The sequence below is a fragment of the Camarhynchus parvulus genome, chromosome 1A (genome assembly GCF_901933205.1).
Source record: "Camarhynchus parvulus chromosome 1A, STF_HiC, whole genome shotgun sequence".
NCBI lineage: Eukaryota > Metazoa > Chordata > Aves > Passeriformes > Thraupidae > Camarhynchus > Camarhynchus parvulus.
In genome coordinates, this window is record NC_044586.1 from 15,387,300 (window position 1) to 15,674,262 (window position 286,963).

A 286,963-nucleotide genomic window follows, 5' to 3' on the forward strand; every position below is an offset into this window, starting at 1 on the left:
CTGCTCTGGACTGAACACCCAGAAGGGCAGCGGCAGCTAGCACCTGTGGCCCACTAGGCTGGGCCTGGCCCGTGACATTTTGTCATGCTTTGACACTGGCACAATACCAGTGCCCCCATGAAAATACCTCCTCCCTGGTGTCTGTTGGGAGATGTGACCAGCAATAAGCAAAGCAAGCTTCTACTTAGAAATAGAGGAAAGAAAGCTTTCTTAACTACACTACTACTAGAAATCCAAAGAAACACACACAGGGAAAATGAAAACTTGACAGAAACATTTCCTCCTCCCCCCACCACATTTCCAACACATCTATCTGCCAAATTTCAACTCTCAGTCCATCATCAGCCTGTAAATACTCCATTCTCAATCCGTCAAGAAGAGAGGAGTCCTTCTTGTGCCATGGTGACCCCTTCCTTTCTTGTCCAGTGCTCTCACCACTGAACATGGACCAGAGGTGCTTCTAGGGTTGTCCTTTGGCAGGCCCTGCTGGAAGCAGTCACTGTAGACACAGCTGTGAAGAATCAGTTGGCAGGCCAGAATTCTGCTCAGGGGCCTCAGGATTTTTGGCATTTATCCGCCACCGGCAGGCCAGATTTCCCATCAGGGTCTTTAGGGTCCCAATGTGTGCCCTGGGAATGGTCGTGAGGCATATGAGGGGAACCTCAGACCGTCTTTCACACGGATCAGAAATCTATTGACTGAAATGGCCAAAAAGAATGCATAACATGTAGTATTGAGGGGGGAAAAAAAACCCAAACTCAAACCATTGGAGCAATATCATTCTAGAGAATGCCATGTATCTATGAAAAATACTAAAATTTCTATTTTCAAATGCATCTACAAATCACCATTTTGCATCTTGTTTTTTTTCTTTTGTTTTTTTTTGTTTTAAAGCTCTGGCACTTATCTGTCTCCTTTTTGAGCTAGTTCAGCTCATTAATCTGGTAAGAAAGCAGCTAAAAATAAACAGAAAAACCTACGGGGAACAGGATGCCACTTCAGCCATGTTGTAGGGAAGCATTAGGTCCGCCTTCTGTGTTGTAGAAATATGTCTGTCATACATGAAAACCAATGTGTAGCACTATCTTCTTTTGAACTTTCTCATTGCTACTGTGTTCCTGAATGATCAAGATGGTTTCAAAGCAAACAACAGCCAGCCCTCTAAGCTACTCCCCAAACTCTTGCAATGGAATAACTTGATCAGGTGAAGAGCTCGCTATGCAAAGCTGAAGATGATGTCAAGAGTGCTTTGTTGTGGATTACCATTGTTTGGGATCACTTATCCCTTACCCTCCCATGGAAGTCTAGGAAAAAATTAAGTAGCCACAAGGCTTTTACAGCTGTTCTTGTCTTTTGGGATAGTAAGGACTTAGGGTAGTAAACAAAACTGTGGTGAGTTTTACTATTGACTTGATCGCTGTTTCACTTGGAATGAAGTGCTTTGCATTTCAGCTTCCCCATCAGTAGAATGAGAAGAATTTCTTTCCTGCCCAAAAGATGTTGAATTATGCCTGTGATGTCACGGACTTAAAAACGAAAACCATTGTGATTGAAAGGAAGTACTGGCATGCCACAAGGTAACTGTAGTGAGCTGTGTTTCCTCCTCAGCTTCGCTGAGATAGTAGAATTTTAATGAGCAGCTCCAAAACTTTGTCCTAGCATAGTCTGGTGCCATATGTCAGTAGAGCAGTGTCCTAGGGTGACTTGATGATGCTTGTATCCCCAGTCATCTGTTCTGCTAATGCTATTGTCTGCCTTCAAGACTGGTTCTGAGAGCAAAGGTGGGGAGAAGAAGAAGCACGGAGTTTGTTATCAGAGGCTGCACTCACTCTTCTAAAAGCAACAGCGCTCCACATTCTGTGCTGCACTGTGTTGTCTGGGCACTGACGGAGCAGAATAGAGCCTTCCTTTGCTTTTCAGTTGGTTTAGCTGGCTGAGGCAGAGTTTTGCCTGGACTGTGTTTGTTTCTTTCCCTTATCTTGGAACTGTTCAAAGCTGCTGTGCACTGGGACCTGGGGAGAACTGAGAGCTTGTACTTTGTGGCCTATGGGGGCCTAGTCTGGGCAGCAGCCTTTCCCAGTGCCGGAGGGATTGATAAGAGTGCGAGCATCCACAGGATAGACTTTCAGAATTTGTCATCTCTTCAGAGAGGCGATTGAGTTTTGTCATCTGGTACTGCTCAGTTTTTGTGCTGGGGAGTGCTTTGCCTGTTAAAGAAACAGGTTTTTTCCACTTCTCTCAGAGGAAATTTTTCCCAAACTAGTTGACAGGATGGGCCATGTGGGTGGGCTTTCTGGCAGGGGCCTGAGACATAAACTTGAAGGAATTTAGGAATTTTAGAGGAGCTGAGGTTTTAGTTAGAGATAAGCCATATTCGAGTTGATCAAAATTAATAGGTAGGCCTTGATGAACTTAAGAGTTAGGAGTTAACTAAGAATTGATTGCTTGCCAACGTCATATTTGGTTAGCTGGATTTATCATGAAGAATATAGAAACTGATCAATAGCTTGTAGGAACAGAAGACAATTGTAAGCCTCCTCTGTTCTGAAACCAATTAAAGATGGGGAATGGGAGTTCTATGAATGGGTTCATTTGTCATATTTACATTGAAAATGTAGAAAATTTAGAACGAGGAAGACTTCATTTATTCCTCATTTTCGGACCCCTCCTCATGAAAGGGACCACCGACTGATTTTGAGGAACAAACTACGCATGCTTAATAGCTTTTGAACTAATTACCATACCAAGTGGGGAATGGGATGTACTAAAATAACAAAGATGTATTTGTATTTTGGGTATTCAATACTTGTAGAGCTAAAAGGACTCTGGAATCACCTGTAAATCACAGTGTGTATTTGGGAGCTATCCTGCACGCTGCCCGGCCTTGCAATAAACATACACTTGCTAACTTTCAACTGCTAGAGAGTCTTTGTCCGTCACAGTTGGATATCAGTACTAGAGCAATATTTTTAATAAATCACCCCTTCTTCAGGTTTGCTGCCAAATTTGCCCTAAAGCAGGACAAGCAGGATGTGTGACTTAGAGAATGATGGAGTCACTTGGGTTGGAAAAGACCTTGAAGAACATTGAGTCTAAATGTAATTAGCGAATCCAACCATGAAGAAATGTTTTGCTGTCTGAAGAGAACATGGTTTATCTGGTAAGCTTTGCAAGTACTTGTGTCATCACAAGCACGCATGTCCAATGCATTAGATGGGTATAGAAGAAGAAACCTGTGCAAATCAACAGAATGATTCTCAGGGTAGGATAATGGCATGTTTCATCCTTCTTCCCGACTTCTTCCAATGAATTATTTTGATAAAGTAATGATTGGAATTGTTACTCTTTTGACGGTTCTTGTTGTATTCCTGACATTTTTGGCATAGGAATGCCGAATGAGTTAATTCACCTAGTTTTTCAGACCAAGATGTAGTGTTGCTTGAGGCAGAACTATTGAAATCCTCCAACCTCCTTCTTAGTACCTAATTTCTATTACAAAATCAGTGCACAATCTTGTCCCTTAAGGTCCAGCTAGCTCAGTTGATACCAACAGGGTGACATTAGTAGGGCTCACGTGATGCTTCACACAGAAGCCCTAAGGGTGCACCTCTAGCAGACAGTAATTCCATGCAATTGGACCATCCCAGTGCTGACTTTGGATCACCAGAAGTGTAGAACTAGAGAGATTTGATCGAGAGCTCTCTGGAGGAAGTGGCCTGAAGAAGATAGCAGAAATCCCATCTGTGTGTTTGTACAAATAATTTGAAAGCCATTTACAGAAAAAGATCTTCAAATCGAGCTAGCTTTTTCTGCAGATTATTTGTCAACTATATGCATTACATGGACAGTCTTCTATGAGGTTGAGTTATATGAGTTTTCTATAAGTTTGCAAGCTGTGCACACAATGCCAGCATTGTGCGGCTCCATTCTTGGCCTTTCGGAAGCTGCCACCCTCTCTGGCTCCCGTAGGCGAAGAAGCGGCTTCTTCGCGTAAAGAGCATTGTGCCGCTCCGCGTGCTCCGGAGCGCGGCTTCTGCCGAAAGACGCCCGGGACCGGCGCTTAGCTTCGGGGAGCTCCGTATCTTCGTCTTTAGCGTCTCTTGTCACCTACACCTTAGAAAAAGCTTTCCCACTATGTCTTGCAAGGAGAAACTGTGCCAGGACAGAAAACATCTCCCATCGTCTTCTAGAGGTTGCACAGAGGTCTGCAGAGTGTTTTGCAAGAAGCAAAAGAAAGTTGTCCAAGACGCCTTGTATTCAAATATTAATGTGAATGGAAAAGGCAGGAGAGTGGGAAGGTACTGTTTTCTGTAATTTTAAAAGCTGTCGCAAGCAGAAACTCTACCAGAACATGCAAACTTTCCCTGATTGTGCCCCCCTATTTTTCATTTGCTGCACATTCAAGAAGCACCCCTGTTTCTTAGTTAAGCTGCAAGTTGTTTTCAAATCACTGGGCTCCCTGTCCCCTCCTCCCCATTTCGAACAGACACAAGCACATTACTTTCCAGGAAAAAAATTCCAGGTAATAGATCTGGGAAAAATACGCTTTTACTTTTAGAACAAAAACCTATCTACGAGAAAAAAGATTGTCCATTCTTTGAGACCCAATATCACACATCTTTGTGCAGGAGGAAGAGGGCTATCTGCGTGTGTGAATGGCAAGTGTACTCGCCCACAAACCAGAGCCAACATTTAGTAACCAACATGTAGCAAGTGTGGATGTATATAATTTCCTGCTCTTTTTTGGATCTTTTTTCTCAAAGGTTAATTTGCTTTTCAAGACTTTTTAGTCATTTGAAAAATTCTTCTGTGTTGATGTGAGAATAGAAATCTGCATCAAGGTTACTGTGTAAAAGCAGGGTAATCCTTTGGACTTGATGATGACTTTTGGAAGATGATATTTTCATCTGCATCAATCAATTTCCTTGTTTTTGAACTATTTTTGTTCCTGAAAGTAGTAACTTTCAAGATGTGTTTTTAGAAGGTGTAAAAATTGAGATCCTCATTTGTGTCACAGAAATACAAAGAATATCCCTTCAAACCATCCATTCCATCATTTCAATTTTGTATTTTTGAATTTTCAATAGCTAATTCTCACTTTAAAAGTGCTTTTAAATGCACTGTTTTGACACAATTTTCTTATTTCTTCATTTCTAAGCTTCAAAATGATATTTAAAGAAGAGTAATTTCCTGTAACTACTCGACACTTTACAAATTAACATCAAAGTGGAGGGAGGGAGGGAAGGAAGTGGCAGAAGGATGTGACGGAAGGAAGGACGTAGTGGAAGGAAGGAAGTGAAGGAAGGAAGTGGGGGAAGGAGGGAAAAGAAAGAGAGAAGGAAAGAAAGAGAGAAAGAAAGAGAGAAAGAAAGAGAGAGAGAAAGAAAGAAAGAGAGAGAGAGAAAGAAAGAAAGAAAGAAAGAAAGAAAGAAAGAAAGAAAGAAAGAAAGAAAGAAAGAAAGAAAGAAAGAAAGAAAGAAAGAAAGAAAGAAAGAAAGAAAGAAAGAAAGAAAGAAAGAAAGAAAGAAAGAAAGAAAGAAAGAAAGAAAATTCCCAAATGTCAGAAACGTTAAAAATGATAAAATATTTGCATGTATGATAAAGAGTGAAGACTAGATACTAGCTACAGTATTGCTCAATGGAACATATATGTGAGATCCAAACAGTTCAACTCCTTGGATAGCAGTTTCTCAGAATGGATAGTCTGTTCTTTCTATCTTCAACTACTTACTGCTACTGCACAGAATGAATATTACCATAGAAGAGTAGAATGGTTGGGTTTGGAAGGGACCTTAAATTCACCTAATTTCCCTCCCTCCGTCATTGGCAGGGACACCTTCCACTAGACCGCCTTCAGCTCAAAGACCTATTCAAGCTGGCCTTGAACCCTTGCAGGAATGGGTCACCCACAACATGTTCCAGTCTCTCACAACCCTCCTGGAAAGGAATTTCTTCCCAAAATCCAAAGGAAACATATACTCTTGAGGTTTTAAAGCTGTCCACAGTTTTCCTATCACCCTGTAGCTCATCTGCCTCCTTCTGCTAGGCTGTCTTCAGCTACTGGAGAGCTGCTCTAACAATTTGCCCAGAGTCTGCTCTTCTCCAGGCTGAGAAAACGCCGGCAGGACTCTGGCTTGATGACAGACTCCATGTGCTGCACTGGGGGCTCAGAGCATTCTTCTTCTTGGAATTGTTGGAGGATGCTCAGCCACGGTTGATTGTTCTTCATTGTGGTACAGGTAAGAAAGAGTTGATTGTTTTAAAAAAGACACACTTGAAATGAAAAGAGCAAAATTTTGAAGCAAAATTCAATGGAGAAAGATTCCTAAAGCTGTGGCCTGTTCCCCCAGCCCATCTATTGATTGTAAATGACATTCCTTGCAGATGTTATGATGCATGAACCAAAGCCAAGTGATGGATACTACTTAAGACAGATGTTCTACCTGTTTCCTGGAATATGTTCTAAAACAATCCCCCGAACATTAAGAACAAGAGATGACATCATGAAGGAATGAAGTGCTTTGGTTGAGAGTAAAATGCATTTGAAGGAAATGGGTTTGGGGGCTAGCAAAGCAAGATCTCAGAAATGGAGTGCCAGCTTAGTTCTCTGCTTCAGAGACAAGTGAAGCAACCGAGGAGTGTCCTCCTGTGAAAACAGTTGACAGATCTTTCTGCACAACAGCTAACAACCAGCATCACAAATGTGTGCCAATAAAATAGTAGCCACTACAAGTTTGTCAGCCAGGAGTGGGAAGGCCACTCAGACTCTTGCTGCTGTGCCTGTTAGAATAGACAGAAAAGAATGAGGAAAACAATTTTTTCCATCTAGTTTGTTTCAGTATTGGTCCAAAGACTGTTTTCCTGCCCTCAGGAGACAGCAAAAAGTGTCAACAACTGAAATGCTTCAGAAATGGAAATGATCGGAATCCCAACTATTTCTTTTCACATCAAATTGAAAGCCTAACTCATAACTGTAAAACAGAACCATTGAAAGATGAATGTACCTTACATACTCCAGTATGCCCAGAGATAACTCTTGTGTGCTAAGTCTGTCTAAAAGTCTCGAGTTCCTGGTAAAAAACTTGTACACAGCTGAGGTAGCTCCATGAGATTCTTTTTTCAGATTCATTCTACTCTTCAGTCGCACCACCTCTACCAATTGATTTCCATAAGTCCTTCAAAAACAGTAATTTCACTTTTTTGGTACTATGAAAAAAATGACAGTGACAAGAGTGATTTGCACTCCCTATTTTCTGAAAAGCCTGAACATCAAGCCTTAAGAACTTGATCATGACTTTTACTTCATAGCAAAGTAAATTTGAAGGGAATGGCAGAGAGCATGGGAGCCTCAAGTGAAAGAATTTAGGCTTCTAAGTCTTGGATTGTCTTCTTACTTAGCTAAGACAAGAAGTGGAAAGAGAATAGATTACAGTTAGCAGCTGTTGAACATTTGCACGTACTCTTCCACTAAAGAAGAGGTCAAGGATGGTTTTCTGGCCCTCCCTCCACAAGCTGCAGCTTCCTTCAAGGCACGTTCACCTGCTGTGGTGTGGAGCCCTCCACGAGCTGCAGTGGAGGTATGCATTCCTCCAGGGACTGCTGGGAGACAACATGCTTCACCATGATGTCCTGCAGGGACTGTGAGGGATTCTCTGCTCTGTCAGCTGGAGCACCTCCTCGTCCTCCTTCTTGTCTCACTTTAGTATCACCCAGCTGCTTCTCATACTCTTTTTTTCCCTCACTTGTCACTGCCTAGTCGTATGTTTTGTGCTTTTGACAATAGATTTTCACAGGGACTGATGGGCTCAGTTGAAGCAATGTGTCTTGCTAGAAAATTGGATGCTCTACAAAACCATGATTTTATAGAAAAGAATAGTGGAAGTACAAATCTACTGCTAAAGAACCAGAAACTTGGCAATGCTTCCTTGTAATACGTCCCCTCATTTTGCCTTCTTTCTCCTTCAGATCTGGAAAGACTACTGGGCAGGAGACAGTGTTGTTTCAAGGAAAAGACTTTTATAGGATTCTAGCGTGCATGTTCCAATGTCTTGAGAAATTTGAGAAAAGGCACTTGGTCTTTTGTGAGAAATATCATTAGCCAGTAGTGACAAAGTCTGAGCAACAAGAGCAGATCAAAATCTGATGAGACCAAGCAATATACCTTGAGTGGCCAGGACAGAACCATCGAGTCATCGAATCAGTTGAGTTGGAAGGGGCCCATCAGGATCATCCAGTCCAACTCTTGGCGCTGCATGGGACCATCCTCGAGAATCACACCATATGCCTGAGAGCAATGTCCAAAACTCAGACAGGCGTGATGCTGTGCCCGCTCCCTGGAGAGACCCTTCTAGTGCCCAGCCATCCTCTGGTTAAAAACTTTTTCCTGATACCCGACCTAAACTTCCCCTGACTCAGCTGCATGCCATTTCTTGGAGTCCTGTCCTTGTAGACCTCATTTGAGGACTTTCTAATACCAGGGTGAGGCTGTCCTAGAGCAGAGCAGAGACAATCCCCTCCCTTGCCCAGCCGGCGATGCTGTGCCTGATGCACCACAGGACAGGCTTGGCCCTCCTGGCTATCCTTATGGAGAAAGGTGTATTTATGTGCCCTGTGTTCATCTCCAAAATGTGTATCTTCAAAATGATGGAAACTGATTTCATTGAAATGCCAGGGCTGCCAAATCATTTCCCCAGCCAGAGCTCAGAGCCAGCCTTGTGGGAAGGGGTTTAATCCCCATTTTCCCAATTCCTCGAAGCAGCAGGACTGGAACATTTGCACCCAAACATGTACAAGGTGCTGAGTGCTGGCAGGAGGCAAATCCAGGGATTGGACAGTAAAGTTGGACAGACAGGAGCACTGCCCCTGTGAGACCAGACCCGGAGTTGTGCTTTAGAATTCCCAGGAGATGCTGCCTCACTCAAACCCCATTTAAAGCTCAGCATCCCTCCTGGGTGGCTCAGATGCTTGGAGCAGGGTGCTGACAAGGCCAAGATTCTGAATTCAACGTGGGCAAATCACATATCACCGTTTGACTTGATGATCCTCGTGTCTCTTTCCAACTCAGACTCTCCTGTGCTCCATAAATAAAGAGCAAACAGTTTCCACTGGCTTTTTAAACCCACGGGTTTTTCCATGGGGGAGTGCGAGCCACAGAGAAAGTGGGGGAGAGGAGGGAGAGCACTAAGTCTCACCCGGCAGGTGTCGGATGAGCGGCTGGAGCAGGACCGAGCCCCGGCGGGGCCCCGTCCCACACCGGGCGCAGTCCGGACCCGGCCCCAGCGCCCGGCCCGTCCCGCCCGCGGCGATCCCGGTCCTCAGCCCAGCCCAAATCCCGCACCGCGCCCGCCGAGGAGAAGCGGCTCCGCCCGGGTCCCCCAGCAGACACCGGCAGGACCCGGACCCAGATCTCGGGGCCCGGATCCCGGCCCCATCTCAGCGCCTCAAGCCCCGCGCAGCGCTCCGAGCGCCGGTCCCGCCGCAGCCCGGGACGAGCATCCCCCGCACCGTGCGGAGCGGGCGCGGATCCGCCGGGATTCACGGGCGGGGCGGGGCCGGCACAGGTGCGTGGGGCCCCAGAGCGCCTGCGCGGGGCGGGGCCGAGCGGATTTAAACCGCGGGGAGGAGTCCGCAGCGCTATTTCCCCCTCGGCGCTCGCCGCCGGCAGCTGCAGCTGGGCCGGGCTCTGTATCTCTTTTTCCTCTATATTACTTCTACGTTTCTTTTCTTCTGTACTTTTCTCTATACCTCTCCTTTCTCCCCTCCCACCCCCGACCGGGTCCTCCCGACCCCCCATCCACGAACACACCCCAACCCTGCCCTGCCCCTCCGTCATCTCCCTCCTCCTTCCACCATTCATTCCTTGCCCCCAACCCCAGCTGCTCCCTGCCCCTGCTCCCCTTCCCACCCCAGTCTCCCCCAGCCTACCTTCAATCCTCTCCCTCCTTCCTCCACTCTTCCCCTCACCCCTGCTCCTCCTGCCCCCTTTCCATGACACCTTCCCCACAACCTGCCTTCAATGCTCCCCCTCCTTCCTCCAGCCTGCCTTCCCTCCAGCTCTCTCCCCTGGTGCCCTGCACACCCCGACCTCCCCCACCTACCCTCTGTGCTTGTCACCCTCCCCTCGACCACCTCCTCTGCTCCCCTATTTTCGTTCTCCATTCCTCGCTGTCCTCCTTTGCCCGCAGCCGCGGGGCTCGGGTGCCGGAGAATAAAGCCCGAAGGGCCGGAGCCCGGCGCCCCCCGCCCTCGGCGGGGCCCCCATACCGGTCTAATGCACCGCCCGACATGCCAGGGTTGCGGCTTTCCCAACATCACACTGGGGGTCAGGGAGGGCCCCCTACTCCGGAGGCGGTCCTGGGGAGAGGGAGTGTGGATAGGTTAGGGGGGACCCCTTCCTCTGGAGGGGAGCCTCCCTGACCCGGTCCTAATGAGGGGCCCCCCCATCCCGCTTCCCACCCCAATGATCCCCCCGCTCCTGAGGAGGGGTCCCCCCTAACCTACGCACACCCCCTCTGGAGGAGAGGGCCCTCCCTGGCCCCCGGTGTGCTGTGTGGGAGCCGGAGTGCCGGCGCTGTGTGTGCACAGCGAGGGCAGGGGGCGCCGGGCTCCGGTCCTCTGGGCTTTTTTCTCCAGCACCCCGAGCCCCACGGCTGTGGGAAAGAGGGAGAGGGAAGGACGGGGAGAGGGGAGAGATGGGGGTGAGAGGGGTCGGGGTGAGGAGGGAAGCGGGAGGGGAAGGGAAAGGCCAGGTGGGGGGAAGAGGGAGGGTGAACAGAGCAAGGGGAGAGGGCAATAGAAGGGGATAGTGGGGTAGAGACAGGAGAGGAAGGAGTTAGGAGGTCGGGTTTGGGAGAAGAGGAAAGGGGGAGAAAGGAGGAGAGAGAAAATGAATACGGGGAGAAGAAAGGAGGGGTAGAGGGGAGGACAGGAGGGGATGCCGAAGCCCCCGCGCCTCACTTGCGGAGCCCGCACAGGGACCTCCCGCCCGCACCGCCCTCTGGGTGAACCAACGGCGGCCGAGGCCATTTCCGGGAATTTCCGCGCAGCCGCCCTGGGGCCCCGCGCACCTGAGCTGGGCCTGGCCCCGCCCTTCGCGGAGCCCCGGCCCCGCCCTGGCCCCGCCTCACGTAGCCCCGGCCCCGCCTCACGGAGCCCCGCCCTGCCCGGGACCGGGCCCATCGCTCGCGGCCCCGCCCCTCACACCGGGGCCGAACCGGGACTGGCCCTGGCTCTGGGACCGGGGCGTCGGGTCCGGGTCCTGCCCGTGTCCGCTGGGGGTCCCGGGGCCGGAGGACCGGGGCGGGATTGGCCCTGGGACGGGCACCGGGCTCGCCGCGGGCGGGAGAAGCCGCGCCGGGACGGGCGCTGGGGCCGAGCCCGGCGCTGCCGCTCCTGCTCCGGCTGCGGCCCCGCCGCGGCTCCGGGACACCCCAGACCCCGCCGGGCCCCGCAGAGCCGGGGGAATTTTTTTTAATTTTTATCCAGCCTAGGCAGATAATTCTCATGTAGAAAGCTCAAAAATAAAGGGTATGGGGTCGGGGATGGGGTGTCGGGGCATGGGCAATGTTCTGCTTTAAATTAAAAACCCATTGGGAAAAATAAATCTGTGGAAAAGCTCATTTCCAATCTTGGACAGGTTTCTGTGTGATCGGCTGTGATTCCAGCTGCTCCCATGGGGTTTTTGGCCTGTGGGACTCGAATGAAGGGCCAGGTACTGAGCACAACAGAAAAGAGAAAACTCTCTGGATCGGGCAGTGTCCCAAAGAGCTGGCAGTGCCCAGCATTCCTGGCTGGAATTTGGAGGTGACAGCCCCCCTTCCATAGTGTTCCTCTGGACTTGGCACTGCTCACCATCCCTGCCCTGGGCTTGGGGGTTCCAGCACAGCCCCCCCAGCACATCCCACTGCTTCCTCAAGTTCCCTTTAACCAGGATCATTTTTGGGGTGGGGGCACCCAAACCCAGCAGAATTGGCTTTAACCAGGGGATGTCCCTTCTCCCCTCCTCACTGAATTCCCACTGCCAAATCCCAGCCTGAGGCTCAGCTCCCCATCCCCTCAATCACTCTGAGGAACCAGACTTGGATTTCCCAATCCAGCAGGGCAGCAGTGCTCTTTCTCCTCACTGTGTATCTTGATTGCAGTAACTGCTTAAGAAATAATTCAGAGACTGAAGAGACAATGAGGAAGAGCTGCCAGCTCCAACCAAGGGCTGCGCAACCCCCTTCTCAATGATTTGCTTTAATTAACCAATGCAAATGAACCAGTCCAAACCACATCGATATGGTTTTATTCTTTTTAATCAAATTATAAATACTGCAGAATATAAAAGAACACTTTTAACCCCAAAACTCTTCTAGGAGATACATGGGGCAGGGCTGCACTGCACCCCCAAACCAAGGAGAACTGGGAGAAAAGACAAATCCAGACTGAGATTCCTGGGAGATTGGTGCAGCTTCTGCCAGCCAGAGCAATCCTTGGTCTGAGCACACACCTGTGGGATGTCACCAATATCCTCCTGGGCCTTTTCATTAAAAGCAGATTTCCACAGAGAATTAATGAAATACAGAAAATTAAATGGAAACAGAAAGGAGCAACTCCCCCAGCCCATCAGGCTGCAGCATCCAAAAGAAAATGAACAGAAAGATTATGGATTGGGACCATCCCAAGTCCCAAATCCCTTGTGTGGAATACCACTCTGCTTTGCTCCATAAATCACCACTTCTTTTGGTGGACAAACCCTTCAGCTTTACTTCCAATTCAGCGAGATTCTCTGCACCGTGTCCAGGGTGGGATCCAGGGAGACAGGCAGGGAACTCCCATGGGAACGCTGCCCAGGAAGCTCCCGGGGCTGCCCTGTGCCTGCAGCCCAGAGGGAGATCCCTTCCCACAGCTCTGGCTGCGCTCCCACACTGACAGCCACAGCTCCCTCCGCCCCTGCCCCGGGAGTTGTCCCTGTGGTGCCTGCAGGAAGGGAGCCTCCCAGGGACACAGGGACACGGACTGGGCATTCAGGGGGAGAAAAATGGAGTTCTCAGTCTCCAGCCTGATCCAGCAGCTGGGCCTGGCGGTCGCTGGTAAAGCCCCGGCAGAGGCCACTTTGTCCAGGATGTCGCTGCCAGAGGCCATTCCTGCAAAATCGGGGGGATAAAGGGATGAACCCTGGAGCTCCTGGAGTTAGCCAGGAGCTTTGCCAAAAGACTGGAAGAAAGATTCACATCCCTGGCAGAGAAAAAAAACAGAGGGAAAAAATGTAACCTGATGAGAAGGGAATGATTGAAACCATTTGAAATGGATAAGAGGAGATGGCCTGATGTGATCCCAGGGGAGGTTTAGGCTGGATATTGGGAAGTCTCACAGTGGAAAGGCTGTCCAGCCCTGGCACAGCTGCTCAAGGCAGTGGTGGAGGCTCCATCCCTTGAGAGATTTAAAGCCATGTGGATGTGGCACCTGGGGACATGGGACAGTGGTGGCCTCAGCAGCATGGATGAATGGTTGGCCACCGTGGTCTCAGAGGGCTCCTCCATCCTGAAGGATTCCACGATTCCAAGGACACCCTGGACATGGCCAGCACAGACACACCTGTGCCTGCTGCAAGCATCATTTCCCTTCCTCTCCACTCGGCTGCCAAACATTCCCTGATGACAGGGAACATGGGAGCAGTCCTTGCTGTGGGAGAAGCCAGCAGGATTAGATCCAATTCCCTTCAGAAAGAGCTGACAGGATCCAGCCAGTCCTGTCCCCAGCTGCTTGGGAAGATCCCAGTCCCTTCCAGCAGCAAAAAAAGGAATCACCTCGTGATGAGGGACAATGATATGAGAGCTGTGGGGAGAGAATGGCAGAGATGGGAGAGGAGCAGCACCAGAGCTTTGCAAAGGGAACACCTGCCAGATCAACCCCCAGGACCTGTGGAAAACATTTTCCAGCTGAGCTGTGAGTCCATCTACTCCTGTCTTCCACTCACTGACCTATCAGTCACGGCCAGGGGCTGCTCTGGATGGAAGGTCCCTTCTGTGTCCGTAGATGTGGCTTTTCCCCGCCCAGGGTCCTCTCACGGTGCCCAGCTCCAGCCCTTTGTTCCGTGCCCCTCATGGCCCAGGACTTGTCATGGTCCTCTGCCAAAACTGCCTCCCCAGCTCTCCCCCTGGCAGATCCCTGGGGCTGTGCCGGCCCTTTCTGAGCCCCTGCCCTGGGCTGATACCGTTTGCTTTGCACCAGGGGCCACCCCAGCGATTGCTCCTGCGGGAGGTGCCTTGGGGTTGGTTTTTTGGAAGGATGATTGGGATTTAGCACCTACTGCAAATGCTTGAGGGACTGCACATGTCTGTACAAAAATGTTGGTTTGTGCCCAGGGCTGCCTAAACACCCATCTTCTTCCTTCCTGCTCCACTACCATTTGGTTAAACTGGAACCTCTGGGAGATGGAAGGCTCCCATGGAGAGCTGGAGGTTTGCAGGGAAAGCAGAGTTCATCTAATCCCACTTGACCTCTGGTTCTTCAGCTCCTCCACGTAGATCCATCAAAAGCCCAGGAGTTGGGGACCCGGAGCAGCAGGAGCTGGGGCTGGCAGGATTCTGCTGGCTGCTCCTCTGGTTCAGCCCTGTCTGCAGCTGAGAGCAGGCAGGGCATGGACACGGGGCTGGCAGGTGGGTGCTGTGCCCCTGCAGGATTTAATCAGCAACTCCAGTCACCTCCTGCTCCTTGGAGTGTCCTGAGGTGCCCTCACAACCCAGAACAAGCACCCAAGCTGGGAGCTACCATCCCATGGATCCCTGCCTTTGGAGAAGCCCATTTCCCACCTCTGAGAGCAAATGTACTTTTCTGGCCCTCGTTTGCAGACCCTGAATGACAAAGCTCCAGCTCTGGCGAGCACAAGGAGTCTGGAGCCACGTTAGCACAGGAGATGGCAAAGGAAACAGTGGGAACAAGGACACTGCACAGTCCACAGGCAGGAGCAGAGGGAGAGGAGAGGCACGAAGCAAGGAGCTTCTTCCTTGAGCAGGCATTTAATGCATCCTCATGTCATTTTTTCAAATGACACCCACTGTGCACAAAGATAAGTTGGCCAAAAGCAAATCTCCATCACTGGGTCAGTGCCAATGTCCTCTGACCTGACGCAGCTCTGCAGATTCCAGCTCTGCTCCTCCCCATCCCACCAGGGTTATTTCCAGCCATCCCTGAGCAGGGGTCACCTTGGTAAGGACAGCCCACAGCCACGCCCAGCAGTCCTGTGCTTGCAGAGGGATGCATCCAGCTCTGTTCCATGCCTGGATTGCCCATTCCTGTGCATCCTCCTGGGAAATGCAGGAAGGCCTGGTATTCGGGCTCCCAGCCATACCCAGCCTGGGCTCACTTTCACCTCGGTCCCTTGGGTTTCTGTCCTCACAGCAAATCCTGAACTGCACCCCGGATGACATCCCAGTGCTCCTCACCTGGCTCCAGAAGGCAGCAGAGGCATTCCCACAGCTCAGCCAAAGGAGGAAAGGGAGGCAGAGCCAGAAGAAAGGGCCAGCAGGGGCCGTGCAGCAGCCAGAACAAATGGGGAGCACAGGGGGGCACAGATGAAGGCAGAGGAGACAGCTCAGCCCCTGGCCCAGCAGGGCTGGATCGATGCCATGGCACAGCCATGGATCCAGGCCCAGCTGCGCTGGATCGATACCATGGCACAGCCACGGAACAGCCACGGATCCAGGCCCAGCAGGGCTGGATGGATGCCATGGCACAGCCACGGATCCAGGCTCAGCAGCCTGGAAGGTGCCACTGCTCCAGGGGCACCTCTGGCAGAGCACAGAGCCTCCGGCACACAGAGGCTGTTTGCCTTTCCCTGAGCCCCTCATTTTCAGTAGTTCTGATCTCAACACCCATTTCTGCTGTGCCTTCTGCACGGCAGGGAGGTGGAACTCTCCCAAAGGGATGCTCTCACCAAGGTGTCCTTCTCTGCCCCTCCTCCTGGCAGAGGGAATGCTGACCCTCCAAGCAAAACCCCAAGTGAGGCTGAGTTCATCGACTGCTTCCAGAAAACCAAACGGGCTTTGAACCTCTTGGTGAGACATGGAGGAGTTTCCATCCCATGCAGAGACAGGGCTTTTACCAGTGTATCCCAGCAGTGAGTGTTCAGAGGGAAATTAGAACAGAAAACACTGCCAAGGCACAAAAGTGTGAATTCCAGGTTCTTCAGAACCCAGGACCAGCACTGTGTCATGTTACTACACAAACTGCCTGGGATTTCAGGGGCTGGGGGCTGCACCTTACCTGGTCCATCAGCACGTGCAGTCACAGAGGCCTGGAATGGCTCTGAGTCACCTGAGCTGAGGCTCCAGCTTGGCTGAGTGGATGAACATAGTCAGAGTTACACTGTTCACTGTTAGCCAGAATCCAGAGCCTTGGCCAAGTCCCACCATGGCTGAGGGCCCAGGGACCTGAGCTAAAGCCCACAAGGGAAAGGGCCAGAGTGTGGTGCAGCCTGGGCAACATAACCCAGCTCCCAAAATAATGTACCAAGCCTCTGTGACATCTCTGGGGTACCAGAGCCCTCTGAGGGACACAAATCAAATCAACAACTGCCCCAGTGTGTAACTCTCATTGTTCAAACTCTACGCAGTCATTTTGATTTTTGCCTTCCCTTTCCATTATTGAGAAAGCGTGCAAAGGAAAAAAAGCCCAGTTTTCAAGTGAGCCAGCTTTTCTAAAGAACTGGATAGGTGAAGTCACACTAGTTATACTATATCAATTTAATGCAAAAATAAAGCTTTCTGCAGCTCTTTTATAAACCAGTATCAATCCTGCTGCACTGATGATTCTTCTTTTAGTTTAAACAGGCAAAAAAACCCCTATCCCCCACAGCTATGCAAGTTCTCTATGCAACACACCAGAACTGTCTCCTCTGTCCCACCAAACCCAGCCACATACACAGAATACAGTGACAGCAGCTTTTTAAAAACAATTCTATCTCAACACACTGTTTCAGGACTGAAAGGTAACCCTCCTCCAAACCCAGCTACATTTGTGACTCAGCAAAAATGTACAGTTCTCTGTGTTTTTATTTCTGTTCCCCTTTCAGACTCTCTGCCTCTGCCATGGAATGCTTCAAACACTTGTGGCACTGATGCCTCAGCCTCTTCAGGCTCTTTTTTAATGGTTGTTTTAGTAACAACCTCTGATTCTCAGCTCTCACAGCTTCCCCCATCTTACAACTTAAATAGTAAATAGTGAAAGATTAAGGTTTTCAATATTATTTTTATTCTGTTAAATGATTGAATTTATATGAAAATTAGAGGCAGATGAGTTTTGCACTGACAAGACTATTCAGACAGCTATAACCAAAGTGACTTTACCAGTTTAAATATGGATCAGGTCATGCTTCATTGGTTAAAGCAAGTAATTATAACTGTATAACCCAAAAGCCTGCCCAGTAAAAGGAAAAATAGAATAAATCAAGCCCATAAATACCATCACCTGCTAAGCTACTGAAAAAAAATTCCAAGTGACATAATCTTGCCTCCTCCAGATTTGCTCTCTGCTGTGAATGGTCAGGGCCTGCTGCTGTTGCTATGAAAAGGTCCCACCTACATCAGGCCTGTTTTTTGTCGCCATTGCTCGATTTTTCCCAAGTGTTCTTGAACACCTGCCCCTAGCTTTTGTCACACCTTGTAGCGGTCCCTATGGACATGAGCAAAGCTCCATGGAGAATCTGAATGAGAGAATGAGACAGCATTTTTACTTCCTGACTTCTTGACCCCCCCTCCCTAGAGCATATCCCTGTAACCCTATAGGTGAGGACTTTAACCCTTACCATTGGTTCAAACTCAATCCTTCTAAATCCTATAAAAGGGGCATATTTTAGCCCCCTCCTCAGAACGCGTGCCGACCGGGACCCCTTCGCATACCTCTTCAATAAAGACATCTTCACGGAATGCTCCGGCCTGTTCTCCTCTCTCTTCGTCTGCTGATGCCTCTAGCCCTGGGCTGACAACTGCCTTAGCAAGCAAGCTGAAATCCTGAGCTGCAATCATTATAAGAGCTGATAACTATCCACACTTGCTGGCAGGCAGCCCTGCGGCCACGGCCTGAGCTGAGCCTGGCTTCGGGCTCCTTGTTCCCCTGGGGATAAGGCTCCCAATATTAATAAAGGCCATACCAGAGGCATATTAATAACACCTTGCCCTGACACAGCCACTCAGTGAGAAAGGCTTTGAAGTTGGCTCCAGCCCTGCCTTTTGTTCACAGCTCCAAGGCCCTGTGGAGCCTGGCACCAATCAGGGAGCAGGTAACTAGTAAGTCTCTCTCAGAGCACATTTCTGGCACAGCTCACTCCTTCAAATCAGTCATTTTAAGGTCTGGTATTGTCCTTCACACTCATTGCAACTCTTCTGACCAGGACCAGCACCAGCACATTTCCCTTATTACAGACTCAACCTCCTAGGACAGAAAAAAAATGTGCCACACTGCAAACAAAGGCTCTGAGTGAAATCCACCAGGACCTCCCCAGAGCTCTGGCTGATAAAGCTCTCAGCAGCTCCAGCCAAGACTTAATGTCTGGCGAACAAAATGTTCTGGAAAAACGTTGTGCCTTCTATAAACACTTTTTTCTGGCAGATCCATCCTTTTGTTTTAAAATCTGGAGAGGCTGACTCAGCCTGGCTTCTGCAGGAGCTAAGGGAACACGATGGGTCCAGGGGAAGATGGAGGGAATGAAGTGTGGGGAGGAGAGAGAGAGGGGCAGAGCTGAGCCCCATGCGGCCCCCGGTGCTGCACGGAGCCGCTGCTCCTGCCCAGCTGCTCACACAAAGTTTATGTACACATTGCCCACATCCTTCAGCCTGTTTTTTGGTGCCCAGGCAATTTTCCAGCATGTCTTCTGTGGGCAGGGAGCTGTCAGTGCTGGTGACAAATTGCCGCAGCGCACTCCTGCCCGACAGGCGGCATTTTTGCTTCTCCTTGGCAACGCTGTCCAGCAGGATTCCTCGGATGTCCTTGGGCTTCCCTGGCACACCGAACACGACAAACAAGCCCAGGCAGTCCCGTCCCACCAGGCGGCAGAACTGGGCCAGCTTCTCAAACCTGCTCGTGTTCTGGAAGCACTCGTCGGCCAGCGCGGCCTCCCGGCAGCAATCCTCGGCAGCGCCCTCACCGTGGAAGAGCTCGGCCAGCTACAGAGCCTGCAGGGCGATCTGCAGCTTGATCTGTTTGTCAGACCCACACAGAGTCCAGATCCAGTCCACTCCGAACAGGAAGGATTGCTGCTTGGTCATTTTGCTGGTCACGATCTGCTCCTCCATGCCCTTTCCCACTCAGAAGCCGATGAAGCTGACCAGGAAGATCTTGCTCAGCGTGTTCGTGGCTGGCTGGAATTTGCTTTGAGGATCCACAAAACCCAGGTAGTCCTTCAGCCTTTGAGATGCATGGAGCACACCCTGGCTGAAGACTTCACAGATGACCAGCGTTTCAGCCTCGTTCTCCTGGTTGTCCTCCTGGGAGACCTTCTGGCCCATTTTCTCTGCTGGAAGAGGTCGTTTCCACATGCAGACTGCCTCAGGGACAAACCTTTATTTTCCAGCAAAGGCTGTGCAGGTGCTGGGCTCAGCCAGACCTATTCAGCTGCACATGGACGCCTGCAGCCTTCCCGGCGAAGGTGATGGCAGAACTGAGCTCTGTGTGCCCGCAGGGCAGCTGGGTTTTCTCCTGGGTGTGTTTCTCCACAGCTGACTGAGCAGGGACCAGCCCAGCAGGCCCTGTAGCTTTCACACTTACTGAATTCATCTGTGCTTGTTTTCCTTATTGTTAATTCCGGCACCATCTCTTCGGCTGATGTTATCTCATTCCAGTCTGATCTTATCCCCTTGGATCTCCTTTCTAGGACTATTGCACAGAAACCAATTTTTTTGGCACAGGGTGTTGCCTGGAGATGAAACCACCTTTTTCTTTTAATCTCCCAGAGAAGGGAGATTAACACTTAGGACCAGAGAGTCTCTTTCACAGCAAGAAGGGACACAGCACCCTGGGAGGGCTCCCTCTGGAGAGCACACACTGAGCAATGATCATGTCACTTCTCAGCACACCAAACAACCCAAGATGGTTCAAATCTGGATCCCAGAAATAACTAAAAAGTCTTGATATAGTTGATTTCTTAGCTGTTAGTTGAGCCCTGCTGCAGGCTAATTAATGAGTCAACAAAAAATGTGTGATTTTGCCCCTTTTCCCTCCTTTGTTTTTTGAACACAACAGAACAAGCTTCCATGGAAAATTAAAAGGAAAAAAAAAAGAGGATGTGAAAAAGGGAACCAGCTTCCAGAAACACTTGGCATTTTCCACAGACTTTATTGGATTTCACATGGCAATACACAGCAGTTACGTTGCCCTCTCCAAGAGGCACCAGTTAAACACCCCACAGTATGGACAGTGTGCGCACACACACAGCTAGAACCTCCTGACTCCATCGCCTCTCTCGTGTCACCGCCCTGTAAGAGAAGCAGGGCTCAGATGGCAGCTCAAGGGGATGGCCTGGCTGCCAGGAAAGGGTTGTCTGGAGCAGAATGCTGCTCGCTGATAACACTCCAGAGACACTGGAGAGTGTTTGTGGCTATTTCAGCACACAGTATTGTATTACTAGCTCCCTTTCCCCCCTGTGAATACCCAGTCCTGTCCAGTAGCCAGTGACTAGTGAGAGCCATCCAGAGGAACACTTTTGTTTGGAAGCCTGCACCACATTTCCCAATGCTTCCACAGGGTTTTATGTCCAACTTCCATGAAAATAACAACAATATTGCAGAGTATTCACAGAAAGGGAAGCCTGAATCCACATCCCAAGCATCTGCACCCTAAACCTGCCCACGTTAAATTTTGCATCTTGGTATATCTATAATCACCCACACTGCACATCCTTCAAAGGTCCAGGTTATCAGCTCACATCATTCTAATGCTGGAATATGCCTCTGATCTGAGGGGAGCTCCCTGAAAATCCTAGGGAGAAGCCTTCTTCCTTTCCTAGCTTTTTTAACAGAAGCACCCCCAAAGTCAGCACAAACCCCAAATCCCCTGCACAACACCAGGAATGATCTCACTTCCAGCAAGGAGAGTGACAAAATGAGTGACAAACGCTTGGCAAAGCAACACCACCACAAGGAACAATTCCAGCTGGACTTTTGTTTGCCTTTTACAGAGCAAAGCAGCTTCATGCCATTGTGCTAAAATACATGCAACGTTCAACACCATACAAATGACCACTGGAATAAAAAGTTACTTTGTTTGTTTGCTTGCTTTTGGCTAGGACACCTCGCAACACTGGAAGTCTGACACAAGATTCCCACTGGCTAGTTAGGAATTTTAAAACCTGATGATCCTCAAGAGCAGAGGAGCTGTGCTTTAAGAAGGTAAAATGTTGAGCAATACATTTGATATCTGAATTTTAGAGGAAAAGTCCCACCTTAGGCTTAATAATATGAAATAATAGATTTCCTATATATTTCTCTATATAACTTTATTTTTTTGCAACTACACCATCTTCACGTTAGTCACAGCACAGAAATATCCCTTCCATATGCAGGGAGTACTCTCAACTTTAAAGGAATTTTTTCAGTCATGGAAGTGTTAATAACCTTGCTGAATGCACTAACTACTGCTGCTGGGGACAATAAAGAAGACATTTTAAAATGTGCCGTTTCTGGATGAGTCACTGCTAGAAGAAACATGCTTTAGAATAGTTTCATCTCAAATGGAAGATCATTAAACTGTGCACTCAGTAAAAAGCCACAAAAGCAAACAGTTCCAAAGGTCAGCCTGCCTTTCCCAGTAACCAGCTGGTCTGCAAACTGGTATAATTTTTTACAACCTTCTCCCCTTCCCTCACACACCTTCAACTTTCCATCACTCTATCTCACAAAATTTAAATTTTTGCTTTTATATGTACTTCATATACTTATTTTTCTTTTCTTTTCTTTTTTTTTTATAAAACAGTATAAAAATAGGAGCAACAGTCAAGAGCTACTGGGGAGCTTACACAGGGCACGGATGACTAAAATCCTAGATTGGGTAGGGCTGAACTGGTGTTTGTGCCAAAGAAAAGCACTTAGAGAAGAGCAGTAACTTCTATTTTTCAGCTGGGAGCTCAGAGTGAGCTGATGCATGCTACCTACAGACACAACACTTTCACCTAACACCTTCTGTTCTTTTCAAACAGTAGAGAGGATTCTCTGAGGCCAGGAATAAGCAAAAGGAGCACTAGCATACCACGTCAATTTCAACGCAACACTCTGAAACATATCACCAGTTTGTACATTAAATAGAGTTAAAACCATTACCATTCACCAGTGTCTGGGTGGTTTTTATGGCAACTTAAGTAGGCATCTTGTTTTTTCTCCTTTTCTCTTTAAAATTCTCCACCCCTCAGTGTTACTTCTAACAAACAGAAGCAAGAGCAATGTAAAGTACACGATTTGTCACGTGGAACAGGGATGTCCTTGCACGCAGGAGAACGAGCCTTTGTCAGTGCCTGGTGGGGACTGTCACACGTTGGAGTCCTCATCTGTTATACTGGTGCTAGGAGAGCGAGTGGCAAAGTCTTTGAACATTTCATCTTCCTTCAGCATGTGCTGCAAAGGAAAGGAGGGAAGAGTCAAGCTTTCTCACAACTGGAGTCAGTCACCTGTCCTGTGCTGGGGCAGCAAACACTGTCTGCCAGCCACGGCTTTGTTCGGCTGAGGAAGGTTTGCACCCACCCTGCTGCAAAACCAGCTCACTGCTGCCTGCTGGCTCCAGTGGCTCGGGGCTTCCACCCAGAAAATGCAGCCTGACTCCCAGCTGGAAACCCACTGACCATGGGCAATGGGGGCTGTGTTCCCTGCCCTCCCCAGTGTGTGGGGAGCCAGCACAGGCCACCAAAGCTCCCCACCAGGATGGGCAGGTACCTTCCTGAACCACTTGGGTTTTTGTGCCCTCTGCCCCTGCAGGAGACCCAGGGGACCTCACTGACACATGAGTGACTGCCAAGGGGCTCACACCCATGCCACAGAAACAGAGACCTTACTGTGCAGACCCCATTCAAAGACTCACTGTCAGGTTGTTGATGCCTTCAGAAAATGCTCCTATTTGCCTCACCGTCCCTTCTGAATCTTCCATCTATAAAAAGCAGAATGAACAATGAATTAATAACAACTTATTTGTCTCATAGAGTGGAATCACAGAATGCATTGGGTTGGAAGAGACCTTAAAAATCATCTCAGTCCAATCCCCTGCCGTGGAAGGGACAGCTTCCACTATCCCAGGCTGCTCCAAGCTCTGTCCAACTTGGCCTTGGACACTGCCAGGGATGGGGCAGCCACAGCTTCTCTGGGCAACCTGTGCCAGGGCCTCACCACCCTCACAGGGAAGAACATTTTTCTAATATCCTAAACCCTCCTGAGATCTTAACCCACTCTCTGTCAGTGTGAAGCCATTCCCCCTTGTCTTGCTAGGACAGAGTGACATTGAAGTGCAGCACACAATTTACTGATTACACCTGAGATGTTCAGACCAAGGGAGAAGCATGGCCTGCCAGGAGAGGAGAGTTACTCCAGAGCAGACCCTAAAGGTGCTGCATTCACAGCTCGGCCTCCTTGGGAGCAGAGCCTTTTGTCACTAATGCTGTGCGACAGCAAGAAGTCAGGGCCTTCGTGGGCCAAAGCAAAAGCAGGACTTCCCTGGGAAATGGAAGGTTTTCCCATCAAACCTGACAGCTCAAAGACTCAGAATTGTTAGAACTGGCTTACCTGCTCCAGCCTGTCCAAATCATCATCATCATACACTCGCATATCCAGGCCAGGCTTAAAGCCCTTCTTCGATGCGCTCCCAGATGCCCGCCCCAGCTCCATAGGACACACATACTCCTCCACATCATCCTGTTTCTTCTTCCTCAGGTTCCCAAAATTGCTGAAGGTATGTTTCTTTGGCTTAAAAGTGAAGAGAAATTTGCCAAGGAGTTAGAGAATCAGCAAAGAACAGGCCTACTCATGCCTTCTTGTGTTTCCATGACAAAGGGTCAAACTCCCAGCGCTCTCTTGCACAGATCTGCATTTCATGACAGTGGCATCTGAAAGGACAATGGGTCCTCTCATTCTACCACTGTTAAGACACCACCATTTAACAGATCCCAAATGAGGTGAAAATTCCACATCAAACCATGAGTCTGTAAACAGTAAGGGACAGTCTCCCTCCCAAACATCTCCCAGTACAGACAGAAGGACAACACGAGTGCTACCTCTTGTCTCTGCACGTCAGAGAGGCTGAGAAGTGGCCTGTTCATGGCAGACGCAAGTGTCAGCTCCAGATCTGCCAGGTCCTGCTCTCATGCTTCTTTCCTTAGGAACCAACCCCTTTTCTCAGACCTTACTGATGCACCTTTCTAGCATGGATAAAACCAGAGATCCAAATGCTTCCCTGGAACCTCCCACCCCTCCCAGAACAAGAGGCCTACCTTGACTTTGGCAGTTGCTGTCAGGAGGACGTAGTCTGGGGACTCCATGGCCTCACGCTTCTGCTGCTGGGCCTCCTGCCCCACCAGGAGGTTGAAATGAGTGGCCAAGTGGCGCCTCAGCAGCGTCTTGTTGGGGGGGATGTTCAGCAGCTGGGCCATGGTTTCTACATTGAAACGGGGCTCCAAAACCTGGGAATCCAATCACAGAGAACCCAGCTGAAGCCAGTACTGTCTGATGAGATCTCAAGGACATCCAGGCCTATCTTGGTCACTCCCTCAGGCTGCTTTGGGATTTTTGTTTGTATTTTAGAGGAAATATATAACAAAAAAGGAGGGAAGAGAGTTAGCTAATTAAAGGATTCCTAAAATATTACCTCCAGGCTTTCCTTCTGGAGTTATAAATACAAACAAATTGGCAGGTAAGAAGAAATGAACAGATAAATCCACCCTTAACTGAAGTACTGTGTGAAGCTGCCACAAAATGTTTACCCAGTATCATCTTCCAATTCTGGAAAAGGTAGCCAGAGGAATCATGGAAAATAGAACAAAACGTCTGGACCAGGGCTATAACCCCTAATCACCACAACAAACCTCTGCAGATATAAGTCTCTTGTCTGGAGTATGTGATGCTATTAAAAACAATCCTGGTTTGACAGTGTAATCCCAAATTTTGTAAAGATAACAGAAGAAAACCATATTCAGGTTAGGAAGGCAGAAAATGGCTGTTCAAAGTGCATGGCAGCACTGTAGGAGAGGAGGTGGAGAATGCCATACCAAAACAGAATTGTGAGGGGAATACAGAGTATTAAACCACACTGCTTCCCCTCAAGACATCCATATCCTTTAAACCATAAGGTAAGAAACTTCTTATTAAGCAGAATAAGCAGAAAAGGTGTGTGCAGCAAAGACAATGTCAGAACATTGACCTAGTGGTTGCCAGACATCTATTTTTTCCTAAAATGGAAGAAGCCACCCCAGAAGCTCACCATCAGCCCCCCGTGCACTCCGCTGCCCCGCAGGTTGGGCGCGTACTCTGCCAGATCCACGGAGCGCAGCCACTCCATCACGCGGTGGTTGGTCCACTGGGTGACCTCAGAAGGTGTCACATTATTCTGCCAACAACAGGAGGGACAGACAGGTCAGGAGACATCCCAAATCAGCTGAATCTCAGCTCCAATCTTTACTGAAACATACTTCTCCTGCCCTTAAGGAATACAATCCTACTTTGCACTTGAGAGAAGAATCTCTTTCTGGGTTGCTACCTTGCAGCAAGAGCAGCGTGGGGATGGGTCTGGGCAGGGCTGTGTCAGGTCATTTGATTATTGCGCTGTGCTCTAGGGTTATTTGCCATTTCTACCAGTAGAGCTAAAAATTCAACTGGTTCCATGAGCTGCTGTGCTGTTGTTCTTGCAGATACACATTGTGGATCTAAATCCAAAGAGTCTGGGTTGTTCTGTCATCCATTGCCCTGTCCAACATTTGCTGTTTCCAAAACACAATGATGGCAGTCTCCTGTGTGGTAATGGGGCCAAGCTCCTTTTACACAGAAAATTTTGACACAGCCATCAGTTTTCCAGACAGTTGCACAAGACTTGTTGCAAGAGTGCACTGAATTCAAGATGATTTGTTTTCCAGACAGCACACGAGAGACTGGGCCAAAACAGCCAGCTGTTAGCTTGGAGGAGAAGTGGGAGACTTGGAAAGGGGGACATGAGTTTGGGGTCATGGCAGGTAGAGGAAACTAAGTGATGTCAGAGCTTGAGAACAACATGAGAAACAGGAAACTAAAAATGAAGCAGAATGAGGTGACAGGAGGAGAGAGCAGAGCAGGAATAATCAAACACCAGGGATAAAGCCCTAGAGGATTCCTCTTCACGGCTTCCTGGTAAAGCAGTACCTCATCAGATGGCCTCCTGCGCAGGCAGTTGGGCTCAAAGTTGTTTATTCTCAAAACTTGAATGGCTCTTTTGATGCTGAGGTGGTGAAGGACACTGATGACCTTCAAGGAGAGCAGATCATCCTGTCAAAGAGTAAGAGAGAGTTAATAAACACAGACATGCTTATTCATGGGAGCAGCATCCTCCTGGAGAGGACTGCTTTAGCCCCTGGCTTAAAATGGCACATCTGACACATCTGGGGGAATATTTTAATATGTCAGACAGGTGGTTCATTACAAACCATTGTCCCAATATAAAAACTTTCTGTGTTGCACTGTACTAGCTCTTGGGGGATGTTTTTCACACAGAGCTTAGTACAGAAACATGGGGTAACAAGGAGGGAAAAAGAGTGAGATGACACATCCTCAGCGACAGGATAAGAGCCAGGACAACACCAACACACTACACTAGACTCACCTGGCATTTAATCCTGCCAGAAGTTACCTCAATTGTCCAGCTAGAAGTTTAACTGAAAAAATAAATTATCCTGAAAATTGGGACATTCTCTATGGTTAGAATAAAAAAGAGGGAAGAAGAAAGTGTCTCAAAGTCCAAGTGCAATTTGGCAGGAAATTTATGCATCCTTGTTCCAGGGTTAGCCTGGCTTAATCTTTCAGTTTTACTTATATGTTATGAGCACTGGAATCTATTTTGTCAGATATTTAAGACAAGATTCTTTGCTTACCCAAACATCCCACTGCATTCAGCTAAGTTTGTGATGAATCTGACAGTAGGTTACTATGTCATGGTTTGCTATTTCATTTATTATAAAATAATAAATGTTTCTTATTATTTATTTTGAGTTGGAGTAACTTCAAAATATCATAACAAGTATTCGTTTAATACTTTGCATATTTTATTGGTTATTTACAGCGAATCTGTTGTCATAATTTGATGGTTAAACTTGCTTTAAAATATCCCCAGTGATCTACAGTTAAAGGGCAGTGAAAATGGTAATAAAGTCTCCCAACACAACATCAAATTTAATGGAGGCTGCTGGCATCACACCTCCCAGGGTTAAGAAGGAGAAGAAATGATCCTATAATAAATAAAATTGCAAACCATGACATAAAACCTATGCAAAACACGTGTCAGTATGGCATGAAAAGGTAACTCATGGTTCATGAGAGAGCAGGGCTGTGATTGATTTCTTCTTTGTTGTGCAGAAAGAATTAATATTAGGGATGTTCAATTTGCATTTGTGTCCCCAGAGAAGGAAAGTCTTATCTCATCTTACCTGAGCCCTTACACAAAGGAAACCTGACTGGCAGTGAAGTGGGGAGGTGATGCCTGTGCTAAGCACTTTGAAATGCAAAAGCTGTTAAGTGTAGCCTGCTTTCAAACAAGCTGGCTCTCAGAACTGCAATTTTCTTCAAAGGAAATTGCTTGGGTTTTCTTCACCTAAGCATCCACATAAGTAAGCAAGCTGATAGAATGCTTGCTCACTGAAGAAAAGGATTCCACCTGCTTCTATTAATTAAAAACAATATGAACAGCAAAAGCATGAATGGCAAGCACAGCACTTGCACACCTTTGTGTACAAAAGCCCTGCCTCAGCACACTGGTGTCACACACAGCTGTTAAGCTCAGTATTGCCCATTTCTCACGCATGAGCCCAAATTCTTGCTTACTGTGTTTGCTCTTCTACCTGAATCTAGTAGCTCTAGAGATGGAAAGAACTTGGGAAATGCTTGCAGGTGAGCAGTAGTATCTGATTTCTGTAGGTTACAGCTATTGGCATGAACACAGGACACTCACTAGAGTTTAAAGGGGTCCTTTGAACACTGAGAAGCCAAGAACATGGAAAGGATGTCAGGAAAGGCAGAAACCATTTACTCACCACAGTCATGTAATGGAGCATGCGGCCATCCACCTTCCCCTCATCAAACTGGGTCTTATACTGGGGCAGGCCAATGTCATCCAGCCACCCTAGGGCAGGACAGACACTCCTGTCAGAGTGGCAGCCATGTTACCCAGCAGCACTCACTGCTCCCATCCTCAGCACCCCAAATCAGCCACGGTTAAGGAGCCCCATCCAAAGCCACTGCTTCAGCATGCAGTAGAATCTTACTGGTAACCCAGTGGTAATCCAGTTTTCCATGGTTGTTCTCCTCTTCAGACCCCAGTGCCTGCAGAGCAAGCTGGAGCTTCTTACGATGCAAAGGGTGCTTTATCCCAAGCTCCTGTGAAAGGAAGCAAAGCAGTAAATCTAGAGACAATACTGTTTTATTCCTCCCTCTGCTGAGTGACACATTTTCACAGCATTGCTGGTCACCTGGCAGGTGCATTTTCCTTTTGCTGAATTTCAGTGGTTTTAGCAGACATTCAGCACTAGGGAAAGGCCCACTTACAGTGTAGCAGATTAATTTCAAGGAGTGGTGGATTCTAAACTGCATTAAAATGTTGGCCACAATACTCTCATACCAGGTTAAAAAAATCCCACAATATAATAAAAATGTCAGCTTTCAAAAAATACTTGCTGGGATTAATTCATCCTCTCCCACTTAGGCAGGTAAAGTTAAAATAATTATTTAGTTAAGAGCATAGGAATGTTCCAGGAATTACTGAAATTCATTAATGCTTTCAAATGTGTAACATTATTCCCCAGTTTAGTTGCAAGTGCAGCCATTCCAGGATCTCTTTAATCTAATTTAACTTTCAGGAGTGCCTGCTGGTTAATGCTACCTCTGACAACACTATTACAAGCCATTATGTTCATAATACACTTCTCTTATTCCAGTTCTAGTGTAACTACCCAATTGAGAAAACAGGCTTACTATTTGGTGAAGAGAGTGATTTTTTAAAAGCTGAAAATTCAAATTGTATCAAATACTATGGATTAAAAATGTAAATTGAATCAATTTCTCCTGTGCTTCTCATTTTTAAAAATAGACAAGCAATTCTGCAACAACTAAAGACAGAGACTGAACAACCTGTGTGTAACAAATCTTCATTCCTCTTTGTATAAAATGGACAGAAAACACAATCAGAACAAAACACCTTTTAACACCCTTCTCACATAGGCATAAAATAACTGTAGCACATATGGGTGTTAATGAAGCAAGGCTACAAACCCATATGATAATAAGGCAGTCTCACAGGCATATTTTTAGAGGGTGCTACAGTCAATTGATGTGTCCCTGCTTAATGAAGTTAAATCACGTATGTGTAATTATTAGGTTCATTACAGAGCATTAAATTTCTACAGAACTTCAGCTAAAAAAGAAATGGATTTGGCATCACTGCAGGTGACAGTATTTTGAAAACTCATCTAGTTTACATTTTTTTACCAGGTACACTTTACAGACCTGATTTACATGCACAGAAATGGTTTTTTTTTTTTTTGGTACCTTTATTTGAAAGGAGTGTTTCTGGTATTCCTCACCTTTTCCAGATCCTGCTGAGAAGCCTGCAGAAGTGTTTGCCCAGACAATATCCAGTGCCTGCCATTACTGATGTAGGAGCCAAGCCCTTGGTCTTGGAGCCAGTTGCAAACCTGCTCCTTGGTCCACTTCGCGAACGGCATGTCCAGCTCACTGTGGAAAAGTTACCCAAAAACACTGATAAATCCTGTGCTTCCAATCTCCCATTCTCATAAATAATGAGAAAGCCAAAAGCTATGCCTAATTGACATTTTGTGGGAGCTGGAACAAGCTCTGAGGGGGAACTATCAGCATGATGAAGTGCTGGGTGCTGCTGATCTGTTGCCACTGCCACAATAAACACAGCCTCCTATAATGCTACTGAAAAGAGCCACCTCTGCTGCCTAGCATGGCTATAGCTCTGGAGTGAGACTGGGATGTTTCACTTTCTCCTTTCATCCCTGGAAGTGCAGCAGGAAAGGCACAGAAGGAGTATCTGTCACTGTTCATGAGGGCTGATGCGCTGCCTCACGGCCCCATCCTGCGAAGGGAGAGCTCAGCAGCGGGACCCCAGCACCCAGCCCACCTCAGCCCTGCAGGGACCCTCTCTCAGAGGAGGAGGCAGCCTGGATCTGCCTGGTTTTGGCCAGTCAGGAGAGGGGATGTTTCATTTTGGCACTGGCCCCCTGCTCTGGCCCCGTGCTCGCCAGGATCCAGGCACCGATGTTGGCTGCACTGGTGTCACCTGTGGGACTGGCCCAGGTCCCGAGACCAGCCCAGCCGGGGCCCCGCGGTTGCTCTCGTCCCTCCTCTCTTGAACTCTGTCTCGGACATGTCATCTGGGTTGAAGGTGGTGGACTGACTCCTTTTAAGCCTAAAGAAAGAAAGCAAGCACATTCACATCTGGCTAGGGAAAAGGCATGTCAGTGCTGCCACTGCAACCAACACAGGCAAGATCTCCCCAGAGCTGGCAGCCCCTCTTCTACCTGCCCCCAGGCCACTGTTATCCCTCCCAAACACCACACGGGCTCCTGCTCTTGGGCTATTAAACCATGGAGCCATGTGCTGGCAGGGGAGAAAGGAAGGTGTGTTCCCAGCAAGCCCCTGCCCAACCCCCAGCTCTGGAGAATGGTTATCTCTCATCTTTTACTTACCTTCCAAATAACTTCTTGATTCCCCTGGCCTTTTTCCTGGAATCTGGAGAAGGTGGTGTCATCTGCAAACTATCTGCTTCTTTTGGGCGAGGGGGCAAGCCAGCCAGATCCAAGTGGTCTGCAGATCCCTTCTCTGTTTCAGCTGTTAGAAAACAAAAGTTTTGTCAAGACCCTCTTGTGCAGGACTGTACAGACATGCTCATGACCTTGGGAATGACTCCTGCTAAATTAGTGACAGCCACCATGTCAAGAAAATGGGGCAAAGAGGGATGGGAAGATCCATGAGAAACATCACATGTTCCTCCCTCATGGGCCTGGCTGGGAATCCTCCAAGGCAAAGTTCTGCTTCAGTTAAGTGCCTTTTGCACCCAAGGTGGGAAAATCCGCCTCGTGAATCAAACAGGGAATTAAATCCCAAATTTATTCTTCCTCAGGGAGTGCTCTTACAGTGCTTTCAGAGACAGAGCCAAGGCACGTGGGTGCCCAGGAACAATTCAGTGCAGTGGCAGGGAACTAAACCAGGAGTCCCTAAAGCACAGAAAGCCAAGTAATTTCCCTGCAGATATCCTTCCCAATAACCTGTAGTATTTCATTCCCTGGCCAAGAAATTCCAGCAACAAAACTCCTGCCCCAGAAGGAGGGCCCTCTCCCCCTCACTTCTTCAAACTGTGGAATATTTTGTTCCTCCTCAGGGAAAACCATGGAGTTTAGGCTCTGTCTGAACCGTATCTTCTGGGTGAACAAAACAACTCTGATCAGAGACCCTCAACATTACCACCCACTCTAAAAGCATTAAATCCTTTATCTGTAGCTGTTTTCCATGACAACAAACCTGAGGGCGCTTGTTCCCAAAGGGGAAGTTGCCACAAAAGCTAAACTATTAAAGGAAAAGACAATTTAAACACCATTTAAAAAGAAAAATAAGAATTGCAGTATCTGCTAGACTACATAAGCAGAGATGTGCTAGCAAGTGCCAGATAGCTGAATAAAACTACCATGTGGAGTTGATGCCAGTTGCTTGCTGGGGTAGAGTGAGAGCACAAGTTTGTTCAGCTGAAGCAGCCGTGGCAAGGCAGTCAGGCCTGGAATGACTTGCAGCATATTTTAATATAGCTCTGTAATTAAATTCCCATCACTTGTGTTGAAATGGACTTTCAAACTTCCAGGAGAAAAGTAAACAATGCATCAAGGCAGAGCATATATTGCTGGGACATGTGGTCTCAAGCCATAGATTTAATGCTGAGATGACCACAAAAGGGCCATGACCAGTAACAAACTGTAGGCTTTGCCAGTGTATCCTTCTGCTGGCCAAACTTAAGATGGTTCAGCCAGAACACCTATGACCATGTCCCATTTTCCACTTTGTCAAACATTGTTGTGTGACAAGGTCACACAAAAGATCATTTCCACCAGGCACTTTGGTTTGGCCACTATCCCACACAGGGATCCTGCCACTGACAGAGACAGCACTAACATCCAACCAGGCTGTGGCATTCCCGGGTTTTGCTTTACTTGTAGAAGGTAAAGTGAAAAAATCCAAACCCATGGAAATGGCATTCTAGAGAAAGAACACCAGGACAAGGTTGGGTGCATTAGTAGCAGAGATTTGCGGGAATTGCGCTGTTTGCTCCTCATACCTGGCTCCTTTTCATGCACTGACACAACCCTGTAGAACAGGTAATGTTTAGGGGGCCATGTGAGAAAAAGAGAGGGTCCAGAGCACTTGGTCTCATGGCCACTCCATGTGGCTGTACCACCACCCCACTGACACAGCTCTCCTTCCTAAGGAAGGTCTCACCTGCCCTTGCCAGAACCACACAGGGATTGCTCACATCACAAGACTGGTTCCTATTTACTGTGTGAACGGCTCCTTCCCCATCTAACCCAAATATTTCTCATTTGTTTTACGGTACCATAAACACAACTACATCTAGAAGATGAATTACACATGCTTTCCCTCAGGAATGAATGCCTTAAATGAATGCCTGGGAAATACAGCTCATTCCATACTTCACCAGCCTTTAAACTCTTCCAGTGGATCCAGGACAGGTGGCAGCACAAAGGTAACTACTAAGCATCACCAGTTCTCACCTGGTACCTTGGTCTGTGGTAACTTTGTGCTCAAAGTTACAGCAAAAGTCTCTGCAAATTGACCCGCAATCTCTCATTAGTAGCAGCTACTGAGGAACAGCACAGCTGACTTTTAGCAGAGGGCACATGTTACGTGAAAACTCCTTTTAGCGATGGGCAGAAGCTCCGATGCAGAGCTCTGGTGCCTGGTTTGGGAAGTGTGTGGCCACAGGCAGCTGTTAGCAGCAGTCAGGGCACAGGGCTGGCATGGCAGACATGCAGGATTACTGTACCTAAGGTAGGTGCACTGGCACTTCGACTGCGATCTTCAGATTTCCACACAAGGCACAAACCCACACGCAGCACAACGGGAGAGAACACGCAGAGGCACAAGGTCAAACACAATTCAAAACTCACGGTGACACAGTAGGGACAAAAGGAGGGAGGGACGGGAGACATAAGCGCCACACAAATGCTGAATTCACATGGGATTAGGAGCACCAAGTCACTCGGGAACTCCTTTTCACAACAAAGGAGTGGAGTAGAGCTCTGTGGTGGGGACGGAAAAACGGCACCACAGTCACTTCGGTGCAAGGAGGTCATCTGCTTCAGGATCCACTACTCCTGTGAAGTAGCAAATTCGTGGACAGCAGCTTTACAGATGGGGGCACTGAAATCTGGATAACATAAATAACTTACTCAAAGTCACAGCACCCTCATTTACATGGCCCATCTTCCACTCCTCTATGACAGCCACAAGTACTGCGCTTTGTTAGACAAATCAATTTCAGGACAACACAGGGGATTACACAAAAGCAAAGATGAAATAAACCAAAGCAAAGAGTCTGACTCTCCAAATAGACTGTATATCTATTCCAAGTAAGCTAGCAACTTCCCAGGCTGTACGTCACAGGCAAATATGGGCAGCACATCATCAGTGTATAGGTATGTTACTTGTTTTGAACAAAAACCTAAACTTCTCTTGGAGTAAGTAACAAAGCAGAAGCTATCCCCCTCCAGGCTTCTGAAATAGAGAGCTAAATTCCTGAATCTCGTGCAAGAGAAAAACAAAAACCTCAGATGTCTGGCAGTGGATCTGATGCAGAGATTCACTGGATGCTTGAACTGGATCACTGGAAAGACTGCTAGAGGAGAGCAGTAAATGTAAGTAGATTTCCAACTACTGGCAACAGTGACTTCTGCATTAAGCAGAACATTTTGTTTATTTCTTCATCATATGCAAATGTCACTAAATGACAATACCAAAATAACCCCCACCAACACTACAGCGAAAAAATCAACGTGAGCTTGAATTACTTGCCAATCCTGTTCCTGTTGTCACCACCTCTTTTGCAAGGCTGCTTAAGTACAAAAAAACAAAGACTGAGTGCTGCTGTACTATTTCTGTATCTCTGAAAATCTTGTGAAAGATAAACTAAGGATGGACCCAGGGGAAAAAAGCCCACAAATCCCATGTGTGAACTACTGCCAGACAGCATTTCATACAGCAGCAAGCTCCTACAAGGTCCCAGGGGAGATACCACAGCAGAGTCTGAACCACATCAAATACTTCTTGACATCAGTGATTTTCTTTTCTTGCTGTTTGATATTTTCAAACATTCTATTATCACAAGTGCCACCAAGTCACAGTGAGACTAAAGCTGGCTTTCCTGCTTCTTAAGGCAGTTACAGCTGTTGTTAAGATGCTTCAAAATGCAGAGAATCGGAATGCAGAGGCAGGGTACCTACCCAGATTGGGAGCACTTGCAGTCCTCTTGTTATTTTTTATCTTGAAGAAGCCCCGGCCAAAGGAAGATCTGGCTTTGCGAGTGCCAAAACTGTCCTCGTCACCTGTGCCACCATGAGGAGGAGACTTGGGAGGGAGGGTTGCAAAATTACTGCCTTCCACAGGAGGTTTAACCTGCTTGAATTAGGGAAATAAAGAGTCAATATAAGGGAATTGCAGAAGGCCTTTTGAGAGCCTGCAAAGTGACTGCTGGCAGGTAATCTGGGAAGTCCTTCTCATCTGCCACTATGAGAATACAGAATGTACAAACCATAATGAAAAACATAAACAAGATCTTCTTTTGAATATGTTGTCCTGGTTTGGGCTGGGATGGAGTTAACTTTTTCTTACTTCAATGCTGTGTACGGGTTCAGTGCTGTGTTTTGGATTTAGTAGGGAATAATGTGATTAACAGTGGGGTGTTTGGGTTGTTGCTGAGCCCTGAGTCACGCACTTTCCATTTTCCCATGCTCTCTCAGAAAGGAAGTGCACAAGAAGCTTGGATGCAGCATGTCCAGGATAGCTGACCTGAACTACCAAAGGAATATTCCACACCACAGAATTCCATGTCCAGTATATAAACTGGGGGGGTTACTGGGAAGGGGAACCAATCAGATTTTGGAGATGGGCTGGATATTGGCCAGTGGGGGATGAACAACAGTATTGTGGTGCATCACTTGTCTTCTTTGGATTTTCTCTCTCTCTTCCTGTCCCTTTTATTAATAGTTTTATTATTGTTATTATTATACGATTATGATGATTTTACCTTGTTTCAATTATTAAATTGTTTGTATCTCAACCCCTAAGTTCTATCTTTTTTTGTTGATTCTTCTCCCCATCCCTCTGGGGCAGGGAGGGGGACCAGCTGTGCGGTCCTTTGCTGTCAGCTGGGATTAAACCCTGACATATGTTCAGGATCCAGGATTACTATCACTACCTGCTAAGAGTAAATTGTGCTCTTTAAGATGTTCCTCAATTTCTGTACGGCTGACTTAAAAGTGTGGAAAATGTAAAAATAGAGTCCTGCAAGGCTTTGAACTTCTCCAGCTTTCCAGGGTCTCTGTCTCCCCCACTGGCAGCTGTAGGGGCAGTAAGTGGGAAGCAGAGAGACAGCAGCCTGCAGTACTTTGGTTCTCTGCCAAGTGTCAGAGAGCTCTTTCTGTCTGCCCCTGCTCTGCAATTTCTTAATTAATGGATTAATTGACCGTGTCCACTGCCAAAGCAAAGAGGAAATTTCAGATCAAGCAAGGAGTATAAAAGCCAAGAGAGATATCAGACACTCCAGTTAGTCAATTTAAACCAGTATTTTAACCTTGCCAGCTGTTTCATTGTCTCTTTGAAAGAAGGAAGCAAAATCATCCACAGCCCAGATACAACCCTTAGGCTTTTGCTGAATCAATACAGCATTCATCCTATGAGTGGTGTCTGAAGTCTGTCACCTCTGCTCAGGTGTTCCTAGAGGTAAGAACTGCAAGATGTGGCCTTAAGGTACCACAGGGTGACTGTTCTGCAATGACAGGCTTTTCAGAAACACACACTACTCACAGAAAACAACTGAGAAACCCAAAGGTTTTTAAAGAGACACTAATCAAAGGTAATTACAGAGTCAGTAAAATGCTTAATGGTTAGCTTTGCTAATTATCTAGTGGGGGAAAAACATTAGCTTAGCTGGTAACCTTATGCTCAATCAGACTGGAAGACAATCCATGTGTGAGGAGGCAAGGAGGTGCTGAGCACTGAGCAGTGCCACGGATGGTGACAGCCACCAGAGACCCCTCCCTGTCCTGTCTGCAGGACTTCCATTCCCCCTTTGGAACTGTGTGTGGCAATTCCACACCTCCCAGCCTGCCAGCACCTCCTCCAAGGACACACATCAGCACACACACACATTACCTCTGCTGGCTTCTGTGCACAGTCTCTGTCCTGTTTGGGAAAGATTAAGGCATTTAAAAAGTCATGGTTTATAGCCAGTAGTCAATTAATTATGATTACCCCCAGTTAAGTTCTGACAGAAATACCCTTCCCTGCCTGTTCCTTTTCCCCAAAATAAATCACTTCAGAGCTGTATTTCACACAGATTAAGCCTTGCTTGCTATGAGGTCAGTGAGCTGACATGGAAATAGAGTTGCTTTGGTTCACTTTGTGAAGGATTAGTTGTGCACATGATTAGTGACACACAGAATATTAAGGCACTCACGGGCAGAGCTGCCTGAGGGGACCCAGAGCAGGAACAAGACAGGGCAGAAGCCAAGTAGATAAAACACCCACAGCCTCTACTCCTTTCTGTCCAAATAGACAAAAAACCAAAGAGCCCCAACCCATGAACTCCAGCTCTTATCAGTTCTGGTGACATTTTCAGTCCTGTCAGCCTCCCCCCTACACTGCAAGGCACAGGAGGTATCAGGGAATTCAGGAGCTTCCTGGAGTTCAGGCTGTCACAAAAGAGTACCTGAATTGCACTGATTTGATGGCATTGCTAGAGATTAGCTGCTTTTGGTCACTTCCACAGAAACCTAAAATGAAGCTATCCCCAGACATTCAACAGCTCAGTATTTTGTTTCTGCATACCTAAAACATACAGTCCTAAAACCCAGACTGTATTTTACAGTGCATTAATTACATGGCCCCCCAGAATTATTCACCTTAAACACAGATAGAAGTGGTGGTGGGAGTTATTTTTTTCTTGTCTTAAATCAGACAGGCATAACCAGTAAAAAAATCCCACCTCATTCTCTGGCAAAAACACAGCAGGAGAGTCTCAGGTAAAAGCCTCATACAAAGAGGGGGAAAAAAGCACCTGTGTTTTCAAGGACAGCTTTTCGTCTTTAATAGAATGTGGAAGATGACACATGTGTGTGACCACTGCCAACACATGCCACAAGGAGCCCTGCTCTGACTCAAAATTTCTCAGAAGGCAACACAACACCCACAGGGTCACAACAGAGATGTCACACCTATGTGCAAGGAGATGAGAGGAAGTAAGAGACCAAACCTACCACATCAGATGCCTCTTTCCTCAAACTGCTCAGACTGCTGGACTTCTGCAGTGTGGAAATTCTGAGACAATAACATAAAAATCAAGCTCAGTTATTAGAATTAAACTTGCTAAGATAAAGACACTCAAAGGAATCAGCTTTAAAGACAGCATTATAATACATGATGAGATATACTAAACCAAATGGTATTTTGAATTAGGATGCAGTAATCAGTGCAGTAAATTCAGTAATCAGAGCCCATGCAATTTAATGAGATACTGTAAGAACTTCCACACTGGAATAACTGCTGCTTTAGGGAATATGGATATGTGGCAGAAACAAAAATTATTTTCTCACTGTAGTCAGCTGATCACCTTCTCCCCACTACCAAAAGAAAAAAGCAAATCATGTGTGCATGCACTGTGGAAAACTATAAATTTCAAAGTATATTGACAGCCTGCCACCAAATTAGAGATGCTTCACAGTATAACAGAAGTACCATGTGCCCAGATAAAGCATTGGAAATAATGATCATGAAAGCATGGGACATAAGCAGAAATCTACCACCACCAAATATCATCTTGGATAAAATTAACTGACCTATTTATATATGTATGTAAAATAAGGAGGGGGTGCTTTGTGGGGTTCAAATTGACCATCACATTTAAATATGTCCCCTGAACAGATCTGATTATGGCACTTACACTGGACTATCACACAGATGAGTTTCAGGGGAGGAACCTGTTGATCTTCCTTCACTGTAAAGCAAAAAAGATATGAAAAAAGGCTGAGACAGAAATCCTATGATCTCAGCCTGCTCTGTTTTCACTTCAGTTCTCAAGGTACTAACACACGGCAAATTTTCCCCACTATGGTCACAGGTCTTGTAAAAGATAAAGGACAAAGGTGACCTCAAGAGCCTCAGGAAAGACAACTCTCACTGCAAGATGATGACAATACTGAGCTATTCAGCTTCAATAAATGCAGAGGTTCCAGCAGGGTCTGCAGCAGCACAAGGAGTGGAGGTCACCATCTCCTGCTCACCACCCACAGCAGGGGGCACTTTGCTGCAGTTTAGTGCTTGCTTTGGATTTTGCCAAGAGGAGAGAGACACAGGTGAAATCCCTGCTAGTGATGGCTCAAGCTGCATGAGGAACATGCACAGCACAAACTGAGCAAAGCTGGGCTTCTGGATAGGATCCTTTCCTCAACTGGGACTGGAAAAATCACACATCAAATGGAACTTGCACTGATGCTTCACACTGAGACTGATGATTGTTTCAAGTCAACAACATCTCCTTGCCTCTGCATTCTTAGTGTTTGATACTTCTTAAGATAAAGCCAGGGATTTGGACCCAGAAGAAAAAGCCCCAAGCACAGTCCTTGTTGGGTTGTGAGTGCTTTTCTGTACCCCCTGCAGTGCCAGTGCAGCTCTGCAGGGACTGGGTTTCCTCCCAGGACAAGGAGGGTGCCAGGTTAGAAACGCTGATGAAAGGTGTCAGCCACCCCTCACCCAGCAGCTGCCACTGGTTCCAAGCACGGGGACCCCTGGGTTCCACAGCTCAGCCACACCCCAAGGCTGCAGCCACACATCCCTTGGGCTTCCTCCCCTCCTCAGGTTAGAGCTGGAAGCCCTTTTGCTCTGGCAGTGCCTTACAACATCTTTAGCAGTTGTAGAAAATATCTGAGCACAAATCACCAGGGTTGGCAGAGCCAGCCAGACTCCCATGATGCAAACATAGACAAAAATAATGATTCTGTGGCCTTCATACATTAGATCAGCTTCCCTCTCCTTCTGTTCATTCCTTGTGAAGCAGCTGGTATAGACCATGAGTGCTGCTACAACAGCAACCAAACCGGCCCTTCCTTACTCAGGATTTAATCAATGCACTTCAGGAACATTAGCTTGGTTTGCTGCAGCTAGCCAAGGGACTCCTAGCCTTGTTTACCTGGCTAATGACTTGATAGTTCAGTGACTGACAGATTATTGCTCTCCTTAAATGTCACAGAATATTGGATTTACAATTGAAAAATACATGGAACCCATAATACCTCATTTCACTTGCAGGATCTGGTCTAGGGTGTATTTTCAGTCTCTCTGCAACAGTTTCTGAGCTCTTGGATGCTGATGAAAAGGAAGGGATTGAAATCTGTAAAATGCTGGTGTGGATCTGTAAGGAATTCTGAAAATCAGGAAGAATATGTGTTACAATCTTCTGAGCTGAAATTAAGCAATCATAAATGAAAAAAAGAGTAACAGATAAATCATGAAGAAAAGGATCTGAAATAAGGTTTCAAAAGTGATTTTTTCCCCCCTTATTCTAATAAAATGATTTACTCCTTGAAAGATGGCACTGCAGATAAAACATGAATCATTGCACAGCTAAGCTACAGCATAAACAAAAATCTCACAAGTCTCCCAAGGCTGCCTGCTAAATCTGTCTCTACCACAGACACCATGAAGGGTAGTCCACTTTTCAGATTTAATCCTGTCCTCAGATACTCAGAGAATACAAAAAAGCTGCTAAAGATTTAATTTAATTTCATTTTCTTCATAGTGTGTTCTTGCTGCTTAAGTAAGTCAAGACCCTGCTCTGACTCAGAGTTTAGAGAAGAGAGCTATAGTTTTTGTACTGGAAAATCTGATTGTAAAAATCAGAGATTGAACCACAACCTACATATAATTTAACTGAATGGATGCAATTATGATTGCATCCTCTTAAATATGACAGGATATATTTAGTTAAGTCCCAACATATTTACTTCAGGTTTGTGCCAAAGTATATGTAGCTCCTAAAAGAGCTATGTTTGATAAGAAAAATAGTTTCTATGACTAATAGAAAAAGTCATTTAGATCTGTTCTCATGATAAATACAGCTATTTCTGTCTTCTGATCCCATTTGAGGATTAAGAAAAATAAGTTTAATTGAAATTTCTCAGCAGCTTTCACAAGAAAACTACTTTGCCCAAAAGGATATGAGACATTACAAAAAACTGTGAAACCCAGAAAAAAATCTTTTCAGAAATTTGAGTTTTGTCATCTGCAATATGAATCCAGCACAAGCAGTGTTCTCAAGGAATTATGGCATTAAAGCAAAAAACACCAAAACCAACCTACCTCTTCATGAATGTTCACACTGAACTCATCATGGATTGGAGATGCTGTTACTGGGGTTGGGGATGGGCTTTTCTCTGGGTCAGTCAGACTTGGTGTGTCCAATAAACCCACGGATACAGACCCTGAATTCAAGTCTTCACTTTCAGTTTCCTTGCCTGAAGAGAGAGAACATGGAAACTTGTTGATTTTACCACCCTTGCTCCCACAGAAGCTGCAGCCAGCATGCTCAGTTATGGGCCAAAACTGGAAAGGTTTCATTGCTGGCGTTTTTTAGGTTTTTGAAAGGGAGCCACAGCCAAGTGTCACTTCCCAATTCAACCATCACAACACAGCAGGGTTGGAACAGAGGGAGGTCAAAAAGCCCAGCAAACACCCTCAGGGCATTTAGTGGCATCAGATTCAACAAGCTGAATAAACTGGAGTACTTCATTCCTGACTGTTCTGGAATTTTGTTCCAAATACTTTGTTTCCCTTATTTACTAAGGAAAAGTAAGAAGGTCCAGTCTCCCTGAAACTTAAGATGTCTCTCTGGTACCTTCAAGATACCCTGAGCAAAAATGCAGCCACTGCTCAGAGTCTATCACCAGCCTGGAAGTGACCACATCAGGTCAGCAGCCTGCCACAAACTGAGTATGTCTCATTTAGGCAGTGCTGAAGCCCACACTAGTGTTGGCATCCTCTGGTCCTTCCACCCTGGATGCTCCTGAACTGCCTCAGTGCTACCAAAAGGCTTGGACTGGTTGTGAAAGCCAACCAATACTTTCTAAAAGATGAGCAGAAATCCAGTGTTTGTTGCCAAAGACAAGCACAACCAAAGTCTGTTCACAGCAAAAACCTCTGTTGCCCATTTGCCACTGCCTGAAATCTCTGTCCATGCTCCATGAAGTGACCATGGAGCAGAGTTCCCAGAGAATCAAGGTCTGTTCTAACACCCTCCTGTGCCTGAAGGCACAGCACTGCAAGAAAGGGCAATACTTATTTAAAAATTGCTCTCCCTCCAACACTCAGCATGGTGTGAACCCAACACAACAAAAACACATATTTTGCTTCCTCACCCTTGTTGGGCTGTTGACAATTTTCACCCTCTGAAGGGGTCTGGAAACCCCCACCAGTCTTAGAATATATGGAACAGGCCATTACAGTTGTGATACAGATATAGCTTCTGCTTCAGCCACACAGTTAAGCTCACCACCTCAACACACCTGGAGCTTAAATGACAGCGGAGTTGCAATTTTTTTTGTTGTTTTCTGGTTGTACAATACCTTTTTTACCTTGAGCCAGTATCACCATGTCTTGGACTTTCTTGTACCTATTCAGAGATTGCCGAAGCTCTTCTATCTTCCGATCCTAAAATAAAAGGAAGTTGTGACTGTGCTTCCTCCCCAGAAACAAGAATTACAAATACTAGATCCTTTAGTTTAACTGACTGTGAGACTAAAAGAAATCGGAAGTGTGGATGGGACAGGACTCAGAATGCTGAGAGGCTTTGAAATATCAAAAGTAGTATTTAGCAAAAACTATCATCTGGTTAATCACCAGAACTGTCCCAGCCTTGAAAGTGGATTTCAGCTCCCTTATTAAGTCAAAGGTAGAGCATAATAAATTTGCCATGTACAAAGGATTTAGAGCTTTGGTGATCAAAAGAAAACATCCTACAAAACGCACATGCATATGAAAGCATAAAAACGATGTATGAAAATAATTCATACTTCACAGAAAAGCCCTTTTGGAAATGCAGCCTGTGATCTGGCACTTGTATGGAGATTTTTACAGTTGCAGAACACAGTGCAAATTAACCACACTGAACTCAACAGTGTAAGGACTCTGAACAGATCCTGTGCACAGGCACAGAGCTCATAAATGCTCATGGCCCCTGAAAGGCACTGCAGTGCTTCTGATTGCAGAAAATCATTGACTTATACAAATCTGATTTTTCTGACTGCAGAAAATCATTGATTCTTACAAATTTGGGTTTTAGTTGAGTTGTGAAAAGCTCACACATGAAGGCTTTCTTAGAGAATTAAATCAACCTGATGAATGATTACTGAAAAAATAATGACTTTGCTACCTTCTCTTCATTTGCTGCCATTAGAGATTCTACCGCCTTCTTCATTTTCTGTACCTCTATATCTAAAAACACAACACAGTTCTCCAAGTCAATTTAAATAAGACAGTGTAAGGAAGTCAGAAAAACAAAAAATCTAGAAGCAACTCAGTAATATCTGAAAGTAGACTGACATAGTTACAGACAAAACATAAGCCACTTAAATTCTTTTTTAGATGTAAACACAAAGAAGGAAGCTATTTTTCTTCAAAACCTCTGCTCTGACATTTTTATCAAGGAAACGAAATCCAGGAAATTTCCTTCCTCCCCCCACCCCTCTCCAAGCCTTACAAGAATGGAAAACTCAAGAGTAAAACTACTGCTTGACTTTCACTATCTCCATCTTTAAAATAACCAAATACCTGCAAAACAAGAAGTTCAAAATAAACAGTGTACTACATTTGGAATGCAATAAAACACATCCTCAGTACAATAGTCAATGACCACCCCAACCAGCATCTCTCAAATCCACTCAACAAAGGTAGGGGATGAATGGATGTGATGAAGGAAGCATCATGCAGTGATGCTCAGCCCTAATCCAGCATATGGATGGAGCAATGAGGAGGGCACAGTGGAATGACACAAGTGTTTGCTGTGATGAGAAGTCATGCTGGAATATTACATGGCAGTTCAGGCCTGGGAAAGGTTCCTAACACAGACAACAGTGCTTCATCTATAATCCTTATTTACCAAGAAGTATAAATACATGGGAACATGTATGTTCTGGAGGTGTTCTGGGCTAGGAATTCAGAAAGAATGGAAATAATCTCCATTTTTTCCTACAGATTTACCTTGCATGAATGAGGTATAAGTGAAATTTCACTACAAATGTAGGCAGGTAGCCAAACTCACAGGCTAAAAAGCCCTGTTTCAACTTCCTAAAAATTCATGGAAAGCAAGCAGAGCAGGAAAAACATTCTCCTCCTTAACAAAATACAAGAAGAGAAGAGGCAGCCTGGCTGGCTTTCTAGATGAATGACATTTAGACACACAGGTGCTAAACCAGCACCTGATCCATTCCAGTGATTTTCCCTCAGTTATGCTGGCTGAAAATCTGCTCTGCTGGATTGCAACTACATTTCACTGAGAGGCAATTGCTTTGTGAGCCCTCCTGAGATCCAATCTTCCTTTATCTGTAAGATTTTCTTCAGAAAACTTTGTGTTTCAAGTGTGATGCACTCACCCTTGTTCTCCAGTTTTACTAAGGGTTATAGATGATGCAACCTAACAATGTTTGTTAAAGCAGTTTTGCAAACACATGCAGAAAGCTATTCTGGAAAGCACTTCTGGAATGCAAATGCTCATGGAAAAACACCAGGAACCTTACTTTTATCTTTGAGCTTCTTTTTACAATTTTCATCTGTGCGGGGAAAACCCATTGGATTGGAAATTAGCATGAAGGTTATGACATGAAATAACTTTTAAGACAGTATTGATACTTTATGAGTCAACTCTCCCTCACTTCATTCAGCTAATGAGGCAGATAACTTGTTATCTGGAAACAGCATTTCTTAATATCAGTCCAAGGCAGATAAAACATGTTTCATCACAGCAAAAGATCTTCTGCTGAGCTACACTGAAAACCATAAAGCTGAGGACCAGAGGGTAATGAGAGTTCAAGTAGTTCCCCAGGGAAAAAAAGCCCTATATAAGTAGTCATGAATGCAATGAAGTCAGACCCTGTTCACATTTAAATTTTCTTTTAAAAAAAATGGAATCACAGTTCATTGTGATCACTTCTAGTGATCTTAGGCAGTGGTTTTGAAAACACCATTTCATGAAATAAAATGTGACAATCTACACACAGCATATTCCTCCTGAGGTCAGGGGAAGAGACTAATCTCTTGTGCATTTCTTTTTCTAAAAAACATACTTTAAAAGCACAATTTTAAAATCAGCAACAACTATCAGTAAGATATATTTAGAATTGAAATTGCATCAGGTCAAAAAAGTCTCTGGAAAATTTCTGTGATGTGTTAATTAAAAATTTCTGGTTTTAAATAAGTCCTCAATCTAAGATTCCCACAAATAAATACTAATAGATTCTTCTTTACAAGCCAATAAAAGAATTACCCAGCCTGTAAAATTTTTGTGCTTATTCAAGCCTAATTAAGGTTTAGACTTAATAAGCACGCAAATCCACAATCAATCCTTGATTTCACCTACTTACTAGCTAGGTCCACATCATACTTTAGTCTGCAGTATAGCTTTTCCCTTTCCTTACCAGGAAGTTTCCTTTTCAACACAATGTTTTTGGAGCATTTATAGAAATTAGTTTAAAAATTTCTCAGCCAGTAGAAACTGTATATTCTCATGCAAGCCATGTAAGGAGCTAATTAGGGATTTTTTTGGTCTTGTTTAAATTTGACCAAGACCTTGCTATGACAGAAAGTTTAGCACTTGCATCATCAACACCCTCTAAATATGTTTCAAGAGGTAAGCATCAAGACAAAGTTCAGGAAAATTCAGGCTTTTATCACTTATTTCCTGTACAAAGAAACATGACCTCAGATGAAGTGACTGAGGAGGACACAGTGACAGAGTCTCCCTTTTTCTTACCTCTGTCCAGTATTTCAATCCCTTCTCCTTTCAGCTTGGAAACCAATTTTTCGTGCAACCTTTTCACCTCAGCTTCCTTCTGCTCCAGTTTGTCTTTCAGAGCTGACAGCTCATCCTGTAAGGACACAGAGCCACTCAGTGACAGCTTCCACAGGCAGCTGAGATGTTTCCACAATCCCCTCCTAGGAAGCACAGCGGACAGGTCCTCAGCTGGTGGAAATGACTGAGGGCCCCTGACATTTAGCACTGCCTGAAGGTGCACCAAAGTCACTCTGAATATCCCAACAGACTTCTGAGCCCACAACAGAGCAAAATTAGGGGCTCTGTGCTCTGAAATTGTTGGTCTCGTGTATAATTGGAAAGAAATTTCACATCAAAATTTAAAGATGAAAGAGCAAAAGAGGGGAAAAACCAAACACTTTTCTTATTTGTTTAACCTTGCAGAGATAGAAAAATGCAGGTGAAAAGGTTGAATGCTAACATTTCCACTTATTTTTTTGGTATTTATAGGGCATGTTGCATGTTCAAAGCTGAACAATTCTGAAATCGTGCTTATACCAGGCTGAGGACAGTTTCAGAAATAATCACTGATTTTATGGAAGAAAAATCAATCACAACACCAGCAAGCACATGGACACGTACTGGAAAGCAGTTCAGACAAAAACGTGGTACCTCTGCCACAGTTTGGGTTTGCTGATCAAGCATGAGGAAAGAAAGCTTGGAGCTGAGATTCTTGGGAATAAGACAGATGGTGTTTGGGGGAGTTGGGGTGTATTAGAAAAATGCTGTCAAGTTTTAACTTAGATCTAACCATCTGCACTAGCAAGTGACTGGCACAGATCCATGCATTTAACTTTTTAAAATTTGAGTCAAATCCTACCCAGTTTAGTAACATGTTTCTTTGATGTCCGAGGATATCTTGTGCAACAGCATCATCAAGACAGGACCCTCACTGCAACTGTACCCAACACTGAAAATTTAATTTGTTCAGTTTGTAAACAAAGCAAAACAAGGCAAGACTCATTATTTTGGCACTTACAGCTTCTAAATGACATTTCAAATCCTTAATGGAATAAACCAAACTAGAATACTGTAGCTTGGGTATTTTCCTGAGCTACCCTCAGGTGATCTGGTGCAAATAAATAGTGATGTTTGCAACCCAAACTACGGCCCAGCTACAGAATTTCCTGAAATTGGTTCCTGTTTGCTCTAAAGCATCATCTAAAAATAGATCAAGCTTAAAATTGTCAAGAAATCAAAGCTTTTTCCACAACAGTGGCTGGGGAATAACTACAATTCTCCAGTGCTCCAAGTTGGCACTGATTATGATGGGATTTCTGCCAGTGTAGGATCCATGCTGCTCCAAAACAAGATCATTTCTTGGTCACTTGAGAAGCTGCTGTTATATCCACAGGCAACTAGACCTGCATGTGGTTGTCAGTGTGCATTTCTTTTCCTGAATTAGAAGTATGATATGCAAACTTACATGTGGGAGAGGGGACAGTATAAAAGAATCACTATTTCCCAGATAGTTTTCATGAATACATTTTCTCTAAAAGGGTGATAAAAAGTTCTGTTTGAATAATGGATGTAAGCTACAGAAGAGGCAATCTTCCCTTGGAAGGGGAGTGATTTTAGCCCAAGTCTAATGCCATTATGTGTAACCTATGCAAGGTTCAGAGCAGGAAAATCCTCTCCCCTGCAATTTAAAGCTGTTTACAAGGAATACCTACATAAAGAGCTTTCCACATCTAAGGAGGAAGGGCACACTGCATATCAACATACAGCAATTAATGAAGAGCATGACAGCACAATGCAGGACAGACCAGTAAAGGGTGGAACATGAAGGATTCAAAACAGGCCCAGCATTACCCAGAAACTACCACACCTTTAGCATCTGGCTTTTTTGCTCCATCCGCTGCTTTTCATACTGCATCTGACCCACTTTGATTTTCATGCTAGAAAGTTTGGCCATTAAAGACTGGTAACAGAGACAGAGGAGTGAGAGGAAACTAAAGGTAGAAAAGAGACAAGGCTAAATGGCAAAGAGAAGTTAGACGCTTAGAGAAACAGGCTGCTCTTGCTCAGGTGAATGCTCTTGCTACAGAAGTGGTTTGGTTTTAGTACATTTAGGAGAAAAATAAATGCTGTTTTTAACCTGTGGTATACACCTTACATAGTGCAACTGGTATTTCTTGACACACATGCAAAACAAAGGTCTAAATAGGTAATAAATTTATTGTTAACAGCATGGTATGTTACCCTTCATAAAAAACAATGCTCAAACTGAAAACCACAGCATGACTTTTAGGAATAGCCACTGCTGTTAAGTGAGAACCATGAAACACCAGGACCTGAGAGTGCTCAGGACTTTGCAGGGTGCAGGCAAAGATCAGGGAAAAGATTGAATTCCTAAAGCCTGATTTACACCACTCTCTGCCTCTTCCCCTCAGCCTCACTTACTTTGGTTGTTTTCAGTTTTTTCTCATACTGGAGTCTTTCATTGTCCATTTCTCCCACCCTCAACCGCAATTCGTTTATTTCCTGGATCAAATCCTGAGTGGAGGGAAAAAGACAACCAGAAACAACAAAGAACTTCAGTAAACAAAACAGAAGAATAGCTATGACTGTAACAACAAGAAAAGCAGGCATAAAAGGAACTCAGTACACAAAAGCACACCACCCAAACCCAGCACTAAATCAAGCAACTCAGAGCTCCCTAACTATCCAGGGAACAAGTTTCTCAGTTTCTGTGTTACTGCACCAAATGTAAGAGGGCAGAGGACAAAGGGAGATATAAACTGAAGTTGTGTTCCCTGTGCTGAGGGCCAGGAAAGGCCTCCTCCTTCTCTGTTCAGCTGCCTGGAGCCCAGTACTAAGGATGGGCAATGGAAAACAGCGGCAGACATCCTTCAGCATGCAGCAGCCACCTCCTCCCCTCTGCAGTCCCGCCCGCCCCAGGCTCACCACCATCACCTGCTTTTTCAAAATATGAAGTGATTACACTGCAAAAATTCCTGTTTCCACCACTTAAGAGAGCTCTCTCACTGAGGGCTGAACAGAGGAGCCATCACAGGTTTCTACAAACAAAGGCACCTGTGTTTAAGCATCAATGGCACCACTACATCTGGGCTTTCCAAATTCAGCCTGGCTTGGAAGAAACTCGGAGCTGTCACAAACTCACCTCTGAGCTCTTTAGGAGACCAGCTCAACCTCCTGACCATCCTGATGGATCCTGCCAGGTTTGGGGGTCAGACCTGAGTGCCCCCAGCCCCCTTGGTCACACAAACCCTGAGTGTGACTGTTCCACCAAGCTTCCTCATCCTCTAAGTCAGAGAATGGTTTGGGTTGGGAGGGGCCTTAAGGCCCATCCAGTTCCAGCTCCTGCCATGGGCAGGGACACCTTCCACTATCCCAGGTTGCTCAGAGCTCTGTCTAACGTGGCCTTGGACACTGCCAGGGATGGGGCAGCCACAGCTTCTCTGAAGAACTTGTGCCAGGATCTCAGCACCGTCACATAAGGAATTTTTCTGGTCCTTATGTTTGCTTTCCTTCCTACATCTGAGGCAAACCCTATCCATGAGAAGCAATGCTGTACATTGAGCTAACAGCTCTAAGCACAATTTCTCAGAGCTAATACTACAATTAACAGAGATTTATATTTATAAATTAACAAGCCACCAGCTGACATTTAGAGGGTATTCATGGGTCCCTGATAACACCTGCCTTTCAGCCCCACACCACACTTCCTAAGCTTACAAGCCTCTGGTTATTATTTTGTGTTTAATGAACCTGATGCTAAGAAAGCAGCATCTGTAGATCTTCAGAAAGATCCAATTTCAGTTCTCAGAACTACAAGGAAAGTGAAAATAGTGAACATTTTAATGCTTTTAGTAATTACCATTTTTAATCTATGACTTTCTAATTCAGGTACACCTGAAATTTCTCAACAATTGATTTGTTTGGGGCTCTTCTCTCCTGCAGCATGATCCAATGTCTAAATATGCTGTGTGGAACTCACTGCTGAGGCTGTTCTCCACATATTTGTCACTTGAACTACAAGACTTTAAAATATACTCAGTGTGACACAGAAAACAGAACAATCTTGCAACCAGATTGGAGGTGATGGTGGATAAATCACAAAGAACTCCCTGTGAGTGAGCCAGTTTTAGCCTCTGGCTGCTGCTTCAAAGGCCCAGTCTGGCTATGGACTCCTTCCCAAATAAACTCCCTTGCAGGGTATTTTCTTACATAAACTCAGCCCAACTCAGACCACCCGTGTTCCTCAAGGAAAATAACGCTGGTGTCTGCTGAGAAAGTGGAAACACTGGAATAATTCAAAGAACAGAACAATTATGAATCTCTATTAAGTACACAATTAGCTTTGAAAAAGCTGTGTGTTTGTGAACATCTAGACAGCAAATCCTAGAGCACAAAGATCTAGTGAGGCATCTGTTTAGACAAAGAATGGGGAATATGAGTAACCAACCAAGCTGGAATGGGAAGTTGCAATGACAGACATAAGTAACAAATGCATAATATGAAGGATTTAATCAGAATGGTAATTTTGTAGGAGACAGTAGCTGCACAAGTTGTCAGACATCAAATTTTTTCTTTCCCCTAAATAAAACCAGAAGCAATATTCACAGTTTTGCTTTCCTAGTCTGGGTATGAATCTTCTTCCATTTCAATCACTCCACATAAATGCCATAATGTGTTTTAGGGTCAAATATTTTAAATATTCATTTAAATATTCAGCTCTTCTAAAATAATTGATAAACAGCAATATAATTAGATCAACACTGAATAAAATACTGCATACCTCTGAATAAGTACTGCCTCCAAAATATCTCTTAAGACATTTTGTAAGGGCTGAGACCCTCTAACTAATTAGACATTCAGATTTTCACTGAACCAAATGGAAATTAAGACATAACATCCTTTCCATCATTTAAGCCTAAGTGTTTTTACAGCTATAGTGTTGAAATAAAGAAGAAACAATATAATAATATATATCACACTAAATTACATCATTCTGGATTTCAAATGGAGGGAGAAACATTTTAGTAATAGTTCTTTTTTTCTGGCATAAATATGCTTCATATAAATCCATATAGTCCCTAATTACAGTAACTACTATATACATAAAATTTAGGTTATTTTTATCAAAGGCATTTAGTGTATTTCAAAATATTTCAAAGAGGAAGATCTTCATAGAAGATATGCACAGAGATTACAGATTTCTCTTGCACAGAGATTACAGATTTGCAGTTTGTGGTGTACTCCCCACACTGGAACCATTTTTTTGGGAACCTGTAGCTCCATGTCCAACTTCTTGGTATGCTGAGCTGTGCTATGAAGTTATAGAGAGACTGCAGTTCAGGGGGGAAACAAAGAAAGAGAGAATCCATGAGAACTCTACAATATTCAGTAAAAATAAGGGTAGAAATAGAGGAAGCAAATCACTCAAAGCCCAGTCATGTTTGTTAGCAGTTCTGGAAAGCAGAAATCACAGGGTGTTTGCAATTGAAGATACAACAGAACCCAGGTCAGAAAGCACCTGCTCCCTGTGGTCATCTGGACCAAACCTTGCCTCCCCACAGCCATTTACTGCTGGTGCCAGCTTGTTTATCCCTCATTTGGGCTGCTTAGAGCAAGTGTCAGCCCACAGAGAGTTATTTGCTGTGTGCTGTAATTCATGAAAGAGCTGAGCTCTGCGTGGGCAGAGTCCCAGGAGAGCTGTGAGAGCAGCCAGCTCTTATACACACCTCCCACGGGTGCAGGAGACCTTCAGTGATTCCCTCCACCCTTCCCCCCTGCCAATTTCTCATGCACAGAACTTGTCTGCTCTACAAAATCAGCTGCTTTGAAGGCAGTGCTGTGATCCTGTCACATAACACCTGTTACCAACTAGAGGCAAAGGTAACAGGAAGCAACAGGAGCTTGGCAGTGCCCAAGGAGATGTGCTGCACTGCAGGAATGAACACTGCTGTCACTACCTAAAGAATCACTTCCACACCTGAAAGTGATACAAGTCATTAGTTTTCAACCTGTAACTTTCCTTGGGTCTGCAGATTACTTCAGATAGACACAAAGAACAATCCAAAAGCAAGACTGACTTTTGTTTTTGTGCTTGCAATACAATGAGGAATGGCACTTTACTGGAAACTGAGCAGTTGGGAAACCACTGGCAGAAGTGCAAAAGGGAATTTTGTGTCCTGTCATGACAATATGGCTTCTTTCCTTCTAGAAACAAATGACACTTGGAACATCCACAATCATAACAAACACCTGACATTTCAGCTCATTTATAAATCCAGAATTGGAAATTTTGTTCTGCTTCATAGGCAGGCTCTGAGGTACTTCTGATGTGGGCTCTATCATCCTGGCAGGACAGCTTAGCTCATACTTGCTGGGTTTGCCCACCTGCTTTGAGCCTCTCTTGCTTGCAATATGAGCAAGGTTCAGCTACACAGACCTGCAGCACAGAATGAAATGCCTCAGGAGAGCACTGCCAGGGATGGCAGCTCCACCTGGCTCTGTTTCCCCAGCCTCTGGTCCTGGGCTCCCATAAGGCTTGGGTCTGAAGCCAGGCTTCCCAAGAGCCCCACAGCGAGTCAGCTCACTCTCTGTGAGCGGGTAAGCAACCCCAAAAATTCTGCTCCTGTGCAGTGTCTCTGCACATGGGTGCTTTTCGTACTTGCCTCAAACATGCCTTACTCAGAAGGTGGCAGTTTTATGTGGGTCAGGAGAGTGCAGTATGTTCATGATTTTATTAAAATCTAACCTAAATCCACCCCTCCTGAGACCTGACAGTTAGAATCAAAAACTGCCTTTGGAAATCTTTCTTTGCAAGACCAGAATTTAACAAAGAGGACACTTTTTGTCTTTAAAAGGAACATGTTCTAACCTTAAAGACGAGTTCCCCTTCTTGTCTGACAAAAAAAAAATCCCAGAAAATGTTCAGGTAAGGTGAAGACACACATAGCTTTCACAGTTTATCCTGTCGGGGTTTACTCACCTCTGTGTCTCTGAATCTGTCCTCATAGTCCAATCTATCCTTCTCTACAGATGTAAGTTTTAATTTCAGAGTGGAAATCTCTGCCATAAGATCCAGCTTCTGAGTTTCAAGGGTTGTTCTGCTTAAAAGCTCCTGATTCAAGATAAAGAGAACGAAATTATTTACCCAAGGGGAAGAAACCAGTAATTTATTTTGACAGCTAAATGTCTCCTTCATGGGGAATAGCATTACCCTCATCCTTGCACTATGTGAAGCCCTGAGACACAGCTATTATCCATCTGACAGATTCCAGGCACCTAGGATGCATCTGGGATCACAGGGGCACTATCATGGGCTGGCTGCCAGGACAAGAAAAAAGCCTGTCTGTCATCACAGTCACTCTGGGCAGCAAGGAGTTGTGAGGAGAATCCACCCATCCTGCCAGAGGCTTTAATCTAAGGCTCTTGGAACTTCAGTGGGGAAGGACTCAAAGGAGGGCAGAACTGGATTCCTGCAGCATAAAGCAGCACTGACATTACTAAGTGCAAAGACTTTAAAGCCAGTATGGCAGAAAATGATCCCTTAGTTGAGAGACATCAAGGGCTGCAACACCTTGAAGGGCATTGCTCTCACCAAAGCTTGTTAAGACAGAAGGAAGACAAGACAGCAAGACAGACATGGAGCTGTGAAATACCTGCTGCAGCATCTCCTCTGTGGCATTCAGCTTCTCCCTGTGCTCCTCCAGGCAGAACTCCAGATCCCGGATCTTCTCTCCTTGGGCCTCCACCTGATCTGTAAGCACACTTACCTGGAGAGCAGGAAAAAAGGGAGATGCGTGTTCAACACCTTGCACCTGGGCCATATGCGTCAGCTGAAGAACTGCAGGTGAGCAACACTGCTGGTTGGGCCAAAGATTAACAGGGACCATGCAGGGAGGAAGAGGAGCAGAGCTCTGCAATGGACACACCACTTGGCAAAGAAAACAGGAGAGGAGGGAAGGCTCTCCTCTCACACTTCCTAGAATTTCAGCCAAAGTTCTGGCAGACACATTGCAATTCTGCAACTCCCCTCCTCACTGGAGGTTTTCACAAGGGGTGGCTGCTGCATTTTATTGCCAATAATTATGCCTTTGCTGTGACAATACATTAACTCAACCCATTAGCTCCTAGCTTAACTACCACATAAACCTCACTGCTTATAATTTATTCTCCTTCCCAAGTGAATGCACACAGTGTACCATAACAAGCACTTTCCCTTTTTCAGAACAATAAAAGCAGAGAAGGTTAAAACACACAGCCAGAGGCTGGATAAGACCAAGACAACATTTTTAAGACAGCAGACAGATTCTCATTTTGCCTTTTCTGACTGAATTTTTTCATTTTCAACAGGCTCTTCCTGCAGTACAGCTGGGAAGGAGGGTGAGCTCAGTGCTGTCACAGCCCCTAGGCTGGGTCCACATCAGGGCATGCCTGTGCAGTCCAAGGGGTGCCAGGTACTCCAGGCTCCAACAGCCAGAGGAAGCCAGCAGTCAGAGCAGCCAGGGCTGACCCTGTCCAGCTCAGCAGCAGGTGAGCAGGAGCACCAAGGAGCTGCTTGTCTCCTCCTGCTGGCTGGCCAGTCCTGCAGCTTTTGTTACCTTTCCTAAGGACAGGACAACTGTCTCCTGATGCAGACACCGTGTGAATGGCCCTGGGAAATGGTGATCTTAAGGATACCCATGGATGTAAGTAGGTGGCTGCTCTGCAGACTTGCTCTGCTAACCAAATTCAAAGAGAACAGGCACACAGACAGAAAGACCTTTAGATTTTTCCTGCAATCCAAATTCACACCTTTCTCTAATCTGGGTTAATTCCTACATACCAGCAAGTCTTCTGAACACTGTCTAAGACATCACAGCTCCAAATAAATTCTCAGAGGTTTTATCACATACTTTCAGACAGTCTCGTGAATGCAAGAGCAGAAAAAAATTATTTTGGTGACAACTCACTTGCAGAACAAGAGATTCCTTATCATTTTCCAGACGAGCCAGCCTTTCTTGATAAACATCTCCATTCCCAGATATGTGTCCATTAGTCTGGAAAAGACAACAAATATTGTATAGTCAGCTATCGTGCCACAGTATCATCCAATGTTATCAAAACACTTAATGAGAGCATTTTGAGTCTGCACAGTTTAAGAACATGTTTGAAATATTCTCCAGCCCCCTAAGAGTTACAGATCAAATAAAATGTCAACAAAGGACACATGACCACCATTCAGGAGAGAATTCTTCAGGGGCTTAAAGATGAGAAAGGAAGAACCTTCTGGTGACCCAGTTCTGCAAAATTCACTTACTGTGCATTCAGCATTTTGCTAACAAAACTTGGACTCATTGCTACACAACGCTAAGCCATACTTGCAAAGAGACAAATACCCTGAGACATTCAGCAAGTGAAAAAAGCCAAACATACAATCTACAAAATGTGTATTATGCTTCTTGCAAGTCATACACACAGTCAGAGACATCCTTTTACATCAGGCACATTCTACTGGGTATGGGTGAACGTCTGCACTCTAAACACATCTCTTTGTAAAGCTGCCTGAGGCTAGAGAGAAACAAGAATACATGTTAATGCTATCATAGAGTTCAGAGGAATCAGCAACTTTCTTCATAATAACTTCAATGCTCTTGAGCAGTGGGAAGGATTTTGTTCTATCCATATTCAAAGCTGTCTCAAAGCACTTCATGATCCAGGCCACAATCAGGTCTCGGCTTAGAAAAGGAAGCCTTGTTCCCATCATGGAATAAACCGCTTAGAGGAGTCTGAGAAGCTGCTCTGAATTCCAGGGTGCTCAGCAGAGACACCCAACAACGTTGAGAGGCCCCGATTTCCTCCTGAATGTGTGATGAAAAGAAATTGTGTTGACTGATCCTTGTGCTCCTGTGAGCCTGCAGCACAACCCTGCCTTGAGAGACTCAGGAGCTCCAAGCCTCCAGCTCCTGCTTTGAATCTCCCCTGATTACAGAAGATACCTCAGGAAACCTCCTGGCTAAAACTCCTTTTCTAAATTACATGTCTGGCCTTGGGTAGTGGTAGAAAGTGCCTTGTTTGAGCCTGAAACAATAGAACCCTCTCCAGCATCACTTAAAGATCTGACATAAAGCAAACAGGAGAAGGTAAAAGTGTCTGACCTCACCTCAGTGCTCTCAAGAAATGAGGCTGCGTCCTGGCAAGTCTTAGATCACTGAGCAGTACCCAAAGTGTCTCACAAGCATGAAATTTCACTTGGTGACCATAAAATCTCCCCTGAAATTTTCTCCAGCAGACTAAGAAAGGATGCTCTCTAGTAATTTGTACCAGTACCTCATCACAATGATCTAACTTATGACCCTGCGTCTGAATTATTTAGCAGCACAATACTAAGCCACCTGACTACCCAGACACTAAATCCCAGGGCAAAATTCCTCTAAACTTCTGAGTTTGCCACATCTTCCCCCTGACCCCTACCAGAATTTAGCTCATGCCATTCAAGTTCAGTGAGATCTTCCATTTTGTAACACTTCAATTTAGGTGAAAGAATTCAAAATGAAATAAACCTTTTAGTTGTTCAACCAGTAGATTATGCTTTGGATTTTGTGACCTGAGTTGTTTGTGAAAACAGAACTGAGGGTTTTGTCTACTTTTGCTGCTCTGCAGCTCCCTTGTCCTTTAAGAGCTCCAGTGCATCTCAAGTACTTACTTAGCCTGTATAAGAACAGCATCTGTATTTTGTAATTCACAACACATTTATCAGTCCAGTGCATGTGTCTGATGTGGGAGAGTGGTACCCCTCCCTCAATAGGGCAGCAGAGCTGCAAAGACACTTTTCCATGCTGCTGGGGCTAACATGGAATTCCTTGCCAAAGCAGACTTGATTCCCTGCCTCCCAACCACCACATCAACACCTGAACCGCTGACCCTCCTGATAGCTCCAGTCAGCATAACTAGGCACAAATGAACTAAAACCAAAGACTGCAGGAAGAAAATGTGGAGAGGGAGGTCTTGGTTTCACAGCACGATTAAAATGTCTGTGAAAACCAACGAGGTGTGAAAGCAGAACGTTAGTCATTGTGCACAGCATCTTGCCAAGACACCTTTGTTGTTAAACTGCGCTCACATTTCTCAGGAAAAATCCACTTGGCTCAGCTCACCAGCCTTGGCTTTAAAGCAGGAGTGTTGGGAGAGGGAGAGTTGAGGCTGCAGCTGCACCCTGCCATTAGGGAGAGGCGATGGGAACCCCAAACAGGACAAGTGAAAAGGCTGTTCTCCCACAAAACAAAAATTAGTGCTAATAGAATCACAGACTCCTTAAGGCTGGAAAATACCTCTAGAATCATCATCCCAACCATCAACCCAGCACCACCACAACATTCACCACTAAACCATGTTCTCAAATGGCATATCCACACATTTTTAAAATCTGTCCAGGGAGGGTGACTCTACCATGTCCCTACAGAGCCTGTTCCAATTTTTAATAACTCCTTCAGGAAAGAAACTTTTCATAATATCTGACCTAATCCCACCCCGGCACAACTTGAGGCCATTTCCTCTCATCCCATAAAACACTTAGGGCAGTTCATCTATTCTTTGGGAGAAACCTTGCAGAGATGTCTTGGTTTTGCACACTGTGTGTACTGGGTGCAAAGATCACTTTTCCGGGTATTGCCAGTAATATTTTCTAAAATCTGCATAAAACCAGACCTCCTGTAGCACACCAAACCCAGAAAATTCTGTGTACAACATAAGAATTGTTTGCTTTTTGCCTGAAGTGTTGTAACTTCTATATAATACCTGTGACTGACTCTTAAGTTGAGGTTTGAAAAGGCAAGAAAGCCCCTGGCTTTGGTTTCAGTGGAGAAAATAATAATAGTTGGAGAATGGATGACAGAGAAAGACCATGGCAGCTATTTCCAAGAGCAGCAGCCTGAGCACTGCTTACAGTGGTGCACAGACCCAGGCCCTGCACGCACTGGACACACAACACCTTCACAGATCTTTGCTCTGGACTGTCTTCACAGGTAAAAAGCAGATTCCTGTAATTATATTCTTCCCAGAGAGATGGGGAAGGAAGAGGGGAGATGAAATATATGAGAAGAACAGAGCAATAATGGTAGTGAGCAGGACTGAAGAGAAATGGAGCGGGAATACACTCAAACACTGGATTTAGGAAAGCAGTGCATCAGGAGATGGGGTGGAGGGAGCACCAGTGGGAAGGAATGGGCTGCAGGAAGGTCTGAAAAATGCCAGGAGACCTGGTGTGTGCAAAACCTGGGTGAGCAACACTCAGTGTGTCTCTCAGGAGCATTTCTGCACCAGGGAATCTGCATCCTCCCCTGAGACTGAGCCCAGCATTCACCCTGCAGAGCAACAGCTCCTCTTTGGGGGAGGTGGGGGGGGAAAGAAAAAAAATAAAACAGTAAGAGAAGCAAAAAAGAAAAGAAAATATTTGATTGAACAGCAACTGCAAGCATATTTAGGGCACTTGGTACTTCTGGATCAAATTGGTATCATTTAAGTCTATAAAGGATTAACATACTTTACTAGCTGTGTAAGAAAGGCTTTTCATTTCCCAAAGAAGGCTCTTTACATCAGTAACATAAAATCTATCTTCAGTTAAGATATTGCTTGTGTTTTCAATGTTAGTGATCAATTGCAAAACACTATATGGGAAGAGAATGCAGATTTACCAATACTGATTTTAATCTTAAAAACAAAAGAACAGTTGTCACAATGCCACTGAGGCTTCAGAGAAGTTTGAGGTCAAGCATTTACTTAAAATGCCTTGTAAGATCAGACCCAGTGCACTTATAAACTCTACAAGATCAATCCACTGCTGATCTGTTAAACATGTGTGTAAAGCTTTGTCTGTAATCATCTAAGTGTAAAAAATCCATGCTGCTCTGGAGGGAATTATTCCTGTAGCAAGTAGAAGCATCACCAAACATTCACAGCTTGCCTGGCTTCAGTCTTTAATCCCCTCTCCCTGGAACTGAGTTAGAATTCCAAACCACAGGAACATTTCTAGTGGTTGCTGGTTTAAACCTAATAATAAAAAAATAAATTAAAAAATCCATTTCCTCTCAGTTGCTGAATTCTCCTTTCAAAAATAAACCTCATTTTTAGCTTACCACAGCCGATACCCTCATTTTCCTTCATTTTCTCTTCTGCTTTGGAGATGAAATAAGCAGCACAAATCACACTGCTCTTGCTGTATGTGCAGTTTGGTTTGTATAGAAGGAGATGCAACTCCACAGCATCACTTCCATGCACAGCAGATTGCACTGACTGTTTTGACCACCACAGTCAAGTCAACAGTTGGGCAAGTGAGCCTTTCCCAACACCTCTTTCCTGACCATCTGGAGTTAAATTAGAGCTCATCAACATGCTTACGTGGTTCAGATCATTACAATACACATTACCTATGCTCAGTTAAACAAAGCTGCTGCTATTCTGCTTGTTCCCTCAGCTCTGGAGCCCCTTGCAAGAGGGTTCCTCCAGCCTCAGCTACCTCAGCATCAATTGGTGCGCCTTGGGCAGAGCTTCCTGGTTTCCCAAGCCAAGTACCCACTACCTGTGATACAGACCCGTGACAGATTTACTCTCTTGTCAGCACCAATCCGATCCCAAATTCATACTGGTTATACTGTCTGAGCTGGTGTGTAACCAGTTTATGTGGGAGCCCACCTCTCCCCTCCCAAACCAGCCTCTCCTGCATTTCCCGCCTTCCTGCTCAGAATATTTGCAGCCTTTTCCACACACTCCAGCAGCAGAGCTACTGCAAAGCTTTTCCTAAAGTTTGCAGGTTACTTCCTCCCCAGAGAATAAGAAAGGGAAAAATAAAAACAACCACACACCCACTCAAACCCTCCCACATGATATTTTAAAAAATAAAAGTGAATTCTGAAAGAAAAGCAGCTGAACACAGACCTTCACTCTGAGGCATTTACCTGAAACATTTTGTAAGCATAAATAACACGCTGCTGAGGAGGGAAGCTGCAACCTCTCCACAATATTCCGTCTCCTCAAGAGCAGCCCAGCTGGTGCCTGGTGCAGGAGAAGGATGAGAGGCTCATTCCCAGCGCTGCCCAGCTATGGCTTGTCACTGGGAGAAACGCAGGAGCCAGCACAGGCAGAGATCTCCTTACCTTATTTAGCCAGACGCAGTGCCCGTGAATGTCCCAGCTATACTCCATGCTGGTCATGACTGCTTTCATGCATTCACGGACGCCAGAAGCCGAGGGCTTGGGGCTCCTCGGAGTCGAGGTTAAGTGACAGCAAGCGTCCCCTTGCCCAGCCGAGGATGGAGGCGAGCGGAGTGGGAGACGTGGGAAGCAGCAGCGCTCCTCAGGCGGAGCGGAGCGAGCAGCTCTGGGGAATTAACACATCAAAGCCCGGCACGAAACTCCTCCAGCCCGGCACACACGGGAGGGGGATGCAGGCAGGGAGGTGCAGAGCAGCATAAACCCGACCGGCAGCAAGGACAGCCCCACGCAGGTGGCACCCGGCCACCTCCACCCTGGCTCTTGTCACCAGCGCAGCTCCCTCCTCCGGACCCTCCCGGAAAGCATCCGACCCAACAGCACAGGAGAAAAGAGCAATTCCCACCCCTTCACCTGAGCACAAAGTAAATAGGAGGGGCTTTCCTAGTAATTGTAAAAGCTGCAAGAACACATGCAATTAATTCACGTGTAGACGCCAAGAAAAATGGAAGAAGTTGACTCAGCCGTGCCAGGTCTCACAAGTGGCTCGTCCCAAGTTTATGTCATCCTTCAGAGCGATGTAAGAAGCAACAATAACAACCAAGCTCTGTCCTCGGGTTCAGGTTTCAACTGACCCACTACCAGCAGCAGCATGACAAATTCTTAGTATCTTTGACCACAGAGCCCAGCTCTGAGTGTCTTGTGATTATCTCAAAAACCAGTTTTATTATTATAATGAAACGTCTGCAACTGCCATTGATAGAGAAAAATCTCAAAACCATGAATGCTGAATAACTCAGGAGATATCAGGAGAGCAAAGGACAAGCAGAAGCTGTGCTTTTTAAGCCAAACTGATTAATTTTGGATGGGAAATGGTGATTTTTGATGGGTTGTTTTAACTGCCAAAGAACTCATCCCCAATACATGAAGATGCAACAGCAAGGTATACCATTAATGAGCCCATATTATCTTCCAGTGGTAAAAACACACCAATCTGGATGATCACCTTTAGCAATAAGCAGGGTCCTGTGTTTCCAGAACCTTGGGAGGTGAATCTCTCAGGGACAAAATGCATTGCCAGCAGGGGAGTGCATGATGACAGGCTGACATGGTATCACAAGACTCCTTTCATACTGCAACTCGAGGAGAGATCCCGAAGTGTTTGGTGGTAACACCCTGGTGCCATACATTAGCATAGGACCCTTTGATACACAAACTCAACATAAGCAGAAGCTGAGTCAAATGACTGCACTGCACACCCACACCAGGATAATCAAACAACAAACTTGGGTTTGAAGACAGGATTTATTTTTTTCCCCATGAATAAGAGATGATTTCTGGCTAACCAAACCACTTCTTCCACTTGGGAATCACTTTTGTCCAAATAGGTCAGCATATCTCTGTAAGATTACAAAGCTACATCTACCCAGTGAGGAAAATTCCTCTCTGAAAGCTAAAATTCCCTCATATTAACCCTCATTACTCCCAGCTACTCTCTGGAAGAACCAACTTAAAGGAAAAATGTCAAAATCTGAAGCTGGTCTGAGAGGCAGCAGCAACACATTGGATTGCATGAGCCACGACGGATACCTCAGCTCAACCATCATCCTCAGATGAGCTGAAAATGTTCTGTGGCTGGACTTGATGATGATCTTAAAGGTCTTTTCCAACCTTAATGATTCTATATGATTCAATAAACCTTTGGAGGCCACAAAGTTTTGCTTGACCCTAAAGTCAATTTCAGAAATTCACCTATGGAGTGAAAATCATCATTAAAATATGCTGTATAATATATATATTTAAATTCACAAAGTCACTTCCAAAGCTGCACTTGCTGTGGGTTTTAAAGAAAAAATACTATGTTATCCTGGCTCTTTCACTTCAGGGGCACATCCTTTAAAGAGGAGAAGGCACACACTGGGACCCATATACACAAGTTCAGATCAGAAGCATGGGGAAAATGGCTCTGAGGTGTGGGAAGGCACTGTCCACCCACTCCTACCCTTCACTCTTCTTTTTAACAAGACACAGTTGGTTTCCTCTTTCTGGGAAAGTAGTTGCTTAAGATGTATTTTTAAAAAAATGCAAAAAATTCCCCAACCACTTTCTAGAAAAGTAATAACAGAAGGAAAACTGTCTCTTGTTTGTTTCAACTGAAGAAAAACTGGAGCAATGCTCATGGTTGGGAGCAAGGTTTGTGAGAATTACTATTCAAGAGATGGATCTCAGCTTCCAGCTGGTCACAAGGTTGCCTTGGTCTTGGAAAATGTGGAGTTTTGTTTAAAATGGTTTTGCTACTGGTGCTGATGTTAGAGATTACTCACACGTTGCCTGTACTGAAGCCAGAAGCTCCATTTTCACATGCCTTATTAAGGCGCACGTTGAAATACACCAAATATTTCTGCTGACCAAGAGTATTCTGAAAAAACTCCAGAACTTTGGAATTGTTATGATCTGGCCATGGAATTCAGGCCTGCTTCCTAGTGAAAGCAAGGAGTCCAAACATGTTTGAGCTCAGAAAGGTCTCAGTCCCTTTCCAGACTTGGAACAAATGGCCCTGTTTGTACTTTCACCCATCACATTCACCATTTGTACATGGAGACGTGAGCAGGGTTTCAGCAGCAGAGATCAGTTTGAGCTGCAATGACACGTTACAGTGAAACTGACTTCTTTGTGCAGCAGAGAGCTGCATGTATAACTTTTCCCAGCTCCCCTTGGGGACCACATGATGGATTCTGTTGGAAGAGCTGTGTCAGATGTCTGGGCACTGTACGTGTGCTCTGGTGTCCCGTGGCCATCTGGCACGCATCCGTTAAAAAACAAAAAGCAGCATGAGGTGTTTCAACCCACAGGCCCTTTTTTGAGTCTTTGCACACACACACACTGAGAGGAGCAGAAAGGAAGAGGATCAAGGACACATGGCAACCCATTCTGGCATGGCAGGACTGAATGCTCTGCCCTATTTTACAGAAACTTTGGGTAACTGCTGTCATGCCCTTTCGCCAATGTGAGCATCAGTGGTTTGGCTGCAGGAGCCAGGGGAGGATTTTTCTCCTGTGACACACTGTCTGGCAGCAGCAAGCACTATTTTTGTTTTCCTCTGAGACACAAGAGGCTTGCTTACCGCCCCACACGTTCCACCATCCACCACGGAACACCAGTTCCAGCATCCTAGGGGATGCAACTTCATGCATGGAGAATTAAACTAGTTTCAAACAAAGAAGGTGTCTGCCCTTCCTCTCTAAGGAGGGGCACAGCTGCAAAAAACCTTCCTGCAAATCATCCAGGCACTTCATGTGACACCTCCCTGCTCAGACAGGGACTGGTGACACCTGCAAATCCTGTGGCTGTAGCACAGGATTGTAAGTGCAATGTTAAGCTTTTCCTACAAGGGGCTTTAAGGATGACAGAGAATACAGGGTAATAATTTGAGGCAGAATAAGGAGTAATTGAGGCATAGATGGAATAGCAATTTTCTGCAATCTTTGGTACTCAGAACTCCTGCACATCTTTTCCAGTGGTTGGGAGGCACTAAACTGAATGGTACAACAGAGCCCTTCCTCTCCCACTGAGCCCATGGGTGCAATAAAAACCCACTGCTGTCTCACTGCCATCAGATGATCCCCATCGTGCGGGTCTGAAGGGCCTCATTCCAGACCCCACCAGCCAGGCACCCCTAAATCACACATCTGCCATCACAAGGGGCAATGACTGGTCTCCACCTCATTAATCTGAGCAGGCACTGCAGCCTCAGCCATGCTGCTGGGCCCCTTTACTCCAGAATAACCTGCAGGGGATCAGCACCACTAAACATGGCCTACAGATGACTGTGAACACCATGGGAGGGTGCAGTTTCCAAGACTGTTTATTTGGCACATTTTTTGTTTATCAAGGCCACAGTTGCATGAAACCTGTGATGCCCACTGAGAGCAGGGAGCAGTTACAGCAATGTTCAGGGCTGTACGTCACACAGACAGGGAATGCTGATGTTAGCAGGAACTCTGCCTGTTTTAAAGATCTGACTTCAATGTCACTCCTGTCTCCTCCTCCTGATCTCAGCGTTGGCTGCCACACTTTGACAGTGGGGGCGAGATCCAAATCCCACTGGAGGCAGTGGGAGAGCTCCCATGTGCTTCATTAAGTTTCAAGCATTTCCAAATGAGTAGTTCAAAGTAAAGATTAAAAAAAAAAGAAAAAAAAGGCTCTTCCTTCAGATCTTTCTGCAAGGGCTACAGAAGCAAGCCAAGGTGCCCATCTGTCCCTGCATTGCTGTGCTCAGCCCTCATGACAGCAGATGTCACAAAGGGCTGCCCAGTGCCAGCCGCAGCAAACATAGCCCTGCATCCGGCAGTCCTCTGGGCTGTGACTGAGCACTGAGATCAATCCATTTGTTGAGATAAAAATGCTTTCTGCAAGATCAGCCATGACTCCAGGGAGATTGAGTCCTTCCCAGGGGGTGCAGTGCCCATCCTGGCAAGGGAGCAGGCGATGGTGGCCGTCTGTCCCCACAGCAGCGACACACGGGGCACAAGGAACACGGAGCCACCACAGTCCTGCAGCAGCCCCAGCCTTCGCCAGGGCTGGCACCCCAACTTCAGCAGCACGGTGTCACCTTGGCCAACACCCAGCGTGTGACACAGCAGGACCTGGCCAGAGCTGCAGGATGGATTTGACAGGATATGTGGCAGTGCCCACCCAACCACTGTCACTGTGACAGTTGTGGTGAGCCTGGCTGAAAAACCAAATTGTGGCCTCTGGGAGCAACTCTTGACTTCCACTGCTGGAGCTTCCCCAAAACCTGCACACACCTGGACCTCCACAACACAAACCCTGCCACACACCACGAGCACAAGGATTGTTCCCTGGTCCTGCTTGGAAGTCACCAGTCACAGGGCATCAGGAGGCAAACCCAGCAGCTTCTTCAAAAATGATGCTGTTTTAACTCACCTTTGGCTAAGTACAATATTTTATTTCCCAGGGCAGTCTTTGGGTAACCTACAATGGGATAATTGTTGATTTTTTTTGGAAAACCAAGTCTTGGGGAAAGAACTGCCTTCTCAGTTATATTTCTGTGTATTTTTAAAGTAAGGTGACAAAAACTGGCTGATTCACAAACACAGAAAATAGAAGTTTGGTTTGGTATCCAGACAGAAGGGATGCAGAGCTTACACCATTCCCTTATGTTATAAATCAGGTGAGGAAGCTCAGTAATAACACTGATCCCCATGAAAAAAAAAAACACTGCCAAAAATGCTTTTTACTGAAAAGTATTCAAAACAGCTTCTTTTCCCCCACCTAAGCATCTGATTCTTAAAAAAAAATTCTTTCCCCAGTCCTCTGAGATGAAACTGCAGTTACCAAGTATTGTTTGCTCCCTAGATTGAGGTACAGTGGTACATCAAAGACAGCAAAGGCCAACCCACTGCACAAGGCATTTGACCAACAGCTTTTCAAAGACTCCACAGGAGTACCTCCAAAACAAAATCTCTTCCCTGATACTCACTCTAAGCTTTATAAATAGCTGTGTGAAACAGAGCCAGTCAACCCAACACCCAAAATGAGCCTGGCAGAGGTAGAACAAGGTGAGACTGTACCATTTGACTTTGGAGCCATTCGATGAGAGCCTCTGCCGTGGAGTCCGGGACCTGGCAGCGCAGCCCCTCCCTCTCGTCCGCCTCCATCATCTCCAGCAAGCCCCGTAAGTCCTCCACGAGGTGCAGCGCCCGTAGGCCCCCCATGAATGGGGAGGTGGGGGACTGGCAGTCAAAGATGCCATTGGAGTATTCCAGAGCCTTGGAACCTGGCAGGGAGCAAAAACGCATGGGGTCAACCACGGGACGAGGGTTGGATGCACCCCGAGGCTGGGAAAGGGTGGAGGTTGCTCCTGGCAGGTTTATCCCAACCAAACTCATCACTGGTGCTTGGGGAGGGAAGCTCCAGCAGGAACAAGGTGGGCTGGTCCTCAGGGAATAGGAATGCCACGACCTGCCCATGGGGCTGAGGCATGGGCTGCTCCCCAGGATGAATTCCCAAGGCAGAAGGTGCTGCCAGGGATGGAACATCTTCTGCCAATGCCCTGAGTCACCCAGCAGGCACTGAATGACCCAAGTCACATTCCACTGATGGTGTCCAGAGGAAACCATGCCCTGCATTTTCCATGCAGGAATACGTTAATACGTTATGCTGCTCCAAGGCACTGGAAATTTTTTAAAATAATAAAAAAGATGAAGATAAATTAAAAGACCAAATCACTTCTGCACGGGAACAAATTTTAAAACCAGCAATTTGACACAGTAGCACTGACATTTGCATGTTAATAAAGAGAAAAATCTCTCATTTGCATAAACTCACAGGATGCATATTTGACCTACATTAGAAATTGCTATATATTAAGTTAGAAAGGAAACTATGAATTTAGGATTAAGGTTGATGTAAGTCAACCTAGCTAATTCTGACTGTAATTCCAGTACACTGATTTGTGACCTTAATTCTGTAATACCTCGGCACAATGAGACGTGTTCATGACAGACCTTCATTTGTGCTGTCAACTTCCAGAAACTACAAGGATATGCCATATATGCACTTCCATGAACTTTCATTCACCCCATCTGGCAAGCCACAAAAATCCAAGTATTCTGCTAAATTCCCACTGAAAACAATAAAGAGAAAAATAACCTCAACAGCACGTGAGCTGATATCCCCTTGTTATAATATTCCTTTATAGATCTATTCACAGACAGGAGTAAATGAAGTCTGTGGTGACTTAAATCTTCCAACATCACATTTTGTTTTTATATTAAACCTCATCCTGCCATAACCAACTTGGGCTCTTGGAAACACAAATACATGATTGGATCCAAATACCAGTGTCTACTTATGGAAATTACTGAAGTCACAGCTTACATGTATTTTTAGAGATCATCATGATCAAACTGAATCCCCTTTACATTTGTTCCTGCTATGTGTCCTTAACATCTTTAGGCAGAGAAGAGTCATTGTTCAAACAAAGCACACACTGTATGATTATTTTTTCCCTAAGGAAAATTGCTTAAGTGGAACTACTAAAAATTTTATGACTGTGTTGCTACACTTGCAAGGGTATTTTTGACTGTTGACTTCTTGATCTTTCCCTCCTATGTGTTGGGTATTTATATTATTTTCTAACTCACCAGACTCAGTTTAAAAGCAGAGGTTGTATTCTTTGTAATGCCTCTCCCTGGGCAACTTACAATTTACAGGTACTTATAAAAATTTCTAATGTTCAAGGCAGTTCCAAAGTTTGGACCCAAAGCATTCCAATTTTGAAAAGAAAAAAAAGAAAAAGAAAATTCAAATAATATTTTAACTCTTCTGAGTTGAGGGAAGTTCAGAGTAGCCACTATTGCCCTTGACTCTCCTGGTGCTCCATGCAGGAGCTGAACTGCATCACTCAGCCATTTCCACCAGCCCTTTGAGAGAGGGTAGGAGAAAACCCAATCCATGGAGCCTGTGGGAACCTGTGCAATCTCTCCACTCTGGTTATTTGTTAACTCTAAGCTAGAATGGAAGGCACCAAAAGCAACTCCCAGCATACTCCCTTCTCTGTCTGGAACTCTGTCCTCCAGTGGGAGAAAGGAGGACCCAAAAAAGCAAAACAAACACCTCCCCAGGTGTTTACCTGCTATAATGCCATCCATCTGCTCCAGGGCTGCAGCGAGCATGTCACTTGCATCACTCATCATCTTCTCTCTTCTCAGGAACAATCACCAGCTACACCATAAGGAGCAGTAAAACGTCGATGCTGTGAGCTGGTCCAGAGCCTCAAGTCTGTAATTTAATCTGCAAAACATAATTTAATTTCACGGCATGTTCTCTGAATTCAGGCATCACTGTTGTCAGATCAGAAAGAAGATTGAGATCATTTGCTGGCCACAATAAAACCTGGAGGTATTCACCATGTGGCATGGACTGAGATAGAGGGATCAAAGCACCAACCTGATGACCCAGTTTCTAGTGGCCCACGGCCTGCACTGCCCACAGGTCCATGCCACACACAGGGCATCCCACAGAACAGCTCAGACATCCCACATGGCACTTCCAGTAAGCTCACAGAGAAGACACAGGCCTTCTATCACTAAAAGGGAGCTGCAGCTCAGCAACAAACCATGTTGTGTCTGCTGCGATTTTCTCCTCAAGAAATAGAAAAAAAGAAGTCTGACCACTTGTGTGAGTTTTCTGGATGTCTGACAATCCAGAAGTTCCTGGCATGGAACTGTCTGCCTACAGGCAGGATCTCTCAGGTGCCCACAGCTCACTGGATGTAGTGTGCATGCATGGACTATCCCTGCTCTGAGTTTAGCAGATTCACATCGTAACAATGCAACCTGATCTCACTCTCAAACTTCTACAAGCCAGAAGTGGTCCCCAAAGGAGTATTTCCAGCAGGCTGGAAAAGCAAGCCTGCCCAACATGCTGCCTGTAGGTGAGCTAGTAAACCAGAAATCCTGATGGGCTACAAGTTAATTTAAGCAGGTGCTTAGGAACTTGGCTGAAGTGCAGCTACAGGCCTCAGGGGCATTCCCAATCCCTCCAGCCCACCACAACAGAAACACAAACCACCAACACAGCCTAGATTGCCTTGGCTTTAATCTGATACACATGAGACAGCTTCTGCTATAAATACAGCCAGAGAACAAAGCTAAACAAACACCAGGAAGGAAAACTCGCTTTAACCTTCGCATGCCCTGCCATTTGGGTTTTGTATTAGGCCACGCCACTGCTGACATTTGCCCCAACATGAGCAATTAAGAAAGTCGTTCATGGTATCTCTGGCATAAGTTCTGGAGAAGAGTCTACTAAAAAACAAATCTAAACAAAAATCCTCATTATAAACTGATTTTTCCCTCCTACAAGTCACCTTATTGGTCTGACCCGGCTGGGAGGTAGCTCGTATTGGAGGCTGCCAGCCGGCTTTGCTGAAACGTTATCCTTAAAATGCCAACAAACATTTCATCTTCCACAACAACATTTTTGTTACATGAAGTAGGTCCAAACCCTAAGGTAACCTTTGAACAACAGCACAAAGACTGCTGCGCTTTTGGCAAATGCCTGGTTTTATTACATGGTTGTCAGAGTCAGAAAAACCAAGAGAACTTTAAACAGTCAAATACCTGTAAGTGAAGATGTCGCAAATCTTAAAAACTGCAGTAGCATTGTAACTGAAGACTTTCAGCCTCCAAGGAGGAAGCCACCAGTTTTAAACACAATGTAAACATTCAGCTTCAATCAGTGTAAGACCTGCCAGAATATGCAGATCCCACAAGACAACTGGTTCGGTGCCTCCACATCTGATAAAAATGAGCAGAAAATGCAGCTTTTGCACACACATTCGCTTGGACAACACTGAAGACAGTCTCTTGTTTATCTGCTTAAGATTTCCTGGCTCTGATACCAGGTCCTGCTCAAATATGGGAGTCTGTGAAGGCAGAGTGTGAACAATCTGCTGTGGATTTCCCTCCAAGGGCAAAGAACACAGAGAAAGCCCGGGGCTTCTACAGCCCCAGGCAAAACACTGATTCCTCACAGCTCAAAGTGGGTAAAGACCAACAGCACAAAGCAACCACAAACCCACAGAAGTGAATCAGTGTTTGGCAATCAGAAGTGCATATGAGCTTTTCAAAGTGCATAAACACCTCATGGGGTGAGTGAAGAACACAGAGCCAGCCTCTTCTCAGAGGTGCCCTGTGACGTGGCAAAAGGCAATGGGCACATGTCAAAACACAGGGAAGTTCACCTTAGAATTAAAAAGGGGGAGGAAAAACAAGCCTAAATAAAATGAAACCATTTTTTAAAGCCTTTTTACTATGAGGATAGAAAGTAATAGAAAGGGCTGCCCTCTTGGGGTCTCCAACTTTGGAGCTACTCACAGCCCAACTGGACCCTACAAGGCACAGCCTGTCCTGGGCATTCCTGCTCTGGGCAGGGGCTGGGCTGGAGATCTCCAGTGGTGCCTTCCCACCTCAGCATCAGTGAGCTCAGTGCAGCTCATGATCAAGCATTAAGCACAGTCCTGGAGGCTGGTAGGAAAAGCCTATGTAGGCTAAAAACACACAAAGGAACAGAGTCTAACCATATTTGTTCACAGCACACCTCTTGATTCTCACCTTCTGGCTAGGAAATGCATGAACTGGGGACAAGTTCTGCTAATTTGTACAACTACAATTGCTAATTTGTACTTGCACAATATAGCCATGGCTCGTAGGCACAGAGAAACCACTAACCTTGCACTTCATCCAGGTACAACCACCCTTGACATTTGCCAAAAGCACTCCTTTGCTTTCCCAAATAAGGGGTTTGTCCATGGTTATCAGAAATCCCTAAGGCAGGCCTCCTAATGGGAGCAGACAGTGGTACCAACAGCATCCAAGAGACTTCCAGGTTACCTGCCTTTGCCTCCAAGGAAAGACACATTGGTTTGCACAGAGCTTCCTCCACAGCTACTCCCAAAGGGGCTGCACTGCTGAGAGCAGCAGGGAGAAATTTTAAGATAAAACTTACTGAAGCAAAACCCTGCAAACACACAGACCCCCAAAAACTCTTCCACCACTCACAGAGCATCTGTTAGCAGTCCGACCAAGCCCACAGCTGAGAAACTTGGAGAGGTGAAATCAAAAAGAACAAAAAGCCTCCAAGCTGAACAGCTGGGGATGATGCAACAAAATCCCATTTCCCTGGTTATTTGGTCCTAAAAGTGGCCATTGAAAACTAGCCTGGAACAGCACATCCTGCTCTGGCCATCTTCCCAGCACACTGCAGCACATCCAGCAGTCAGGAAGAAAATTACTGTGATAAAAAAATAATATTGGAAGTATCCTTCCCTAGCAAAGGCATAGAATTATTTCTGGTCTTTGCACAGCCACCACCAGCATGCAGGGAGGGGGTGGGCAGAGGGCAAAGAGGACCTCATACACCAGGGGAGCAAAGGACCAAACTGCATGGAACCAGAAACGACAACAAACCCCAGGAGGAAGGGGTGGAAAGGGGAGATGCAGAGGGAGCCAAAGATACACAAATCAGCAATCAACAGCCCTCTGTGGGCTACAGGAAAGGGGACAACAATAAAACACCCCCTGAAGGGCACCCTCTGACTTTACAAACTTTGAGAAAAGCCTCAGCTGGCCACTGAGGCAGCAGAGCTTTTCCAATATGTACGTTCCACTCTTTCCTCTTTATGGCTTTGGTCTAACACAAATAAAACCTAACAGAAAACTCAAGGCTTTGGGATTTTTTTCTTGGCAGGTATTAAGGAAAACTACACAGGTAACATGAACAAAAATCCATCCTGGAGGAGTGCAGTGGAGCTCCTTAAGAAAATAATGCATAGCTAATGATGACAAGCAGTTTAACTTCCCTTCATCCACAAAAGCAGGAAGGGGAAAAAGCATCATTTTAACACAGATTGATCTATGGCACGGCAGATAAATGAGATATCAGGGTGCACACAGGAGACAGAGAGGCAGATGCATGAAATCCACCCCTGGTATAACGTCACTGACAACACACCTGAGAGGAAAAGTACTGACAGAGCCCTGCCTGACACACAATTTAAAATAAGTTTTCTCTCACTTTCCAAGAAAATGACAACACTTACCTTCCTGTGTGCACAACCAGTGCCAGGTGGGGGTTGGGGGGCTGCTTGTACAGAGGCAGATCCCCCTTTTAGAGCTCCCAGCTGAATACCCTGCTCATGCCGACATGAACAAGCATCGCTTCGTCAAGCCTGTACTTACAAGCCACCATTAAAAAAACGAAAAAAACCCAAATGCAGCTCTCTCCACTACCATTTATGATTAATCTTATTACTAGCTGGCATTTCTACCCCCTCCCTGGCTGTAACAGAGAAGACATAATGTGGTCTTACTTGTTTAATGTCCCTTCCTCTGGTTCAAACGCACCAGCCGGTTGCTAGGGCTGTGCTGTTCACTTTTCAGTAGGTGGAGATTTTTTTATTTTTATTTTTGAATGACATACAAACCCTCTGGCTACAGCGCTGGTGAAGATGTATTCCAAACGGCTTACAGAGAAAACAAAACGCTGCCCTGCAAATAAACACAAGGAAAGCTGGAAAAAAAAACCCAACAAGAGGCTCTGTGAATGGAACTGCAGTCTGCTGGATGCAAACTGGAAAGCTGCCTGGATATGGATTTCTAAATCTGATATTTAATTAAGATGGCAGACTTCAAAAAGAAGGGAAAAAAAAGTGCTTAAGCATTTTACATATGCAGGAAATGGTAGTTTTCCCACCCAGAGGCTGCCTCTTTCCTAGATCAAACGGCACACACAGAGGCATTGAGGGCCAACATCCTGGAGCCCATTTTTTTGTTATTTTGGGGGTGGTCTCATCCTGGATCTCCACCTGCAAAACACACCACACCTTAAAGCCCAGAGGTTTGCAGAGTTAAAGGGAATCAGCTGCCTGCTGGCAGGTCAGAAGGCCCAGAGGACACACCGTGCCCTGGATGTCACCGCTCTGAGGAAGGGAGGGCTGGCCTTTTGTCCCACTTGCCTTCCTCTTTGTGCACATGGGCTGCAAATGCTCAGCGTTGGGAAATAAAGCATCAGCTACAGATTATTTTTATGACATGATGCAGTAAAATAGATGACTTAAGTTCCCCAGCTCTCCCATTCACACATAACACTCCCTAAGCCAGGAAATTCTGATACACAGAAATTAAAAACCTTGATTAGGGGTTGTTTCTGAGGGCTATTGAGAGTAAAAGAGGACCCCCAGGAGCTGGCTGTCACCCCAGAGCAGCCTACCACGAAAATAAAATAAAAAGCTAAGAATCTGCAGTCATCTTTTCTGGGGAGAGTGGAAGGAAAGAACCTGTTCCACAGCAAAAGTAAGACTCTAAATGCTGTCAAAATCCATGTCCTTCTGAGTGCTACATGGACCAGATGACTGCATGAGAGGTCTAAAGCAACTTCTGAATTCATCTCTCTTGCCTCACGACACTAAAACAACACATCCTTAGCAATTAACTTTTACAAAATAAAGATCTATTTCATGAAGACAAATGCCATTTTAGACGCATCTATTTCTGCTTTTTCTGGCAGGCCAGAAGAGAAACACAAACACATGGAGACTTATTTACAAAATACATTTCAATCACAATTGCAAACAGTTTCAAATTAATTCAATCCAAATCCCTGGCACAGTTTCTCATGGGATGTTTTGAAAATGCTCAACTACAGTGCCACCAGTCAGTTACAGTTTACTAATGAATATATTTGGGTAATTTACACTATGAATCATTAACATTTCTTCTAATGTAAATGACAACTCCATTTCATTCCTTCCAGGCCTGGAAGAAGAAACTAAAAAAGAAAATGGAGGCTAGCTGAATACACTGCTCTGGTGTTTTGGAAGAAAAGAACAAATTAAATTTTAAAAGTCAAGTTAGGAAATGCTGGAAATACCTCAATGGGCATAATATAGAAGAATATCTTTGTTTGAGGCAGGGATGGGAATCTAGTAAGGTCCCAGATATGCTTTTAGCCAAGTAATTCAGACATTGTCCCCCTTACCCAAGGTCATCATGTGGAGCTAGGTGTATCCATAACATTATTATGGATAAAAACAAACCCAAATGTTGGCAAAGGCTTACTTTAAACTGATTATGTCTATTTATTTTTATAACTAAAATTATTTTTGAATTTGCTGAGCTGTAGTCAATGACATCAAAGCAATACTGCTCTCCTATTACGCAGGACTACAAACAAAGCAACAAATGTCCCTTTGTTCCCTAAGTCTAGATCCTTTCTTTGTTCCCTGAATTTCATTATTTCTTTATTATACAACAAAGGCTATTTATTTCCTTTAACTGATAAAAATGAATGGAAGCACATTGATGACAAAAGCCCATCCCATAAAGCAGACAAGAAACGTGTCGAGATAAAAGGTTTCAAGCTGTAGAAATTACTTTAAATTACTTTAAGAGCACAAAACACAGAAGTCCTTCCAAAATATAAATGTTTATACCTGGGAAAAACTTACCTCAAATCACACAACTTTTACTACAAACCAGCTGAGTTGCATTCTGCACTTTGCCTTAACATTCGTTAAACACACTGGTCGTAAATCAAAAGCTCAGCCTCGACAAGATAAGCATCCTTGAGATCCTTTGACAGAGATGCATACACAGCAAACAGCTTATGTAAACACCCAAAGTCTCTGAGTCAAGGTTTATGGCTTAGATTTATATCCACTTACAAAACAAACCCTTTATTTGGGTCTCCAGCACTGAAATCACTCCCGTTGCTTATCTCTGCTATCCTACTCCAGCAGCTCTTTTGTTGCTGTTGTTGCAATTGAAAGGAAATTTAGAAACCCGGGTTTTACACTGGCAGGTGATGTTGTTTTGTGGGATATGAGCGCTGTGGCAGGGAGGCAGCTCCTTACCTGCACAGCAGCTGGGTGATGCTAATACCTGTCTGCACACTCCCTTCAGACTCACTTTCACTCTTCTCACACAAGCAACCCAAGGTCAACCGATGCCTTGTTAAAAAACAAACCAAAACAAAACAAAAACCACCCCCCACAGACCACTTCAAGCTGTTCCTGTTTTACTGGTTAACTGTTTAATAGTCTTCAACTTCTCACCTCAGAAAGCCTGAGAACCAGTACATTATTTTCTCACTTGTTTTGCTTGGGTCCACTGATTAGAAAAACAAATGAGATTTTCATCCCTGACTCCAAGACTGCTAATTCAAGCAAGGAAATGCCTCACATTCCCCAGCAATATGTTACTGACACACTGTGGCCACACAGGCTACTAAACAAAAGGGGCACTGTTGGGTGACAGGCCAAAAGGTAGTTCTCAAAAATACCTTAAAACCCACCTCGTCCTGAGCACTGATCCACATTTAGATCCCATTTCATTGCTTGTGCCACTTTCTTTCAATGAGCTGCATCCAAAGGTGAAATTCACAAGCCTCCAGATCTGAAAGGATTTGGCTCTAGATTTTGGACCTTCATGTCCAAGAGTTTTCTGATGCACACTTTCAGAGTTGACACCCCAGAAAGCAGAGGTAGAGGGCACTACCCATAAAAAGTCCATAAATAAATAAAATACATTTAGCCTGAACAGTGTTTTAATAAGTGTTTGCAGAAAACAACAAAAAATCCAATGCCTTTTAATTTTGCAGTATCAACTATTACAAATGGAAAATCTGTGTATGTATTGCATCTTTCCCCTTCTATCTGCCTCTGATTTTGCTGTGTTAAAATTTACCTTTCAGGAGTGATATGCAAAACAAGAGTGTGATATCTGAAGCACACATTTGTGTGCGAGGATATTTTTGTTTTTCAAAGATTCATGTCTCTGAGAACTTGAGGCTGCCAGTCCCACCACTGCACCACTGCCACAACATGATTTACCATCTCAACTCTCCTGGCATTTTAAGAATGATGCAGGGTAAAATTCAACTTGGTTAAGGAATCTCTTTTTTTGCCATGTAATAGAATGGGACTGAATTTTAATGAGTAAAAAATAGGGGAAAAGTGAAAAACAATAAATTGTAATCTAACTTTCCCTCGGATTTTCTCTTTTTCTCCTCAAAAACTTGTGGACCTCTTCATCTTCTCCTAAACTGGAGCCCTTTGCCAGTAACTCACACTGGAGCTTTGCCAGCAGCCTTTGTTTAGGTAGCACAATTGGAATCTGAGAGAGTCCACATCCAGACAAGCTGCTTTAGGCAGCACACAGACTTTAATCACAATTAAAAATGGACATTCTACCTTTGACATTCCTAAAATACTCAAAGTGGGTTCAAAACACAGACTTCAAATTTCACATTCGTTCTCAGCTTCGAAAAGGGACAAGTGGTTCATGGGCAAAACACTCAGAAAAGTGTGTTTGTTCTCCCCAAACAGTGACCTCTGATGTTTGACAACTGCAGAGTGTGCTATCCCACCACCAGCCAGAGCTGCCACAGACCCTGCAGAGCAAGGCACTCCTGGCTGCACAAGGATGGGATACCTCTTGCCCAGGCAGTGTGGCTCTGTGGGGATGCACTCCCTCATCCCCTCAGGACCATCCTCTCCTTCCTCTGGGACACAGCCTCTGCTGACTGCCCAGCCCCAGAGTCACTTGTTGATGTTAGGGTGAAGAAGAGGCACACACAGACAAGGCATTTTCCCAGCACTGCCCTTCCCACACTTTCTCTCAACTACTTCTCTTCCCCACATCCCTTCTCCAATCCCTAGGGAAAGCACAGCTCCAGGGATTTCAGTAACGCTGGAGTAAGCAAAGTTTTTTATTCCTTTTTATTTTCAGCCAGGGAGCAGAGCACTGTTGATTTTGTCTTGCTTTTTCAACACCGAAGACCCAGTGCCAAGAGATGAAGGACAAAGCTGTGTGCTCTCAGCTCCAAGAGAGGGCCTTTCTCTTCTGAATGCTGCACTGGGGAGTAGCAAGCAAACAAATCCCCAAACCCCCACTACCACTACAGTGCAGCTTTAAGGAACCATATGCTGCCCACACCATTGCTTGGCTGGGGAGCCCTGTGTCCTGCCTACCCTTGTGCCAGCTTTGCCCCTCATCACAGAAGCAATTTAGCAGCCAGGACACAGGAAACAGCTCTTCTGCTGCTCATTCCTTTCTCCTGAAAGCCTACAGATGGCTCTTAGGGGTACAGATGCTGTCCTCTCCATCCTCCTCTTGCACAGCTGATACCTCCTCACCATCTCTTGCCCAAAGATGGTTTCAGTCTTGGTGCCCTGCAGCTTCCAGTATCACCCAAGGCAAAAAAACTCAGTGAAGCAGGGGCTGAGTTGTGCTTGGGGCTCAGTTCACAAGACAAAGACATCAGTGCTAGGGGAATGGAGACAATGCTGGGGTGGGCTGGAGGGCTACATGGGTGAGGATAATATGCTCATGGTTGATACTGAAGGGTAGGAGGGCTTCACCAGCAAGGCAGAGGGAGGCAGCAGATCAGCAGCAAGCCAGAGCTGTGGCCTCTGCAGGAACAGAGCTTTTAACACTACAGGGCCCAGCCCTACACTCTCCTCTTTCTCCTGCAGCAGGAAGAGGAGAGAAACTGGGGGAAAAAAAAGGCCAGAAGAGAAGAAAGGGAATTCTTTCTACTGCTTCCCATGTAAGAGAGAAAGGTCTGGGGATGGAAGGGAGCAGCCACTCTCCATCCCATGGCCAGGCCTCTAGGCATATGTAGGAGGGGGAATATCCCACCTCTCACCCCATCAGCAAGATGAGCACAAAGTGCTGGCTTTGCATCTGAGGAAGATGCAGTCCATGGAATGAAGACAAATCCTAGCACTCAGAAAAATAAGACATGCTTGCATCAAGAGATGTGTGATACCAGCTGGGACAGAACTGCAGCTGCTGCAAACCTACATGGACTTCTCTAGGATAACAAGGTACTGAGACTGGAGTTATTTACTACAGGCATTCTAAGTGTGAAACATTTTTTTTTTAAATTATACAGAGCAATGAAAAATGCATGTTTCTTTAGATATAGCAATAAACTGGTTAGTTTATTACTGACCTTAACAATAGTGGGCTGCCTTTAGCACACAGGGCTGTAACATATTAAAATGGAGAAGATAACTTGTAAGAGCAGTTTACAAGAAAATTTACAGCTCAATTGCAGCAGTTCAGTGTGAATACACCTATAAATCACCTGGTTTGGGTATCCAGAGCAGTCTAATCGAAGCAAGGGGCTACAAAACTTTCTTTGTAGGCACAGGATCAGCAGTGGATGGGTTAGCACACAGCACAGGTGGGGCCATGATCCAAGTCAACAAGTCTGAAGCAAACTTAGGTGTGGCTAAATCCCACGACAACAATAATGTAGAAATACCATCACATGCAAGAGCTGAACTGCCCCTCTTCATTATTAAATATCTGCCACATGTTTAAGCCAGTCAGGTTTACAGACTCTTCTGGAAAGCCAGTTTGAGGGGTAAATTCTCAAACTCTCTCAAAACTCGAGGTCTTCCAGAGGAGTCATTCCAGCAGGATGTTAGTTTTCATAAAGAAAGAACAGCATTATTGAGGCACATGGTTGCTGAAGGAAGTTTTGTGATCTATGAATATCCTGAAAGTTTGAGCACAGAATGGCCCTTATTTGACATGAAATATAGTAAGGCATAGAAGGGAAGGAAGGCATGGGGAAGCAAGATCACCTGACTGTTTTTAAGTCTGTATTAGAGAAAAAAAAATCCTGACCGTTTAACTGTTTCCATTCCCTTGACATACCGATCTAATTAAAATAAACCTTCAAAAACAGTATTAAAAATAGTAATATTTTAAGATGTTTTTATTAAAACACTGAATAAATTCAAAGATTTTTATTACATAGAAAGACCAAAAGCAATCTCACTGTTGTTTCAAAGTTGTATTGTGAGAAAGCGGCTCCTGTGTAACTTCATATTTTTCTAACTTTAAACAGTTTCACTGTAAGAAATGATAGCAAGGACGGAACAATACATTTAGGATTAAAAGTTCCCAAGCCCATTATTTATACAGATCTAATTAGCTCCTCCTGCACACATACACAGACACCCCCCCTTGAGCACTGGGAACTGCTAATATAATTCCTGCAATTAAAAACTTCAATGCCAGAATCCTTGTCTGCCAAAAGGAAAAACAACAACCACTCTCCTCCAGCACAGCTGGGCATGTTTGTACAGGAGTGGATGCCCAACCCTAAAACAAAGCTCAGCCCAAAGATGTGAACTCTCCCAAAGTTCAAGGTATTTATTAGAAACCTGTAATCCAGCACCACAGACCACCTTGGACTCCAGTAGAGCAACCAATGCAAATCAAAAGGTTGGGGAGTTGACACACTGTGGTTTTGTTCAGCCATACCAGAGACCTCTGTTGATCATGGGATAACAGTGCTGAACAAGACTCACTCAGTAACAGTTTTGCTTTGGTTTCCCCCTCAGAGACCATGTTAACTTCTGCTGTATCAGGGACACTGGCAGTGCAGACAGATGGGTGAAGGACAACTCGCCTGCCACCATGTGAAAGCAAAACTAGCACAGAATAGTTCAAGGCCAACATTCATCAAGGCTTGGATGTATTAATGACCCTCAGTATTTCCATACAAATCTTCCTCTGAATACATAATCTCAAGATAAAGCTTCAAACACCTTGAGGGATCAGATACACTTATAATGTTACATTTCTTTGAAGTACTTTTCCCTTTGTATTTTGACCACACTTCAAAGTTTTCCTACTTACATACAAATTAAATTAAGACATCTGATGCTAAAAGAAGCAGACACTGGAAGTGTTTCACACTTTCCCAACCTTTGGGGGAGCTGGGGCAAGACTCAGTCTCATAGAAAGAAAGGTATATATTAACAATAGGCGGATTTCCACTACACCAGCTGGCCAAGGAGGAGTTCTTCATGTATCAAAGGTCTAACAGAACCAGGGTACACTCCAGCCCCCACCTGTGGCTGAAGATCCTGGTCCCAAAGAACAACACAAGTTTAACCTGCAGGCCTCAAACTGACTTGCTGCCATCAAGTGGGAATTTGTGATTAAAAGAAGTGCCCAGTGTAGGAAGGCAACAGGAGGGAGGAGGCTGAAATAAAACCAAGGTACACCAGCACTGGCAATGCCCTTACGTGGTTTAATTGGGGTGAGCTGATCAGCTTCAATGGTTTTCTTAAGAGGCAAAGGGAAAAACTCAACCTAACTCCCAAACACTGTGAAAGTTGCCACGGAAACTGATAGGGAGTGGCAGGCAAGATGCACCATGTTTTGTGCTTCCATCGAAGACCTTTTTGGAACCAGTGGAATAAAAGAATGATCCCAGAACTGTCCTCAACTACCATGCCAAAAAACCCCACAGGAAACAAACCAACCAGCGGAATGCAAAACCCCACCCCAAAGAACAGAAGAACACAAATCATTGCATTTTCTCATCATGAATAGCAGCTTCCTCAGCAACCACATAAACATCTCGGGCCAAATCCTTTGCGGTGTATGAGGAGGCACTGGAATCACCTGGAGATAATCCTGCATGTTCTCAAGCACTAAATGAGTTTTAAAATGTTAGTTCTTGCTTCATATATAACAGATCCATACAAAGAACTATTTAAAACTATCGTCTCCTGAGCGTCCTGTTTTGGGGCTATTTTTCCATATGTTTACTGAGCCATCACTGGAGGGACGGTTTCAGGGAGGTTATATTTAGCTCTGAAGGACTAAAGACATTTTTTCCCTGGCTAAAGTTAGGAAGGGATCCTCCCTTAGAGGATCTAACTCTGCTGAACACAAAAAAGCACTGAGACAAGTATAGTTTGGGCTTGCAGAAGACACTGGTGATGCCAAGGCCTCAGCCATGATTATCCTGCTGCTTGAAATGGGAAAAGTAAATCCAAAACTGGCATGAATGTTTGCTTTACATATACAACAGAACTACAGTTTCATCCCTGTTTAGGAAAAGAAACATCACTTATTTCAGGGTGGAATTGTCACACATCTTCACACAGGGCTTATGCCAGTACAGCTCCTCTCAGGGACAGCTCAACATTGATTCACCACTCCATGGAAACAGCCTGCAGCAGGGGCATTTTGGCAGCTCTGCATGGCTGCCACTTCAGTCACTGGACAGAAATGGGGACAGCTCCACATCACAAGCACATTGAACTGCTCATAGAAAAATCCATTGCTGCACCCACCCCTCCAGCAGTGCTACAAACTCCCTTCAGTTACCACCCTACTTACAGTACAAAACTGCCACTTACCTACATGGATTCATCCACTTCAAGATTTTGCTGGTAAGATACAGCAAAACTACAGACCATGATGGTTTACCTCAGAGAGGTTCAGGTCTTGTTGATAAACTCTGTTATTTTTACAAATTAATTCCTATCATAGAATCAGAGAATGGTTTGGGTTGGAAGGGATGTTAAAGATCATCTTGTTCCACCCCCCTGCCATGGGCAGGGACACCTTCCACTATCCCAGGTTGCTCAGAACCCCATCCAATGTGGCCTTGGACACTGCCAGGACTGGGGCAGCCACAGCTGCTCTGGGCACCCTGCGCCAGGGCATCACCACCCTTTCAGGGAAGACTTTTTTCACAATATCCAATCTAAACCTGCTCTCTGTCAGTGTGAAGCCATTCCCTCTTGTTCTGTCACTCCAGGCCCTTGTCAAGAGTCTCTCTCCATCTTTCCTGTGGGTTCCCTTCAGGCACTGCAAGGCCACAGTGAGGTCACCCCAAAGCCTTCTCTTCTCCAGGCTGAACAATCCCAATTCCCTCAGCCTTTCCTCCCAGCAGAGCTGCTCCATCCCTCTGATCCCCTTGGTGTCCCTGCTCTGGCCTGGCTCCAGCAGCTCCCTGTCCTTCCTGTGCTGGGCCCAGGGCTGGATGCAGCCCTGCAGGGGGGCTCAGCAGAGAGGGGCAGAGGGGCAGAATCCCCCCTGCCCTGCTGCCCTGGGTGCAGCCCAGGATGCATCCCTTAACACCAGTGTGCTCCCTCCTGGTGCACTACAGCTTTGCACGTACTGAAATACCTTGGAAATCCTGCACTACTGAAATGTTATTTAGTGTGTTTCAGACAATGATCTCTTCTCTCTGGTAACCAGGGACAGGACTTGAGGGAGCAGTACAGACCTGTGTCAGGAAGTTTATACTGGGGCTTTTACAAGTACACACAGAAAAAGAAGGGAAAAAATGTCAGAACAGGTATCTCTGCATGGTAACAAGCAGAGATCTCTGGCAGAGGAAGTATCTAAGTCAGGCTTAGATTTGGGATTTTGGGATTTGCTTTTTGCCCTTCATTAAAACTTTTGGCAGTTCTAAGTTTCTGTTTCCTGCAAAAGTCTCAAAGATCATAAATGCATTTAGGCCTCTCCTAGTATTTTAATGGAATATCAGTTCCTGCTCCTCTACTTGACTTGCAGGCGAAATCTGCCATTTTAAGGAGATAATCATAAGCAGCTTTCTGAGAAATGTCAAGAATTCTAAATTGCCATTTCTGTGCTCTGGTTTGGGGTGGATATTTTTTTCCTCTCCCCTAATATTCTATTTAAATTGTCCTTAAAAAGAAAATGGAGTGTTGCCCAAGATATAGCAGCATGATGTGCAGTATTTTACAGATTGCAAGATCTTAATCCATATTTTCAGCTAATTAAAAACCTTCCAAAAAGTAGGGGTTTAATTCCCTGTTGCAGTATGGTGTCTAAAAAAATCAAGACTTAGGAAAGCAACATGAACAAGACAATTACTTCCAAGGCATCCTGTTTTTCTAAACTAAGTCTCAGTGTCAATGAAACAAGAGCTGATGTCCACTCACACCCATAACCATTGATGAGGAGCAGAAGGAAGAGATTTAGCACAAGTGTGCACTTGGCAAAGAAGAAAAGAGGTGTGAGTAAGGGACCTGGGATGTCTTCAAACATTGAGTACACAGGTAATGAAGCCAACCTGATGTGACCATGCACCTGAGGGCTTGAGGAGGAGACATTTACCACTGGCCTGACAGTGAGTGACCAGTGACTTGTGACCAGAGGGCAGCACTCTGGCTTCCTGGGCTGCTCAGGGAGCTTGCAGGGGCAAGGAGGAAAACAAACAGATCATGGGACAGAGGACTTCTTCAGGCCTGAAACCAGTACTGAGAAGCCAGACCATGGCCAGACAGCTGCAATCCTCCTTCCCGCCAGAGGAAACAATTCCACATGGCTGCTGGCGAGTTCCCATGCCACAGGCACTCCTCAGGCTGTACTCGGCAGTGGTTCTGGCAGCTGAGACCACCTGCTCCGTACTCACACAACACCTTAACCTGTGGTAACCCTGCCCAAGAGGCTCTCCTGATACTGCAGCACTATGGGCCAAGGCAGGAAACTTCCATCTTAGTCAACAATTTTTAACTTATACACAGCAGTGTGCCAATAATATGCTGTAAAACAGCCATTGTTTTCCCAATTCCAGCTGCCAAACTCAAGAGAGCTAACCTGACTGAAGACAGACATGAAGGTGAAGTAAACTGAGCATTAAATTAAAAGAAACAGCTTAGCTAAACCAGTCACCCTGAAGGGCTTAGGTTAAAAGTTGCTCACCTGAGCTGGGACTCCTGTTACTCTGGTCTTCATGGCTATTTTAAGGGGTGAGCCTACCCAGGTAGAGCACACATTGAACTTAGTGCAAAATTCTTATCAGTGGGAACTTCTCACTTGTGGGAACTTTGCACCAGTGAGGAAAAAAGACAGCACTCCATGTAGCAACAGCATCCAGGAATCTGAAGCATGGCTCCACATTGCTGCTAAAGCCAAGCTCAGTGGAAGTGGATATTCAGCTTGTGCCTGAGCAATTTTTATCTCATAAACAATCAATGTTATACCCCTCTGCAGATTTCAAAACACTCATTTTAAATCCTTTACAACTGGCCTCGGTACGGGGCAGAAAAGGGTCAACTGATTTCTCATGGATGCTAGAATTGTAGTAGTGTTCTTTTGAAGTCAGAAAATACCAAGTTACAACAGAAAAAGAGGAACACACCCAGCATGCATGTCAGAACGCACAGGGCACCACAAGGACGTCAGTGGTATCTCTGCATCAGCAGCTTGCTCCCTAGAAACTTCTTGTCCAAGAACTGTGACCCAGCCTGGTGCTCCTTTGCTTGCAAGATCTGACAAGATCCCAAGATGCCGGTGTGGCTGCGGGCCAGCAACCTGGTGCTCCAAAGAGCCACATGCAAATGTCTACTGAGGGTAACATGACCGCACACGTTCCCTCTCCTGCTGTAATGCCAGCAAGGCTCCAAACTCCTCCTGGGTAACACAGGAGATAACGCAGCTGGATCCCAGTGCTCCCTGGTGTGGATCATGGCATTTGCTAAGGCTGTCACAACACTCTGTGAATTATACACGCACACACCCTTAACAGCACAAACCTCAGAGCTGTCTCCATGTTCTATGGCAACAGAGATTAACACATGTTGACAAGTGATCAGATAGGGGAAGCATTAGAGGAGACAGACGCAGCCCATTACTGCTGTTTGTTGTGTACCTACACGGTTTCTCGCTGTCAGAACTAACTGCACTCGTAGTTTCTCCTGATGTAGCAATGTTGTTGGGCTTCCCTTTCCCATCCTCTCAACAGGCAGCTATTTCAGTTGCTCAAAGCAGTGCTGCCTCTACCTTTAGCAACAGGGGGATAATCACTGGCTGACAATGCCCTGCTAACAGGAAAACACACCTTAAAATCGCATCCAGGCACGAGGAAACCTCTTGGCATCAGGCACCTGATCCAGGTGAGTGCTTGCAGGAACCATCCGGAGGACACAATACCACGTTCATGTTGGACTGTGCACATCACTGCTCCCAGTTCCCTGCCCAGACCACTGCAGCACAGCTGGCAGAGATCCTGTGAATGGCAGCACAGCTGCAAAGAAGGCCCCTAAGGGAAATTATGAGATGGGCTACAGAGGAGTGGGAACATACAAGTGTAGCTACTCTAGATACTCAGAGGATGTAAAGGTGTTAAATTTATACACCACACACTCCCACACTCCTTGACCAAAAAAATATGAGAAGAGAAGGTTTCATACAGATCTCATAGCAGCCCTTCCAGTATCTGAAGGGGGCCTACAAGGAAGCTGGAGAGGGAGTTCATTAGGAACTGGAGTGAAAGATAAGGGGGAATGGCTTAACTGAAAGAGGAGGTTTACATTAGATATTAATAAAAAATTCTTCCCTGTGAGGGTGGTGAGGCCCTAGCACAAGTTGCCCAGAGAAGCTGTGACTGCCCCTGGATCCCTGGAAGTGCCCACAACCAGGTTGGAGGGGGCTCTGAGCAGCCCAGGATAGTGGAAGATGTCCCTGTCCATGGCAGGGGGTTGGAACTGGATGGGCTTTCCCCATTAGTGACCAAAATCTTAAAGGGAAGCAATAAAACACTAGCACATTGTTGCACTGTGAAGGACAGGGTGGGAAAGGGCAACAGCCAGGACAAGGGCAAGGGAGGAACCGTGGAAATCTCTGCTGAGGTCTTGGAGCAAAATACAACCAAATCCACAAAGAGGCTCCTGCAAGCACTTGCAAGCTGCCAGTTTGCTCTGTTGCCAGACTATTCTGGGGCTGAAACACTGACAGACAACAAAGCTCTTCCTCAGACAGGGATGCAGCAGTCCCACCTATCAGAGCTTCATCTCCTGTTGGGAGCTGGGAACAGATACAAGGACACCGAGCTGCCGTAAGCTCAGTTTTGGTATTCCTGGCAATACTGCAGCACCGATGGGATGCACCACACTATTTTCTGTCCTCACAGGAAGAGACAGCTGTTCACTGCCCAGATGGCAGAACCGGGATGGCTGCTTTACTACCGCCATCCCCCAGTGTCCCTCAGGCACAGTGACACCGAGGGCATGTCAAGCCTCGGCCACTCGGCATCCGGCCAAGCAGGCAAACCAGCCAAAACACCCCTGGCACTAAGCCCTGGGAGTGGAGCCAGGAATGGTTGCCCAGTCCGCAGCAGAGTTGAACTTTCCAAATATTTTGAACAGCTCCTTATCAGCAAAGCAGCTTTGCACCAGCTCAGCATTTCACAGTGTTTATAATCTGGTCCCCTTAAATTGGATTGACAGCCGAGCAGAACCACAGCCTGAAATAGCGACAGTCTTTCTGTCGGCACAGGAGCTTCTCAGCAAGACCCACCCAGCCTGAGATCAGCAAGTTGCACAAGCCCACATTTGATGTCAAGCATGTTTCTAATGCCACTGAAGTCAATGCTGCTGGGAACATGCTTAACACTGGATTCCTGTTTGACCAAGTGACCAAAAGAGGACCTCAAAATACAGATCCTGGCAGCTTTGTGCAATCTGTGGGTGCTATCAGTAATAAACAGCAGCCCTCTCCTCACCTCGATGGACTTCAGACCATCTGCCAGACATGGCCTCTGCCACAAACACAACATGAGCAAATCTACACAAAGATCCTGATCATTGTTGTGACAATCTGCCTTCCTTCTCCACTTAGAGGCACCACCAGAGCACAGCTCTGGGGGTGTGTGTGTGACCTGGGCCACGGGAAACAGTGAAGTTCCAAAACTCACACCAAGTCTGTAACAAAGACATGTTCACTTCCTATATGGATCTTGCTCCACATCACTCTGGTTCAGTGTGACACCACCATCACATAGAAAGGTAACTTCTTTACCAAGATATTTCAAGGCAAAATTTACTTAGGGTTACAGAGCCACTGTTACTGCATACAGAACACAAACCAAAAATCACTCAGTGAACCAGGGCAAACAAGTGCTGCTCTGTTGCACTGAGGGAGTTCACAGGGTGGGAGAGCAGGCTGTGTCTGGAAAAGGCAATGAGTCACAGAAAGCCTCCACTGAACTAAGTTCACCCATCTGCTCAGCACTCAGACAGCACCTGAGCTAAAAGTTAACAGCCTATGCCCCTCATGGAGTAGAGAAAACAAGCACTGGCCACTGAGTCATCACCCCATGGGGACATCCTGCAGTATTAACACCCTTAGTGTATCAGGGACTGACTTTATTAGCCACTGATGCTTTTATGACTATTGGTTCCACTGCTGTTACTTAAGAACAGTTGCTAAGGGCATGAGAAAAAGCACCTCCTTCAGGTGTCGGATTGGAAGGTGCTCCAGACATTAGAGATCTTGGATGATGCCCACCTGCCACGGCAAGGATGATTCCACTCCCAAATTCTCATCTTGTCCCAGCCAGTGCTGCTCACTGTAGGTCTCAGAGGAACAACTTTATCTCCTTCAAACATGGTGTTAGAGGGCATCAGCCTAAATCCCTACTGCTTAATGCCTCCAGTTGGTGGGCACTGACCTCCTCAGGGTGTGCAAAGAAGAGTGTTTCCCAACTACCCCATTACACACCTCAGAAGAGGTGTACCACAGAAGGATCAGGACTTTGGAATATGGCAATTGTTGGGCCATCCTAGGGAAACAGACAGAATTCTCTGGCCTTACCATTACAGTAAACACTAGATGATTCAACTGAACTTGCTCTCCCCTTATGAGGCAAGGCTATTTCCTACTTTCTTCCAGTAACTCAGATTTGTCTATGTCCTATTTTTGGTTTCTAAATTAAGAATATTGCTCATTACCAGATTATATGGCATTTATTCTGAGGAGCAAGAGATACCGATGCAGCTAAAAATTCAATATAAACACCCTGTGGATGTAAGCCATGACATTTATATACCAGATTAATAAGCACTAAGAGGAATTTCTGATGTAGGGCACATGACCCTCCCTTCATTTCAAAAGCAATTATTTTAATACCATGATTTCAAAGTGTGATGTGTCCTTGGAAACACTAGAAGACAGACAGTTTTAAAAAAAAAGCTTCCAAATCCTGGAAGGACAACTTCAGGTGCATCTCCAGTTTTGAGATAAAAACATCTGGAGCGAGTACGTGGGCTGGCCAGCACATAAGCAGGCTGAGACAAACACCAATTTCATGCAGAGTGGGTCTGAGCCTCCCTTAGAGAGAGGGGAAAGACTGGACACAGAGTTCCTGCTCCAGCCCATCTCCAGCTGCATCCACTACCTTTCCCACTGCTGTCACTGACAGGTTTCTGGAGCCTCTCACTGCTTGGAGAGGCCCTTGCCTTTCACACCTTGTCACCTACTCCTTGACATTTTCCAGATACCTCAGTCTGGAAGCCACTTCCTTGCTCATTTTAGAGGGCCAGCTTACAGCTGGAATCCCCCCAGAGAACACAGCCAGGCTCCCTAGTTATCACTTGTCAGACGTGGGCCGCACCATCTCAGCCTTTTCAAACACAGGAGAAATGGAGGTCACCAATTGGCAGTGAGGAGAGCTGAAAAATGACAACAGCTGGTTTTCTACTGAAGACCTTAGTGCTTTCTGACAGTGCTTTGATGCCCCAGGGGGAAAAAAAACCAAAAAAAGCCCCATCCAACCCTCCCTGGGCAATCATCTTCCAGCCAGTTGGTCCCTTCCTCTTAATTTCAAATACCTAAGGAACACCCAGAGATCCTAAAAGCTCTCAACAAAATTCTTTGGGTATCAGCATGATCCAGGCAATTTGCCCTGGGCACATTCTTGGAGGCACTCACCACTTTTGGATGCAATACCTCAAAAAAATTACAGAACACAAAATTAAAACAAACACAACAGAACAACCCCAGATGCACGTGCAGGTCCCCACATGCTGAGCTGCTGACATTTTTCCTAAGCAGCTGAAATCAAAATCTAGTGAGAGAAGCTACCAGATGACAAAGGAGAGACACCAAGACCCCACCACAAGTACTCATACCCTGCAAGCAAGGTATGACAGCCTTCACCATTGCTCTGCACTCACTGCTGCAAATTCCAGGTCCCAACTCAGCCCTGAGAGCTTCCCAAGCCCAAAAAGGGAAAAACATCCAGATTCATGAAAAGCTACATTCAGATCCTTAAAGAGCCAGCACACAATTAATCAGCAATTTGGGTCTCATGAGAAGCAGAGGATGAAACCAGAGCCCTGGGAGCACAGAGTGGCTCAGGACAGCTCTGCCCAGCACTGGGAAGGAAGGAGCATGCACAAATGAGGTATCAACTATATAAGAAAGTCAAAGAAAAATGAAAATAAAAATACTGGCTGTGATACCTTGGTGCTGCGTCCATCACTGAAGGTCTCATCTAAGGCATCAGGATATCTGTCCCACCCATCAGAAACAGAAAACTAAATATAATCTTGGAACTAAATCTTGAGCCCCTAAAAATGTCTCTGCAAAGTTCTGCACCCCCAAAAAGAGCATATGGCTGGAGACAGCTGCTTTCTCCACCGCCTTCACTAGCATGGCATGCCCAGAATAAAGCTGTGTTAAGCCAAGCAAGGCTTTTTGCCTGAAAGTTTATCAAACAAGGCATGTGGAGCCAGTCAGAAGGTGGCCAGGGAACCTCTGAGAGCCTGCAGAGAAGCAGCCACGAGATTTTCCTAAGAAGATAAAGGAATTCTTCATGTGATTTCCATGCTCCTCCGCACCTAGCAGATTATCCATTCTCCCCAAGAGGATCAAACTGCCCTAACACTCCAATGCTCCAAAGTAACTTTTTACAAAGACAGAATTCCTGAAAAAAAGTTTTAACTAACTTCTACCACGTAGGCAACAAAATTGTTACCATGACTTCCTCTGTAACAGAGTGCCTAATTCCACAGTTTACTGCCTACAGCACTCACCTTTTCTACATGCCATGCAATGCATTTGGGAATTAAGCAGCTCTAAATCAAGGCCTATAGCTTAGCGCAGTTGTATGATTTTTTTTCTGCAAATGACATCATTCCAGACACCACTCTGAGCCAACAACTTCCACTACAGTCCCTGGGAGGGAAAAAAAAGATCTTAGCATGGCATGTGGCAGATGAAACAAGAAAGATCAGCTTCTATGTATTGACACAGTTCCCATTTTAAGGCTCACTTTTCCCATCTTAGTCTCAGATGGAAAACAAGATGGGGAAAAATATTCCCAAATAATACAGAAAAGGTCTCCCCTGCCTCAGGTTTGAGAGGAAAGAGGAGGGAAGGAGCAGAGAGATCCGCAGACAGCAGTGAGTCACACCCCACAAACCTAATCCCATTAACATGCTGCTTCACCTTTATAAAACTTCAGACACTTCCTCACACACCTCCAACCACATCAGTCAGTGAGAAAACTTATTTAGGGATACAAAAAGAAACCATCAAAAAATGACACCTGAAAATGCACTTAGAGAAAGTAGTGAAGAAGGCTAGGAAAGATCATTGCATTTCCCTTTGTGTCAACCTGAATCAAACTTCCTTTTGCTCTAGTAGAAGTCAGGAAGGTGGGAACTCAAATTGACCTTGTTTCTCTTTCCATGGCTTAAGCTCATTTGACTTCTTGTTCACTTTGCCCATCTGTAGAACACAGGAAATGATAATGAGAAGCTACTACACAGTGTTATAGGAATTATTCAATCCATAGCCACAGAGTTCTTTGAAGATGCAAAGTGCCAAGCATTATTACTAGATGAAGAAATGATGTATTTTCTCCCCCAAGCTATACAGATGAAGAAAAAAGCCATGCAAACAGCCAACTGTATTCCTAATGAGATGCAATACTCAAAAAGTGGGGCATCTTAAAACAGATTGGACAATCTTTTTCCAGCTCACAAAGATTATTCCCAATACATAAACCTCAGAGGATTATAAATGCAAGCAAAGAAACTTAGCTTTTGACAAGATTTCTGCAGAACAAAATAAGCTTGTCTAAATAAACAGGGAAAATGTACATTTTCGGTCTTAAAGAGAGCAAAAAGAGTTTTTCAAAGAATAAGGGAAGAACTGAAATCAGGTTTGCAAGCTTTGTGAGGGATGAATTTATGTTTTCTGAATATAAAGCAATTTCCAGGACTGGGAAAGTCAATAAAATAAGAAGAACCGGATGGGAGGGAGGCAGGAAAACGCTGTGTGCAGCAGAGGGGTCACATGCTGGACAAACAGGGCAGGCTGCTCAGTGTTTACAGACAGATACATCCCCCCTCTCTGCAGAGATTCATGTGTATTACAGAGCCACCATCAGAACTGTGGGTGAGCAGAACTTTAAGTTACATTAAGGTTACCCAAACCACATCACACAGAGTGTGAGGAGCAAAGGCACAATAAAATACTTATTTTCTGCAAGCAGCAGTGTTTCCTCTCCAAAGAAGGGGAGGAAAAAGACACCAGAAAAATCCCATCACAGCCTGCCTGGGAACCCTCCCCTGTCCCAGCCATGGGCAGCACTGCACCTCCCATAAACAGGCAGAACAGCCACAGGCTCTGGGGAAATGCTTGAAATTATTACTATTTTGAGTACAATTTAGTTTAGCACAACTATTAAAAGCCCAAGAAAAGCTGTGTGTGGGCTGGGCCCCACAGGACAAGCCATCAAGTGCCAATAAATGGAACACAGACAAACAGCCTTGCGCTTCTTTCCCTCCTGTATTCAATGTGACATTGAGGGGGGAAAACCCAACAAATACTGATTATTGCCTCTTGCACACAGGCACTGTAAGAGGGTGGACTAGACATCATTTCAGTGCTGCATGTGGTGCTCTGTCTCAGCTTCAGATATGCCAAAAATCTGCTGTCACTGAGCACAGACCTAACTCAGAGCTGGTGAAGGGGAGTGAAGACACACCTGCAAACCTGCAGGGTTTTGCTAGGAAAGAGCAGGAGCTGCAGGGACTACGACTGACTCTGGCTACACGGACTTAGCCAGGTTTCCATGTCTTCATGGCACCACACTAAAGCAGCTGTTTCTGCTAAGGCTTATTTTAAAAGCCTTATTTAGCTTTTCTGGATTATTTATACATGAGGCCTTACTGTGGGGCAAGGCTGAACTGCCAGCAGTATGTTTAACATGGAGCTAGCCAAGGAGGGAAGATGGAAATTCATACTTTTATGGATAAATAGAGGCTGTGGGCAGAGGCACTGAAACTCCACTCTCAACACTTTGGTGTATTCTGTGTGGTGACACTGGAGGTGAGACATCTGTGCTGAACTTGTGGTAACCCAGCAAAGAAGCCCATGTTCTTCTCCATCTGGGAGAAGCAGCCAGCAGCCCCAAACACAGTCCCCTGCCCCTGTCACTGCTGAGTCAGGCACAGGAATTTCCTGCCACCTCGTTAGGAGAGGCTCTTATTTATCTGCCTAATGGTGAAAGCAAGCAGCAGCTGGAGAAATCAGGCTTTTCAGACTGATTGCTGAGAGCAACAGGTCTGGCTCCTCCAAATGCCAGAAACCTGCCAGTCCTGGAGCCACAGGAATGGAGAAGGGAGGACTGAGCACCTGCTACTTCAGTCCTGGATGGACATGGACACACACACTCCCTCCCAGGGAGCAGCAGCACCAGTGACAGGGAAAACCAGGCAGATTCATGTCCCAGGCAGGGGAAATCAGCACAGCATAAGGGGAGCAAGGAGGGAGAGACTTCCAGCAAAGGCAAGACATTTGCATGGCGATGCCAGCAGATTGAAAGTCTCCAAACACACATCAAGCAGAAGGTGGCTGCTAGCCAGCATCAGACTTTTAACCATGTTTTTACAGCCATGATGGATGCAAATCCAGCTGGAGTGTAATCCCACCAAGCCTGGTAAGTGGTGATAAAACTGAACAAATGTGACCAGGATGGGAGACAATAGGTGACAACCACTTCCAGTGCCAGCAGACCTGTGATTAAAAACCCAGGGAATAAAAGCTTTTGGCAGTGGAGTTTAGGGCTTCTCACAAACAAGGAGCAACAACACGCACTCCTTTCCAAGTCTGGTGCAAGACCTTGGGCAGCTGTGAATCCCAGAGAGAGCTCATGCACAGTGATTTAGTGTGGGAAGGGTTGGAGAGCCACGAAGAAGCACTCCAAGGGCTATGGAGAGGGTAAGGGAGTAAAATAAGGGAAATGGTATTTTAAATGAGACACCAGTCCTCCCATCCTCTAGGACTGGGAGCCCAGCTGTAGAGTTATGGGATGAGCACATCCCAGCCAAGGGGTGCACAGATCAAGTGCTCGCTCAGCAATCTGACCCAGCTCTCCAGCTGGAATTTAGGAAGCTAAATCATACCATAATATCCAAAACAAAGTAGATGAGGGAAAACCATTCCCAAAACAAGACTGCCAGGTCTGACATGCACTAGGCTACTTGGATCAAATCAGTCTAGACCAAATGCAAAATGCTGCTCCTTGAAGCCAACAGAACTGGGACATTTCCAAAGGATCTCACAACACATACTCTGTTTTGCTGAATGCATTTTCTCATAAACTTGCCCCAGTAATCTGAAAGCCCTTGGCAGTTTCTCTGCAGATTGCCATAGACCTGCTGAGTCAGACTCACTACACATGCACAGCTGCATCACTCAGTCACAGCATGTCCAGGGGGATCTTGTGCTGGAGCTGAACCCTCCAAACTGGGGTGCACTGGCACTGCTTGAACCCTCCACGTGCCACAGAACAGCTCATTTCAGTTTTGCTTCTCGGATAACCCAAACATACTTCATTACCCTGCCACAATCCGCACAATAACCCTAAATCTACTGTCATTAAACACCGTTTCCACATTTCTCTGACACTAAACAACAGCTTAGACTGTGTTAAGTAAGGACCATCCTTTAAAAGATGCAAAAACAATGGGTATCTGCAGAAGCAGACTGACATTCTTCTACAACTCTTAATGGAAATCATATACAGCATAATTTTAATGATATTTGAAATGAAAGCCCAAAGGAGCTGTTGTGTAAGATATCAAAAAGCAAAAAGAAGCAGCAGATAGTCGATAATAGACAGCAATGCAGTGGGTTTAGATTACTCACTCAGAGGAACAGACTTAGTGTTGATCTCCACTGTCACTCTTGAGCAAGTACTACTGATCCATATAAACATCCAACCCTGAGAAAAAGAGAAATGGAGATTTTGATTAATCACTCAAAGCCTGAGATGACTTAACAGTGATATCTTGTAAAAGTTTATTATCAAGTAACACAGGATACAGGAAGCACTGTGGATGATGTACATAACAGCATTTAAAAAAAGCTAATACCAAGAGATTAAAGGATGACAACTGATGTACAAAAAGGAAATGAGCTTGTTAATTCCAAATAATTCCCAGTAGCATTATTTCTCAGTATCTCTACATTACACAGTTGGCCTGTGCCTGCCCTTGACCTCCACAGCTGATCACACACATATAGCACAAAACAAAGGTGAATAATACCTGGCAAGGCTTCCTTCTCACTACTGTGACCAAAACAAACCCCAAACGAGCACCCAATGTTGCTGAACATTTGAAAATCAGGGTGTGAAGTAAAACCAGTGGAAGTCAGAGCAGCCCATAGCACTGAACCAACCCCACAACTCACTCCCAACAACTATTTCTGAGTCTCTTTACTGTGACTATTTCGGTAAATCAAAGATGTTCTCTGTCCTGTGGTTTGACAGGAAGTTTTAGTCTCGGATACTCCCATCTACAGACTGTGCACAGAAGAGGAGCTATTTGGTATGGGAAATCTGACAGAACTGTTACAGGAGAAGGCTCTGGGTAGCTTTGAATCTGAAATGCAAAAGGGAAGTTTGGGGAATAAAACTTCAGGCTAATAACTAAAAACTTCCAAACCTATGCAGTTACATGAGCTCCCATCAGAGGAGGCATAAGAGTAAGTGACTCAAATACAAATGTTCAGTGAAATATGGTTGGTAGAAGGATAGAAACAATCAGGAACACCCCAGTGTACCCCCACTTGAGACACTTCACTGGCACACTGAGACACTGCTCTCCAAACAAAAATCATGACAAGAGCAACAGCAGGAGTTTAAGACAAGGAAGTAACATGATCGGAAAGCAAAGAATCAGCTCAAAAATGTAGGAATAAAGTAAAGGCACACTGACTAACTAGTTGTTGACTTGTGGCAAGAAACTGCAAATATCCAGAGGTTATAAACTGGAACAGAGAGAATTCAGCCCTTGTATGACTGGGAGGAAAATCCCCAAACATTTTCAGGGCTATACAGGGCTATAATAGATGATCTCAAGTAGCACACAAATGATTGGGCGCTTGTTACTTCTCAGAACAGTTTTTAAAGTACATTGAACAAAACCACCAGGGGGAAAAAATGACAAAGAACTGAGCAGGACATAGGAGCCTGTGCAAGCAGACTCCGTCACAGGACTGGGGCTCCAGGCTATTGCAACAGACTAATTATGTACTGAGTCCTGTGCAACACAGGGAGAAAACATCTGCCAGATGGAAAAAGACACAAAATGTGGTAGGCGGGGCAAAAAAAAATATTTGAGGTTTCTATAAAGGGCACTGCAGAATGTCATGTATGAAACTGCAAGCCAGGGAAAAGAAGTTAGTTAACGGTGTTATTTTAAGCCTTCCTAAAGTAATATGAAGGGCCGAAATGGAAAGCCTATAATTAGATGGAGCTTCTCCCCTTCATTACAAATATCTGACTGGAGCTGAGGCTCCCAGATTGACAGGACCTTTGGGTTTGCTGTTGCCTGGGCTGCCAGGACACGCAGGCAGCAGGTTGGGCAGGGGGAAGGAGATGTGGAGCACAGCTGCCGTGGGATTCTGCAGCTGCACCTTTGCTGCGTGGGACTGGCCACCTCTGCCTGTCACAGCTGGCCTGGCCCTCCTGCTGCAGCCACCAGTGCTGCCCCAACTCCCTCAGAGTCCTGTGCAGCACAGGGAAGTCCCAGCAGCTGTTCAGAACCAAGATCCCTCCCAGGTCCGTCTCCCACCACACTGCAGGAGACTCACACTCCCCACGAGGGCTGTTCTCCAGCCTGACTTGCTACTCCCAGCACGGGTGGCAGCACCACAGCTATTCCCAAGCGTCTCCACCACCACTATTTTGGTAAATCAAAGATGTTCTTTGTTACCGTGGTTTGACAGCAAGTTTAGTCATTTCCTTCTCGACGCAGTCAGAGCTACACACTCAGCCCACACCTCGGGCAAGCTGTACGGCCACTGGCTGCCTGATGAGGAAGGGAACTTGTCCCTGCATTCCTCAAAAGGGAACAAACTGCCTCAGACCCTGGCAACACAAGGATTCAGTTTGTTCCCAAGGCTGCTAGGGAAGTGGGCTTCATTTCCCACTCCCCCATGTCCTTCCTTCCTCAAACTCAATTTAATTTTGACTAATGAACTTCCGGTGCTAGTTCTGGCTGGGATAGAGTTAATTTTCTTCACGGTGGGTAGCATGGGCTAAATTTTGGATTTGTGCTGCAAACAGTGGGGATAACACAGAGATGGCTTAGTTCTTGCTGAACAGGGCTTGAACAGAGCCCAGGCCTTTTCTGCCTCTCAGCCCACCCCAGTGAGGGGCTGGGGGTGCACAGGGAGTTGAGAGGGGACAAAGCTGGGACTGCTGACCCCAACTGACCAAAGGGACACTCCAGACCTTATGGCATCATGCTCAGTATATAAAGCTGGGGGAGGGTACTCAGAGTGATGGCATTTGCCTTTTCAAGTCACTGCTACCTGTGATGGGGCCCTGCTCTTCTGGGGATGGCTGAACTCCTGCCTGCCCATGGAAAGTGGGGAATGAATTCCTTGCTTTGCTTGTGTGCACAGCTTTTGCACTCTTTATCCCCACTCATAAGCTTTGTCACTTCTCTACCCTTCCAATTCTCCCCCTGATCTCACCAGGAAAGGAGTGAATAAGTGACTTTTTGGGGTTTAGTTGCTGGTTTGGGTTAAACCCCAACGCTACCCTAGCAGACACCTTCTAACCCTAAGCTAAAGAAATCCCTCTTGCATACCCTCACCTCTGAAGACTGTTTACAGAAGTATTTCCTATAGGACTGGCTGTGATGTTCATCCCAGCACTTCTCCAGCCTGAACAGAGCACAGGACATGGAGATCCAGGGGGCTTCACCCCGTGCCCTGCATTGGGATGTCTGGAAGGCTGACAGCCCCCAGGGAAAGTCTGGAGTTCAGGACAATGAGTGAAACCTGGGACTTGTTGGGACTTCTGGGAAAGGGTGGGGCTTTTCTGGTTTAACTGGAAGGGTCAATTATCATCCAAGAACAGGAGCTGAGGGAATAGCTGCTCCCATGTCACACACAGCCTGACCTGAGGGCACACTGGTGGCTGGGGGCTCTCCAGCCTTGACAGCAAGAGCAAAGCCCGCCACCGAGTTCAATCCAAGTTCACTTCCAGTATGAAGAAAACAACTTCCCAGAAAACCATTCTCATAACCAAAAGCCAGTTGTTAGGAATGATCATTTAACAAGAGCAGGACTAGGCAAATCAGGTGAGAGTTAATTGGGTTTTTGCTTTCATAGGGAGAACATCACAAAGTATAAACACCCTGGGGGAACCTCACCAGTATCCTCAGGAAAGAAAGGTGCACAATATGGTTTTCTTTTTCTTTTCCAGACTCTAATTTCTTAACCAGGAAGAAAATGCAAATCCTAATCCCACAATCTTGCATGTTCAGCAGTAATATTTTGCCTCGCCAATCAAATGTTTTCTGCAATAGCCACCCATTTCTTTTTCGAATCCAAGATGCACAACTGCATGCAATTAATTACACACTGTGTGAATTTAAACAGAACACAGCCCTGTGCTCAAAGACCTGAAAAAATCACATGTTGCACTGTGTTTAAGAGCACAGCTTGACAAGAAAGGTGAAGCACTATATCTTTGCTTTTTTACTCCTAGAAGCTTTGTTTCAAGAACATTTCCAGAAGAATGCAAGAGCACTGCAAGCAAATAGTCTGATTCATGTCTGTTCTTTACAAGATAAAAATAAAGATCTGTTTTGCCTAATCATTTCTGATCAAGAAAAGCAAGGCTTTGAGACACAAGATCTGAAAGACCTCCTGCTCTTTACTAAAAGCTAAAAATTACTCTAACATGGGACCTGGGTAGTGACAGCACAATTCAAATTACTGCTCCTTCCCACACACTTGCCTCATGTCTGTCTGTTTGTGTTTCAATTAAAAAGCTACTGTGACATTCTTCCCACGTTTTAAAAAGAAATTTCCACAGGCAACAGGATTCAAAATTACTAAGAAAAAATTATTAACATATACAATTCGAAGGAAGTCACTGATGCAAGCTGATTTGTGTCCAGCTATCTTGCCTTGGAAAGGTGGGAGGAGGATTTAAAGCCAAAGAAGCAAAGCAAGCAAGAAACACTAACAATCTGAATGATCTGGAGAGTTAATGGTTTTCCATGGAAAAAGCCATTGACGCATGTCTTACACTAATGGCACGATTTTTTGTAAAAGGCCTTCGGGCAAAGGCTGGTTTGAATCTGAATGGAAGCAATCAGGGCTGCTGCTTGAATGATTTCCTCGCATCTGTATACACCATCCATCCATGCCAAATATCACCCACCAACACAGCCTCCTTCACCTTTAAGTCACCCTGTCCCAGGATGCATTTTTCAGTCCCTGCAGACCATGTAGCAGATACCTTATTTATGCTGGGACAGGCTAGCTGCACTCAGATAAATTAGACAAGAACAGAAAACACAGATGTTTGAGCCCTTATCTTTATTTTTGGTTTCTGGAAGGCCACAGACATTTTGACACAGACAAGAATGACACAGCACCCACAGCAACGAGGCAGTCTGGTTTTGGGTCTTACTGCACCCACAGCTGAAACCCAAAACTTGTGCATTTACAAGCGCCAGCCTTGAGCTTAAAAAACAAGTTTTGATCCAAACCCAGGGGGTCTGGCACAAGTGAACAAAACCAACCACGTCATTAACTGCAGTGACCCAACCAGCTGATAGCTCACACAACATTTCCTACCACAAAACAGCACATTTGAACAATGTACATGCACAGAAGTCACTGAATCCACAGAGCAGCACTGGAGGATAGACAACATAGCCAATCACCACAGCAAAGAAACACTTTCTGAAAGCATAATAAAATAGTCTGAATAATCTCATGAGTCAGAGATGAATAACACAAGATAGACCATTCAATGAAGTACTTGTAAGACCAGCAGCAAGAACAAACTCCAGAAGGTTTAAATAAAAGCTTTCAAATCACTGACTTATCAGATATTAAGTGAAACTAGATGTGATTTACACAAAGAAAAAATATGACTAATCTATGACTAATTTTATATTAATCACTGTGTCCATCTCTGAACTGGAGTGCCACTGCATGCAGTTTCTGTCAGCTGTGAAAATGCAGATGTTAGTTGATGGAAGAAGTAGAACTGTCTGAAAAACATGGAAGACTACTTCATTCATTTAACTGAAGATCTCATGCCCCAAAATCCATGTTATTGAAGCAGGGTGATGGTAAGTCTGTGGAATCAGATATGAGACGATGACAGATCTGAGAGCACCAAGTGCTGGTTTTTTGCTTCTTTTTTGCTGACACTGAGGTGACTAAAGCCATGGATCCTGTTCGTCAGACAGCAGCCCAAAGCAGCAGAGGCTGCAAGAGCTCTGTTAGAGGAGATTGCTTTTTTCTTTGGAGCAAGTGAAAGCACTGCTATCAGTAAATGAACACAGAAAGATTATCAAAGTGTTTTCCCTCTCAGGCACCAATTTGGTTTTATTCTACTACATATGCAAAAGCCAGGAAAAGCCTCCATGTCCCTGATCCTTTCAACCCTGGCACACTCCATCAAATGCAAAAGGCACTGCTCTATCAATGGTGTTCATCTCCTAAACCTCACTGGTGTTACCATACTCTGCTTTCTGTTTTCCTTCCCAACTCCGCTCAAAATAAGCCAAGATATTCCTTGACAAAAAGGCATCAGGCTCTCACATAAGGTTCCCCATAACACTTTCCAGGAACATGCCTGCCCTTCAATTACCCTTAATTGTTCTGGGCATCCTTCACATTCGCAGCAATACTTTGACATTACTCAAAGGAACTTAAACAGCTCCAATCACCACAAGCTTACAGAACCCTGTTACTGAAGCACACACAGCCCAACTCTGTGTTTCCAGAGCTGGGAAGTGAGGAGGAAGCACTGCAAGAAGGAAAACCCAGAAATACTTACTAAGAAAAAGAACAAAATAACATCCTTTTGCTGCTGTCAAGAGGAGGCAGCTAAATGATTAGAGTTTAAAACCCCAGAAATTAGGATCAACTTAACTAGATGTTTTGCCAGCTTCACAAATAAGTTTTAAACTTGTATTTTGCTTTCTCTCCATGCAGACACTTGGGGTTTCAGCCGTTTTTAAGTTGGTTACATGCTAATACACATGCACACAACAGGATTCAGCTGTTGTACTTTCATATGCACTGCAAATGATCCTGAAAATAACATTTCTACTAGTCACATTGTTCCACACAGTTTTAAAGCACATGATTGCAGAATAAAACCCTCAGCACATATTTCTGGCCTGGAATCTTAAGGAAATTAAGCTTATGTGGTAGTGTTGTTTGTCAGTCCTCAGCCTATTAAATTTTCAACTTCCTTGTCAGTTTTGACCACATTTGGCAGAAGGCAAAGAGATCCAAACAGCTGTCACATTCCTACACCTTTGGGGGAAATTATTGTGCAAGTAGAGAAGACACATCCAAATCAGCCTCTCACAGGATCAGATTCTGCTGCAGGAACTCAGCAATTCCCTCCTTTGGCTGGCCCAGCAGCTGCTCCATCAGCAACCTCAGGGCAAGTCCCAGGGCCACCAGTGGCAAATATAGTTAGTCCCACTTACTAATTTTATTCAGGAATCTGCTTTATTAACCTATTACAGCACTTTAGTTAAGGAACAAACGAGGATGTTGCCACCAATATTAAAAACTGTTTCACTAACAATTAGAGAGCATTATTCTCAGAGGAAACACTTCATTAGCTTTCAGTCTACCCTTTTTTAAAGTGGTCAGTGTCTTGTAACAACAGAAAAAGCAGCTTTTTGCTCAGAGAAAATAGCAAGGAGGCAGTTCATGAGACAGAAAAGATGCAGGCAGAGTACAAGACACAGGGGCTAAAGAAGATGCAAAATCATTTTCCACTTCTAGACCACCACTGCAAGTGCATACCAATTACACACCAAGCTAAAAAGTCATCAGCAGCAGCTTCCCTCCAAGATTTCCAGGGTCATAATATGCAAAACTACATCCACCACTTGTCAGAGGGCACTTTAGCCAGCCTCCAGACAGGAAGACAGCCACAACAGCTCCACTGCTCCTGCAAACACCCCAGGTCAAGAGCAATACACATCCTGACAGCAGCATGGAGAAATTGCTGGTCCTGCCAGGAGCACAGGTGTGTCCTGTGATGAGAGGATCTCTCTCCAGTTGGGATAGTCTGGCTCCACTTATTAATAGTAGGTGCTGGCATCCACAGCCCAGGGCTCCAAGCCAAGCACTGCAGTGTGTCAGGAGCAAGGTGGTGAGATTTATGGAAAAGAGCTTCCAAACACTGGGCCTGGGAACAAGACAGAGCCTGAGCACAAAAGTAAAGTTACCCCACAAAAACAATAAGCCTTAAATTGCAATGAATTTCAACCAACTAAATTCATTGTACCACATCCTGAAACAGAGTCAGATGGGGATATCAAGGCCAGGCTAGATGGGGCTCTGAGCAACCTCGGATAGTGAGAGGTGTCCCTGCCCATAGCAGGGGGTTGGAACTGGATGATCTTTGAGACCTCTTCAAACCCAAACCAGCCTATGATTGTATATCTGACCCCAGAAAACAGCATCTTCACCTATGAGCTTCCCACTCAGCTTAGTCCAATAAACTCTCCTACTCCATCCATCCAGTTTTCACTCTTGTGGAAGAACAAGCTCTAGCCACCATAGCAGCCAAGCAGAAACCAGCTTAGTGAGAGCCACTTTCATATTTCACATAGAATGTGGATAAATAAGTACTTCATACTTAACTGGTTGGTTTGTTTTGTGGAACAGCAGTTGTTTGTTTCTTTAAGGAAAGAGGTGAACTTTGTTTAGACTCCAACATGAAAGGTCAGATGTGAAAGAACTACTTAGAAGATGCTGAAGGTAAACAAGTACACCATTAAGTATTTGTTGTGTTATATCTTCATTTAGAAACACCTAATAACCATCTTTCCCACAGGGAAGAGCTAATATTAGAAGCAGGATAGATCCCACACAATGATGCTTCTATTAAACATCCTACAAACAGATGTTCCTAGAATCCAACAGTTCACCCAAACAGATTTTTAACTGCTGTGTAAAATTTGGGAGACAGCAAAAAAGGCTTCAGTATCACTTAAACTGATTATTTTCCAGCAAAGAAACTGGGGAAGGGACCATTGTCAGGAGAGGCAGTGGAGCATAGGGAGATCATTCCCTGTGCAGAAAGGCTGGGTGAAACCCAAGCCTCCAACTGGAATGCTGCAGGGTCTGTCCCTCTGAGCCATACCCAGGAGCACGTGCTGCTGTCCCATGGAGGGGATGGTGGAAGCAATGGAGACAGGAGAAGGTCTTTCCAAGAGGTCTTTTCAGGGCAAGTCACCACCATATCTTTCACCTCCTGCAATCCAAACCCGCCCTCATTACTGTACACAGGCATGTAGTCTCATTAGAGACCCCTCCACACACAACATGAGAAGCTGATTCAATGACTGGGCTTCTGTCTCAGTTCCTTTTATCCTGAAATTTCCTCTAAGAATCCCATAAACTTATGAGGGGAGAAAACAGCCTTCCATATCTGACTAAATAGTAAAACCCAGTTCCTGCTTTATTCACAGGGCAAGTCATTGCTTGCAAAAACACTGCAACAACTTTGATTTCTATTAAACCCCTTAGCTGCTGAGCTGCAACACTTCCCACACATTCCTTGTTTACCATCCTTAGGTACCTAGCATCTCTCTAACCCAGCAAAGACAAGGTCTAGGAGACACTGAACTGGCACCTTCTTCTAAATGTGGGGCTCTGCAGCTCAAGATGAGTGTTAAGAGAGGACTACATCAACGCAGTGCTCTACTGAGCACTAAGATGAACCAGGTCTAGATGAACCAGAAGAACACAAGAAATGAAGTGCAGGGAAGAGAAGGACAATTGGGAAGAGCTGGATGAGCTGTGTGTGCAGCAGTGCACAACTTGCCACATGGAGATGCCTGCTTCCTCTCTTCTGCAGAGACGGCATCTCAAGCACAGGGCTCCCAGCGTGCAACACCACATTGTTTTTTAATTCAGGATTTCCCCCCCTGCTCTTCATGCAAGCTGGGAACCTGCAGGCTGAGATCACCTCCTGCAAGATGGAATTACAGAAAGAGCTTCCCACAGGTCCTCATTAAACCCCAGTAATCCTCAGAGACATGGCAGCAATGCAGCTGGTGATAATGCATTTCCCCTTTCTGCTTTCATCACTGATTATTACTCATTAGGGCACTTATCTGCTTTATATAGAATTCTTTCATGTAGCCTAATTTGCTAAGAAGTAATCACTCTCCTCCTCCTCTGGTAATACAAAAGAGGGCTGTAAAGTGATTTCATTTGCTGTTTATTCCATGGCTCTCCTTCCCAGAAGTTTCTTTCAGATGTTCAGTCTGAAGCCAGATACATTTGATCATTAGAAAATGTCTGAGACAAGCCCTACATTTTACCCAGTTTTGTGTGGAAAAGATGAGTAATTTAGGAAGCTTTACATCTCTGAGTTTACTTCAAGTTGCTTGCCAAAAGAAATCCATTAAAGAAATCCTTCCAAAAAAAACCCCAACCAAACAGCACTGTAGCACTGAAGAATTGAACTCTCCAGGCAGAGCAGGGTAAATGGAGTTTACCTGATGCTCAGAATGAGCACAGGACAGGACAGCAGGACAGACACCAGCACCACATGCCACAGGGGAGCCAAAGCACTTGTGTGTCTGCCCAGAGCTGTGGCTCCACAATTACTGCCTGGTGATCACACTACAGCATGCTCTGGCTTCTGGCTTTGTGTTCAGGGCTCTGCTGCCAACCCATTAAAGGGCTCCAGCACATCTCTTCACCTTGTTCCAGGCTTCCCTCAGGGAAAGCAACAAAAGACATCCTAAACCCAGAGCTGCTATTCTGTTTCAGACTCCAGTCCTGTGCACGCAATCCAGACTTTAAAGACCCATCTCACTATAGTTTTTCCAACTGTTCTTGGACAATAAATATGCCGGATGCTGAAAAGGCCACTGCTGAAATAGTTCTGAAATAGTGCACTATCTTGCACTGACTACCACTCCCTACAAGTTAGTTGAAAACAGGGAATACAGATTTGTATCCAGCCTTCCCTGTAATCCAAGAGTGTTCACGACAGATGATTTTGCTTCTCAATGAGTCCAAGTCCTCACTGAGCCCTCAAAATTTCCGTAAATGCTCACCAAGGAAGAGAAAATGAATGACTGGATTGCAGCACCTCATGACACACAAACCTCAAAGCTTTAGCTGTTTAAAACCACCCACGCCAAGCAAAGCAATAGCTGTAGTTACAAACTCCAAACAGCAAATATAGTACAATTTAAGACAAAAGGGAGAAAATGTTTTTTTAAGAGTAGGACAATTCAGGAAGCTGGTATTTGCAAAAGCCTCCTTCTACATGCCTCTATGCTTCTGTTTCCAAACAGTCTTTCCATACTGCAATGAATTTTGTGTAATTACTAGCTAGGTACTGAGAAACTTAATTGTACTGTATTAATAATAGAGATTTTGACTTCCTATCCAAAGGCTCTACTACTTTTAATTAAACATGTACATTGTAACCTTGTTAAGCTTATGCAAATCCAACACTGTGAAGTTGGCTGTAATAAATGCAGAGGTAATACAGGAGCCTCCATAGGATGCTGATAGAGAATTCAAAATAAGCTTTGTTAGCACAGACAAAAGCAAACAAATGCACCAGAGCATGGGAGATGGTTTTGAAGACTGAACTTTGCCCAATCCATCCTCAGTGTGTTCTCAAACGGTCTATAAGCCACCACAAGTCTCCTCAAATCCTTGTTCAAGCCAAACAACAAAGTTTTCCATCAGATTTGCAGCAGACTGAGGACTGCAGCTGATTTCCCACATGGCAGCCATGCAAACCACAGGAGCTAAGTGGGGTATGACCCGACAGCACTGTAAAGTCAAGGAGGGAAGAGAGCATTGAACAAAGGCAGGGGAGTCTGCTAACCCAGGCCACTCTCTGTCTGAGCATAAAGGAACCAGATTTGATTCAAAGGGCACTTTTTACAAAGTCATAGGACTGACTTAACGGAGCACCACCTAAATATCAATTTCCTCGAGCCAAGGCTGGATTAGTCCCAGAAAGCCAAGTTCTGATGTTTACACTTGCACATCACGAAAGCAGAGGCAGAAGGTGACAGAGCAGGACTAAACCAATTTTTAATGTTTTCCAAGTCCTTTCATGTCAGTCACAGATCCCTTACAGTCAGTGTTGCGGAGATGCAGTCTAGTCCCAAACGCCACACTGATTCAGCAGCTGGAGCCCTCTGCTCCCCTGAACAGCTGCAATTATCCCCAAGATGATGTCAAGGGGCAGGGTGGGGTGGGAAAAGGAAGGAAGGTGGCTATATGGCCACCTGAGAGCCCTCCCCGAGGATGCTGCCCTTAGCCTGGGCTGCAAGGAGAGGTTTTCCCCATGGCCCTCTGCCCTCCTGCTCCAGCCTGCCTGGCCAGGGGGGAAGGAGGGCTGTGCTGCAGGCAAGCACATCTGGTAGGCTGCTCCACTGGGGTGAGATTGCTCTAGGATAGATGGGACAGGAGGGAGCTCTGCTGCAAACCCTCACCAGTCATCCTCTCTGCCTTTGCTCAATCTAAATTTGATAAAACTGATAATTGGGGTGAGGGCAGATATCAAAGCAAACTTTAAGCCTCACATGGCACTATAGTTGCACTGGCTAAGAACCAATTTTGGCAAAGCACAGGGCTTTCTGGAAAGTGGAGCCAGGAAAATGACAAGTAAAGGGCCATGTGACTGTTGCCACCAATCCTTCTCAGTAGCCATTTCATTACATCATAATTTTCCTAACTAATAAAGGTCAAACTGTATTTTTTGTTGTTTTAGATCTATAGTTTCTCTTAAAGTAAATGTATTCTTAAGCCAAGAAGCAGCAAAAAGGAGATTTATTTGCCTTACACATACCACAGCAAACTTAGTTCAGAATTTAAAAAAACAAGGAAATCATTATTTCCCCAGTCTCCTTAAAAAGGGAGAGAACAGTGAACAAGAAGCCAAGATTATTAGCAGGCAGAAGAAGAAAAAAAAACAACAAACCAAATCAAAGAACAGGAGCAATGAGAGCCTTTGTTCCCAGGAAATCCTTTTAAAGAATTGAGGAGACTCCAAGCGATGCAGCTGTACTTCCTGTGACCTGCAGTGTTCAGTTTGGGAACACTGGGAGGGTCACAGCCTGGGGACAGCTCGGTACAGCCACGCTGCACACACAGAGAGCTCAGCACAGGAACCCCTCACACCAGCTGGGACATCCTGGGCTGCAGGGGCAGGGAACCATGCAGCTTCAGAGCTGTCCTGCAAAGGGGACCTGCCCAAGTCACACGTGGTAGCAGGATTCCCTCAGGACTCACAGCTGGGGCTGCTCAGCCCTTAGAAAAGGCAGCTCCAGGGAGACCTTAAAGCACCTTCTGGGGCTACAAGAGAGTGACTTTGACAAGGACGTGTACTGACAGGGCAAGGGGGAGTGGCTTTAAACTGAAAGAATATGGGGTTTCAGTAGAAATTAGGAGGAAATTCTTCCCTGTGAGGGTGCTGAGGCCCTGGCACAGGTTGCCCAGAGAAGCTGTGGCTGCCCCTGGATCCCTGGCAGTGTCCAAGTCCAGGCTGGATGGGGCTCTGAGCAACCTGGGATAGTGGAAGGTGTCCACTTGGCAGGAGGGCTGGAACTGGGTGTTAAGATCCCTTCTAACCTAGGCCATTCTATGATTCCTCTAGATCAGAGTTGGCAGCAGCAAGAGACAGCAAAACTCTTGAACAACACCCAGTAAATAAAACACCAACCTCGCTCCCAGGGTTGGGTATTTGTACGAGAAATATCACTACATTATAAACTCAGTTCATGATGAACCACACTGCATTAGCATTCTTGCAAGGAAAAGCATTTCGAGATGATACAAGCAGCTATCCACACAACACATTCCATAAAGCCACACAGCCCCAGGAACATCACTTGATGTATTATGGACAGGCAGAGCCACTTCTGAGGCGAGATGGACTTTGAATGGCAGTGCAGCAGGAGGGGAGAGTACAGGCAAAGGGAACGGCAGAACAGGAATGACAAACTGCTGCAGGACTTAGATAAACAGATTGATTACCAGAGAGTTTGTCTACATCGAGGAACTAACTCCAGCACTGTCCTCAACCTGCCCTCCCATCTACATCTTGAATTCAAGCACAGTGCTTAACTTCAATTGGCAGGAGACACAGGCAAATGTTTGATTAAGCACATTTAAACAATGCCTAAGCTCCACTGCAGGCGACCAACACTCAGGGACCCCAAAACTCTCCAAGTATTCCCCCAATATTTTCAACACAATTCCATCATACCCTGTGGACAAACTCAGAAAGCAACACAATATTTGTATACATATTTAAATATGTTTGTTTTAAAAGTTTAGCGCTGTATATAATTACAACAGAGCTTTAAGACCCCTTGGCATCCTTAAAAGCACACCTACTGCTATTCGGAACAGCATTCTTCCTTCTAAGGATGCCCAAGATCATTCATGTTTGACTCACTTGAGAGGGACCAGCTCCACTGGAACACACAGCTGAGAACACCTCAGCCGCTCACCATGGGAAGAGTGGCCAGATAATCATTCAGCATTTTGGGCACACAAGCCCTTCACTGCCAGCAGGAGTCAAGTTCAATAAATGGGTGAGATCATTAGAGCTTAACTCAGTTCTGAAGGATATCAGCATGAGAAAAATGGGAGGAGAGGCTGCCGGTCCCTGAGGAACAGCAGGGGGAGGCAACAGTTATGCCTGCCTATAGCAAGGAGGCATTTCAGCCCAACTGAGACGCCTTGAGCTGGAACCCAGCCAGAAAGCCCAAATAATAGCCCTTCTGCTCACAAAACCACCCCTGCATTCTGATTGTTCACAAGCTGTCTGGAACACAGTTTTAAACTCATTTAAAATACAATGAGGGGGAAAATTCCTGCTTCTCATCACTCAGAGAAGATATTAAAGCAATGTTTTCTTCATTCCTGCTTTGCCTGGGTTTCATTACTCATTTTCCACCTTTTTTCAAAACTGACAAATTTTAAAGTACACAAAAATTATGTGTAATTTTTTGCTTTGTCCCTGCACAGGATGTCATTAGAAGTATGCTGTATTTAAGCACTGCATATGCACAGATATGAAGATTTTGCTTTTACCTTGATTAAGCATTTGCTTTGTTTCTTTAAATCACACAGCTTGTGTCTTTTACAGGAAATTAAATTAACACAAAGTATCTTTTAATAATCATAAGAGCTTTCCAGCAATTCAATTTGCAAAATGACAGACCAGCATTCTGCATCACAGTAAGCAGTTTATCAAGCTGTTTTGACAGTAGATCTTGTTCAAAGCCTTGTCCAGAAATGTAACACTACCTCGTACTATTGCAGGCGTGCAGTGACAGAAAACAGTTATGAAGACACAGCCAAGCACAGGCTCTCTCTTCACAACATTAAAATCTGGAAGTCTGTCTCTCTACCAGCTATGACCCAGCTAAGCTGCAGCCAGGACCAGCTCTGTGAAGACAAGTTAATACCGACCTGCTTTATTCTGTTTTCCTGAAAACGAAGCCAGCTCTGCAGTGCCGGAGGCCCCAGCCTTGCGTAGGAGGGAGCCTGGCAGTTCCACTCCCAAAACCTGCACGAGGTCTTGGTAGGGACTCCTCAGCACAGGTCAGCTCACAGGATGCACGCACGAGAGGACAAGATGCAGGGAAAGACAGCATCAAGATATGGAAAGGACTTGAAACCACAAAGTAGCTCAGGGGGAAAGGCTGCTACGAGTGTGTGAGGAAATGCCCCTACCAAACCCATAAAACATGGCCAGGGCCAGCAGCCCAAACCACAGGAAAGGTCTTGTTGTGACACACTGACCTCTTCACATGCCACTTGACTGGCAGTGCCTCCCCAAAAAGTGTTGCTTCTGCTCAAACATGACTTCTGTCTGTCCTTATACAGCACAGAGGCTTCAAGAAACCAGAAAAAAGCCCTGATAGCTGGAAAGCAGTGAAAATACGGAAGGCAACTTATCCCAGCCTCAAAGGCAATGAGTGGTGGAGTTAAGAGCTCAGTCTGGCCCCATCCACACAGCAGCAGCTCCAGCATGAGCACAAGTGGCTTTTCAGCAAATGCTGAAACATGGAGCATACTCCAAACAAATATTCCTCAGGGCAGAAGAAAAACAAAGATGCATCAAGTGAGACTTACGGACAACTACTTTCATTCCTGGGTTCATGGGCTTTAGCCTATTTTTAGTAAGCTGCCTTTGCAGAAACAACATCTCTCCCCCCACTGTACATACACAGCTGGACATGAATCCCCACAGCCTGGCCAGCAGCATCTGCATTCAGCTTCACAGATGTGAGTTGCAAGAAGAAGTCTAGAGGGGAAGCCTCCTCTTTGGAATTCCAAACACAAGTAGTTAGTATGGTCTGAGTGCCAAGCAGGTGCCAAGTGCCAGGAGGCATTGCAAACCCTCCAGAGAAGCACAGTTCAAGGCCAGAACAAACTCATCAGCAAAATTACATTGGTCTATCTCTTGCCTCCAGTGCTCCCAGCACACCTTCCTGAGCAGGCACATCTCTGTACACTTTTGTTCTTTGAGAGGCCTAAAATCCTCACTGGGAGAGATCTGCCCACTCCAAAGACACAAGCCAGCAAAGCCCCACGACTCCGGGAGCTGTCTCTGGCTCTGTCCAGGGAAAACCATTCCAGCCTATGATGGCTCCTTAATGCCACTACTGCTGGGATGTCCAAAACACCCTCACCCCAGAGCTTGGAAAAGAGGGCTAGGGCCAGAGACAGTCCCAGCAACACGTTTTCACACTGTCCTGGGGAATGCCAAGCTTCCCATTAAGTCTTTGGCCATTAATCAACCTCCAGCATTTCCTGAGCCCCACCAGAGGCTCTGCAACAAGAACAGGGCTGTTACCCGCTCACTGGAAAGCTGCCTTGAACAGACTGCTCTCCCCTGGCTTCCACATCCCTGCCACAGGCTCCATGGCTGTGGAGCACCAGGAGGAAGCTGGCATACAGACTGGCATACAAAATCCCATCACGGAGGCAAAGCAGCTCCAGCTTGGCCCACACTAGCAGGACACACGGCCTGACTTCTCCCTCCTCCACAGGGAGGAGTTTGCAGGTCCACAGATTCAGCTTGAGCAACCCCACAGATTTTTAGTTACTTTAGTTCATCTCCAGCACTCCTCTGCCTCCCTGTAACCATAGTCCCCTCCCAAAAATCTCATTTCCCACAAACGCCTACACAGTGAGCTTGGCGAACTGGCTTGTCTCAAAATCTCATCAGGCCTCAAACAGGGACAGCCAACTTTCAGAGGAGGATTCATGCTTCATTTTTCATAGTCTCAAAGCTATGCCACATGTTGAGTCTGTGCTGTAACCTCCTGTTTATCAGGGAATGACTAACAGTTTAATTTGGATTAATTTCATGTATGGCTTCTATCAGACCCGGCAGAACCTCTGGCTGCCCTCACACTTCTGTATAAACACCAACAAAATCCAGGCATGAGAGCCTGATACCAGAGGAAAACATCTGCCTCAAAACTCTGCAGCACAGGCAAGACAGGAGGGACTGAAGGAAGGACGCCACAAATTATAGCACTCTGAATTTCCCTGTGTGCCTGTGGGAGGGCAGGGACATGCACTGAGAAGATGGACCCTATGGCAGGTGGCACTGCCAGCTTCAAAAGCCAGCAGGGTCCCCTGCTCTGCAGCAGCTCAGGTGGGGCTCTCACCACTCAACAAACCCAGTCCAGTCCTCCAACATTCCCTGTGGGCCCTGTTTCCCACCCCTCACTTCCATGCCCAAGGACTTGAGCAGCAGAAACCTCACCATCCCTTTGGTATCAGGGTGTCCTCCTCGCTTCCCCAGCCATACCCCTAACAGCTTGCCCAGACAAAAGGGACAACAGGACAGGCATCTCTATTTAGACCATCACTGGGTCTCCATCCTCAACCACCTCTCTCTTCCAAAAACACGTGGCAAGTCAAACAATGCAAAGTGGAACTCTGACTAGAAGCAGAAATGGCACTTTCATTGGCTCTAGGAGGTTTTTAATGGAAAGCACTCCTATTTCTCACTCTGCTTACAGTGAGTAACACCTCACCCACAAATGGCTCCACATCCTAGGGCAAAGAGATCACAAAGTAAGGCTCAGAGGGAAGGTAGCAGCACCCCATTCCTTCCTTTTAACACAGACAAACAGAGACAGACCCCCTGTCTTGCTCCTAAATGCACACTCTGCAGGAGCTACATGAACATAGCTGGATCTGAGGAATGGAAAAGTTGTACCCTCACCATGTGCAACAGCAAAGCCAGGCCTAACTACCACAGCCATAGGAAAATTATATAGAACATTTTTAGTAGGAAGAGAAATTAACTGCAATAGCACAGCCAAATTCCAATTTAGCATCAGCAGTCCATCTGTATACACTGTCCCAAACAACTGGGTGGCTGATCCCAAACTACCACATGTGCTGTAGCTTCCCTACCCTTTTTAGTTATAGAATGAGCTGAGTAGGGAGGGACTCACAAGGATCATCAAAGTCCAATTCCTGGCCTGCACAGGACAGCCCCAAGGACGCCCCTCTGCACCTGAGGTTGTTGTCCAAACGCTCCTGGAGCTCAGGCAGCCTTGGGGCCGTGACCATTCCCTGGGGAGCCTGTTCAGTGCCCCAGCACCGTCTGGGGGAAGAACCTTTCCCTGATATCCACCCTAACTCTCCCCTGACACAGCTCCAGCCGTTCCTGGGTCCTGTCCCTGGTCACAGAGAGCAGAGAGCAGGGCCTGCCCCTCCTCTTCCTCTCCTGAGGAAGCTGCAGAACTGCTGTGAGCTCTGACCTCAGTCTGCTCTTCTCCAGCTGAACAGACCAAGTGCCCTCAGCTGCTTCTCATGGGGCTTCTCCTCCAGTCTCCAAAACCCTCCTTTGGACATTGTCTGAGAGCTTCTTATATTGTGGCTCTCAAACCTGCAGAGTCCTTCCCCTCCAAAAGAGGCATGGAGATACACCAGCATATCAAGGCAAGTCCCTACAGAAACATCCCCTTGTTCCAACTCCTCCTGCATTTCCAGGTGCCCCACAGTCAGCTCAGCCCAGCCTAAATAGGGCAGGCCCAACTCTGCTGCCTGTTTTCCTGCTGCCATGGCCCAGAGTGAGGCACGCACACACGCCAAGCACAACACCTCTGTTCTGACAACTGCATTTCCACACAGCACCAGGTCCCACCAGGAGCAAAATTACCACCTAGGACAGCACAGGTAAGAGTGTCAAACAGCTTCTCTGCACAGAAACACAACAGGGAGAGACATCTGTTGCAAGAAAGCCAAACACACAGCAACTGCAGTTTTTATTCATCATATCTCTGTGGTATTTTCACTGGTGAATGAATAAATCATCATTTACAGCAAAAGCAAGACTTCCAGTTGGAGGTTATTTACTTTCACCTCCATCACAGCAGCCCTGGCAAGCCAGATGATGTGCAAGCCAAGCAGCAAGTGCTCACATGCTGGGAACTGTTCAAACAGGAATAATTCAATCTTTTTGTAGTCTCACCCTGGCTAATTTGCCACAAGCTGTCTCTTTTCAGATGCTACATGAAACACGAGGAAAAAACCAATCTGGATTAAGCTGGTCCATTTACAATCAGTTCATCTACAGAGAGTTCAGGTCAGTTCATTTTCTATGTAAATCAAATTAATTTTTTCAGCTTCACAGGGTTTAAGGAACAAAAATTTATTGCAGTAACCAAACATTGCTCACTGGACAAGCTCGCAGCGATTACTTAACTAATGCAAACGATTTTCAGTCTGCGTGCAAGGAATGCATGGGATAATTCCAGGGCACTCTCTTCCACCAGCATTTTACAAGTACTTTTTAGGTAGCTATGGAGACGTTACAGCATTTTTCATTTTGCTGTCATAACTAGACAGCTATTGATTTCTTTGCAAAATTCCTTGGATGAGTGGGGAAGGGAGGAGGAGTTCCAAGTACCGTGAGGTCTGAGAGCAACAAGCTGAAGAAAATATCAGAACTGATTTCAGATGGAGACATCAGCCCAGAGGCTTCTTGCAAAAAATAGCCTTGAACCTGGTCCTGCTTTGGTACTTCTGCAAAAAAGGAGGTAAACATACACACATGTCACAGGGATTGTCTTCCAACAAGCTCCAAAAAGAAAAACATTTCCAGCTACCATTGCCATCACCCTGCAGAAAAGGAGGCCCTCCCCAAGGCCAGGCTGTGGTTTTGCTCCAACACAAATCTCTCTGGAGGCATGGAGGGTCTCCATCCTCATAGTCATGCTGGGCTACAAGATGTTTCCCTCTCCCTCTGAGCAGGTTACGTGGAAGTCTCATCCCTGACATGCCTTGCAGGTAATCAGTGCCTCCTCTCCACCCCCAGCAGGCATTACAGCTTTGTGATGGACAGGATGGACAGCTCTGCATTTCACTCTACTTCCAACAACAGCCCAAGAGCTTGCTGTGAGCTCAGCACTGCTGCTCCTCAGCAGCTGATTGTGCCCCAAATGATGCCAAGAGAAATGCCTTTCACCTAATTGACCCTTTAAGAGAAATCATTCCTGCATATGCAGATTTTAGGCTGCACACCATGACAAGAGGAGACATAGAGCAGTCTGAAACATGAGATACCGACCTGGAAAACCCTGTGTCACACAGATAAGGGCATGCAAATAATCATGGATTTAGGTCTCGCTCAGAAACTCCCTCAGTAATGAGAACAACAGACCAGGCTCTGAACAGATACTTCCCTTTGGATAAAACAGAAAGGAAAGCCTGCTCAACCAAAACATTTTTCTTAAATTCACCTTAGACCCAGCCACAACAATGGAGCCAAAACCTGTAGAATTATCTCTACCACAAGCTGCGGGAAGTTTACCAGCACCACCCTGAAAATAAATCTCAATCTTCTCATTTCCACACTGTGCTTACAGCCTCATGACTGCTCACCAAAAGGACACTCAAGCTGTACTGCAAATGGACAGAGACCAAGATGCTGCTGCTGCAGAACAAACCCATGGCTGCTCTGTCCACCTAATGGCCATCCAGACATGCAGCCACATCTTCAATGCTGCTTTTTTAACTCTTGTGAAGGCCTGAAAGGGGGGAAGAATTAACCATCCTCTAAGCTCCCCAAGAAGCTGGCTGAGGACAGGCAATGCCACAGGGAAGCCCCAGGATGCACCCCATCTCGCAGCCAGCTGCTCCCAGATGTTTCAACCACCCCAACACTGCCAGCAGCATCCCAGCATTAGAGCAGTATGACAAATCTGGTCACACCAGCCACCAGCAGCAAGCCATGAGATTGCAGTGTCCCCATGCCATGGGGCACAGTCCCAGCCTCAGCCACTGCTGCTGGATGGCTGCATGTCCCCACCAGGGCACTGCGAGGGAGGGAGGGAGGGAGGGAGTCACATTTGCACCCCAAACCCAGCCACAGGCTTCCCACTCACCCAGGGCAGGGCACACACCTCCCTAGGATCCTTCACCAACACAGGCTCCAGTCCTCCAAGGAAAGGGGCAGGGAGTGGTGCAACTCCCCCACAGCATCCAAATTCCTGCTGCACATCCTAAAGATAGTCCAGAAAATCCCGTTCTGTCCAGCACCATCAGAGATTGCAGTGGCCCTGCCCAGCATAGGATGTCCAACACCAGCTCCACCATGAGTGTGGAAGCCTCTGAGAAGATGCTTTTGGTTATGACCTGTTAGTTACATGTTTCACATCCAAGAGAAGATGGACACCCAGGTAAGCCACTATATGCTCCTTCTGGAGAAGAAAACAAACAATAAACCAAACAAAAATTGTGTGATACAAAAAAAAAATCCAGCCTTTCTTTATAAAAATACAAAAAACAAATTTTTAGAACCAATTTAAGCTCAGGCAAGAAATATATATATGCATTTCTGAACTTTCCCCTGTGATGTTTCCTTTACAAACATAACAAATTAAAAGTGCTGTCACAAATTAAACCAGCTTTGGTTAAGTGGAGAGGAAAAAAATGCTGATGGCTCTAAGATCCAACTGACAAGCCTTTTCAAGTCTGCTCTGATGCAAAACCAACTCCCCGGGGATTTAAATTAAGAGTAAAGAAATATTTTCCTTGGCTTAATCCTTGTTTGGAAGCAGGACAGAGGATACTACAACAAAGCCAGCACCTGAATCCACCAGGAGCCACCCAGCTGCCACAAGCCTTTCCTGGAGACCAGCTGCTCAACACACGCACCTCTTCTTCAGCAACACCCTTGCTCCACTGTACCAACAGCTGTGGGCAGCAGTGGGGAACACTCAGTGTGCCCTGGCTACTCCAACACCTCCTCCCTCCCTCTCTGTAGGCCACTAATGCCATGACACTGCCTATGATGCACATCCAGGTCCAGGAGAACAGACATTTGAACTTGGATCTTGAGGGAAGTCACTAAGGATGGCTACTTCAGGCTCCAGCTGCAATGTGGGGGTTCCCCCTCGCAGGACAGAGGTCCCCAGGGATCACACAATGGATTTGTCAGCTGTGGGATGGAGCACCTTGCTTTTCCTGGGGAGGATAAAATTTCTGTCTGGTTCTTCCAAAGGAAGCTCTGTGCACCATCCCTCCCCCATCCCTGAACAAAGTCTACCAGAGATGCTTCCAGTGCACGAGGGAGAGCAAAAAGGTTGAGCATCAAGGCCATCAAACCACCACCTCCCACATGTTTTCCAGCTTGGAATGCAGGTTCCAGCACCAGGAATGTTCCTTGTTCCCACACAGCCACAGCCTCACCCACACCCCAATCCTTGCCTGCCCCAGCATCCTGCACACAGCAGCTCTCAGAGACAGCACATTCCCCTTGAGGCTGGGCACGGACAAAGATGAATCCATCCTACTTTTAGCACAGGTCTAAAACCTAAACCAGGAGAGCAGAGGAGACGGATGCTTCAAAGATACAATAAAATGTTCCAAAATCATGCAAAACACAACCACACAGCTGACATCTATGAGAACCTGCTCAGCCTCACACTGAGAAGATCCCAAGGCATTTGCTCCCTTTCCCTGTCTCCACAGCACTTCTTCCATAGGAGCAGCCCACCTGATCCAAGCCTGAGAACAAACTCTGACAGTCTCTATATGGCCAGAGGGATTTTTACCACCCCATGGCAGCTGTGTGAGGACATGGCAAAGCTGCAGAGAACCCAAGATCACAAGGGCTACAACCACGTGAGATCATAACTATTTTCGGAAACACACCTACAGCTCGGGGTGCTTTAACAAAAAAGGTACTCTTCTCACCTGCTCTTCAAGACAGACATTAATTAGCAGCACTACACTCTGCAGAACCTTAATGTGATCCTACAGACATCTTCACATGCCAACCTCACGACACCCAAAAACATGGAGACCAGCCTCCAAACAGGATGCAGGTCCTTCTCCCCATCCCTTACACTCTGCATGACCTGGGCTAGTCTAAATAGCTAATTTCCTTCAACAGCACAGACACCTTTCCCATGTTTCACAAAGGCTGTATTTCTGTCAAAACTTCTTACCTGGCTGTAGCTAGTGAGTACACACACGCTAGAGAGAAAATTTGAAGTCAAGACTTCAGCAAAACAGCCTTTCTGGATTACTCTCAACTTTTTGGACAGACTCAGCCCACGAAACACAAAGCTGGGAGAGAACCAGACCCCCATGGCCATGCCTGTTGACAGAGCAGATGGACAGCTGTGTGCACAGCTGCCACAGCACCAAAGAAAGGAACTGCCCTCCCTCGTCCCCAGAACAGATCCTGGTGCTGACTGGGTAAATGCATGTGTGTTCTTGTTTCTGTCCTCCACAACACAGCACAACAAGGGAAAGATTTGAGAATGAGGAGGTTGGGGGATTGATTGTTTGGCAGTTTGTTTGCTTTTACAGTTTAACCATAAACGGTGTGTGTTGTATCTCCTTCACAACCACGGCAGTGCCCATGAACTATCTGAGGTTAATTCTACACTGACATATAAAATATTCCCTGTTTTTCCCTATGCTTTTGCTTCAGAACTGATCAGTCTGAAGCGAGGCAGGGAAGACCAGACCATTATACTTTCCTCTTATTTTGATGTGTCTGTAACAAGGCAAGAAAGCAAAGTTCTTCTCTCAAATCCATCACATTTGGAGCCATGACAACTGTTGGATTTCAAAGATGCTGATTCACACTAGTGGTTATCAGATTTTTCCCATCTGTGACACAATTTGACAGCTGGCTGGCAGCACAGAGTTCTCCACTTGGGAGTTCAGATGCTGCAGCAGCCGGCTCCAGTCTCAGCCTTCAGTTCTCCACTAATATTTAGGGGAAAAGCCCATAAAGAGAGATGCCAGTGCAAACTAACTTTTGCATCAGCACACCTGACCTCAGAGACTTTTGTGCACAGGTACCATTTGGCAAGGGGATTTTATTCCTGCAAGAGTTACAACACTGTGCCTGCTGGAACAGGGATTACCATCAAAATGTAAGCCAAGGGCTGCTTAAAGTCACTGGGTTTGTTATTTTATCTCCTCTCAAACACCACAAGCCAGAGACTGCTGAAGTGGCCTCTGGTGCTGTTCCTTGACACAACTTGCACTGCTTAATGAGGCAGAGGCACAGAAGGGAACAGGAGCATCCTCACCTTACCACAAACAATTCCCTCCAGCCAGCAGCTCAGGGGAGGAGCTCTCTCCAGAAGTATCAGCTCTGTCAGCACAAAGGGACCAAGCACACCACAGCAGGAGCTCACAGGACTCACAGCCAGGAGATACATTGCTTTGGCAAGGCTGGATTACACAGCCCGAAATTTCCAAGTTCTCCTCCTGCCTCCCTCATTGCACTGCTCCAGGCTGGGGCAGAGTGGCTGCAAAGTGCCCAGCAGAAAGGACCTGGAGGTGCTGGTCAACAGCAGCTGAACATCATCCAACACCTGCTCAGGTGGGCAAAAAGGCCAATGGCAACAAGGCATGCCAGCAGGAGCAGGGCAGTGACTGTCCCCCTGCTGTGGGCACTGGGGAGGCCTCACCCCAAGGGCTGTGTCCAGTTCTGGGCCTGGCACTGCAAGATGGACACTGAGGGGCCGGAGCGTGTCCAGAGGGGGGAACGGAGCTGGGCAAGGGGCTGGAGCACAAGCCTGATGAAGGGAAGCCAAGGGAGCTGGGAAAGGGGCTCAGCCTGGAGAAATGGAAGCTTGGGGGAATCTTCTGGCTCTCTACAACTCCCTGACAGGAGGGGGCAGCCAGGGGAAGTCAGGCTCTGCTCCCAGGGAACAAGGGACAGGATAAGAGGAACGGCCTCAAGCTGTGCAGGGAAGGGTCAGGTCAGACATCAGCAGGAATTTCTTCATGGAAAGGGTGGTCAGGCATGGAAGGGGCTGCCCAGGGAGGTCTGGAGTCCCCACCCATGGAGGTATCCAAGCACGGGCTGAATGTGGCACTCAGTACTCTGGGCTGGGTGAGAAGGTGGGGATTGGTCAAAGGTTGGGCTCATTGACCTTGGAGGTTTTTTCCAACCTAACAAATGCTGTGATTAATGATAAAGATGACCCAGGCAGGGGCAGCAAACAGAAAGGTTTTGGCTACAATGGGCTGCAAAACTTGTATCTCAATATAGTTCCACCGAGGAAAGAAATCAGCTTTTTACACAACTAGTTTATCTTAGCCTTTTAACAGAAACAGAAGGCCAGCCAATGGAAAAAGGAGAAAGCTTTAACCCAGCACACTTTCCTCATGTACTGCAGGAGTCACAGAGGAACAAAGTGCTCTGGAAGCTAAAGGACACCAGGAAATTGTATGTGCCCATAGCAAGAGCAATACACAGCCTGAGCAAGCCACTGTGAATCCAGTGTGATGACTGAACTATTAATTGAAAATTCTATCCTTTAAGCACAAATAAAGTACTATTTTGGCAGCAAGCACTACTAGAAAAGTAACAAACAGCCACTGTCTTCAGTATGAGCTGAGTCAATACACAGGTCAATTTGTGAGAGAGAGAAGGGGGAATAAAAAGGACAGAATATAAAAATGCATAATTCCCTACATCTCAAGGTATGTTCCCAGCTAAGCACCCTCCCTAGGGAGAGAAAGATCCAAAGCAAAGATCCCACCAGAGACCCACTGAGATGTCAAAACTTATTGTGATCTCTGCTGAAGTAATTTCAAAATGGAAACACACAACAAGTGCAGGTAACAAACACATGGCAAGAGAAACACTGACCTCTAAGAGGACCAATTTTTCATTCTGGATTAGATGCTGACTTTTCCAAACACAGAGAAAGAGATGTAATCTCTGGGGAATAGCACACAGCTTTTTCTGTGAGATGCAAAGGTTAATGCTTGCAAGCCAGACATCTCCAAAGGGCTACCTGTGATTTCTGAAGCTGTCATTAAATAATCACCCTGTCTTCACTCAGCCAGGTGGGAATTTATAGTAAATGTTAAATAAACACGTGTGCATAAACACCAGCAGTAAGCACGAGGCAAGGAAACAGTAGTTCACCTCTCCTGGACTGGATTCAAAAGCAAAGTCACTAATGGGATGACTAATGGGATCTCACAATTACTGATGGGGGAAGGGGTTCACTATTCAGCCTAGTACAGGAAGGTATTAAGCAGTTTTACTTATGAAGATATTAAGTGTTTTTATGCATCCTTAATGCACAGCTGCATGCACACGTTCCACTCAAGAGGAATGAACACAACAAAACTTGCCTGAACCTTCCAATAAACCTGTTCTTTGCTTCTGTAACTTCAGAGATGTGGTTTGGCCAGGCAAAAATGGGTCAGATCATAATTGCACACTTGAAAGCAGCCACATAACTTCAGTTTTGCTCTGAAGTCTTGACAATCACCAAGGCAAGTACAAGAAGAAGCTGTCTCAGATATACCAACCTAACTTGCACATCACCCTTTAGCAGCTGAGGCAAAAGTTACCAGCACCTCCTTGAGGAAGGGCATGCAAATTCAGCAGTGGGACAGGGGCTTTACTGACCACCCCTAACACCACAGGACGTTTTATCACCCACCTAAATCCTGCCTAACAGTTGGTTCCTACTTTCTCTGTTGAAAACTACTGCAAAACAGCAGACTCCTCAGATAGAGGCATTTTGGGGGTTTTGCACTCCTTTTGAACCACCTCAGGAGTCAGGGAGGTGTTTTTGGAACATCTGTCCCAGATTTGGGATTTGGTCCCCCTCTCCATGTTCCCTCCACCTTCCCAGAAAAAAACCAAAACACACAAAGCACAACAAAGAAAATCAGTCAGTTGCTCCAAGGAGTTCACAGCAACTCCCTTGAGCTCAGCAAGCCAAAGGCCCGGTTTGATGCAATCGCAGCAAGAAGAAAGTGACTAAACCTTCGCTGGCTTCAAAGCTCTTCAGGGGAAGGATTTCCACTTCCCTGAAAGTGTTCCTTTAGGTGGGGAAAGAAACATCAGAGAAGCCCCACTTGGATGGATTGAGGAGACTAAATCTCCTAAAGGACACTGCACCGAGCACCTCCTCACACACAGCTCTGCCTGTCCTCAGGCCACCCTGAGCTGGCCAGGGAGCAGTGACCAGACTTTGTCCTGCTCATCCAGGGACCAACGGGACCAGCCAGGCCGGCAGCACCACCTGGGAACCTCAGTCTCCTGGGAATGGCTGTCATTTCAGGAATGTTAACAATTACCCTCCTGTGGCCACGGGTCACAGGCAAAGCCTCCCCGGGCACCTGCACAGACATTTCCAGCGGCTCCCCTCTCCTTCCTGCAGTGTGTGTCACACTGCCCCGGCAGCACAACCCAGAAAGGAAACAGGACTCCCATCTAAGGAGGAAAAAAGATGAAATTCACCACAGTTCCTGCCCCCTGGGACAGCCCTGGCTTCAAGGTGCTCCACCCCGAGTGTCAGGGACAAGCAGAGCCCGGATCTGCTGCAGACACAAGTGCACAGGACAAAGCAACTTCAACATCCCTCAGCACAACTCTTACACCCAGATGCAACAAATGGATGGAATCCCAGGGCTCGGGGCAGGAGATGGGCTGCCAAAGAGGGAACCTGCTCCTCAGGGCCCCCCTCATAGCCAGGCAAACAGGTGGGGCTCCCGCTGCCTGCAGGGAGGAGAGAAACACCAACTTCCCCCTCCTGCCATGGGAACATCAATCCTCATGTGTGAGCACCACAGCACAGCACTGACAGTCGCTGTCACTGCCAGCAGCTGATCTCTGATACAGCTTTTCAAGAAGCTGCGCTAAATCCAAAACTCCACTGGGATGGGTACTGAGCTAAAGTAGGGAGTGCTCTGGCTCTTCATTTCTGAGTGAGCTGAAGAAATTAAGAGGCCAAAATCTTTGCTGCACTTGAAACAGAGAGTTGAAGCAGATTTCTGTTTTCCTACTTTCCAGAACACCTCCCAAACCAACCTGCCATGCTGCCTCACTGAGAGCACCAGTTCTACTGAAACCTCTGCTTACATCCTTTGCAAATGTAAATCCTCAAGATACAGCTGCTCCCTTTAACAGTGGCAATAAATGCGAGCTGACACTGTGGGACATCTTCCTCCCCAAAGCTCCACGGTGTTAGCATGGAGAATATTCCCAGTCCGTGACCCATTTCTGCTGTTTACTTTTTGGAATGCAGCGGCTCCTGTATTGCTCAATGTGCTGCCGGTGCAATCGCACAGAGCCGACACACGGTGCTGCTGGCAGCGGCTGTGCCCGGGCCACAGTGAGGAGAGGAGAGCCTGCAGAGCCTCCGAAGGCTCGGCACAGCCAAGCCCAGCCTGGGACTCTTCCTTGTGCTCCCCACTCACACAGGGAGCACACACGTGTTACAGCACAGCCAAGCAAAGCTTCCCTTCCCCCCAGGAACAGCCACGGAGGTGCAAAGCGGCTTTTTACAGCTCCAGCTGCACCCAGCCACGGTGCGAGCGAGCACAGCGATTTCAGCTGGGAGAAGTCACGGCTCGAACAGAAACAGACCTCGAAAAAATAATTACAGGATGTAAGAACCCCAGGCCTTAAATCAAACCACATTTGTTAGCTCTAGATAAAACTCATAACTGCACTTTCACAGCGCCAGTGCCTGAAGCGTCCTACTAGAGCCTGAAAAGATCAAACCGGAGAACGCCAACCTCTCCCCAAAACTTCCCGAAAAGTTCCGTCCGGTCCAGCACAGAAACAAGGCACAGAAGGTCGGGAGCGCTGAAAGCACTGGGAGGCGGCAGGGGGACAGGGACATGCAGGGGGGACCACGGACACGCAGGGGGAGCAGGGGGCTGGGACACGGCACGGGGACAGAGGCTGGCGGGATGTGGCGGGACACGGGGACAGGGACACGGCACGGGGACAGGGACACGGCACGGGGACAGAGGCTGGCGGGATGTGGCGGGACACGGGGACAGGGACACGAAGCGGGGACAGGGACACGGCACGGGGACAGAGGCTGGCGGGATGTGGCGGGACACGGGGACAGGGACACGGCACGGGGACAGGGACACGGCACGGGGACAGGGACACGGCACGGGGACAGAGGCTGGCGGGATGTGGCGGGACACGGGGACAGGGACACGGCACGGGGACAGGGACACGGCACGGGGACAGAGGCTGGCGGGATGTGGCGGGACACGGGGACAGGGACACGAAGCGGGAACAGAGGCTGGCGGGATGTGGCGGGACACGGCGACAAGGACAGGGACATGGCACGGGGACAGAGGCTGGCGGGATGTGGCGGGACACGGCGACAGGGACACGGCACGGGGACAGAGGCTGGCGGGATGTGGCGGGACACGGGGACAGGGACACGAAGCGGGGACAGAGGCTGGCGGGATGTGGCGGCGCTGCCCCCCCGCTGCCCCCCGCCCCGGGCACACGCGGCGCTCCCGTCCCCGGGCCCGGGGCGGCTCCGGCCCCGCTGCCGGGGCCCCGGAGCCTTGGCGGCGGCAGAGGAGGAGCCGCCGGAGCAGGGCACGGCGGGGCTCATACCGCCGGGACACCAAGTTGCCGCAGTCGGCTCCGAGCGGTCTCGGAGCGGGTCCCGCGAACTTCCCTTACCTGCGGCCCAACGGCGCACAGCCCTCCGGGGCGGCCGCGCCTCCGCCGGCTCCGGGCAGCCCCCGCCGCCGTCCCGCCCGCGCCGCTCCGCTCGGTGCCCGCCCCGCTCCGCCCCGCTCCGCCCGCGGCCCCGGGACCGGCCCCGAGCCGCCGCTCTGCCCCGCCCGGCCGAGGCACCGCCCGCCGCCGCTGCCGGGGCCGGCCATGAGGGAGCCGGGGTGGGTGGTGCGAGCGGCCGAGTTCCCAGTGCCCCTCACGGGCAATCCCAGCATCGCTGAGGCTGGAAAGGGTCTCAGGGATCACGGAGCGCAGCTCGTGACCGAACAGCGCGGCGCGAACCTCACCCTCGTACCAAGCGACACGTCCAGGCTTAGAACACCCCCAGGAACCGCGGCTCCGCCACCTCCCTGGGAGCAGCCCAGGGTGCTCTGCCCGGGACCTGGCCTTCCCTGCCCACCTCGGGATCCCGACGAATGTTCCCGAATGTCTGCTGTGCTGAAGCCGTCCGAGATCCCCCGAATCGCTCCTCAGCAAGGGAAGGGGGTCTGGCCGCGGCCCACGAGCAGCGACCCAGGTGCTGCAGCAGGCAGGACGCAGCACCGAGTGACACCCTGGTTAAATCTGCAGTGCACCCATGCCAGCGCTTTGCCTCAGAGCTGAGCAGAAACATGGTGCTGGTTTTAATGCACCGATCCTTGCTACATTTGCACGAGCGTTACTCTCTCATTTATACAGCGTAAGGGACTCAGTGCGCTCCATCAGCAGCCTCGCACCCACGCCAGAAACCAGCCTCGGCTTTACCAGCTCCATGGCAGAAAGGCCTGAGATGCTGCTCTTTCAGCCATACAAGTAACAGACCAAGGGCTTCAGCCAACTATCAGTTTTGTTTGGAGCTGATTCAAAGCTCTTCCTCCCATCCTTTCTCCAAGAGCTGGGTTAGAGAAAACTTCTCATGTTTTGTTCAAGGAAAAGACAATTTGATTGTACTCTGTTTCTGACCATAACATGCAAAGTGGAAGTTTACATTCAAAATGGGAGAAGTATTGGTGACCTGTTGAAAGCAAACATTTTGAATTCCTAGCGAAAGTGGGAAGGTATCATTTGCTTTTTAAGCCTAGTTTGCAAAGAGGACAAGTCGATCCAAACCACTTTTTTATTCTGGTAAGTTACCAGCCTGTCAGGTTGTCCACACAGCTCCAGTGTGTTTCAGGTTAAACAGCAGGACTAAGTTTCAGACTAAGAGAAAAGAAAGGCAATTTTAAAATACCTGGGTTTCTTTGGTATCTTCTATTTCTAGTACCTCTGTTTCAAAACTTTGATGCCTACCTATGGTTTTAATGCTCTGCAGTTGGTCTTTTTGCCCATTTTCCTCAAATTTTCATAAATTCTCCAGCAAATGTCAGCTGATGGGTGAGTGCTGATCACACTCCAGGTCACACCAGGCTGAATCACAGGGATCCCACTCCAGCCCTCCATGCTTCCTGAAATGGCTGGGCTTGGACTTGCCCAAGAACAAACACTCAGCACAAATATCCACTATTCTTCAGCTTTTGTTTTTTGAACTGAATTTTCTGTTGGTTGTGGTTTTTGTCCTTTGAATTTTTAATTCAGAAAGTGAAGATCTTTATTAAAAAACCTAATGCAGAAGGGCTTCATTTGTCAGGATGGCATGAGAGAGATCTCTCTGAAAACAAATCTCAGCAGACAGAACATTTCAAACAACTGTTTGGATTCTTTCATCAAAGAAAATACCTTTGCAAGTTAAGACAAATCTCTGATAAGGCATTCTGGTGTGCTGATCTCTCATCTCCCAGAATAGCGCAGCCCTTTTTGCTCCAGGCTGGTTTGCAAGGAATGGTTGATTTTCTCCACCTTTGTGAAAATGCAGCAACCTCTGAGAAGGCAAACAACTTGCTGGTCCCTCCTGTGAAGGCTTGGGGAGGTTACAAGTAGTAAGAGCATTTTCCAGCATTGTTCATTCCATGAGGAGGTGAAGGAAAAGAGCTTTTCCCTCACTTTGCGCTGGGAGCACGCACTGTCTCCGTGGTTACAAATCAATAAATGGCATTAAGCCCAGTATTTCAAGAGCTGTCAGAGGCATTTTGAAGGAGCAGTGTGCACTTTGTGACAGGATTTTCTTTGAGCAGTACATCCCATCTCCCACACACTCACGGCGTGGTACAGCCAAGAGCAGTGTCCTAGTGCAGTTAATTTTCAGGATCAGTGGGGTGAGCAGATGAGCTCCAACATCCCTGTCACAAAGCAGGTGATTTTAAGAAAAAATTCTTCCCCATTCAGGGCCAGGTGAGGCCCTGGAACAGGGTTCCCAGAGAAGCTGTGGCTGCCCTGTCCCTGGTATTGTCTGAGGCCAGGCTGGAAGGGGCTCTGAGCAACCTGGGGATAGTGGAAGGTGTTCCTGCCCATGGCAGGGGGTGGGAACTGCATGATCCTTGAGGTCCCTTCCAACCCAACCCATGCTATAATTCTGTGATTCTATCAGTGCTAACTCATGAGGAAGGCACTGAAACACAGTAACAAGCCATGTACATCACAGCCAGTTCTTAAGAACTTCTTGTAAATAAATTCAGCACTTTGTTGGGCCTCAAAGGTTTTCTTTAGATCAAACTTGTTCCCCAAAATACAATAGCTGAAAGAGCTGAGGGATCTGCTTCCCAAAGAACAAGGGTTTCCCACCCAGGCTGTGGATGGCTTTCACTTCAGGACAGCTCAGAAAGTGAACTCAGTGAGTCCCTCTTTTTATTCCCAGCTGAGTATTAACCCTGCAGCTGAGCCACGGTGTTTTCAGGTCAGGGCTCCACCACTGACTCTCCTGGCACAGTTGTGTCAGTCAGGGCTGTGATAAGATCCTCTGAAGGCAGAGCTCTGCCAGAAAAGCACCCTGTGCAGATGGAGGTATAAGCAGAGAAAATGGTGCTTTTGTCCTGGGAGTGTCTTTCACATGAGGGAGCTGGAATTCACTCTCTCAGCAGCAGCAGCAGCAGCACAGTTTTACTGTTAGAAGTCATTACCTTGGAAATATTTGCTCTTCTGACCAGCTATTGTAGCTGGGCTGTCAAAGCCGTCCTGGTTTTCACCTACCTGAAGTATCCTGATGGTTAAATACCCAACAGAGCAAACTGTTTTGGCCTTGAGCTTCGGTGTGACACCATGTTCAGTCCTGGGACAAAGCACTGCCCAAACAATTTCTAGCTGTCAAATCCATAACTGAACCTTTCTCCTCATGTTTAAATTCCCCTCCAATCCCTTCCTAAAAAGGACAGGAGAGATTCGGTGCCCAAAGGATTCATAATCCAGAGCAGCTGAAGTACAAAATGCTCCCAAACCATACCCCTGAAACAGTCAAACTTCTGACCTTGGCTGTCCCATCCCTGGCTCTTCCCACAGTGTTTGAAAACACGAGGAGATGCCCTGCACACTGAACCTGCTGCTGAACTGATGGAAGAGGTGCTGTCCTGTCTTGGCTCTGCTGCAGTTTCTGGTCTAAAGTTTCTCTGCCCTGAAGTTTCTGGTTCCAGCCCCCCAAAAAGCAGAAGGTTGTTTAAGAAGTGACCAATCTGCCCCAGAGCTTGGGACTGTTTTGGATGCCCAGCTTCAGATGATCAGTTTTGTGTATTTGATCTGGAACCTTGTGTAATTAACCCCTGAAAATCAAGAAAAAGCAAACTCCAGTTCCTTTTCCAGTGGACAAGGAAGCTTTCCATAAAATTTCACATACCCATGAGGGTGAAAATGCAATCAGCTGCAGAAACCTCTCCAGCAGGAACCTCAGAGATGTGTCAGTGTGGATCTGGAAATCACAAAGAGCAGTGTTACAAATCAGAAGATGCTGCATATTTTATGTAATATGTGAGCAAGAGAAAACCTCCTGACAGGAACAGGAATCACACCAGTCAGCTGGAGGAATCCATACCATGGCAATAGCACAACTGCTTGAAAAGATTGGATGCTCCAGACCATTGTCTTCCCATTACTCCGAATCATTGCTGTCATCAAAGGCAGGACAGGAAAGGTTACACTTTGAGAAAGTTTTACATTCTTAAATTTCTGCAGGCCTACCAAACATTTTTTTTCCTCTCCCTGGAGGTCTCCCACTCACTAGTTTAGGTATAAGTGCACTTTAACTGGGCTGAAATCCTCATTGGTTCACATACCTCTACTTGTTACAGCATTCTCTCAATTTCAGTATCAGCAGATAATTGTTGCTTACACTCAGGAGAGGATTTCTGGTCAGTGCTCGATGGAGCTGAAGAGAAGCCCTTTGGGTACTCAAAGTGTTTAACTTCAAACACAGGACAAAATGTTCAGCAGAGGAGTCAGGAATTGGCATAGAGGTGCCAGCAATAACTTTTCCTGGTAGCCCCCACACTGGAATGTCCCAGATAAGCACCTCTCCACTGAATTGCACACACGTGGCTGGCACAGGAAGGCACATAACTGAGTCTGTGAAGCACAGCAAAGTGTTATCAGAGCAAAGCAGGCGTGCTGGGTGCAGCAGGACATAACAGAAATTCCCTTTGTAGCATCTGCCTAATCTGGAGGAGACCTTCCTTCTAGCTACAGCCAAACTCATCCCTTGCACAACGCACACTGTTAATCACGGCTGACCTCACTGCCACCCTTCATCCATGCCTGGCTGCTGATGACATCCTACACCTAAGCTTTGCTCTCCAGCCACCAGGATAACTCTCACTTTTCACTTCCCACTAATTCTGAGCACATATTGCTTTCATTCCTTTCAAAATGTCTTTCCACATCCCCATTGCCTGGGGAATCGTGTGAATATTTTCCTGAAGTTTCTCAGATACCCAAGCACATCTCCTGGTTTGTTCTTGGCGCTGGTAATGAAGAACCACCTGAAGTGCTGCTCAAGGCAGTCATTCCACAGTCCTGACAGAGCCAGGCTGACAGGCACTCCCCAAATCGCTCCAGCACTGGGACAGCATGAAGCATCTTTCTGAGGAGAATCTCAAACAGTGTGAGTACCACGGCGGGGCTGTGATGCTGCAGAGCAGCCAAAGGGTTTGTCCCCCCAAGCATTCCCTGTAGGACCAGCCGTGCTGAGTGCGGATGTCGCTGCCCGGCACAACCGCAGCCACCCTGTGCAGCTCGCACAATGAGGCAGTGTCAGAGCCAGCTCGGCCAGCCGGGCCCTGGGCTCAGGCTTTCAGTGGCCTTGGGGAGGGGAAAACAACGAGCTTCAGACATTCCTGAAATATTCGGGCTGAGAGGCCGCCGAGGAAGGCGACAGCATCCTGCCCAGACGGGAGCAGGAACTGCATTTGCTTCCCATCTCCAAGAGATGCGTTCACATTGTTTGTTCCTGGACTGACCTCTCTGGAAATGCCTTTTGCTGGTGACTCACCGAGGTGGGAAGCCAAACCAGGCTCCCCGGCTGAGTCAATCAGGTGGCAGGACCCAAGCAAGTTAATCACTTGAGATTACTGGATCTTCTGCTCTGGAGAGACAAGAAGTGATAAGGAAGGTCTTAGGGGCTGACTGGAGTAGTCACCGAGCTGTCTCACTGTATCAGTCAGGAGGGTGCTTGGCATGCTCCAAGCAAAGTGACAGACAGCCAGAAAACAGAGATTATTTTGTCCTGAAAGAAGAGACAAATATGGAAAATACAGCTCTAAGGGAGCACAAAGAAATGGTGATCATCGATTTAGGTACTATTGGTTTTGATCTCCCTGTCTCTCTCTCCTTCTCAACAGATGTGGAGAATAAAGCTTTCATTCATTCATGGAAGATACCTATTTTTTAGGTTAGAAAAGACATCAAAATCATCTTTATTCTCCACTTCACTTGTGAGCCCTGTCTTTTTGTGTTAAGGCTAAGTAGAAGAAGAAACAAAGGGATTTTGTTTAAGTGGGGAGTAAGTAATGTCTGATTGAGTATGGCTGATAGGAATAGTTTATAACTAGAACTTTACTAAGCCTATAAAATGAAAATATTTACATTATATACCTAAAACAAACTATTTGAGGACCATCCATGAGACAAACAATGGGGTAATAACTAAAATCACCCTTCAGCATTCCTGCCAGAAGGTGTGCAGGATGGACTGAATTTCAGTTGTCTGCCCATGAATTGGAGGAATAGTTGCCTCTTCCTATTGCAAAAATGCCTGAATATTTCACTGAAGTCTTTACACAATTGAAATCTGGATGCCACCAAATCACAGAATGGTTTGGGTTGGAAGGGACCTCAAGGATCATCCAGTTCCCACTCCCTGCCATGGGCAGGGACACCTTCCACTATCCCACGTTGTTCAGAGCCCCATCCAGCCTGATCTGAAACACTTCCAGGGATGGAGCATCCACAGCTTCTCCAGGAAACCTGTGCCAGGGCCTCACCACCCTCACAGGGAAGAATTTCTTCTGCTTTTTCAGATTGCACTTAATCAACCATGTCCCTGTTAAAGCTGGTCAAACATTCTAACTTCCACCCTGTCATCCTGTTCTTCTAAGCCTTCTGATATTTACATTTTTTGTAATGGAGTTCTCAAGCACTTTTATGTAAATAATAATTGGTTTTGCATTCTTTTCTGGAGGAGGAGAAATCTGATGAACTGTTGATTTGATCAGTGTCATTGGAGAAGTGGTAATTTCATCCTCCAATCCAGAGCCACTTTTCAAATTCTATATATATCGAAGTCTAGAAATAAACTTCCCTTCTTTTTACCTTGGAGGTTCCAGCATGCGTGTCATTTTATTTCATGTCCTATTGTGACACCACCTCTGACAAAGAGTTGATTTTAACATCTTGAGAGAAACAGAGCAATGCATTTGGAATGAAGAGATGGATATTTAGGATTTTCATGAAAGCAAATATTCCAAGAACAGCAGCTAAGCAAAATAATATGAAAATCACAATGTAAATATCAGGCTATTTCATGGGAATGCACATGTGTTCATCCATGGATTAGCCTGATAAAGGTGGTGGAGACCAAGTGAGGAGGTGAAGGCTAGGACAAAGAGCACAGGAGTTCTGCCAGGCTCCAGGATCCCTCTGTCTCATTCAGCTGTACCTTCTGCATCCATTTAATGTGTCCTGCTGCCACTGCAGCTCCTGCACAGGGACAAGAACATCCTGGATGCTACACACATTGTGAGTGATAAAAGGTCAAACAGGCGCAGCAGGAAAAGGAAGGCACAGAAAGCAGGTGAGCACAACGTAAGGGCAGATAAGTAAACATGCATGCCAGATGAGATTAATGCAAATGTGCATCCCAGATGAGATTGATGCCATCCCGAGCCTGACCCTGCTGAGGATGGGAGCCACACCTCCTCTGGCAGCTGGGCTTCACGGCAATACCCGCGGCCGTCAGGTCTGCTTGGCTAAATGCCTCCTGCTGAACTTTACAAGTCCTATCAGCTCATTAATGCCCAATTTGCTAATGCACAGGCATGAGGGATCCTGCATGAGCGGTCCTGTCGTGTTTTGTCTTCGTGCCAAAAGCTCCTGAGAACTCCTTTAAAGAGACACTGGTAAGAGTGCACCAAGCAGGTTTCACCAAGGCCTTTGAGAGCAGAAGGCCTGCTGCAGTTTCAGAGAACAGCTGTGTCCATCTTTTAAAAAAGCAGCTTTGGTTCTTAAAATACTAGTTTTCTCTTACAAATGTTCTTTAAAGAAGTTTCAAATGTAAGTGATCAAAGTCAGTGCTGGGGGTATTTTTTCTAATCCTGGGTTCTGGAAAGAACTATTTCAGCATTTTCAAATAATTTAGTCTCCATTTCCCCTTACTCAGATTAATTCTTGTGTACTTTCATACAGCACTGCTATATTTGTACACAAACTCCTGAAAATTAAAAAAAAAATGCAGGAATTTACAATATGAGGCCTTTAATTTATACACAAATCACATGCAGGGGACATTAAAAGATGTTTCAGTCCATCTCAGGCATTTGGGGAAAGATATTTTCCCTTTTAAGATAAAACAAGTCAGAAGTAATCATTATCTTCTGGCAAGTGTTTTTCAAACACAAAAGTCTCCTTTAATGTTTGGGAATCAGAGATTTAGACTGGATGATTTTTAAAAATCTTGCCGTCTTTTAAAGCATATATCTATATTTTTACATACACAGAAGTAAACACAAGCTGGATTCACTAATAATTCAATAGCATACTTAACATATAAGCCTATTTAAAATAAAGTGTGATTTTTTTACATTGAGTATTAAAAGATAAGTTTAATATATATATTTTAAAATTAAATTAAAGGTGAAAATAATGAACATTTGCTACTAAAGTTTTAAAGAACATAAAATCAGCCCAGCTGACGGAATTACCATCTGAACATCTGGAAGAAGAATTGGCTGAAGTGAACCAGCTTTTGATAAAAGGGATTTTTCTACATGTGCAGAAAGGATATTGGAGCTGCACAAGCTGAATAATCTGAAACAGAAATAGCAATAAGTTCAAAGCTGAGAAACTAACTGGAGACTACCCACGAAAAGCTTGTGTTCCTGGCTGAATGGTGAATAAAAGCAGGGAATGGAAGTGCCACCTCTGAGGATTAGGTTTTGAGGAGTACTGACCAGCAGCAAGCACTTTGATTCACCACCTGGAAATGATCTGTCTAAACCAGCTATGTTTTATGAAAAAGATACGGTGATGAGCTTTGCATGGGTTCTTCTGTGGACAGCACGCCTGTAATGGTCTGCCAGGTTAGTCAGGTTAATTAATAAATAAGCATTGATACAGGGGCATGTCCCTGCAGGGGACAAACTGAACTCCCCCTCTCTTGCCAGCACAGCAGATCATGGGAATGTTCCAGTCACACAGGACAAACTATGTTGTGTTTCTTATGATAAAGTCTGATGGAAAAAGGACTTAAAAATGACAGGTCTTTCCTGTCCCCCATTGTCACTCAGCCCACAGAATCCCCATGGGCTGCAGCAATCACTGTGGACCTCCACAGTGAGCTACCAAAGCTGCATTAAGTGTGTGGGGGCATTTTTAAATTCAACATGTCATATTTGGCATGTAGGAGGACATTAAGGCAAGCTGCCCTCCTGCTTCCCATGAAAATGATGCAGCTGATTGCTCCTGCATTAACAAGCTGGGAGACACACATCAAAGGAGAGCTGGGAGACTGGCATGGGCCCCAAGTGACTTCAACCAACAAAGGGTTCAGGCAGTTTCAAAACATTTGTCTCATCCAACCCAAAGGTAGCCATGGCATTCCCAAAAAGGGGGTGTCAGAAGTGAGATCTTGCTCTGCTCAGAGCTCACATCCCCTTCTCTGCCCCAGGTCTCAAGACTGATCAACATGGAATTTGCTTTCCTTGGGAAGGCAGCTGGCACAAGTGCTGTGCAGGCCTGCCAGCAGCTTTTGGAGTGTCACAGGGGGAAGCAATCTCTGTAAATAACGATCTGAACTTCCAGCATCAATACAGTGCTATTGTGAGATGGCTGCAACTCCATGGGCTATTGCTGTGGGGAGGATGAGAATGAGAGGAAGGAGCTTGGAAGGAAGCCAGCAGGGGGGACAAGCATAACACACTTCCAGACTGGGAGGGATTGTGCTCACGTGCACCTCAGATGGAGACACACCCTTTCCAGGGACTCCAGGACTGTGGGAAAAGTTGGTTTACATGTCCTCATGTCCCTCACAAGGCCTGGGCCAGGGGCAGCAGCTCCTCCAGCAGGGCAAGATACGGAGGGGGTTGAGCACACAAAGATAATGTATCTTTGAACAAAACCCAGAAACAAATCACAGCAAGAAGAGATGCCAAGAGACAAAATGGCAACCTCCAGTCATATTATGCTTGTCTTTCCCCTCCACCCCTTGTTGCAACCTGTTGTAGGTATTTGTCTTAGATTTGAAACCTACACAAGCAGCTTCTGAAGGCAAGATCCTACAGCTGCAGGACAGCAGAGTGCCTCTGTCTTGGTGAGGTAAATACTGTGCTGGTGCAGGAGGAACAAGAACATCTCTGTGACAGCTGAAATTTCCATCTGCACTCTGTTTGGTCAGGGCTGGTATCATTTATTTGTTGGTGCCCTGCAGCAGATCTGTCTCTCTGCTTGAATGCTCCCACTTCACAAAAAAAAAGCCCCTCCAGCTTTCCAGACCAGCTCTGTAGCTGGCAGGAGGGGGAAATGTCAAGCTAGCACAGAATGGTATTTAAAGAGAAGCATTACCCAGCAGAGCAGGCAGATCTGCAGGGGATGTTTCTGAACTGGAGCTAGGACAAACTCTGGAATAACATTTCCCTCTGTGGGCACCAGTGCCCTCACTGGGGATTCACCTGTCTCTGTGGCCATCCCTGCCTGTCAGTTAAACAAGAGGCTCCCCGCGGTGACAATGCCAGCCCAGATGCTGAGGAAGACAATGCCACTGCTGTGATTGCTCTGGCTCTGTGACCTGGGGAGCAGGTGCAGCACCAGGGAGGATCTCCCTCTGAGACACTTGGGTTCTTGCATATTCCTAGCTTCTGCTACACACACCATGGTGAATCTTCTGTTCCCACTTTCTGGTAATCAGGACCACCATCTGGTCTAATCTGAGCTCTGCCTGGTGGATATGTTCTGGAGGACTCTTCCAAGGGCAGCACTGCTCAGCTCAGTGACTGGCTGTAAACAAGGCACTGGAAGTCCTGACTGCAGGAATCTCCTTTAGTAAAGGTTAGGATTTTTAAAAGAATCCCTTAATCTGAGATATATCTCACAGTAGCTGTCTGGACAGTAATAGCTGATGAGGAAGAATGGAGAAGAGACAGCTGAGATGGGATATTTCCAATATGTCCAAATATTTCAAGGGTGTGTGTCAAGAAGAAGGGAACAGGCTCTTTTCAGTGGTGCCCAGTGGTAAGACAAAGGGCAATGGGCACAAACCAGAACACAGAAAGTTCCATTTGAACATGAGGAAAAATTTTTTACTCTGCAGGTGACAGAGCACTGGAAAAGGCTGCCCAGAGAGTGGAGGAATCTCTTTCTCTAGAGACATTCAAAACTCATCTGGATGTGATCCTGTGCAACCTGCTCCAAGTGAACCTGCTCAAGCAGGGGGCTTGGACTGGGTGATCTCCAGAGGTCCCTTCCAGCTCCATCTGTTCTGTGATCAAGGCCAGGAGCAAAACAGAGGTTAGCTCCATCCCCCTGAGAGAAATGTGTGGAATCAGGTATTTCTATATACGACCTTCTCCAAGAGATTTCAAGCCTGTCTCAGCCTGAGAGAAGCTTGAATTGATTGTTACATCAATTTACACTTTGCACACTACAGGGAACGTGCTAAAATCACTGAAGGGAACAATTGCAAGTACAAGCCCAGCAACGACCCAGGTACACCTGCAAGAAGGGTGCTTTGACCACACAATTCTTTGTAGTGGGACACCAAAGCCTCTGTGTTCTGTACTAACACGGAGGGACAGCAAATCTACAGCTGCCATTGGCACTCTGCTGCATTGCAGAATTACATCTTCTGTGCATCATTACTTGGGGATGAATATTCAGCTATAGAGAAGACAGCTGGGTGAGCTATTGTGAGACAGGAAATCCTATAGATAGCACAAAGCTCATCTCCACATGCCATTTTCTCCAAAAACCTTCAAAAGTCAAGTCACAGTAAGAACTCAGACTCTGTCAATCTGATGAGTTTTAAATATAAACAGCGATTGATGTACCAGCAGTGCAGGGCCAATGTGTGCACAACTTCTTATTTTCTTCAGACAATCACAGATCCGTTCCATATGCTGGTTTTCTAGTCAGCAGCTGTGTCCCAGCTAGTGATTAAATTTTAATTAATCAAGCTGAAAAAGGGTGTCACTGCTTACAAGTTCAGCTTCTCAGACTCAAGTTTGGTTCACTGTGCTTATTTCGCTTTTTGGGAAGAGCCATCAACAAAATAATCACTGTGAGGCTGCAGCAGCATTCCTTGTCAGGCAAGGAGAGCCAGCAGCAGGAAACAACTGACTTCTCCAGGCCTTGAAGTCCAGCCACTCCACTGTTCTGTGATGCTCCTCATTATTGTTTTATCCTAATGGTACACCAATTCATTAACAAAGTGGCAAGAACTTTCCATCCCATACCTGAGCCACAGCACAAGCTGTGATGCTGATTTCCTTATGGCATTAACTGTCTGCCCTCCCTGTACATTGCTCAGAAAGGCAGCCTCAGCTTGACAGTAATTACATCTGGCAATTATTAACTCTCCATCTGTGTAGCCTTCCCAGGTAGGAGAAGCCTTCCCTCAGCTTTGAGCACTTTATGATTGTTCTTACTGTAACAGTGAATCGATTCTTCTCAAGGGAAGGCCTTTGAAGTGTGGAGTGCTTTAGGCTGTGTTTTCCCAGGTGGGAAACAGAGACAATGTAGGAAGTCCAAAGGTCACCCAGGATGCAAAGCTGAAGGGCTAAACACAGAGATCCCAACACCAGGCTCGTTGTTTAAAATGCACAATGGCTGAACTCACTATCCCTGTATATGTGATGTAAGGCAGAATAAAAATAGCAGTGGAAAGAGCTCCCTCCTATTTTCCTTTTCTTTCATGGGTTTACAACATCTGCACCAACACCCATCCTTGAATGCAAATTGTGCCCATGGAGCCTGCTCCAGCTCCTTATGAGGCTGAGGAACAGCTCTCAGCAGCCATTGTGAGACATATGATGCTGTAGACACTGATGTTAAAGCACTGAAGTTCATCCATCTGCCAAGAAGCAAAGCTACTGCAGTCAGAACAGTTCACTCCCCATACCCAAAATCATGGGACTTTAAGAGAAACAGAGTTTTGCATGGTTGGTGGTTTCAGCCTTATCATGCCAATGGAAAATAGAAAATAGGTTCTTGATGTTAGCTTCAGGGTCCTGGTTTTCAAACAAAAATCTGAGTTTTCCTACCTTGTTTTGTCTCAGCTCAGCATTTTTCTTTCCTGCCTGCTCTCAGAAGCACCAGTGGAAGGGATTACCCTTTACCTGGAGAGTCTCAGAACCAAGAAATACAAATTACTCCTCTGCACAGCACCCATTGACTACCAATCTGCTACATAAGTGAGGATCCAAACCAGCATTATTATTTATTATTATTTCATATATTATCTGTTATATATGAAGATAAATAATATATATAGACTACATAGATATTTAATACATTATCTATTTCATATATTATTTCAGCATTAGTAACAGATTAAGAAGCAAAGACCTTCCTTTCCCAAACTCTAGGTGAATGTCACATCACTGGGATTCAATGAGCTCCAAATAGCAGTGACACCCATGCTATCTTAGCAGGGTTTCAGATTTGATGGCCTAATTCCTGTTCTCAGCACTACACCCATTTAAGTGCTGTAATTCTGCCACTGCACTGTCAAATCACCCCAAACGAAAAGCCAGATAATGAGATTTTGCAGATTAAGTCCAGGTTTCTCATTATAAAGACTAAGTAGAAACCCATTGGAATCCTCCTTGTTCCAGAAGGCAGATGAGGTGAGACACTGAGTTGCCCCTGCTACACCACTCAGTGAGGCTGGGGGCAGGACAACACTCAACACAAAAGTGTCAGTCTTGTTGAGTTTGTGTCTGTTTCAATTTGGACTCATCGTTCCACCAGGACTTGCTGCATGTGGAATAACACAGGTAATGTGCAAGTGGTTGGAGAGCAGATATATTTGTCAAGTGTGAGAGGGTCAGACCCTCACTTCTCATGGAATTGTGGTCAGAGGCAGCACCTCACTCCATTAAACACTGAAAACACAAGCCAAAGGAGAGTACTAAATTGATCCTTTCCCACAGAAAGACTTGAGGAATGTGTGGAGCAATCCCAGCTGGGTGACTCAAATCCCAACCCACCGTTAGTCAGAATTTTCCTGACAATTCACATGTACATAGAGATGTCACCAATTTGGAAAATCCACCAACTTCAGCAGCCAGTGATCAGTTTTCATTCTGTGAAGAGCCTCATTTATTCATACACACAGTGACACTTTCAACAGGCAAGACTAGAAGACATTTTTTTTCAGTTTGTGGGCTTTGGGAAAGTAAATTCATCACTTAAAATGCCCAGCAAGGATAAGAATGGCTATAAAAATGAGAACCAACAGGCAAAGTTAAAAATCTGGAAGTGGTATCCCAAGTTGACAGAAGGGAAGGCACATCTGCTCAGTAAAGTTTGCAGCTATTTTTGTGTGGCTTTGCTTAAGCTAAACGATGGCTGAATCCACATGTTTATCCTGGCTTTGCTCTGCAGCCAAGTTTCCTATTTCCATGGGAGAAGCTCTGCTCAGCTCACCAGTCATATTTGTCCTGGAATTTCAGCAAAAGGCCCTTGAACTCCCAAGTGCTGTCTCTGATGCAGAAAGAACTCAGCAATTCATTAGTGTTTACACATTCTTAAGAAAATGTTACAAATACTTTCCTAATGTCAATGATCCTGTGTGTTTCTTGGAGAAATATTTCAACTAAAATTGTTGTGTTAAAAATCAAAGTAGGTAGTAGGTTTGAAGTTGAGGTGCAGATCACTGCTACTTAAGTTTTAAAAGATCACTTATATTTAAGTTTTCTATAATTTAAAAAATATCTCAATATAGTTAAGACGCTGTAAACATTTGCTAAAAAGTGATTTTTTTTGCCTGTGGCTCCACCTGTTTTTCTTATTTTGTCTCTTTTTTAACTTTCAGTTCAGAATTACTGTGCTGCCACGAGTCTCCACTTAACCACCAACTAATGCAGCAATTTGACTGTGGAGTTTAATTATACCATGTACACTCCAAGTACAAATATTTATTTAAACGTGGGGATAACTCTAACAGAGCTAGTCCAGAATAAAAGCTACTTACGTTGAAATATCTGCCAGATTAAGCTTCTAGGCAATGTTTACACCATCCAAGAGTGCTGTGTGGAGAATCCCAAGCTGGATCTGGAGGTAGGTGGTGGGAGAGAAGCAAGTTAAGTTGGTCTGGTGGGCTTTGCTCCTGTAACTGGATTATTCCTGGGATTCACTGGTGTGCTCATGGTCCTGTACTGTGCCAGACACAAAGAGCCTGGTTTGAACCAGCCCTGGGCTTTCTCAAGACAGTGCTGCAAGGCATTATCACATCATTAATGGAATCAGGAAAGCAGGGATCTTTTCTGCAAGAAAATGCTCCATCATTTAAAAAATAAACAACATCATTCCATTCACAGTAGATAATTTTTAAATGCTTGTTTATAAAAAATATTGGTTATACCATTTCCAGCTCTATGAAATAAACCATGTGAAATGTGAACCAATTTCATTGCTTTGACACAAACTTCTTGTCCAAATGCTGGTTTTGAGTTTGACTTGTTCTCTGAGCCATTACCTGTGGCACTGACCTTGAGTGCAGTATGTGAGCATTGCTGCATTTTTTTTTTTTGCTTCTTCATTATTAACAGCTGTACATGACTTTAACTTCTCAGTTCCTAAGAAGCTTAACATTTAGAAAGTTTGGATTAAGAGATGCATCACTGTGCCTACAAGTGACAAAGCAAGTTCTGTTACGATGATCTCATCTGCAGCCTGTGTGAATTAAATATATATTATAAATATATATTGATTTATATGTCTAAATGCCCAAAAATCTGTGCCATGATAACTGCAGAGGAAGAACAAGGGAAAAATACAGCCTGTCTGCAGAGAGGATTTACACCCAGCCCATTTTTCTACCTTGAACTTCAGTGTAAGTGCCATATCTAGAGACACCTGATGGATGCTTTAGGGACAGGTTAGAAGTTCTATCCTATGAAAAGCATTCTGCCATGAGACTGAAATGTCTGAACTCTGAACTTTTAAAGACTCACTCCCTGTGAGAATCACAGAATGGCTTGAGTTGGACAGGACCTTAAAGCCCATCCACCTCCAATCCCCTGCCATGGGCAGGGACACCTTCCACTACCCCAGGCTGCTCTGAGCCCCATCCAGCCTGGCCTTGGACACTGCCAGGGTTGGGACAGTCACAGCAGTTCTGTAATAGACTAAGTAAGAAAATAATCCCTTTGGAAATATCTTCCCCTCCAGCTACTGTCAGGAATCCTTTTCACCATTTAAAAAGTTACCAACCCTTATCACCAAATCTGGAACACCAGAGAAGTGCCCATGATGAAAAAGGTTACCAGAATGAGTAAATACTTGGTTTAAATGCAGCAAAAAGAGAGAGAGAGACAGAGAGAGAGAGAAGAGCAAACAATCCATCTCCTTTTGCTTTATCCCAAAGGAGCTGAGGGAGCAGCATTCCACACACTCATACAAGTATCTTGCTTGCAGCATGGAATAGAATTGTATCTTAGATTACTTATGTAAGTAGTTGTCCTGACTTTCTGCTACCCACCCCCCTCCCCCACTTTGATTTTGGTGAAAACTTATGTTTCTTGCAGCTGCATCTGGAGTTGCATTCCATTTGATCTTTCTGTTTATCTGCAAGCTCCCATATCATGGGAGTGTTTCCCATGGCCATTTACCAAAGCAACTGTAAGAATCCTGTAATAATGACCTTTGATCTCTGACATACACAACACGTGTCTTTATACTGGAAACTTCACATTCCTTGCAGAACTTGGATAGAAAATACAGAAAAATTGCCACAGGAGATTAATAGATTGTTTTGGTTTTTTTTACAGACAATCTAGGAGCAGGCAGTAAATTACTGTAGTAAACCACAAGCAAGGCAGCCCTGAAAACTGTTGTGATTTAAAAAGTTCTAAAGCTGGGGGTTCATAAAGGAGCACTGTCATAAAGACCTAAGTGGTCATGAGTAACTGAGAGACAGAAGATAAGGAACAACTGGCTCCTCCAGCTCCACAAGCAGCAATCCACAAATCAAACAGAAATCTGCAAATTGAACTAGAGGAGCCCAAAAGAGGAGAATTGTTGCAGCTCTTCTGCAACAATTTTCTTAGGAGTCAGTCTGTATCCATTGCTGCCCCCAGCAGAAGGGGCATCCTGAACACCAGAGGGGCTGGAACACAAATTCCATGGAGAATGAAGCGCAGGCAGCCCAGAGCTGCTCAGAGCAAATCTTTAGAAGCTGATTGTAGCTTGCTGAAACAGCACTGAGCTCACCTGGCTTTTTGTTTGATAAGGGATTTATCATCTCTTCAATCATACTGAAAGCAGTATCTAATACTGGAACTGCATTTGCAGATAAAAAAAAAAAAAGTATTCTTAAAATTCTTGAAGACCTGGCAAATCAAATTTATATAAAGCTCAAGGGAAGAAGAGGGGCAGACACTGATCTTTCCCCTCTGGTCACCAGTGGCAAGATCCAAGGGAATGGAGCTGTGCATATATCTGTAGGGGTGTCTTGGTTTAGAGCAAAATTTTGGGAGAGAGAGGGAGAGAGAGTCCCCAGAGGGGCTCTAGTAGGAGGATAAATTCAATCGGCCCCTCCCCCCCACAACCAGTCCGGGAGAAAATACCTCCTTGAAGAAAAGTGGAAAAAAGCTGTTTATTAAACAATAGAACCTAACAATATTAAAACAATAAAACCCCTTGCCGCTCTAAAAGAGATGACCAATTGAGAAAACCCCCCGGGTTGCAGCCCAGCTCACTCAGTCTCTTATCAGTCCTTCTGGTGCTGGAATTCTCGTAGGCCAGGCCCGGCCCGGCCCGGTGGCCACAGGTGTGAGCTGCCGGTGCTCCCCTGGGTGTTCAGTCCAGAGCAGGTTCCAAGAGGTCCAAAGAAAAGGAAAAGAAAAACCACAGTCCAGGGACTCTTCTTTGCCTCAGCCAGCTAAAACTAACCAAAAGCAAAAAGAGAGCTCTCTGTCCTGCCGTCTGTCTGTCCGCAGACAACACAGTCCTGGAGCAGGAATGCGGGGAGTACGTGCAATGTCTGAGCGAAGAAAAAAATTCGCGATTCTTCTCTCCCCCCTCTCACTCTCTGCAACAAGTCTTAAAGGTGCAAAACTTATTATTATTCAGCATAAACCAATGAGACGATTTGGGGATAAAAGCATCATATAGTCAACCCAGGACAAGGGGACAGGATGAATATTTTTGGGGAAAAATGAGGAACTCTGTAGTGGACAGGCAGGGAAAATTTTGGAGGCAAAACTTGACTCCAAGAGTAGAGAATTAACACTTCCAGGGAAAGATGAGGTGATGAGTAGTGGACACGTAGGGAAAGTTGTGGGGGCAGATCTTGAGAAAAGCTCCATTAAATAAATACTTTGAAGTAAAAATGAGGGAATCAGTGGTGGAAAAGTGGGGGAATCTTTTCTTTCTAGATTGTGGATAATCAGGGAAAACATTTGGGATAAAGAAATGAAATGCACGAGGGAAGGTTCATGTTCCCAAGGGAATGCTTTAGGGATGTGCAGTTTCTGAACTGCACAAGTCAGGCTCCCACAGAAACCTTCCAAAGCTGGAAGGGACAGGGAAGAAAATTTCAAGAGTGGTGTGGGAAGTGCTTTCTCCCAGGTCTGGACACTGCTGAGCTTGGAATGACTTAAAAATATTCTTTGTCCCTCTCTTGTTCCCAGCCCAGGACTAAGTTGGTGTTCCCTGCGTGGCTGCAGCTCCCTGGATGTGGAGGGAGGAGGTCTCTGCTGGAGAGTGGGAGAAAGGTCCCTGCTGGTTGCTGGGTCCTCAGTGGGCAGAGAACTCTGATCTTGGCAAGATGGGTTTGTGGGTATTGAACCAATCCTACCTCCTTTTAAATGAGTTGTATCAATTAGTCAGCAGCAGGGACCACTTTTAGCCAGCTTTAGTAGAGTCTTCCCAGATTTTCAAGCCTCATGAGGCAGGAGATTGACCTGGCTTGGGAACTAAACACTCCTGAGTAATTTTCTGGTAACAGTTCCATGTTTGACAGCTGATCCTTGTGCTGAAAGAATCCCTCTTTCTTCCATTCAGACAATTCCAAGGCTCACTGCTCCCATCTGGGAACAGTCCCCAGTCGGGATCTTCTCATGGAGTATCCCAAGGGGTACAAATTTGGCAGTTAATTCTACTCACCCCTGCCTAGTTCTAATTCCAAAGGATTTGGTGTCTGCCTTACCCAACTAGAGTCTGGTCCCAGCTCTGTTCTTCCGGCTTCTGCTGCTTTCCATTTCCCAGGAATTCCACCAACAGAGTCACAGCGTTTCCCACCTCCTCCAGGATTCCCTCTGTTGGGTTTGGGAAGAATATAAAAACCTGGGCCACCAGGGCTTTACTATCAGGAGTTACATCCCTGAATTCATTCATTTCCTAATACTATCTCTTCCCAACAAAGCACTGGGCATCCCATCCAAGCAATATAGAAAGGGATGTGCTAACCACTGGTCACCCCTCTGGAATGTCAGAGCTTGGAAAGAAGGGCAGTTGGGGCTTTTCCTGGTGGTACCCGTGAGGTGTATTCTACCAGAGCCCCTTCCCCTGTCTTCCCCTGAATCCACCAAAAATCCACCTGTTCATTCCCCAGCTGCTTCCTCCCTTTTTCTTTATCCAACAGAATTTTAACAGGTGAATATTCCCCTCTGGAATAGCACCTTTTATTCCAAACCTAATAGCAAACAAATAATTTCCTTTGACCTTCATTATTAGGATTTCACCAGGAGCTGGTGGATGCAAAATGATCCTCTCCTGGCCCCTGCTGGATTCCTGGAGCAGGGATTCTTTCCCTCCTTTCCCTGTCCCCTTTCAGGCTTTGTTCCACAGCTTTTGTTTCCAATTCTTGGATCCTTTCCTCTCTCCAGGAGCTCCCAGCAGTTCCACACCCTCTTTTCTCCCATCCTGATCATTTCTCCAGGAATGGATCTGTGCATTTCAATTCCCTTTTCCTTCGTCCAACAATTCCCACCAGTCCAGACCTAAAGCTGACACAAGGAGTGCTCAGTGGGAGTGCCTACAAATCCAAATCAAGACCTTGCCATCCCTAAACCAGCAACTCCAAACACACAATCCTAGAAAATTTGTATTAATTCAAACCTAACATTTAGGACACACCAAATACTTCAAAATGCCCAAGAAACATCCTCTTGCCTTCAGCTCCCAGGGGTTTTTGCTTTGAACTCCCATGGATTTGGGGACCAAGGGATTTCCTTGCAAAAACCTGTGCAGTGAACACTGGAATGCCCAATCCTGTGAATCCAAGGAGTATTAAAAGCTTAGTCCAACCTGGGCCACCATAAATTTTTGCCAAATATCCCCCAAACCCTTGGGATAACAGAATCCTCTGTACTGCATTTTTAGTGTGGAAAGCCAGGAATTACTTTATTATCCTACCTCCTTTTTAATGAGTTGTATCAATTAGACATCAGCAGAGACCACTTTTAGCCAGCTTCAGTTAAGTTTCACAGATTTCTTGTTGTTTTGATCATGAAATCGCCAAAACCTTAAGTTTGGTAAATTAAACTTGAAATTTTTAAATGAACAAATCCTGAGGGAACTGGGGACTGGCTATCTTGGATCTTATGTCCCTTCAAGGACATGTTAGATTTACCCACTGATTTTGGTGCCAAGGGAAACTTCCAAGTTAAGAATAATCAAAATATGAATCAGTTCTCATGAAACTCAGCTTTTCAAAGCTTTATTCAGGATAAAAAAGGATGAGAATGACTTTGGCAAATACAATAAAGAAAAATCTATGCATATCCCACAGTGATACAGACCAGCAGCAGACCACTTCTCTCATATTTCTGCTTTTTGCCTTCCAAGAAAGGGACTAAAACTTGAAAAATTGAGTAGTATTTCAGCTTTGGAGCATAGTATTAAAGAACAAGTTTCAGAAACACACATCAAAAATTCAAGACTTGAGACAAATGTCAAATTAATAAAATTAATAACAGTATTATCTAGCTGAGGTTCCTTATATTAACTGTAGTATCTTTGCTTTTTAATTTTTACTGAAAAATTAACCTTTTAAATACACAGTACCCACCTGTTGTAGTGGCACAAAAGAAAACACAGTGAGCTATAACCTCGAATCCCTACCCAGTCTTTAAAAAATTGCTATTGTACATTGACACCTGTAGCTACCTCAGCACCCACAGTACTTCATACATGACTAAATACCCTTCCAGTCACTCTGATGTCATCACCAGAACAAGGTTTTTAGTTCCCTAGACTCCTTGCAGGACATCTCTAACCTCAGCAGCATCTCTGCTGGTCAGAAGCAGAAGGCTGGGCACACAAGATGCCTGCAGTGTCCTAAAAACTAGGTAAAAGGCTGCTGTAAAAAAAGGATAATAAAAAATAAGAATTGTAGCTGTAGTAAACAGCTTCTAGGAAACAGTTTTAGACTCAGCGAGACACTTGAATTTGCTGTCAGTTTGGTGATTTAAGGCTGTTCCCATGCATCCTTCCCAAGCAAACCCTGGGGAGCTTTGCCTGATTGAGACATGGAGGTGATCGCGTGCTACTGCAACCAGAGCAGGGCTGCCTGCCAAAACCCCCTGGCAATGAAACCTGGGCTCCCTTCAGCCCAAATCCACCTCTGGGAAACAATTAACAAGAAAATCTCATCCAGTTTTCACCCAGCATTTTCTTTCACTGCACAGGGCACACAGAATAACTGCTTTAGTACTCCTATGCCATCACCCAGTACTTAGGAGTGAATACAAAATTTAGAATTTTTTTTCAGTATCCCACACATTATCAAGCAAAAAATTCAAGGTACTTGTGAAACAGTACCCAAAGCCACCTTCTGTAGTTTCTTTCATTGCCCAGGGATGAGAACTGTGACCAGATGGAAAAGTGTTTGCACTTAAGAGAGGCTATTCCAAAATACAAAGGAAACCAATTTTTTATCACTGCCTACCTCTCTGTTTTGATTATGAGGCAGCTGCAACACCTTCAGCCATAAATGTTCATTGGCATCCTTCAACTCAACAAGCATCTTTAAACTGATGTTGCAAAGGTTATGGATACAAGGCAAACACTCCTGGCCCTAGAGCTCTGTAAGGATTACCATTTGGCATAAGCAAGGTGAATAATCCAACACTTGTCATTGTTTTCATAGCTCATACTGAATAAAATCCTGGGTATGCACAGTGTTAGGAAGTAGGATATTACTGCCACTTTATTACAGCACTAAGAAAAGGCGTAAGTGAGTGTGTGCTGCCCTGAGCAGCTGCACTGTCCTCCCTGGACATGGAGCACACAACACAGAGCACGAGGCACCACCACCTCTCCACACACAGTTTAGCACAGTTATGTGTCTTACTTGCCAGAGAGTCTGAAAATATGAAGCATTTTTAATGTAAATGTGTTTTCCCAGCACTGTGCATCAGCCACCTCTGTAACTTTGTCCTGTTCCCCCATGTTTTTCTTTTTCCTTCCCTTCTACACAAGATCCCTGAATAACAGTCATGTTTAGAAGGAGAACCTCATGTCCTTGGCATAGCCCAGTTTGTCCAGGTTGGGAATGCAGGCATACTGGATCATTGGAGGAGGTCCACACATGAGGATCAGAACATCGTTCTGAGGTGGGGGCAGGTGGTCTCTGATCATCTCTTGGTTCACAAACCCTTGGCTGTAATCCCAATCTGTTAAAAGAAAATGAAAGTAGGAGGAGCAGAATGAGGTAAAAAGGAGGAAAAGAGAGATACAAGTCACTTTAGAAAGGAGAAATCCTGCTGATGAAGTTGTTCCCAGTTGGAACACTTACAATGACAGTCAGTTTTACTGGGATTCAGGTTAACCATCACATCCCCAGCCCTGGATACAGAACAAACTTGTACTGCTGCTGACCCAAACTTTTGGGCATCATAAGACTGTACAGTTTTTTTTTATCCCAGTTTTGGTCAGCCTTCACATATGACAGTGAAAGTCTGCAGAACAGTCTTGAGGAGGTCCAAGGAGGAACTTTTATCCCAACTGCTAAGATCAGTTCATGATTTCCCCAAAGAAGGAATGGCAATCAGAAATTCCAGGAGAACACTGATTGCAGAGGATGACACAACAGAAACAGAGCCTTCCCTCAACATACCAGAGGTGTATTCTGGGTCACAAGGAAGAGGAGGCCTACATGGCTTTTCCTTCTCTGCCCCAAACTCCCAGGGAATGCGAGTGTGAATCTATCCTGGCATGGGTGGGCATGACCAGGAATGGTAAGGAAGGAAAGCCACAAGGAATGACACTGTTTAGCCTTCTCTTCCTCAAGCTTGTTCAGCAAGCTCAGGTAGGGATCTGTGCCCATGAGCTCCACAGTGCCTCAGGTACTGCAGCTGCCTCAGGCACTGCAGCTGCCTCAGGGCAGGCTCCAAACACAAGGATAACACATTGTATTTGTGTCTGTGGGGAAGGAGAAAAGAAGGTCGACAGGAGACAATGGTAAATCTGCAGGTGTAGCCATGGGAGAAACACTGCACTGCCACTGGCCTGAGGTGAGCTTCGGAAACACTTGGAGCCTGTGGAGAATGAGGCTGCTCAGACCTTCACTAAGCAATGAATGCACTAAGAAATGAATCATGAAGCTCAGAAATACACCCATGGCACTCCATGTCTCCTGTGAAGCACACTGATGCTCCTGAGTTTCACAAGCAGTGGCACTCCAGGTCTTACTTTCAGGCGCCGTGTCCAGCGTGTACCAGCACTTGAAGCGAGCCGGATTCTGCACCTGGATCTCATCGAGCTCGGAACGTAACAGGATATCCTTCTCAGTCTGCAGGACAGGGAAAACAGTGATCACACCCTGCATGTGAGTGCAGCCCTCACATGGCCACAGAGCAGCAGCTACTGCACAGCCCTGAGGGATGGAAGAGATGATTCAACTCCATTTCAAAGGCTGAAGAGGCCAAACCCAAGTTATTCCCATGCCTAGCCCATGGCAGAGCTAATAGAACGCTTCTAACTTTCCAAATTCTGACCATGCAATGCCTTCTCTCTAAAAATAAAACAAAGCAGAACCATCACTTAATCAGGGAATCAGAAGGATGAAGCCCCTTTTAGCACTATCACATCATAAAACTAATCATGACTGCACAGAAATATCTCCCTACCCCTTCATACTCTACCATCCAGACAGGAAATGCCAGGTTTTTTCACCTTTGTCAATTCAAGTATCATCAGCACTGCCATATGGAGACTGCTTGGCTTTTAAAAAGCATGTGGAATGAACAATCAAAAGGGTATCAAGTTCTGGTTGGAACAATAAACATTACTCAGGGTATCAAGTTTGGCTCCTCCCTGATGCAGCATCACTGAAGGCCAAAGGAAAGCCTTATTTCCCTCAGAGCAGCTGCAGTCTGGGCAGGAAGGAAAAGGGCAGGGACTGAAAGTGCTGCCATCCCCTGCAGCCATAGTAATTTGGCACAGAGGTCACCACTAAGTCCATAACTGTGGGGATAAGGAGGAATGTGCAGCAGCTATTCCAGAGAATGTGCTATTCCTGGGTGTGCAGCTGTGGGTGCTCCAGAAAAACTCCTACTGGCTCTGGCCAACTCAAAGTGTGCCAGCCAGAAGCACAGCAGGAGTCCATGTACATTGTTTTAAACACTTTAAAATATTTTTTAAAACTGCTTCCTATTTGTGGAGTTACTGGGTCCAAGGACTCTTTAAAGCCAGGGACTGATGTTTCCATAGGTAACAAGGAGGGAACTGTTTCCCAGGTTCTCCCTCCCAGCTGCAGTGGGCTTCCCATGCTACTAAGGCAGCTCCAGGCCTGTGTTAGCCATTCTGAATCATTCCCAGCAAATCCTGGCCCTCCTGCTCTGATACCACTGCACTTTATGCCAAATCCAAGGGCTCCAGCCAGCAGCAGAGAGCACTGGCAGGGCTCCTCAGAACAGGGAATCTCAGCACTTGGATCGTAGCTCCTGGGCAGGAAAACCTCAGGCTATAACTCAGCTATCACAGAACTGCCTGGGCTGGAAGAGACCTTAAAGCCCATCCAGTTCCACTCCCCCAGGTTGCTCAGAGCCCCATCCAGCCTGGCCTTGGACACTGCCAGGGATCCAGGGGCAGCCACAGCTTCTCTGGGCAACCTGTGCCAGGGCCTCACAGGGAACAATTTCTTCCTCATATCCAATCTAAACCTCCTCTCTGTCAATGTGAAGCCATTCCCCCTTGTCCTGTCACTCCAGGCCCTCGTCAAGAGTCCCTCTCCATCTTTCTTGTAGGCACAAAAATGGCACAAATGAATAAGCACACACTGAATATGAGAAGAAAAATAGAGGAGAGCCTAAACAAGCTAAAAACCACAAGCATGAAGTGAAGCTCACCACAAATAATGACTCAATCCAAACACAAATATTAATTAGAGGGAGAAATTAAAAAGCAGAAAGAGTCACAGTAGAAGAACATCAGGCCAAAAAGGGGTACTGCCCAGCAGCACACACCAACACCTGGCTTTCCCAAGAAATCTCTCTTGCAAGGATTCCATGGATGAGAGCTTTGCTCTGGCCAGCATGCAGGATGCCACACCTCAAGAAGCAGGAGAAGCAGTGAAAAACTGACAGAAGGGCTGGAAATAAAAGCAGACAGCCAAGAAGAATCATAACTCTATAACTGAGGGAGCTGCTGAGACCACAGTTACTTTAGCCTCACCCAAGATGTCCTCAGACAGAAAGATTCCACAGACAAACACTGCTGCAAAGCTGGGGAGTTGAAATTGCTGGAGGAGACAAATATCCACCCCTTTCATGTTTCCACTAAGAGAGACAGCTCTGAAAGTCTGCCCAAAACATTAACAACTTGCACAAAGGAATGCAGGGCTTTAACACTCATAAACTGGATTAGAAACAGAGCAATGAGTCACAGGAAGGCAAACATTAGCAATCCTTGCTGTAGTAATGCTAAAGCCTCAATTTATCACTGTACTTTCATATGGGAGGTTTCCAACACTTCAGTTTACTTCTCCCCTTAGGGTTTGTATCTCTGTGATTTCATTTGCTGAGTGGAGTCCTGCTAGGTAAGCAAAATACTACAAACTGAAAAAAAGTACAGAACTACCTGATTAGCAAACAGCAGCTGGCAAATGGTGGGGTCATCTTTGTCCTTTATGATTGCTCGAATGATCTGCAGCATAGGTGTTATCCCTGGGGGACAGAGGCAGGTCAGTGATGTGAGGATGGGGAGTAAAAGAAGGGACAAGTGGGAAAATGGAAGCAAATGCATCCAGCAGCTGTCAGAAACCACAGATGAATCCTTACAGCTACCTACCAGTCCCCCCTGCAATCATCCCCACGTACTTCACTGTCTTGGTAACTGGTTCAGCTTTCTTTTCTGGCCGAATAGCAAACTTGCCTGAAGAGAGAAAGAGATGGAAAACACTGAGGCAAGCAGGAAACACCTCCTGTTATCCCTTTCCAGCACATCCTGCTAAATTGACTTCATTTCAGCCTTGCCACTCTTCCCTCCCACAGAACAGAAAAGGTGAAGATGTCCTGAATTAGGGCAACCCTGGAAGGTGATTTTAGGACATGAGGTGGTACCATCAAACACTGACAAGGGTTATGACTTATCCCTGATCACAGCCTACATACACACCACCTGTATTTCAATTTGCTCATATTCCATAGCCCCAGTGACATTCACAAGCCCAGATTCTGGAAACAGCTCTACACTAAGGAATTGATCTGCTCACAGAGTTGATTTCCCCTGAGCGGATTATTTTAAAGAAAAACATAAAATATATACCATGGGGCTTTTTTGTTATTTTTCTCTTTTTGAGCCAAACACAACAGAGAGTCTGAAACTCCCCAGAGTGCTGGGCTGTATTCACAGCTCTCTTCATCCAGAATAACATGAATGCTACATACAAGCTCTGGAAAACCACGTGTCAGAGTTGTGCTTCACACAAAACTACCAGAAGGTTTTTGTGACACATCTGTGACTGCATTATACTAACAGAAGATATTTTACATTGACATAAAAGCAATGCCTACTCAAAGTTCATTTTTACTTGGGAAATTAGCAGTGGACAGTGCAAATACCCAGTGTTTTTGTCAGTGTATAAACTGTGCCTATATAACATGGAAAAAACCCATCCCTTACTTGAGAACAGCATCAATAAAAAGCACTTCTATAGTAATAAGACATTTTTCCTGTACTGTTTACTCTGGGTAAATTCTATAGTCCAAAGCAGCCTTGCCTTTTCCTTTGTACACAAGGAGGCCACTTGGTCCTCTGAAGTCAATGGTGTCCCCTATCTTCAGGCTGTCCAAGTATTGTGACATCTTCCCCCCATCAGGAAACTTGGGATGGACACCTCTGAAGTAGACCTGTTAAAAACAATGACAAAGCAATTCAGTCTCACAGCTCAGAGAAGAGTATTTGCCCTTCAAAGTTTTAGGTACAAATACTCCTCGTGCAAAGAACACAATTACTCCATAAAGAAATGCAATGTCTGACTGACAAAAGATCAAAATGCCACTCCTGCCCCAATTTTTGGACAGAGACCAGTGATTTTTCCACTGTAATTCTGCAACACAGAGAATGTTGATAATCAACACTATTTACACCCAAGTTTAAAAGGGGCTAGAAAAATAAAGAAAAAGCCCAAAACACTGATTCCATACAGCAAAATTCTAAGAGGAAATCCAGTGCAGATATTAATATTTTAAATTCCTAACAGCCTTAAATGATAGGTAGTCTAGCTAACCAGAGGCAAAACAAAAGTACATTATCACAAGAGTTAAAATCACATTCTTACCAATTAAATCAATCATTCCCACTGCCTGGATCAGTAAATGATAACGATCATCTAACTGAAATATTTTATGAAAAATCTTTTCGTTAGGATCTTTTCTCCTGAGAAGCTGAGAGGCCTCAGAAACAAAATGCAAATAATAATTATCTGCTGCTGTGGAATGCAACAGGTGCATATTTGATTGGTCTCATGTGGTTGTTTTTAATTAATGGCAAATCAAAGTCCAGCTGTCTTGGACTCTGGTCAGTCACAAGATTTTATTATCATTCCATTCCTTTCTAATCCTTGCAAGCCTTCTGATGAAATCCTTTCTTCTACTCTTTCACTATAGTTTTAATATATCATTATCTTTTAATATAATATATATAATAAAATAAAAAATCAGCCTTCTGAAACATGGAGTCAAGATTCTCATCTCTTCCCTCATCCTGGGACTCCGGTGAACACCACCACAATCATCACTCTCAGTGCTCATAATGACCAAATTCCATTAGCTTCAGAAGCAGCTGCCCATTCAGGCAAGGTTAATTCCTTATTCCAGAAGGATTAAAATGCATATGAACATCTGCAGGTCCACACAGAGGGTGGAAATGATACAGCACCTCATGAGACACCCTCACTAAAGAAGTGCCTGCAGAATGCCATGTGGGCTGTAGGTACTGGCACATTCCTGAAGAGAAGCCAGCACACCAAACTTCACATAAAGGCACTGTAAAGGTGGCTCAGAAGTGGCCCAGCCTGGGAACAGAGTATGATATTCTCACCTTGACAACAAGATCCACAAAGCCCTTGTCATCATCACTGGAAACTGGAGTGTAAGGTCTGACAACCAGAGCTCCATCAATCCGTGCAGACAGGTAGATGTGCTGCCCTATTGCAGGAAAAAAAACCCAAAAACTAATTTTCTTTCAAAAGATTTTTCTTTCAGTGGATTGGCTCAAATGCAGCCTCAAAGCTCTAACTACCTTATTTTGCAGCATCACTTCTTCCTTTCTTATTTTCCTGACACTGCCACACCTTGCCAGAGTTGTTAGCCATGCACAGATCTACCTGCAAGGACAGACAACTCCACTGCTAATTCTGTGCGTCAATCATAACTTCATGCATTTACATTTACCAAAGCCTGAACTGTACCCCAGATCTTTCAAAAGATGGGATTTGTCTCTCCTGCACAGGCAAATAAAAGGGACACAGGAGGGGAGAACTGTCAAATGCTGTTCACACATCTTTATTAATGTATTAGCTGGAAACAGACACAGTCTATTTAAAACTCAGTTTGTAACTGCTCTTGCTTTGAGCACAGATCCCCCCACATCCTCCAGGAGCTCTCCAGCTGCTTTGCTGAGGCTGCCTAGACACAAAGCACTTTGCTAACCCTGCTATTCCTCCAGCTTAACATGCAAATGCAGCAACCACGTTTCCATGTGTCACACATCCTCTGAGCTCTCTACAACAGTTTCTCTTCTCAATGTCTACATATTTTTTTCTGAAAAAAGCAAGAAAATAACTAACTTCTATGAAAGGTTTTCCTATAAATTTCCACTATTCTGAAGACTATCCAGGAGGGGAAGGAGAGGTTTTGAATTTTGGGGTTTTTTTTCACCATTAGGTCAACAGAACAAAGCATCTCCAATGATGGCACAGCTCCTCTGCCCGTTATGGGAACACAACAGAGGGGATTTTACCAGGAACTGGTTTGCATAATGACCATATTACATTAGCTCCAGAAGCAGCTGACCCTTCAGGAATGCTTAATTCCTTACTTCAGAAGGATTACAAAGTGCTAGGTGAGGGAATATGTGTTACCTGGTGACTTGGGGAATGAGCAACCGTAACTCACCTGAAGCTGTACATGGACATCATATTCCTGTAACCCTCCCAGCAGAGCCTACAGAAATCCTGCTAGGGCACACCTGGAGGGAGCTGCAGCAGGGAGCTCCTGTTCCTTCTCTAGGGCAGAAGAGGCTGCAGGCACAGACCACAGAGCCCTGGTGACCCCTGCAGACTGTCAGCCTGGACAGTGGGGTTGCTGCTGGGGCACACCTCACAAGAACTGCTACAAAGCAGAAAAGGTGCCCCTCCCAGAGAGAAAATGTGCCTTGTGCCCTCATCTGTTTGAGCTTTGCCCCACCCTGATAGGACATAAGTTGGCAGCCTCTGCATGGGGCCACATACAACCCCCCTCCCTCAGAATGAAGCTTTCAGTGGTTTTGGTGATAAAAGGCAAAAGCTGGTGCTGGACTAAACAGCATCTGCCACCCAACTGCAGCTCTGCTGCTCCCAGCTGCTTTTCCATCTTCTGCAGCTTTCAGATCTCTCTGCTTCCCAAGTCTCACCCTGCAAACCACCCCTCAATGTCCATTTTGGGCAAGCCAGGGAAAGGAGCTTTGCTTTCATGGCTACTAAAAAGATCAAGAGATTTTTAACATCCCAAAGAAGATGGAAGTTAACACCTGGAAAAGGTGCTGACAACAACCACAAAGAACAGGAGTCATGGATCACTGCAGCAGCTTGTTAAAGCAGAAGTCCTATTAAACACAAGTCACAATTAAATGCTCTTTATACAAGCAGGAGGAAGCAATGGCACTAAGCTGTTATGGAAGACACCACACCACGTGGCAGGGCCTTTGGAAACAACTACCCCTGGGTGATTCAAACCTTCCACGAAATTCAGAAGTGAGTAGATCATCTGGTAAACCACATGTGTTGGAGGAGAAGTGGATGAGAGCAGTGCCTCAGGGCATGGAAGGGGACTGCAGGGATTCAGCCCCACCGGAATAACACATGCTGGAAAGCTGAGACTGGAAAAGTACAAGTGAAGACCTGTGTTTGTTCCTCCACTCCGCACAGAAACAAGCTGGATGTTCACTCACATACACTGCACTTCAGAGCCTGCAGATTACTCACAGCACGAGGATATTCATGCAGAGCTCTCAATAACAGCTCCAGCCACATGAGGAGTATTCCAAATAAAAAAACATAGGGGAAAAAAACCCCACAAAATCTCTTATAGTGTAATTAATGCCATCAACACTTGGATTAATCATAGGGAACATACCTAGAGGGAGACCCAGAACGTGCTCCATGGAAGGGAGGGCAAATCGAAACCTCCTTGTGTCATGACTAACTTCCTGAAAAAGGAAAATCACAACAGTCAGCTCTGCTGTTGGGATTAAATGTTTGTGATTTCACTTCTAAAACAAGACAAGTCTGACATCCTGCAGGATTAAGAATTAATGACACTTAATACCTGTGTGCAGATTAAGACTCAATGATAACTTTCCAAATATTATGGATATTTACACTGCCTTCCATGAGAAGGTCACAAGATATAAATTAATTAGTTCTTCAGTTCTCATTTCAAGTTTAAATATGCAAGAGTTCAAGGCCACAGTATTCTGATTCTTATCTCTCAAATTCAGATGAATTAACCATACATGGAAGTAGCAACCTGGTTCCTTTTGCCATGGTAAGGTCCTTGAAGTATTTTCCCTGTAAAAACCGAATTAATCCGTAAATGAAATTGAAAAGAGCACTGTGTTTAGATATGAACAAAAGTATGACAATATATCCAATCCTGCTGGGATAATTATTCTAATCTTTACTAGGAAAATCACACCTTTAATAAAATTTTGGCAATAAGTATCTGAACACTATTTCTTATATTATGTAAATTTTATGTTTCAAAAATCAGGTCATATTCACAGGAATGGAAAACACAGCAAAAAATGAAAAAGACAGAAAGAAACATCATACAGTTTAATGCCTCATCCAGTGACTTTCTGTTTTTAAGGGTTTTGTAACCCTTATTTTGTTTGCCTAACTGTTTTTAAAGTAACCAATAGAGACAAATTTCTTCCTCACAGTTTGTCTCATCTTCCCTTGCTATGGTCAAACTGATGAAATTTTCCTCACAGTACCTCATTTTAAGGCAAATCCTGAAGGAAGAAGGGAATGGACTGGCAGTCTCCAAAGGGCTTCTCTGTACTTATGTCTATTCAGGAGCAGTAACTGCCACTGAAAATTCCTTTAGAAAGACAACTAATGTGGATTTAACACTGCTGCTGTTTCTGTACAGAAATTTCAGCACTGTATGGAAATCACTGGCTTTTGCCAATAATGCTGCATTTTTATTATTCTGTCTTTAACAGTATGCAGAAAGGACAAAGCTCTGAATTCCCACTTGATCACCTCAGCAATTAAAGTCGAGAGAGTTTAGCTGAAGGTGCATAACACAAGTATTTTGGTGCATCGTGAGGCAATTGTGAGAAACTAGGAGGCTCAGGGGATCCCCAACACCGAGATCAGCACGCCTGTGCCTCTCTCTGTCACACAACCAGGACACCAAGCCTGTCACCCTGCAAGGTGTCATCAAGGCTGGATTACAGACCGCCTTGGATCAGGATCCACTTCCAGCACAAGGTCACTCCCCTTTGGCACTGCCCTGAGCACCTGGAAGCCCTTGGCCACACACTTCTGTCTCAAGCTGCAGTGCCAAGGAGCCTTTCACCCTTGTCAAATGCAATGTTGAAGAACAGTTTTTGCAGGCTGGTGTCTTGCAGAAGCCACTGAAAGGCAACAAATTAATTATGCACACCATTGTAAAACCAACCAGCCAAACTGAAGTTGTTGGCTTTTTTAAGGCATGAAGTAAATTAGCATACTTAACTATATTATAGATTTTTCCTATGCTATGCACCAGGAAGCAGCCTCGAGACTCCTATTTCTCTGTTTGAGAGACAGGTGTGGCAGACTCAATTTGGACACATCACACAATCATAGAAGGATTTGGGTGGAAGGGACACTAAAGATCACCCAGTTTATCCCCCTGCCATAGGCAGGGACATCTCCCACTATCCCAGCTTGCTCAGAGCCCCATCCAACATGGTCTTGGACACTATCAGGGATCCAGGGGCAGCCACAGATGCTCTGGGCAACCTGTGCCAGGGCCTCAGCACCCCCACAGGGGAGAATTTCTGCCCAATATCCAATCGAAACCCACTCTCTGTCAGTGTGAACCCATCCCTCCTTGTCCTGTCACTCCAGGCCCTTGTCAAGTCTCTCTCTCCATCTTTCCTGTGGGCTCCCTTCAGGCACTGCAAGGGCACAGTGAGGTCACCCCAAAGCCTTCTCTTCTCCAGGCTGAACAATCCCAATTCCCCCAGCCTTTCCTGACCTCATGAGAAGTAGGGAGCCTATAACAACAGTGTGGTTGCAGCACACCTGGGAAATAAATTCAGCAATGCAGCCCAGCCCAAGCCACAGGGAAGCTCTCAGTTCACACAAACCCAGGATTCAAAATGACAGTATTTTTTTTTGTTTCCTTTGACAGAACCAGTCAAAGCCAAGCTACCAGTGCACCTCTAAACCTCAAACAAAGCTCTGTTCCAGTCCAAAGTCTTCTGATAAATTTCTGAATAGCTCATAGCCTTAAAAAGTCAACACTAAAAATATCCTCAGGTGTGACTTTACACCTGAAAAGCCAAGATATCTCCCTCATGCTTTTGATAGTGGGTTTATCCAATAGAAACCTAGACTTTTCAACTTTGGTGGCTTTGGCTCACTTCCCACAAGCTTAGTTACCATTTCTGATGGCAAGATCCACCCCTGAAAGCATTATGACATTCCCCTGGTATCCCACTTGAGCAAGCATTTAATTTTGTACCGCGAGGCTTTACTTCGACAGAGAGTAGAGAAGCTGAGACAGCTTGGGTGCTGTCAGGACTGCATGACTTAAACACCTTTCTTCCTGGAAAACATTACAGTATATCAATCTAGTAACAGGAACCAGCATAGTTCTGGCAACTGCTGTTGAATGCCACTGACCATGAAAAACCTGCCTGCTCTGCCTGACAGCAGGACTTGTGTCCCTTAGCCCAGTCGGTAGTGCACATTTTGGGAATTTCTGCTGACACACATTCACTGTGAGTTTGATCATTTCCAAGCAGCATTCCCCACTCTAAGCTGTTTGGAAACAAGCTGCTTGCAGAACTGCAAGTTACACCACACAAAGAGCTTTTATTAAGAAGTCCTTTCCTCAAGACAAAAGTATCCACCCTGTTGGGACATCACCCAAGGCTTCAGAAGCTGTAAAGCATTTCACAGCACCCATGGAGGGGTCATGCTCAGCACTGCACATGCACCTACCTCCTTATCAATCAGCCTCAGTGCATACTTCACTTCTGGGTCCTTGAGGGTAATTGCAGGCTGGGGATTCCTGAAGAGCCTCATGAAGGTGGTGTAGATCAGCCATATTGGGTATGTCACAACCTGACGCAACTGCAGCAGCACAGAAACAGTGTCAGACATGTGTGCAGAATGAGTTATTTGGGTGACAGGGAATAGGGCACTATGCCATGACACTCTAACCACCAAAAAGTTTATTTGAGCAGGAAGAGGAAGCATTATTAAAAAAAAATAAATCCCAAACCCACAGATTTGCTTTATGAAGACCCAGCATCACTCCCGTGTTGAGGCACTTGCACACCAGCACAAGGCTGGCAGCTGGATACAAAGTGAGGCTGTCACAGCTCCATATCCCCAGGTGCCCTGACAGGGAGGCTGAATCCCCATCTCCAGCAGGCACATCGACACATGTATCACACATGTCCAAATACACACAGAATATCCTGAGTTGAGAGGGGCCCATCAGGATCATCCAGTCCAACCTCACACAGGAGGCCCCAACAATCCCTGAGAACATTGTCCAAATGTTCCTTGTGCTCTGTCAGGCTTGGGGCTGTGACGATTCCCTGGGGAGCTCCAGTGCCCAACCACCCTTTGGGTGAGGAACCTTTTCCTAATGTCCAGCCTAAGCCTGTGGCAGACCACACTGATCAACAGAGCCAGACACCCACAAACAGCCCCAACAGGCTCATCCTGTTCCCGTCCCCAGCGATCGGGATAAAGGTCCACGAGTGGGAATTCCGTACACACACAACTGTACCATGTGGATCCCCCAGCAGCTGGCTTTGCCCTGGCAGAGTGCACCCACTCTCCAGGCTCCCCAGCTGCTGCCATCTGGACACAGGGGCCACTGTTGCACAGACCCCTTCACAGGCCACCCCACGTGCTGCAGACACCCCATAATTTGGGGTCTCACACTCGGGCACAGACCCTGTTCTCTCTCTGGCAGCTGAGCAGGGCTTTGCCAGCCAAGCCACGCTGCTGCTGGGTGCTGGCACCATGCACACACTGTCCAGCTCAGAGTTTGGGGGCATTTCCACAACCACAGAGCCGTGCATGCACAGCAGCACCCCGTCCCTGGGAAAGCAGCTAAGCTGCAGGACACAGCCAAGGGACAGCCCTTCTTGTGCCTTTACCATCATTTCCCCCACCTCTGAAGCCCTATAAGATAGGAACAGATTATGCTCTGACACCACACCACCCTCTTCACATTGGGGCAGGAGAATAAACTGCACAACTACTTATAAAAATCCTCTCTGTGATTTAGTATTAAATACTTCAGCAGAGGAGAGGGGAAAAGCATGATGATAGCAAAAATAGAAAAAATGAGCTCAAAGTTCTGCCTGCTTAGCTTTCACTTTCATTTTATTTTAAAGGGACCTGAACAATATTTTAGAATGGCATTTGTGCAACTGTGGCAGTCTTTCAGGAGGCTATAAAAACTTCCTACATTATTAATAATAAAACTGTGGGAGAGCATAAATTCTCTCTTCCTAAAGTGCTGCTGTGCAGGTTTAAAATGTATCATCACTGTGTACAACCTGAGAGCACACACTGCACTTTTCACTTTTATTTGGGAATACTGACATAGCTCTATAAAGGTTGTTTCTGAAGAAGCTGAAGTTTACAGGAAAATTATTCCTTAACTCTCATAGATCCATCAGATTACTGCAACTCTGGGAAGAAATTTTGGCATTGAGTCAGAAAAAAGGGCAGAGGGAGGGAAGCTGTTCAAGGTGACAGAGCAGCAAGTTAACTCCTTAATGAGAAATTAACAGGTGAGTGAGGTCTGGAGGCAATAGCAAGCTGACTTTGCAGCAGGTGTTTCAAATGAGACATTAATAAGTTACAACAACTTTATTTCCAAATGTGGCTATCTCAAATGAACAAAAAAAAATAGAGCTGCTGTTGTCAGGCAATGAGAAATAATTTTAACACAGCGCTAACTTCATGGAAAGCAATTTGTTATTCGTGGTCAATTAGTGCAAAGGTCTCATGGGATTTGGCCTGGAAAGACAGAGCACACCCCTAATTCAGAAAGCTGTTTTAGTCCCTTACTCAGATCTATCACCAGGTAGGCAGAAAAAAGGGGAAGAACTGAAGGCTGAATGCTTACAAAAAGCCATGCTTGCTAAGAAAAACATTCTCTGGGTTAAAAGCGGCCTATATACTCTCACCACAGGGCAGACCAAGATGTAAATGAAGATAACTGCAAAGCATCAGGTCTCCAGCAGCAGAGAGCAACAGGCTGACCACACGGCCTGGGAATCACTAAATGGGGATCTCGTGACTCATCATTTCCAGCTGCACAAATCTTTGCAAACAGACAAGGCAGAATTAGTAACAGAGCAGGAATTTTTATTAATGGAAAAAGGGCTCTGTGTGATAACAAAGAGAAAAGCCATGGAGACTGCAGTGCTGGGTGTGGTGAGCACAGCACAGTCCAGCACACAGGCTCACAGCCCGACACCCCAACACTGCCCTGCCCTAAGAACACACAAACCAAACCCTGCTTGGGCATGAGACACACTGTACGCTCGGCTTCACACACTCTGGTTCTGAAGTAATGGCAGCTAACAGATTCCTCTCATCTGTTTCAAAAACCAACGAGAGGATAACGGGATTCCTTCACTTGTGCAGCTTTAGCCTCATCTCCCCTGTTCAATGCACCTTAACGAGCAGCTGCACCCAAACGAGCACACGCTGAATCCAGCTCCACCCAGCCCTCTCACAAACCCGAAGAACAGTGTGTTTGCGCACCGGAGCAAAGATCCGTAAGAGGCAGCTGAGCAAAGGCAAGCGATGCGTGCAGAGCTGACAGCGCTGCAGACCTGCTGCCCAGCAAGCACGGCCACAGACAGAATCGGGGATGGTTTGTGTTGGAAGCGACCTTAAAGATCATCTCGTTCCCACAGCGTGGGCAGGGACGCCTTCCACCATCCCGAGCTGCTCAGAGCCCCATCCAGCCTGGCCTTGGATGGGGCAGCCACAACTCCGGGTAATCGGTGCCAGGGCCTCACCACGCTCACAGGGAAGAATTTCTTCCTCACAGCCACTGGAAACCTACAGTCCGAAATTATCCCGACAGGGAAAACACCACAAGCGTTCAGAGCCCTCCACAATAACAACAGCAACAATAACAACAACAGATAACCGCGGGGCTGGGAGGGCAAAACGCCCCGGCCAGGCAGCCGGCACAGGCACCTACAGCGCCCAGGGCGCGGCAGCCGCGGGACGGCCCCGGAGCCTCCGCAGCGCCGCGGGGGCGCCGCGGGGGCGCCGCAGGGGCACCGCGGGGCCCCGGACAGCGGGGACACCCCGGGACACCGCCCCGCCCGGAGCGCTGCGGGCGAGGCCGGGGCTGCGCAGGAAGGGACCCCGCTCCCGGCCGCCCCCCTGCACTCACCACGCTGAGCTGTGCCCCCATCGCTGCCCCGACACAGCGCGGGCACCGCCCCGCTCCGCGATGAACCGCGCCGGGGCCGCCCCGCTCCGTGACAACATACACAGTGCCGGCCACGCCCCCTTGCGTGACGTCACGAAGAGCGATGAACTGCGCCTGTCCCGCGCCCGCCCCGTGACACGTCACACGCCGCGGTGGGCTAAGCTCCGCCCTGTCACGTGACGTCACGCCCCGCCGCGCCGCGCCATGGCCTTGGGGCTGTCCTGGAGTTGTGTGAGGGCAGCGTGACCCCAGCGCCCTCTGCGCTTTGTTAACTGCATGAATAATCACAGACTGCCGAGGGTTTGAGGGATTGTCCAGTTCATCCAGTTCCAACCCTTCCTGCCACAGGCAGGGACACCTTCCACTATCCCAGCTTGCTCGGAGCCCCATCCAGCCTGGCCTTGGGCACTGCCAGGGATCCAGGGGCAGCCACAGCTTCTCTGGGCACCCTGTGCCAGGACCTCACCACCCTCACAGGGAACGATTTCTGCCCAATATCCAATCTAAACCTCCTCTGTCACTGTGAAGCCATTGCCCCTTGTCCTGTCACTCCAGGCCCCTGTCAAGAGTCTCTCTCCATCTTTCCTGTGGGATCCCTTTAGGTGCAGGAAGGCCACAATGAGGTCCCCCCAAAACTTCTCCAAGCTGAATAATCCCAGTCCTCTCAGCTTTAAGGGTTATTTAATGACAATGTTTATCCAAAAAGCACCGGAACTGAGCTGTGCAGTAAGATAAGGTTTCAGCCAGGCTCACTAAAATTTTGGTTTACATCAACATGTGAAAATTAGTGACTAATAACCACATGTGCCTTTGTGTCTGTGATAAACATGAAACACTTCAAATCTCTTTAATTAATGTGTCTTCACATATTACGTCCTCACAACATGCCTTCAATGATTCCTAGACAGTTTCTCCTTACAAAATCAAGAAAGGGGTGTGCTTGGCAGTAGTAAAAACATAATAATTTTTAAAAAAAAGTCCTCCCTTATCCCCTAGGCTCACACAGAGGTGCCCCTGTGTGCCCAAGCAGATACTTTCTTTCATCCTTGTGGTTTGCTGAGTGTGCAGCTGGCTCATTTGGCTGTGAGAACATAAGTCTGTCCTGATTAACTTATTAAACTTGGGAATTAGCTCTGGGAAGTGAAAGAATATTAACAGACCAACCTAATGCTAAGAAGGTTGTGCCTCAGTGCAGGTATGCACATTTAGCTGCAAGGATGGAGTTATTTATTCCTGTTTTTTCTATGACAAGAGTATGCCTGGCTCTGTAATGCTCATCATTTTCTCTTTCAGGATGACAGCTCCTTCACCAGAAACTCCCCAGGGATTGTAACACCACTGACTACAGAGAAGGACTCCAGGACTCAGAGGTTGAGGCTTAGGAAAAGGGAGATAACTGAGACAGTCACAGGGATCCTGGAGTTTGTTGGGAAAAAAATCTGGCAGGAGAGGCTCCAACTTGAATATTACTATTTAAGGAAGGGTGGAGACCTCAGTGTACCTATGCTTGGCTTTCACTGTGCTCTGACCTGGCTGGCTTCCAAGTGACCAGCCCAGGCTGTCTCCACTGCTTTTCAGTGTGGGTCAGCTTGTGGGGACTTGGCAGCAATAGCCAAAGCTCCCTCGGGAATGTCCAGCATCCTCAGTGTCTCATAAACTTTCCTCTTTCCATGCAGAATGTGACCCACAGCCCTGCTCTGCCTTTTCCTGGCAAGGGGCTGAGGGTGCTGTAGCTCTGTAGGGTGCTTGTTCCAGCTGGCAGCTTTTACTGAGTCTCCCTGAGCCAGCCTGTCCAGCCCCAACGTGCCCTTTGTGCTGGTGTGAGCCCTGCCCGCTTTGCTCTGGAAGCCTGTAAAGCTCAGTGTTCTCACTCACACCTCTCTAGATTAACAAAAGAGGTTTAAATAACTCTTTCTCCCCTCAGGGAAGTGTAAGAACCAGACTAGAGGTGACAAACCAACACTTATTCCTTGGCCACCGTGACTGGAAGAGTAAAATATTTAGGCCAGAAATGCACAGAGATGCCTACATGCTTTAGAAACATGTTTTATTCCCAGGATCTCCTTGATCCTGTACATTGGCAAAGGTCAGCATCTGGTGCTTGAGGTGGTGGTTATGGCAGGCAGAACATCTAGAAGTTCTTTGCCTCACTCCTTTGGAAATGCTGGCTCCGTGTGAGCGAGACAGCCCCGAACACTCCCCCCATTCCCTTGGGACAGAAAAAGAGGAACAGAGCACAGTGGCAGCCTGGCCTCAACTATTGCTCAAAACCCACATCTGCTGCTCTGTGCAATGGGTTTGACAAAGCACTAGCTGGGCTGTGCTGCAGAGGAAGCCAATATCTATAATAACACCCATGTGGATACCAAGGCTGCTCTCTGCACACTCTCTTTTTCTGCATTAGACCCAGGAATGACCCTGATTCTGTGCTGATCTAATTTGCTTTTGATCAGTGTTTAGTTTCTGTTGGCAAACACACTCTTTCACTCTCCTCATGATCTCTGCATTTTTCTTATATCAGTGTCCAAATCAAAAGACAGAATTTTTAAAACACATACAAGTACACAGTTGGTTGTGAAATTGCTGGTGATGCTACTGAGCTGTAATTTTATTAAAGATTAACTTAAAACCATTGAGTCCAGTGATGATGCTGCTTGTAAGTGAAAATTCCCTGGGCTCCCATCTGGGCTCTTTCTCCTAATGTGAGTAAAGAAGTTGCATTTTTTTATAGACAGAATATGCCCACTGGCTTTTGTATTTTAAATGAAAGCACAGAAGAAGAGTTCCTGCATTCAGTTGTTAAACTGGTGCAGTTGACAAAACCAGGGCGCTGGATTTTTGTCATTTACCTTGTTTACCCCGAACTGCAATAAATACTAACCAAGGATGGTAAAGAAAATTTCTGTTGAAATTAAGGGTATTCAGTTTTGACATACTTTAATTTCCCCTACCATTGTCAAAATGAAGTTTCACTTTTAAGTGTTTTAAGTGGGCTGCATGTCTTGTTCCCTATGCAATCTTGTGTGTCTTCATCACCAGGGGCTTTATTTGGCCCTAAATTGATTCTTTGAAGGGATTCATGGACCAGAGGTGCAGAACCACTAGTATGACTGGTAGCTGGCATCAAGCCATTCTGGCGTCTCTATATACATATATCTAGTTTAGACCTAAAGCTATGCTTTTCAGAAATTAACTATGTTGAAGTAGAAGATGTCACAAGTACCAACCAAACAACAATAAGCTTTAAACCATCTAAAGGCTGATTTAGGCACATAATAAATGCAAGCTTCCCAGGACGGACACCAGCACCTGCCACCACTTGCTTCCAGTGGCACATGCAAAGTTCTGTTTCTAAAACATTTCCTGCTTATATCACCTCCTAATATTAACAAGATCACACATAGCAGTTTCAGCTGTAAACAGAGATGCATTTGTTGGGGTTTTGTCCTTCACCACCTTTGATTTTTTTTGATCTCAGATTAATTATCATCTTCCCTTCTACTGTCAAATAATAACTGGATACAGAATAACAGGACTAGAATGTCCTGTCCATTTCAAGGCTTTCAGACTTGCATGCTTCTTTCTGGGCTAAAACTTTCTCCAGAGACATAAAATCCATTTGGCAAACAATCCATGATGCAAGAGAAGGTGAGGCAGGAGCCTGCTGCAGGTGCCTCTGACTTCCTGGTGTGAGTGTTCCTGCCTTGAGAGCGGTGGGAGTTGTGGTGCCATCCTCAGACTCTTGTGGGAACTGGCGCCTCCTGCCTCTCCTCTGCCTTCCTGCCAGGCTGAGTGACAGTCCTCAGAGGGCAAGAGGAGTGGGAGGGGAGCAGAGCTTGTGCCTTGGACTGCGGGAGGATTGCTGAGCTTCTGGCTACCTTCTCCCTGCTCAGAGTATTTCCCAAGAGAAAAGCTTCTTCCCAGCATGGCAAGTGGGTAAGAGACAATCATATTAATTCTCCTCTAACAGGCAGGGTAGGGGGGATGGGATATATTTTTCTGTACAAGGGCGAATATTACATGACATGCAGCTCAGCAAGAACCCTCTTCCTCTTTCTGTTCTGTTTTACTGACTCACTGCAGTGTAAAAGATTGGTGAGGCTACTGAACCACTAGCTTCCAATAAAGGTGATGCTAAAATCAGATTATGCTTAAATATAGCTGGTAACTCAGAATCAGTTCTTCAGATATCAGTTGCCTGCCCAGGACCTTGGCAGATTGTTCCACTCTCATGTTTGCCCCTTGACATTGCCTTTTCCTTTCCACATACAAAACCTGCCTTATGTATTTTTTGGTATTTTAAATACCAGCTTTACATGAAAAAAAAAATCACTGGACTCAAACAGAAGACATAGACACCGGCATCAGATGAAAATCTAGAGAATTGTTTCTATCTTCTGTTAGTCATAAAAACTGTTGCATGTATTTCACAACATTTGAACTAAGTTTTTTAAATTATTGGAAACTTCTTGTAAATGGCTGCTCATCAGGTATTCCAAATCCTTTTCTTCTCTATATAAAGGTTAAAGGCTGTATAAAATTGCATATTGTTGAAAGGATCTCTGAAAGTAAATTTACTTTGGAGAAGGTGCTCAATCAGACCTTATTTGCAGGGCTTCATGTGACCCATTTGCAAAACCTGTTCTTCTTGGTCTAACACTGTTGACTTTCTCACATTATTTGCCACTGACCTTTAATTCTTTTCATGTCTTGAATAATTTCTGATTTATAGCACTAACGTCTTCTTCTTGGAGCATAGTTTTAGGTAGAATGAAGAATAAGATGGAGATATTAGATTCTTTGGCTCTAAACACACTGTTGGTGCATCAATTGCTATTGCAAAGAGCCTCCCCCAAGTTTTCTCAGCTCTTAAAAGTGCAGACTGAGTGTTGTTACTGGGGTGGTGCTTTGCTCACGTGAGCACATCCAAGCAAGGCTCCAACTGGACAAAATCCAACTGGCCAGACTTCTTACACTGAAATAATTAACTCTATGTGCAAGCATAAATCTAACAACTCAGAGCTTTCACACAGGGAAAGGATTGAGAATTAATGATAAAAATCTCTGGTTTGAGTCACCCATGCCATTGTGTTGAAAACCAGGGAGAAAATATGCAATACTGTTTTCCAGGACAACCTTACCTATATGCTGGTGTGTCACAGATTTGCATGAGGGTGTTTGGCATCTTCTCATTTAAGCTGTCTCACCTTGCATGTGTAAGCTAAGTTTATGGCCCTTTTTAAAGAGATACCATCCAGAAAGAGTTTTACAAGGTGACTGTATAAGTTGCTAGACAAGTTTTTTGCTTTGGCAAGCGTATATTTTTTTAGTCTTCAGTTACAGCATAAACAGGTGCTCTCTCTGTTTGGAAACTAAAGGGACAGCAAAAAGGAGATGAAAAGTCCATGATGATATTGTGGTAGCACCTAGCAGAGATAAAGGACAGTAAAGGCTTTTACTTTGTAAAATTTAGTGATTTCAATTTTGGGACAATTTCCTAAATGGATAAATACATTTAGGAGAAGTATATTTATTGAACAAAAATGAGAATTGAAATCTGTAGGTACATCCTTATTGTAACCCTCTCCTGAGTAGACACCTTGAGCTCACGTGATATTTCGTAATATTTCTAAAGGAGGAAGGTCAAACTGTGCTTTATAAACACAGGACAAATCTCCTAAGAGCAGACTGAGAGCAAGTGGGTATTAAAGAGATGATAGATCTCTCCTAGATAGGTGACTGTTACCAAAATATACACACACTAAAAGATATGTATATAAAATACTATATCTGAGGAAAAAAATATTATAATAAAACCCGAGTGACACCCTCCCTAATATTCCACATACCCTGGATGTTCAGCAGGCAGCAGACTCCTCTTCACCAGCAGTAGTTCCTTCCAAAGTAAAAACTCTATTAAACATAATATGATGGTTCTCAAACAGGATAAACTGATACAGAGGAGCAGACAGTAGGAGGGTCCAGAATACAGCTCAAAAGTGATCCAATAAAATTAGGGCAGTCCAAGGTAAAGGCTTGAAGTTTGAAAAACATCTCCAGCACTCTTCTGTGAGCTCACCAGTCCTGTCCTTGGGCGTTCAGCTGAGCTGCTGAAGTGAGCAGTTTTCTGTTTGGTGTTGGTTTATAGGCTCTTTCAAGAAGGGCTTGCTCTTCATAAGACTCCAGAAAGAATATGGAAGCATGGCGGGAAATAAATAAAACTGCTGCTGTTGGTGGCTGCTGAGGCAGCCCCCTGGGACATTGAGTAAGAGCCTCGTTTGGGCTGCCCAGCCAGTGTTGACAGTGCCCCACTTACTGCACAAGCAGAACCTGGGTTTTGGGCAAAGGCTGAATGAAGCTCCTCTGTGACAGCCTCCTTCTTCTCCACTGTGAGATCCATGCAAGTACCTGTTCCCAGCACAACTCTTCCTTCACATTCCTGTTTAACCCTGGCAACGAACATGTCCTTCGGCTACCAAACAGTAGATTTTAAAATCTTTTTCCTTTCTTCAGATATTGACACGTGTTCAAGCCCAGTTAAAAATTCAAGTGATCCTTTAGATTTCCCATCCACAGCTATCCCAAAGTACCAGAGAACCCAAGGGAAAATGGACTGTGCCTCCAGCGTCGCTCAGGAACACAGCGGCTCAGATCCACAGCTGCAAGCGGGCTGAGGTGTGGCAGCTGCTGTAGTTACGGTTATCTGCCCTGCCCTTGTGCCTTTGCCACAAGCTTTGTTTGCTCTTCCTGCTAGAGAGCATGGAATTTGCCACTGGCCGGAGAATGCAGCAAGTTATCTCTATCCTGGGCAGAACAGAAGGAGAAGACATAACACTAATCAGAGGTTCAGAGCTGGGCTTGAACGTGCCTTGGTTCAGTCTGGGAAAACCAGTTGTTAAAATCATGACAGGTTGCTCCAACAGCTTTTTGCAAGAAATACCAATTGTTGACAGATTTCTGTACTTTTCTTCTTTTCTGGAAAACATTTCTTTTGGAGAAGAATTCAAAATTATCAAGTGGTTCTTCTCTGGGCTTTGATGCATGTGTTGGTTTGTAACTGACTGATTCCACTGTCAGTTAATTAAAGATTAAGCCACCTCTCTTTTTCTCCACTCTGTTGTCCTGATCCCCTCTTAGTGTGAACATAATGTACTTCAAACTGGAGCTACCTCTGGGCACTTCATCACAGTAACAACCTGTCATGGTTTGACATTGGCCAAATATCAGGCACCCACAAGAATCATTCCCTCACCCTCTCCTACCGCAGCTAGGCAGAGGAGAGAAAAAAAACCAAACAAAGGGTTCATGAGTTGAGATAAGGACCGTGAGAAAACACTCCAAGGCCAAAACAGGCTCAGCTTAGAAGTACAAAGTGAATCTATTACTAACAGAGTCAGAGGAAGATAATGAGAAGCAAAATAAGCCATTAAAACACATTTTCCTCCCAAGCCTCCCCCTCCTTCCCACCAACAGTGCAGGGAGACAGGCCGTGTAGGTTTTTGGTTAGCTCATGACCCAAGATCTTCTTCTTTTGCTCAGGAAGAGAAGTCCTTCCCCTGTGAGACTGTGGGGTTCCTTCCCGCAGGAGACAGTTCTCGGTGAACTTCTCCAGTGTGGGTCCAAATCTCACAAGCAGCAGTCCTCCCAAAACTGCTGCACCATGAGTCCCTCCCACGGCAGGCAGTCCTCCCAAAACTGCTGCAATGTGGGTCTCTCTCTCCACGGGGTGCAGTCCTCCAAGGACAGCTGTTCCAGCTTAGGATCAAAGGCCCCCTCTCTCTGGCGGGTCTTCCACTGGACCATGGCCTCCTCCAGGCATCCACCTGCTCCAGCATGGGCACCTCCCCCAGGGGCTGTGGGTGGATCTCTGAATTCCCCATGGATCCCCATGGGCTGCAGGGGCACAGCTGCTTCACCATGGTCTCATCACAGCCTGCAGAGGAACCTCGGCTCTGAGCCTGGAGCACCTCCTCCCCTGCTTCTGCACTGACCTTGGAGTCACCATCTTGTTTCCCTCACATATTCTCACTTCCTCCTCTTCTCTGGCTAGGAATAGAGCTGTGCGCAATTTGTGCTGTTTTTCTTCTTGAATCTGTTATGACAGAGGCCTTACCATCACCTCTAACCGGCCCAGCCTTGGCTAGCAGCATATCCATCTTCAGAGCCACCAGGGACTGACTCTGCTGGACACAGTGGAAGCTCCCAGCAGCTTCTCACAGCAGCCACCTCTGTGCCCTCCCCAGCTACCAAAAACCAGGCCATACAAAACCAACACACAACCCTACCTAAATTTTCTTGATAGATGAATAGACAGACTTCTGAAAACTGTACACTGTTATGCAGGACAAGACTCCATTAAAAATTAGGGAAGGAGAAGCTGGGGTAGGTATGTGCATCAGAGATCAGTGCATGAGGGATTTTTATTGTATGCAGACATGGCATTTAGAGCCTTACTTACCCTTTGTCACCACTACCTTTGTGCTGGGATAATCCCATGGCAAAGGAAAACATTCTATGTGGAATCTTGCTTGAAGGAAGAAAGGAAGAGTTTATAAGATTGCTGTGAGAAAAGCATCAAAGAGAGAATTTTTTGCTTCCTGTTCTGTTGGCAGTTCTGTTCTGTTTGCTTCCTGTTCTGTTTGCTGCATGCTGGGAACAATCTCTTGCTTGCCTCTGGTTTGTGCACAGAATCCTTGAGAATGAAACACCACCATCTTCCTTTTTGTTTCATTGCATGGAAAATCACAGGAACTTATCAACAAGAACTTTGTTGTCTGGCAGTCTAAGGGAAGACTCAGGTTTCCTTACAGGTTACCTGCATTCTTTAAAAAGAATGTGGACCATAAGTATTGTGGTTTTTACATTGGCACTGACAGGAAGGTGTGGGGAGAAAGAGAAACTTGATGCCAGGCTGATATCCAGAACATGGAGAGGCATTAGAAGACTCTACAAGTGACTTGCAGAAATCACAGCACGTGCCTCTTTTTGTGCCTTATATGCATTCCTCTGTATTTCTTTGCAGGAAGGCCTTAAATCGTGAACTTTCTAAGCTTTTCAATGAGATGTGGGATGCAGATGTTCACCGCCTTAGGCCTGGGAGAGACTACACAATTGACGTGCAGGTAACCAATTGCCAAGTCAGGATTAAGGGCAGCATGGTGCTGCAGGAAAAGATGCCTGAAAAAGTGCCTTTTGCTTAAAAAGTTACCTGTGCTTTGTCATGTCCAGTGGGGAAAGCATCCCTTAGGAGAGGGAACAATACAGAGAACACAGATGGTTCACACTTACCTGGACCTTGGTTACAGGTGGAGCCTTTCAGGTGTCTGTCTTGGGTCCTGTCATATTTCATCTCTCTGTCTGTGAGCTAGAGGAGGAACAACTAGCGTGCAACCCTTCCAGTCTTGCAGATGACAGCAAACTGTGGTGATGAAGTTGGTATGCTCAGATGCGGGGCTTCTCTTCCACTGGACGTAGGCAGGCTGGAGGAATATGCTAGGGAAGGAATATCATGAAATTCAACAAAGGAACAGGATGCTCAGAGAAGCTGTGAAATCTCTCATCTTTGGAGGCTTTCAAGATCCAAAAAGATGACACCCTGAGAAATAGTCTGAATTCAGTGTTAACCACACTTTGAGCAGCACTAGAGATGTTCTGCTCCACCTTGTGTGTTTCAGCATGTGAATGACAGCTTGTGTGTGGGGTGTGGGTGACTTTCAGCAAGGAAGAAAGGGAGATAGGTCCCAAGTAATTCTTAGGGGAATAAGGGAAGAATTTGAGAAATTCCTGGGTTTCTCTGGGAGAGCAGGGAGTAGCAGAGAGGGGTGGGTGAATATTTCAGGACTGTTGCTTCCAGTTCCAGGGAAATGTGGGAGAGGAGTGAGAGATTTCATAAGCAGCCATTTCACTCCTTGCTAGCTCAGTGCAGTGCACACATGACCATGTGTTTTGGCCACAAATTGCAATAGGCCAGAATATTCACAATCCAGTTTTGTACTCACACAAGCACTCACTTTATTCTGATGTTACTCAAACACTTCATTCCGATGTTACTCAAACACTTTATTCCAATGTTGCTTCATATTATAACAGATAATTTCCTGTTGCTGATAAACTTGAAATAGTGGTACCTACCTCACGCCAAATTGTGTGTGGGGAAAACTTCTGCCATATGGTTTCTCCATTTGTCAGAACAAGGCTCTAATACCTCTTGCCTGTGTTAACAAGCTGCTACTCATCTACTATCTTCTTTCCTTCAGAAAGCCCTTTATGAAATAGAAATTTGAAAATTATCAGGAAAGCCTCCTTAAAATTGCAGAGACAGAAGGCACCCAAATCTCCTTATTATTTATTTGTGGTGGGAGGGACTACATTACTTCCTCTACATTACTTGTGTTTACCATTTGTGATTTATATGGTATAATAGCACAGCTGGTTACTGAGTAGAACTGAACTATCACATGGGCCATTACAATAATCTCTAAGGAAACAAAAATTTCAGGCTCTTACAGATGTCAGAGATTGTCTTTTTTCTTTATGCTGGCAGTTCTGTAATATTGTCTCTCATTTCACAGGAAGACAATTCCTAGCAAAGAATGCTGATGGCATTATGGGGTTTGGTTTGATTATCACAAAGGCAGGCACTGTTTCCTTTAAGGACATCTTGCTCCTTGTTTTCCTCCATTTCTGCTAGGGAAAAGCAGGTCCAGCACAGCAAGGGAACAGGGCTGTCCCGGACAACGCAGCCAGACATCTGTTTCACAATGTAAACGAAGAACGCCTGAGGAGCATAAGAACTTTTGCAAGTGAGACCTGTTCTTTTGTTAATGGTGGATGTGATATAAAAAAAATCTGTGCTGTGTTTGACATGTTTGCCTAAAATATAACATTGTATATAATTTGGACGGTGGTGAGGATCATCAGCCTGCAGGTCATTTGAAGGGAGTTTTTGTAACAGTTGCTTGGAGATTACCTGTACCTGAGCCTCAGCAGGAGCATCCTTTTGTGCCCCAGGCAAAATATGAATTCTCTGGCTCTTCCACTACAAAGTTAAAAGGGATGAGACACCTACCAGCTCCAGAAGTGGCACAAGGAAATCTCACAGGGTTCAACAAGACCAAGTGCTGGTGCTGCACCTGGGTCAGAACAGCCCCTGGGATCAATCCAGGCAGGGGATGAGCAGAGGGAGCAGCCCTGGCAGAAGGACTTGGGGGGGCTGTGGGTGAGAGCTGGCCCTGCCCCAACCCAGAGCCCCCCTGTGCTGGGCTGCACCCAGAGCCCCAGGGCAGCAGGGCAGGGGGGATTCTGCCCCTCTGCCCCTCTGCTGAGCCCCCTGCAGGGCTGCATCCAGCCCTGGGCCCAGCACAGGAAGGACAGGGAGCTGCTGGAGCCAGGCCAGAGCAGGGACACCAAGGGGATCAGAGGGATGGAGCAGCTCTGCTGGGAGGAAAGGCTGAGGGAATTGGGATTGTTCAGCCTGGAGAAGAGAAGGCTTTGGGGTGACCTCACTGTGCCCTTGCAGTGCCTGAAGGGAGCCCACAGGAAAGATGGAGAGAGACTCTTGACAAGGGCCTGGAGTGACAGGACAAGGGGCAATGGCTTCACACTGACAGAGAGGAGGTTTAGATTAGAATTTAGAAAGAAATTCTTTCCTATGAGGGCAGTTGGGACATAATGGTGAACAGTTTGTCCAGAGCAGCTGTGGCTGCCCCAGCCCTGGCAGTGTCCAAGTCCATGCTGGATGGGGCTCTGAGAAGCTTGGGATAATGGAAGGTGTCCCTGCCCATGGCAGGGAGTTTGAACTGGATGATCTTTAAGGTCTCTTCGAACCCAAACCATTCTATTATTCTATGCATTGAAAAAGACACCAAATTAGTCTTTGCTTCCTTACTCACAACTTCCAAGCCCTTTCAGATAGTACCAGACCCACAGCTAGGTCTTGCATTACTGTTGGGGGCTACACTTCAGCCACGTCTATGAATGTATGTTTCCTTCCCTAATTTTTATCAAGCTCAAGACATCTGATATTGGTTTATGCTCTATTATTCCTCTCCTGAAATAATGCCCACAAAACCTTGTGCCAGCATAGCTCAAGGTGCTAAGCTTGTGTCTATAATTGTGGTGGGCAGACGTGATTTGTTTTTGTAGATCATTATTATTTCAGCCCTTGGCTCCATAAGGAAGCTCAGTAGCTGTTTATCTTTAAAAAGATCTATAAAAAGTACAGCAGTGATCTGGCCTTGAGTCACCTTGAGGCTTACACTTAACAGTATACCTGAGAGTAGAATCTGACATACAAAGGAATGGCTTTCTGTAAGGGCTGTCAAAACATATTATATGGTGACTTTTTATGATGGCACTCTAATGTCTGGGTCAGGCCTATGAGCATACTGAAAGTTTCTCTTTTTCTGCAGCCTTTATTTCCTTATTGGACAACTATGAGACATCAACTGGTGTAGCAGAAGTAGTGACTCCAGAAGAAATAGCTGAAAACAACTGTTTCCTTGATGCTATCTTAGCAACAGAAGTCATGAGAGTGAGTAACACAGATCTTTTTTGTCACTGAAAACATGGATTAAAAAGTAAACTGTATATGTATCTTGCTTTTCTACCCTTCAGCTAGCTCATGACTATCTGCTGAAAAAAAACCTAGCAAGGCCAAACCTTGCAGATTTCAAACGTCAGCTTTATGACATCTGGTTCCAGCTCTATGCCAGGAAAGAAGGAGACAGGTATGTTGGATGGGTGTGGGCACTGATAATCTCTGTGCTATTCTGATTTAGGTAAATGTAAGCCTGAGTGCCATCTGCTACACATAGAACTGGAAGACAGCTTCAGAATAGCTTCAGAATGACAGAGAGTGGGTTTAGATTGGATATGAGAAAGAAACTCTTCCCTGTGAGGATGGTGAGGCCGTGGCACAGGTTGCCCAGAGAAGCTGTGGCTGCCCCATCCCTGGACATGTCCAAGGCCAGGCTAGATGGGGCTCTGAGCAAGCTGGGATAGTGGAAGGTGCCTCTGCCCATGGCAGGGGGTTGGAATGAGATGGGCTTTAACATCCCTTCCAAATCAAACCATTCTATGGCTCTATGAAACAAATAAAATACCTATATATTCTTTTTTTCTTCTTCATTACAGACCTGATTCTTGTGGTTTTGAACATGTTTTTGTTGGAGAAACAAGGCATGGTAGAGAGATCCTAGGTTTGCACAACTGGGTGCAATTTTACCTTCAGGAAAAGCGCAACCAGATTGATTACAAGGGATACGTAGCTCGGAAGAACAAAACCAGGGTAAGAACAAGCCTTTGGGGGCCTTTGCAAGTAAAACAAATGGATCCAGAGATAAAAGTTGTAATGAAACAAGTGTAATAATGCAGTCATAGGCTCAGTGTTTTTAACAGCAATAAGTATATACAGTACATAACTGTGTATAAGAAGAATGAGCAATGACATGTCTTCCAGCTTCTTTTTTTGCAAAAACTATTTTAAAAAGTAGTGCTGGTGTTTACAGAATTGCAACACTGCTGAGGCTTAGTTGGGATAAATGATCATGTATGCTCCAGAGGTCAGGGAAAAGATTGTGCCCAGCTATAGCACCCAGGCACACCAAGGATGACTAAATCTTACAAAGCTCTCAAAAATCTAGAATCAGAAATTCTATCTGTCCAGTCACAGCTGTGTTGGAGATTATTCTGTTGTTTCATTTATGCTTTCAGCCTGATAAAGATGACCAAGTTTTGAGCATCCAGTTCAGCTGGAAGGGCTCAGTCAAGCCAGTTGGAAGCACCTTTATTGGTGTCAGCCCGGAGTTTGAATTTGCCCTTTACACAGTCATTTTCCTGCTGTCTGAAGAAAGAGTCACACGTGAAACAGTGAAGATAGATGAGTACGAGCTACAGATGGTTGTCTGGCGCCATGGGCACCACATTGGAACAGCATATCCAGTCCTGCTCAGCACCACTAGTGAAGATTAGTGGAGTGAGCAGGAAACTTCTTTTTTTAAATTGAGGGAAAGGAGGAGTGTGGAGAGAGGAGGAATGGATGGGGCATGGGCAGGACCAGATAGCAAAGTTAATACGTTGTTTTATACAACTCATTTCAAGTAAAAATTGATGACTCCATCTCTTTTGGTCTGCAATGGAATGTTTAATCAGTAGTGTGCTGTGACACTGTCTGAGAAACCATGAAACATACTCCTGCTTACATTAAATTTACATCTGAATTACATCAGTCTTCCCTTCTACATGATAGCACTGTACTTTTCAGCAAATAATGGCATTTAGGAAAAGGTTCTATTAAAATTGATATACATATTTCTCTTAGTTTTTAGTCACTGCATATCTAAAAAAGCAATAACCACACATTGCTTACACTTTACCTTCCAGACAGAAGCTTTGATTTGGCACAGGCAGAACTCCAGGATGTTTTAATCTCCTCTTCTCATTCCATAAGAGGTTAATTTCAAATACTTTATTACAATACAATGACCTGGACACACAGGGAACACATTTAGGTGAGGAGATGGTCATCAGATCCATAGCAGGCCTTAAAATATTTTGTTTCTTTAACACAGTTTTCGTATACTCCCTATGTATTCCTGAAACACCTGGATGACAACTTCATGCTACAGGTCCTAAAAGGGCTGACTCAGAAAGATGCCCTCCCTCCTTGATTTGTTGCTTGTCAACAGAGAGGATCTTGTGATCCTTTTAAGTGGAGATTGGTGGCTGTCTTGGCCACAGTGGCCATGAAGCCATCGAGTTTAAAATATCTGGTGACAGGAGGAAAAGTACCAACAAAACTTCAAACCTGGACATGGGAAGAAGGGACTTCAGGCTGCTCAGGTAACCAGTAAGTAAAGTCCCCTGGTGTAGTGGTTTTGGTTCATCAATTTGAGATTTTTTAAATCTTGAATTTGAGATTTTGAGAAAAAAAATTGAGTTGTTTTTTTTTTTCTCAAAATTTGAGATTTTGAGATTTGAGAAGTGATTTGAGAACCAACACACCTGGGAAAATGCTTCTGAAGGTCCTGGGGTCCATCAGTGCTGTGGTCACTTTTTAAGCACCAGCTCCTGAGGGCACAGGAACAGGCAATTCCTAAAAATTGGAAGTCAAGCAGATGAGGCAGAAGGCCACTTGGCTGAACAGGAATCTTCTTTTGGAGATAAGGTAAAGAAGGAAGGGGTATGCCCAGTGGAAGGAAGGTCAGGTGATGTGGAAGGAGTATGGAGATGCTGCTTACCACTGTAGGGGGAGAACTTGTGTGGCCAAAGCTCCACTGCAGTTGAAGCCACCAGAAATGTGGGGGCAATAAAAAGAGGGTTTAAAATACATTAATGGCAAAAGGCAGTACTGAAAGGACATCAGCCCATCACAGGATGAGGATGGTCACCTCACAAACAGGGCCATGGACAAGGTAGAGATGTTTAAAGCTTTCTTTGCCTCTGTCTTCAACACTGAAGATGGACTAAAGAGGTCCCAGCACCCTGAGCTGGAGGACTGTGACTATGAGAATGGTAAACTCTGAGTTAACCCTGAAGGTGTGAGGGATCTGCTGCTCCAGCTGGATCCCTATAGGTCTATGGGGTATGACAGGATTAATGTGAGAATACATAAAGAGCTGGCTGATATCAACACAAGGCATCTCTTGACAATTTTTGAACAGTCTTGAGAATCTGGAGAGGTCCTAGTTTTAAAAGAGGGCGTGAAGGATGGCCCTGGAAGCTACAGGCCTGTCAGTCTCACTCCAGTGCCTGGTAAAATTATGGAGATGATGATCATTATTCTGGGAGGTATTGGAAAACACCTGAAGGACACCACAGTCATTGGTCACAAGCCAGCACATCATGAAAGGAAAGTCCTGCTTTTCAAAACTAAATTCCTTTTATGCTAAGGTAACCCACCCAGTTGATCCAAAAACATCAGTAGATGTAATCCTTTGGGATTTCAGTAAAGCTTTGGATATAATCTATCTCAGTGTGCAGCCCACAGCTGGATAAACACATGGCGTGATGGCTGAGCAACTTGCTCATGGGTCAAGCACAAAGAATGACAGTACCTGGGTGACAGCTGACTGGCAGCCTATCACTTGTGGGGCTCCACAGGGTGCCGTCTTAGGCCCCATTCTCTTAAGTATCCTCATAAAAAGCAGGAATGCAGGACAGAAAGGGATACTAAGTAAGTTTGCAGATGATACAAAACTGGGAGGAGCTGCTGACTCCCTCAAGGGCGAAGAGGCTCTGCAGAGAGCCCTGGTCACCAATTGTATGAAGTTAACAAAGGCAAGGGCTGGTTTCTGCACCTGGGCTGGGACAATCCTGGATGTACAGACAGACTGGGAATCAGAGGCTGGAGAGCAATGTTGTCTGGGGGTTTGTAAAGCTCATCTCTTGGGGCTTTTGGGTCCCATCTGACTAGCTTTGGACCCTGGCCCCTTGCAGCCTTACAAGGACAAAAGTGAAAGACTTGAGGCACTCTTCTCCTCGGGACCAAAAATCCCACACCTTTATTGTGGAATTACTCCAGTGGGTCCAAGAAAGGCCAAGAGGACCCAGGGAAAAAGAGACCGATTGTTCGATAACGGGGATTTTAAACCCAGGGGAAGGGGGTGGAGAAGAGGGAACACAGCCAATGGGATACAAGTGATGGGAGGGACGAGGGGCGGGAGTAATGTGGGGAGAGACCTCCACCAGGGTTTGGTGGGGGGGGAAGACCATGTGATGTAAGAGGGGAATCCTATGAGGATGCGAACATGTTATTCAGTGCAAAATACCAACCCAGTGCAAAACGACAACTAAATAAACTATTTAGTGCAATACAACAGGGGTTGATGGCCAGTTGGACATGAGCCAGCAGTGCCCTGGCAGCCAGGAGGGACAGCCCTGTCCTGGGACATCGGGCCCAGCATTGCCAGCCAGGCCAGGGAGGGCATTGTCCCACTCTGCTCTGAGCTGGGGCAGCCACACCTTGAATATTGTGTGTGGTTTTGGGTGCCACAACATAAGAAAGATCTAAAGGTGTTTGAGAGTGTCCAAAGTAGGGTTTTAGAGATGGTGAAGGGCCTGAAGAGAAAGCCACACAAGGAGCAGCTGAGGGCACTTGGTCTATTCAGCTGGAGAAGAGCAGACTGAGGTCAGAGCTCACAGCAGTTCTGCAGTTTCCTCATGAGGGGAAGAGGAGGGGCAGGCACTGGTCTCTGTTCTCTGTGACCAGGGACAGGACACAGGGAACCGCTGGAGCTGTGTCAGGGGAGGGTTAGGGTGGGTATCAGGGAAAGGTTCTTCCCCCAGAGGGTGCTGGGGCACTGAACAGGCTCCCCAGGGAATGGTCACGGCCCCAGGGATGATGCTGTCATGCGCAGGGCCCAATTGTTGGAGTGGCCAGAGGTTGGACCCAAGATGGCTATGGGTCCCTTCCAACACAGAATATTCTGTGAAAAATTCAAATGAACAGAGAGTAAGGGGTTCCTATAGCTGTTGAAACATCACAAGGGGCTGCTCAGGCTGGGATTCACAGGAGGAGCCATTGAAGAACACCAAGAGAGGACCAGCTGAGAGATGCTGATGAAGGAGTTCAACCTTCCCTGCAAAAACAGGTCTTGTATAGGACAGCAAGAGAGGCTGCAGTCAGGTTCTGCTGTAAATTTGAAACACAAAGGATCTGAGGCAGATATCAGGAATGTCAGGTACAGAACCACAGAGCTGTGACACAGCTGCTCTGGGGTGTAGAAACCAAGTCTGGGGAAGGTCAAAGGCACTCGGTTTCCTTCAGGCTGGGGAATGTCCCTGTAGCCAAGGGCCCCAGGTCACACTGCACGCCTTGACAACTCTTCAGAGTCCTGCTTCATCTTTGCGTAGGTGGCAGGGCAGAACTGGGAATAGAGCTGAGCCAGCAGAGCCTGGGAGGGGATCTCTAACTTGGTCCCGTGGCTCAGTTTGTTCCATATGTGCACTGCATAGGTGCTCTTAAGGAGTTTCTGAAGCTCCAAGGCACTGGCTGCCTCAAACAACTTCTTCCAGTCCTGCCAGGGAATAGGATAAACAACTTCTCGGGCAAGAGCACTCACACCTTTGCAGCTCATGCTCGTGATAGTCTCGAGGGAGCACCACTTCTTGAAGACACGAGTTAGGAGCTCTGGGCCCTGGTGCCCCCAGACCCAGCCATTGTAGTCCTCCACAAAGTCCTGCATGCAAAGCTCCATGAATTTGTGCTTAGCCTTAAAGGACAGAAAGGCTCCATTCAGTTCATCATCGTCCTGAATGCCGAGGGCATTGGTGAGGTTCTGTAAGTTCTTAAGCACAATGAAGTCTGTATCCAGGTAGATGCCACCAAATTTCCACATGAGGACAATTCTGCAGGCATCAGAGAGGACAGCTAAAAAATGAGGCTCCTGTTGCCGCTGAGGCTGCAGGAACCACTGTGCCAGAGGTGTTCCAGAAAAGAGCTCTGTCAAGTCCAGGGGCCGGATTTCCACGTTGGGGAAGCAGCTGAGCAAGGAGAAAGCCCAGTGCTTGGGCAAGGAGGCGTTTCCTTTGGCCAAGCCTTTCATGAGCACCACAACTCTTGACATGGGGTGTGTCCTGGCCGCTGACTCCACAGAGCACGAGAAGAGGTAACTTGGGGCAGTTTGCTCTGAGGTCTCCACAAAAAACACATTTCCTGTGGAAGGGGAGGGCCCACCAGCAATGTCGAGGGGAGAAGGCACATAGTGAGCACAGCTGATCTCAGCAGACAAGCTGTGGGTGGGGCCGCTGCTCTTTGGGTCCCAGTAGAGCTTGTGGTAGGCAAGGGATACGAACACAAAGATGAGGATAAACAGGGCACAGGGCTTGTGGCTCAGCACCACCCTGGTCAGCTTTAGGAGGCAGCTGGGCATCCTGAGCATTCTCTCTCCAGCCGGAGCCTGCTCTCCCGAGACAGCTGTCATGATCTGAAGGGAAGGAAAAGAGAAAAACAACCTGACAGACAAGGCAGCAGAGTATGAGCCTTCCTTCACAGGTGTGCCCCACCTTCATAGGAGTGCACAACAAACTATGGGAACACCATTAGAGAACTCATCTGTCACCCTCTAGAACTTCAGGTCACTGTCAACACGAGACATGGGATACGTACGCAAAGCCCTGGCAGGAGGAAATAGCAATGTTCCTTGTCACCATTCCTGGAGCCCTGTCAACAGACACTGTGTGGAACTGCTGTCCACTGACAGCTGGTTATCATGAGGGGAGTTGTATTCCCTGATACACAAGGTGTCCTTCCCCCAAACCAAACACAAGCCTCAGCCTTCCAGTTGTTGAGCTGGCACTTGCTGCCTTTCCAAACCCACCACCCGCCCCTGCAGAGAGCCTGGCCCATTGTCCATGGCAGCGTAGCCTGGCAGGATGGATGGAGAGTGGGAAAGGAATGGATGCAGGGCAGCTCAGGAGGCAGATGCAGACAATAAGGTCAAGAACTGCCTTTGTAAAGGAAGTTCCAAGGCTGCTTCTCAACCCTGCACAGGGTCACACTGGCTCTGCCCTGCTCAGTTCTTCCAGTGGATCCTGCTGGTGGACAGGCATTCCCTCCGCTCTCCTGCCCTTACTTCCTTACTTTGTCTGGCAAAAGGGAGGGTTGGAGTGGAAAAGATTTTTAACAAGGCAGCAACAAACAGATAAGTCAGTCTAGCTCCATCCTCAGCGTTAACATCATCATTGCTGCCCTTGCCTCTCCTGAAATCGAGGGGCAGCAGAAGCAGCACCTCCTGTGCCCACCACTGGGCCCCAAAGGTCACCAGGCAAGAGCACATGAAGAAGCAGTGAGGAAGGCTGTGGCTCTTAGGACCATTGGAAATGGTCTCAAGTGGTGCCAAGGGAGGTTAGAGTGGACATTACTCAGAATTTTACTCCCTGGAAGAGTTACCAGGCATTGGCACAGGCTGCCCAAGAAAGCAGTGGAGCCACTGTGCCTGGAGGTATTTAACAGACACGTAGATGTGGCACTTAGGAACTGGGTTTAGTGGTGGACTTGGCAGAGCAGGTTTTGGGGTTGGACGCGGGCACTCAAAGATCTCTTCCATCCTAAAGGATTCCATCATTTCTCCCGCCTCCCTGAGCTCCATCTCCAAAGCCCTACCCTCCAGGACAGAAAGGCTCAGGAAACGGGAAAAGCTTTAATCCAGCAGCTGCAACCAAAGTGGCAGGGAACACGACAGAGCACTCAGGTGGCATGGACCCATTTGGCATTGCTCCTTGATCACTGTGCCTGGCTCACATACGGAGCTTCTCCTGTGGCCAGAAAGGACTTGTCAGCCACACTGGGAGGCATCCAAATGCCAGAGCATGGAGCCACCACTCTGCACCAGGCACAGGGGGACAGAGGAGAGGCAGCCATTACACAAATGATCAGCTCTGGATCCCCAGAGCTGCCCACCCTGCCTTATACAGACCAAAGCCAGCCCACCCTGCCTTATACAGACCCCTTTACATTCTCCACCCTCCACACACCAGAGCTGGGTTAACCCTGTAAATAATTTTTGCTTTGCAAGCATAGGAAGAGAGAGCGGTACAGGCCTGTTGAGAAGTTCCTGTGCAGTAGAGGGGCAGGAAAGCACCCCGTTCATCTAACCACAAGCAAGGTTCGAGCTTGTCGGCGCATTTTGAGCAAAGGACTGAACTTTACTCCCGTCACATCTCTCATCACATCTCATAAAGTTAGAAATACATTTCTACTTTTGGAGCAGACAGGGCAACGATTTCAACGCTGCAATAGCCAGTGCAATTCTTTTACAAAACAAATACAGGAAGCCTGGCTCTGTCTCTTCCTCTGAAAACACATGTGCCATTGCAAAGAAATTGCAAACTCTACTCACCTGTCCCTGCTTTCAAGACAGCACAGAATTCACTGCTTAGCTGGAGAAGAGTTTTAAGAGGTTGGTGTCTATGAGGGCACCTACAATTCTGTGTTCTCGCACTTCCTCCTTCTGAAACGAAATGGCAAGAGAAAAAGTCTGAATACATGGAAAAACACAATAGATGAAGGATGTGACGTCACTCCAGTGACTAGCTCAAAAAAAGGATGTACGTAGCGTGGCAAAGAAGCCATGTAGTTACAAAGTACTCATAAGAAAAAAGGAGGAAATTCAGACCTCATTGTCACTACACTTTAAACTTTAGTGTGTGGCAAGAAAACTTCTGGTTTTTTTTTTTTCTCCTCCTTTGCTAAAATTTGCCAGCAATCATGCAGTTGCCGGGGCTGCCACAATAACTGAGCTGAGCCTTCCACAGAGCTGCCTGCTCCCACCCCAAGCCCTAGGTACAGGATACCCCCTTACAAACACACTCTTTTAACCAAATACTTTACTCATTCATTAGGGGGTGCTCCCTCATATGCCAGGGACCTCAGGGAAGGACTCTGCCAAATTCAGGTGTCCCTCCTTCTGTGACAGTTCCCCCTTGATCCTGTGATCCAGGGAGGCTCACCTTCCCTTGCATGAGACTTGCTGGCACATTCATAAAATCCCTCCCTTATCAGTACAGCCACTAAATTGAGGGTCTCTGCAGTTCCTCCTCAGCTGCCTGAAACAAATTTTGCTCTGTAGTGTCCCAGACCTCTCTCCTCTCCCCAAATCCTTCCATGCACGGCAGCACCATGGATGGACTCACGACAACTCTCGTCCCAGCACAGGGACTCCACAACCACTCTGGGCTACCTGATCCAGTGTTTCACCACCCTTCCTTTCATTCTAACTTGCCACACTTGAAGGTGTGCCCAGTGTGTCTCCTGCCATCTCTGCATTGAACAGAGGAGAGTCTCACTTGTGTCCTGCACCCACTCACCCACCTTCAGCCAGGTGTTTCACACCCTGAACACAGAGCCCAGCCTGCTCTAGTCCAAGACAAGTCAGCAGAGCTCTCCCAGCCTCTCCTCACGCGCCGTGTGCTGCAGTCCCCTTCTCACCTTGGTGGCCCTTTGCCGGATTTTCTCCAGTACGGACGGGCCTCCCTCATCCTGGGATTCCAGAACCAGCCCTCCAGGTGTGTCCCACCAGTGCTGAGTGGTGGGCAAGGATTTGCATTAGGGGTAGATGGATGACCCCACATCATTGACTGCCGGCAACCTCAGTGCCATCTTCAACTTACCAGGGGTCAGCTGGAATCCGACCCAGCAGACAGGAGACAATCCAGGAGGTTCCTGGAGCACGTGGAGGAGAACTTGCTGACACAGGTGGCAGGCCAGCCCACCAGGGGAGGTGTCCCAGGGCATCTGCTGTTTGAGGAGCAAACAGAGGAGCGCTGGGGGGAGGTGAGGTTGCCTGAGGCCATCTTGGGTACAGTGACCATGACACGATTTGATTTCGGTTCTTGGTGAAGGGAGGCAAGAAGGAGGAAGGGGGTCAGCAAAACTACTACCTGGATTTGTGGAGGACAGGCTTTGGTCTGTTCGGACCATGGGTTGAGAGAATCCCTTGGGAGGCAGTCCTGAGGGGCCAGGGAGCCCAGGAAGGTGGAAGTTCCTCAGGAAGAAGGTCATAGAGGTGGAGAAGGAGCTCATTGCAATGTGCTGGGAGCTGGTTCAGGGAAGGTTAGCTTGGATGAACAGCAAGCTTCCACTGGGACTCAGGGAAGAACAGAGAGTTAGCAGCTCTGGAAGAAGGGTCAGGCAACTCAGGAAGACTACAAGGATGTCAGGAAGTTAATCAGAGAGAAGAACCAGAAAGGTAAAAGTCCAGCTAGAAGTCAATCTGGCCACCAGCATAAGAGTTAAGAAAGAAATGCTTTTCCAAATGCATTAATAACAAAAAGAGGCCAAGGAGATTCTCCATCCTTTATTGCACGCTGGGGTGGGAAGATCACATAACCTCCCGGGATGAGGAAAAGGCGGAGGTACTCAATGCATTCTTGACCTCAGCCTTTAACCAAAAGCCCAGTTAGCCTCTGCATATCCAGCCCCCTGAGCCAGAAGACAGAAACAGGGAGCAGAACAACGTCCCCACTGCAGGAGGAAGTTGTCAGTGAGCTGCTGTGCTGCCCAGACATGCACAAGTCTAGGCAGATGCCATCCTTCTGCTGGGAGCTGGTGAAGTGGCCCACAAAGCGCCACTCTCCATCGTTTATCAGCAGTCTCGGTGAACTGGAGAGCTCCTGGGTGACTGGAGGTTGTCCAGTGTGACACCGCTCTAGGAGAAGGCTTAGAAGGACACCTGGGGGAACCAGAGGCCAGTCAGCCTGACCTCGGTGCCTGGGAAGGGTATGGACCGGATTACCTGGAGTGCAATGACAGCCTGTGTGCTGCACCACTGGGGCATCAGGCCCAGCCAGCACAAGTTCAGGCAGGTTCTGCTTGACTGACCCAACCTCCTTCTATGAACAGCCAATGGATGGGGAAAGGCTGTGGATGTTGTGTACCTGGGCCTTCTAAAGCCTTTGACCACTGCTCCCACAGCGCTCTCCTGGAGAGCATTGTCCTTGCAGCCCATGCATTTAACAGGTTCCCTGTGGCTGGGAATAAAGTGCCTGGATGGCTGGGCCCAGAGAGTGGTGGTGGAATTAATCCATCTGGCAGTTGGTCACTGGTGCTGTGCCCCAGGGCCCACTGTCAGAGCCAGTCCCCTTCATATCCTTGAGGCCAAACAAGATCTGAAGTGCCAGGTCCTGCCCCTGGGTCACAACAGGCTGGGCAGAGTGGCTGGGAAGAGCCCAGCAGGAAAGGGCCTGGGCCTGCTGGCCCACAGTGCATGCCCAGGTGGGCGAGAAGGCCAATGGCTGCTGGGCTGGGCCAGCAATGGTGTGGCCAGCAGGAGCAGGGCAGTGACTGTCCCCCCTGCTGTGGGCACTGGGGAGGCCCGACCCCAAGGGCTGTGTCCAGTTCTGGGCCTGGCACTGCAAGATGGACACTGAGGGGCCGGAGCGTGTCCAGAGGGGGGAACGGAGCTGGACAAGGGGCTGGAGCACAAGCCTGATGAGGAGCGGCTGAGGGAGCTGGGGGTGTTTAACCTGGAGGAAAAGGAGGCTCAGGGGAGCTCTAGTGCTCTCCACACCTCCCTGACAGGAGGGTGCAGCCAGCTGGGGGCCAGGCTCTGCTCCCAGGGAACAAGGGACAGGATGAGGGGAAATGAATAGAATGGTCTGGAATGGAAGGGACACTAAAGATTGTCTTGTGTCACCCCTCCTGCCACAGACAGGGACACCTCCCACTATCCCAGGTCGCTCAGAACCCCATTCAGCCTGGTCTTGGACACTTCCAGGGATCCAGGGGCAGCCACAGCTGCTCTGGGCACCCTGTGCCAGGGCCTCAGCCCCACCACATGGAAGAATTTTTCCCTCATACCCAACCTAAACCCGCTCTCTGTCACTGTGAAGCCATTCCCCCTTGTCCTGTCACTGCAGGCCCTTGCAAAGAGTGTCTCTGCATCTTTCCTTTAAGCTCCCTTCAGGCAGTGGAGGGCCATGATTAGGTCACCCCAAAGCCTTCTCTTCTCCAGGCAGAACACTCCCGCTTTCCTCAGCCTTTCCTCCCAGCAGAGCTGCTCCATCCCTCTGATCCCCTTGGCATCCCTGCTCGGCACTGGCTCCCTGTCCTTCCTGTGCTGGGATCCCAGAGCTGGATGCAGCACTCTGTGCACCACAGTAGGTTCAGCTTGGCTATGAGGAAAAATTTCAGAGTGCTTAAGCACTGTGTGCCACAGACTCCCCAGGGAAGTGGTGGAGTCAGCATCCCTGGAAGTGCTCCAAAAAATGAGTACACATGGCACTTTGGGGTACAGGCTTGTGGGTATGGTGATAGTGAATTGAAGGTTGGACTCCCTGATCTTGGAGGTCTTTTCCAATCTTCATGTGCTTCTGACTTTTTGTTTTTGTCCCTGGGGACACTGCTTGGAGCCCTGCACTTGTTCCTTCTGTTGATGGGGACATGTCATCCTCTGGACTTGCACATTGGGCTCAATATTCCAATGAAAGGGATGTAATCCTCTTCACAGCACTGCAGAAACAGGAAATGCTGAGCCCCTTCAGAGTGTGACAATGGCTGCTTAGATATTGGTATCCACAAGAACTACTTCAGCAGAGCAAGGATATTCATAATTTCCACTCCTCAAAGAACTGCTTTTGCCTATTTCTTTTCCTGAGGAGTCCCAGACAAGGCATCGCACTTTTGTAGATTTAGAAACTATAGGAAGTACCATTTGAACTTCCCTCACTTCAGAAATTTAGAACAACTTCACAGTGAGCCACACAGGGATCTAAACTTTTTTCTGCTTCTTGAAGCAAGTTTCATATACGCTTCATGTGTTTCCCCACATGTTAAGGATCTTTGCCAGCCAGGGAATTCTGATTTGAGCCCCAGCAATCTGTGATCTTTGTCACTGATTGGCAGTGATTCACAAACTCAGAAATGCTAAAGAGAGGAAGCCAAGGATCCCTACAACTGTTGAAACATCACAAGGGGCTGCTCAGGCTGGGATTCACAGGAGGAGCCATTGAAGAACACCAAGAGAGGACCAGCTGAGAGATGCTGATGAAGGAGTTCAACCTTCCCTGCAAAAACAGGTCTTGTATAGGACAGCAAGAGAGGCTGCAGTCAGGTTCTGCTGTAAATTTGAAACACAAAGGATCTGAGGCAGATATCAGGAATGTCAGGTACAGAACCACAGAGCTGTGACACAGCTGCTCTGGGGTGTAGAAACCAAGTCTGGGGAAGGTCAAAGGCACTCGTTTTCCTTTAGGCTGGGGAATGTCCCTGCAGCCAAGGGCCCCAGGTCACACTGCACGCCTTGACAACTCTTCAGAGTCCTGCTTCATCTTTGCGTAGGTGGCAGGACAGAACTGGGAATAGAGCTGAGCCAGCAGAGCCTGGGAGGGGATCTCTAACTTGGTCCCGTGGCTCAGTTTGTTCCATATGTGCACTGCATAGGTGCTCTTAAGGAGTTTCTGAAGCTCCAAGGCACTGGCTGCCTCAAACAACTTCTTCCAGTCCTGCCAGGGAATAGGATAAACAACTTCTCGGGCAAGAGCACTCACACCTTTGCAGCTCATGCTCGTGATAGTCTCGAGGGAGCACCACTTCTTGAAGACACGAGTTAGGAGCTCTGGGCCCTGGTGCCCCCAGACCCAGCCATTGTAGTCCTCCACAAAGTCCTGCATGCAAAGCTCCATGAATTTGTGCTTAGCCTTAAAGGACAGAAAGGCTCCATTCAGTACACTGTCACCCTGAATGCCGAGGGCATTGGTGAGGTTCTGTAAGTTCTTAAGCACAATGAAGTCTGTATCCAGGTAGATGCCACCAAATTTCCACATGAGGACAATTCTGCAGGCATCAGAGAGGACAGCTAAAAAATGAGGCTCCTGTTGCCGCTGAGGCTGCAGGAACCACTGTGCCAGAGGTGTTCCAGAAAAGAGCTCTGTCAAGTCCAGAGGCCGGATTTCCACGTTGGGGAAGCAGCTGAGCAAGGAGAAAGCCCAGTGCTTGGGCAAGGAGGCGTTTCCTTTGGCCAAGCCTTTCATGAGCACCACAACTCTTGACATGGGGTGTGTCCTGGCCGCTGACTCCACAGAGCACGAGAAGAGGTAACTTGGGGCAGTTTGCTCTGAGGTCTCCACAAAAAACACATTTCCTGTGGAAGGGGAGGGCCCACCAGCAATGTCGAGGGGAGAAGGCACATAGTGAGCACAGCTGATCTCAGCAGACAAGCTGTGGGTGGGGCCGCTGCTCTTTGGGTCCCAGTAGAGCTTGTGGTAGGCAAGGGATACGAACACAAAGATGAGGATAAACAGGGCACAGGGCTTGTGGCTCAGCACCACCCTGGTCAGCTTTAGGAGGCAGCTGGGCATCCTGAGCATTCTCTCTCCAGCCGGAGCCTGCTCTCCCGAGACAGCTGTCATGATCTGAAGGGAAGGAAAAGAGAAAAACAACCTGACAGACAAGGCAGCAGAGTATGAGCCTTCCTTCACAGGTGTGCCCCACCTTACGGGAACACCATAGGAGTGCACAACAAACTATGGGAACACCATTAGAGAACTCATCTGTCACCCTCTAGAACTTCAGGTCACTGTCAACACGAGACATGGGATACGTACGCAAAGCCCTGGCAGGAGGAAATAGCAATGTTCCTTGTCACCATTCCTGGAGCCCTGTCAACAGACACTGTGTGGAACTGCTGTCCACTGACAGCTGGTTATCATGAGGGGAGTTGTATTCCCTGATACACAAGGTGTCCTTCCCCAAACCAAACACAAGCCTCAGCCTTCCAGTTGTTGAGCTGGCACTTGCTGCCTTTCCAAACCCACCACCCGCCCCTGCAGAGAGCCTGGCCCATTGTCCATGGCAGCGTAGCCTGGCAGGATGGATGGAGAGTGGGAAAGGAATGGATGCAGGGCAGCTCAGGAGGCAGATGCAGACACAAGGTCAAGAACTGCCTTTGTAAAGGAAGTTCCAAGGCTGCTTCTCAACCCTGCACAGGGTCACACTGGCTCTGCCCTGCTCAGTTCTTCCAGTGGATCCTGCTGGTGGACAGGCATTCCCTCCGGCTCTCCTGCCCTTACTTCCTTACTTTGTCTGGCAAAAGGGAGGGTTGGAGTGGAAAAGATTTTTAACAAGGCAGCAACAAACAGATAAGTCAGTCTAGCTCCATCCTCAGCGTTAACATCATCATTGCTGCCCTTGCCTCTCCTGAAATCGAGGGGCAGCAGAAGCAGCACCTCCTGTGCCCACCACTGGGCCCCAAAGGTCACCAGGCAAGAGCACATGAAGAAGCAGTGAGGAAGGCTGTGGCTCTTAGGACCATTGGAAATGGTCTCAAGTGGTGCCAAGGGAGGTTAGAGTGGACATTACTCAGAATTTTACTCCCTGGAAGAGTTACCAGGCATTGGCACAGGCTGCCCAAGAAAGCAGTGGAGCCACTGTGCCTGGAGGTATTTAACAGACACGTAGATGTGGCACTTAGGAACTGGGTTTAGTGGTGGACTTGGCAGAGCAGGTTTTGGGGTTGGACGCGGGCACTCAAAGATCTCTTCCATCCTAAAGGATTCCATCATTTCTCCCGCCTCCCTGAGCTCCATCTCCAAAGCCCTACCCTCCAGGACAGAAAGGCTCAGGAAACGGGAAAAGCTTTAATCCAGCAGCTGCAACCAAAGTGGCAGGGAACACGACAGAGCACTCAGGTGGCATGGACCCATTTGGCATTGCTCCTTGATCACTGTGCCTGGCTCACATACGGAGCTTCTCCTGTGGCCAGAAAGGACTTGTCAGCCACACTGGGAGGCATCCAAATGCCAGAGCATGGAGCCACCACTCTGCACCAGGCACAGGGGGACAGAGGAGAGGCAGCCATTACACAAATGATCAGCTCTGGATCCCCAGAAAGTTTTCTCCTCCCACACAGAAATGCCACTATATGCTGCCAGTGCTACAGGCAGCCAAAGCCAGCCCACCCTGCCTTATACAGACCCCTTTACATTCTCCACCCTCCACACACCAGAGCTGGGTTAACCCTGTAAATAATTTTTTAAGGTGTAGAAGGCAAAGAGGCACAGACTAGGTTAGAACAGAGCCCGTTCTATAGAGAAGGCACAAAACTCACCTGTCCCTGCTTTCAAGATACCGCAGAATTCCCTCTTCAGCTGGAAAAGATATTTATGAACATAAAATCTGAGAGGATGACCAGAACTTTATGGTCTGACAGCTTTCTCTCCTTCGGAAAGGAACGATGAGAGATGGAGTCTGAACAGAAGTGGAAAAGAAAAGGGGAGAGTGCAACATCTTTTATGTAACCAGTAACAGATGCTAAGGTCACACATATTCACTGTCAACAAACCAGATAGTTAAAAAGTAATTTAAAGAAAAAAAAAAAGGAGGAAACTGAAACCCCAATGTTGCAACACATTGAGCTTTAGACTGCTGGGAAAATGGCTTGATCTGTTTTCTCCTCCTTTGCTAAGAATTCCCAGTGCTCAGGCTGCTGCTGGAGCTGCCACAATAACTGAGCTGAGCCTTCCACAGAGCTGCCTGCTCCCACCCCAAGCCCTAGGTACAGGATACCCCCTTACAAACACACTCTTTTAACCAAATACTTTACTCATTCATTAGGGGGTGCTCCCTCATATGCCAGGGACCTCAGGGAAGGACTCTGCCAAATTCAGGTGTCCCTCCTTCTGTGACAGTTCCCCCTTGATCCTGTGATCCAGGGAGGCTCACCTTCCCTTGCATGAGACTTGCTGGCACATTCATAAAATCCCTCCCTTATCAGTACAGCCACTAAATTGAGGGTCTCTGCAGTTCCTCCTCAGCTGCCTGAAACAAATTTTGCTCTGTAGTGTCCCAGACCTCTCTCCTCTCCCCAAATCCTTCCATGCACGGCAGCACCATGGATGGACTCACGACAACTCTCGTCCCAGCACAGGGACTCCACAACCACTCTGGGCTACCTGATCCAGTGTTTCACCACCCTTCCTTTCATTCTAACTTGCCACACTTGAAGGTGTGCCCAGTGTGTCTCCTGCCATCTCTGCATTGAACAGAAGAGAGTCTCACTTGTGTCCTGCACCCACTCACCCACCTTCAGCCAGGTGTTTCACACCCTGAACACAGAGCCCAGCCTGCTCTAGTCCAAGACAAGTCAGCAGAGCTCTCCCAGCCTCTCCTCACGCGCCGTGTGCTGCAGTCCCCTTCTCACCTTGGTGGCCCTTTGCCGGATTTTCTCCAGTACGGACGGGCCTCCCTCATCCTGGGATTCCAGAACCAGCCCTCCAGGTGTGTCCCACCAGTGCTGAGTGGTGGGCAAGGATTTGCATTAGGGGTAGATGGATGACCCCACATCATTGACTGCCGGCAACCTCAGTGCCATCTTCAACTTACCAGGGGTCAGCTGGAATCCGACCCAGCAGACAGGAGACAATCCAGGAGGTTCCTGGAGCACGTGGAGGAGAACTTGCTGACACAGGTGGCAGGCCAGCCCACCAGGGGAGGTGTCCCAGGGCATCTGCTGTTTGAGGAGCAAACAGAGGAGCGCTGGGGGGAGGTGAGGTTGCCTGAGGCCATCTTGGGTACAGTGACCATGACACGATTTGATTTCGGTTCTTGGTGAAGGGAGGCAAGAAGGAGGAAGGGGGTCAGCAAAACTACTACCTGGATTTGTGGAGGACAGGCTTTGGTCTGTTCGGACCATGGGTTGAGAGAATCCCTTGGGAGGCAGTCCTGAGGGGCCAGGGAGCCCAGGAAGGTGGAAGTTCCTCAGGAAGAAGGTCTTAGAGGTGGAGAAGGAGCTCATTGCAATGTGCTGGGAGCTGGTTCAGGGAAGGTTAGCTTGGATGAACAGCAAGCTTCCACTGGGACTCAGGGAAGAACAGAGAGTTAGCAGCTCTGGAAGAAGGGTCAGGCAACTCAGGAAGACTACAAGGATGTCAGGAAGTTAATCAGAGAGAAGAACCAGAAAGGTAAAAAGTCCAGCTAGAAGTCAATCTGGCCACCAGCATAAGAGTTAAGAAAGAAATGCTTTTCCAAATGCATTAATAACAAAAAAGAGGCCAAGGAGATTCTCCATCCTTTATTGCACGCTGGGGTGGGAAGATCACATAACCTCCCGGGATGAGGAAAAGGCGGAGGTACTCAATGCATTCTTGACCTCAGCCTTTAACCAAAAGCCCAGTTAGCCTCTGCATATCCAGCCCCTGAGCCAGAAGACAGAAACAGGGGAGCAGAACAACGTCCCCACTGCAGGAGGAAGTTGTCAGTGAGCTGCTGTGCTGCCCAGACATGCACAAGTCTAGGCAGATGCCATCCTTCTGCTGGGAGCTGGTGAAGTGGCCCACAAAGCGCCACTCTCCATCGTTTATCAGCAGTCTCGGTGAACTGGAGAGCTCCTGGGTGACTGGAGGTTGTCCAGTGTGACACCGCTCTAGGAGAAGGCTTAGAAGGACACCTGGGGGAACCAGAGGCCAGTCAGCCTGACCTCGGTGCCTGGGAAGGGTATGGACCGGATTACCTGGAGTGCAATGACAGCCTGTGTGCTGCACCACTGGGGCATCAGGCCCAGCCAGCACAAGTTCAGGCAGGTTCTGCTTGACTGACCCAACCTCCTTCTATGAACAGCCAATGGATGGGGAAAGGCTGTGGATGTTGTGTACCTGGGCCTTCTAAAGCCTTTGACCACTGCTCCCACAGCGCTCTCCTGGAGAGCATTGTCCTTGCAGCCCATGCATTTAACAGGTTCCCTGTGGCTGGGAATAAAGTGCCTGGATGGCTGGGCCCAGAGAGTGGTGGTGGAATTAATCCATCTGGCAGTTGGTCACTGGTGCTGTGCCCCAGGGCCCACTGTCAGAGCCAGTCCCCTTTCATATCCTTGAGGCCAAACAAGATCTGAAGTGCCAGGTCCTGCCCCTGGGTCACAACAGGCTGGGCAGAGTGGCTGGGAAGAGCCCAGCAGGAAAGGGCCTGGGCCTGCTGGCCCACAGTGCATGCCCAGGTGGGCGAGAAGGCCAATGGCTGCTGGGCTGGGCCAGCAATGGTGTGGCCAGCAGGAGCAGGGCAGTGACTGTCCCCCTGCTGTGGGCACTGGGGAGGCCCGACCCCAAGGGCTGTGTCCAGTTCTGGGCCTGGCACTGCAAGATGGACACTGAGGGGCCGGAGCGTGTCCAGAGGGGGGAACGGAGCTGGACAAGGGGCTGGAGCACAAGCCTGATGAGGAGCGGCTGAGGGAGCTGGGGGTGTTTAACCTGGAGGAAAAGGAGGCTCAGGGGAGCTCTAGTGCTCTCCACACCTCCCTGACAGGAGGGTGCAGCCAGCTGGGGGCCAGGCTCTGCTCCCAGGGAACAAGGGACAGGATGAGGGGAAATGAATAGAATGGTCTGGAATGGAAGGGACACTAAAGATTGTCTTGTGTCACCCCTCCTGCCACAGACAGGGACACCTCCCACTATCCCAGGTCGCTCAGAACCCCATTCAGCCTGGTCTTGGACACTTCCAGGGATCCAGGGGCAGCCACAGCTGCTCTGGGCACCCTGTGCCAGGGCCTCAGCCCCACCACATGGAAGAATTTTTCCCTCATACCCAACCTAAACCCGCTCTCTGTCACTGTGAAGCCATTCCCCCTTGTCCTGTCACTGCAGGCCCTTGCAAAGAGTGTCTCTGCATCTTTCCTTTAAGCTCCCTTCAGGCAGTGGAGGGCCATGATTAGGTCACCCCAAAGCCTTCTCTTCTCCAGGCAGAACACTCCCCGCTTTCCCTCAGCCTTTCCTCCCAGCAGAGCTGCTCCATCCCTCTGATCCCCTTGGCATCCCTGCTCGGCACTGGCTCCCTGTCCTTCCTGTGCTGGGATCCCAGAGCTGGATGCAGCACTCTGTGCACCACAGTAGGTTCAGCTTGGCTATGAGGAAAAATTTCAGAGTGCTTAAGCACTGTGTGCCACAGACTCCCCAGGGAAGTGGTGGAGTCAGCATCCCTGGAAGTGCTCCAAAAAATGAGTACACATGGCACTTTGGGGTACAGGCTTGTGGGTATGGTGATAGTGAATTGAAGGTTGGACTCCCTGATCTTGGAGGTCTTTTCCAATCTTCATGTGCTTCTGACTTTTTGTTTTTGTCCCTGGGGACACTGCTTGGAGCCCTGCACTTGTTCCTTCTGTTGATGGGGACATGTCATCCTCTGGACTTGCACATTGGGCTCAATATTCCAATGAAAGGGATGTAATCCTCTTCACAGCACTGCAGAAACAGGAAATGCTGAGCCCCTTCAGAGTGTGACAATGGCTGCTTAGATATTGGTATCCACAAGAACTACTTCAGCAGAGCAAGGATATTCATAATTTCCACTCCTCAAAGAACTGCTTTTGCCTATTTCTTTTCCTGAGGAGTCCCAGACAAGGCATCGCACTTTTGTAGATTTAGAAACTATAGGAAGTACCATTTGAACTTCCCTCACTTCAGAAATTTAGAACAACTTCACAGTGAGCCACACAGGGATCTAAACTTTTTTCTGCTTCTTGAAGCAAGTTTCATATACGCTTCATGTGTTTCCCCACATGTTAAGGATCTTTGCCAGCCAGGGAATTCTGATCTGAGCCCCAGCAATCTGTGATCTTTGTCACTGATTGGCAGTGATTCACAAACTCAGAAATGCTAAAGAGAGGAAGCCAAGGATCCCTACAACTGTTGAAACATCACAAGGGGCTGCTTCACAGGAGGAGCCATTGAAGAACACCAAGAGAGGACCAGCTGAGAGATGCTGATGAAGGAGTTCAACCTTCCCTGCAAAAACAGGTCTTTTATAGGACAGCAAGAGAGGCTGCAGTCAGGTTCTGCTGTAAATTTGAAACACAAAGGATCTGAGGCAGATATCAGGAATGTCAGGTACAGAACCACAGAGCTGTGACACAGCTGCTCTGGGGTGTAGAAACCAAGTCTGGGGAAGGTCAAAGGCACTCGGTTTCCTTTAGGCTGGGGAATGTCCCTGCAGCCAAGGGCCCCAGGTCACACTGCACGCCTTGACAACTCTTCAGAGTCCTGCTTCATCTTTGCGTAGGTGGCAGGGCAGAACTGGGAATAGAGCTGAGCCAGCAGAGCCTGGGAGGGGATCTCTAACTTGGTCCCGTGGCTCAGTTTGTTCCATATGTGCACTGCATAGGTGCTCTTAAGGAGTTTCTGAAGCTCCAAGGCACTGGCTGCCTCAAACAACTTCTTCCAGTCCTGCCAGGGAATAGGATAAACAACTTCTCGGGCAAGAGCACTCACACCTTTGCAGCTCATGCTCGTGATAGTCTCGAGGGAGCACCACTTCTTGAAGACACGAGTTAGGAGCTCTGGGCCCTGGTGCCCCCAGACCCAGCCATTGTAGTTCTGCACAAAGTCCTGTATGCAAAGCTCCATGAATTTGTGCTTAGCCTTAAAGGACAGAAAGGCTCCATTCAGTTCATCATCGTCCTGAATGCCGAGGGCATTGGTGAGGTTCTGTAAGTTCTTAAGCACAATGAAGTCTGTATCCAGGTAGATGCCACCAAATTTCCACATGAGGACAATTCTGCAGGCATCAGAGAGGACAGCTAAAAAATGAGGCTCCCAGTGGCGCAGAGGCCATAAGTACCACCTTTTCAGAGGTGTTCCAGAAAAGAGCTCTGTCAAGTCCAGGGGCCGGATTTCCACGTTGGGGAAGCAGCTGAGCAAGGAGAAAGCCCAGTGCTTGGGCAAGGAGGCGTTTCCTTTGGCCAAGCCTTTCATGAGCACCACAACTCTTGACATGGGGTGTGTCCTGGCCGCTGACTCCACAGAGCACGAGAAGAGGTAACTTGGGGCAGTTTGCTCTGAGGTCTCCACAAAAAACACATTTCCTGTGGAAGGGGAGGGCCCACCAGCAATGTCGAGGGGAGAAGGCACATAGTGAGCACAGCTGATCTCAGCAGACAAGCTGTGGGTGGGGCCGCTGCTCTTTGGGTCCCAGTAGAGCTTGTGGTAGGCAAGGGATACGAACACAAAGATGAGGATAAACAGGGCACAGGGCTTGTGGCTCAGCACCACCCTGGTCAGCTTTAGGAGGCAGTTGGGCATCCTGAGCATTCTCTCTCCAGCCGGAGCCTGCTCTCCCGAGACAGCCTGAAGGGAAGGAAAGAAAACAACCTGACAGACGAGGCAGCAGAGTATGAGCCTTCCTTCACAAGTGTGTATGTCCCACCTTCATAGCAGTGCACAACAAACTCTGGGAACACCATTAGAGAACTCATCTGTCAGGGTTTAGAACTTCCAGTCATTCTGAACATGAGACACCTATGCAAACAAAACGCGAAGAGGACAGATAACTCAGGTCGCAGAGTTGTGTTTGTCATTTCTCCCTTGATCACTGGGCCTGGCTCACATATGGAGCTCCCCCTGTGGCCAGAAAATGGCTTCTTAGAAGCACTGGGTGGTATCCTAAGACAGGGCACGGGACTTTGGGGACAGAGGAGAGGCAGCCATTACACAAATGATCAGCTCTGGATCCCCAGAAAGTTTTCTCCTCCCGCACAGAAATGCCACTATATGCTGCCAGTGCTACAGGCAGCCAAAGCCAGCCCACCCTGCCTTATACAGACCCCTTTACATTCTCCACCCTCCACACACCAGAGCTGGGTTAACCCTGTAAATCATTTTTAGAACAGTCAAAGACAAAAATGCACCGACTTGGTGGGGCAGAGCCGGTGCTGTAGAGAAGGCACGAAACTCACCTGTGCTTTCAAGATACCGCAGAATTCCCTACTCAGCTTAAAGGATGTTTAAAAAATTAAAGTTTGTAAGGATGACTGCTAATCTATAGTCACTTGCTTTTTATGAAAATGAACAGTGAGTACATGGAGAAAAAAAGGGGAGGATGTGACATCATTCATCCGTAATGAGTAGCTGATACAAAGGTCACAAAGATGCACCATGAACAAACAAGGTAGTTAAAAAGTAATTAGAAAGAAAAAGGGTGGAAACTGAAACCTCACTCTTGCTACACGTTGAGCTTTAGACTGCTGGGAAAATGGCTTGATCTGTTTTCTCCTCCTTTGCTAAGAATTCCCAGTGCTCAGGCTGCTGCTGGAGCTGCCACAATAACTGAGCTGAGCCTTCCACAGAGCTGCCTGCTCCCACCCCAAGCCCTAGGTACAGGATACCCCCTTGCAAACACACTCTTTTAACCAAATACTTTACTCATTCATTAGGGGGTGCTCCCTCATATGCCAGGGACCTCAGGGAAGGACTCTGCCAAATTCAGGTGTCCCTCCTTCTGTGACAGTTCCCCCTTGATCCTGTGATCCAGGGAGGCTCACCTTCCCTTGCATGAGACTTGCTGGCACAATCATAAAATCCCTCCCTTATGAGTACAGCCACTAAATTGAGGGTCTGCTGCAGTTCCTCGTCAGCTGCCTGAAACAAATTTTGCTCTGTAGTGTCCCAGACCTCTCTCCTCTCCCCAAATCCTTCCATGCACGGCAGCACCATGGATGGACTCACGACAACTCTCGTCCCAGCACAGGGACTCCACAACCACTCTGGGCTACCTGATCCAGTGTTTCACCACCCTTCCTTTCATTCTAACTTGCCACACTTGAAGGTGTGCCCAGTGTGTCTCCTGCCATCTCTGCATTGAACAGAGGAGAGTCTCACTTGTGTCCTGCACCCACTCACCCACCTTCAGCCAGGTGTTTCACACCCTGAACACAGAGCCCAGCCTGCTCTAGTCCAAGACAAGTCAGCAGAGCTCTCCCAGCCTCTCCTCACGCGCCGTGTGCTGCAGTCCCCTTCTCACCTTGGTGGCCCTTTGCCAGATTTTCTCCAGTACGGACGGGCCTCCCTCATCCTGGGATTCCAGAACCAGCCCTCCAGGTGTGTCCCACCAGTGCTGAGTGGTGGGCAAGGATCACTCCCCATGACCTTGCAGGCCATGCTCCACAGGCAGTGAGGACATCTCCTGGCTCCTGGTCAGCTTGGTGGTCCAGGGGACGACCAGACCCTTTTCTGCCCAGGTGCTTTCCATCAAAATGCTGCCTATAATTTTCATGGCCTTGCTTATCAAATTGAAAAGCCAAGTTAACCAATACAGGTTTTGAAATATGTGAACAAAAATGTGTCCAAACAAAAATTGCAAAATGCAAAGAGACATCTCCCTGCACAATGTAAACTCTGATATAAGAAAATCATCAAGGATCCCTTGTTCTAAGTACAAAAGGGATAAAATAAAGGAAACAGACACAGGGCTGCCACCACAGATTATGTTGTAACTTCACCATGCAAAGAGTGCCACCAGTCTGCTGGTGATGGATCTGCACATGCTCATGCCTACTTTTAGTCCACCCTGCCCTGAGGAAAGTGATTTCCTTTCCTGTATAACTAACAGTGCTTCACTGATATTTCCTTGGTAGCAAAATCACAGACAGCAAAAAAGAAAAAGATGGTACAACATGCATTGTGCATGAAGCCAACTTACACGAAGCCAAAAAAGCATCACGTATTCCTGTAATCCTTAACTTTTCAAATTGTAACAGCAGATATTCAGAAGTCCCTGAAACCTGGCAAATCATTCCTAATAAGAAAACAACTTCATTACTGAGTGATATTCTTATAAACCATCATATGATCTACATAACAGTTGAAGTAGACGAATTCTTCCATAACAAATGGAAGAAATGAACTGTAAAAATTAAGGGCATGCATTTGTGATGTCAGAGAACAAAATGTTACATTCTCACTTTGCACTGAAAGCAATTAGGATTGTTTTTACATAATTACGTTAGAACTGTGTAATTCTCAGAGTATGAGTTCTGCAGAAGTTTTCAAAACCTCCAGGCCTAAATCTTTCTATACCAAGTAAAACCAAGTGTTTTAGCCAGAGGTGATTGGCTGATTACAGGAAAACTACAGTTGTCCATATTGCAGAAGTGCAAGTGTTGTTTCAAAAACAGAGTATAAATGGAGGATCTTAATAAGGACTTTGCTATTGTTTCTCATCTGGGATTTAATTGATACAGCTTATACCTAGGTAGTTAGGAGATTTAGCCTATGAAGATGGATAGGCCTGCAAACTAACAGAAAATTACAAGGAAAGAGGGTGTAAAGAGATGATCTAACTAGTAGCAAATGCATGTATATCTATAGTTACATAATATACTATTAACTAAAATGAATTTGAAGTGTAATTCTTTGTTGTACCTCAGAACATGCAGAGAAACTGGTTAGAGATGGTTTTGCATCTTGGGCAAGATGCTTTTGCATCTTGGGCAAGATGCTTTGGTTGATCCCAACATTTTCAAGCAATAGCTAAGCCCTCTTGTAGCCATGTCAACTGTCATTCCTGCAGTTCTGGGCACTAAAAATATCCTTCTGGACTTAAGGAAAGTACTGCTGGGGTAGCAAAGCAGAGAGTGGCAGCTCCTGCAGCAAGGGACCCTGCACTGGAGGAGTCTAGCCTGGGGCTGGCTGGAGGATCTGCTATAGATCAGCCAGAATTTGTCATGAACATCCAGTCTTCATGGGCTAAATGAAAGTACACTGTGGTATAGCTTCACTTCTTTCTTTGTTTTATTACTGCTTGTTCTTGTGTATTTTTGTCAAGACTTCAACTACTTTATAGGATTAAACTATAAAAGCTATGTTTAAATGTAGATCCAGCACAAACACAGCAACACAGCTTTGGTTAGCCTTGAAAAAAGTGTTTGTGCCAGCCCCTGTTGTCTTCAGGGGAATGAACCAAATACCCTTGTGATTAGTGATGTCCTTTCAAGCAAATGTGTGGACATAGGAACTGCAAAACACCTGAGGGAGTGTTTGTAAATTTACTACAAATTCAGTAGCAAAAAACAGAGAGGAGGGATAAAGGTCCAGCAAGCCTTTGCATACCTAGATAGCTGCTAAGAGTCTGGAACAATAAATATCATCCATCACAAGCAGCCTGATAGAAGTATTTTGGGGACCCACCAGAAAACAGCTGAAGATCTCAATTTTCTCCAGATTTACATTAATAATGAGGGTAGAAGAGGTGAGATTTGGCAATAACAGCATTCAGTAAGTAACTGATCAGGCTGCTAGACATGGAAACACAGAGTGATGCCCAACAGGGATGCATCCTCCAGCAAATTCCCCTAGTATTTAGGGGAATTAGTTTTTAGCATTTTACCAACAGCTTTAGAGCTCCTCCTCCTGAACCCAGAGAGGACGGCAGACCAAGCACGTGTGAATGTTTGAGGTAAGAGGAGAGCAAATCTTGTAAATGTAGTATATTAGACCAAGAAAACACTGCAGCTGAAGGCAGAGGACATTTAAGGCACCTGTCTCTTAAATGCATCTTCTGTATTTATCATGACTTCACCTTTCCAGAATGAACCCTGCAATATCCAATTCTCTTAGAGTGGGTTTAGAACAATGTTTTCTCCTGAAATGAAAGAAAGAAGTGTACACACCCTCTTGTATAGCTGTAATGAGATGCTGGATAGACACTCTGTGGGATAAGATGCATTAAAAGCAAGCCAGAGCAAAGAGTCAGAGAATGAGATTAGCAACTTTCTACCAAAAAAAAACCAAAAACAACCAAACAACCAGATTGTGGGAAGAAATGACATGGCAGTTTTGATAGCTGATGATTCCCAGATCACTGTACACAAAGCAGCACAGATATGATGGCATCTCACTGAAGCTGTCCAGAAAAAGTATTTACAGGCTCTGTTATTTGCAACAGAGAGTATCAATGATGTACCTAGGCAAAGGCCACAGACAGAAAATCAGATAGCCAGACATGGCAACATCATTCCATTTCAATCAGCCTCCCTGAATACAAGAAGCAGTGGCCCAAGATGAAGGGAAAATGGTCAGTACATTTAGACAGTCAGAAATTTGCAGGATCAGGTTTGTTAAGCAGGACCTGCCTCTGATGAACATGTGCTGGCTGGGCCTGGCCCCCTGGCTGGTCATGCTCAGTATGATCTGTTCCACAGCCTCCCTTGGCTCGAGGTCAGGCTCACGGGCTTGTGGCTCTCCAGATCCTCCTTTCAGCCTTCTTGTAGATCAATGTCACACTGGCTAACCCTCAGCCTTCTGGGACTTCCCCAGCTGAACAGGGTTGCCAGTAAATGATGGAGAGCAGCTCCGTGAGCTTGTCCCTCAGTTCCCTTGAGTGGATCCCACCTGGCCCCACAGATTGTGCAATTTTAAGTGGAACAGCAGGTCACTGTTTCCTCCTGGATTACAGGGGTGTTATCCTGTCCCTATCTCCCAGCTCATGGGGCCTGCCACCCCAATAATAACTAGTCTTTCAGTTAAAGACCAAAGCAAAGAAAGCATCAAGTACCTCAGCCTTTTCCTCATGCTTGGGGGCAATGTAATAAAGGATGGAGAGTCACATATAATCCCCTCACATGTAATAAAGGATGGAGAGTCTCCTTGGCTCTCTGTTATTAATGCATTTGGGAAAAAAAAAATGTGCTATCTGTTGTGGCATATGCCAAATTAAATTCTAGCTGGGCCTTTGGCCTTTCTGACTTTCTCTCTGCATAACCTAATGACACCCTTGTAATCTTCCTGAATCACTTGTTCCTTCTTCCAAGCTGGTAAATATATTTTTATCCCCTTGAGTTCAATCAAAAGCTCCCTGTTCATCCAGGCCAGTTTTCTCCCTTGCTGTCTTATGGCACATTGGGCTGGCCTGCTCCTGTGCCTTTCAGATGTTGTTCTTGGAGAATGTCCAGTGTCCCTCAGGACTGCCTCCCAAGGGACTGCCTCAACCCTGAGCAGGCCAAAGTCTGGAAATCCAAGGTAGAAGTTTTGTGACTCCATTCCATACTTCTTCAAGAATTGAAAACTCTCATTTCAAGACCACTATGCCCAAGACAGACTCCAACCACCACATCTCCCACCAGCCCTTCTCTGTTCACAAACAGCAGGGCCCCGCATCCCCAAGTTCCTCTTACCTGTTGCCAGATGCAGAAATTAATTCTGGGTTGTTTCAAAGTGATCCCTGAACTCCTTTCCAATCTCCTTCCCTACCGACCTTCTGCCCCTCTAGTAGGCTTCATGTTCCTTCTGCAACTGGAAAAAATATTAATAATATTGGTAGCTTTACTATCTCTTGGAAATTGTTTTCAAACAATGTTTTCTATAGTCTCATGGTGTTGCCATATTTAACTTGCCAGACTTCATGTGCCTACTCATTTTCCCTCTGGTGATAGGTGGCATTTTGAAGAGTGCTTTATACTTCTTGTACCTCTGCCAGCATATTACAGGATGCTGTTTGGCTTCATCATTATACACAAATTTAAATGTCAAGATCTCAACTTGGGCTGTAATGGCAGGGTGCAGCTGAGTGACTTCCTTCTACAGTTCTCTCTTCTGGACTCTGCCTGTTCATCTGATTTCCAGGAATGGTTATAAAGCAAAAGGCAGAGACCACAAGCCAAGTGAAGAAAGGAATGGTTACCATCACTTGAGAGAGACAACCCTGAAGTATCTATAAAAGAATAAAGGGGTGATAGTCATAAATGGCATATCCAAACAGAGCATGGGGAGAGATTTTCTTCCCCTCTTCTCTCCTGCTGAGGACACACCAGCCCTAGGCAGAACTCAGTCCCCAGCATGTATCACATTAAGACAGGTAATGGCACTTTCTCACAATAATCTGCTTTGCACTATAGCCTTCCAAGACTGCACATTTTGGGAGGAGGGAGATAAAACAAAGAGGAGAATACAAAGGGGGAAAAGAGCCCTATGGAGCATTACTCCTTACTGTGTGTCCTGGATGCCCTCAACACAAGAGCTCCTGGCACAAGAAAGCTCTCACCACAGAGAAAATAATCATCCTTCAGTCACTGCCCAGGAAACCAGATCCAGAAATACCTTCCTGGTCCTTCCATGCTCCTCTTCTGCTGCACTGGCCAGTTCTGCATCTCCAGCCGCACCCCTGGCTTCCCCCTTGAGATACAGCACCCATGTCCCAGCTAACCTTCATGAGCCCAAGGACGGCAGTCATGGCATGAAATAAGCTGTATAAACACACAGTTTCTTTGAAGGGCACCATCATCAGTGTGGCAATGCTTTTCTCAGAATTGCCTGGCTCTTAATAAAGTTAAAAACCCAGAACAATTTCACAAGGAATATATTCTTTGAAGAAAGAGATAAAAAAGTTGTCTGAAAGATGCAGAACATGTCTCCTCTGCTTTAATTCCTGTCTGTCTTTTGGTAAAAGTTTGCATAATTTAAAAGAAATAAAATCAATACAATTCAACAGTAAAAAGAGAAGTTCTGTCAGACAAATGAGAAATGTGCATAATGTAATGGAGAACTATATTATGCCTCCTAAAGAAAGCTATAGGTCAGCTTGATAACAGAATTTTCCATTTCAGATTAATCATTCTTCAGTTGAAAACAAGACAAAAACACTCTGCTGAATTTTTTTTCTCTCTCATTTTCTTTCCCCCTACATTGAATAAAAGCCTTATTGTTCTATGAATTTCCCAAGACACCTTCAGCTTCTCAGACTGGCCACTTTGGAATGCTTCTACACTACCTGACACATCACCTGGCCAGCAGCCCAGGGAGCAGCCACCTCCCAGTCAGCTGCCCTTCCCTCCAGATCCTCTGCTTTCCTTGGGACTCTGAAAGGGTAACACACACTTTCTGTCCATACAGCAGCAAGAAACAGCAAGACCCCACCATCCTGTCTCAGCTTCCACCCTTTCTTAAAAACGTTCAAGCAGAGGCAGAGTGTGCTGCTCTGACCAGCTGCAGTTTCGGTGTGCAATGGGCTGGGTTTGTCTAGTTTGGACCTTGTTGAAACCAGCTGGAATCACAGCCCCATTCCACACAGGTGAGCCCTGCAGCCCCTGGCTCCCCAAACCCTGCCAGTTCTGCGTCATACAGAGTACTTTGCAGTGTTCAAATACAGAGAAGTCCCCAGGGTTTTTTTTCTTCCTGTAAGGATAAAACTTGGATTTGAATGTTGGATTACCAGCTGGTGAGCTGCTCTTCACTACCTATTGCAAACAAAACTGGTTAAAAAGGAAATTAGATGTTGAGGGTTACTGACTTCCTGAACTACTCATATATTTACTTCCCTTCCCTTTGTGGTAACACTGATTTCCAAAAATTACCTGCCCAGTTCTTTAGAAATTCTTTAAAGAAGGAAGATGAATGATCCCAAGTGCCATGTCATCATTTACCAACTTGAATGTAAAGGACTTGCCAACAATTTATTGATGGCTTCCCATCCCATAATTTTATTATTTGCTTAAACCTGTCAAGAGTTTATCCCAAGCAGCTCTTTAGCATGTACCAAAGGGCTCTGTACCAGTTAAACAGGAAGATAGTGACATCCCAGCACTGCCACACACCTGTGAATACTTCCAAGAAAGCAAAGCTTTGTGTCGCAACTAAACCAGCTTAAGGAGAAGTTGCCAACAAAGGGGAGATTACCCCAGTAATCTGAGGCAGAAAACTTTGCCTACAGAATAAATATGAAGCTTTCCTGAGCATTTGTTTCCACAGAACAGCTCAACTGAAGCACAGCTGTGAGAGGGAGAAGTTAAGAGCACTACCTCTTCTTCAGCACTTCTCCCTCACAAACAGCAAGGAAATAGCAATGATCTGGTTTGGTTTTTTTAAAAGACTCTCCACAGCTTAACAGGAGAGAAAGATAGAAGTATCTCAGGCAGTAAAGAGGTGCAGCAGGTTCCAACAGCTGTTTCAGCAGCAGCGGTGAAAGCAGCAGGGAAACCACAGGGTCCTCTGGGGCACTGCAAACACCCCTGAAGCCAGAGAAAAAGCTCCATTTCTTCCCATCATGTCTGATGAAGTCTCATCAGAAGCTACACAACAGCTGATGGTGATGCACCCCTGAGGTTCCATCCAGCAGTTTCAGTGGAGAAAATAAAGCAAGAGGAAAGACTACAAGGCCAGGAATGACTGCCACACCAATGCAAACATGCAGCTGTGTTTGCCTGAGATTCGCTCTCGTTTTTACCTAGCAGTGCTTTGTGACTGCCTAAAAAGTAAAGCAAACATTAATAAATTTCCTGGTCCTGTCAGAAAGAGGCGCTTTAGGACTTAGCTGGGACAACACAGAGAGGACTTGGGAACAAAGAGGTATCACAGCAGCCAGAGACAAGAGCCAGGTCCTCCCTCACTGAAACCAGGCTGCGCTTCCCACGGGGCCAGGGACTGACCTGTTGAGTGCTTTTCCTGTGGCACACAGAGCAAGGAATAAACCTGTTTGGTTTTTTACAGTCCCTTTTGTGAGGCACTTGCTGTGCAGGACCGTGTGCCCCATGCCAGCAGCAATCCCAACAGGCACAAAGCAGCTCTCATGCTGCCAGAGCCCCATCCCGCTTCAGCCCCAGTGGTTGGTTACCCACAGCTGCAGCAATGTGCTGTTGGCTCAGCAAGGCACAGAACATCCATCCCAGAGTTTCCAGAGGCAGACAGGGCTGCAACTCACTCCAGGTGATATAAGACAAGTTTAGAGCATTTCCACGCAGGTCAGGTGTAATACTGGGTTTAAATGCTTTGTTAAATATGGTCCTTGATATTGAGTCCAGGATATTTTCCCAGATTAACATTAGAAAAGACCCAGAGTCTTTTTGCTGCTGCTTCATGGAGAAGGTCAAATCCATGATTCCATTCCTACCTGCCAACAGGTTTCGCCCTTGCTTTTGTTTTTCCCAGAACGCCAAGATTTTTTCTTTTTTAAGCTTTTCCTTTAAAAGCCAATGGAAACATTAAATCACAAGAAAATAAACAAAATCTTAAAAGCTCAAACTAGAATCAAAGCGCAATTGTCAAGGCAGACTTTTAAATAACATTTGGTACACCAAAATTAAACATACTAATCTTGGATCAAGAGCTAAGGCAATTTAGAAATAACCAGTGGGTGTAATCCCCAACAAATACATTTGGTGTTAAGGCACCCTTAAGTGAAATTAAAAAAAAAAAAGGCTGCTGAAAGTTTACATAAATCAGCTCCCAGTCACTGTGTTTCAGAGCAGCTAGAGACAGGCATTTTCTTCCTTTTGAGCACAATGGAAAATTCAAGACTGCAAAGCTTTCATCAAGAATAGTTTCCTGCTTATTGAGGAATACCCAAACATACGGAACATGGAATACCAATATTGATAGCCTGATGCCAATACATAAGGAACATCAAGAGCTAATGCAATTGGTTCTGTTCACTTCTGCACACTCCATAAGAATATCCCATTTGCACTTAGTTCAAACAGGGCATATCAGGATCACTGGTGACCTCCCTGAATGCATCCTTTTAAAATTCCATACTGTTTGTGCTCCACGTGGCACTTACACAGAGAATTCACCTGCTGATCAAGAGCAGAGATTTCTAACACTGAAATTGTGACTGCCTGCTCAAATGAACAAAGGGCTAAACTACTGGAGGGAACAGCTGGAGCTGTACCAGGGCAGGGTTAGGGTGGATTTTGGGAAAAGGTTCTTCACCCAGAGGGTGCTGGGGCACTGAACAGTCTGCCCAGGAATTTGGTCACAGCACAAGCCTGAGTTCAAGGAGCATTTGGACAATGTTCTCAGCCCAGGGTGGGATTGTTGGGGAGTCCTGTCCAGGCCCAGGGGTTGGACTCAATGATCCTTGTAGGCTCCTTTCAGCTTATTCTGTGATTCTACTCAAACAGAGGGCTGGCAGGGAAGTGTCATTTCTGCTCTGCAGCTTTCCCACAGCCCTCCAGGGAGCTGTGCAGGTATGAGCCGCCCCCTCTGGGCCAGGCCACCAAGGTGTGGGGCAGCAGGACCCTCTGGTGACATCTGCTCCTCACTATTCAGGGATAATTTGGATTACCCAAAAAGCCTCAGGAAGATTGATTTTCTTAACTTTACAAAATGCTGTTGTTAGTCTTAAGACCACTTGTTGAAATGCAAGATTCTGCATGTCCTTGCAAGGATCTCATATGATCTTGACTGTTTCTTAAATGAAGGTTCATAAACACAACCAAAACACCATAGCTTGATGTCTTCCTCAGACTTCTGTGCCTATTTCATGAGTGGAGAGGTAAGATTTACTTGTACCAGACAGACACAACAGCAGAGCAGCAAAGCCCCAGCAGCAGGTACTGCACAGCCAGCCAGCCCTCCCTGCTGCAGAACGCACCATGCAGTGATGTGGGAGCTGTAACCTGCCTCCTGGCTCAAAAAGGCCTGCAGCAACCTGAAGCCCACCCCTCATTTTCTTTTTTCTGAACCTTCACCCAGCCTCTTCAGGATGGGCTGTGGCCCCCTCACTTCCTCCTGGCAGTTGCATAATTCCCCAACGCTGTTCTGCCCAACACCTTCCTCCCCACGCTGCCAGAGCCCTTGAGCCCAGCACAGGAGACACTGGGGAACAGCAGCTTTTGAAGGATGGCTTCAGGAATCCGAGGTGACCACCGACCCACAAACCCTGAGCTGGGAGGCAAGACAGAAAACGGAATTGCACAACAGGAGAGAAAGCTCTGGTATTTCACTTTCCACCCAAAGAACACAGGACAATAATTCTCAGTACCCTGTCAAGAAAAGTTTCCCAACACCTTTTTTTGTAGACCAGTTTTTGGGTCTTTAACTGAAAAGAGCAGCTTTGTACCTCACAGCTTTTAGTTTTCAGAAAGCAGCTACATAAACCCTTCATCAATACTTAAAATGAAAGGGATGGCAGAATTTGGCTGTGTAAAGCTGCTGGAAGGGGCAAAGAGACAAAAGGACAGATGCGAGCAGTGGGCGAGCTGGGAAACTGATACAGCTCCGTGCCACCAACAGCTTCCAAACAGTAGTTTCCTGTTACTGTGCTTCTGTAGGAAGTCACACAGGCTCTTGTGTGCTGGGGTATAAAATTTAAGATTAAACACTGTCTTAACCCTCACAGCTCAAGAGAATACTGGCACATGGCTGGAAAAGGAGCTGCCCTTTGGTGGCGCATCTGAGGAGACTATAAGTGCACAGAAGCCGGAACTCCACCTGATCAGGAAGTGAGAAAATTCTGTTAATTCACAGAACCACTGTTAACTACAAGGAAAGATGGTCTAACAGCAGACTACACATTAATTTAGGGGACCTTTGTTTATTTTGGTGTTCTGGAACAGGTTTCTTACAGACCAAGGAGCAGGTCACTTAGAACTGAAGCAGGAAGTGTCGCCTCTGATTTGAAATTCTACTGAAGTCAATGTCTACATTTCTTCAAGGATCTCAGGGGTTGTTTCTTTGTCTCACAACTTTCCTCCTATGAGTATTGAGGAAGTACTTTCTTATGTGACAACGCAACTGCAAGGTTGAACTTATTAAATATTGGGAGACAATCTTGTATAGACAGGAGGTGTTATGCAATTGTACAAAGAAGAGTGAACATTTTCCTCTGTATGAGAAAAATCTAAATAAACATTACTTAATCCTTCACTGACAGGGGAGTGGTTGGTTCACAATGCCATAATCTCAAGTTCCACTAGACCTCATTTAAACTGTTGGGTGGAGTTCTCAGCCCTAGTTTAAAATTAATAATTAAAATCAGTGAAGACAGGAAAAAATGAGTTACAAGAAGTGAGTTGGTAGTGTGTCACCTGTTTCCCAGTGAAAACACCACCCAAAACAAGATCTGTGGATCTGCTCTGGAACCTGAACAACTCAGCAACTTGAGGTATTTTAGTGTTAATTTGATCAGGAGTAAAACACATCCCCTTAATGAAAGCAGAGAAAGGAAACACCAATCCAGAAGATATGGTCCAAGTTTTTGACAAACCTGGGAAGCACAGCCCTTAGGGAGCTGAATAATAGCACAGCTACGGTGATTTACTGGGGGCTGCCAGTGGAGACAAGAGGGGTGACCCAGTCTCTCCTGCCATCACATACTGTAACTTGGGCCAAACCACCAGGGCACTGACAGCAAGGCACATCCCGCACGGGTGCCCTGCTCCTCTGGTCTCACCTCTGCACAGGGAACAGGCATGCCTGCATAGCTTCTCATGGGGACTGTGACTGGCACAAAGGCTTCTCTCTATACTAGAGACCAAATGAAACGAAAGCAAGATGGAAGAATTACTCATTAGCACCTTGTGCCAAAATATCTGCTGATGACAAAGCCAAGGTGAGGACTGATTGCTGCTAAAGGAAGTGGCCCCACTCTCTCCCTCCTCAGGCTCTTCCTTGGTGCTCCTCTGAATCTGCTGTGACCAGCCTTGCTAAAGCTAAAGCAGCAAAAAGCTGCTTCTGCTGAAGGTTTGAATGTTTTTCCTTGTGGCACAGACACAAATATTGGTACAAAAAGATTCTATGGCAGGTATCCAGAAGGCTGCATCCTTCTGATGTCACTGAACTTCAGTGCATGGTAACTTGGCACAATGATGCCACTGAACAGGCAAAACTTCATTAGACACACATTAAAAAAAACCAAACTTCATTAGAGCCACAGACTTGGATGGAGAGAGCAAATGCCTCGAGAGTCAGTAGAAATCCCATAGGAAGGAACCTTGAGGCACAGGGAGAGCTGCTCCCTGAACTGCACACCCAAAGCTAAACCTGGCAGGCAGACTGCTTCTCACTCCACCCCACACACTCCTGCCCTTAAGGGTAATGGCCGATTGTGTGTTGCCAAACGGGGCACACGAACAAGAGAAGGGCATTCACATGTGCCTCACCAGCCAGTGTTTCCTCCTACAGAGTCACTGACTCGAGATGCTGCTGGGATTGCTACAAAACCCAAACGTAGGGGTATTTGAGTTTCTTGAGATTTCCTCCTCTAGCTTCCATTGCAACAAACCCCGTGGATAACAGTGCAAAACCGCCGGTTTCTTCAGAGTTAAGAAACATCCAGTCTATTCTGAGAAACCTCTCACGCATTAGAAGGCAACATGTTCACTTCACCAGGATGGTTCATTTTTAGCCAAAGCTTCTAAACTCGTCTTCTTTGAGCAGCATTAATAGTTTTAGGTTACTACAGTTACAAAAGTTATGGTTTGTTTTTTTTTTGGGGGGGTTGGTTTTGTTTTGTTTTTTTTTTTTTTAATGCCTCTTTAGTGCATAAAAAGGTGGAGGTGCTCTCTTCTCCCCTTCCTACAGTACTATCGTGAATCTCCCTCTTTCTTCCTCAGACCTTACCCCTGTCCAGGCTCCGACGTTTTCCAGAGCACGTCTGCCCGGGAGCACGGCAGCCAGCTGCACCCTCCCCGCTCACCAGTTCTGATGTCTTTCCACCCTCTCAGCCAAGCCAGACCTCTTAGTCACCGCCGGCAGAGCGTAATTCCGCTTTTCTTCCTCCCAGCTGACCCCTTCCTCTTCATCCTCCCAGACCTTCCAGCGTCCCACCAGCGCTGCCGGGGCAGGATGGAGCCCTTGCAGCCTGCGGCACAGGCGGGCGCGGCGTGCGAGCTGCCGCCCTCGCTCTCCCCTTCGCCGCTGGCCCCGACAGCGCTGCCTGCGCCACACGAACCTCACAGAGCTGTGGGGGACCCGAGAGGGGCTGTCCTGAACAGCCCAGCCCCGAAACGCCGCCGCCGCTCCGGAGGGAGCGCTGAGGCTGCCCCGAGAGCCCCGGCGGCCGCACGGAGCCGGCCCGGCGCTGCCGGGGTCCCGCTGCCGCTCCGATCCGCGGCTCCCCCGAGCAAACCCGCCCCTTTCCCCGAGCGGGACACGAGGGCCAAGCCGCCCAGCCCGGTCCAGCCGAGCCCCGCAGCCCCGGGCTCACCTTGCCGAGAGCGCGGCTCCGTCCCGCAGCCCCGCCGCCAGCGCCGCCCCCTCCGGACGGGACCGAGATGTCCCTCCCGGGGCCGCCCCTCAGGTCAGCTCAGGTCGGGTCGGGGAGACCCCTCGGGAGGGACCCGTCCCCACCCCGAGCCCCGGAGCGGCGGCGGCTCCCCGCGGAAGGGCCCCACCCCCGGCGCTGCCGCTTTCGGCCGGGCGCTCTGGGACTTTAAACTGCCACTGTACCACTTAAAATTGTCCTAAGGACTTTTTCCCCCCACCTCGCCCTCTGCTTTCTCACTTGCAGGAGTTTGTGCTCTACCCTGCAGGCAGGTAACCCGAGCCGTCCCAGCGCAGCTGTACCTGCGCTGTCTCGCTCGAGTGGCGATGTGTGGCAGGGTGACCCACCCTGGCCAGAGACATCCCCACATCAGGAGCCGCTAATTACGGCCTGGAGGAGGAGCAGGGGAAGGCGGAAACTTCCCACACCTGTGGAGGACGCGAGTCACTAAAGACGGGAAACTGAAAATTGTAGTTAACAAAAAAAAAAAGCAGCCCGTACCTGAGCTGCTGACCTGTTGCTAAGCAAGTTTCAAACGTACCCTCAAGCAGGAGGAACTTTTCTATTAAATTCCTGGCAATGATTGCTTAACAAGTTCTTAATGAGCATGAACAAAGAAGGGAAATTTGGGCTTTCATTTAGAAGAGTACTGTTGAGTGCTAGGCTGCTGTAGGGTGGAGTAAATTGCATTGGAAGGTCACCAGAGATTTTGCGAAGCAGGTTAGGTGATATAATCAAGAATGGTTTAGGCAGAGATATTCCTACCTGGAGCAAGAGTTGAACACGGGTTCTTTAGAGATGCCTTCCAGCCCCGTGTTTTATTCCCACGATATTTATGTGTTACTAAGGTGTTACAAATGTTGTACCTGTGACAAACCTTTCCAGCACAGAAATAATCGCATTGCTGCAAACAAAAACGCTTTCCCCACAAACAAGTAATCTGAAATTGCATCTCCCCACCAATAATGCGTTATTTCTTTTATCAGAACAGGTCTTAATCAAAATTTAAGTTAAAAGAGATTTCAAGATATTTTTGTCTGTGCGGCTGAGCAGAATTTAAATTAATGAGAGAGTTGCTGCTACTGAAGGTGTGAGTGCTCATCCTCCTTGGAGCATCCTGCTTGGACGCCATTCCTTGCCTGGTCCCTGGGTGGGAGCAGCCCTCGGATGCAGAGGGAGGCAGGATGGGGTTTGTGAAGTCCATGGGAGCATGCAGGAGCCGGCAGATGGATCGTGGGGGCTCGTAGGGCAAGCACAGTACTGCAGCACTGCCACACACAGACACGCCGTGGGAAGGTGACAAAGTAGGGAAGGAGGGTCTGGAGGCTAGATCTCTCTCCATAAGAGTTCCAGAGCCAGCATTTATGTCCACTAGGGCTACTGCAGCAGGGATGGTAAAAGTTTCTGGACATGGAGATGTATCCAACCAGCAGAATTCAGACCACCCGAGTGCCTCGGGGCTGTTTCACCATTAGTTCCTGAAGCTTGAAGCAGGGCAGTACTCCAAGGATGCCATCCACATCACTCACAGGTCTGGGCTGGGGTATGCGGGGTCTCGGGGAGCCAAGTCGGGGGTGGGAAGCAAATAATCTACCCCAGGTCCCCGTGGAGAGCATAACAAGGTGTAAATCACCCTCCCAAAGCAGAGCAGTAGCATCATCACCTCTGAGCTAGCTCGACAGCTGCAAATCGCCTGAATGAAATAGTTTCCAAGCTTTTGCTCCGGTTTTGGTTCGATGAGCAGTTTCCTATGTCATCTGTCAGCCGCTGAGGCGACTCCGGTGTGACCCGGGAGGGGAAAGCCGCTGGGGAGGGGTTGCTGTGACAATACAGGCGGCTCGTCCTCGTCCCTGCCTCAAATCAGCCAGCGAGCTGCTGGCCAGGGCTGAGCCCTGCGGCTGGAAAGAGCTCCCACAGGACTCACTCCTGTGAAAGCAGCGAAGTCACGGCCCGGCTCTCCCAGGCCGGCGCAAGGGAGGGCTCGAGCAAGGTGGGAAGGGAGAAGGGCGCGGCGCGGCTGGCACCCAGCGATCCTGCCACAGGAGAGAGGGACACGGCAGGGCAGGGCAGGGGGGACATGCCAAGGGCTGCACAGCTCAGGGGATGGAAGGAAGGCAGGCAGGCCGCCAGCAGGGTCTCCCAGATGTTACACGTGCTCGGCCCTCGCAGCATCAGTCTCCCAGATGTTCTACATAACATTTCCTTGGAGGACAGGTGCAGCCCAGAGGGTCACAAAGCTGCACATTTGCCAGTGTGGTAAATGGGTATAACCAAGGGCATGATCTTGCCCTTGGGCCTGTTTGTTCCTGCCTGAGGGCAGTCTCCTGCAGGCACAGCGGGTCTGGTGCAGCGCTGCTCCTGCCTTTCCATGCGGCAGCTCCTGGCAGGTCATGTCAGGGAGCAGCTCATCCTGGGGTGCTGCAGGTGGTGACTATGGCTGGGCTGAAGGACGCTCACACCTCCTCTCCTCCCTCATGCTTTTCAGCCACAGCTGCTGTCTTGAGGTCTCTTGTGACTTTGCTTTTAGACAAACAGAAATTTTCCCTTTGGAAAAGCAGATCAAACCCTCTTGTGATGCTGCCAGCAGCCCTTGTCTGGCCAGGAGCTAGATTGCAGACTGAGGCCCTTAAAACACCTGCATTTTTTGTGCCATGGTATTCCCAGTCAACCTCAATGGGATTGACACTGGAGTGTGTTCCCATTCCCAGGTTTTTTGATCAAGTTTCTGTGAGAGGAAAGAAGAATAAAACCAGTGAGGGGCTTTGCTTACAGACACTCACACCTTGGAATGAAGTTCCTGAGCCTCTAATAAGAGCTTTTTTTTTTTTTTTTTTTTAAATGAAGCTGGCAGAAACAGAGAAATCCTTTTAGAGGCATTAGGACATTATGATATTTATTGATCAGTGTGCACCAACCCTGGTTTATGCGCTCTGATACATTTTGCCAGTTGAGTCAAGCGTGATAATAAGCATCATGTCCAGCAAGTGGATTAATAATGGAGATGTGATGTGAGAGACATTGGAGCACTGAGGGAAATTGGAATGCTGGTACCTTCAGAGAGAAGGCAGGATGGCTGTTACATAATTTAAACCCAAAGTGAGGTGTTCTACCACAGACAAAACGCCAGCAGCCCCCTGCTCTGCACGATAATGGCCCAGCAGGTCTCTGCTTCAGCTTTCTCCCCATTCCAAGAATCCCTAAGGGCAGCTCCCCTGTAACTACAGCTGGCAGCAGGGAGACCTGGAAACATTTGAGCACATGGAAATTAAGTACTTGTTTGTCCCTTTCTGTAGGAACCTGAGATTGCAAAAGCTTTCCCTGGCCCAAGACCAAAGTTAGAGAGTACTGAATTAATCATCACTGCCAAATTGGTTGGATTATATTGTAATGTGTCATGCTGATTGTACAAAATAATTTTAATTTCTATCACATTTAAATAGATTTAGCCATATTCAAAATTCGAATGCCATTTCAAAAGGAGTATTTGTTTTGAGTTGGATGGAAAATGTTTGCATAGAAAATGTCAATTTTGTAAAAATTTTGTGTATTTTTATTTCATCTCACCATATTTCCTTTTACTTTCAATATTCATTAAAAGTCACTTCTTCCTGCCAGAACCCCAGTTTGAAAGAAATACCAGAAAGCCCTGAATCACTGGAAAAACCCCAAAGTAACTCAACCAATCACAGCAATGGACAAATTTCATAGCTACTAATAAGAACCCAGACCTGTAACGCTGTGGTCAGCCAGTGCTGCCAGTTCCCATCAATCAGGTGGTTCTGATTCGGGTACTGAGATCAAGTTACAAACGCCCAGCGTTTGACTGCCCCCACCCCTCTGCTTACATTTACTCGTAAACATTTGTTTCTTATCAGCCTGATGTTACCATCCACGCCTATAAAGTGAAGTTTTCCTGAAGGAAGGGAAGCAGCTGCAGCATTTCCCAGATCTGGTGCAGCATGAGACAAAATGCTCTGTGCTTCACACTTAACCCACCGTGGGGTGTAGAGGTAAATAATGCAGCGAGGACACCCTAAACCCAACTGGACACTGTATTCTATGTAAATAAAGGTCATTTTAAGCCTTTTTTTTTCCTCCCTTGGTCCTTAAGGATATTTGCTATATTACAGCACTTCAGGACTCTTCAGATGTGAATCACTCTTTAGTCAGAGGCCATTTGGAAGTAAAATACATTTAGGATTATAAACAGATGCAAAAGTCCATTTTCAGAAAACATGCCTGGCTCATTGTTGATGCAGGGTTGCTCTTCCAAGGTGCTAATGCAAGAAAGATGGTCTAGTCTGAGTGCTGGAGCTCTGTGGAGTTGGACATTTTATGTTTAAAAGTTTCCTCTTGAAGGAGGTGAGCCATTTTGATATGAAACATGTACCAGTCTGAAAGCAGTGTGTGTGTCCGGGATTGCAAGGCAATGGGTGTATTCTATTGCCATCTGTTAGAGGTGTGGCAGTCATCTTCTGTTAATTGGGCAGTTTTCTTTATCTCTTCCACAAACCAATCCTCCCTCCAGGAGATATCTTCTGCTAATGGGCCATTGAGTGTCACTGCATGACTAATAAAATTACACCATCCCACTGGGAGATGCTCTGCCCAAAGAGAAGAGCCAAGCATTCCTAACTAGATGTAATCTGAGATTTTGGGCATCAGGACAGCCTTTTCCACTGGAGTCCCAGAGGAACACCAGGCCCATCTACACCACCACTGGACCTTCAGAGGAAGACTATACCCTTCTACAGGATCCCTGCTCCAACAGAACCACACCAGGAGGACTGCAGCCACCATTTAGTGGGACTGCTGCCAACACCCTGACCCACAGGGTGTCAGGTTGTGTTCTGACTCTGTCAGGGTTGTTTTGTATTGCTGCATTATTTATTTCATTTTTATTTTCTTCCCTAATAAAGAACTGTTATTCCTGCTCCCATATCTTTGCCTGAGAGCCCCCTTAATTTCAAATTTATAACAATTCAGAGGGAGGGGATTTACATTTTCCAGTTCAGGGAAGACTCCTGCCTTCCCTAGCATTCACCTGTCTTTTCAAACCAAGACAGTGTGGCTGTCTGAGATTTCTGAGCCACCAAAACTGGCTGGTGAAACAGGCAAAAATCCTCAGGTAGAGGAATAGGCCTGGGTACATTGCATACTCGTCAGCCGGATCACAGCAGTCATTTAACAGAGGTTTTTTTCTCACTTTGTGTGTTGCAAGTGGTTTCGTGTTTGCCTGAATTCCAGACCTGTCTGGTTTTCCTGCTGGTGGCATCCCTCCTTAGTCCTGCTTAGGTCCGCGCTGGTCTGGCTGGGCAGAGCTCCAGGCTGCGGAGACAGAGGCCAGAGCCCAAATCTCAAGGATTAGCAGATGCTTAAGCACTGACCTTGCCAGGTGCTAGAGGTGCTTTATGAGCCAAAAATCCCACGACACTTATGCAAAGCAGAAACTACTCTTCCACAGGGAAATTTATTCCGCTCTGGGATGGGGCATGAGAGCAGGATCAACAAATCCACCAAAACACCAGGGAAAAACAGGTCCAGGGAAGATTTTCACTCCCCCTGAGACAACCAATGCCAGCACACAGCACTTACCGAGTTTAGAGTGAGTATTTAACCGGTGAAATAGAGTCCTTTTGTTCACACTCAGAAGTGCCGATGTTTACTGAGGTTTTCCGGGTTTCCACCAGGCTGTGGGTGGCTGAGTTAGTTACGGAACACTTTCTGCAGCTCATCCTCTCCTTAAAGCTTAATGGTCTTTCAACAGCCCTAACGTTTTTCCCGGGCATTGTGTCAGGTTAAATGTTATTTGATTTCTATTTGAAAAGCAGAATTGGTAGCACGGGTGTAATATTTGCCGTTACCTCTAATCATTCATCCTTAGCCACCCCTGGACTGATAAGGAAGGAGGAGCGGGCCGGGAAACCGGAGCGGTTTTCCGTAGTAGCCATGGAGTCGGTAAACACGGCGGGGCTCTCAGCCCTGGCCAGCGGGTAAGGCACTGCTGTGTTCATCTGCCAGCAGGCAGGGCTGCCTTCAGCCCATAGGAGGAGGGAATACACCTTTGCCTACAGCAGCAGGGTAGGATTAGGGATTAATCCCACTGCCGTGACGGGGAAGTGCAGACAGTGAAGATAGGCGCTTCGTTTTCCCGGCTGAAGAGCCCGGAGCAGGTGCAGCCTTCGGGCTGATGGAGGAGACTCCTGCTGAGGGGACCCGTGGCTGTGCCCTGCCCCGTGACACTGCTGTGACCGTGTTTTCCCTGAAGCTGCTCAGGGCTCGCCCACTGCAGGCGGCTCCTCCGAGAGCTGCGGCGGTCGGGAGCCTCCATCAGCGCTGCACAGTTTTGCTTTCCCGGCTTCCAGAGAGAAAATAACAGCCAATCTGGAGTAGGTGAACCAAAATAAAATGAAGCCAAAATTAAGTGAAGCTAAAGGCAGCAGAGGTGTGCACAGTGGTAGCGGTGTTTTGGGGGTGGTCAGCGGGACAGGCCACTCTTTGAGTGTCATGCGCAGGTGAAGTCCAGAGGATCTTCCCCCAGCTGTGGTTTCCATTTCCAAGGGAAGCACAGAAACTCACGCCCTCCTCAGGTTTCCATCAAATGACCATAAGGTGGCAAATGCCAGTGTGAAAAATGCATAGTTTATGATTGTCTTTTTGCAAATATTAAAGTGAATATTATATGTGTTATGTTAGAAAGTTGCTGTATTAATTTTCTTAAGCAGTGTGTTAAATATAGTTTTAGGTTATAACATACTGTTAAAATAGAAACTATGCTATGTAAGATACTTTTTTAAAAGAAAGGACTTGCAGCAAGATAGCAGCCACAGGACACCTTTCAGAGAAAAAGAATTTATTGCTCCATTATCAGAAGAAACGAACTTCTTCCCACCTTGCTCAGGCTCGAAGGCGCTGTTAGGATTATGAGGAAGAAGCTGACACTGACCAGACAGAATTTTGCGTTTGAATGGAATTTATGCATCATGTATGAGGTGTATGAATATGCAACAGGCTATTGTTCTGAAGGGTTAATCCTCTGTTAACGTGTGTCCTTTTTCAGGCTTATGTTGCCTAGAAAAAGGTACCCGGACCATCTGTAACTCTTTGTTTTTATGGTCTCATGTTGTCCTAATCCAAATTGTCCAAATTATTATTACTCTAATTGTATTGCTATTTTTATTACCATTTTATTATTATTAAACTTTTAACATTTTAAAACCAAGTGATTGGCGTTTTTCACACCAGGTTGAGCAGGGGCTACAGCTCCCATTTTGTCTCTGATGCAGCACCTGGCCCTGGGAGCAGGGACAGTGGGGACTTCCCTGCAGTGCATCAGCACTGACAGCCCAGATCTCCTGCCTGGAGCCGTCCCTTGCTGAGGGCAGAGCCCCTGAGCCAGCCTCTTTCCAGCCCTTGTACTCTGCAAGTAAAGACACCTAAAAAAGGAGCTCCAGCTCCTTCCAAGAGTGGCTGAGCTGGGAATACTCCTGGTGTGGATAGCAGGCAGCTGCAGCATGGCCAGGCTGGTCTCTCTCAGTGCATCCTCCCCCTGTCCTCCCTGCTCCCTAAACACTTCCAGGGCGGCTCTTCTCCAGCGACAAACACCACTGGCGTGGGCAAAGCCTCCCCTGTGCTTTACAGCCCTTCTGCTCTGTTCAGCTCCAGGGCCAGTGCTGTGGCCAGGCACTGCTTGCTGCCCAGGGCACAGCCACATCACTGCTCCCACAGCTGGAAATGGCCCTGTCAGCACCCCTGGGGAGGGACAACCATCCAAAAACCACGGTGCTGCTGCTGCTGCTGCTGCACAGGTAACCACAGGAGCACTGGGATAAAAAATGGCACAGGGACCTGCAGGGGAGCGAGGCTTTCCCGAGAGCAGGGCACAGGGTCTGGGAGCTGCCCCCAGCAGCTGCCCTCACACACAGCTTACCTGCTGCCAGCCTCTTCTGTTTGTCCTGCAGGGAGCTGCAGACCCTTGGGAAGCAGCTCCTAAAAGAGCAGGGAATTAAAGCAAACAGGAGCTGACCTGAGGCAGCCTCTCAACATGCCAGGCTGTGAACCGTGACAGCTCCAAAGGGGCTTCCCAGTGCTCTCCCTGGAGTGGCTGCCAGCATGTCAGGAGCAGGAGCCAGTGCTCTCAGCTGTCACGGTCACTGAGCCCAGAGGTGCCCTTACATGCTCCACTAATCTGTAAAACTAACAGTGGAGACCCCTCCTGCCCTCCTGGGGCCCTGAGACATTTCAGGCACAGGGGCATCTTCAGTTCCTAGTGTAGTATATGGTAGAGATAATTCATGCTATATATATGTATAAAATATTGTAAAATCTAAGGTATGTCACTGACCGCCCTGGCTGGGAGCAGAGTCTTATGTTTATTCAATTAGTTCCTGGACAACTTTAAGATAATATCAAGCCTGTTAACGTATTAAGGAAACCTTCCCGGGCCATGATTGCTAGCTTCCTTGGAATGCCTAAGCCACTCACGAGGACCTGCACCTGGGAAGATTGCATCTACCCGGTACCGGGTGGCCATGCAATACAGGCTCTTCCGAAGTGCTCAGACATCCGTCTGGACACCTGGACGTACCTTTGTCTATTTCTGCACATGTATGGCCCCAGTTCTACATGTGAAGAGACACAAAGGAAAGTTCGGTCATCTCTGCCTCAGGCAGAATAAACTGTATATAAGCTAGTGGCGTGAAGCAGTCGGTGTGAACCACTGGGGAAACGCTGACACTTTGTCGGTCGATCTCGGTTCACCCAGTGCCGGCACCCGGGGTTGACACTGTCTTGGCTGTGGTGGTCTTTTTTTTCCAAAATTCTATTTTTGTTAATGATCTAATAAATCATTATTAAATTTTCTTATAAATTTGGCTACCGATTTGATCATTTATAACACTAGCTGTTAGCTTCCAAATTTTGAACATTAAGGATTTCTCTCAGGTACCGATGGCTCAGTGGTGGATGCAGGTTTTTGTTCCAGCTGGAGGTCTAGAGGTGTGATCTGAGCCACCCAGAGACATTTACTTGTTTCCCTCTATTGGCTCACCTTCTGTTTTTCCTCCCAATGAATGAATCAATCAATAGGATTATTACAGTACAAAAGAATATATGTTTGGATTTGCACAATATATTTGGATAATCTGGCCAGGGTTTGGCCTGTGTGCCCTGAGTTCCTGTGGTTAGCCCAAAGCTACTCCACACCTGCACAGTGCACCTGGCTAATTCTGCTTGTTCTTTTCCACTCCAGAACCCAGCTGTCCTCTCTGCTCCAACAGGATTCTGTGGGGTAACATCACCACAGGAGTCTGCCTAGGGAGTTGATCTAATTGCCCTGTACCTGCTGACCCCTGCAAGAACACCTCAGCAAGAACACCTCAGCATCCCTGTGTGTCCAGAGGGTATCCCAGGTGCAGGGACAGGACATCTCATTGCACACATCTTGGCCCTGCACAGGACACTGCCCCTCAGCCCTTCCTAGAGCTCCCAGCTCTGCAGCTCCAGCTGTCCCCTCTGTCCCATCCTGCAGGAATTCATGGGGCTCCTGGGGAATGCAGCCAAGGAGTTCCATGGCACACCCCAGGTGATCCTGCCTGTCCTGCCACAGCAGGCAGATCACTTCACCTGCACAACTTAATGGCAGCTAATCATGGCATGGTCCACTGGCTGCCTGGTCAGGCTGCCCCTTCCAAAGGCCTTGGAAAAACACCAGGTGTTTGGAACAGCAGTGGTGACTTCAAATGCCTGCCTTGCACAGCTCTTCATGGTGAAACAAGTGTGAGAAATTAAAAACAAACAAACAAAAAGAACCCTAACATAATAAGGAACAGCAGTAAAGTTTTGAGTTTCTTAATCCTCAAATCCTTCCCCCACTTAAAAGAAAACAACATTTTTTGTGAAGAAAAATTAAGGAAAGTCTGAGGGGCAAAAAAGCAGAAAAGAGAAGCCACCGATACCTGTGTGCCTGAGAGTTTTTTTGCAGGATGTGGATTTTGAGGGGTGCTGTGTCTCAACCTGAGAATCACAGCAAAATGCAGGGAATTGACTCTTCCTGCTTTGTCCTGAGAGCAGGGAGAAACAGAATTATTTTAAGGTCACTTGCACAATGATGTGTGGGCCTGCAGATCCCATTTTCTTCCCTCTCCAAATGATGCCAGGGGATCACCTCACCCAGGACTATGAGACCATCTGGAAAATATCATCCAGGGCATTATTTATTCCCTGTGCCAGAGGGATATTTATAGATAAAGTAAATAATGTTGTCACAATCCAAACAAATAAGGGAGGCTGCAAGGCAGTGCAGTGTCTCCTCCCCCAGCTCTGTGCTTGAATTTTCCCCAAGAGGTGCCAAGTGGGATTTTTTAAGTCCCTTCCAACCCAAATCGTGCTATGATTCCATGATCCTTCCAAATTCAGCCAGTTTTGGAGAGCAGGTGGGAGCAATCAAACCAGTCCCTCACAGGACCAGCTCCCTCTAAGTCCGTTGCCCAAATCTGCTCCATAAAACCATGTAATGCCTAAAAGGCTGTCTATTTTTGACGCAAAACAGGGTAATTTCAAAGGAGTTTCTCACAAGAAGTGAAACCCTTCCCCTCAGCTGAGCAGTTCAGGTTATTATTCACTGTTTGGATCCAACCCACTGAACAAAATACTGCCTTTGCCTTTAGAATGGAAAATCCATTGTGCAAGTTCAGGCCAGCTCTTATTACAGGCTTCCTAAATTTATTCATGGAAAATTAAATATTTTCTTTAGATAGGCAGATAGGTACATATCTGTGTCTCCAAAGTGGTTTCAGGCTCTCCGTTTGTAAACTAATGGATAAAATTCCCTTTGCAGCACTACCTAGCGTGGCTCCATGTTATTATGGTCATGAAAACGAAATGAAGAGCATGTGGCTGACCTTTCCCAGCTCAGGTCTGTCTTCCCAAAGGGAGTGTGTAGAATACCAACCATCTGGTTTATCCTGTATTTCCTTCCCCTTGGAGGTTTATTTCATCATTCCCAGAAGTGAAGGAAATCCTGTTTCAACACAGCCTCTTCTTGTCTGCTGGACCTGTGCTGGAATCACAGAACAGAATATTCCCAGCAGGAAGGGACCCATACGGATCATCAAGTACAGTTGAGGGAGGGAGGTATTGGGTTTGGGGCCCTTGGGATGTGGCCCTTTGCAAATGACAGAGAAACAGTGATGAACCCCATGCTGGGGACATAAAGCAGGTAGCAGAGAGGAGAGGTGGGAGAAATGTTCCCTGACAGTTTTGAAGTTTAAGCAGGCATCAGAGTTCTGTAATATGGATGACCTCATGTTTGTGTTTTGGTTTGGGTTTTTTTATGCCCTGTATTTTGTACTGCTCTTCCAGAGTAGGGCTGTGGCATTCACATTCCCTGAACATGATTCCTTAGCCCAGGATTTTTCTCCTGGGAAGCTGAAAGGCAGTGAAAAGCCCCAGAAAAAAGAAAAACAATTCTTATCTCATTTGCTTCTCCTGTGTTGTGCTGATGTGAAATGTGTTTACAGATTGTTTACCCAGAAGTGATTGCCTGATTAGACTCTGGTGTGAGTTGTTTTGACTCATTGGCTAATTGGGGTCAAGCTGTGTCAGAACTCTGGAAAGAGTCACGAGTTTTCATTAGTATCTTTTTAGCATTCAGTAAGTATCTTTACTGTATTATTTCGTATAGTATAGTATGGTATTCTTTAATATAATATAGTATAATAAAGTAATAAATTAGCCTTCTGATAAGATAGAGTCAAATGCATCATTCTCTCCCCTTGTCAGGGTTGCCTGTATTTACAATATGGGGCAGTACCTTCAACTGGAGAATAACAAAATAGCTGTTATTGCCTCCTCTACTAAAACCAGGCCTGCATCTTCCATGTGCTTTGGGCTGACTGTTCAGATGCAGCAGTTTGTGGACTGAAAGAAGGAGGATGTTGGAATTGAGAAGAAAGGATTTACTCCTTGGGATTCAGTTGTCTGAACTTAGGGAGAGGAGAAGCAATTATGAGCAATTCCAGTGCCTGACCAGTGCACAAAGCCAGTCCATCTCCCTGGGATCCACATTCCATTCTGCTGTAATGAGGTGTCAGATTCAAGGACCTGGAGTCTTTGCAGCTAGGTGTCAGATTCAAGGAGCTGGAGTCTTTGTTCTTTTTGACAAAACAGTGGACTTTCCATAGGAATATCCAGCACCTTTTATTTCTGCTGGGTGACTAAATGACAGAAGATTCTTTCTGCAGGATCTTGTATGAAGTTCCATCTTCTCCTTCTCTGCAAATGAACTTGGTCCAGGCTCAGTGTATGGATGCAGGAAGATGCAGGGGAGCAGGGAAGAGCTTTCACCAAGTGTGTCCAGTGCTTGTCCTGCTGTTGTCTCTTTCAAAAGAGAGCCTCAAATCAGATCCCGCCACTTCCAGGATGTGCTTGGCACAAATTCAAGCATTTTGCTGTCTGCTCAGAACGCCAGTTTTTTCTCTTCTCTCTCTGAGTCTTGCAGTCCTGAAATGGAGCACCTTCCCTACAACCAGCATGGAACACACCTGTAGCTGCAGTCATCTTTCTCCTAGGGAACCAGGGTGTGGTCATGGCACTTGTGTGCTGCAGTCTCACAGCCTTGCCAGCTTTTGGAGGCTCTTTCCATATTCCCCAAATGCATGGAAAAGCAAAAACTCATGTATTTTGATGATGATAAAACACAGCTTTCTGATACTATGTAAATAATTTTGATACTTAGTCTATGACTTACAGGCATTTGTAAAAGCCTCAGCCTTTGTTTCCAGCAATCCTATGCATCTGAAAGCATGTGCATTTCAAAACACGTCTTCTGTGTGGAAGATACATTAAAAATTAAAAATAGAGTATTCTGCCTTATCTAGCCTGTTTTTTTTTTTTTTCCTACAAGTTCTTCAAACCAGGTAACGAAAATGGTTTAGTTATATTCATTTAGGTTTAATCTGATTTTTAAAATCCTGTTGCAGAACTTCAGTGTTTCAGGCAGCATGGTATCAAAAAAACTTTATTAGACAGGAGTGCTCTTTGGAATGTCAGTCATTGGAATGTTCTTCTCAGTCCTAGCTTTTAACAGCTTGTTTCCATGAAATGTAAACTTCTACCACTGGGATTTAGCATGCTTAATTTGTTCAGCATATAGGTACCAGCTCAGTCAATAAAGAACTCTTTTTCACTGTCATTTTTTCCACCTTCTTGAATCTTACTGCATTTTAGTCTTTAATTCCAGGTAATGCTTCTTTTTAAACAAACAAAAAGCATGCAAACTGCATTTCCATGTGGGGCACATGTAGAATGCATCCGTGTTATCGGAGTCATAGGAGCGTGGTAGTTTCTACAGAAGAAAAGATGCAGCTTTTGCCTCAAGATCACATGGATTTACTTGAATGGTGCAGAGTAGATTTTCTTTCTGAATCCCTCTAAAAAATTTAAATGCTGTCCTGTGAAGCTGGATTAGCCCAGACTGAGACACCAGGCTGCAGTTCCCAGGATGGCCATAATACACAGGAATCATCACGACGTCTTTCACAGCTGGAGCAGGGAGAGGCTCACATCTTTATCTTTCCTTCTTCCTTCTCCTCTTTTCCTTTGCCCTGCACTGTGATGGTATTTCTTTGTCCATCTCACTGTCCTTTTGCCTGTACCTGTCTGCATCTGCTGCTCAGTCCCTTTCCCTCGCTGTACTCTTCTCTTTATTACCCTCTGTCCTGCTACCCATCCCTTTCTTTCTCCATCCCTCTGCTGCACCTTCCCCCCACACCCACCTGCCGTGGTCATTTTCTCTCTCTGTCCTTGCTTCCCTCTTTGTCTCTGTATCCCTCTGTCTTTCCTGTGTGTTTACCCCCGTCTTTTAATTTGTCCTTCTTGTGTTCCTTTTTATTCCCTTGTTAGGAAAATTAATCCACAAACACAAGAGGTTTATGTCCAAAAAGGAGACAGAGGAGTCCTTTTTTGGCTTTATTCGAATAAAGGGAGAGGCTGTAGGGCATCCCCTGGGATCTCTCAAATTTTTGGAGGGCGCAGCCTCCTTTTTATCCTGATTTCCTGCCGCATTTCCCTTCTCTCTTTCCCCATTGGCTGAGGTACTTGAGAGGTACACAGTTCCCGATACACCTGATACTGAAGATTTCCCTCTAATGTATAACCCTTCTCTTTTAATTTTTAATTGATATGGAATTCAGGGCTTTTTCTTCCTCATTGTTTCTTTCATCTTTCAATGTCTAATTTCATTTATCAGCAAACCTAAAGTTTATTTGTAAGAGCAAATATCCTTTTCCATTCATCAATCAGAGGAATCCTTCAGATTGTTTCTTTTATCTCCCAGCGCTAGTTTTATCTACCAGCAGACCCACAGCTAGTTTGTAAAGACAAATCTCTATTCCTCTCACCCTGTTGCTCTGTCCTGCTCCCTGTGCCATTGTTTTTCACTGGATCCTTCTGTCCTGTTCCCTGTCCCTATTCTTTTTTAGCCCCTCTCCGTCGTGCTGCCCATCCCAGCTGTTTTTATTTCATCTCCATTCCACACCCTGTTCTTCCTTTTCTTCCCGTGTCCTCTCTGCTCCCGCTCCCGGTTTGTCTGTCCCTGGTGCTCCGATCGCGCTGCTGGATGGGTCCGTGAGCCCAGGTTCGGATCCCGGGGTTCCAGCCCGGCGGGGTCCTGCAGTGGCAGGGACGGGAGGAGGCAGCTCCAGCCGCTGCCCCAGCCCGGGCACGCTGCCCCCGGGCCGGCCACCAGCCTGGGACAGTGACACCGCGCTCCAAGGTCCCTTCCAACCCAGGCCACTCCATGATCCATGGAAACACTGCAGTATCTCTGTGTGAATGGAACAAAGTTTATAAATATAGGGCTGTTTTGATAACACTTGGGTTTTGTTGACATTTCTATTAATGATTGTTAAATAATGAGGGCAGATAACAGGACAGATAGAAAAATGGAGTTCATCCCTATACTTATTTTTACTTATTATTTATGCTTATGGTCGTGTTTATCGTGTTTCTATAGATATGTGTATTATTATACATATGTTTATGGGTGAGACACACAATCTTTATGAATCTGCCAGGCTCTGGGGAGATTTACTGCCTCAGAAAATGATGATTCCAATGCATATCATGGTAAGCACTGGTGTAGTGTGGGATGTACTGAGTATTACCTGAATGGGTGCTTCAAGTGAGATACCTGCTCTTGCACCTTGTTAAAAGAGGGACTAATTCTAGGAACTAAAACTGTTTGTCTGTCCCACATAAGTTACAAATTTCTCCAGTGTTGTGGTGTCATTCTTTGGTTTAATAAAGAGCGAGTTTTCTTGTGGTACTGACTTAAATAAAACAACTGCAAAATACTGACATAATTTAGCTCCACTTAACAGCCTTTTCGAGTTGCCATTTTTTGATTTGGTCTCATTCTCTCAGTGCAAATTTCGTAACAATTACAGTAGATGTTTTTACAGTATTGAACACTTTTTTCTTGATTCCTGTCAACAGTAACTTCTCCTGTACCATCCCTTGTGATGGTTTATGGGCTGTTTGGCTTTTCTAAAGAAAATAGTTATGGCCATTTTTGTCCACAGTGTTTCTGGCTTTCACTAACATTTTCCAATTCATTAAACCATAAATTTATTATTTTATATGATATATATGTATTTTTTTCCTATGCATAATTGTCTTTGTTATCTGAAAATTGTATTTCATGTTAAATCCCTCTTGCTCCTCATAATTATCATATGCTTTTCACCATCAGCCATGACCTTTTGGTGCCTTATTTTTATTTATTTTGGTATATTATATGATTCTTTTCATATCAATAGAATCTTACTAAACCTGTCCAGAATCTAATGTATTATTGTGCTTGTGAAATTCTTCTGTGGGTAACGACTGACTCATTTTGTCAGTAAAACCTTATTCCCACAGAAAGCATTTGGAACTACAAGTCCAAAAGCTCAGCCCCAGTCCCGAAGCGCTTTTCATTGCCCGGCTCCCGGCTGTCCCCGGTTCCAGGGATGCTGAGGAGCACCAGCAGATGGGGCTGGAACGCTGCACGGTGAAGCGCTCCCAGCGCTGGGAGAACAACGGCACAGGGCAGTGGCGGTGGCTTTGAGCACCCGCTGAACTCCTGCTGTCTGCTGCACTTTCCAGAGGAGGAGGCCGTGCTGCAGGAGGAGCCAGGAGGCAGAGAAGAGGCACTGCAAGTTGTGGATTTGGAGCAGCTGGTGCCCGTGGGGGCGTGTTCCACATCTCTGCCCTGCAGCTGCCGCCCCAGGCCCAGGACGTCGGGGACTGGACCATGGTGGAGGTGAGGGAGGACAGGGATCAGCCCTGGTGCCCCTGAGGAGCTGCTCCTGAGGTTTGTCACTGCTGTCACATGCACTGCACACGAGTTCCTGACAGCAAACTGACCAGGCAAGGTTTGCAAATCATCAGTTTTGCACATGTGAAAGGTGGAAGCACAGTGGTACCAAAAACCACTGCTGGTTCAGCTCCAGGCCCTTCAGGCTGGTTGAGGACTGTGGGCACTGGGTTCTGGTTCCTCTAGCACTGCCCTACCCCACAGAGGGCACTGTGAAACTGGAAACCTTTAATAAGCAAAATTCCCAAAAGCCAAACCCAGAGGGCAGGACTGTGGGCAGGGGAGGAGGCCCAGGATGTTCATTCCCAGCCCCTGTGACCTCCCCCTTCCCTCTGGCACTGAGGGGACAGTGGAATTTCAGCTGCTTTTGCCTGCCCTGCTCCTGGTGTCTGGGGCTGGGGTCTGTGAGGAATGGCTGTGCCCCGCTGGGCCCCTGCCCTGAGGGTGCCTGCAGCAGCACAGGAAGGACCCAAGGCCTCCTGGTAGCTGCTCTTCTCCTGCCTCCAAAGCTGGGCTTGAAATGTACAGTATTAGCAAACCATTTTAAATGCGTGTTAAAAAGCCTTGCAGTGGTTAGATGAACTCAAAGAAAAAAACCTGCATTTTCTGATAAACCCCTTATCTGTCCTTTTCCTCTCTTGCCAAAGCTGCTGGATGTTGGATTGGAGGTGTATCCATATTCCCAGGAAAGGCTGAAGATGGCACACGGGAAGCAGTACAGATAACCCTGAGGCTCCCTGATAATGTGATTTATTTTAAAGTGCCTGTGGTAGCCCGATGGGATCCTGCAGGTCTGAACTTAAGACATAAATTTATTTCAAATTTGAATAGTGGAATTTATACCTGAGTTGGACTGTTGTTACAGTCCAGCTGTAAAGATAAGGGCCAGTTTGGAGCCCAGAAATAGTTTGGGGATGGCAATTTTAACAAAAAAAAATACCCAACTACAAATCCCCAAATCAATTATTACTTTTTCAGTTTTGTTTACTTCAGCGTTACTGCCAGAATCCTTCCATGTACATCTTTCCATCCTCTTTGTCCAGGCCAATGGTGAAGAACTGATGGCATCAGCAAGATAACCTATGAAGCAGAAGAAAAGAGCATCACCTTTAGCATGGGTGACTTTTCTACAGTAGCCCTTCTCCAGGATGCTCACCTGAACCTGCCCTATGAGGCCCGGGAATTGCACCCTACTGGTGTGGATGAAGGACTCTTCACAGTCACTGCAGTCTTTGCAACCCTTCAGATACAAATCAAGGTACTGCCAATCATTCTTTAATCAAACATTTGCAGATAAAAAGCCCCATAATTATTGTCCCAAATTAAGAATTTGGGATACTTCTATGAGAGCAATTTGAAACGCTCTTCCTTTCCAAGCACTGCACTGGTTATTTAATTTCAGTTATTTACTATGAGAATTGTACATTTCACATGGCACAAATGTGCACTTGCTCTGGAAAGTTTCAGTCAGTGCTTTGCTGCTGGTTTTGCCTTGCTGCATTCAAGCCTGTTCCACCTGTTAGAGAGCTGAAGAGTTTTCCTCTCTCCTCCCAACTCTACCAAGAGAAATACAGGGAGTTCTAGCAGCCTACTACTCGTGCTCCTTGTTTCTTCTCAAAGTTCAAGCTACTCATGATTATCCATCTGTTCATTGGTGTATAAATCAGTACACCAGTGTCATTTCTAATTCCTACACAAGGCTGGCTTTCTTCAGGATCTGTAAATGAAAGGTCAGAGCCCAGAGTAGCAGATGATGTGGGTAATACCCAGCATAGCAAAAATATCAATATTTGAAGCCTAAACCAGAAAGGAGCTTCCATGACCAGTAAGTTGCTTTCACTGGTTTGTACAACAGGATAATCAGTGTATGTTGTCTTCAGTAGTGGTGGAAGAGGAGGAGGTGCTTTCCCACATCACAGGGAAATGGATGAGTCCTCTTGCCCTCAGAGCAGCTTTGAAAAGAGCTGGGGTGAACATTTTCCCAGCAGAGTACTCTCCCAAGTATGTCCCTGTGCCCAGGAAGGTGAGTGCCAGAGAGGTTCCTGGTGGCTTTTCCCTTTTTTTCACTCAGGTCACCCTTTGCTGCCCTGGGAGCTGCTGTGCTGCCAGCTGAGGCAGGACTGAGTAAAGCAGGCTCTGGCACTGCTGTAGCACAGGGAGAGGAGAGAGATGTGTTTGTCTGATTTGTGTTGTGCCCTGCAGGCTGCCCTGGCAGAAGTGAAGGCCTATGAACAGATGGCTCTGCTGGCAGCTGCTTTTGCTCACAGCAAGTGGAATGGAGAAGCAGGGCCAGAGCAAGTTGTGTTCAAGGTTTGTGGAGTCCCAAACTTCCAGGGCAGGCCAGCACTGACCCCATCCCCAGTTAGAAACAATTAACTCACCCATGGTGGCTTCAACCCCTGCCTCAGTTCAGTGTCACAGGCTGCCCCTGAGAGCTCTCAGGGGACACAAACCTCAGCAAAGACACTTGCTAAGGAAAATGGAACTGAAAAGTCACCAAAGGAGGCTTTAGCCAGAGCTGGGGTAACAGAGCTTCATGCTCTCCAGAGGCCCCTTGAAAATCAGCTATCTGCTCTGCCAGCTTTTTAAAGAACAGCTGGGACTTGCTTCCTGCCTGTAGGGTTTCTTTTGCTCCCTGCTGCAAAGGAGGCAACGAGCAACCTCTCTGTTGGTTTGTCTCCACCTGTGAACTAAAACACGTGGTTAAAACTTCTCCCAGCCTGACAAACACTCCCACGTGTGGCTGGAGAAAGGCAGCACACCCCACTGTGAGAGCTGCAGTGGCTGTCTCACTCTCAGGTTAAATGCATGGGACACACAAATACTGGAATTTGTGCTCTGACAATGGCACAGGCTTCACCTCAGTGCATTTCTTCCTGCAATAGGTGAGTGAACGTCTCACAGCAGGTTCTGCCAAAGGCAACCACTGGTCTCTCTTGATGTTCAATGGTGAGAAAGTGCAACACCTCAAGCTCACTGAAAGCAGTGAAGCTTTTTTGGAAGAGCTGGAAGAAGAGTCTGAATTTCACTCCACACTCTACCATATGGTCAAGGATTCTGCCAGCAATGAAGCCATGGAAAAAGTGGAAAGAGCTGGCTGCCTGTTCATTGATTCTGTGTATCAGCTGCTCCTTGCTACCCGAGTCTTAGCATACTCTTAAATGCTGCATGCTTTCCTTCAAAACTTTATTATCAAAAGCTTTCAATAAAGTTACATTTCAAGTCTTAAATCCTTTTCTAGTCAAAACATTGAAACAGGTTCTGAAATGCAAACATTTTATCTTTGTTCAAGCAAAATAAATTCTTTATTCAATTGTGGCTAGACCACCTAGACATGTTTATTGTTAGCCATGTTCAAAATTGCTGTTCTTCTGTAAACCTCAGTAGAGCTGAGATCCTTTTAGCTGCTTTTAAAGATGACTTTTGTCAGAATGGAAATATTTTTTTTTTCATTTCAAGTCATGCTTTAAAGAAAAAAACTTCATCTGTCCCCCCCAAAATACCCACAACCCAACAAAACAAACCCAGACAAGTAACCTTAAATAAGGCCAGCTTCAGCTCCTGTCCTGCAGAGCACAGCCCCGGCAGCAGAGCCAGGGTTACATTGGGGGAGGGCCGAAGTGCCGCAGTCTTATGTAGGGCCACAGCAGCTGCTGCAGCGTCCTCCAGGCATTCCCACTGCACACAGGGGCTGCTTCTGCTGGCCTCTGCAGGGACAGCCCCACCAGGAAGCTGGTGAGAGCAGCCAGCAGGACCAGGATGGACATGGACGCCCAGAGGGTTTTGTTGGTGTTGCAAAAGGAAGCCTTGAGGTGGGATGCCCGCGCTGACATCGAATTGTACCTGGGCAGGGCAGGAAAGCACAGAGCCCTTCAGGGTTTCCCCAAAACGTGCAACTCTTCCCACCCCACCCCACAAAGCCTTGGAGCAAACTAGATCCCACAAACATCAAGAGTGACAGGTTGTTACTGTTTTGGGAGCTGTGCAGGGGGCGCTAAACTGTTCTGAGTTTAAAATACAGTCATGGAAGCAAATTCTTGAGAAGCTGGGGCAGCTCAGCCATCCACCCATGCTCCCTGTTCCTCACTCTGGTTCTGAAGAAGATTCACAAAAGCTGCCTTGCAAGAGCAGCAAGAAATCTTGCTCCTAGAAAGCACTGAAAGTCCTGGCCTTTTGTTTGAACCCTCTTCTCAAGTACAGCTCCCAAATGTGCCTTTAACTTGTGAAAGAAACTTACATTGACTCCAGGGTCCATTTGGGTGGGTGTTTTCCTTTTTCAGAGACACTTTCCTTCCTAGTTGGTTGTTCCTGTACTTCAGCAGGTGATTCCAACTGCTCATTCCTGTAAACAAGAATCAACAGTTCCGAAGCTTTGCCAAATCCACAACAGCTTGGCTTTATAGCCCTGACCAGGTGGTGAATTAAAAGCTCATTAAAAACTAAACCAGCACACCTGGGAGGAGGCTGCTGCTGAACTTACTTGGTTTCAAAAGGCTCCTCTTCATACTCTGCCCAGGAATAGGTGCTGAGGAACCTCTGCAGTGAAGGACGCTTCTCATTCTGCTTCACTCCTAGCCTGCCCCTGCCAGGTGTTAAACATATTTGTCTGATTTTCCCCAGCAGATAGAGAGCAGAAGATCAGAAATTTAGCAGCAGCCTACTCATTTGGTTAACCACAAACAAATAACTTACAAATTTAACTGCTTGAAATTAGGACCATTAAAAAAAAAACCCAAATGAAATCAAACAAAACTACAGATCCATCCGCTGTAGATATTTAGATTTCACAGTTTAGTTTCTAAAGCAAAAAAGTAGTGGGATTTTTTTTTAAAGTTCTCAATGCTCAATAAAAAAATGTGAGCTCACAAGGCTCATTTACCTATTATAGCACATAAAACTAATGTGAAAGGTGTAGCCTAAACATTACTGCACTCCAAGATGCTCCATAAACTGCTTACTACAGGTACAGTTAGAGTTGAAAAATATTTGCCCTGTTCAAACACAAGCCCAGGTGACTTTACCAACTGCTTGATCTCCTGCTGAATCTGTCACTCCGTTCATCCCCATCAGGTTCATGGAACTGGCCCTGGAGGAGAAATTTGCCACATTTACTGCACTGGCATTCTGAGGCTTCATCCCAGCCAGTGCTGGGGAGGTGAAGCACCTCAGCATCCCTCCAGCAGCCCCTACTTACCAGTGGCACCCCAATCCCTGCATTCCCAGCACTCCTGGGCACTGTTGCAATGCTAACTCTCCGCAGGGCTGACGAGGGCTACACAAATAAGAGGCATTACTGGCTCTTAGCAAGGCACAACTGGGTTACCCACTGAGCACACAAAATACCATCTGGTTTGTACAGGCTATATTAAAAAAAGAGATGCTGACACCTAGCGTGAAGTGACGGACAAAGAATCCAATCTCAAGTACAGATCAAATCAGATCTTTCAAGCAGCATCTTTCCACAGTGCTTTCTGCCCACCTGAGTGAGGCTGGCTGCACAGCTTCTAGCAAAATACCAACACTGAAGGTAACTAAATTCCCCTAACCTGGCTCACAGGAATTCCTGCACTCAGCAGTTTGAACTGCTCCCATATTTTTGTGCTAAACCTTTAATTCCAAGAGAACCATTCATGAACAATATTTCTTAACCAGTGAGTGAGAGCCCAACCACTTCTCCTCCATCTTCTAAGGGGGACCACTTAGAAGGTTGGTGGGGTGCCTGAAAAGTAGATCCTCATGTTTGATGACACCAGCCTATATTTGTGACAGAAAAGCACCAAGTCAAGCATGCAGCAGGGCACCAGCACATAAAGCAAAGGAAAACACACATACACTTTAAAAAATTTTGAAATTTCATGTAAGGACCATTACCTTAAAGTTAAAAGGACCTGGTAGCTTCTTATTTATAGATTCATCTGTGAAGAGATCAGACATCGGAGCTTTACAGGAGGATCTTGCTGCTTACAGGAGTGCAGTGAGGTTAATTTGCAGCCTAAAGTCTGACTTTCTGCAGTGTTTAAGCAAAGCACTCTCAGAAAGCAGAAATGAGGTCTCAGGAAAAAGCTTCCTATTTTATTTAATAAGTTCATAACATTCACACATTACCATCCACTGCAAGCATCAACTTCTGTCGCTATCATCAAATATATTCCATTATTAAGGTAGTGTCCTATTACAGGACTGTCTTTCACAGTCAGGACTACAATCCAAAAGACTCCTGCAAGGATTTTATGGTGTGGAAGACTTCCCTTTTGGCACTTAAAAAACACATCCTATTTTTCAGAAGAGTTTAATACATCCCTGGCAAAGCTACAAGTGCACAACACTGGCTGCAAACCTGGCTCCTTAGAAGGGAAAATAGAGGCCCCCTGCACTTAAGGGGTTTGTAATTTCCCATGTAGAAAGGATGCAGGCTGTAGAGACCAGCCAAAGCTCAGCTACCTCGAAATAGCTACTGTGAACAAGCACCTAAACTTACTGCTCACAAGGAATAGGATTATCATCAGCACATGCCATGCACTTTGCTGAAAGCCAGGACATTCCTGTGTGCTTGCAGTAGTCCCCCACACACACCCTGAGACCCATGACAGTCTACAAGTTTAATTTCAGAGAGCTGCTTTTAATAGTGTTAATAGACAGCTGTTCCCCCCCCCCAACCCCCATTTTTAGAAGAGGTGACAAAACCACTGTATAATTCTGTCACCTAAGATGTGGAGGGATTATACGACTATTCTGCAGCTATAAAGCTATAAGGGCCTGTCTGGCAGGTGCTAGAGAGGGGAAGGAGGCTTTTCCTGGTTACCTCTGTCTCCAAGGGAGCTGAAGGACCTCTCGTTCTGGAGCAGGACCTGCTTGAGCTCCTCGAGCTCGGCGTGCTCTTTGGCGTACATGCGCTTCAGGTTCTCCACGTGCTGGATCATCACCTCCACAGCCTTGCTCACTCGGCTCTCCTGAGGGAGCAGGCAAAGTAGCAGCTCTCAGGAACTGCCTCATGTTTGGACATTTCCCCCTCAAGCACCTGCTCTCCCTCTGCTGTCTCACTTTTATCCTCCCTTTCAAAGCTTCACTACAACCCCTGTCCTGGTGGCACATGGTACACAGGTTTCATTTCTCTGGGGATCACTCTTGTTGCAAAATCAACCAATCAATCTTCAGTTTGCCAAGCTCTTACAACTCATCATCATCACTTCCTCTGATCTGCAGCCTCAGCTGCCACCATGCATTCGCTGGTATTGCCAAGTCATTTTTATGCTGCTCTGGGGTATTATACACAACTACACCTAACATTTGAGCGGGACTTGGTCATTTGGCTGATTAGCTGCCCTTTCCATAAGGCACAAAACCACCTTTGCAGCATCAATGCCATTGTTACCACACTGCTTGGTATCCTGTACATCTCACTGCTGCAGAGTCTTTATTGTTTGTTTTTTTCCAACCAGAACCTTATTTCTGCTGTGAGTTTTTGCACAATTCTAGTGCAGCATAGCTGCTCTCAGTGCCTGGGATTCCTTATAAGAACACAGAGAGAAGAGAAGGCCAGGACTAAGTTATTCTGACCAGTCTACACTACACACACCAGATTCCCAAAGGCAATCCTGGAACCATAAGCCCAGCAAGATGTGGCTTTCCCTTTGCAGTTAGAAGCTTTTAGCTTTGTACAAAGCACTTTTAGATGGAAAGTGTTACCTGATTAATAGCTCCCAACATCTCTGCTCTGCTGGCAACTCGAGCTGCGTATTGGCTAAGGAACTGCAGGCTTTTCTGCAGCTTCTTAATGATCTCCTGTGCCTGGTTATCTTCTTCACACAAAGGAACTAAAGCCTAAGAGTACACATTGGTAAGAAAACTGGTGTGAATTATTAACAAAGAGTGAAGGTTGAGCTGATAACACTGAGGAGCTGCATTCAGGTCCACATCAACATCCTTAATCAGTGTAACTTGGATAGAGATCTCAAGTGGGCAGAGACTGGAGCATAAAAGCAGATGAAGCAGGGGTCAGATGTTTGTGCAACAAAAATTCCCTGCTGCCTGAGCATGCAATACACTTGGATCTGGGTTACCCTTCATAATCTCTCATATTTCAACTGCATTCTCCAGAACTTCATTCATATTTGCTCATCATGTATCCCATGCACACACCCCCACTTTAAAAAGCTGTTTTAAGAGAGACACTCACATCTACTTATCTCATCCACCCTACTAGCCCTGGCCATACCTCTAACATATTCACAGCATTTGTGATCTCCTTTTTCAAGTTTTCTTCAGCCAGGTCTCGGGACCTCTCTTCAAGCTTCACTCTTTTGTCCAAGGTAAACAAGTCACACTTAAAACCTAAAGACAGCCTCAGGAATTCAGCCTGTTGTGGGAGAAAATATTTCAGAAGAATCCAAGCAATGCAGAAGTTTAAGTAGATTTGGACACTGGTATGACAGTTGGGGCTATACCGTGTGACCAAAGTTTAGGAGAGATACAGAAGAATAAGTGAACATGACCCACTTCCTTAAAGCAGGTCTTCCCATCTGTAGTGATGGTGGCAATGCTCTGCAGCCAGGAGAGGTGACATCCTGGCAGCACACTGTGCCATCTGTGCCTTTTGACAAAACTGTCTTAAATCAGCACATTCTGCCTGGGAGGAGGTCACATCTATGCTCCTTCAAGCTTGCAAACAAATGTCACAGTAGTGACAAGTCTTTGTTCAATTTTACAGATTTCCACCTTTCTCCATCCCATCTCCTGCAAAAATTTCCATCAGGCTTGGAAAGAGATTCAGAAGTTAGCCTATAGAAATACATCCAGTTTAAGCTGGATCATTGTTTTACATAGGAGGAGTTTATCTACAAGATTTGATGTCTGAAATACTTCAGGATACAAGCAGTTGAGACTTACCTCCACTTCCTTCTCATTTGGGGAGTCACTGTAGGGGAAGAAAAAGAACCATGGAACAGACTGTGACTTTAAATTCATACCTGCAGGCGATCACTGAAAGTCAAAACACTTACAGCTCATTTTGCTTGGTTTTATCTCCTTTAATGCCACCTGCAGCGGGTGAACTCCCTGAGAAGAGACCAAAAAAAACCCATTTTCAGATCAAAGTGAAAAAATAGCCTCCCCAAACCAACCTGTGAGGGACTTTTAAGCTTCCACAGAACCCCCTGTTCAAGATTTCCAGTGTTAAGCTCTCACCACTGAAAAGAACTCGTGTGCCTCAGGTTCTATTTGTTGTGAGGCACCACAGCACTGCCACCTGTACAAAGCCCCAAAAGTCAGTTGTTCAGGGCACTTCAGCTGGCATCTTATTAGCACAGAAATGGTTAATTGAAGGTTTTTGCTTCAGGATGTTATGCAGTTTACTACCTCACCAGCTTTTAATGATCTCTAAAGGCAAAAGAGGAGGTGATTTGAAATGTAGGTATGTCTAAGGAGAAAAAACCTCCTGCTCCTCTATATCATGGATAGCACAGAAATGCTTCTTTTACAAATCTTTGGGGAGAACAGGAGTGCCAAAACTGTTTCAAATATCCCAACTCCTTTGCAGCTAAGAATTTTCCTCCTGTGTTGAGGAATGTGGAGCTGGTTAGATCAGTATCTGCAGCAATCAGAGCAGCAGATTTTGCACGACACCACTGTTCTTCTAGTCATTGTGATCTCCAACTGCAGGTACCAAGCCCTAAAACAAAAGCCTCTGATCACACTTGGTGTGGGACAGGACCTCTCTACACAGCTCTGGACTCAGCTTGTGCTCCAGTAACATGAAGGTGTCCAGCAAAACCCCCTTACCTTTCCTGCTGGGAACCACAGCTAATGCTTCCTCACTCCGCTCTTTGTTATTTTTCTTTTCCTGGTCCACTTCCTAAGGGCACATCAGAGCAGTTAGAGCAAGGGAGCAGCCACACCACCCCTGGAGGGGCGTCTCCCCTCCTTTGTCACTGCTCAGCCAAGCGAGCTCAGCTTTTCACTGTCACCAGCACTCTTACCAGGTCTTGCTTCAAAACATTTTGAAACACAGGCTTGTGTTCTTCTGTGGCCAGGGAGGATTCCCTTGTGATCTGACTTGGTCCTGTGAAAAACATTCCCAAATCCAAATGTAACAATTAATAAAGCACTCCCAGCTTCCAACACACACCATTTTAGCCATGGGCCAACCAAGCTAAAAAACTGCACCAAATGCCATGAAAGACCACTGAGAAAGAAAGGAGGCAGCAAAGAACACTATAAAGACACATAGGAAGAAGTAATGATAATTATGATTGGAAAAAAATCCCCATAAGAAGTGTTATATGTCTACAGCTGAGAATATAATGTACTTCGTGTAGTTAAAGATGCAGGAGTTACAGTAATATTCCCTTGGATAAATAAATTTTATTATTTTGCTACCAGCATGGAGATTTTTTTTGTTATTGGTATGTTTGCTGTTTAAAGAGGCAGCTTTTAATTAGTATTTATACCTTTAAAAACATTTAGAATATTTTGTTTTCTTCTCTGTTTATGCAGTCACACAGCTGTGAGTCAAAGAAATGGTGCAGGGAAAAACAAAAAAAGAAAAACAAAAACCAGAAAAACTCCAGCTTCAGGTTGGAAGCCTGCAAGGGGAGATTTATCAGTTCTAGTATTAGGAACACTTTCTTTTCAGAGATGTGCAAAAGATAGCTGGATTCTCAGACCTTAAAGCTATTGAGACTTCTTTAAATTCGTTCTGCACATCTGCTTCCTCTTAGCTAAAGGCACCTAGATCACATATGAAAATTAACAGTAGAGGGAAATTAGTAGAAAGAAAATGCTTTTAAATGAAGGGACAGAATTAGATTTCCGGAAGATAGTACTGAGGAAAGAAACAAAACCAAACAAGAAACTATAGTCTTATATTGAGGTAAAGATTAAAAAGATATTATAAACAAACACACAGAGGTATTCTGTGCTGCTTATTCAGATTAGCTTCACAAACCCAGCTTAAACGCAGTGCGTACAGATGCTCCAGTTTTGGTTTGATTTTATAGTTTTTCAGTGGAAGAAAACCATGAGAGCTGGTAAGAATCTGGTGGGTGTTTATGGCTCTAAGCAAAGACAGAACAACGTTCAAATGCCTCTACCCTCACCTCTCCTCTTGACCCATCCAGCTTCTTGTGCAACAGCCTTGAATGAGAGGAAAGTGCTTAGCGGCACTGTTGAACTAAATAACCGTTTAAACCCATAAAAACATGTTTTCTCTTGTCAAAATGGTCTGGGATTTTGTACCCACTCACTGTTTTACCAGCTGAGCAAGCCCCAAGGTCTCACCAAGTTGCTTCATGCTCCCTTGCCTGCAGTGCTGTGGTAAGAGGGGTAAAAAACTTTACTCCTACTCAGCTTCACAGAGGCTTGAGAGCACTGGCAGGTGAAAACACTTGCAAAAATAGAAATTCTCATGTTGTTGCTCTTACTCAGCTTCCTCACTTCAAAGATGTGCTGGAAGCAAACTGCTTCCTCAGAGTGAGCAACAGGCAGTGCAGCAGCCACCATACCTGCCATGGGAGCAGCTGGCTCCTTACTGCTGCTTGTCTCCACTGCCACAGAAGTTGGCACATCTTCCCCTCTCTCATGGAAGCCATTGGATGAGCTTTCCTCCATAACAAGGCAGCCTGCAACACCAGACAGCAGAAACACAGCTTTGTTCAGTAAGCACATAAAGACTTGGGCACATCCAAGACTCCCAGTGCCCCAGGTTAAGGACTCACCTGGTACTGGTGCTGTGCTTTCCACTGAGGATACAAGAGCTTCTTGGGCTGATGGTAAGTGATCACTGCCAAAACAAAACCCTTTCAGATACTTGTCCACAGGATACAGATCTTAATAAAGTCTTTTATATCTTGCACAAGACCTGACCTGGATGCGATCAGCATGGCTGGTGGTGTTGACTCCTCACGGTCAATCTTCAGAGAGAGAGAGAGTAAGGAGTGAGTATCAGAAGGTTAATGCCAGTATAAAGCTTGTATGTCAAAACTTTAACTTTCCCAGCTGTGCCTAAATTATTCCAGCAGTGAAGAATTAGCTGGTAAGTTCACAGATCCACCCACTAGTCTAAAGCCATCTCAGGAATGGCTTGTACTCGGAGAGGTGTTTTTGTTCCCCACTCTGTGGTTGGCTCCTAACTCACATCTCCAATGACCAACAAACAAGTTACTGCACCACCACTGCTCCATCTTAACTTTGTGCATCAGGAGAGATCCATTTTCAGGGTCTGGAGCCCAAAACCTACAAATGAGGGGCACAGACCTTCACTTGGCTGTAGAGATCAGACTCATTAAGTAAATATACAACTGCTAATAGTCACAGCATTAGCAAGCAGATGGTTCAGAACACCCGTGTGCTGTGTTGTACATCAGCGTTATATATGACAATTACCCAGCCCCTTCAGAGGCCTCAAGCCTCCCTAGTGTGCAAGCAGCAGAGGAACAAAGCAATTAAAAGCTGGCAGTTTTGCTCATGTTCCTCTAGTTGCCACAGTGCGGTTTTGGACCTGAGCCTTATCACATCACAGACAAAACCAATATCCTCTTGAGGCTTTGAATTTCGAAGGAGGTGCTATTTGTGCAATATCCCTCTTCTGCATTTCATCCTGGAAAGCTCCAGCTCGCTCATTCAGTTGTTGGGTTGGTCTCTCTTTATGGCTGAAAATACAGGGGGGAACTGATGAGGTTTAAAGGGTTAAGCTGTTAATGACTTGTGCTGAATTACACCCGATGTTGAAGACAAGTGCTGAACAGAAAACAAAACCAGCTCAAACCCTCTCCTCTCTCCAAGAGGAGAAGGAAGGAGGGCAAACAGCTCCCTACACAGCAAGCACCCAAGAGCACTACTGAAGTGTGTGTGGAGAAACAACAGAACAACCACATCAGCAAGTGATTGCCTGTGTTCTGGTATCTTTCCTACCCCCTTCAAATGCCCTCAGAGGACACAGGAAACCCAGCAAATGAGAACAGGAGGTATCCAAGGGCCCTGGTCATTCCCAAGAGTGACCAACTGCTCCTAGCATTAGCATGTGCCTTTTCCCTCCTCCCTGCCCTGGCAGAGCTGGGCTGCTCTTTCACAGCCCTGACCCAGCCAGGTGAATGCTTCCCCTAATGCAAATTCAGACTATTTTTATTATTGTTATTTGAATTCTCTCATAAGTTGAGGAAGTGCAGCAATACATTTGCCTTGTTCAGGCAATTGGGTCTGCAGAAGTATTGGGAAGGGAGAACACCATCATGTTAGAAAGAAAAGAAATCTAAAGGGCTTTTAAAACTAACACACAGTGCCCAAGCAAACAGAAAAGCCCTTGCATCACCTATAACTGAAATGATGCATTATGCTACATTGCCTACCTGCCCAGATGGGCACGTCAGTGATTTCTGCTCGCAATGAAGGAAAACCCTCAATTCAGTTTTTAAAACCCTAAGCTGACTGCCAGGATTGTATACTCCCATGGATTCCACATAAAGGGGAAAAAATCCCAATTAAAGAGAAACACCACATTCTAGATTTCTTAATAAAATAGAATCACAAAATGGTTTGGGTTGAAGGGAACTTTAAAGATCAAAGTTCCAACACTGATGTCCAAGGGACATCTTCCACTATCCCAGGTTGCTCAGACCAACATCCAGCCTGGCCTTAGACACTTCCAGGGGTGAGGCAGCCACAGCTTCTCAGGGCAGCCTGTGCCAGGGCCTCGCCACCCTCACAGTAAAATCTGTTGGCACAGAGCATTGGAGAATGCCACAGTCCTTTAATGAGGAAGAACAGCCAAAGAAGACCCTGAAGCCCATCCCTAATCACTTTTCCCACCTCTATCCCTCTAGCATAATAATCCAAGGGTTCTTTATCTCAGCCCATGAATTCTGGCCACAGTCTTATAACAACTCCCCCCAAACAATCATTAACATTTGGAAGACCTGTCTAGTTTTCAGGCTGTGGTATGACTTCTACATTTAAAAAGCCAAACAAGAACAAAAAGCCCAAGTGTAACTTGGCTCTCAAGTGCTCCTTTATTAAGTAGCCCTTGAACTTCTATGGTGACAATGATTTAACACAAAGAATTTGACTTACTTACAAGCTGATCTGCTCAAATACATGTGCAACTGCAGAGTAACAAGACTCCAAAGAAAACTAGGGAGACTTTTTGTACTGAACAAGGATATGCAACTTTTCCTACATGCCAGTGTTTAGAACAGATACTGGGCACAGCCCATTTGCCTTTTCTCTGGGGCAAGCTTAAACATTTTCATTTCCCCCCTTCAGAACATTCGTGTGCAAAGCTTATACTAAAAAGTGATAACAAGGATGGAAAGAGACATTTTTGAGCCCAGCTGGAATTACAGAAAGCCCCAGAGCAACAAAGCACAGATGTTTCACACACCTTTGCACAGCTGTGATTTTCCAGAAGGACTGTATAAAGTAGGAACCCTTGAGAGGTTCCTCTTTAAAGGCACTTAATAGCAGCACAAGCTGGGAGTTCTTCAGCTGCTCTACCCCAGTGTGCTGAAACCACAGAGTCCCCAGCACTCTTACTTTCTACCCACACTGCACTTTCTGCTTTGATTTACCACTACAACCAGACCATCCTGTACTCACAGGTACCACACACCAGGCAGGATCACCCTGAGGCTGGCTGCTCTGTGGTCCCAAAAGGTTATTTCCAGGTTCACAGAAACCACTGATCAATATTCTTCCACCATCCCCACCAATACAGGAGTTTGCAAGCTCATTAGGAGCCCTGTGTGGTGGAGCTGAGGTCTAGACTTCAACAGTGAGGATTGAGGCACAGCTTAGGTGTGCTGAGCTGCAGCTTCTCTTGCTGCTGCCACAGGGAAACTGCAGCTCGAGCTCTAGATCTAGGATTCAGGGCAGCAGTGAAGGCATAACTGAGTACACCAGCTGAAGGAAAGCTCCCCTACAGCAAAGATGGCATTTTTCAGCTGTTACATGGTGCCTGTGGGAGGAAGTGCAAAGAAAGGCAGTACTCCCAACTGAAGCATCCTGTGGCTCCTTGCAGGTGGAGAAAAGGAGTGAAAACACTCAGTTCTTCCCTGGCAGAATCAATTGTTACTGCAGAACCAGCACTATCTCCAGCCTTGAAACCACGTTTAAAACACTCCACAGCTAAAAGCATGACCCAGTTTTTGAGTCTTGATGTTCAAGACCCAAAACATCAAGACATTTCATTTTATAACCAAGGTATTGAAGAAACATGCCCAAATAGAAGGGAACACCCCCCACAGCACCCTGCTGACTGGTGCCAGCTCCATCCACTGTGGAGCAGTGCTGATTTATAGCTGAGCCATCTGCACCTGGGTCTGAGCAAGGCACAAAATGCTCGAGCCTGTTCAAAACCACATCTCGGGCATCAGAGCCAGCACTCACCTCAGCAAGTGAAGAGTCCATCATTGTAATGGAAACAGGAAGGTCTGCATCAGTGTAGTCATCAGCAGAGCATATTTTCCACCTGGCAACACAGGCTTTATTTGCATATTGCCCAAACAACAGAGAGATAGAGTGCCCATTTTCCTTAAGCACATAACAACTGAAGTCACCACTCTCTGTGCAGTCAGTCAGCTGGTCTCTTAGGGAAGGAAAAATTCATCACCAACATCAATCCCTCCTCCCCCAAACAGCAAGAACCACCACCAGTCCTTTTCCCAACCTCCTCCACACTGCACTATTCTGCAGAAAACCAGTGGCAAAAGCTTCGAGAGCTTCTGAGTCTCTTGCTGTAGACTGCCTGCTTCTGCGCCTTCTGGAACATCCTCATCTTTTAAAATATTCACTGCAATTCACTTCAGCTTTCATAATCTCAAGCAGTTCAATCTCTATTTTAAAGGTCTAAGGAGGCAGCTTGATAGGCAAGGACCTCAGAATTCCTGCTCTAAGCCCTGCAAAAGAAGAAAAGTGACTCCTCAAAGCCAATAGCATTTGGCACCTAATGGGAACACCAATTGTTAAATTGGTGTTAATTGTTAAATTAGAGTTAAACATGGAAGATAGACAAGACTGCCTAAATCATGTCTCAGTTCTCTAGAATGAAATAAAAACCCCAAGGTGTCTGGCTGGTTACCAGCAGTTCCAGTAAAGAATTCTGGTAGCTATGAACAGAAGCAAAGTGCTGCCCTGGATCTCCATGGGCTGATCACCAGGTGTCCAGTATTCCCTCCAAGGAATGGCCCTGCAGCTGAACCCAGCACATGGAATCTGCTAGATCCTGTTGACTCTTCCCCCCTTCACCCCAAAAGGTTATTACATCACCTTACCTGCATCCTCCTAAGGTCACATCTGAGCTGGACACGTGCCCCACGTCATGCCTCTCTAAGGTGCAGCTGCCAGAGCTCTGCCTGCAAGGCTGGTCCCAGCTGTGCCCAGGAGGGTTATTTGGGCAGGAGGTCTCCAAGGTCAGAGCATCTGGTAAGAAGGACAAGCACGAAGAGAGATCATGACAATCCTTGGCAAAGTTGGATTTAGTTACAAGTTTTTGGGGAACTCTAAAATAATCAAGAAGCAGACCAGCCAAGCAGAGATTTATAATGAGGCAACTTCTATCTTGGTAAGAAAGGCTTTGGTTGTGTGGCCTCAACTTGTTCTGTAGATGGAGAGTTTGACAACATGTAGCAAAGAAAGATTTGCTTCCATTCCCATCAATAATGCCTGGAATTACACTTGAACATGTATATTCTGTGTGAGAAGAGCCTCTGTGTGGTACCAGCTCACTGCTGGGAGAAACACTTGTGTGTGAAATCCCAAGTGCAGCACCCTGCAATGCATGGCTGTCAGTGGCCGCTTTTAATCCTCATAAGGCTTGAGAGTTGCAGGGAAGTTCAAACAACTCAGGAGTGCAGAAAAAAGCAACAAGTACAATCTGCTGGGAAAGGTGGGGTGGTTCAGCCTGGAGAAGAGAAGGCTGAGTGGACAGTGGCACAGGCTGCCCCAAGCAGCTGTGGCTGCCCCTGGATCCCTGGCAGTGTCCAAGGCCAGGTTGGATGGGGCTCTGAGCAACCTGGAATAGTGGGAGGTGTCCCTGCCCATGGCAGGGGGATGGAATTAGCTGATCTTTAAACTCCCTCCCCAAACCATTCTCTCACTCTATGATTTTATTCTCAGTAGCTCTGTTACTGCTCAGGTTGCTAAACCAGGACTCGGCTCAGCAGCCAAGGAGCAGGACATCCCAGGATGTGCCAGTCAGAGGGAATGAGAAGAACAGAACTCACACCCTCTGGGCCCAGACTGACAAGCATCCTGTCAGGAATATACTTGGATGTATGATTTATACCAATAGTTCCTGAAGATTCTGGGAACAGTCTGCCAGGTTGACAGACAGCCACCTCTTCAGGCCTTTCACTGCAAGCCCTGTAATCATGGTTCAGATTCCTGGATTACATGCAGAAATAGGTTAAAGCCCACAACAGATTTTCCACATTCCAGCAGCACACTCAGCACTACTGAGATTGTTCTGTCAACTCTTTCTCTATTTCAGGTGAAAGACAGAGAAATATCCAACACTACCAGGTCTTACCTAGCAGAGGGGAGTTGTGCCAGCGTGAAGCACTCGAGGGCAGTGCCCAGGGAAAGTCAGAGTACGAGGTGGGTCCTTCATTCCATGGTCTTTTGGAGCAGTGGAGTTGCTAATTGAAAAAATAAGAAGTGCTTCTGTTTCACTGCACTGAATACATTAATGCCACCAACTCCCCCACACACAGGCATCTGCATAATGTAACACCAACAGTTACACAAATACATCTTCTGTGGCTTTTTTGTCTAGAAAAGCAGAAGAGCTCATATCTTTAATGGGCAGAACAGTTACAGGAAGAGGCAGGATAATGAAACTTTGCACTTGCAACAAAACGTGTTGGTTCAAACTAGGTCTGGAAATAAATCCTACAAAACCAGGCAAGATGAGTCTAAGAGGAGAACCAAAGTAGCCACTCAAATTCTGTGAAGAGAGTTAAAAAAAAAAAAAAAAAGTAATCCAAAACACACTATTTCAGCCAAGGCAACAAGCCAAGAGGTGTCATCTGAAGATGGCATCTGAGAAGACTCCTGACACAATACGTGCAGAGCTGTTTTTGACCTAAGGTTGCTTCAACAATGAAAAACAGAAAAGAAACTGGAAGAAGTGCCATCTCCAGACTCTGATCCTTCTCAAAAAGCAATTTATCATATGTGTGTGCTGTGCTTCAGAGGAACCCAGCTTTGCAATAAAGTTTGGAATATGCTTTTGTACGCATGTAAACACCTGCACACACATAAACATTCTTTAAAATAATTTAAAATCAATATCTGTGTAACTCAAAGTTTCTCATGAGAAACGTTATTTATTTCCCTGAGGTGATAAAGGGAAAAACTCCCACCCAAATAAACCCAGCATCCCATTTTAAGAGGCTCAGCACTGATCACAGCAAGCACACTTACCTTCCCTTTTACATGTGCAGCTACTGTGGGCAGCAGAGCGCAGTCAGACTCTGCCTCTGCACAGCACTGTTGTAATAGAGAGAGAGTTTAAGGCAGGCAGGTAAGGGATAAAAAAAAAACCCAACAAAAAAAAAAAAAAAAAGGAAGGAGCACTACACCACTGATTCTGAGCAAAATGCAACTTTATCTTTCCAACTGAACTACTTGCAGCTATCAGTTGCAAAATTGCAATGCTGCAGCTGTTTGCCCTTGCTACCTTCAGCCTTTAATTCTGCAGACCCTTATGTACAAATATAAGTTTTATTCATGTGCAGATGGCCCAGCTTTGACTCTGCTCCTCTGATGCTCCTGTCACAGCCTAGGGGACATTTCAGGACCTTCTGTTTGCTGTTTAAATACCTTGTTGGTCTGTGCTGAACCCAGAGTGCTCAGATCCTGAGCTATGATGTTCCTTACCAGAGCCAGTTGGGAAAAAAGTCTCTCCACGATGTTTCCCCCTCCACCCCCTCCCAAAGTTGAAGCAAGTAATTTTATTCAAAGCAAAGCACTCCAGAGTTATGTAATTTCCAATGTATTTCTCCACAGAGGGCCACAAAGTTAATAACTGTTTCACTGCCTATTCCAGTGTCTGGGTACTGAAAAAACCTTACATTATGAAATTTTAAACATTTGTTTTCAAGCCTGTCTGCAGACTGGGACAAAAATCACACCATTGCATCAGGGAAGGTTTCCCTCAGCCCCTTTTGATACAACCACAACAACTGCTCACAGTGAAGACCAACACCACACCTGTAAGTCCTGACACATTTTTCCCAGAAGGCTGAACAAGAAAAATAACATGCAGATTTGTACATACAGCTTATGTACATGTTAGAAAAGAAGATAACAGGTGCTCCCAAACTGTTTGCAGGTGGTCTCAGCTGAGTTGTCCTTCCACCAGAACCCTTCCTGTGCAAGCCCACCTTTCCTGCTCCCAGCAAGGGGCACCATACCTGGCACAGCAATTCACAGAGACGCCTCTGCAGCAGTTCCCATCTCAGGGCATTAGCAGTTGCTATGAAGAGACATTTACAAGTCTAACAGGGCTCCTAACAACTTGATAACAAGCAATCTGATGTTACAGCATCTCTAAGTACTCCTTATCAGAATTTACTGGAGTTTGTATTAGTCTGGTTAAGCCTGCAACAGCTTTTCCACAGGAAAGAGAAAACACTGGACATCTTCACCTGCAAATCAAGGGCAATGCTTCCCCACATCATTAGTGTTAGGATGCCACAGTTCCCTGTGGAAACAGATCCTTCACTTACAGCTTGGGGGAAGAGAAAAATTTGTCCTTTCCAGCTGACATCCTGTACAGAAGTTGTAAAGTCCGTGGGCTTTGTATTTAGAAGCATTTTCCCCTCTTACTGTGCAGGTGGGAGGAAGTAGGGGGTTGGAATGGGTAGGTGGGGAGGAGACCACAGCCCAGACCTTCAGTAAGAAGAGGCACCAGACATGTCTGCCTTTCTAAAGGAACCAATATAAAGCATTTTTATTATTTTCTTCGGTGCCAGTCTTGTTTGTCAGCCCTGTTCTTCCTAATGCTTTGCAAATCCTCTACACATCTGCCAGTTTATTTATCTACAGAAAGATTTCTGTAAAGTAACTGGAGTAATTTAAAGCCAAGGTCCTAGTCATTTTCAGGGTGGTGGTGGTTCTTTGGGGGTTGACTTTTTTTTTGGGGGGGGTGGGTGGGTGGTTGGTTTAGTCACAGTGGCACCAGTCTCACATATCTGGGGTTCTCTCTTGATCTACTCAAGCCCACTTTGCAGCAGAGCTTCATCTACTCAGAGATGGAAAATGACAAACTATTTCCACTGTCATGCCTCTTGCTAAGAGCAAAATAAAGCAGCTGCATGGTTTGTGGGAAGCATGAAAGCAACATGAGCACACACCCATGAACACCAAAACGCTGGTCAGAGTGGGGCAAGCCCAGTTTGGAGCTGTTCCTGCCATATCAGTGCAAAGTTGTGCCTTAGAGATGAAGCAAAGGGTCCCAGGGAGTTTTTCTGGTGAGACAAACTGTGGCTTCACATGGAGTTGTTTGCAATGCACGTATATTTGTTGAGCCTATATGGTAACTGTGTGCCTGAGGGCAAAACATTCAGAGGGCTTAAATCAGTCAAATCCCTTTTTTCTAAGAAAGTGATCAGACTCCAGTGTTAGGAAAGAGAAAGGCCACGTGTTCTGGATTCAGACATCTGCATGATTTAAATGCCCAGGTTATTGAGGTGCTGATGTCAGGAAGTGAGTCAGAAAGAGGCAATATGAAGTTTCCATGGCTCTGAGGCAGAAGTTGCACGTGTACAAGGCAGTGACAGGATTGCTTTCCACTGAAGAGAGCAGCCTAACACCACACAGCTAGTCAAAAACACAGAGCAAGCACAACCAGCAAACAGAGCACAGAACGTACAAAAAATCAAGTCTGTTTGGTTCAGAAAGCTTAAGAAAGAGGGGTGGCTTTGTTAGGTATAAGGTGGGGAACAGTACTTTTGGTAAAGGAGTACCTATGCCATATGTGGAATTACTAATCCCTCTTCCTAGGACTGGGGATTTTGTTGGGAGCTTCTGAAGCTTTGGTGGATCCCAACACCCACTCCTTAGGATCCCACCTGCTTCTCAGCTCAGATAGTGGCAGATCTCTTAAAGGAGAAGGAAAAGTAGAAAAAAAAGGGGGGGAATCCCAAAACAACAAGCAAGACTCCACAGACCATTTTACTGGACGACCTGCAATCCTATCTTCCCTTGATGTAACTAAACCCTGAAGTACTTTGTCCATGCAAAAAGTGAATGCTGGCACATTTCCAGAAGTTACTCACTTTTGTGGTCTTCCACCTTCTCCTGAAGCAATTGGCAAGTGCTTTCTAAAGCAGCATTCACATCCCTGAGCTTCTGCTGCTCAGAAATGGCTTCCTCCAACTTGCTCTTCAAGGATGCTGCTTCTTCACGAGCAGAGTGAAATGCTTCAGCTTGATCCTCCGCCTAAGCACAAAACAATATTTAGGGAAAAAAGAAAGGAATAAAAAAAATATAAAATAAAGCAGCCTGGCTAGCACAAGAAGGCTCTACAGTTCATGTAAATGAAACCAAACTGCATCTGTTCTTTCTCAGGAAGTGATAAAGCTCCCTCTGAACTTCTGCATTTTTACGTTGGGGTGGACTGTGTATGGAAGCTATTTTTGGGTGCCTTTTTTTTCCCCCCTCTTTTCTCTTTTTTTTTTTTTAAGCCACCACAAATATGCAATGCTGCCGCTTTCATCAGCAAACTGTTGTCACCACCCCCTCAAATTTTACTTCCTCTGCTGGTTCCACTCTTGCAGGGAGGCACAGCACACGGAACGCGCGATTCCCTTCCCCAGGGCAGCCGCGCGTCGGACGCGGCCCTCGGCATCTCCTTCTGCCCCACACAGAGGGAACTGGGCTGCCCCTTACGTGCTTGCTGATATCCTCCAGCTGCTTGCTGGCTTTTTGCAGCTCTAAACACAGGTCTTCTGCCTGGCCACCTGCCAAAGTTTCTTCTAGTAGCTGTTTGGCAGTTTCTACCTTGCGCTGGCTGCGGAGCAAGAGAGAGCACAAACCACAACCCATTAATGACATTTCAGAGCAGGCTGGCCTGGGAGGTGACACACTCTGGCTGCTAGGACATGCATCCAAAGTCAGCTGTCACACACTGCAGCTCCCCAGGATCCAGCACCAGGGAATCACACTTTTTTTTTTTTTACAGCAGGAAGGGGATGAAGGCTTTCTGGGCTTTCTGTAACATTGCTGGGTACCACAGGGGAATCACCAGAGAACTGGCAAGAAGCAAGAGCTCAGTGGGGCAAGCTTTTGCACTTTGGACAACAGAATGTGTTTTCTCAGGGTCTAGGAGAAATAGTGGTTGGATATAGAGGCATTCTAGAAAAAGATACCCAGGAGCTATTACTACTTCAGTGGATTGATTTCTTCACATTTGAGAGGGAATTTCATTTGACAGGAAGCAGATGCCATCAGTACTGGTGCTAAAGAGGATGGCTTTCAATAAAACCCTTCTTTTCCACTGCAGAAACCCTTGCCCATTTCCTTTCTAACACACCTCAGTTTGTTTTTTTTTGGGGGGGTGAGGTGTTTTTGGGTTTGTCGTTATTATTTTAATCAAAATTTTGATACAGAGACAGCTTTAAAAAACCAAGCCATCAGTATTTTTATCAGCTCTTTCCCAGGTAGAGGGAGAGCATGCAATAGGTGGTTCAGTGGGAGGTAAGTCAGGCAAAAGTATTGTACAACTGCCCTGCATCAGCTCTCAGGGCTGCCCAGCCCTAGGAACATCCCAAACCCAGGGATGGGGCTTGGAGCAACTTGGGATAGTAGAAGGTGTCCCTGCCCATGGCAGGGTCTTGGAACTGGATGATCTTTAAGGTCTTTTCCAGCCTAGGCCATTTTATTATCCTATTTCTAAGATCACAACTCACAGAAGGAACCATATGCCAAAAAAACCTCACATTTTCATATTCAATGACAACTCATTGAAGCTACACCCTTGGGGAATTGAGATAATGTCTTCCCTGAGCCTAGCAACTGTATCCCAAAGCAAAAGTACCTGCAGACAGATATTTAGCAGCTCTTCTGCTTCACACAAACCCAGGAGGTTTTTTTAAGGGTTCCACCTGCTCAATAGGCAGTGCCCTTGTGCTTTAACTGCTCAATCTGTGGTCTCCCTGGTGTTTTTCAAAGGGACCTTTCAAGGCTGTAGATCAGTTCACTAACAAACCTTGACTCCCACACAGTGTAGACCTTGTGCTAAAACCAGATCTACTCTCCAAAACAGAAGACCATTTCCTCTGTGAAAAAAATCTTGAGAATTCAGTAGACTTTGTTCCACTAAAAAACCCACCCCAAAATAAGATACTAAACAGCTAAGCAACCAGAAAAAAACCCTAAAACCAAATCAAACCAAAAGAACCACCAGACCAAAACCCAACCTCCCCTCCCCAAAAAGACACAGATGCTTTGAAGGGGTACCTAGCAGAGAGCTTTTTCCTTAGGTGAAGTTGTTCTGTCTTGGTTCTCCTCAGGTCGTCTGCCACTCGAATAAAAACTTCCTCTAAGGATTCATTGCATTTTTCCAAAAGTTGGAGTTTCTGGGTCCAAAGATGTCTTTTTTCCCCTAGTTCTTGCTTGAGGGCCTGTGGAATTTTGAAGTTGCCGTGTGGTTAGAGGAGGAACAGAGCCAGAGAATGAGCCAGAGCCTTAATTTACATGGTGAGAATTGAGTTCTCTGCTCCACCAATTAATATCATCACCTACATCCCACACTATCAGAGTAAAGATAAAACTCCACCAGCAAGGTGCCCAGATACAGCAACAAAACCCACAGCTCTTAAGAGGAAGTTTTAATAAAGATCATCTTGCAGGAAGCTCTAAAATTTATAATTTAGGCTTCTGCAGACCTTTCCTCAAAGTACAACTGAGTCCACTTAGTCCAAATTGAGTTTGTATTACAGCAAAATTAATGAAATAACCAAGAACCAATAAAACCTGCTTGCCATACATGCTTAGCAGATGATCTGTGCCAGAGATGACCCCCACCATGAAGGCTTTTAGATTTACCTCTGCTTTGTTGGAGGGAAAAGGGTAAAAATTTAGTGTTAGGTAAGACTGAACTCTCTATTTCTCTGAACAGTGACTTGCAGTATAAAGTCCTGAGAAGAAGAATCCAGTGCTCTCTCTCTCTCTGACCTTTCTCAACTGAACACATGAAAGAGTGTCCTCAGCTTTTAAAGAATGCTTAATGAGAGTCAAACAGAGGTCAGGAAAGAATGAAGTTTATATTCCTGGGATTCTGCAGCAATTCCAAGGGGAAAACATCAATCTTACAAATACAGGCCACATTGCCTGCTTGCAAGTTGGAGCCTCATGCTCATGAGCTTCAAATAAAAAAAAAAGCACATCAAGTATCATGCTTAAAAAAAGGAAAAAAAAAAGCAGTTTTTGCTGATAGGGCTCCTAAGATGACATGGGATGTGACCATGTGCAACTGCCCACATCCTGAGGGTCTGTTCCTCAGCCAAGGCAGGCAGCATTCACTTGTAGAAACACCATAATTTTGACACTTAAGCAGTATAGGCCTTTCAGGGCACATGTACCAGTCTTATCTCCCAGTAGAAGAGTGAAAAAGATTTTGGTGTCACTATATACACTTAGATATATGTATATATGCACACTTCAGGTTGGCTTTATATCTAATATCCTTCAAAATGTTTTTGAAAACACTAAACCCCAGCAAAACATGTCCGTAATAAATTTCACAGGAAATGGTGGGCAAGGCTTCTGGTGACAACTTTTGTTAGCCAGCTAATTGAATCTTGGACCATAAACTTTCTCTGAGGCTGGAAGAAGCTACTTTGAATCTCTCTCCCTTTTTTTTGATCTACTGGTGTTCAGCCGCATGCACAAAACTTCACGCATACCTGGCTTGTTCTGTCTAGGTGGAGATAATTTTTGACATGAAGTCACTTCTCATCCCCCATGGGACCCTAAAGGATGGGACCTTTTATTTTTAAAGGATTTTTTTTCTTTCTTGATCCTCTGTTAACTCAATTTCCAAATACATCACTCTTTAGGAGCCAGAGTAGGATTCATTTGCCACAATCAACTCCAACTCCTATACCAAAAGATTTTAGCTTCACATGTTTAACAGGAATATGATCCCAATGTGAATGTAACTTCACAAGACTTTTTCAGCTCTGACAGCTTTGCAGGAGGAGGTTTCCAGTCAAGATCAAAAAGCCATAGCAATTCACAAGCCAGCAGTTTGCTAGAGTCTACCCAAAGTCACATCTGGGTGAAGAGAGTGAGAGGATTGCACCTTCTCTAAGGAGAAGGTTTCAGGATTTAGCTGAAGTTATAAAAACCCTGGCTCCAGGACTGGATGGCTCCCAGGGATTGCTCCAGCCCTGCCCAGGAAGGCAGAAGAGGCCCAGCTACACCATTCTGTAGCACTAGAGGAACAAAGAAGGGCAGCTTTCTCCCCAAAGAAGCGAGACCTCATGCAGCACATCCCCTGGTGGCACCTGCTGTCACCCAAGGGAGAGGAATTGTGGGGTTTGACATCCATTAGGGAGCTGGGAAACAGCATTAATGTACAGCTTGGGCTTGTTGGAGCATTCCTAACAACTGATCAGCAGAAAGGAGCAGGTCAAAGTCACATCCAATAAGATGCATGGAAATGTCAGAAACTGTGCTGTTACAGGGGAGAGGAGGAGGGAACAAAAGTGTTTAGTTGTGTCCACAGGCACTTACCACTACATAGGGAAGATATTTTTACCAGTACCTTGAGCAAAAGTCCGTGCTTGCAAGCCTCATCAGAGGTATGAGGAGTAGGAAAAATACATTATGCAAGATTAAGTTGTAAAACAAGGTTTTGTTGAAATTTTTCCTGTAGAATATACCCAGTAAAAGCCAAACTCTTCACCTTTCACAACAAATAAACTCTATGGAGGCTTTGAATTGGAAATTTGGTTATAAAGCCTCCTTTGCTTTTTGACCTCCTGCTTTTTGACCTGGTTTGTCTTCCCTTTCCTTCAAGCAGAGTTTTAACTAAGGGAGCTCTTGCACAAGACAAGCCAGCAAGAGCACAGCATGTAAGTGAACAGCAATCATCCTTTTCCTCCTCAGAAAACTCCAGTAAAGGAGATATTTCTCTCCATGCAGCCATCTATCTCCAGTAATAAACACACACAGCATGCAGCAGCAAGGTACCCACCTGAAGTTTTTGCACAGCCCCACTGTTTCATTAAATGCTTCAGAAAAACAGCTACTCACCCCAAGTTTTCTTTCCCAGGCCTGTTGCATGTCCTCATCAGGATCTTTTACCCATTCTAATGAAGCCATGACAAGTTCCTCTGCTTCAGAGATTTCCTCTTGCTGAAAAAGAAAATAAACCCCAAAACAACCTCCCCAGACTCCATGATTTTTAGTGCACATCTACAACTCTGCCCAGAATTACCCAGGATATAAATTAATGTTAGAGTAGGTGCCAAGTGATCTTGTTAAACTATGACCTCCCTCCAATCTCAAACTATTCTTAGTTTTCCAAAAGATTATCAATGCCTGGAGAATTCCTAATTAAATTGCTGACCAGAGACAGCACCCTTATCCACGTAAGCTTTGCTACTGACCAGGTTTTTCATGATGGTCTTGAATTTTTCTCCTGCATATTCAGACCCCTGAAGCAAAAGCTGCACTTCACAGTCCAGTGTTTCATCCAGGGATGCCCGTTCAGTCCTGATAATCTTTGAAGAGATGGAAGAGCCAGCTAGTTTGTTTTGACATCCCCTTATTACAAACCAGCAGCAGTGACATTTAGACTTTCCTGAAGTACCCCTGGCTCTGTATTTACCAGAAGGTCAGAGCTACCAAAACTTGAGGCTTGGAAAAACTTTTTCAAAACCATCACATCGACAAGGATTTAAAAAAACGAAAAGAAAGCAAGCCAGCTAAGCTGCTGAGTGATCCAGTGTAAATATCCCTGCCAGGGCAGGCGAGAGGAAATCAGTAATCTTTATCCAGAGGAGTCGTTACCAAGTGATGAGTAAGCAGAGCCCTTGCTTACAGGTGACTCGGTGGAATCGTGTCTCTTCAACTTTGAAGGGCAAAGAGAATGACTCACTGGGCTCTGGGGAGCTGCAAAATATGATGATACCTAACTCCTCAAAGTTGCCTAGCCAAGCCTACCTCTCCTTTCTGGGCCTGATGTTTTTATCTATTTGTTCATTTTTGTTGTTGTTGCTATACACGCTAACTGTGCAAATGCACCTCGCACAAAAGTAAGTGGAAATCACTCAGCAGCATCTCCCTGCTGTCAGCTGTGCTGCACAGCTTGTGTCTGAAAGGAAAGCAGCACATAGGGAAGGATGGGACTCCATGGATTGTCCAAGGAAATAGGAACAAAATAGCTCACCTTAAAATCAGAACCAAAGCCATAAGTGTAGCAGGATGCTCTGCCTAAAGTGGTGTAAAACAGCTTCAGCGATACCCTACTTGCAAAAATAATCAGTGGTGGATTTATAAGGGGGTGGGGTGGGAATCATGCTGCTGTTGGCGTTGGAGAATGCAAAGACCAGCCTGATTCCTTGATCCCAAAATTAAAAATTCTGAGGATGTGAAAAACGAGGTTTCCTGACAAAAACTGGCACCAGTGAGGAAGTGGCAGGAGAAGCTCCTGACAAAGGACCCAACTGAGCTGACCTGGAAAGATCTGACAGTCAATCAGATAAACTTTATACCATAAAAACCGAGCCCCACTTTTTAAAGTCAGGGCTTCTGACACACCCCCTCTAGCAGGGTGTGTGTGGAGATCCCTCCCTCAAGTGGGGACACACCCTCAAAGTTACTCCTCCAAGCAGAACAAGATTTGTCCATCATCATCAACATGCATAAGTAATAAACTTTATTTAACAATTATTAGCTTGGAAATTATTAGTTTAATAGCTAGTGCACTGTACAAGTAGTCATAAGTAAATAATTCTGATTAAGGTATTTTAGTCTAATAATGACCTTCTATTTACATAAATAACTTATTTTATTAATTTAAATATATTTGGTTTGCCAGAGATGCTTATCAGAGTTTCTTAACAGTACATTGGATTAGGACCCCACAACTTTATCAAGATGCTCACTAATGCTGAATTTCCTTTCTCACTACAGTCAACTTCAAAGAAAAAGAAGTCTCCTCTTTCACAATTGAAAAAAGAATCATTGTTCATGTCTGGTGTAGGCAGCACAAGAAGCAGACTGTCATTTACTTTCTGCAGCATAAAAGCCTTTATATATTGGAAAACTGCTATCTTCTCCCATCTATCTGTTCTTCTGCCAGCTAAATGCATGACCCAAGCTCCTCCAGATTTACTGGGTAGAGCAGAGTGGGGTTGGAACTGGATGATCTCTAAGGTTCCTTCTAACCCAGGCCATTCTAGGATAGTATGAGCAAATATTTTATATCTACAGGCATTTTGTTTGGTATTCTTTTGGACTTTCTCCAAGGTGCTTGGAACAATATTGCAACCTTCTCATTCTGTGTTTACATGCTAAGATTAATGGCTTCAAATTCCAGACTTATCTAATCATATACAGGCAATGAGCTATGTTCTGCCTCTGCTGATGCAAGACAACTAGGAAGAGATTAAATTCAGGTTTAATCCATACCTCAGAAGACTCTGCAAGCTCCAGTTCACAGTGCAGTGTGCTCGTCCCTTCAGGAATATTGCTGTTAAATTTATACAACAATGGTAAACTCAACCCATGCCTAAAAGAAGCAGGAAAAATACATATCAGTCTGTTTTGGATTTCTGATGTACTGCCTTTCCTGGGATTTGGCCACAGTACTCACGAGATCAGCTCTTGCTGCATGTGTTGGATGTTCTCCAGCAGTTTATTTTTTTCAGCTCTCAGTGTCTGAAACATCCATGGGGTTTGGTGAGAGGCTGACTTTGCCATGCAGAATCAGCACAGGCCAAACCCAACCCAGCCCATACCTCTATGATTGAGGAATACTCCACAATGGTTAGCTCGAGTTCCTTGATGTCCTGCTCCTTCTGCAGAGATTGTTGAGAAAACAACAACAAAAAAATTATATTCCATCCTACATCACAGCAGTAAAAGGTAAGGTTTAGCTTGAGCAGCAACCTGATCATGACATAAAAATAGTTGTGAATTTAAAAGAATAGAACAAGTTACCTTGAATTTTAACTAATAGAAAGCACTCAGATGACGTTTCCTAGCTAAACTCTGAAATTAAGGAGACAAACCCTCTTTTCCAAATGTTGTACTTTCACATATTACTCACCTGGTTTCAGGTCCAACAGATTAAACTAGACAGAAATGCTCTAGTTTTAACTTAAAATATGACCTATATTGTATGCCAGCATGAGTTTTAATCCCAACTGACCCTTCAAGCAATTTGCAATGCTTCAAGTTTACTTGTTTTTCATTATTAGAATGCAGCACCCTGTAGATTAAACACAACCCAACAGAAAGGCTGAAAAAGAGTCAGCCCTCATGGTAGGGCTGAAGAATTAGTAGAAGCATCATCTTTCCTAGCAACTAGCAATTAGCCCCAGTCAGGTTATGCCATTCAAATAAAAGATACTGCACAGACAGCAGAGAATTTATAAGAGAAAATGGGAAATTAGAGTAGGAGCTCTTGTCCTCTCACACTTTTATGAGCTCTTCCTACTCTCTCTTTAAAAATCATTGAGGTTTTTGAAAGAGATGAAGTGCACAGAAAGCTAGGCAGGAAAAGTGAGGTTATAGAACCAGGTTACCCTAATGACAACAAGTTTCCATGCCAGTTTCTTCAAAATTATTCCAACCACTCACATTTATCCACATGTAATCTAGCAGTCTACTTGCAAAACTCCCATTTAGTTAATAGACTAAGAGAATCTTGTTGAAATAAAATGATACTACAGAGCTCACAAAAGCTTTGAATCATTCAAGTAGGAGAAAGTAAAAGGTACTTTAAAAAAAAAAAGATTTTAATAAATTTGTGTCCTTAAGCTGTGTCTGGAAAAACAACCAACCAAACCAAAACTATTAAAGCACTCAGTACAAAGTTATCAGCGGGATCACACTCAAGTTCAGTTCTCTTTTTTATTTTTTGAATTCACCTGCAGTCCCTTTGCAGGGAGCCCAATAGCCAAATATTTTATCAGGAGATTTGTAGCATGTTCTGCTAAGTAGAAACTCCACTGGCATAGAAAGCTCTTTGCGTAATTCATGAATCCAGACAATGCCAGCACATTTGTATGGTCTTCTAGCTTTGTTTTCTAGTATAAAATGCATGTTTAAAAACACGTGAAATATTCACTCCTCAGTAAAGCCTAGACAATTGCACCTCAGCAATAAAATGACAAATTTCTGTTTCCATTGGGCTCCAAGTCACAATTTCTAATTTGACACAAACAACTTCAATAAAAGACATTAAGGGAAAGGCTTCTGCAGCTCCCTGCTGAACAAAGTAGCCTTTAGAAGTTTCTGGACATATTGTCTGAAGTTTGCAAGTTTGTTTTAATAGGTTGTGACTAAAAAAAAAAAAAAAAAAGCAAGCAAAATCCTGAAGCCTTTAATTATGCTGACTCATAGGCATGTCCTAAAGTAGAGCTCGCCTACTTTGAAGCCATTTATAGGATCAGGTTCTGCAGTGGGAGAAGAGTAGAAATCACAGAGCCACAGTGAATACTACTGCCTTGCCTTTTTACAAATCATCCCATCAGTACAGACCAGAAACCTGGGCCAGGGGAAGCTGTCCCTGCCCATGGCAGGGGGTTGGAACAAGGTATCATTAAGGTCTGTTGCAACCCAAATTATTCTGTGATTGTGTGGTTTTCAGTCAGTAATGAAGTAAAAGCAACCAACCTGGATTAGGCTTGCCTCTTTATTCGCCACAGTACTCTCATAGATACGGACTTGGGTCTGAAGAATGAAAAGATCAAAAGTAAACTCAGCCATCATTACAGACCATAATAAAAGTCTGTTCCTATTTCCTACTAGGAAGGGAAAAAGAATATCAATGTTCCTTACTTAGAAAAACCAAATTCTTCTTTGAATACCTTGTGTGGTGTTTGTTTCAAAGTACAGATCTTGTACCCAGCAAAGAGTGAAAGCATTCTTAGCTTTCAGTCACTTTTGTTTCCCCTCATCTGTCCAGGCCAATATTTTCAGCAACATCTCTCAAAGCATGACCTTAATGTATTTTCTTGAATAGTGAGGGAAACGTATCCAAAAAAAGTTTAACTTGGAGGAAATAATGAAACTGTGGATTGTTTCCATCAGCCTAGTTTTTAGCCTCTGGACAGGAACTTCCTTGGTGAAAACTGTCACACTCTCCAAGCTACTATTTCACTGCAGTCCTTCAACACAGAGGTTCAGGACTGTTTGCCTTCCAGCAGCATAAATCCCCCCTTTGCTAAACCCAAGTAAAATCCATGTTGACTTTCTCTTCCTCTTGTTTTGAAATGCTTACTTGAAGCTTTGAAATGCTTACTTGAAGCTCTGCTGCATTTTTAGACAGCTCCGAAATCTTCTTTTGCAGCCCATTGGTGTCCATGCTATTCCTAATAATCTAAACAAGACACAGAGTGTTTAGGCACAGCTGAATGGATTGACAGCTTCTCCTTGAAGAAACCAGGCTAAAATGACATCTCCACCCCTAAGCTGCTGCCTACTCTCAAGCAGTGCCAGCATTTGTGCACATTTACTGCATGTGTTTGCCCCACCAGAACTGCTTCTGCTCCTTTTCCCACCCAGAGCACCAGTAAAAGAGAAAACCCCTCAAAACATGATTTATAACCACTGCCAGACCTGGAGAGCTAAAGAAAAGTCAGCCCTGCAGCATGAGAATTGTTTTCAGAAAATTGTGGTTTAATAGATATTTGGACTAAGGAGCTTTGCAGAAAGACTGATCTGAAGGTGCTGATTTTCTTTACTATCTTTGATTTAACCTGTTTCGCCATTTTCCCCTGAGAAGTCTGAAATACAGTCTGTAAGCAAGCATTAAAAAGCTTTATCACCTGACAAAAACTGGTTTATAAAATAGTTGCTCTGATGCAGTAAAAAAAACAAACCAAACAAACAACAAAAAAACAAAACCAGAAAGAATGAACAGCTCTTCTCTGAATAAAAAACAAGCTTAGGGATTCTCTGCTTATGGAGCTGCATTCCCTAAAAACCTCCTGTAGGTCCTTGGCCAGTGTCAATGGATCCATCTGTGATGGGAGATCCCACCCACTGCATTTTTTTATTATTTTTGTTACTTATTTTTGGTGTTGCAGCTCTATACTAGATTACTCCTTTGGATTTAAGGGAGGAAAACAGAAGTGAATATGAAATGATAAAGTGTTGGATGGAGATTGTTTCAATATAGAATTTGTCTGTTTACAGTTGTGGGAACCAGAAATACATGGAATTTGCCTATAAATCCTGGAAAAAAGGTGGTGGTGGGGGAGAAGTAGTTTGTCTGTCCCTATGCTTCCCTAACCCCATATCCTTACTCACCCAGCAAGTGGAAAATATAAAGCGCAGTGCAACCTCAAGATATAAAGTTTTATGACAAATCAGCCTTTTAAAGTGTTAGATATTTTGATAACCTAATTAGCATGCAAGGCTTCAAAGTCTGACAAACATTTTATTTCTTAATGGCAAATTTTAGCTCGGCAAGAACATATCAAATTATTTATTTTACCTCTTCCTGGAGAGAAGTAACTTTGATGTTGAGAGACCGATTTTCTTTTTCCTGATCATGTTTATGGGAAAAAACAAACAAACAAACATAGAAAAAGAGAAAAACAGAAGAGTTGGTTTTAGCATGTAAGCAACAGATCACAAACACATCCACAGCTGTGGTGTTGAATCCCTTGGTTTCAGAGAACACACAAAAAGGGGAGAGCTGAGGCTGCTGCAGCTCACGAGCCTTCACTAAGGCACAGAGGTGGTCTTCTGATTGTTAACAGCCTGAGCAGCCACACCACTGTTACAGCAAGATGTGAGGTGCTCTACAAGGGAAACAAGAAGGAAGAGCACCTACTAGCTGTCTGTTGTGGCAAAGAATCTGCTTTCTTTCCTCTTCTGACACGTTCAGGTTGTTTCTTGCTTCCTCTAGCTCTTCTTCCAGGGATTTGATTTTCAACACAGAGTGCTGGAGGCTGCACGGGGGGAAGCAAATCCAGAGAAACTTCAGCCAGGTAATGTTGTTCAGATAGGCCGGAAACAGTAATTTTAGAAGCCACCAGGGGCTTATTTTTTGGCACGACACTTAACAGAAGAGCAACAATCAAGTTTAAGCCCATAATTTCTGTCCAGGAAGCAAGCCTCATGGTTTTACTTCCTTTTTACCACCCTCTTCCAGTCTTACAGTGAGGGGTGAAACCCCATCCAAGACAGGTGGATGCAAACAAAGCCATGTTAAATATGTTAAAAATTTAGCTCATTACAGTTAAATATAACAGGTTACCTGAGCACAAATTCATCTTTACAACACCTCATGGCTTATAGTTGGAGAAACCATTTCAATTCAGCATTCAAGGATGAGCTCTGCACCATTTTATTACCCTAATCTGATAAGCCCCAAACCATGTATTAAAGCAACAGACAAGGCCCTTTTCCAAGCATCCCAGAGCAGGTGGTGCCACATAAGGGCACACACCCCTTGCCAGTTACCCTGCAGAACTCTTGCCTTAATCGTCCCTGAAAACCCTGGGAACAGCTTGGCAGCTGACCAAACCACGTCACAGTGTAATTAATTAGGCCAGATGAACACAATTCAAAATGGGCTTGTACTTATGGCACTGATATGTCCTCAGGCTACAGAAAGGCTGAACAAGTGATGCAACTCACCCCAGTCCACCAAACGTGTAACAAAATAGCTTTTAGACACTCATTTCCCCTCTGCTTGGCAACAAGAGTGTGGCCTAGGATTGGAAGCCTTCCAGCGCTTGGCTCTTATCTTGGTAATATAATGCCTTTTTTAAATATATATCTTATTGTTGTGACATTGTTTGTTTGCTTTAGGCCGAGGTTCTCCCTGTGTGCCCCCACACCAGCACATGCTGCAGGAACCTGGCTCCAAGAGGAATGATTTTATAAGAACCAGGAGGGACAGAGCAGAACAACCAGGCAAGGAGGCTAAACCTTACAGATGTTGCATAAAGGTAAGAAAACCACTGTGATGAAGCAATGGTGAGGAGAAAAGCATGAAAGCAAGGCTGGAAGATCACAGCTCTGCCCATTGCAGGCCTGGGGCCATCAGAGTCCCATACCTTTTTAATTGTTGACATAGATGTTCATTATCTGCCAGGAGCTTGCCGTTGGTCTCATCCAAAGCTTCCAGGGTGAGCTTCAGCTTGTTGTTCTCTTCCTGAAGCTTCTGGTTGTTGTACTGCAGGTCCGCAAGGCAGGTTATCAAGTCAGAGGTCTCCCTGTCCCAGTGAAAAAGCCAGGCAAGAGTGAGAAAGGCGATTTCATCTACTTCAGATTTTTAAAGCATCCTACTGCACTGATTAGAGGCGAGATGAGAGCCCACAGAGGACTTGTGATGCTGCAGCGTCCAGTCATTTGCTCTGCACAGAGATAACAGAGCAGCTTCCAAGTCTGTTCTCCAGTTTTATGGGTATCAAGAACTTTTGGTTTTAAGCATTTTTCTACTCCCTACAACTAGAGTTTGCTGTCAAAAAGTGCCACAGCTGGATGTCTGCATGAGAGTGCTTTAAGATTTTGCTAATCACTTCATCACTAGTGATGCTTCTGTATTCACTCTTCAATTTCTGGGTCCTTTCTTTTCCCCCAAGCCATCCCCCACCTTATGCTTTCAACCAAAACTTAAATGAGGATCATTCTTTTGAGATCCTGAAAAATTATAGGGAAGCTTTAGAGAGCAGATGTTGGATTTCTGCCTAGGCATAAGCTACAAATGAAACTTCTGCTCTTTGTTAAGTGAGAAGTCCAAATTACAGACTTCATTGCTACTACTACAAAAAAAAACCAACAAAAACCAAACAAAAAAATCACCCCAACAAGAACAACAACAACAAAAAAAACTACCTCAACAAACCCCCTGTCATAAGAAAAACAACCCCAAACAGAATGCAAGATCAGACTTTCAGGTCATAATGTCTTCTTATCATCAGACAACTAAGAATTTTGTGGAGGGAAGGAACCTGTTTAAATAGGGAAGGACATGACAAACATCTGACCACAGATTAAAAAGGCAAATGGACACAGAAGCCCCAAGATATAAGTAGGATAAAATACTGGTTGTCTTTCAAGTCTGAGCAGAAGAAGGTGACAGCATCAAGAGTTCCTGCAGACTGAGGTGAGCATTAAAATCTCCAAGGATAGTGTTTCAAAATATAGGCTCTTGGAATTTCTGTCAACTGGCTCAAAGCCAGGAGTACTATATTCAGAGAAAGAATTGCTTAAATGGACTCACATGTCTCCTTTAGACACATCACCCCCAAAGGCCTCCAGGCTTCCTGAGGTAACATTCATCTGGACATGTGACTTGTCGGCTGAAAGAGGTGAGGGTTTTGGTTATAGAGCAAGAAAGTGGAACTTTCCTGAACGGAAACAGAGTAAAACATTCTGCACCTTTAGAGATGTTTTCAGGTACTTGAGATTCCAGGTCTTCCGTGCTTGATGATGATTTCTCAGTAGCAGCTTCTTCCCTGAAAGAAGGGAGCATCAAGGGCCACAAAATCAGCAGGATTGTCTGCTTACCAACTTTGTAACACTTAGAAAACTTTAGCCAAACCCAATGTTGTGGACACAGTATCCAAATACCACTTTCTTTCCAGAGCCACAGGGGAAGCTTATAACATCTTTTTTCCACAGAAGACTTATTTATCAAAATGCTGTTACCATTTCCTGTTACGGTCTTCAATCCACTCTCCCATGACGGCGTGGTAGGTTTCCAGGTCCATGGAGATATCTTTGTGCTCTGGGTCAAGCTTGTTGCAAAGTTCCTCAAGACCACTGTCCTCTGAGTCCCAGCTGGTCGTATGTCTCAAATAATTGATTATCTCGGACACTGCCACCTTCCCTAAAGCAGAAACAGAGGTCAAATGCCAAAGCCTGGCAAGGCACCATAAAAACTGTGAAAGGCCACGCTGCTGAACTGCATTGGATCCAACTGCCCTCAAGAGCTGCAGGCAAGCAACTGATTCCTGAACTGAGTTAGAGAGAGATCTGGAAAAAAAAGCAGTGTAGAGCTCTTTTGTTGGTTGAGAATTTTTTTTCCGTAGTGGTGGGTTTTTGGTTTTTTCTGTGCAAAAATCCATTTTACTAGTTTTGTGGACTTCAGTTTAAGAGGAACAAAGTTGACACATGATACTGATCCTTGCTCTCAGGGCCAGGCTGGATGGGGCTCTTGTCAACCTGGGATAAGGGAAGGTGTCCCTGCCCATGGCAGAGGGATGGAATTAGATGATCTTTAAAGGTTCCTTCCAACCCAAACCATTCCATGGTTCCATGATCAGGCACCATGCAAAAGAGGCACAGACATTTACACATTTATTCTACATCTGCCACAACACAGGCACCTACACATCTCAGAGCCTGGCATCTCTCAGGGACCAAAACAAGGTCTGAACCTTGGAAATCCATTGAGAGGAGAACAAAAGAGCAACAAAAAAACCCTGGCAAACCTCTGTGGTGGCTGTCACATGCCCAGAAGATGGTGGTCAGCAGATTCTCATCACAGATCAAGCTCACGTTGCACATATTGTCACCTTTGTACCACACAGGCTGCCTCTTTCCTGTGAGAAATAAATCTCTTATTGCCCGTCTTTATTTGCTCATAGTAACTTTCATTCCAGATGGCTGAAACAACAAAAGCAGCTAACCAGCTTCCCTGCCAATAAAAGCAGAGCTTTTAGCACTAAACAACAGGAACTGGTCATAGCTTGGGCCTCTGAGCTGGGAAGTATTCCATGCATCTACTTTTACACATGTATTTTTGGGAAAACTTGGTTATTCTTTCTATGGTGTAAACATATGCAACAGGACATTTTAAGAAACCAGGTATTTCTTCCCTCCTCCTCCAGATACATTGTAGAGAAATCATTGAGTTAAGTTATTAAGAAAACAATCCCTAAAACAAACAAAAAACCCCTCAAAACCACAAAAAAACTACCCCAAACTAAGAGCAAAACCCAAACTTCTGTATCTTCAAAAAATCAGTCTGATAGACAAATCATGGGCTAAATTAAGAGCCAAATAAAATTTGGCTATCAAAAAAATGTTATAGTACTAACCAAATAGTAGTCTCAATCTCTTAAACTGTTAAAAATATCTTTATCTCTTAAATCAAAAATGAATTAGCAAATTTGAAAAAGTTTTTGCCTTATTAATTACTCACTTTTTACACTCACAATTTTTTTAGAGAAAATTTAAGATTAGCCTCAGCTCTTTTTGCAGTCTTATAAGATTTGAGCGCTACTAAAATGCGTTTTACCACTTTAAGTGGTAAATAAATGTCATCTACATAGACTGAGTGTTCGGATGTCTAGAATTCCAAATTAGGGGGCGTTTTTCTTCAGTATTTTTACCTCTTTCACTTGAAGGAAATGTCCTTGGCACAGGAAGCTGGACCACAGCACTTCCTGGCTTTTTTTCCGATGTGAAGAAACATAAATTGGGACTTGACGTCAGATACTTCTGCTTGGGCCGCACATCTTGGGGCTCAGCATTTGCTGAAGCGCACGGCTTGCCCTGGGCGTTGGCCTCCCTGGCTCCAAAGTGGAATGGAGAAGAGCTCCCCACGGGAGAGGAAGGCACCCAAGCGCTGCTGGATCTCTCACTGCCCTCCAGAATGGAATAGGTTCTGTTTGCAGTCTGGTGCCTGGAGCTGGCCCCGAGACCGGGCGAGGGCACAGAGAAAATGCTGCCGCTGCCAGGGCAGACCAGGGGCGAGCAAGTGCTCCCACCACTACTGCAGCTTCTCCCTTTCAGTATTTCTTCCAGATTTTTTTAATGTTGCTCTGTGGGCTGTCAAAGTTCTGGGACTGAAATTTTGGTATCTGCAAGGCTGGGTTGGAGACTTGGTCCATCATTTGGATGGATTTGATCTTCCTGCAGATGCTGTCCACTGGGTTGTGGCGCTGTTTATTAGCTCCATGTTTAGAAGACTTCATCACTTCCCTTCTCTTGACAAATATCTGGAAAGAACAGGCGCAAGATACAAGAGTCAGGGTGATCAACACACACATATTTATGCCAACTTTTCCATTCAGCAGCCAGCTCGGAGCTGTGGCATCTAGGGTTTTGAAAATCCTCGTTCCACTTAGCTGTGACAGAAACAATCAGCCAGGACATTTTGTTGTCCAGGGAACTAGAAGTTGATGTGGAAATGTTATGGAAGAAAGACAGAAATACTTCCTGAAATATCACTGCTTATTCTTAAATACCATAACTGTGGCAGGGAGGTAAGGAGGAATGAAAATAAAAACTGAAGAACACCCTGCAAATTAGCAGAGGACTTTTTAAATTAAAGGAAACACTTTAATTGTACTGGGGGTGGCAGGGGTGAGGCAGAAAGTGTGAGACCAACAAGACTTTCAGTGTTTCTGTGAGCCTATGAGACCAAAAAACCTCCAAAATCCAGTGTTCCTTGTACTAATCAGCCACAGCTGTCATGGTGCCACACTGGGAATTACACAAGAAATATGCCCTACAGAGGCGCCTCATCCTGTGTGTATTTTTATTATCTAGTCTTCCAGGCAACATTTAAAAGGTATTTCCTACAAGATAATAGTCATGTCTGCATGTGACTAAGGCATGGGAGGTTCATTTTGCAGGGATAAATCCTCATTCCCAGTGATGTTCCCACATCTACCCTGCACATTGCAACAACCTGAACTGATCAGCTGGGAACTATATTATTAAATAACAATAACATACCAAATGAAGCTGGGTGAAGCTCCCAAGAATCAGACTTTAAGTCATCTTTTAATGCAGAAAAATTAATTCCTTTCCCCCAAAACAGCAGCAGGTTTCACTAGCACTTAACACTTATATGATCTTTTGAAGCAGGAAATAAAATTATATATAAGTATTTACTAATATAGATTGAAATAAACATAAATATTAAGTGTTTAATTTAAGCTAGTTTATTACAGGCTGCCTGCATGGCAGCAACTTATAGTTTATATAAGCAGAGGCAAAATCTCCAAGTTTATTTTTCTAGTATTTCTACAAGTAGTAGCATTTACTCTAATGAGCATGTCCTTAGCCACAGGAATACTTCAAAAATAAGAATAAAAAGAAGCTCAGAGCAATTTTAGAGAAGAGACTGCTTTTTAACTATGTCTCACTTAAAAGATTTACTCCTCAAATAAATGCCAGGAAGCAGAAGCAATCTTCTAGATTGCATTATTACAGATGTATTATCTCTAAAGAAATAGATGAATTACCCTTAAATTAAAATTTAAATACCCTGCAATTAGTTTAGGACTTTTTTTAAGCACACAAGAGCCCTCAAGCAGATATAAGTAACACTCTATTAAAGGATATTTGATTTTTTTTCCTGTAATATACCAGTTAAAAAAATAACCAGTTAAAAAAAACCAAACAACAAAACGCACAGCCCAAGACCTTATACTTACACAAGCACGTGGCAAAACAGCTTCTCTTCCTTCTCTGAAGGAGACAGCACAACTACTTTAGCTCTTCCTCTGAGGAGTAGGAGCTGCCTGAACTTCAGTGTTTAAATAAGCAGAGGGCTCTTCTGCTGGAAAATCAGCTTTACAAGGTACAGGCGCTGCCACTCAGCTGAGAGGGACCACCAGCTGCAGCCAGGTTCTAATCAAGCTTCAGGCTCCTGCTTCCTGCCCTTTTTACCTATTTCCCCTCACATCTCTCCTGCTGCTGTTAAATTAATTGCCTGTAATTTCAGTGCAACTTGAAGTCTCCCTGCTCTTCTCGTTATTGTTAAAAACAGCAAGGAATGTTGTGATATAGGTTATTACTGTGTCAAAACTCTGGTTCCTGGGGTGTTTCTCACTTCTATTAGCAGTTCTTTCCTGCTTTTCCCACCTACAGCAAAATTTCAAGCAGAAGCAGATCTCTCCTAATTTCTGAGAGTTAGAACAGGGAATCTGGGAGCCGTATAAATTTCATCAGTCTCACCACTTTTGAAAAGAAGAAAGTATTGAAGTCTCTTGAGATGATAGTGTATTAAATAGTCTCTCTGTTAACTGTCATGTCTGCCCTTAGTTCTGTGAAAAAAATCATTAGGACCCTTAACTAATTTCTTTTTTTGTATTAGATTATCAAGACATGCAGTAGAGCCTGCCTGTCTGAAGAGCTCTATGGCTCCTGCTAAATTACCCTGTAAATGCCCATTCTTTGATGGCCATATCTCCTTTCCAGCCTGCAGACTGGAGAAAACTGTTTTTCAGCTGGTCTTTTCACCTGGTGTTTGCCTCAGACTTGTCCATTGCTCAGGAAAAAAACTCTTGTGCCATCCCATCAGTGGTTCACTTAACTTCAGATATAAGCACCTCTTTCTGAGATGCTTACACCTTTCAAAATTTTGTGGATTTCTACTCTTTCCTGATGCTTTCAAACACCCCTCAACCCACATAATATATTTAAATTCTACTTATAATTATTCCTTGAAGCTGCCTCTCTTTCACAAACACACTTGTGAGAACAGTAGAACTTGGACCTGGCTGCAGCATTGCTCACACCTTAGCCCTCAGCAAAGTCTCTGTTACCTCTCTTATGTGAGACATTTACATCATCTCTGACAGACTGGATTTTCTACACCTTGTTCTCTACTGCAAGAGTTTTTAGCACACTTCTTCTCATACAGTCTAGAGAAAAGACAAAAAGCTTCTCCAGTAAATCTGCAGTGCTTGAAACGCACCCACAGACATTGTGGTGCTGAATGTAGTTAAATAAATTTGGGCCAGCAAGTGATGGCCTCTAATCATGCACCTGGCTTACACCAGAGAGTATCTCTTCCCGTCAGAGCTGCACCATGAAAATTCACCTTCCCAGAAAAGTTAAAGACATCCCTACTTATTGTAGGGAGGTGGACTAGATGACTTTTAAAGGTGTCTTCCAACCCAAACTATTCCATGGTTCTGTAAATTAAGGTCTGTTATGAAAATAAATAGCACTGAAAAACATGTTTGTGTGGCATAAAATGTCTTGATGGATTGCAAATTGGATTGGTTTTGTCAACAGGTTTTAAAGGGCAAATATGGAGCTTGTACACAAATTTCCCCTTAGTCTGAGCAGGATATATGGGGTTAAAGTCCAGAATCAGCTTTGAAAGATTACAGAAACACAAAAAACCAGCCCAAAAAGAAGAGGTCATAGGGTTCATAACCATATATCTGGGCAGGATCAGTTGGGCAATGACTCCTAAAAAAGGATTGTCTAATCTATTCTCTGAGTTTCTCAGTGATAACAAATCAACATCCAGGGCAATCTATATTTGACTTTGCTGCTGGTAGAAAGCTTGTCTTACTATGCAACTTACTGCAAATGAAATGCAACATGCTTTGTAATTTCCTACTTTGCGGGCTCTGCCATGACATTTCACAGACTTTTATGATGCTGCAGTAGCATGTAGGAGCCAGAAGCGTACTGTGCCAGGTGCTGCTCAGCAGCCAGACACAAGTGGGATGGATTTCCCAGAGAGTTACCAAACTAACAGGAAAAAAATCCCAAAGGAGATGAGAATAAGTACAAAGCAAAGGTCATAAGTTCTGGGAGATTTATACCTTGGCAGCACCAGTGTTTGCTGATGTACCCAGTGACCACCTACGCCCCAGCTGCAGCTTTTCCTCAGGAGCAAGCCATGGGTCACTGCTGCCCTTACCAGGATACAATACTGTATCCTATATTTCCAGGGGAATATTTGGGAAGGTGCATGGTCGTGATGCAAGTCAGTGTGGTAAGTTTGACCCCATTGGTTAAAACTCCAGCACAAGAGAACATTTCCCCCTCACTTCAGCACTGAACTTCAACGCCAGAAATCAGCTTTGTATCACTTACAGCGTCAGGATATGCAACCCGTGCCCTTTAGATCATCTCAAAAAATAAGAATAGGTTATGTTCTTTCTAATAAGGGGTCCTGCTGCTATAGCAAGCTTCCCTCTACTTTTCTCTCTCAGGGTATTGATTACATGCCAGAGCCACTTCCTCCTGCAGGTGAATCAGCTGAGAAATGGCAGCGCTGACAATGAGTGTTTGGTGCGCAGCTCATCATCCCAAAGTGCCACAGCTTTTTGGTGTGTTATGATCCATAACCCAATTATAGGCTGCTTCGTCTTTCAAGAGTACGAGCTCACATGTGCCCACACAGAGCCATAGCTCATTTGTGAATGCAAACACTCTCAGTACCTGCACAGCTCTTTTGTGAATGCAAACACTCTCAGTACCTGCACTGCCTTCCCAAAACACTGCCTCCTGTCCCTGTTTACAAATACACTGTGTCCCATACCATCCTAGAAGTGGTTGGATTTCTGGGAAGGGTGAGATGGCCACCTTTTCATAGAATCATGGTAAGAAAAAGCTTTGAAGGGAGAAGCCAATTCTCTTAAATTTTGATCGCTGAAGTAGAATTGACAAACCTGGAGTTCTTTGTTCTGCAGGCAGACTCCTTAGAGATTTCCAAGGAAAAGGTTCTGAAATACACTTTTGTTTGAAAACCAAAGCAACTTGGAGTCACTGGTCATAGTAAAAATAGATGGATTTAGAACTCTAAGTCATAAAGGCACAGACAATTTAAGGGAAAAATAAAAACCATTGGAAAATAAAAATATAAAAAAATCCCAAAGCCCCAAACCATTATGGAAATGCAGTTTGAGGTTGGGTTCATTTCACCTGATGTGAAAGGTCAAGGTCAATTGTCTCTTGCTACAGGGAGTGACTAAACTCCTGACTTTTAGACACCATGGTGGCACTGAGGCATCTGATGGTACAGCAATAAAACCCTTTAATTTAAGATGATGCTGTCAAGATCCTGCTTTTGTTCTTGAGCTGGTGGTCACCTGACCCCATAACAAGGCAGTTCAGATTTTGATCTGCTCAGTTCAGCTCCCTGCTGCCCTCCAGGCAGCTCCAAACAAGCCCAGATCTCAACAAGGATTCCCATGGGACTCAGAATACAGCCAGGTTTGGAAGAGAGACTGAGACTCCAGCAACACCAAGTCAGAGTCACTCAGATTTTGCCAAATGGTCACAAGAAAAACTCAAGCTGTTTTCCTCCAGCATGGTAACATCTTTCTCCATGCCTCCCGTCCTCCTCCTCTTCTCCCCAGCTGCAACGGGAGGGGCTGAGCTGGTTTGACCCCCTGTTTCTTTTGTGTTATCTTGTCTCATTCCAGTGGCAGGAAAAGCAGGATTTCTTTTCAGTGCCAGATATTTCCTACTAGGAGGAGAACCATCCTGAAGAGATCATACTTCACACTGCCAACCCCAAAGGCAGGGGGTTAATTTTCACAGGCTCAGCTGAATATTTTGATTCCAGCCCCGTGGTGTGTGCAAAACAGGAAGATATGAAGTCACTCCAGAAGGCAATAGGGGAGTAGCTTTACCTTTTCCAAGCCTCTGCATGCTAAATGTCTCCTGGATGAAATGCACAGTCCCCTTCTAAGGCTAGGGGTTAAGCATCATCAAGAAATGTCTCTGATCTGCCAGAGCACAGGGAAAAGAGCAGGGAAAAGAAACTTCACAGTGAAGTAGATGCAAGTAGAATCCCTTCTGCTAGGATGCATCAGGGCATGGCCTTTTAAAAAGGGTAACAGCAGCACCTAGCCACCACAGGAGCTGCTTGAGACCAAAACCGGAACTTCCCTCTGGTTTCTTGTCTCTACACCAGCACGAGCTGCAGCTGATGGCAGTTCTGTATATTCGGTGAGCAATTCTGTGTGGCATGAGCAGGGAACAGAGTGAAACCCCCCAAAAGCTGGACAGCAATTGCACCTTCACTTAATAATGTGCTTCAGAGCAGTGTCACAGACACACAGTGGCAGGGAGGAGTTCACAGTGAGCAGCAGCAGAGCCTGTCTGCACACTCCTCCTTGAACTCCACATCCATGAGCCAGTGTTTGTCACATGCATGGCCTAACCTGGATTTTTGTCACACCATGGGCTGGCCCTGTTCATGAAGCTGCTGCAGTCAACTTTCCATTGGCCAATCTTCAAATCAGCAAATTTCTACCTCCCTGCTTGCTTTGCTTCTCCTTCTGCTTCCATCAGGTTTACAAAGGAAAAAGTACAGGGGGAGAGATGAAAACCCTGGCTACAGAGCAAGCAAGGCCAGGCATACAGTGTGATTGACTCTCTGCCTGAGGACCAAAGCAACTCTCCATGACTGCAATGAGCCCAACAATAACCCAGAAGGAGCTCATGGAAATTTCTTCCCTGATCCCTGCCTTTTTTTCTGTTCACTGCTCCACTGTTTAACCTATTCAAGCCCATGAGCTGGACTTTTACTCCAGCCAATCCATGGGACAGAAAAGTGTTTCTGACTATTAGGATTCAGGATTTATTGGGTATTTTGGGTCTTTTTTGTTGATGCTGTTGTTGAGCTTTATACTTTTACTTGTGTGCAAGAAAATTAGATGCAAAAGATCATCAAAGAATCAAACCACAGACTACATCCTCTGAATGTATGCAAGGAATAACTTCAGGCTAGTGACACTGGGGAAGTCACTTCTTTCTTGATGCTGGTGAGTAATTTACCAGCTTTTCCAGCTCCCACAATGGATGCTAATCTGATCTATTGTGGATTATCCTGGGTAAACTCTCACCATCCATATTAATACCCACTCTGGCTGTGATTATTGATCATCCAGCAGGAAGGTGAGCGTTGCAAACGCACAGGGCTGATGCTGATGTATTCAGGAGGTGTTCACCTGTTTAATGGGGTGCATCTCCAAGTGCATCCATCTTTCAATCATTTCAATCATGACTTCCTGCAAGGCTGCAGGTTTCCCTCAGGAGTCATCAGACCTTCTGCTTCTCCATCTACAGGGCTGACAAGAGATCCCTTCAGACTCCTCCGCCCTGCCATGGAAGGGGAGGGCATCTCCACTCTGAAGATTTAAAAAGGGACCCCTGGCCATGTAGGAAGGAGATCTTGTAACACATCATCCCAAGGAAAGAAGACTGAAGGTTTGTCACTGAGATAAGTATGAAGGTAAGTGAGAATTTTTTGGTCTTTAGCAAACATTTAGTTTGCAATTAATGCTTTCTTTTTCATGTGAGTGCAATATTTAGGAACTGCAGGGGGGCTTAAGAAATTTTCCTTAAAAATAACCCAGAAGAAATACACACATAGATATATTATATGTATTTTAAACAACTGTATTAAAAATACACCAATAGTACAACCTCTCAAACTCAGGATGAAATGAACCACTGTGAAACATACAGTTAGATTCCCTGGTGCCCATCACTGTTAGCAATACATGAATAACAACATGGTTTGTGTGAACAAGCAGAGGTGCAACTTGTGCACAGAGGATTCATGCTCAATGCCTCCATTTGCATGTGCTGCATCAGCAAACAAACTCCAAGAATCAAAAAAAAACGGTCTTGTGACTTTTTTTCAATCATGGTTGATATTGATAGAATGCTAAATTTAAAACATTTTTTCTTTTTTTTTTAACCTGAGGAAGTAGAGATTTTGTTTCTTGGTTGGTTTGTTTGTTTGGAATGACAAGCCCCCTACATTTGCTTGTTGTCTATGGTTTGGTAAAATCAAGGTAGATTTTATACCATCTTTACCCATTAGTTTGTACATTATCCTCACTTCTGGAGGATCTGATGTCCTTGTAAATAGGACCACAAAAGGTGCTTGCCTTGATGGCAGCTCTCACCAGGATGGAATAGATTTGAGTAAAAAGAATAAAGTTAAATTTAAGATTAATCCTCTGATCAGATCAGCGTGCACTGAAACCCACCCTGAGCAAGAGGAGGTTGGGAGCAAGACGGGGACAAGGCAGCAGCTGGGAACACATTTAGATGTGAAGTTGGGAGGATGTGCAAATGTGAAAGACTCTTCCTGCACCTTGCGGTTCTCTGTTGTGCACAGGGGCCGCATAAACCCTCAGCATCTGCCCTGGCACTGCTCCTGGCCGCGTCCTTCGTCACCTTCTCCTGGAGCGCCCCTCAGGTGAGCCCAGGCTGGAGCTCATGAAGCTCAGAGCTTGGTGCCATTAAGTATTTGCATTAATTAGCAATGGCATGGAATGTTGACATGTCTCTTTCCCCTCTTTTTTATTTTTTATTTTTTTTTAATTTGGCATAAAGGCTCATTTCCAAAGGAGAAACTGGACTCCTCAGGCCATGCTGTATTTGAAGGGTGCACGTAAGTCTCGAGCTCTTCCCATTTTGAGGAGATAATTTTCCCCACCCCGGATTATTCCTTGGTTCCACACAAGCAGGATATCCTGAGGATGCTGTGGGGATAGAAGTTTTGAGGCTTGCAGGAGGGATGTGCTAATTGCATGGTGCTAATTATGTCGTGGTCAGATCTTTGGTCCCTGTGCAGGCCATTCACTTCCCAGATGGACTCAATGCTCCTTGTGGGTCCTTCCCACTCAGAATAGCCTCAGATTCTGTACTTAGATAGAGATGTTGTCCTTTGATCCAAATCATCAAATATAACAGAAATATTAATATGAAAAATTGTATTCTGAATTGTGGATTTAAAATTAAAAGCTATCAGGGAGGGCAGGTATAAAGAGAGGAAGAAAAAAAGCTCCCTGTAAATTAGATAAAAAAAGGTCATAATCCTGAGAGAAATGCAAAAGGGAGACAATATAAATAACTGCAAAATAAAATAAATATAAGCTCCAAACGACTGTAAAGATAACTGAAAGTTCTAGTGACATTAATACAATTATTTCTATTAATAAAAGTGAAGATTTTGGCCCGTTTTGTTCTTTTAAAAAAATTCTTCCAACTGAATAATGCATTGTGTTCCTTCCCTAGTGAGGTTTTATCATTCTTATTGATGCACAGGAAGCAGTGTGATTTTATTTTGTTAGTTTGGGATTTGGGATGGGTTTTTTTCTTCTTCTTTTTTCTTTTTTTTTTTATAAAAATACAATTTAAAAGCCAATACTTCACAGTCCAGCAAAGAGATTGAAGGCTCTTGACCATGTACAAAATTGAAAAGAGTCCTTTAGGGATTATGAAGTAGGAATTACAACAAGTTTGGGGGCTATTTTCACCCTTGTGTCACTGCTTTTGTAGAGGGACGTCGCTTCATCGCAGATGAGAGCCAGAGGAAGGACCTGTATGACAGAGTGCAGCTGGGTGAGTCCATCAGCACAGGGCTGTGGAGCCCATCCACCTCCCCAGCTTATGGGAGAAATCCCTGGAAAGGGAAGGGGATTTGTTTTCCTGGAATCACGGTCAAGGAAACAACTAAACCTCCTTTTTTTAGTCCCTTCACTCCAACCAGCACGTGACAAAGACTGACTTCCCTCTCTGGTGCACCTGTGTGATTTCATTTACATAATTTCCAGACTGACCTGTCTGCTAAGTGGGATTTTCATGAATGCTTTTGACTTTCTTTTTGCACTGGAAAAAAGAATCAAATCAAGCTATTAATTGTGCTGAAGTGACAAATGGCAGAAGCAGGCCAATCCACACTAGGCAAGGTTTCTGGAAGGAACAGGATGTTGTAAAAAAGTTAGGAACTTAAAAAAATGAAAATGTTCTTTTTACCTTCCAAGGGATTTTGAAATAACCTCCCTTTTAAAAAGATTGCTAATCTCTTGTGTTAATTATCAGGCTGGTTTTCAGCAGACAATGCTATAGAATGAAGGAGAAAATATCTTCTTGTCTTTGATCTCTAGTTATAGAAATAATGAAAAAGCAAAGAACAAAGAAAGAAATGCCATAAGACACTAACAAACCATGCATCTCTGATTTTTTCGTTCTAGAAACACGCAGCCATAACACAAATCCTTTATCCCTTTCTGAAGCTGCTGCGCTGTTCCTTACTGCCTTACAGAAAGCACAGGAAGGTAAATGCATGTTTTGTCTTACTCTGACTTTTAAAAAGGTGGTTTTTCAGTATTTCATTTACTAGCAAATTAATCTAGAAGGTCTGTTTTGAACCGAGATATTGCTCAACAGAGAGCCCTGTATGGGAGTGCACATTTACACAGATTACAACATGAGCTACATAATGATAGCAGGTAAATATTTGTGTATTCTGCTTTTAATTTTCTCTTTGGATGTTTTACTGGTTTGGATTCAAGGGAATGGCTATTTTTCAATTTAATTTTTCACCCAAATCTTTTCTGGGATTACTTTTTCTATAGCATATTGTTTGCTTGAGAAAATTTTATTCCTCCACTGGATTTGGTGCAAAGGTTTAAAAGAATCCATAAGAACCCCAGGAGAGGAGCTGTTGGTTTCACATCACCAGGCTGAGACCCTAAACCTTTACTCTCCATGTCCTCTGCCCTTAAATCTCTCACCTCTTCAGCTACCACAGACTTTTTTTTTTTGGGGAAATGGAGCTGGGGCTCTGTGCTTAGCCCTCTCTTCCCTGCCCTGGCAGAACTCTGAACAAAAACAAAAACAATAAAAAAAACCCAAAACCAACCAAACAAAAAAACCAACAAAAAACCCCCAAACAAACAAAAAACCAAACAAACAAAACCCCCACACAAACAAACAAAACAAAAATCCAAACCAAACCAAAACAAAACAAAAAACAAAACCAAAAAAACCACCACAAAACCCCCCAAACAACAACAACAACAACAACAAAACACCAAAAAAACCCCCAAAAAAACCAAACCAAAAAAAAAAAAAATCAGTGGCATTTTGGAGAGAGAAAAAGGCAGAATAAAAAAATGAGCTTAGTGCTTTGGACAAAATATGTGAGCACTTCTAAAGTTAAATCAGTGAAAGTGTCATTTGCATGTCAACAAAAGCTTCTGCTGAAGGTGTATTTTTCCAATTTTAGTGGTATTTTCCTGCCTGTTGTTGCTGTAGCAGGGGAGATGGACAGCAACAGAGAAAAAAGGGTGAAATATCTGAGAGAGATAAGCAGAACTGGCAGCTTGTTTGAAAAAAAAAAACTAGGTGGAGTAACATTTCCATCTCTGTGGTAGGAAATAACCAGTCAAACCTGGGTAAGCCATGCACTTTCAGATCAGCTGATTTTAGACCTAACTGAGGCAATGCACAAGGGAAGAACAAATCTATTATTTTCTTCAGTGTGATTTTTTTTCCCATGTGCTAACTCACCCCTCTGGACACGGTTTGTAGTTTTCTTCTTCAGCAAACAGAAAAATTCCTACATTTAAAAATGAGAGAAGACATGATTGTTTTTAGAGATGCTGCCTCTGTCTCTCTTAGCTGAGCAGTCACACTGCACTGAATCTGTGCCTAAAGTAATCTGAAAGCTGAAAACTTTGGCTGGCTGAACTTACTTCATCTACAACTTATTTCTCTCCATTGTGTCTTGTCTTACAGTGGAAGAAGAAAACAGTGAACACCCTGGCTACTTGACAGACAGTCTATTAAATTGGTGAAATTATTTTAAATGTCTTTAACATTTGTACAGCTTTGAACCTGAAAGCATAACTTGTGTAAGTAAAGTGTTTCATCCATTCTCACTGAAGGTCCCAAAGGGTGAGGTGTTTTCACATCGCAAAATTTTGAATGCAAAGGGATTAAAAGGTACTAGATCAGATAAGGAAAGCATCTGTAAAGTTCCTACTTTCTTTAGAGCACTTTGTGTGTCTCATCTGAAATTAAAAATACATGGCATCAGCTCACCTGAAAAGATAATTAAAACTATCTTTTTGGACAACTTCATTTGAAAGTTTTTCAATTGTCATTGGGAAACCTTTTACCACCTTCCACTCAGCTGAATAGTGAAGCTTTTTGAACCCTGATAAAGACAGATTCCATTACTACTTCACTGGTGGCCCTGTAGGCTGCTGATGGTCAATAAATTCAGTGAGATACAAAAACATTCCAGCTATCTGTGACTGCAAAACTGCTGATTTTTTTTTCTTTTAAATTTTTATTTGGCAGGTATCAGTCAGCACAGAGAATAGGCAGCAGCACTTATTGCCTCAGTCCACTCCTGCAGAAATACTCTGAAAAATCCTACTGAGCAAGTCCCAGCACATAAAGACAGTTTGGGGACAGGTCTTGCATTATCAAGGCCTCATTAAACACTGTTTTGTGATTGTACTCTTTCTGAGTTGCAGAACTGGAATTATGCATAAATCTGTTAATTATCATTCTGTGCTGATAAGGATGTATTATATGTAGTTCTGTGGTCTAACTGGAAAGCCCTCTGTAGTTCTGATGTAATTAAAGAATAGCCACATGATTTCTGTGTCCAAGTAACTGTTTTATTTTTTTAACCTTCTAGTCATGCTCTTCATCTTTTAATGTTAAATTCCCCCGATCTTTCTCATAATACTGCTGATTAACTCACACTAACTGTGATGCTGCTTTACCTCAACACAAAGAAATACAGCTGAAGGAACAGAGGAATTTATTTGTTTCATGGGATTAGAGGCACTTTCAGTCATTATTTATAATCTGTATCACTCCACTGAGGAACTGGTGAAAGCAAAGTGCCCTGTTTTGTTCATTTTTAAGCACTGATATATCTTCCAATGGCAGTGTTTGTTCTATGACAGAACATTCATGATGAACTTCACCTCAAGACCAGCAGTATCCACCTGAATTCTTTCATGATTTTAAATGCCCTTTGTTTCCAGCATATTTGGAATATCTCAGGTGCGTCTAACTGATTTTCCAGCACGTTTCACAGGATCATCAGTCTGTGCTCAGACAAAAATTAGCATGGAATCAGAGAACATAATCCTAGAATGGCCTAGTCTGGAAGGGACCTAAAAGATCATCCAGTTCCAAATGCTGGGACACCTTCCACTAGAAAAGTGAAAAGTAGAGGAGTTATACATCCTTTTGTTTATCAGTGTACTGAAATTTATATGCCTCTGCCTGTCCCAGTGACACAGAAACTGCACCCACCCTATTCCCAGCTGACTGATTTTTGTGTGTGCTCCTGATTTAAGGTCTCAAGCTTAAACAATTCTTCACAAATATCATGAAACAGAATAGACCTTATGCCTTGCTGAGGAGTTGTTTGTGAAACCCCAGTGATTTCCATCTGGAAGACAATCCCTTATGTAACAGATAGCTGCTACCAAGTTTGTCAGGTGTTGGGAATGTGTGGCACTTAATTTAGGCAATCTGTTGCTGTGGCTGAATGAGAAGCTGTTCCTCCAATGCTATAAATTCAACATACAGAAATGTTTTGCTGTAGATAAATTGCCTTGTTACTAATGGTTAACCCTGGAATCAAGGCAGAGCTAACACGAGTCCAAGGTGTGGGGCAGAGGTTGCTTTGGCCACTGCAGGACCTGAATCTGAGAATTCAGATTGGTCCTACCTCAAATCTGAGCACTTTCTAACACCAGGAGGGTGCTCAAAGCATGTGAGTGTGCTGAAACACACACAGCCTTCCTGCTCTACAGCAGAGCTGAGAAATACAAGCAATAGTACAGATTTCTCAGTTTATTTATGAAAACATCAACTTTCAATCAATATGCCCTTTATATGTTCTTTCTTTGGGACTCTCAGTCATTACATCTTTTGACTCTCTAAGGGAACTCTGATGAGGAGCACTTTGTGGAAGAAACACAAAATGCAGTTCTCCACATAGTAAACTGTGTGAAGGAAAAGATTTGCCGTATCTTTGCTTTCACCATTTTTATATGAAAAATTACTAAGTGTTGAATTACCTTTTAAATGGCTAAAGAAATAGTGACTCCTTTAAATTCCAAGTAAGTTTTTACCATAAAAGCTGGAACCTGACTTCTGAGAATATTCTTTCAAGTATCTGAATCAGCTTAAGATTGAAAGTCCAGATTTAAAACTGATTTTAGGTGGTCAAAAATACAAATAGGCACATTGTCACTTTTATCCTAAGTGGCCTATAGTCAGAACCATGTCATCAAGCATTGGTTAAGTGTTTAAAAGGTAGGAGCCTAACCAAAGTTGGACATCTAGGCTCCCCCTGGGATTGACAGGAAAGGCAAATACCTCCAAAGGTTACATTGACCCACCTGCTGAAGGACAGGCTGAATAAAGTTCTGGAAATGTCTTTTCTTGAGCAGCATAAGAAATTTTTGATGCACAAACTTGAAAAACAAGAGATTGATCTCTAACCTCTTCATGACAAGATGTGCTTCTGGCACTCTCTGCATCCCTAGGAGCTGAAATACTTCTAAAAGTTTTCTGTAAGGCAAATGAAATGTTTAGCTCTTGTTGTGAGGATCAGTTATCCCCCAAGAACTTTGAAGTCTCAAGTGCTTTTCAAAATTATATCTTAAAAGTTTTTTAGCATTATTTGTTAGGATTAGGTCTCTTCTGGAAGAAGTGAAATAGAGCATGGACTAATGGAAATTACTGATCCGTGAATGTTGTCACATTGTGTGGCTTCTTGTCTGCAGGGGAAGGTGCCACTCAAGGAAATTTTGTCATTCCCTTTAGCCAAGTTACATTAATTTCCTCCCAAACCAGTTTGTTAACAAACTTAGAATCCACAACAAGATGAAAATAAAAGAGACATACCAGAGGAATCAGAAAATAAATGGTCTGCTGTTTATTGTGGGTCTAAATGATGTCAGAAAGATGACTTCATTTGTCTCTAAAATTCAAATGCCACTGCATAAGACTTGATATTGTTCCACAGGAAGTATGTTTTACCACTGGATTAAGACACTTCTGTTTGCTGTAAAAAAATGTTATGTAAGCTTACACTAAACAGCATCAGGAAAAAGAAAGACCATTTTCTTTTCAGTGTATCTTTAAACTCTTCCAATATTTCTCCAGTGTAACACTTTTTTTTTCCTCTAATTTTTTGAGCTCTGGTTTAAAGTTCACGTTAGTTTAGGAGGGGAAAAGGGGAAACATAAATGAAGCAGAAATTTCTTTGGGATACCCAAAATGTAGCTATTTGTCTAGACTATGATTAATACAGATGATTCCACAGACAAAGGTATGATCTGCAGTTTGTATAAGCTCCTGAGGGGATTGTTGCATCCTCTAGTTTTATTAAGCCTGAAAAATCTCTTTTACCTCAAAGGGGCATAGAAAAATTGTCATTTAAACTACTTTCAAGGTGAAATAATATTAGGCTTTCCAAAAGTGTAGCTCAAGTAACATTTAAGGTTCCCCTAATTACATCACACTGTCCTTAACACAAAGCTTGCCAAGCCTACGGGAGAAACTGTTGAGTGGATGGGGAGAGCAGCCAGTTCAGTTCCTGTATTCTCCATGCTGCTTCTTCTTTCCTTGTGGCAAGGCTCCAAGGGAAAAGGGGGACTTGATGTTCTGCCTATCCCTTTCAGCTTCCTCATCCTCATCGTATCTCTCATCCTCATCTTCATCCTCAGCTTCACTGTGGTGAGGGCTGGAATGCTGGGAGACAGAGGGCGACGGCGGCACTGACGAAGGCCTGGGGAACCTGAAACCTTCCGTCTGGCAGGGACAGAAGCAAGGTGAATGTGTCAGCTGAGCTCCTCAATTGGTTTTATACAGCAATTTAAGGCTATCAGCACTTCAGAGGAAGCCAGTGGAAGTCAGCTGTAAGCTAGACCTGCCCTGCAATCTAAAATTAAGCTTCTCTTAACCCAGATCCCCTCAGTCCTCCTCTGCCAGTAAATACACTCTTGTATGACAGAGATGTTTACCCTGTGCCATAAACAACATCCTTCCCTTCCAGCATTGCTTTTTGCAAAACATGGCTATCTTTACTGAGCCTTAAAACAATCAGCACATGACAAAATCCTTCTGTATTCTGTAGTCAGAATATGCTTACTGAAATTCAGGATTCAATCTGAACATTCAAAACAGTTTTCTAGTTATAATGTCAGCATCTGCAAAACCAGCAAAGGGTTTTGGTCTGAACCTCCTCTCTCCTTACTAAAAAAATAAAAAAGAGTCGCGCTTTGAGGTTTGGTTCCAAGTAACATTGTTCTGAGCAGCCTCTCTTCTCAAACTGGTGCTAATCTGGACTAGGCAAGAACTGTTTGAAGGTGTGCCTTTAAAGTGACCCTTTGCAGTTCCAGCCAACATCCCATGCTCAGAAGAAGGCAATACCTTGCCTTGCTTTCCCTAGAACATCCTTTCCCAACTCCCCTCTGTTTGGTTGGTGCAGAACATTTCCATGGCATTTAGAAGAAGCAAAAAGGAGAAGCAGTCACTCTTCCAAGAGGAATTTCAAGGGCCAGTTCCTCAGCTGGTGCAAAGTGTCATGGTCCTATCCAGCTCAGTCTAAATCATCTGAAGACCTGTTCCTGTGTCCCACCTGGTAACCCCTGTGTTTGGATCTGATACCAGTAGGTTGTGGTGTAACCCCAGTTAGCAACTCAGCCCCACACGGCCTCAGCGCACTCCCTCCTGGAGAGGCCAAGGAGGGAATCAAAAGGGGGAAAGTGGGAAAGCTCGTGGTTAGATTAAGACAGTTTAGTAGGGAAAGCAAAAGCTGTGCACACAAGCAAAGCAAATCCAGGAATTCCTTCCCCACTTCCCATGGGCAAGCAGGAGTTCAGCCATCCCCAGAAGAGCAGGGCCCCATCACAGGTAGCAGTGACTTGAAAAGACAAATGGTAGCATTCTGAACATCCCCTTTTCCTCCTTCTTCCCCCAGCTTTATATACTGAGCATGATGCCCTAAGGTCTGGAGTGTCCCTTTGGCCAGCTGGGGTCAGCTGTCCTGGCTGTGTCCCCTCCCAATTCCCTGTGTACCCCCCAGCCCCTCACTGACAGGGTGGGTGAGGAGTAGAAAAGTTCTTGGCTCTGTTCAAGCCCTGCTTAGCAAGAACTAAACCATCCCTGTGCTATCAGCACTGCTTTCAGCACAAATCCAAAACACAGCCCAGCTACTGGGAGAAAAATTAACTCTGTCCCAGCCCAAAACAGAATACTCCTGTCTAGAGACTGGGTCTATAACTTAAGCTTTTAACTAGGAGTTCCTAATTCTCTTTATTTAAACCCGAACTCTCCCGAACTCTTGTTAATTCTCTTCTCCCTTACACTCTTCCTCTCTCTCCTTGTAAAGCAGGCAAAACGAACTCATCTCCAAAAGCGGACTTTACCTTTGGTGGAGCACTTGGTTCCATCTCAAATTTATCTGGGAATGTTCTGCTGAGGGCCAAGTGTCTGGCATGCATGTAATACTGCAACAAAACAGAGAAGGCATTACAAGTCATAGAGATCTTGGGTAGATTTAAGCAAGGAGGGAAAGGAGCATTAAAATGAGTTATCTTCTAAAAGATGGTGCTGAACGAAGGCTAAACGTGTTTTCTGATATGCAGAACCCAGCTGATATCACTGCTTGTACTGTGAAGTGATGAGCCATTCATGACAGATTCACACCAAAGAAGTCTGGAGCAGAAGCTGAATAAGGTATCTGCAAGATGTATTAAAATGGAAACTAGGACTTGTCTTGGTCAGTGTAGTTCCTATTGAGTGACAGGTATTCTTCATCCCTCAGGAAAGAACTGGGTTTTTTTAACAAGGAAAATTTACATTTTTAAGTGCATATATGTATTACACATAAGTTTTAGGCTCATTCAAAGTCACTTTGGACTGCACTGAAGCATGTGTAACAGCGACAGAGAAGTAACGTTTATGAGTTCACTGATGCCTGGTATTTAAGAATTTGACAAAAATATTTTTAGATCCACTGTATTCCTGAGTTTGAAGCACATGCACGGAAAAAATAGCTCGTTATATCTTATGCAGTGTTGGGAACCATATAAATACTAAGGTTCACACACAGGTATCAGAGCGGGAAAAGGTTCAAAATAGTTACAAAACTCATATATGTGCATCCACTTCTTTAGTCCTGCAGAATTGAGAATAATACTTCACTACTGTCTTCTAAATAGGTGGTACTGTAATGCCCTGTGTCAAATTAAGAACACTACCTTGCATTTAAAGTACAGAGGTAGTTAAGGAGTTTTGAGGAGCCACAGAGCCCAGCAACATTTCATGGAGGATGGGAAGGATTTTTGAAAGTGTCCAGATGACTGAGGAATACAAATCCTCCTTAGTGCAGGTGTTGCCAACACCACCAGATTTTTACATTGTGTTTAGCACCATCAAGAGCTCGGTGGTGTGACTGGATTCTGCTCTAATCTGTTCAGTCTCTCCTTGCCACTGGAGCACAGAAGGATCACACTGAAATGTGCAGGCTCTGCCTTTATCCCCTTGCAGAGGGGAATTTCAGCATGGGGCTGTGTCCTTGCACTGCAGCACTGTGCTGAAGGCTCTGGCCAGGCCTATGAGCCTGGAATGTTTAATGCCTCTTTCTCACACACCCTGCCCAGGTACTTCCAGTCCAGGAGGTCGGAGAGGCGCTCGGTGCGGTTCCTCTGGATGATCCTCTGGCGCCGGTTCTGCTGGCAGAACCCGTACAGGAACTGGGTCAGCTGGTTGCACGACTCGTCCGGCGAGCGGAACCTCCTGTCCACAATGTAGATCCCTGAGGGGCACGAGGGAGGCCGAGGTGAGTGGGACTGAAGATAGGACCTGACCTCCTACACCTTCAATCTACCTTCTGTCAGGTAACAAATGTTACATGCAGCTTATTCTTTTTAATGTTAAAAGACAGCTACAACTGGAACATTTGTTACCATTCTGATGAAATGGAGAGATGCAGAGAAATATGCTATTTTTTTTAACTTTAATTTTTTCTACTTTTCAGGCTGAAATTCAGCAAATTCTTCAAAACTCAGAGGCTTTGTTGATGATGTGTAAGTATGTCCAAAAAGGTTCAAGTTTCTGGATAAAGATATATAATTTTTATTTCCCATAATTTTAAAAATACTGACTTCTTAAAGAAAACATAATCAATCTAGTGCGTTCCTAGCTTGCTGTAGAATTCACAAGTGTGGATGGCCAGAATCAGGCTGTAGGAGAGAGGCTGTGTTTTCTGTAGAAATACAAGTGTTTCCATAGAGACAGCTAACTCACATACATCATTCAACAGACAATTCTAGCAGTGAGAGGGCAGAGGTAAACTTTGCCTCTACATTGTTGAGATTAATACTTTATTTTTGCCACCCTCCTTAAACCAGAGTGTTGGGAAGAAAAGGGTGCCAGACCTCGCAGCTCTCTTAATGGACATAAGAGATGCAAAACTACCTTAATGAAGTGCTTGGGACCAGCACAGTAATTTATACAACTGACACCTGTGTTTTGGCAGAGAATAGCAACCGACCTGTGTTCTGTGGTCTCTCTGTAGGGTCTCAAAGACATGTTCACCCAGGCAGGTGTATCTAGATTTTGTACCTGGCTCTAACCCTTGCCTTTAGGTCAGGCAAAGGTGGCACCAGTGCGGGGCTGTCACTGCCTGATTGTGGAAACAAGCCCAGGTACTTGGAAAGAGGCCCTAGTTTGAGAATATATTCAATATTCACAGAACCACAGAATCACAGAATGGTTCAGGCTGGAAGGGACCTTAAAGATCATCAAGTTCCAATCCCTGCCATGGGCAGGGACACCTGCTGCTATCCCAGGCTGCTCAGAGCCCCATCCAGCCTGGCCTTGGACACTTCCAGAGAGGGGGCATCCAGTCAGCCCTGGCTAAGCAAAGAGGAAAGGACAGGGAGGGAGGGCTGTGCCTTGCTCTGTACCTCGGGGAGGCCACAGCTTTAGTGACAACTGCACCAGCTGGAAAACAGGGACAAACAACCCTAAAAGGAGGAGCTACTGAGGCAGAGGATGACTCAAGAGGCAGAATCATCCTGACACACCAGGCATTGGCACTCCAGTTATGAACCTGAGCAGATCACTATTTGAAGTAGTATTTCCATGGCTTTTTTTTTTTAAGTGTACACGGTAATTTAATGTTTGTTTGGGGAGGGTCATGTTACTGGTCTCAAATCCCAGACTATTGAGAGAAGCAGACTTTCCCAGCTTCTTTGGAAGGCTTAGAGCATTATAACCAGAGGCACTAAAGTGAAATGCTGGGAGACTCCAGACTGATATGAGCAGTGATGAATTTGGAAGAATATGGAAAATGAAAGGTTAAAGGGAGACCAAAAAAAAACCCGTAAAGGGTTTGGATAAATATGAAAGCTGAAATCCCTTGTGCAACTTAACAAGATATTCAGAGCTCTGAATATATTCCCCTAATGCATTTCCTTGTCCTAGAGAAACACAAATTTGAGGGGTAACAGCATGGTTGCTGTGCTTTTTGCTTTCCTAACTCAGAGGTGATATTTTGATATGCTGTTAAAGTTTTTACCATAAGCTTCTGGGTCAGCAACATGTTCCTGCATGAAACAGCCAAATCCAGAGAGGTTTGTGGTTACACTGGGGATGCCCATCACAGTACATTCAGCTGCAGAAGGAAACAGGCAAAAAGGGCTTCAGGACAATACACCTGCAATGGTTTCACCTTTATGAGGGAAAAAAAAAACCAAAATAGGCAGACAGAAAGTCCCATAACAATAAAGCTGCTCTGAAAATGTCAAGTGAAAACTATAATTATGTTTTGTTGTGGATTATTGGAAAAAATATAAAAAGAAATTTTAAACACAAAATTCATCCTGTGTTTGCAAACATGTGTTTGTGTTCCAGAGCAGCTAAACTGAAAACTTTCTGGGAGTGCAGTTTCGACACAGAGAACCCCAATACATGGTCAGGACTATCTGGATTTTAAATTGGAGCCTAATGTACACCTATGTTCATTAGTTGTTCACAACTCTTTACAAAACTGAATCTCATAGGGGCAGGAGCATATCAAACTTTGGATTTCGATAGTTTGCCAACAGGTCTCTATAGCAGGAAAAAAAACTCCTCCAAAATAAAAATCCCACCCCAAAACAACAAACCCCATGATTAACTCAGGACTTCATCCACAGTAGATGTGGAGCTAGTTTTATAAAATCAGAAAATGTATGGATTTTTTGTAGTTTTTTCTGTCACATCCATGTGTAAAGATAATTGCTTACCCTCCTTAAAAAGTTTTTGCCAAGGAGCCTAAGCCTAACCTAAACTAGCATGCAGACTCTAGTCTTACAAAAGTGCAGAGACATCTACATGGCCTTCACTCATATGACAATAAAACTGGTGTCTATAAAATAGTTATAAATGCACCTTTAAAAAGCAGTCTTTGTTTCTGGGAGACACAAATGGGTATTGATAAAGAGAATATTTTAAGTCAGAATCTATATGCTCTCTGCATTTTTAGAAATTTCCAGTTAATTCAGTGAGATTCACCACCACTGCATGTATTTCTGTTAAATAATAGCTATGGCATTACATAATTCTCTCAAACTTGTTATCTTGAATTAAATCCACTGAGCTACGTCAGCTGGTAGCATCAGATTTCTTGCCCTGCTTTTCTTAATATTTACATTCCTGCACACCTTTTTAAAAAATCCTTCGACCAAGAATTAAGTTTTAAAAATTATTTCTTGTTCTAAAGCCATAAAAAATCAAAAAATTACACATTAGTACGGGAAACAGTAAACTGCAGGGACAGTTTTGCCAGCAGTAAGACCTTTGCATGGCAGAGGAAACAGAGTTTAAAGAGTTTTTGCAGCACTTCAGAAGGAACTGGCTGCATCAACAGAATGGGTATTCATCTTTCTACACTAGTTAAGGGTACAAAATTCCTACCTGGAGTGTAGCCCCAAGGTTCATAGTATGATGGGAATACACCAAGGTGGCAGCCTCTAACAAACTCCTCATAGTCCAAGGGCAGCAAGGGGCTTGTTGAAGACAGAAACTCTGGATGTAGGATCACCTGGATATTCAAAACTTATGTTAGAGGTGAAAGAAAACCATCATTGATATATTTCAATTATCAATAAGTTTAGGCACCTTTATTCACCCTGGTCTTTTTCTAAGTATCTGGACAGCACCTCCTTTGGCCATCCATCTGTTATCTACCCCACTGCTCACACTACAACACATCCTGCCGGTGTGCACTCTTGTCCTGGAAATAGGACTCATGATGAGCCCCCTTTTCACTGGACAGGTATTTAGCTTTATCTTTCTCCACCAAGGAGGCCCATATGCACTGAGAATTAGGCCTAAGGCTGTGGCATTTAGCAAGATTTGGTCTCTTGTACAAAGGTATGGAGGATTTACAAAGGCCTGGAATGACAGGACAAGGGCGAACGGCTTCACACTCTCAGAGAGCAGGTTAAGATTGGATATCAGGAAGAAATTCTTCTCTGTGAGGGTGGAGAGGCTCTGGCACAGGTTGCCCAGAAAAGCTGTGGCTACCTCTGGATCCCTGGAAGTGTCCAAGGCCAGGCTGGATGGAGCTGTGAGCAACTTGGGCTGGTGGAAGGTGTCCCTGCCCATGACAGGGGGATGGAATGAAATTATCTCTAAGGTCCCTCCCAACACAAACTATTCTATGATCTTACTGGGATGTCTCTCTAGGAAGAGGCCTCAGACAGACACAGCACTTCTGAACGTCACAGCATTTCCTGAGATAAAGGAATGTTCACTGTACTCAACAGATCTCCCAAGAATGGATGGAATTTTGAAAGCAGACACATTATAGCCCTGTCACCACAAACCTGTGCCTAATTAATCTTGCTGAAAGACACCTCTAAGGACCAAAGTTAATTTATCTGCATGACTCTCCGGGGCTTGGGGTTACTGCCCTACATCCGCTACTTAGTTGAGAAGTGCCTTGTATGTGGTGCTCAGTCAGCTTCGGGAGGAAGAAACATAAGGGAATGGTTTAAACTGCTCTGGGTTTATCTTCCTGCATGAACATACCACAGCCATTATTCCATGCTCAGGATGTGCTTTTATCCCTTCTTAATAAAATTGTCATGCTACTCACTTGAGTAAACAAATGAATGTACTCAACCAGTAAATGGGCTGTAAGCTCATTTTGCAAGCTTAGTTGATCCCAGTGATTTCACTGGAATTGCTGAGGGTATTTTTCACATGCCAGCTGTGTCTGCCTGAATATGTTGTACCCCTCTCAAAATTACTTTCAATTTGAAGTTTACAGAATTTTTTAAAATGGTATTCAGGTCATCAAGTATTAAGCCTGTTCATGCAGGAGGTAATTTTTCAGTGGTAATGACAGATCTCTACAAACTTGACATCTGCTGAGAAGCAGATCATCATGTCTGCTGTGTTATATCCTTTCTGCTCTGTAATGCCTTCAAGCAGTTAATTGTGAGGCATTTTTTACTACATCTGTACACAGTGCATCCTTCCCCCCTACTTTTGTTACATCTTGTGTATTATTACCATATTATGATCCCAGAATTTATTGGAGTTAATGCTTGTATGTTAAGCCAGGAAGAAGCAACTAGGAAGTATAAGAAAATATTTACTCAGGTATAGCCATGGGTTTAAAAAGAAACTAAGAATAATTAATATGCCATTGTTAGAGATACTTTGGATCTGGCTTTAAAGAAAAGGTTTGGAAGAGGAAGAATTTGCAATTTTAGGTTCAACCTTGACTAGACAGATGTTGAGATAGTCAAGTTAGAATATAAGAAATTGCCAGGAAAAAAACAACTTTGGCAGACCTGTGAAAGCAGAAGCTGATAATTTCTGTGGTTTGACTAATAAACATGGAAAAAAGGAAAATATTTATTTGCACTAATTTAGTTTCAACAGGTGATGTAAACATGAGCATGGCACAAACAGCAATTCTTTCTGCTCAAAGCCCTGGTTAATCTTTTACAGAAAATGCTGAGCATCAGGGTGTTGCTCTTAAGAGATGAATCAATACTCCAGGAATGTCTGTGCTGAAACCTTGGACCTGCAGTTTTGAGCAAGTGAATCTATGCCAGAGTTTTCTATCTGGGTGCAAATGACCCATAGCACTTTCTTGATTTCCGCAGTTAGCAGC

At 45.6% G+C, this 286,963-nt stretch overlaps 9 protein-coding genes and 2 pseudogenes across 21 annotated transcripts in view; 3 read left to right on the forward strand and 8 right to left on the reverse strand.

Moving 5' to 3' along the window:
• Positions 1-18,676: 18,676 nt before the first annotated feature.
• On the reverse strand, positions 18,677-19,811 carry REP15 (RAB15 effector protein). The gene is given in 2 exon segments (XM_030960685.1): positions 18,677-18,829; positions 18,831-19,811. Coding segments are annotated over 2 exon segments (741 nt in total). The 5' UTR covers positions 19,518-19,811; the 3' UTR covers positions 18,677-18,775.
• Positions 19,812-20,293: 482 nt separating this feature from the next.
• Positions 20,294-122,481, reverse strand: PPFIBP1 (PPFIA binding protein 1). Of its 12 annotated transcripts, none has more exons than XM_030959623.1 (30): positions 122,388-122,481; positions 93,050-93,125; positions 67,384-67,544; positions 65,321-65,526; positions 54,495-54,581; positions 53,202-53,315; positions 52,529-52,660; positions 47,971-48,063; positions 47,396-47,488; positions 45,508-45,622; positions 44,276-44,308; positions 42,913-42,974; positions 42,116-42,191; positions 40,845-40,999; positions 39,779-39,909; positions 38,431-38,484; positions 37,748-37,808; positions 36,645-36,674; positions 34,715-34,889; positions 30,896-31,037; positions 30,487-30,615; positions 29,765-29,915; positions 28,451-28,562; positions 28,220-28,308; positions 26,340-26,462; positions 25,429-25,554; positions 24,443-24,631; positions 23,739-23,918; positions 23,044-23,109; positions 20,294-22,583 (listed from the first exon to the last, which is right to left on the reverse strand). In XM_030959623.1, the coding sequence occupies exons 3-30, from the start codon at positions 67,445-67,447 to the stop codon at positions 22,497-22,499; spliced, it is 3,075 nt and encodes a 1,024-aa protein (XP_030815483.1). In that variant the 5' UTR covers positions 67,448-67,544; positions 93,050-93,125; positions 122,388-122,481; the 3' UTR covers positions 20,294-22,496. The 12 variants fall into 12 exon arrangements, with proteins under 12 accessions (XP_030815483.1, XP_030815482.1, XP_030815479.1 ...); XM_030959622.1 differs by having other exon boundaries at positions 34,715-34,886; positions 42,107-42,191; XM_030959619.1 differs by having other exon boundaries at positions 42,107-42,191.
• A 20,375-nt stretch (positions 122,482-142,856) lies between these two features.
• On the reverse strand, positions 142,857-159,650 carry LOC115910318 (NADH-cytochrome b5 reductase 3). Its single transcript, XM_030960368.1, has 9 exons — positions 159,527-159,650; positions 156,082-156,213; positions 152,993-153,065; positions 150,699-150,805; positions 149,377-149,506; positions 148,446-148,529; positions 148,236-148,321; positions 145,848-145,947; positions 142,857-144,829 (listed from the first exon to the last, which is right to left on the reverse strand). The coding sequence occupies exons 1-9, from the start codon at positions 159,545-159,547 to the stop codon at positions 144,657-144,659; spliced, it is 906 nt and encodes a 301-aa protein (XP_030816228.1). The 5' UTR covers positions 159,548-159,650; the 3' UTR covers positions 142,857-144,656.
• Positions 159,651-163,384: 3,734 nt separating this feature from the next.
• LOC115910473 (poly(U)-specific endoribonuclease-like) lies at positions 163,385-173,536 on the forward strand. The gene is made up of 7 exons (XM_030960654.1): positions 163,385-163,501; positions 168,588-168,687; positions 170,256-170,367; positions 171,976-172,097; positions 172,181-172,293; positions 172,700-172,853; positions 173,279-173,536. The coding sequence occupies exons 1-7, from the start codon at positions 163,491-163,493 to the stop codon at positions 173,534-173,536; spliced, it is 870 nt and encodes a 289-aa protein (XP_030816514.1). The 5' UTR covers positions 163,385-163,490.
• A 3,283-nt stretch (positions 173,537-176,819) lies between these two features.
• Positions 176,820-181,767, reverse strand: LOC115910383 (lactosylceramide 4-alpha-galactosyltransferase-like). 2 transcript variants are annotated; one of them, XM_030960505.1, is made up of 3 exons: positions 181,676-181,767; positions 180,406-180,516; positions 176,820-178,491 (listed from the first exon to the last, which is right to left on the reverse strand). In XM_030960505.1, the coding sequence occupies exon 3, from the start codon at positions 178,486-178,488 to the stop codon at positions 177,367-177,369; it is 1,122 nt and encodes a 373-aa protein (XP_030816365.1). In that variant the 5' UTR covers positions 178,489-178,491; positions 180,406-180,516; positions 181,676-181,767; the 3' UTR covers positions 176,820-177,366. The 2 variants fall into 2 exon arrangements, with proteins under 2 accessions (XP_030816365.1, XP_030816364.1); XM_030960504.1 differs by lacking the exon at positions 181,676-181,767 and having other exon boundaries at positions 180,406-180,544.
• A 3,286-nt stretch (positions 181,768-185,053) lies between these two features.
• Positions 185,054-186,427, reverse strand: LOC115910423 (lactosylceramide 4-alpha-galactosyltransferase-like). Its single transcript, XM_030960568.1, has one exon. It carries the CDS (start codon positions 186,410-186,412, stop codon positions 185,291-185,293), a length of 1,122 nt encoding a protein of 373 aa, XP_030816428.1. The 5' UTR covers positions 186,413-186,427; the 3' UTR covers positions 185,054-185,290.
• Positions 186,428-192,929: 6,502 nt separating this feature from the next.
• On the reverse strand, positions 192,930-209,102 carry LOC115909998 (annotated as a pseudogene).
• Positions 209,103-214,682: 5,580 nt separating this feature from the next.
• Positions 214,683-228,313, forward strand: LOC115909999 (annotated as a pseudogene).
• Positions 228,314-228,619: 306 nt separating this feature from the next.
• Positions 228,620-266,955, reverse strand: LRMP (lymphoid restricted membrane protein). Its single transcript, XM_030959769.1, is given in 41 exon segments — positions 228,620-228,933; positions 229,328-229,432; positions 229,571-229,672; positions 230,112-230,176; positions 230,285-230,362; positions 230,962-231,005; positions 231,893-232,040; positions 232,777-232,911; positions 233,306-233,446; positions 233,977-234,004; positions 234,090-234,144; positions 234,868-234,940; positions 235,065-235,147; positions 236,802-236,866; positions 236,950-236,996; positions 240,466-240,547; positions 241,350-241,497; positions 242,606-242,714; positions 243,502-243,567; positions 244,494-244,555; positions 246,360-246,522; positions 246,973-247,093; positions 248,542-248,705; positions 251,344-251,445; positions 251,682-251,813; positions 253,726-253,825; positions 253,910-253,974; positions 254,055-254,114; positions 255,937-255,993; positions 256,565-256,642; positions 257,762-257,812; positions 258,104-258,221; positions 259,335-259,493; positions 260,504-260,582; positions 260,662-260,738; positions 260,932-261,112; positions 261,717-261,827; positions 262,620-263,042; positions 263,045-263,228; positions 264,282-264,312; positions 266,903-266,955. Coding segments are annotated over 41 exon segments (4,389 nt in total). The 3' UTR covers positions 228,620-228,689.
• Positions 266,956-266,962: 7 nt separating this feature from the next.
• On the forward strand, positions 266,963-274,595 carry SPX (spexin hormone). The gene is made up of 6 exons (XM_030959770.1): positions 266,963-266,977; positions 271,127-271,207; positions 271,345-271,402; positions 272,293-272,355; positions 272,988-273,071; positions 274,537-274,595. Exons 1-6 carry the CDS (start codon positions 266,963-266,965, stop codon positions 274,593-274,595), a joined length of 360 nt encoding a protein of 119 aa, XP_030815630.1.
• Positions 274,596-278,370: 3,775 nt separating this feature from the next.
• Positions 278,371-286,963, reverse strand: part of GYS2 (glycogen synthase 2) — a 41,025-nt gene continuing 32,432 nt past the window's right edge. Inside the window, exons 12-16 of the mRNA XM_030960228.1 lie at positions 284,749-284,875; positions 283,370-283,465; positions 281,439-281,602; positions 280,212-280,292; positions 278,371-278,592 (exon numbers count right to left, since the gene is read on the reverse strand). Of these exons, the coding sequence (XP_030816088.1) occupies positions 278,371-278,592; positions 280,212-280,292; positions 281,439-281,602; positions 283,370-283,465; positions 284,749-284,875 (690 nt within the window). The remainder of the gene's footprint in view (positions 278,593-280,211; positions 280,293-281,438; positions 281,603-283,369; positions 283,466-284,748; positions 284,876-286,963) is intronic.

What these genes read in the sequence shown, in the direction of transcription:
- PPFIBP1 (XM_030959619.1), bottom strand. Translation starts at nt 67,447, where the DNA reads ATGATGAGTGATGCAAGTGACATGCTCGCTGCAGCCCTGGAGCAGATG. An exon ending in AAAGAAGCTCAAAGATAAAA is followed by an intron (nt 42,975 to 44,275) that starts GTAAGGTTCCTG and finishes TTGTGTTTTTAG; the next exon opens with ATATAGAGGTACAGAAAATG. An exon ending in GTGTGAACATTCATGAAGAG is followed by an intron (nt 39,910 to 40,844) that starts GTAGGTTGGTTT and finishes CCTGATTTTCAG; the next exon opens with AATTCCTTACAGATCCACAC.
- LOC115910318 (XM_030960368.1), bottom strand. Translation starts at nt 159,547, where the DNA reads ATGGGGGCACAGCTCAGCGTG. An exon ending in TGGGGGCACAGCTCAGCGTG is followed by an intron (nt 156,214 to 159,526) that starts GTGAGTGCAGGG and finishes GTGCTGCTGCAG; the next exon opens with TTGCGTCAGGTTGTGACATA. An exon ending in TGAGGCTGATTGATAAGGAG is followed by an intron (nt 153,066 to 156,081) that starts GTAGGTGCATGT and finishes TTCCTTTTTCAG; the next exon opens with GAAGTTAGTCATGACACAAG.
- LOC115910473 (XM_030960654.1), top strand. An exon ending in GAGCATAAGAACTTTTGCAA is followed by an intron (nt 170,368 to 171,975) that starts GTGAGACCTGTT and finishes CTTTTTCTGCAG; the next exon opens with CCTTTATTTCCTTATTGGAC. An exon ending in TAGCAACAGAAGTCATGAGA is followed by an intron (nt 172,098 to 172,180) that starts GTGAGTAACACA and finishes TCTACCCTTCAG; the next exon opens with CTAGCTCATGACTATCTGCT.
- LOC115910383 (XM_030960505.1), bottom strand. Translation starts at nt 178,488, where the DNA reads ATGACAGCTGTCTCGGGAGAGCAGGCTCCGGCTGGAGAGAGAATGCTC.
- LOC115910423 (XM_030960568.1), bottom strand. Translation starts at nt 186,412, where the DNA reads ATGACAGCTGTCTCGGGAGAGCAGGCTCCGGCTGGAGAGAGAATGCTC.
- SPX (XM_030959770.1), top strand. An exon ending in GCTGTATTTGAAGGGTGCAC is followed by an intron (nt 271,403 to 272,292) that starts GTAAGTCTCGAG and finishes CTGCTTTTGTAG; the next exon opens with AGGGACGTCGCTTCATCGCA. An exon ending in CTTACAGAAAGCACAGGAAG is followed by an intron (nt 273,072 to 274,536) that starts GTAAATGCATGT and finishes CTTGTCTTACAG; the next exon opens with TGGAAGAAGAAAACAGTGAA.